Here is a 288,358-nt window from a genome sequence, read left to right on the forward strand (position 1 = left end):
CTTTTTAAAGACCTTTGACATTTCTTGTAATACTGGTTTGGTGATGATGAACTCCATTAGCTTTTTTTTTTTTTTTTTTTTTTTGCCTGGGACTCTCTTTATTTCTCTTTCAATTTTAAATGGTAGCCAGCTTGATAGAGTAGTCTTGGTTATAGGGCTTTGATTTGTATTATTTTGAACATTTCATGCCAATCTCTTCTGGCCTACACAGTTTCTGTAGAGAAATTAGCTGACAATTTTATGGGAGTTTTCTTGAAGGTAATTGTTTTTCTCTTGCTGCTTTTAAGATTCTCTCCTTGTTTAAACTTTGTCATTTTAATTATGATGTGCCTTGATATGGGCCTCATTGGGTTCATCATGTTTGGGACTCTCTGCTCTTTCTGGACATGTGTCTTTTTCCTTCACCAGGTTAGGGAAGTTTCCAGTCATTATTTCTTCAAATAGGTTCTATATCCCTTACTCTTTCTGTTCTCCTTTTGGTAAATATATGATGCAGATGTTGTTACGTTTCATATTGACCCACAGGTCCCTTAGACTATTCTCATGTTTTAAAATTCTTTTTTTTGTTGCTCTGATTGAGTGTTTTCTGTTACCTTGTCTTCTAAATTGTTGATTTGATCCCCTGTTTTATCTAGCCTGCTGTGATTCTTTCTAGTGTATTCTTCATTTCAGATATTGTATTTTTCATTTCTGACTGGGTTTTTATGGTTTCTGCATCTTTTTTTATGTTCACTATCTCTTTGTTTAAGTTATCACTGATTTCATCCATTCTTCCCCTAAGTCCCTTGAGCATCTTTATAATCATTGTTTTGAATACCATATCTGGTAGTTTGCTTGCCTCCATTTCATTGAGTTCTTTTTCTGGGGATTTCTCCTGTTCTTTATTTGGGGCATGTTTTTCTGTCTCTTCATTTTGGCTGCCTCTTTGTATTTATTTCTATGTATTAGGTAGGTCTGCTATTCCTCCAAGTCTTGGTAGTGTAGCCTTTTGTAGTAGGCATATTGTGGGGCTCAGTGGCTAATTCTCCCTGATCACCTGAGCTAGTTGCTCCAGGAATATCCCTTGTGTGGGTCATATGAGCCCGCTATTGTAGTTGAGTCTTCATTGCTATTGGCCCCTCCATGGGTGGGATTTCCCCTCTGGCTGGCTTTGAGAATCAACCCCCATTGAGATGTATGAGTGCTGTGTGAGGGCTGACCCACAAAGTGGAATTCATATCAACAGGGTCTGGTGCCTACCAAGATTGCCTTTTGGGTGTGTCACTTGTGGAGCTAACTGGGTCATACTCTCATGGGGTCTGAATCCCACCACCAGGTGTGTTGGTTCTAGGGCTACTTAGGAGTGACTCCACTACAGGTCAATGTCAGGCTCTGCCTGTGATAGACCCTGGGCTAGCTGTTTGGAGCCACAGAATAATCCAGAGTTTGTGGCTGTCTCTGCTGGGCCTCCCAGGTATGCATGAGAGGGGCCACGCTGTACACCAAGGCGAGATTTCACCAGCCCAGAGCCTGGGGGAAGGTCAGCAAAAGGCTTCCCAAGATCTGTCTCTGCCTGCTAGCTGCCTGCTATGCTCAGTCACTGAAAGAACACCTGGTGATATGTTAGTTGTGTGAGGTAATTTCTCAATGAGTTGCCACATAGAGTTGAGTAGTGTTCACCACATTGGTACAGATTCAAACTCGGCACCAGTGCTGGGTCTGAGGCCCCTCAAAAACATCAGCAACGGTTTCAGGGTATACCAAGGTCAGCTTCCACCTGCCAGTACCCACAGACCTTTGTCGTGGGTCAGAGTCTCAAGGAGTTATCAGATTGAGGACAGTATAGTTCATCAGGCCCAAACAAACCAAGATTTGGCTGTGTGAAGGGAGGGCTCTGCACAGGAATGGTGGTGTCAGTTGGGCATAGAAGGGGAAAACGGTCCTTGTCCAACAGTCACACAATTCAGTTTTCCCAGAATCTGCCTGGAACTCCTGGAGAGTCCTCTTCACTGGGGAACCACAGCCTGCTGACAGTTTGCAGGGTGCAAGCCCAGCAGGGCAGAGCCACTGGGAATCAGCAGAGTGTAGCTAGAGGTTTCCCTGTGGTGGGGCTAGTGGATCTCCTATGGGAGAGGGATGGTGAGGTGCTACTGCTCTGGCATGTGGAAAAGGGAGGAAAAATGTCTCCCACTCCAGAGCCACACAACTCAGTCTCTGACTCCCCTGGAGTATTCTCTCAAGACCCTCCAAGGAAGTCAACACCACAGTCTCAGGAACCAGACTCCTTCACAGGGTATGAGCTCAGCAGTGTCTGTGGGGAGTTGAGAGGATGGGGCTAGTGCAGTCCTCCAGGCTGATACTATATGGAGAGGGATGTTCAACCCAGGAAAAATTATGTCTGTGGGCAGTGCAGGGGAAGGACTCAGCAGAGGGACCCTGGTGGTTGTCTCTTTAGCACTCCCTAGAGCCACACAGTCCCGCCTGTCCTAGCATGACTCCAGTCCACTCCGATCTGCCCTCTGTCTGCTGAAGCCCAGGGTGAGTGGCTGCGAACAAGATTTTGTGCATTGGTCCTTTAATAGGGCACCTGGGTTTCTAGCAGACTCTTGTTTCTCCCTGGTAGACAAAATCACTGCTGATTTTCACTGTCAGATGTTATGCGGGCGCCTCTTTCCAGTTCTGGTGCTCCAGGCCGCAGAGCCAAGCAGAGGTTGAGACCCTGTGTTCCTCAGGTTGGGACCTCTGCAGCTAAGATATCCCTCCAGAATCTCAGCAACTTCCTGGGAGTGTGGAGACAGCTTTTTTCACATTTTCATCCTTCCTACCAGTCTTGATGTGACTTCTTTTGTAATACCTTGGTTATAAGACTTCTGTCAGCTAGCCATCAATTGGTTACTCAGGTTGATTGTTCTATAATTTAGTTGTAATTCCAGGAACCTGGGAGGAGGTGAATGTAACTTCTACCTACTCTGCCATCATCTTCTTCCTGAAAATAGTTTATTTTATACATTTTTATAAACCACTTTGCTGAGGTATGACTGACCAGCAAAAAGCTGTACATATTTAATGTGTACAACTTGGTGAGTTTGGAGTTAAGTGTACACCTGAAAAACCCTCAGCACAACCTATGCAGTAAACATACCTATCACCTCCGAAAGCTTCTTACTGCCATATTTGTAATCATAATAAAAACTTAACACAAGATCTAACCTTTTAGCAATTTTTAAGTATACAGTACAGTATTGTTAACTATAGGCACTCTGCTATGCTGTTGGTACTAGGTCTTATGGATCTTTTATATCTGAAACTTTGTACCATTTGAGTAACACCTCCCCAAATCCACCCCCTCCCCCAGCCATGGCATCTACCATTCTACCTTCTGCTTCTAGGGGTTTAACTATATAAATCCCTCAAATAAGTAGAAATCATTTTGGATTTCCACATACATGCCTGCATCTCCTAAACCCCAACTCCATTCCTACCAATCAAGCCCAAATTCAATGAAATTACAGTATAGAAATAATTAATGACTAAAATCTGTCAGCTGTTTGGCATTAACAGAATTGGGACCCACATTTTTGTCACTGATATTTAGTTTGGAGATGTTTTCGCTTTAAAGCTTTGGGGAAAAACACTAGAGAAGTCTCTATATAGACTTAACTGATTTGTTTGAGCGGTGTGAGCATTTTGGATAGAATAGTGGGAGATTGAAGCCCAGGGACTTGGAGATAAGAAGGCAGGGGAAAATGAATACAATTTGAAGGGTAGCTGAGCCCAGCAGCTAGGACCCAATAAGAGAGATTCAACTGGAAATGCCTCCTGACAGAGTATGTGGTTTAAAACACACTGATCTGAAATATCAAGTTATGAGGGCATCTTTTGGTTATGAATTACCACTGTAAAAAGAAAACTTTTATGCATGTAAGGGCAAACAATAATTTTAAATATCATCATTGAACTGAAAACACACACATGCACACATGCACACCTTTCAAAATACAAGGACTTGAGAATAATTGCTGACTGGTGTGACTCAGTTGGTTTGGTGACATCTCGCAAAGTGAAAGGTTGCCAGTTCAATTCCTGGTCAGGACACATGCCTGGGTTGGGAGTTTCATCCCAGGTCAAGTATTGACATTTTTCTCTCTCAAATTGATGTTTTTCTCACTCTCTTTTTTCCTCCCTTTCTCTAAATAAATAAATAAAAATACTTGAGAATAAGGTCCTCAGACCCCTAAGAATCCACAGGTTCTTGAGAAACATTACTCTTACTATACTCTCATCATTTCAGGCATCAATATATGGATAGATTTATATCATAATAAGAATGTTGGAACTCATTTTTAAGCTTACAGTCTGCCACCAAACATGAAAATCCATATTCCTGATTTCTAATTTGCATAAAAACTTCCACAACGTTTTGTTGCATCTTTGCAAAGTTTTGCCAAAATGGGTTAATCCTAGAAAATCAAAGTTGTGACAGCCTCACTCTGTGTAAGGCTACTATTTTGGGGCCTGGTTTCCCCCAGGGTGTGTCCTGCTCTCCTGAGCATGTTCAACTGGTTTGAACAGTGGAGACTCTTGCAGGCTAGTTCATCTGGCTTTTCTGCTCCTCCCCCTCATGGGTCTGCTTTGCTCCGGGCTCAGTTTAAACAAACCAGTTACAACTGGCTCTCTATATAGCTTATCTTACTCTTTCAGAGTAATTTCAGTACAAATTCCAGGGTTCGACTCCCATGATACAAACTTAAGTCTAAGAACAAATAGGCCCCTTTAAGCACGGATTTACTTTATCCTGAAAACTGCATCAACTATTTCAACAAACATGATTTGACAGCCTTCCAAGGACTCGGATGTGATCCTTCTTTGCAATGCTAGAGATAGATATCACAGTTAAAAGCAAAATATGTACAAGTACAGATGGAAAATACATTATGTAAATCAAGCACTAAGTCCCAAGCAATGCATTCTTCCTAGGAATTCAAACTGTATCTTCTTGAATTTATTTAGCAGGCATTCATTGATAATTTTTTAAAGATCTGATACATAAAGGTTAAATCCCATTAAATATCACAAAGGGAAAATTATTTCTGATTCAGAATGCGGCTCCATTCCCATATACAATTTCATAGGTTCCCCTTTTAGACAACATAATTAAGTCAAGCGGGTTCAAGGACCCACTTAGTGGATATTTAAATTACAGAGAAACTAGATGAACTAACCTGGGGAACCAATATTTTAAATGAATACTCATTGTCAGGGGCTATGCTAGATGCTTTACTTACTTGTCTCATTGGATGCTCAGTAACCCTATAAGGCAACCCTATTACTATGCAACCTAAAAGCTACCTCCTCACCTAGACAACCAAATACCCCACAGCACTGGGGCCTCTGGAATGTCTCTATTAGAAGGCCTTAGGAACTATATAAAATATGGGAAAATTACAGACTTGTCTTAAAACTGTACATAGGAAGCACATTGCTTTTAGATTAAATATTTAGTTGTTGTAGTTCAGAAAGTGGCTAAAAGGGCTATGGAAGGGCTCACTGGCCCCCTCCCCCACTCCTCCAGACAGACCTGCTCCTAGTATCACTGCCCTGTGACAACAGTGAGGGCCAGCACCGTGGGAGGAAGGCTTCTCCAAGGATCCTGGCTAATGACAAGAGTGAAAACACATGATAAAAATGCTTGTGATAACTTAGAAAAGGGAGTAGAGAGAGTCTAAATTACATTTTCCCAAAAGGAAAGAGCTCATTGGGAACTACAGAAACCTGAGGTCTTTATAGCAAAATGGAAACTGGTTCACAGCTCCCCAACAGTATGCTTCCAATTGCTTTCTCTGCATAACTGAAGGACTGTCTCATTTAGGAGGCCTTTCCATCTAAAATGTCTAAACATACCAGTTCAAATACATGGTGTCAGCAAAAAATGAAATCCAAGCTGTATATATTTTTTCCTCACTAATAAGAGCTGGGCCAGGTATTTTCAGAGGCCCACTTTGGCAGGGAAACTGGAAGCAAACAGCAGGAGAAAAGGTTTGCACATGCCTGCAAATGCCACATTGGCTTACAAATTGCACTGATTCACATGTTAATACTGGAACCCTCACTGAATAATTAAAACTGAACAAAGAGTTTGTGTTCTCCATGATTCTTTGGCCTCTAACTAGGGAAAAGAAAGAATATTACATCAGTCGTATATGATATATTTCATCTCTTGTTATATAAACCCAGGAGGCAATTTGCAAATAAAAAAAAAAAAACACACCCCAAAACATATTGACAGGTTTCTTTTTTCTCCGCCCTCATTCCTTCCCTTCTTCCTTCCCTCTTGCTTTTCTTCTTCCTAACAGAGACCTAAACAATACATTTGTTTTCCAATATCCTTGTACTGACCGTTAAGTTAGTTAAGAAAGATAAAACAGCAAAACGGTTTTTCCTTTAATACTAAACTTCAGTGACTGAGCTGTTTTCAGTTCAGAAGTGTTTGTTTTTCACCAGTGTGAGTCTGCAGCCTTTTCGAACTGAAGCTGATATCTGGGACACGTCACTGGAGGTGTTAGATAATGAAAGTCCCAAGCTTGTGGAGGGCTGGAGCATGCAAGGCCATATCTCGTCTTTGCTTTTACCAGCCAGAGCTCTACTTCCTGTAATTCTTTTCTAATGTGCTTCTTTGCTGTTTTGCAAGAGCTGACCAAAAATGTCAAGATTGTTTGCCATCTCCAGTCCCAAAATGTCCAACCTTGATCAGAACATATATGATTTCTAAAAGGGAAATGTCAGGATTGATGGTAAATGTTTTTACATAGTTTTTTCCTTTCTAGGGAAAAATAACTATCATTTTTAAAAATATTTTTAAAAATATTGTTTATGCTATTACAGTTGTTCCCATTTTTCTCTTTGTCCCCCTCCACCCAGTTTATGCCCCCCACCCACTCCCTCAGGCACCGCCCACACTGTCGTCCATGTCCATGGGTCATGCATACATGTTCTTTGGCTAATCCCTTCAAGAATAACTATCTTGAAAGAACAAAAGAAAACTCAACAACGACAACAAAAATGTTACACTTTACTAGGGGGTCAGAAAATTAAAATTTGAATAAGACTCAGTTAAATCAATCGACTGACAAATATCAAGTTCTAGGTTGAATTAGAAATTAGATTCCTATCCTCACGTCCCTTCCCCAAGACCTCCTCACATATGAGCCAACTGTAAAATAAGAAATTTTCAGATGTTTATCTCTAGTGGGGAGGGGTTAGGGGGTAGAGAGATTAAGCAAAAAGGAAAAGGGCTCATGGGCATGGACAACAGTGTGGTGTTTCCGGGGGGGAGAAGGGTAAAAGGGGATTAAATCGTGATGGAAAAAAATACAATAAAAATAAAATTTTAAAAAAATGTTTAATCTGAAGCATAGTTTAACTTTCATCAGAAGAAGCAGGCAAATCTAATATAAGAAAGAAATTATCAAATCAGGAGCTGGGCCTAGAAAAGATTTTTAATTAAATTTATTGGGGTGACATTGGTTAATAATATTATATAGGTTTCAGTCTATGATAGATCATCCATATATTGAATTGTGTGCCCACCACCCAAAGTCAAATCTCCTTTCATCACCATATATCAAAGCAAAAAGTTCTGAACAGGAATAGAATACCTTTTGAAGTGCGCATATTTTGTGTACATAATCACCTAGTATTTCTGGTCTGCACTTTCCAACCCACTTGATAGTAGATCCTCCCTGCTGCCCAGCTGCTGGTAGGTTTGCATAAGCTTTGTGCACACCACTCAACCCTCTCCAAAGCTACTTTCAAGTCAATGTCACCACTGGGTCTGTTTAAGTAAATGTGTTAATCTCATGAAATGTGTTTTGAATATGAAAAATCTTTAATTATGGAATAAAAGGCTTTTCTTTTTTTAAAAAAGAACTTTAGGTCTCATTGTACAGGTTTGGTACTGTGGTGGAAGGTATGGACAAAGAATTCCCTATACTATTCTCAAGACTGATTTCTATAATTAGGTTGAGATCCAGGCCCAGCAATGGCACTGAGTCTGTGTAAACATGTCCCATATAATCTGTGTCTGAGAGAGTTCTCTGTGTTTGTGACACTTATACTTTGCAAACTCCATGTCCCTAGCAGAGTAAAAACAACTGTTGCACATTGCCTTTTCTTGAAAATAATAGTAAAAGATTTTTGCCAAAATCCTTTCACAGTTATCTGCCTCACAACAGCCTGTGAGGTCGACAGGGCTAGCTCGTTTTCCCATTCTACAGATTGGGAAATCAATTCCCACAGAAGTTGAAAACCACGGTCAGGATCAAAGAACCCGAGCAGTCAGAATTCTTTCTTTTGCACCAGTGGGTCCCAAACATGACACCAGAATCAGATTCCTGGATCTCACCTCTAGGACATCTGGAATCAGCCTGGGAATCTGAAAACTGGTAAAGTGTTCCTTTATGATTCTGGTGCTCAGACAGCTTCACACTAATGAGGTAATAATAGACAGTCAGGTAAATAGAGGAAATGCTGACATAGCATGGTGTCTTCTTTCATCATCCCTCAATCAATTCTGTGTTCAATCAAATGGGGTTCTCAAAGGAACAGACCTAGGGGAAGTAGAAGGGAGATCAAAAGAAAGCAGAAAATGCACATTTGGGGGAAAGACAGGAAACCCAGAATTAATTCCAAGTCAATCTAGAGAGCTGTCTATACAAAGCACTGATTCAGATTCCCCCAGCACACCAGCATTGCTGTTGACCATGTGTTCCCTCACTAGTGTAGAGCTAGTATAGAAAAGCACTCTCTTTGCTTTATTTCCAAGCTTTGGATAAATTTTCTTAACAAGGGATATCAGCAGGGAGCAGGGACTCAGGGTAAGAGGCAGCAGTGTGGCAAGGGGAGGGCTCTGCCTGCATCACAGGTAGATGAGGTCTCTGTCCAGTGGCAAGGGACAAGAGGGGAGGCCTTTCTTTATACAAATTTCTATGTCAAGTGTTCTTAAAGGTAACACCAAAATTAACATTTGCAATGGTGACAGATTCCAGTAGGTACTTCATGAATAAATAAGACACCAAAGGCTTGTATGGATACATACTAGAATAATTGCACTTATTAAAATGTGTTGTTTGATTGAATATTCTTGTATGTCTGACGCCACACAAATTTTACTGCCTATTAAATAGTTATTTATGCTTTTGTTCCCTGCTGGAAATTGAAAGCATTTTTCTTTCTCAGCTCTTCAGTTTCTGAAATTCCTAAAAATCAATTTTTTGTCTTTTAAGTCCTCTAATTCAAGGACAAAGCACCAGCATTCCAACAATATCTGTTTAAAAAGTGTCAATGTAACTTTATTATCTTAGAATGACAGTGTGGTTTTTAAGAAATCATATTTCTCAGGACATCAAAATGGAATTGATGTTTACTTTCTAGGATTGTTTTCTTCTGCTACTCTCTGACACAGGGAATGGACTGGATGACCTCTGGGAATCCTTTATATGTGTGTAGTCCCAGGATTCAAAGTTAACTGGATTTCCCAAATCGTCATACATCACATTTCAGAGTCAGATCATTAAAATTATACATTGAGGTAGATTTTAGCAATTCATCCCTTAAATTTCCTGTCATCCACACATTTAAAATATAAAACATGTGCTAAGAACATTTACCATTCTCTGCCAACTAAATGAGAGGTACCTTAAGAGCTGGGATCCTGTTATCTGGTGCATGTGTAAGTCTAACATGGTGCTTAGCACACAGTAGCTGCTCAATAAATTTTTTTGATTGAAGAATGAGGATTGTTAGGTTAAATATCCAAAAACAGAGATTCTGATTAGAAAAATTAGTAAAATTATTGAGTTGGTCTCCCCCAAATTGAAAAGCACTCTATAAAAATATTGAGAAAATAACTATTTTAAAAAGTATCTTTTCTCATTTGAGGATAGTTTATACTTTAGAATGTGAAAAAGCAAAAGCTAAAAAACAGGATCCATTGCTATTAATTATTATATCATAGGTAAAGCAACAAGTCAAGTATTATTGGCAAGATTAGAACTCTATAGTATTCTTCTCCAGATGCTTCTTCAGCTTCTCTCAGAGTATCAAAATCATTTTTTACTACATTCATATCTCATATCTTTCTGTCATTATCTGCAACCATCACAAAGTTATGAAACTGTTTGTTGTTCTGTTTTGTTCTTTTTGTTGCCTAAAAGTACTAATTAATTTCTAACCTTTTGAGTCACAGTTTTTTTGGGGGAAAACTATAGGCTCCTTTTTTTAAAGGTAGGCTTTGTTTTGACGTGCCTTCAAATGTTTGTCTTTTGAAGAGCTCTTGCAAAATTAAAAGCAGATGGTGAAAGAGTTCTTTGAGACAAAACTATAAAACTGTTGGAAGTCTAACTGCGGTTAAGTAAAATAACAAAATTCCAGGTTAAAACTGACTTCCAGGAAAATTAGTCCATTTTGTTTTGAAAAGGCCTGTCAGAATTCATACTGCTGGGCACATGCAGTGTAACTGTAATCTATTGCTCTGTTTGTTTGTTTGTTTGTTCTTTGCTTTTGCAGGGGGCTTGGAGCAGAGAACTGGAGAAGATGCATTTTTGGATCTACAAAAAGTTCCTGATCCATACATCCAATAAACGTTATTTCCATATTCTCAGATCCTGTTCCAGGTACTGGTGATAATTAGTGAACTAGACACACAGCTCTTGCCCTGGAGACTTACAGCCTAGTAACTGAGAAAGACAATAAACAAGTGAGCAAATAAATCAAGAATATAATTACAGACTTTGATAAGTAACATGAAGAAAATAAACAGGATTCATAATAAGTAGTCCTGGGAGGAGGGGACCATTTTTAGATACATTTGTCAAGAAAATTCTCTCTGAAAAGCTGTATAGGTTAGAACTCTTTATGTTGTAAATAAAACCAACAAAAAAGTTGTTGTTAAGTAATAAAGAGAATTTATTGACTTATCTAGGAATAGGTCTAACTTCCCGCAGGGTTTGGTCTAGCAGTTTGAAGTAATTCCAGATCTTCATCTCTCCTTTCCTCACTGATGAAGTCATCCAGTAGACTGCACACAGTTGATACTCTCCACTCCTTACCCGCTACCACACACACACGTACACAAATATACTCCCATTTATGAAGATAACTACTATCCAATAATCTAGAAAAGAGGAAGGTCTCATCCAAAAGCTCTCAATGCATTGAAAGAAACTTTTCTTTCTCAGAAACCCTGATAAATGTCTTCTTGCATCTCCTTGGCTCTGACTGGGTTACAGGGCCATCCCTGAACTGACCTCTATGGCCAGGGTAATGGAAAATGTTTATTGGCTCAAGCCAATCGGGACCACACCTGGAGCTGGATATGGGGTCCACCCCCACAAACCACAAGTTTAAAAGGGGGTAAGGGTGGAACTCCAGAGGAGAATTGAGTCACACTTTTACCAGCAGAAAGATGGATAAATGCTGGGTGCAAAACAACAGATACATCTGTAAGGAGATGACTTTTAAGCTGAAAGATGAAGATATGTGATAAGCCAGTGCGGGAGGGTTCCGTGTGCCAGAAATAGCAAGTGAAAAAGTCTAAGGTAAAAAACAGCTTGGCATGTTCAATGGACAAAAAAAGTTTAGGTATTTATAAAATAGATAACTACAAATTTCTGATCATTTAATCAAGAACTCTCTTCTAGCCCTGACTGATGTGGCTCAGTTGATTGGGCATATTCCGCAAAGCAAAAGGTCACCGGTCCAATTCTTGGGCAGGGAACATGGTTAGGATGTGGATTTGATCTCCAGGTGGGGCATATATGAGAGGCAACCAGTCAATGTTTCTCACATCACTGTTTGTCTCCTCTTTCTCTCTCCCTACCCCTCTCACTAAAAAATAATAAGTTTTCTTTAAAAAAAAAAAAAACTTTTCTAACCACACACACACCAAAACTGAGTTGAAATATGTCCACTTCGGGTCTGTTTTTCCATATTTCTATATTTTCCCTATAATAGTAAATAGCTTCACGTGAGCTATTTCAATAATATCAGACCACAATATGGCATAAAATGCCACACATGGTATAAGTAAATAATTCTACATAAATTCTATATATGACATTCAGGCAAAATTAGGAGATGTCTGCATGGAATCTCAAAATTCTTCTTTTAGATGTGCAGCAGGACTAGATTTATTTTTCATCAACATAAGCAATGTAAAGTTTTAACTCCATTTTCAATTACTTGTTTTTGCATGCTGCAGTTACTAGGTGATTGAAAGATTATACAATTGTGCACTGAAATTACTTGTGTCAGATGACTTCCTTGTGTGTTATGTGAAGGAAATGCATCCAATATATAAACCTTCAAGCTAATTAGAGAGCAAGTCAGACTGTGGCCCAGAGCTTTGAAAGTGCACAGAGTGCCAGGCACCAACGCTGTAGAAATTGATGTGGAAAGTGTGTTTCTCAAGTGGTGAAGGGCTAGAGAGCTCTAAAAGATTGGAGACCTTTGCCTGACGGGACTTAGCACTGCCTCCAAGAGATGGGGGACATGAAGTTCAACTGGACTGCTCCTCTGTGTTTCTTTTAAAGGTGGTATTATCACAAATGACAAAAGGACATACTATGTAAGGCAGGAGTGGGTACGTAACAATTAATTACATTTTTTTCCTAGTGTGTATTTTGAAATTTTTCATAATAAAAATTAAAATTAATTAAAAGACGATTTGTACCTCTTGACGAGAGAGTGCCAATTGGTCATTGTTTTAATTTTGGAGTAATATACAGGCCTAAAGAAAAGTTGGATGACCCAGATTTACCCTTTTTAAAAGAATAGAGGAATAGATTTTTTCCAAATATTTAAGGGTAGTTTACATATATCAAAGCTCTTTATCTATAAATATTACAGCTTCCACAAAATTAAAAAAAGAGATTCTTTTATATAAACACAGAACACATAAACTATAATAAACTTAACATTGTTACAAAGTTTTATTTATTGTCTTTATTAAAATCCTGTCAATTTACACAATTATGTCAATGAAGGCAGTTTTCTTTGCCATTCAGAACACGATCCAGTAGGATATTTGTATTTGGTTTTCATGTCTCTAGATATCACCAAAAAATTGTCAGAATCATGAATCAGACACTGCGGCTGGGTCATCCCCATTTCATGAGCCCTTGTGTCCTCAACCAGGTCCTGTGACCATGGGTGAAGGAGGCCAGGTCCCTGAGGTCACCCTCCCCACTGTTTCAGGCTTTGTCTTTAAGGATGCATTTCATTAAGTTAGCAAGAAAGTCATTTTTTCTGAGAAGGAAAATTTCCATCAAAGATATGTTTCTGTACAATTAGAGAAAATTAATTAGTCCAGATGCTGTCACCTTCTCTAGAGAGGATAGTCTCTGTTCACTGTTTATCATAACCGAGGATATTTATTCTTTCCACATATATTTGTTCTTCTAATAGCTGAGTGCTCTCTTCTGTGGGTGCTGTGTTTGGGTGATGTTTAGGGAATCTCCTAAGTTTGGGCTTAGAGGAAGGAAGGAATCCTTTTTGGCCCTTGCAAGAGCCTACTTTGGTTTCTCAGAGGTGACCAGGGGCTGGGAAGGAGGTTGACCTTAGCTTTGCTCACCCTCTGGCTCAGTGGTATGTTACAGAGGAGGCAGTAGAGAGGCCTTGTTCACCCACTAAAGACCTTTCCTTTCTTTCTCACCAGAGAGGTGAAAAGAGCTTAGTGTGAGAGTTACAGGTGTCTGCATATGTACATAGTAACCTTGGCTACCAGACAATAGGATTCTGTGTACTAAGGGTAGAATAAGGGTGGTAAAGCAATATCTGTTGTCTCCTTTCCTCTCTGTCAGGAGGAGGCCAATGAGAAGAGAGAACAGTCCAGGAGGCAAAAGAAGACTTGGAGAAGCAGTTTATATTTATTTTCATGTAGTGCTCAGGTCTCTTTCTACAATTGGAGTGTGAATTGGATTCTAACCTTGATACATAAAACTGTCGCCTGACTGGCTCTCCCCCCAACCTCTCTCCATGGGGTCAGGGACAGGACATTTTTCCAGAAAACTATGGCTTTTTGCATTTTAGAGAAAGTCTCCAATATCACTGAACCTGAGCACTGTATGGAGTGGGTTGGGGTAGGTGTGGTGACAATCTGCTGTGTTGGATGCTGGGGGAGCTCAGGGCACAGTCTAAGGTTAAATTCCTTAAGAATCTTTCATGTCTGTACTGTTAATCTTTCTGAGAAGCAAACTTTAAACATGACAAATAGGTCTCCCTCTGAAGTGGGCACCCTTCCAACTGAGTCTCTCCAAAGTATCTAATTTGATGACATATTGTTAAGATAAGGTATTTTCTTGCTATTAATGGTGGAAGTGTTCATAGTGCATTCTCTCTGCCTGGGGGAGAATGAGGTGGAGAGTTAAAAAAACAATGATTTAGGGGAAGGGTCTTGTCAAGGAACTAATATAAATGACCCATGGACATGGAAAAAAGGTGGGGATTGACTGTGGGAGAGGGGGGAGGTGGGTGGGGTAGGGGAGGGCAATGGGGGAAAATGGGACAACTGTAATAGGACAACAATAAAAAAAATATGAAAGAAAAAAAAAAGAACTGAAACCTACAGAGTAGTCACGAAAGCAAATGATAAGAACAGTAACAGGAATGGACAAGAGCGTATGGATAAGTCTTACTGATCCTAGTCACCTTTAATCAATATTTTTTTTTAAATGGTTTAGGTTTCAGTAAATAAGGAGGAAGAAACAAATAAAAAGAGAGAATGATTCAGCTGGTTGGAAGGAATGAGAATGTTCCCATTACCCCCAATCATGTCCCTCCATACACACAACCTAATCCAGGCCCCACCTCCTTGAGCTCATTAGCGACTGTGAGCATATTGATGTCATCATGCAGGAAACATATGAGGATCTTGTCTTTAAGCACAAGATAATTCTTATAGGTATATTTTTGGCATGGCATGGCCCTATGCCCTCTTTGGGGAGGGTGACTTTGATGTAGTCCTTCCAAGCCATGGCTGATGACAATGTGCAGGACATGCGCACACTTTGGTAGTCAGGGTTGAGGCACTGCCTTGCTATGTTAAAGCTCTTGGTGAATCCCTGAAAGATCTCTGGAGACACTTGCAGTTCATGCAGGACAGGTGAGTCGCTGATCCCAGGGCGCACTGTTGCTACAGGTTGCCTTGGACCCCAGTTCAATGCTTTGAAGTCAAAGTAGTCAGAGATACCAAACAGGTCCTCCTCCTTATGCACATCCAGGTCATCTGATCAAATCCATAGACTTCCAAAGCGAATATCTGCAAGCAAGGAAGATATCAAAGGGATGGGCCACAAAGGCAGCAAAGGTAACTTCTTGGGCCCAACAAAAGGTGAACTTAAAGTAGTTTCTTGAGCTACCTGATGTATCAACACCAAACTGCAGGCCTGGGGTGCAGGTAGTGTGGGTCATCCTATCTCCATCCCAGTCTCATCACCCCACCCCAGCTCCCAAATCATGAGCCCAGGACAGCAATCATTACAGAGAGAGCCAGTGTTATAGAGGAAGCAAAGCCTACAGACTGGCAAGATTAATTCCAACTATTAAAAATATAGAAAACAATATTGCACAACCCTCATTTTTTATTCTTGTACCTTAAAGTTTCGAGAGGCTGAGTTACCCAAGAAGTTACTACAGAAACTCAGCTGTGATTGTCAGTCTGGGGATCCTTGCCATGAACTCATAGGACACATAAAGGCTGACTGACTGGTCTAGGGCACACCCAAAGTTATCCCTGATCAGAATTTTTCGTATCTTAGAAACACATAAGAGAAAAAGCAATCAGACAGGATTGAAAAAAGAAGGAGTCTAGTAAGGAGGAATCCCTTAACCTTACCCTACTTCTAACTCTATGTTTCTCCTTTGCAGGGTCCGTACCATATAAGAATGCAGAAGAGGAGGGCTCATTAGCAGCAAGTGTTCCAACACTCACCTTATAGGGGTGCCAGAAGAAGAGAAAGAGCAAGAAATTAGAAATCTATTTGAAAAAATAATGAAAGAAAACTTCCTTAATTCGGTGAAGGAAATAGACATATAAGTCCAGGAAGCATAGAGAGTACCAAACAGGATGGACAGAAAGATGACCACACTGTGACATGTCATAATTAAAATGTCAAAGATTAAGATAAAGAGAGAATCCTTAAAGCAGCAAGAGAAAAGCCGTTAGCTACCCACAGGGGAGTTCCCATAAAACTGTCCACTGATTCCTCAAAAGAAACTCAAAGACCTACAACCAAGATTACTCTATCCAGCAAAGCTATCATTTAGAATGGAAGGGCTGATAAAGTGCTTCCCCCAACAAAGTAAAGCTAAAGGAGTTCATCATCACCAAACCATTATGAAATGTTAAAGGGACTTATTTAAGAAAAAGAACATCAAAACTATGAACATTAAAATGGCAATAAATACGTAACTATCAACAATTGAATCTAAAAAACAAACTAAGCAAACAAGCAGAACAGACACAGAATCATAGATATGAACATTGGGATGGTGGCCAGTAAGGTGGGAGGGTCTGGGAAAACGGGGGAAAAGTGAAGGGATTAAGGAGTATAAATTGGTAGTTACAGTATAGGCAGGGGGATGTTAAGAGCAAGTTTAGAAAATGAAGTTGCCAAAGTATTTATATGCAGGACCCTTGAACATGAACAAAGAACAGGGGATCGTCAAAGACAGTGGGGAATGCTGGGTGGAGGGGGACAAAATGGGAAAATTGGGACAACTGTCATAGCAAAATCAATAAAAATAAATCAATAAATCAGAAGCTATTTCTCTTTTAAAATAAAGTTTTCAAAAACATTGTGTCCAAACTTGTGGCTCATAGTGTTCAACTTCAGGGTAATTGTTCACTTTGTATAGATTTGTGCTCCAGGAGTTAACAGTGATATAGAATACAATGAGAATGGGGATCCCTACAATTATAGGATCCCAAGCCCTACATCCTACACTTAATACAAGGCTAATCAAAATGCATAAATAAAAAATGCATAAATGGACTGGCAGCTTGGTGTCGAGTGGCTCTTATCTACACATTTTTGGGGAGTTGGTGTTTTAATGTTATCACTTGTCATAAATGTAAAGGGAAAAAAGTGGCATGTTGATGTTTTAATTTATTGTTCCCATAAGTTTATTGGGCATTTGTATTTTTAAATGAATTCCCTATTCCTTACCTTTAGCTTATTTTTCTAAAGGATAGCTTCTGTTCTCTTTCTTTCTATCTTTCTTTCTTTTACTGTTAATAGGCAGGATTTTTAGAATTTTAACCTTTTGTTTTTTATATGTTTTAAATATTTTCCCAGTGTTATTTGTAGTTTAATTTTGGTTTTGGAGTCTTTTACCACATAGAAATTTTACATTTTTATGTGTCAAGTCTGCCAAACATTATCTTTTTGGCAGTGTTAAACATTCAGATGGTTTAAACACTAGACAAATAACACCAATAAGTGAAGTGGTCTAGGAGAGGACTGGGTGAACTAGAAAGCATTTTTTAAAACATCACTTAAGAAGACCATAATCTGTTCACCTGTCTACCTTTCTAACTACATCACATGCCACTGGAGGCAAAGAAAGCTAGCTGTCTTGCACACAATTATATTCCCAGCACCTAACCTAATGCAAAGTAGAAGCTAATATTTATTTCTGACATGAATAAATAAGATGTGCATGGCTCTGCAGGAAGTACTACATCTGTCTCATAGTTTCATTCTGCTCAGGAATTTATGAGGCAAAAGTGGTCTTCCACACTGGGCCAAGAAGAGCTTTCTGGCTGGGCAGTGACTTGGCCTTTGTCTCCAACAGAAACCAGAGAACTATGAAAACAAACACGTGGTCACTGGAATCTGTCTTCCTGTTAGCGAGGGAGAGCTCCAATTTCATTCCAGAGATTAACCCGTGTTACTCCTGTTGTTTATTTATTTTTGTTACTTGAAAGGGAATCAAAATGCTAACATGGAACACAAACTGCTAACAAAAAAAAACATCAAGAGGTGAGGACAGGGAGGAAGAGATGGAAATAGGAAAAAAACAGTGAAAATAAACTGAGTAAAACAGCATTTCAAAATGTATCCATATTCTGGGACAACAGGGAGTGATCTGACTCTGGTTCTCATGATGTAAAACATCTGACAAAGTTTGTTGATTTTCGAGAGAAAAAAATAAAGGCAACTTCTGGTTTTGAGTCTAGACTTTTTCTTACATATCAAGTAGAAAACAAAATATCACTCCAAAAAAGGGAAGAGAGAGATAAAGAGAGAGATCCTGAAATTTTGTTTTTATGAATAGAATTGTACTATATAGACTAAACATATATACAAGGAAACAACCAAAAGATTAAAGAATAAAAAGAAAAACTTTACCTGCTAATTTTAATGATTTTTAAAAATATTTTTAATGCTCTTAGAAAGGAAACATATCTTTCTCTATATGAATTGAGAAGTTACTATAGGCATTTCAGGGGTATCTGTATAGCGAACCCCTTCCCACTCTCTCCCTACCCACTCCTCCCATGCTCCCCACCAGCTACGACTATAGCCACCACCACCACCCATAGGAAAGATGAATCGCAGGGACCATATGATGTCCCCTCCCTGACATAGCTGATTGAATCAGGGCCAACATCTTCCTCCACTGTACTAATCCAATATATTCTCTCAATTTGAAGTAACAGACAGAATTTGGCTTTAATTCATCCCCCTTTATAACTAGAATAAATTTCTGCTGCTTCAACCATTTATTTAAATATCATTCTACTGCAATAGAGCACAAAAAGAAAGAAATGGGAGAGGAGAAAGGGAGAAAGAGAGGGAAACAAAACATATGAAACGTACTGGGGATTTCCACAGAGCTGAGATAAATGTACATTAACCCTAGACAGGCTCTTAAAAATTGTGATGCAATACATTTTGACCTATTGAAAGTCAAATCTTGTTATCGGGGTCAAATATTTATAAATTCTGAAAATATTGGCTGCAAGGTAATTTACTGGTCTTGAAAGTTCTAAAATGGTTTCACAGCTTCATTTTAAAAAATTTGTTTCACATCGATCAGTTCTATAAAATTATCCATGAATTTTGAATTCAAGTATGAATCCACATAGAAAAAATTAAATAACTGATTTCCTTTGGAAAATATGGAATAAAATTGAAGGTGATAAAGCCATTTCCAAGAGTATTTAGCTATTTTTTAAAAATAAAATGTCATTAATAGGTAATAATATAATAGACAACTAAATTTTTTGTAAGCCAACATAATTAGCTACAAAAATTATACTACATTTATTGAAATGAACTATATGCCAGGCCCTCTACTAGGCAGTGGGGATACAGCATTGAACAAAATAAACATAAATCCTGTCACATGGAGTTTACATTCTAGAGGGAAAAGATAATAAACAAAATTTAAACAATAAGCAGCACAGTCTGTGATATAGTGATAAAGTAACATGAAAAAGATGAAATAAAGGAGATGGTCAGGGAAACCCTCAATGAAAATCTTACCTTTGAGTAAAGATCTGAATGAGACTTTACATTTACTCATGTAGTCTAAACTTTTAAACTGAAACAATAAGTTGAACTAATACTTATTTCATAAAAACAAAAACATGAAGGGGAACTCTTCCTAGGTGAGAGTATATTTTCTGTCCCCAGAATGAGCGGTTCTACAAGGTGGTGTCACTGAGTCTTCGTCCACCTGGCAAATGCCATTCAAGTTCCCGGTGTCTGGGAAGGTGGCACAGACAGAATTACCCATCCTTCTTTGTCTGATGTCTCCTCACTATGTAGAGACTTCTAAGATATACTAGGTTTTCTTCCCTAATAAGTTATAATCTCCTTGAGGTCTTTTCTGGCTTTATTGCCCTTACATGTAGCACAAGGACTTAATTATTATTGGCACCCATTTATTTATTTTTAACTGAATCCAAAGAGTTAACAATAAACACAATTATAAAACACATATCTCAATATTGGCTAGATTATCCCTGGCCCAGAGAATAGAGCATTCTTGCCTATAAATCCTTCAAGGGATTCTCATCACCAACAAGAAAAAGTGTTAGGAGATCTTAACCAGGCATTCAAGGCTTACGGCAGGTGGGACTTGCCCACTTTCCCAGCCTTCTCTCCCACTGCCCCTGCTCTCCAATCCCATTCCAGTCATGCAAACATGCTTATCATGACTGAAAGCCAAGTCTCTGAGCTTTTGCAGAGGCTGTTTTCTTTGCCTGAAGTTCTTGTTCTCCTCCTGTGTCTAGTAAATTCCTATTCACCTTAAGAATCTTTTAGTTTTGCTTCCTCTGAAGCCTTCCCTGATTTCCTCAGGTAAAGTGAGTTATTCATTCCTCTGAGGTCCCATGTTGCCTTTCCCATTCCTCAGCTTCAATATTTACATCACATTATGGTATAAATGTCTCCTTGTATGGCTTCTCCACTTGACTGAGAGTTGTTTGAGGTTAGGGACAATTTTATTCCTCGTTGTACCCTCAGTAGATAGCAACAGTGTGAGGCAAGTCTCCAGTATACTTGTTCCTGGATTCCATTCTGCATATTGAGTTTTGATTCATGTTTGAGAATCACACAAATTTAAGCCAGGCACATCATTTATCTAAGGAACCAGAATCTCTGAAATCCTTGGTTGCAGAACATGTATGTTGCATGCTATTTCATGTGGCATTAAAGATTTAAAACATTCAAAATTAGCAATGTGAATAACTAAATGGAAGAATTTAAGCAAGCGGTTTAACCAGGGACATTCAGCAATGACTGGAGCCATTTTTTGTCATAAGCTAGGGGGTGGAGCTGCTACTGGTATTTAGTGGATAAAGGCTAGAGATGCTGTTAAACATCCTACAAAGTGAAATACAGCCCCCTTAAAAATTATCCAGCCCCAAATATCAACATTGCCAAGGTTGAGAAATATTAACCGAAACTTTTTACTTTAAAAAACTATAAATTTTGCCCTGGCCACTGTGGGTCAGTAGATTGAGTGCTGGCCTGTAAACTGAAAGATTGCCAGTTCAATTCCCTGTCAGGGCACATGCCTGGGTTGTGGGCAAAGTCCCCAGTTGGGGGAGTGCTGGAGGCAACCGACTGATGTTTCTCGCCTTCTCTTTCTCCCTCCTTACCCCTCTCTCTGAAAATAAATAAAACCTGAAAAAAAATTTAGAAAAGAAACTATAACTTTTTTAAGGTACTCTAATTACAAGTTATGGTGGGCTCTTATGTAGATATGACTGCTTCCCTAGTCAATTTCTAGGAATGTACAACTTCTAAAAGTAATCATAAAACATTATACTCTGAACTGAGGGAACTGTTGGTCCCAGGAAAAAGGGAATGGTGGGGCTTTCATGTTCTGCATTAGATCAGTAGCAATTTGACCTCTGCTAATACAATTAGATGGTAATCATTATACTCAAGCTCAGAAATACTTGAATGAATTATTAATAACATTAAATAAAGTATTATTTTTGATAAATGGACGGCAGCTTTGGAAAGAATAACTTGACTATTTAGCAACAAGATTACCAACCTTTGTAACATTTTAGCAGTGCATACTAGACTAGAGTCGTAAAAAAATAAGGAAACACATCAAAGAAGAATCAGGAATGTGAAAGTACTCTAAATGATGACACCTGAGATTGACAACTCACCCAGACCTCAGAAATATGTCAAGAATCTGATGAGAGTAGCAATACTCCAACCCTACCTACTTATTCCAGTGACTCAATAGCAATGTAGTACAAAAGCAAAATTCTACCTCTGTCTCTTGCTTTTTATGGACCATATTTCTATTGTCCAGAGATGATCTACCCTTAAGATTTCCCTTTGACATACAGAATCTAACATTTAAAACACTGAGCTTATCCTTTTTTCATAATAAAATGGTGGTACAGTATTATTTTTCAATGGCATCATCCAACTTCTGAGCACCTATTATTTTATATCTCATTGTCTACACTTCGGCCTTAACATGCAACTACCCTCTGGGTTTGTATCATGCAACGTCTTTTGGATGTGGTCCTTTGCCCCATTTATTCCCTTTTATCTCTGCTTTTCAAGCCACTACCTTAATGTAGGTCTTTATCATTTATATGCCCAGATTCCTGTAACAACCTCAGGCAGTATCCTAACAGGTAGCATCTCCCTCACTCACTCTGTTTCACATGATATTGTAAGAACAAAACCACAGCAATACTGATAATTCTAGGCTGCTGTAGCTTGGGAGTTTATAGCTCAAGTTTTGGGGTCAGACTGCCTGTATTTCAAGCACTTACATACATTACTTAATCCTTATAACAAACCGATAAAGTAACTATTATGATTATCCCCATTTTACAAATGAGAAAACTGAAAATCATGCATCTAGGAAGCACTGAGCCAGGATTTGTCCCAGTCTGTCTGACTCCACAGTCTGAGCCCTCACCATTGTGTACACGGCCCATGTTCTAGCCTCCTATACCCAGGACTTGGTGATTCCTACACCTATACCATGAGGCCATGCTCTACACATCCGGATCCTATGAACCCAACTCATTTTCTCTTTCTGTATCACTTTTGCATGTAAGGAGCTAGTCATCTTTATTTTATGCTGCCTATGTAGTGAATTGTTTCTCAATCGTTTTCAAGTAGCTCCACTTGCTTCTATTTTGTCTCTCCACCTAGGTTTAAGTTTTTAAAAGAACTTAGTTATTTTTCTACATTCTTCCAAGTACCTAGTATAATATCTATGACTATGGAGTGCTTTAAGACTAATCTTTTAATTACTTACATGGAAAACCTTTACAAAAATAGGTGAATAGCTAATTCTGGATACTATTACAAGTAGAAAAATCAAGTTGGAGATTTCCCTAGAGGTCATCAAAGCAAGCTAGATTTGGAAATCCAAAAAAATAGTAAAATTTTAAAATTTCATTTGTGAATGCCAAATACAGGCAGAAAAAAACAGACTTTATTTTTCCAATTAAGTAACTGGCCTGATCATTCCATAATACTGCCTTGCTTGAGGCATAAAAGCTCCCAAGACTTTCAACTCCATGTGCCACTGAAATTGCAACCCAAATTAGAAGTACTGTAAACAGTGGTAGGCAGTCCTGCTATTTGTACAGTAGCAGCATTTGGGCAAGAATCCTGAGAAGAATAGAGACTGGCATCTTGCTCCACTCAGTGCCACTCTCACCACTGTGGCTACCACTCAGAAATCTCTAATTGGATTAATAGCTGCGACAAGTCACAATTATGGGTCTTTGGTTTGGCTTAATTTACCAATTTATGTAAGCTCAGACTTGGTCACTGCAGTTCACTAATTGTCTATCTTATGTACCCATAACAGATAACTCAATTTGTTGAATTAATGAATGGATTCAGAAATTTATATGCTCTCTACATAAGAGTAATAGCAACAATAATATCTATCATTTGTTGGATTGACAGTATCGCATAGTGGTTAAAAACCAGCTCTTTGGGGTCAGATTGCCTGAATCCACACACAGCTATTTGTCCTTAGGAAAGTTATTAACTTTTCAGACTTCTGCTTTCTTCACCCATAAAGTAGGACTAATAAGAGTAACTACCTTCCACAGGACTTCTGGTAGAATAAAGTAAAAAATGAATGTTACACAATTAGTATAGTTTTATACATACCACTTAAATACTCTAAAAATTGTAGCTATTTTTGAACACAATTGTCAAGCATTATACCAGGGTTTCTCAATCTTGGCATGATTGACATTTGGGGCCAGATAATTCCTTGCTGTGGGGGGGTTGTCCTGTGCATTGCAGAATGTTTAGCACATCCCTGGCCTATACCCCCCAAAAGCCAGAAGCACCTCCCAAGTCATGATATTCATAGGAGCAAAATCAGCCCTGGTTGAAAGCCACTGCACTAAATTTAGTTCTACAAATATTTTGTTGATTCCTTAACATACTTTAACAGGCAGTATGTCAATGGTATTATCCATATGTTACAGGTAAGGAAATGACAGCTCAGAGATGTTACCAACTTGCCCAGGGTTACTCAACCTGCCCAGGCTCAGCCGACAACACCGTGTTGAGTGAATTTTACTTCCCTAATGTAGGTGTTGCTTCTTTTCATGACTCATTCTTGGCTTCTTATCTGCAAAGGCACTACCTATAGGCAGAGGTCAGGAGGACCTTCAGAGGATAATAGTGAAGCCAAATCTCACCAATCTCACCACTGCAGAGTCATGAGATGGCCACAGCATTTTTATGAAGAGAAACAGTTTTGATAAATCCTACCTGGAGTGGGTAAATAGGTAAAATGGCATTATTCTAAAAACCCACTCAAGAACATGAACTAAACATATGATCCATCTTTAGTTCCTCCCTCTCCCTCAGTTTCTGTCTCAAATCCCTCTCTAAGTAATAGGTATGCTCTTCCATTTAGCTCCTCTTTTTTATTTCCATAGACTCCCCCTTATCTATGACCCTTACTAGAGACCACATCCAAAATGCTCACTGGCTCTCTCCCTGTGCCACAGTCCATTTAGCATCCTGTTGCCGGACCAATTCCCAGCAGTAATTAACTACACCAAGTTACTGCCTCACTAGAAAAGCACTAATAAATCCTTATTTTCTGACGCATCAAGTTTAAATTTCACTAACTGACATTCAAGACTTTTGAAATGCTCTGTCACTCAACCCCTTGTTATTCTGTCTCTCTCTGTTGCCCTCCCCTACTCCCATTCCCCACCACCTGACCACCCCACCACACTCCTTGTTATTCTACCCTTGTCCCTCTGTGCTCCTCATCCTGTGCTTCCATGTTTGGCAAGGATCTCCCTTCTCTATGCCTCTCTGTCAAAATCCTTACCACTCTTTTAGGCCTGGCTCATCAAGATTTTTCCATTTAAAGGTGTTCACAGCACTGCCAGTCTATCCTATAACAGCTAGCACCTTAATTTAGCTCTCTGGTGTGTGCTGTAGTTTCATGTTTGCCCAAATTCATTATAATTCCATTGCATGCTGGTACCATATCCCACATTCATGGGCTGTGCTCAGAGAAGGTCCTCAATGAGTCCTTACAAATTTGCTCCATGGAAGCCTCCTGCTGCTATAGAAATAGAGGCAGTGCCCACAGGCATGAGTGCCTGATCTTATCTTTACATTTGGGCTCTACCTTTTATGATGTCATCTCATGTGGTTCACTGCGACTTGGAGACACCATCGCCAGCACATCTGCCTGTCGCCAATTCATTTTGAGCCTGAGCCCTCTGTTGGCCCTTAGCTTTCAAGCCTCCTGGACTCCTTTTCTTATCAGTACACCTTGACTTACTTCTGCATCATGGCCTTTGATACTGACCTTCCTTGGGAGTAAACCCAAATCACCCTGCTGAAATTAGCTCTTTATGGCCTCTTTAATTGGCCTCTGGAAATGGAAATTATGACATCATCTAAACCAATGATTCCCAAACATAACTGAGGATAAGATCACATGAGCATTTATAAAACATTCCGATTCCTGGGCCCTCCCTGCTCCAGACCTACTGCATCAGAGTATACAGGATACGGGTCTAGAAATTGGAATGCTTAGCTGGCATTCTGGGTGATTCTTAGGATCAGACCAGTCAAAGAAACACTAAGCTAAGATACTGGGTAATATTTTACCAGCTGATCTGATGAGAGATTCAGTCTCACCGCCAATCAGAAATCAGGCATGCTGAAAAAAAAACACTGATTTCAGGGGCTTAGCAGCATTCTCCCTTATCAATTTCCATTTTTCTGTTAACATAAGAAAGTGTGTTCTACTAAATGGACCACTAATATAGCAACTTGCCATGTGATTTTGAACAAGTCACTTGAGAATTCTGAGTTTCAATTTCTCTTTTATAGAAAAATGGAGGGTTGGGCCACATCAGTAGTAGTTCTCTTTCATGGATACACATTAGAACCACTTCAGGAGTTTTCAGAATATACCGTCCCACCCTGGCTGGTGCGGCCCATTGGTTGGAGCATCATCCCTTAAACCAGAAGGTCATGGGTTCAATTTCAGGTCAGGGACATGTTCAGGTTGCAGGTTAGGTACCCTGTCAGGGACAGTACAGAAGGCAACCAGTCAAAGTTTCTCTTTCACATCAATGTTTTTCTCCCTCCCTTCCCCCTCTCTAAAATCAATAAGCATGTCCTTGAGTAAGGATATAAAAAAAGAAAAAAGAATAGCCCTGGATGGTGTGGTTCAGTGGATTGAGTGCAGACCGGAGAGCTAGAAGAGCACAGGTTCAATTTCCAATCAGGGCACATGTCAGGGTTGCAGGCTAGGTCCCCAGTTGGGGGCACGCAAGAGGCAACCATACATTGATGTTTCTCTTCCTCTCTTCCTCCTTTCCCTGCTCTCTAAAAATAAATAAATAAAATATTTTTTAAAAACATAACATATCATCCCCAGGGAGTCTAATTTAATTGATCCAAGAAATTATGTTGTATAACTGAAGTAAAAATAAAGTCAACTGGGTGATTTTTAAGATGTCTTCTAGTTCTAAAATAACTCTAATTTAATAGCTCTACTATTTTTTAATTCTTCTGTCAACTCCAGATATATATGGCATATGTAAAAACATATATACTCTTTTTTATTCCACTTTTTTTCAATAACATTTTAATTTGGTATTTGATGTTCAGTAGGAAAAAGACTGAATAACTTTAATATACTCTCATGAGTTATTATTATCATGCAAAAATATTCAGGAATGTAATAAAGTCTTTTAAAATATGTAAGCCCCGATATGAATAGCAACAGCCCAGCTGCTAATTAAATCAAATACTGTATAGTTTACCTATCCATTGCTTCAGTATTTCAAGTAAGAGTTATTGTTGAGTGCCTGCTATCAATCAGCCCCCTTTGCTAGTTAATGGTGATACTGCAATACTTGAGAAGCATAGTCCAAGCCCACATGGAAAGATAAACATTGTGTAAATATTACCAATGTGATTAGGATCACAATGGCATTCAGAGAGCTGCAAGAATGCACAAAGGGAACTTAACTTACTCTGTGCAAAAAAAGGCCTATGGAAATAAGTGAGCATTAAAGTGAAACCTGATAAATTAATTGGAATTAAGTGTATGTGTGGGGGCAGGGTGAACAGCATGTTGGAAGGAACTGAGATGGAAAGAGCTTGGAGTGTACTGGGAACAGAAAGAAGACCAAAGAGGCTGAAACTGGTAAGGGAAGGGGAAAGTGGCACAAGTGGAGGGCTATGTAGAGAATCTAGAATTTATTCTAAAATATCCAAGGATCAGAGTTTAGACTTTATTCTAAGAGCATTAAATATTTTAAGCAGGGTGCTCAAGTGATCTGATTTACACATTTTTAAGTCCCCACAGTGCTTGGAGTGGGTACAGGGAAAACAGGGTATCAGAGCAGTCAGGAAACATGATGGACTAACGTGGTGTGAGCAGAGATTGAGAAAGGTGAATAGACTCAGAAGGGCAGTGGGAGGATGGGCTGTGGGAGATCAGAGAACTTAATGAATCAAGGTTTCAAACTTGAGTAACTGGGTGGATAGCTGTAGCATTTACAGAGATAAAGAAGCCCAGAGGAGGAACAGCTTTTATGGAAAACATGAGTTCAGTCTGGGACACAGTGAGCATGACTCACCAATGAGTCAAGGAAGTGGAGGTCTTGATTAAAATGGGTCTAGAACTTAAAAGAGAGACCTGGACTAAAGCTACAAACTGAGTGTTGTCAGCATATAGATGGCAATGGATGGATGAAATCATCTACTATGTGTCAGTGACTTATGATAGGTGTTAGGGCAATAAATTGACTGTGTTCCAGTGATTCACGTTCCAACAAATGAAACCAGGTATGACCAGTGCCTGAATTTTAGTTCAAGTGCCATGAAAACTACCCTAACAATCTCTATTATTGATTATAGTAAGTATATACCCTTCCCTTTTCTACTCCCTGAAGGTTTAACTCCCAATTTAACCCAAACAATAGAAATTCATCAAAAAGTAGACTAGCCTATACTGTGCTCTAAGAAAGTGGGCTTCTACAGAGAGTACCTCTTAAGCCACTAGGAGATTTCACTTAAATCTTAAAAATAAATTTTACAAGTTAAAATATATTTACACTAATAACACACCTTTTAAATATCATTGAATGTGAAAATCCAGGGAGCAAATTGCAGATTTTGTGCTTGGTCATTCTCATGGTGGTGTGAACTTTATAGTTTACAAGGGCTATGATCACAAAGCCCAAGGTCTGTTAGGCCTATGCCACATGTAAATAAGTCCACAGTCTAAGGGGCTCTTGGGACATGGTCTGCTTTTAAAATGTACTTTGTAGTTTAAAATAGCACTGCACCCAGCAACTAAGCCTTCTGTTTGAAAGTTCACTGACACCAGAAATAATTACCAATAAACCTAATGGAGATTGATATTTCTGAAATTTGACCCTTCTCCAATTATCCTTTTTCCTTCCCCACTTCCTTTTTCTTCCCCCACTTCTCCCCTCCCTCCCTTCATTGCTTTTCTCTCTTTTTTTTTTTTTTCATTTTTCCTTCTTTCCACAAACAGTTTCTGCTTCAAAGCTTTTATAGAATGAGATAAGGCATACATACATTATCTACACACCACGCACAACATTAATGGTCCCTCTGTGCAAGGCACTTTGCTAGAACCACAGCATTAATATTAGAAATGGAACAGATCTCATAGATCATCCTATCTAATGCACCCATTTTACAAATCAAGAAAGAGAAACTTACTTGATGTTCCACTGACATGCTTGAGAATCATTTTAAAGTTTATTTGGCCATTATGTTAGATTTCATACAATAATGGCAGACACTTTTTTACTATTTTATTAAGGCAGGAGGCCTAGAACTGCACTACCGAATCGAGTCAGCTGTTAAGCATGTGTATCAATTAAGCCCTTGAAATGTGTCAAGTCTTAATTTAGATGTGCTATAAAATACATAATAGATTTTAAAGAAAGTATAAAAAACATGTAAAATACCTCATTAATTGTTTATATCGATTACATGGTGAAATGATAAGGTTTGGGTATACTGAGTTAAATAAAATATATTAAAATTAATTTTACCTTTTTTATGTTTATTTTTTTAAACTTTTCACCCAAAGGTATGTTTATTGATTTTAGAGAGAGAGGAAGGGAGAGAGAGGGATTAACATTGTTATGAGAGAGAAACATCAATTGGTTGCCTCCCATACACACCCCCACTGGGGATTGAACCTAAACCTAGGTATGTGCCCTGACCAAGAATCGAACCCACAGCCTTTTGGCGTATGGGACAATGCTCCAGCCAACTGAGCCACCCAGCCAGGCCTATTTACTTTTTTAATGTGGCTACTAAAATGGCTCATATTTGCTAATCATTTTATAGTTCTACTGAACAGAGTTGTTCCAGTATAATAATGCCTATCTCATACAAGGTTACTTGTTGATTGGCTAACATTTCAGGCCTTTATGATTTAAGTTCCTAAAACCATTCAGCATTTATAGATAAAAGCATTCATTCACATATCAAAAAAGAGTGGACCACATGTCCTAGAGCGCCTATGCTGAGAATTTATTGGTCACAGCTCAAAAAGGCCAAGGAATTTAATGATTGTCCAAGGTCACATAGTTTATTAGGACAGAGATGATACCAAGACCCAGCGCTATTTGCTCATTGACCTTTTATCATAGGACGGTTCAATGAACAAAATTGTGAAATGGTTTTCAATGGCTGCAAAACGAATTCCAGTTGAATTCAACAAATATTTGAATGCCTCATGGGTGGCAGGCATTGTGCTGGGAAATAGTGATTAGAGGGCTTAAGTTATCACCTTAATGTCAAAGGAAATTCCATTCAGTTCTAAATAAAAAACAAAATTATTTTCTTCATGTCTTTCTCATAATCATCATTTAAATAGTACTACATCTGTATGGAAATATTTTCTTAATTTTCAAATTTTAAACTGAAAATTTGATCAAAGTTAAAAAGCTGTTAAAAATTCCATAAAGTGCAAATATATGTTTATAAAAATATTAATTTTGACTTTAAAGCCATTACCAATTTTTTCCCCAGTCTTATTCATTTTGTTTATAATTTGGTTAAACTTAAAACAGAAATGTACTATCTGAAATGTACTATTCCAGGATGAGGCAAAAGTAAGTTTATAGGTATTCATATGGAAAATAATAAAATAATTAATAAATAATAATACAAGAATAAACTCTGCGTTTTGCATACTCACAACTATAAACCTATGTTTCTCCACCTTGTATATTCTTTTTTTAAAGGGCCAGATTTTAAAAACTATTGATATCATTACATGGTTATATGGTGCATAGAGATTTATTTGTTACTAAATAGTAAATTTTAGTTTATTTACTATAGGCAAACTTTATAAATATCCTTGTTGAATTTAGTGTAATTAAACTTTATCTAGAGTTATTCTTGGCCATGAGTCTATTAGAGGAATCACTTTAATTACTTGCTTTAAATTTCTAGACATTGTTGCTTAATTCTCTATTAACACCTTGGCTTTATCTATTTGTCACTTAGGTCATCAACAAGGAAACCTGGCCTTGTAACCTCAGAATAAATTCTACTTTGCTATGATCTTCTTCCAGTTTGGTGATGGGTTCATAGTTTAGCTAACTAAATAATGGCTTGGCAAAAAAATCTGTCTGGCTCTTTCCATAAACTAAAAGACACATTTTTCATTTTCACCAATAACTTTATTGATTTTGATATTTTGAGTATGTCGGCTATCTTCCACTATTGGCTCCTAGTGGGTAGCGGCGAGAGGTGCTGCTAAACATCTTCCAATGCATAAGACAGCCCCCAGCAAAAATTTGGCCAAAATATCAATAGTACCAAGAAACTTTGCAAACCACTTTTCACATGTTTGATCAGTCACAGCTCCTTTTTCATAACTGCACAGATCTTTTTTGTTTCAGTTGCATTTTTACCTTTCTTGAAATAATAAAGCATAATATGCCAAAAATGTTGCATATTTTCTTCCACCTTTAATATTAAAATGACTGCACAAAAAATTTCACCAATTTTGATAAGTTTGTTTTTCTTATACAAGTTGATATGACAGCTGTCACAATGCAATCTAACAAAATTGTTTCGAATGAAGTTAAAGACAATTAAACACTTCTAGAGCCTTCATATGGAAAAAAAACTAAACAAACTTTTTGGCCAACCCAATATTTGCATCTGTAGTCATAAGTCTGGGTCTACTTTTACCTTTTCCTTAATCAGGCTTACTATCTTTTCCAAAAATGCAGCCTTTTCTTTTATTTACATTTTACTAATTTTTAAAAATCTGTTCTACTATTTCAAATTTTATCTTCCCTAAATCTCTGTTCCAGCTAACATTAGGTTTGTTTTGTTGCTGTTATTTTTAGTCTCTTAATTAATTTGAATTTCTAAATCATATTGTCTTGGTGTTCCTATTTTAAAAATAAATAATGTTTTAAATACCTAGGTTAGGGAAGGAAAAAGGATAAATGGTCTTTTCCTTTGTGCTTTTCCTTGTCATTGAACTTCTTGCCAAAATATAATCTTGCTTCTGTAGTTTGACAGAAAAGTAAAAGAGGGAGGGATGCTTGTTGTTTGCGAGGTCCCACAGAAACTGTGGTGTGTAAGTAAGGGAAAACCTTCACGTCCACCACCATGCAACAATGACCTGACCACTATGAAGATCTGTCTTCACTACAACATGGACACTAGCATTTATCCTCAGTCATTAAGGGTCAGTCTCTGTGATGGTGACATTGAAAACATCCAATGTAAATGTACAAAATGAAAGTGAACTGCAAAGTAATAGTACTAATGTTGCAAAGCTGCAAAGTGATGTTTCATGGAACACTGGAAACGCCTACAACTAAAGAGAAAATCAGAAAGCCTCACATATAAGACAATAGGTTATTCAAGAGAAAATGCTTTGAATATCAAAATATTTAGTCAATTTTGGAAAAATTGATGAAGTATGAAGTTCTCAAGTATATATGCAAAACTGGCCCTCTTTGATCATTTCAAGTAAATCAACTATAAAACAGAAGAAGTCAAATCAGGCTCTCATATGTTGTTTTCTTTCTTGTGCCTCAAAACCCAACATAATTCTCTCTTTGTTCATTCTAAAAAAATGGTATCATTGTCATATAACCTAACTTTTGTTAAATATAAGATAAAAATAAATTACTTTTCATAAGTCATTTTAAAAAATAATATAATTTAAAGCTGATTATTTAAACATTTACTATAAAATGTTCTCATTTTAAATATAGTCACTTTTGTTAAATATAGTCACTTTTAAGTAAACTTTTCTAGTACCAATTATCCTATTTGAACATTTAGCAACCTTCCCAGAAACCATTTGAAAACTATGTTTTTTTCCTCATCTGGTGGAGTAAAAAGTAAAAAGGAATACGTAAAGAGAGAAGGCATCCAGAAATAATTTAACTGCTTTTTAGTTTCTCCCAGCCAGGCCTCCTCATGTAGTTTTATTACTTGTTTTTAGCTGAATTCCAAATACAATAGGCAATAAACCCTGGAGTAGCAAATCAGGAGTCAGTATGCTTCAGTTCATATTACACTTTTCCCACTTACCAACTGCATAATGTTGAGTAAATTAACCAACCTCTCTGAGTCCTGATCAGTCAAATGGGGTAAGATTAAGTGCACTTACCTCTCATAGTGCTGTTATAAGAACTGAGTTACACACCTGTTGGAATGGCTATCATCAATAAATCAACAAACAAGTGTTGGCGAGGATGTGAAAAAAAGAGAACCCGTGTGCACTGTTGGTGGGATTGCAAATTGGTGCAGCCATAATGGAAAACAGTATGGATGTTCCTTAAAAAATTAAAAATGAACTACCTTATGACCCAGCAATTCCACTCTGGGTATATATCCAAAGAAATCCAAAACACTGATTCGAAAACACATATGCACCCTTACGTTAACTGCAATATTATTTACAATAGGCAAGATATGGAAGCAACCTAAGTGCCCATCAATAGACTAGTGGATAAAGAAGATGTGGTACACACATACAATAGAGTATTACTGGGCCATAAAAAAGAATGAAATCTTACCATTGGCAACAACATGTATGGACCTAGAGGGTATTAGACTAAGTGAGATAAGTCAGAGAAATAGAAATGCCATATAATTTCACTTATATGTGGAATCTAAGGAACAAAATAAATGAACAAACACAACAGAAACAGACTCAGACTCATAGATACAGAGAACAAACTGTGAGTTGCCAAGTGGGAGAGGGATTGAGAGGCTGAGTGAAAATGGTGAAGGAATTAAGAAGCTGGTAGTTACAAAATAGTCACATGGATATAAAGTACAGTACAGGGAATACAGTCAATAATATTTTAATAACTATGTATGGTGCCAGGTGGATATCTGAATTATATCGGCAGCCGTCCGTCTCGAGAGACGATGGTGTAGCTTCTTAAGAGTCTATCTGCACCGCCGAGAATGGCTGTGCAGTCCGACTCGGGAGTGACATGGTATCTGTCTCCTCCCGTGTTGAATCGACATCTTGTGATGACGCTGAAGCTACAGAGCCTGGGCAGGGTAATATGGAGGGTCTGCTGTTGCCCATGCAGCAGACCCCCCCTCTCTTCGCAGCTGAAGGGTCCAAGGGAAAGACGGAGTCGATACAGCTTGGGTTCAGGTGCGCCGCAGGAGTTGCCGGTGTTGACTACAATGTCAAACCGCCTTAGGGACTCCGGCTCCGGATTTTCTGTCGGGGTTTACTCCCTTAGCCTTTCCCCTGAAGAGGTATGCCGCAAGGCAGCGGAGGTTTTTTGGAGTCAGAGTTTTCCTTCTCTGATGTACCCTGACTGGAAGATCGAACCAGCGACACTTAGCTCGCAGGCCGACGCTCAATCCACTGAGCTAAACCAGCCAGGGCATATATCTGAATTACTCTGTAAATTATATAATTGTCTAACCACTGTGCTGTACACCTGAAACTAATATAAAATAATATTCAACGTCAACTTTAAGTTTAAAATTTAAAAAAAGAATTTAGTTAAAATATGTAAAGTTCTAAAATCAGTGCATGCTCTATAGTGATAATTTCCCAATAAATTTAGCTGTTGTCAACTCATATACATGTGTATATGAATGCAAAGTATAAAAGCATATAACTTTGTGTTGTTGGATTAATCATACCTGATTGCTTTAGAGTGTTTTCATTGGGTAGATAAGTGAGAGTTCATTAAAATAGTTGCCTAAGTATTTAATCATATTTTCATTACCAAGTAGAAAAATTAACACTACACATTACATTTCTGATTATTTAATTTGATAAGAATAGATTACAACAAACAACTGATCTTTAAAATAAAAATTATGAATAAACCATTTTCTTTCCCAACATCGTCATTATTAACTTCCAGTTTGTTATGCATCTTAATTTTATATTAGAAATACAAAGAATAATAGAAATAGCTGGCAAAATTATCTTACTTTCTCTCTGCACTAAGACCCTGAAATCTTAATACATACACATGACCCTTTGCTATTAAGTACAGAAACACCAGAATTCAGCTACTTTCCAGCTGCACAATAAAAATGACTATTACATTTGCATTATGTGGACTGTTCTATTCCATCTGTCTTTTTTCATCCCTGTCCTTATTGTTTTTTTCAAATACATTAATATAGTAACAGAACTTTTTAAAAGAAAATGGTAAATTGCTTTCAAAATCCAGGTTATATTTTCTTAACATAACCTATTCAAATCTATTCAACTATGCCTGAAAACATTTTAGTTGATTATTTGAAAACATGTTCTAATAAGGTGTTTTAGAAGCTCCAGGTTCTCGCCGGAAATTTTTTCTTAATATCTGCCTTCTGTCCCCCACTAACCTGTCCTTTTCCCAAATTCCTAGAGATAGGAGTATAACATTCTGGTTGGTTAGAAAATAGAACTCTTCACCCACACATTTGGCAAATATTTAATAGTGACCTAGTGTGCCTGACAAAACAGTCACAGTTTCTGCCCTCGTGGAGGTAAGCTAAACAGGTGATCACACAAATAAATGTGCATAGTTACCAAGTGCTCTCAGTGAGACAGAAAATGGGGAGGGGGGTCCTAATTTAAATCAGAAAATCAAGAAAACCTCTCTGGATCTAACATTTAAACCAAAACTTAAAGAAAGAATGACAGTTAACACTGAAAAGAATGAAAGTATCCTGGGCCAGAACGTGTGAGGTCCTTGAGATATGATGCAGCTTGGTTTGTTGTAGGAAATAGTCCATCTAAACAAGAATATAAAAAAGGATATGAATGGTGAAAATGAGTATCCATCCATAGGTGAGACTTCGTAGGTTACTTAAAGGATTTATTTTTGGGCAAAGAACAAAAACAATAACAATGTTAGTAATGGCAACCATTTTTCAGTTATTATGTTAAATGCTTTAAATGAATTATCTCCTTCATTCCTTCCTTTAACCTTCATTTTACAGTTGAGAAAACTGAAGTTCCAAATGGTTTGGTGATTTGCCCAAACTCACTCAGCTAGTAAGTAGTATAAGATATAACTCCAGAGCTCATGTTCTCAACCACTTTGATATACTGTCTCCCATTATCAGATTTATATATATGTGTGTGTGTGTGTGTGTATATATATATATAATTTATATGATAAGTTTATATATATAAACATGGAATATGTTAACAATGAGATGCATGTAAGACATTCATGTCAAGATACAAAATGGGCATTTAGATGTATAGGTCTAAATCTCAGAGGAGAGGTAGGGTGAGGATCAAATTAAGCTGTTAGCCTTTAGATAGATTAAAAGTTACAGGAGTGAATGAGGTTGCCCAAGATCAGGTTGTAGATGGAGAAAAAAAGGCCTGATTAATTCTAACATTTAGAGATTGGATACAGATAGTCAAAAATGTCTAATTTGGCTAAGAAATCAAATAAGGATTAACCTAATCAATCATGTGATGTTTCTATTAAATAATTGTGAAAATATTCTCAATTAAAAATTTTGGGATTTATACAAGTGCATATTTATGCCTATAGACCATCCTTTAATTTAAGAGAAATTAAAATGGAATTTATTAATACCCTCTAAAAGTATAAAAACATTTTACATTTGCAGAACAAGATATAGAAGCTGTTCTAAATGAGACATACAGACATGCAGAGAGTTTATAGCTTCAGTTTTACAAGTTCAATCCCAAGCTGAAAATCAACACAGAAACACAAAAATTCACCAGCCCAGATCTCAAAAAGCTGTTCTCCTTTCTGGAGGACACAAAATTCTTAATTATTTTGATCTTGTAAAGGACAAACAAAGAGATGAAAAAACTGGATTCTCTGTCATTGCTCCTCTAATAGAAACTAGATCTCCATTAGCCAACAGGTATCACCAAATGATCAGACCATAAAACCAAATTCCCAATCACTGCCACTATATAAAATCAGGTCTCTCATGCAAATATAAAATGAACATATGCCAAAATTTTATTCAACTCATTAATTAATGAGGAAACAGGTAAGATATTAAGACCAATTAAAAGAGTCTATGAAAAGCTAGGCCTATGTTAGTAAAGAAGTGTTAGCCTACGATTGCAGGATTTGATACAAAACTGATTGTTTCACAGCACAATAAATTGTAACCTATAGGATTATGTGGTCCTCCAAATAGAACTTATTTTCATTTCTGCCACACAAAAACCTACAGGTTAACCTCTGTCCATACAGAATCAAAAGGAGTCCAGTCAATGGAAAGTCAAGCCCAGAAAAGGATTGAAAAACAGCGAGTAATCTCTTGCCTGTCTCCAAGTTTTGGATAATTTTTCCCACAGGGATGAGACAGTGCAAATATTGTGTGGGACGTACATATACTAAAAATTGTTCATTTATCTGAAATTAATATTTAATTGGGTATCCTGTACTTATCTTTTAACCCTAATAACAAGTTAACAACTTACTAAGTCTGCACAGTTCCATTTCTAACAATGTCTCTTAAATCTCGGCTAGCTTCATATTAGATAATAAATATTAGCCAAAAAGTATTTTTTCCCATAAGATGGCTCTAGTAGTGCTTAGTTGTCTTTAACTTCATTTGAAACAATTTTGTTAGATAGTATTGTGACAGCTGTCATACCAGTGTGCACATAAAAAAACTTGTAAAAATTGAATTGTTGTGTAGCCATCTTAATATTGAAGATGGAAGAAAATATACAATATTTTTGGCATATTATGCTTTATTATTTCAAGAAATAACTGAAATGAAAAAAGTTTTTGTGCAGTGTATGGGAGAAGGTGCTGTGCCTGATCAAACACGTCAAAAGTGGTTTGCAAAGTTTTGTGCTGCTTTCTGGCTGGGTGATGCTCCACAGTTCGGTAGACCAGTTTAAGTTGACAGCAATCAAATCAAGACATTAATTGAGAACAATCAATGTTATACCCACGAGAGATGGCTGACATACTCAAAATATCCAAATCAATAAAGTTATTGGTGAAAATGAAAAATGTGAAAAATGTGTCTTTCATTTTACAAAAAAAACTAAACAGACTTTTTGGCCAACCCCATTATCAAGCCCTATTCCTACTGCGCTTCTCTTCTTTATATACACCACTGGGGGGCGCACTCAACTTACAGTCTACAGGTCCGAGGCGGTGAAGAGGTCACAAAAGGGTTCCTACTTTAGACCGGGAGCCGACCTTTCCGGGACCTATCAGATTTCACCACCCGGCTCTGCTCACGCGCTCCTTAAGCATCGGTGTATGCGCGCGCGTGCGCGCAAGGAACCGCTGCCAAGCCAGACCTGAACTGCGCAGGCGTTCTAGTGAGCGCGCAGACGGCAGCTGTAGGACTCTTGGGAAAGGGAACCGTAGGTGGGTGGAGTCCCGGGGATCGTTCAACACTGAGTGTGGGCCCTGGAGGGTTCTCCTGCTGCTGCACCAGCGGGCTTCCCATCTTTCGTATTTTGTGCTCGATGGACTTGCCCTTCCGGGAGGCGCGCCCCGAGCACTGCGCCGGGCTGGTCCCCAGCGACAGTTCGGCGCCTCACAAAGAGGATCTTAGCAGCAAGGTGAGTGTGGGAGGAAGCAAGGGGCCCGCAGGCTCGGGACCGGACGCCGCGGCAGCAAGGCCGGGTCTCGGCTTTGCCCAGCTGCCTTGCACCTTTTATTTTTAGTTCTGGACAGCTACAGTTAAGGGAGATAACTGAAACGTGCCCCCAAATTAGACCCAATTGGCAGTGGGCAGAGATTTGGTTGGTATTAAACTTTAATAAGTACCGCCCACCTAAGATCCGCCGCCCGTAGTCTGCTCAGGAAGTGTCACCACCGTCCATCCAGGTGTGCATGCCGGTAACTTTGGAGCCATCCTTATGTCCACCACGACGAAGTCCTATCCGTTCGCCTCCTGAAGCTCATTTCATATGTGTCCCTTTACCACCGTGTACACCCTGAACCATCCCAAACCAGCCATTTTCATCCACCTACTTTCGGGAACCACCTCTCAACCATCCTTACCTTCTTCCAGTCTGTTCTCCGCTTACGCCAGAGCTGTGATCTTAAAACGTGTGACTGTCCTTCTTCCACCCAAAAGAGGGGAGAGGGAAGCCAGTATAATAAAAATCTTACCTGCCCTTAACAGACTAAACCTTGAAAAATGTATTGAGGTTTTAAATCCCCTAGAGTCTTTGGTTGTGTCGGAAACTAATAATTCCATCTTGGACAAGTCTCTAATGCCTCTATTTCAGTTTACTTGTTTAAAGTAAAGTGAAATATATATACTGCCATTCCTAAAATGAATGGAAGAGCATTGGTCAAACACAGATTTGGGACTGTACAAATTCGGTCTTGGAATTCAGCTCAATATAGTCAGTGACAATACTGTTAACTGGGAAAACAGAAGGGTACAGACTCGTGGGTGGGTTGAATTTTCAAGTCACACACAGCCCACTCTGATTACTGTTGTACCACAGCAAGCCACCTTACACTCATGGACGACAGTTCCCTGAGGTGTGTGAGGTAGGACAGAGATTATAAACCTGGTTTTAGTGGCACTGGTGATACTATGTAATTAGTCATGTTCAAAAATAACTACCATTACTGAAAAGAGAAAAAAAATTAGTTTCCACTTGGTTGAGACCTCTTCTACTAATAAAAAGTGAGGTCTCCTTCTACAGTGCCTGCAGTCTTTGACATGCAAAGAGGAATCAAGCAAGGAGGAAAGGTGATAGGTCTTACCGCCCCAGGTTGGGCATTTAGTACTACTTGCATGTTCTGACCACCTGGCTGCACCATTTAGTACATACGTCAAGAAAAGCATTGGCATTTGGGGCAGGAGGAAGTAGCCCACTCCTCTTTCTGTTTGCTATTCTTTATTTTAAAAAGCTAAGGCATAACAAAATCATTGAAAAACTGGTGCATGTGGCCTATTTTAAGTAAAGGGTATAATTCTTGTTTAGTAACTGGCTCTTGCATGCATGCTGATTACCGATACCAACCCCATCTGGACACAGTGGGCTGTCTAACTACCTGGTGAGTCTAATCACTGTTTCCGCTTCAACTTTTCCACACCTGCACCCTCACACAGGCTGCTGCTCAAAAGAATCTGTAGTCACAAACTGACCATTTGGACAATGAGTACATTATAGCCTGTTATCCCGTTTCCACTTTTAATGGGCCCCTGTTGAGCATACTCTAAGAACCCCTGATTTAAGAAGTTTTTCTTTATTTTAATAGATTAAAGAACAAACAATTGTTGTGGATGAACTTTCTAACCTGAAGAAGAACAGGGTAAGTCATCAGAGTGATTATAAATCATATGTGGGAGGGTTTGATATCTTATTAACTATATGCTAAAGTTATAAGAGTTTTATATAATATTTATAATATTTCAGCATCTTTTTACATTGTAAACATGAAGTATCCAAGATTATATGTATATGTATATGTTTATGTAGATAATATATAGATATCTATTTAAATATAGATGTATTTATCTTAATTTTTTCAGCTCAAGAGAAAATATATAATATCTATATATTAATCATAGTTGATAATATATTTTCCTCATCATATGAAATTCACATTACCTTTGAACCAAATGATACTAATTGTACTGTGGTATCTTGGAGCTGTAGTAACTAATGATATTTATTTTGAACTTGTTTGCTATTTTCTTTAAAAATAAATGAACTTTAAATACATTGAGAAGAAACTGTTCCTTTAAGGGAAAGGGGATAATTATTAAAAACAAAGAAGATAAATTGCTTCCCCTCCAAGTCCCCATTTTCTTACATAAATATTCCAAATATTTTACACGGTTATTTAATGCCATTTTCATTAATATATACTGCATCATGTGTAGTTATACTCTCAAAAAATTACATTTTAAAGTTTAGCAAGAAATTATTTTGAACCCTTTAAAATATTTTACAGATTATTTGATAACTGACAGATATTTCTGACTTTGTCACTTGTGGAATATCAGAGGTTAAGGCACAATTAATAGAGACTTTCTAGAGGGCAAATTGGCAGAATGTGTCAAAACCTTAAAGGTATGTAACACTTTGACCCAGCAGTTCCATTCATAAGAATTGATACTTAGGGAAAAATCATGGAAGTGCACAGAGATTTAGTTACACATAGGTTCATCACAGCATAGGTTTATAATAGTTGAAAGTTGGTAACACCTTAAATATCTAAAACTTGAGGAATGACCAAATAAATTGTAATATGTTATATCCATATAGTAATGTTGTAAAAGAACACATTAATAAGAAGAAAGTTCTCAGTATATATAGTTCATTGATGAAATCAAGTTATAAGTCTGTACTTATAGGAGACTTTTTTTTGTTAAAAATAGTATGGTTTATGCAGAGATAAAATGTGTTTCATCTCAGTGTTAATAGTAGCAATGGCAGGATAACAGGTAACTTGGATTTATCTTTTTTCTAAGGTACTGTTCTGAACACGTCACTGAAGTTCAAGAATATGTAATAATAGGGTTCAGAGTTTTGACATCTGCTGCTAAATTATGTTTTGCAGGAAGTATATAGGCAGCAACAGAACAGCAACATATTCTTTCTTGTTGACCGAACAGAAATGCTTTCTGAAAGCAAAAGTGAGTTTTTTTGTTCTATTTTATAGAAATACACAGAAAGTCTTTCTGTAGAAATTCATGTTAGTACATAAATTATACTATCTATATCAGAATGTTTAAATATATATCTAAAAATTGGGTGGTGGTACACCTGTTAATAAATTTAATGCAGTAGTTTGGTTTTCTTCAAGTTAGCCTTCCAAAGATGAGTTTATGATAAAGATAAAAGAAATGAAAATACATAAGTGTGTTAGAAAGCACTAATTATTAACATGTGCTTTAACATTTGAGACAGATCTAGTATGAAAAACTATTCTACCATTTTCAGAAACCTTTGTGACTTTGCATGAATTACTTTGAGCCTCCAAAATCCTGTGGGATTTAAATAAGATGGCATATATGAAGTGCATAGCCCTGTACCTGGGCCAAAATAAGCATTTAATGTACAGAAACTATGTTTCTAGAAGATAAATATTCATCATGACAAACCTGTTGTAAATTTTTATTTGCACTAATACACTGCATTATACTCAAATGGTTTGATCTTGGTAAATGTATTGTCCTGTGAGTTACTAAGTAAAAGTGCTAGAATTTTTATTTTACTTAATATTCTTTTCCCTTCCCCCCACAGATATATTGGATGAGCTAAAAAAAGAATACCAAGAAATAGAAAACTCAGAGAAGACCAAAATCAAGAAATAGTCAAATTGATTTCATATAATAATGTGTGGCATTTGTTGCTCTGTAAGCTTTTCTACTGAACATTTTTGCAAAGATTTGAAAGAGGATTTATTGTGTAATCTTAAACGACGGGGACCAGATAGTAGTAAAAAGTTGTTGAAGTCTAATGTTAACTACCAGTGTTTATTTTCTGGTCATGTCCTTCACTTAAGAGGTGTTTTGACTGCCCAGCCTATGGAAGATGAAAGAGGCAATGTGTTCCTGTGGAATGGAGAGGTCTTTTGTGGAATAAAGGTTGAAGCTAAGGAGAATGATACTCAAATAATGTTTAATTATCTTTCCTCTTGTAAGAATGAATCTGATATTTTGTCACTCTTCTCAGAAGTTCAAGGTCCGTGGTCTTTTATATATTATCAAGCATCTAGTCATCATTTATGGTTTGGTAGGGATTTTTTTGGTCGCCGTAGCTTGCTTTGGCATTTTAGTAATTTGGGTCAGAGTTTCTGCCTCTCTTCAGTTGGCGCCCAAACATCTGAAGAGGCTGATCAATGGGAAGAAGTTCCAGCTTCTGGAATTTTCAGAATCAATCTCAAATCTACTTCCATTTCCAAATCTGTGATTTTAAAATTGTATCCTTGGAAATACATTTCTAAGGAGAATGTTATTAAAGAAAGTGTTGATAGCCTGACTGAAATTTCGGCAAACTTGCCACCGTTTATATCAGTGGTAACAGATGAAGCGAAATTGTATCTAAAAGAACCTGTTGTTCCTTTAAATATGATGTTGCCGCAAGCTTCATTGGATTGTCATTGCGGTAATAATTCCAATATCTTACCTACAAGAGAGGCACTTCAAGTCTTTCTTACTGATGGACACATGAAGGAAGTAGTTCAGCAGTTCATTGATGTCCTGAGTATCGCAGTCAAGAGACGAGTCTTGTTTTTATCTAGGGATGAGTACCTGGCACCAAGTGAAGTTTTGACAACTTGTGATAGGAAAGCAAATGTTGCAATCCTGTTTTCTGGGGGTATTGATTCCATGGTTATTGCAACCCTTGCTGACCATCATATTCCTGTAGATGAACCAATTGATCTTCTTAATGTGGCTTTCATGACTAAAGGAAAGACTGTACCAACTAGTTTTAACAAAAGAAGGAGGAAACAGAAAAATTGTGAAGTACCTTCTGAAGAATCTTCTAAAAATGCTGCTGCTGCTAGTTCTGATAAACAGTTCATTGTACCAGATCGAATCACAGGAAGAGCAGGACTAAAGGAACTGCAAACCGCTAACCCTTCCCGGATTTGGAATTTTGTTGAAATTAATGTTTCTCTGGAAGAACTGCAAAAATTCAGAAGAACTCGAATATGCCACTTAGTTCAGCCCTTGGATACAGTGTTGGATGATAGCATCGGGTGTGCAGTATGGTTTGCTTCTAGAGGAATTGGTTGGTTAGTGACCCAGGATGAGGTGAAATCATATCAGAGCAGTGCAAAGGTATGACAATATTTCTGCTTAGGAGAATTCCTGAGACCTAATCTTGGCCCTTAAAGCTTTGGCATCTAGGTTGTAAAAATATAGCATATTTTAGATGCATTTAAACTACAATACAATGTATATGACTTTAAAAATTGGGCATATATTACTATTTTATGATTTTGCCTTATGGATTTTCTCTGAAAAATGTTATCTTTGAGGTTATAATTTTTTTAACCTTTTACCTTATTTTCCTTACTGTATGGTAGATAACATTTTTGTATGGATTTCTTTAAACCTTTGTAGGTTGTTCTTACTGGAATTGGTGCAGATGAGCAACTTGCAGGTTATTCTCGTCATCGTATCTGCTTTCAGACACATGGGCTGGAAGGATTGAATAAGGAAATCAAGATGGAACTGGGTCGAATTTCTTCTAGAAATCTTGGTCGTGATGACAGAGTTATTAGTGATCATGGGAAAGAAGCAAGGTAACACCAGTTCTCTTAAGTGTTGTGTAATTTCATAAAAATTATAGACTAAAAGGAGATTTTAGGTTCCTTTTTGCTTTGGAGACTATTCAAGTGAATAACGGTAGCAATGATAATATTTTGGCTTTGCACAGCAGACTCAGATGGCAGCAAAGCAAGTTGTTTCATTCAGTTATTTATAAAAAAGAAATTTGTTCAAGTAGGTTAATTTATTAAGTTGTAGTTTATTACAAGCATACAAGGACAGGGAGTCCAATGAGCTTTGTGGGATTTAGAACATCCTAATACATCTACTCTGATACTTCATTCTTCCTTGTCTCTAATTCAGTCTTTTTCTCCTTCCACTGAGCTATGGTTGACTTTACACCATTATCATTCTTGTGTTGCCAGTTGTGACATATGTAAAATTTTGACCACTGTGTCATTATTCTATCATAATTTTCAAAATTACGTTATAAAGAGATAATACCACAATACAAAGTCTGTAAAATGTTTTTCTTTTGAAGGGTGTGTGTGTTTGTTTGAGTGAGAGAGAGATGAGAGGGGAGAAATTCAGTCTGTTATTTCAACAAAATCAGAGGAAAGGAATTTATTTTATTCAGTAAAAACAGTTAATTCATTCTGAAGGTTCCATATGATACTCTCAAGTAAAATTACATATGAAAAATGTTTAAAACAGATTTAATAGTGGCTAAATGTAAAAAAATTGTTTTTTTGTATGTCATTAATAGTAATCTGTTGTTTAGATTCTTAATCTAGATATGTTTTTACAATTCATTTTTATAAAATTCCATATGATAAATGCCTTTAACCTTTTCAGTCTCTCTACTTGAGCTAGAATAAAATATAGTGAAATACAAACATTACTGTAACTGTATTGCATTTTGAGGAATTGGAAGAGTGTTAAAGTACAATATTTTAAACAAAAAGAGAATTTTGTAGGAAAACAGGAAAGCCAAAAGAGCAGTTATTTATTAAAGTGTAACACTTTGTTCTGTTAAATCACTTTAAATGGTTTAAATGTAATTAAAATGGTTTGATACATAAAGTTTTACCGTAAATAAATGTTTCACAAGTTCAGGATTGTAGAGCCCTTCTGTATTGGTTTCATATCACTATAAAGTTCAATTTCTTTAGACATGATAAAGATTAGATAGAAGCTGAATAATTGAGTTAAGACCATGCTTATTTTTTAAGACATCCTTAAACATATATTTTGAATCAATTTGAAATTATTCCTTGATACCATAGGTCTAATTTATTTATTGAGGCAAAAATTCTTTTGTAGCATACATATTAAACTTCTGTATTGTCAAATATTTTTTTAATGTGATTAAATTTTAGCTGCAAAATTGTGTGAATAACCACAATATTTTTAATTGAGAAAAATAGTACACTCAAAAATTAATTTTATACTGTGAATTTTAGCATTGAATAAAATGCAAAAGAAGTAATTATAACAAATTGATTTAATTTTTTATAGTGTTTCTATTTATTTATTTTAGATTTCCTTTTCTGGATGAAAATGTTGTCTCCTTTCTAAATTCCTTACCAGTCTGGGAAAAGGCAAACTTGACTTTACCCCGTGGAATTGGCGAAAAACTAATTTTGCGTCTTGCAGCAATGGAACTTGGTCTTACAGCCTCTGCTCTCCTGCCAAAACGCGCCATGCAGTTTGGATCCAGGATTGCAAAAATGGAAAAGAATAATGAAAAGGCATCTGACAAATGTGGAAGGCTCCAAGTCATTTCCTTAGAAAACCTTTCTATTGAAGATTAAAACATAATATTTCACATGTAATAACATTTACTGAAAAATGATTATATAAAAATAAAACACTGCTGCTGTATAATGTAGTAATTTTAAAGTTCATTATGTGAATTTTTACTTAACTATATAACTTACTCTAACCAATTTAGTCAAATTGACAGTCTACAGAAAGAATGGTTATGTTTGAAAGAACAACTTCGATATTTTAAACTGTGATATTAACATTATTTTCAACTCTTCCGTGGTAATGTCCCCCCAGCAACAGAAGGCAGCTTTTCCTGACTCTTCTCATCATGGTAACCACATCCAAAAGTAACTCAATTTGTTGTTAGGGTCATGGCTTACTTGGGACCCTGTTTGACAGGTGAAAGAATTAAGGTTTACAGAAGCGAAACAATGTTTGAGGTTCACGCTCCTGAGCAATACTTGGTGCTTCTGTTAACATCTTTTTAGACAACTCATTTTCCCACTCTGAGAACTTTCGAAGACTAATGTAAACATTATCTTTTCCCTCCCTCTCTGCTCCAATCTCAGCTCGTGACCTGGGCTTTTCATAGATCAGTCATCAAGCTGAGAACTGTCTCCACTTTCTAGCACCAAAACTTCTAACTCACCTGTAGGTTACACCTATCTTTTCTCCCTTCTTGTCATTGGGAAAGGAAATGTGTCAGCCCACCCATCACAAAGCTGTGCCTCTCCACCTGTTTATATCTCAATCCTTCCTGCCTTTCAGGAATTTTATACGAGGCCTGTCCAGAAAGTATCCAGCCATGTACTAAGACCAATACAGACATTTGTTGAAGAATACAAGATACAAAAAGCATTGTACATAGGCCAATGACACCTAAGCCCCCCTCAAACAAGTTCTCCCACTGTTTAAAACACTGCAAAATTCATTGTTGGAATTGCCATGAGCTGCCTAGCATTTTCCTGAATCTCATTGACAATCTGAGATATCTTCCCTTTCAAAGGTGATTTTAGTTTTGGGAAAAGCTAAAAGTTACAGGGTGCCAAATCTGGGCTGTAGGAGGACTGAGTCACCTGGGTGATCTTATGAAAACAAAAAACTATATGAGACAATGCGTGAGCAGGTGCGTTGTGATTAAGCTGCCAGTCACCAGTTGCCCATAGCTGTGGCTGTTTTTGTTGTATTGCATCTCTCAACCGAAGAGGTAGTACTCCTTTTTAATTGGCCTGGAGGGGTGTACTCATGATGGACAAGCCCTTCTCCATTAAAAAACAATTTACGTGGTCTTGATCTTGCTGCAACTTTGCCGCACCTTCTTTGGGCGTGCAGACCAGGCGACTTCCATTGGGATGGCTGGGCCTTTGTTTTCCAGATTATAGCCGTAGACCCACAGTTCATCTCTGGTTATGACCTTGAGGAAATCTGGTTCATTGGTAGCAGTTTGAATCAAGTCATTAGGAACTGCAGCACAATGTTCCTTCTGCTCTGGTAGCAGAAGCCACTGAACAAATTTTGCCACAGCATGTTTCATGCCAAGATCCTGAGCCAAAATGTCAGACACGGTTTTTGGAATACCCAGATCAGCTTCTAGTTCTCACATTGTCAGTTGCTGATCTTTGTTGATTACAACCCCCACGGTTTCAATATTCTTAGGTGTTCTGCAAGTTGCAGGCCTTCCAAAACTTGGGTCACTTTCAACAGATTCTCGACCCTCTCTCAAGCATTTGTGCCACATTTTTATTTGTGCTGCACTCATTGCATTGTCCCTGAAAACCTTGTGAATTATCAAATAGTTTCCACAGAGGAATGTTCAAGCCTAACACAAAATTTGATTCAGATTCATGACTACTCACTCAGTCATTTTGAATGGGATGGGGGCCACACAGAGCACCTGCCCACTCAACGGAGTCTACCGCCCCCACTGACTAGTACAGTGAAGTCATCATTGTTCACCCATGCACATTCCGGTACACTCTCCTTGGCTGCCAGGTTACACTGATGTTGCATAAGCCATTCTCGTTATATTAACAATGGCTGGACTTTTTCTGGACAGGCTACTCTCCAGCATTTTCAGCTTTTTTTGCTGCAGTATCCTTCCTATGATTATTTAAACATCCCTGGTCCTCTATCTTCCTCTTTTTACCATCTCTTGCCTCCCATCCACACTCACCCTCTTCATCTTTTCACCTTGTTCATCCAACTCCACTCCAACCTGACATCCACCCACATTATTCAGCTGTGACCACCATACCAAGATCACTGTTGGAGATCTAGCCCCAATTCGGGCTGACATGCTTTCTGGATATGGACATACTTTGATTCTTTTAATCACAGAAAGAAATATTAGGTTACATATACAACAAATGGAATTGTCAAAAACTGTCATGCCCTGAGTTTATTCCCTGGTGACTGCAGTGTTGAAACCAGATTTAGACATTTCATGAATAGCTTTCCTCTCCACCTAGAGGCAGACAACTTCAGGTGTCTAGTACTGAGCACCGATTTGGCATTGCTCATATTGGGAGTGAATAACCTAGAGGTTTGCCCAGCAGCCTAGAGAATACAGTTCAGTACTAAAAACATCTATCATTTATAGTTCCTAATTGGTGGAACCTCCTTAGGTCTTATGCTCCAGCAGGATATTCTGTGTGCATGTTTGTTTGTTGGTTCGTTTTTTCTTGGTAGTTAATTCCATAAACACTGGAATAAAGTTCTATGTTAATCCTTAAACTAAGGAACAATCTTAATGAAGATCTGAGACACTTGAAACAAACCATCTAGGTACCTGAACAAAAAGCTTAAGTAGAGGAATTTACATATATTGTTCATGCTTCATGATTGCGTTTAAACATAGAAATCTCTTAAAGACTATGATTTTTGACATCCCCTTTCCCAGCCCATGGTCTTGGTTAACTTGCTGTCCATACATCTGACATCTATCGCACTGTTTAAATAAATCCGTGTGATCACCTGTGTAACTGTAAGCTCCTTGGGGCTTTGTGTCTGCCTTATATTCCGGGGTTTCCAACTCCCAACACAATGCCTGTGTCTAATAAGCGATCTATGAATGAAAGAATGAGAATGGAGGTGGGATTCAAACTCAGGAAAACCTTTAGAGCCTGGCGCTGTTGCCTCTGCCACTCTGTTTTTGTTTTCCTTGCAGAGACAAATAGTGAAAGTAGAAAATAATAGAGGCGAGGTAACAGGAGAATGGGGAGGGGCTGAGTTCTAAAGAGGGGCGGGGTTGGGGGTGGGTGGGGCACGTGTACGGAAGAATCTAAGCAGTCATCAATGGTGGCCCAGGCTCGAGGCCCAATGAGGGCCAACAGCTCTGACTTACATGGGTAGCAGGGTAGGTGGAGGGCTCACAGAGCTCAGGGCGCCCACACGGAGCGAGCAGGCCTCCCCAGCCTTGCCCAAGCGGGCGTCCTGACGGAGGATTTCTGCCTACAGAGAAGCCGTTCCAGATGACCACTATCACCAGACCCAGGTGTATCCCGGGGACCCGTGTGGACGTAGCTTCCCTCTCCAGGACAAGAAAACAATCATTTCAGAGTAGGCGTCTACCTTTTCTCTTGTCTTTTCCCCTTTCTCTTGTCCATGTGGGCATAGGTCTTGGACTTGCTTATGAACAGACCTGGGTTGGTCCTGATTCTGAATGTGTGAAACCTTAGGCACATTCTGTGACCTTCTTAGTCTCCACTTCTGTGTCTACACAGTGGGGATACCTACTCTCTGAGTAGAATTCTCATCACCTCTTAACTTTTCAGAACTTCAAATTCTCTGTCCCAGTCCAACCGACTGAATCAGAAACTCTAGGGTAGAGTCCAGCAATCTGTTTTAACAAGTCCATGGGTGATTTCAATGGGGGCTGAATATTGAGAATCACTTTTAAAAAGGGGAGGGGGCGATTAAATGAAATAAAATATTGTGCATAAACAGTTAAACAAATAGAAGATAGTCAATAAATAATGGTTATGATTATTATTACTCCAGGAACAGAAAAGAAATTAGTTACACAAAATAGAAAGTTAAGCAGGCAGTTCTTGTCTTTCCTTTTCTTTTAAGCAGATCTTTATGTTCTTGCTTTAAAAACATAAAAATAAAAAACCAATATATGCCCAAAAGCTTCTCCAACAAAAAAATAGGTATGCAACATTAGCTTCTCATGTATAAACTTACGTTTCTTTTTGACATACTTATTAGTATCGTTTGACTTCTTTAGAAAGGCAGAACATGATTAATGTTAAAGGTTTTACTATTTTAATTGTTTTAATTTAAATTACAACCTTCTTATGCTCTGCAATTGGTTTAAGATTGAAAAGTGTAATAGATCTACTACATGATCCAAGAATCCCACTTCCGGGTATTTATCTGAAGGACATGAAAGCACTAACTTGAAAACATATATGCACCCCTGCATTTATTGCAGCATTATTTACTATAGACAAGATATGCAAACATCCTGTGTCCAACAACACAATAGGAAAATATTTAGCAATAAAAAAGGAATGGAAACTTACCACTTGTGATAACATAGACCTAGAGGGTATTATGCTAAGTGAAGTAAATCACACAAAGAAATAGAAATGCTGTATGATTTTACTTATGTGTGGAATATAAACAAACAAAACAGAAACAGACTCATAGGTACAGAATATAAATGGATAGCTGCTAGAGGAGAGGAGGGTGGGAGAATAGGTGAAGAAGGTGAAGGGGGAATAAGAGGCACATTTATTATTAAAATAAATAAGTCACATGGATGTAATGTACAGCCCAGGGAATATAGTCAATAATATAATAACTTTGTGCAGTAACAAAAGGTTACTAGTCATATCATGGTGATCACATTGTAAAGTATATCAATGTAGAACCACTATACTGTACACTAGAAACTAATATAATATGGTATGTCACTATAATTTTATTGCTTTTTTTAATTACAGAAAATTCAAAAAGGACACACTAGAATTGATGAGAAATGTTAAGATTACCCAAAAAAGGATTACCTAGATATGATCAAATTCAAGATGAAGAAACCTACCTGGAAAATTTAGCAGTACAGAGAAATGCTTCTGCTTTTTTTGAAAAATATGATCGGAGTGAAGTACAAGAGTTGCTAACTACTGCACTAGTTAGCTGGTTGTCTGGCAAAGAAGATATACACTATCAGTTGGATATCCCGTGTGGAATTATGAGTCAGATGAATAATGTAGGCTTCAGCACTGCAATCCTGCTGACTCCTGTGGACCCTACTGCCCTCTTAGACTATAGAGAAGTCCATCAGATCATAAGGGAGCTGTCTGTTGGAATTTATTGCTTAAATCAAATTCCATCAATTAGTTTAGAAGCTAATTATGATCAGAGTTCTTCTTGTCATTTACCCCCAGCTTATTACGATACCAGAATTGGGCAAATTCTGATCAATATTGACTACATGCTGAAAGCACTGTGGCATGGAATATACATGCCCAAAGAAAAACGAGTCAGATTCTCTGAACTGTGGCGTACCATCATGGACATTGATCCAGATGGAAAGCCTCAAACAAATAAAGATATTTTTGCAGAGTTTAGTTCAGCAGGTAAGAGAATTAACACATTTCATTTTTCTTAGAAGCCATTTAAAAAAGTTGTGTGTGTGATAAAGAGATTTTTAATTGAATTTATTGGGGCGATGTTGGTTCACAAAACCATACAGGTTTTAATTGTACAACTCAACAAAACATCATCTGCACACTATATCATGCATTCATCACCCAAAGCAAAGTCTCTGTCCCCATTTATCCCCCTTTGCCCACCTTCACCTACCTCCAACCCCCTTTCCTTCTGGCTATCACCACACTATTGTTTGTGTCTATGAGTTAGATAGATAGATAGACGGACAGACAGATATAGGTATGTGTTTTCTTAATCCCTTCACCTTCTTTCATTCAGCCCCCAACCCGACTCCTGTCTGACAGCTTTCAGTCTGCTCCACATAACCATGCCTCTGTGCTATTTTGTTCATCAGCTTATTTTGTTCATTAGATCCCTCTTATGAGTGGGATCATTTGGTACGTATCTTTCTCTGATTGGCTTATTTCACTTAGAATAATAACAATATCCAGGTCCATTCATGCTGTGTATGGCTCAGTTTTAGGTATTTAGCCACAGTTCTTAAAGTGAATTTTTAAATTCCAAGGAATCCTTTCAACAAAATTGTAATTTTTTCAATGTCACCAAAAGTTATGTTTTAAGTCAAATGGCTTGCCTCTCTCATCTTAATCTCCAGTTTCTGTAGATCAGATTTCAGAGACCAGGTGGAGGGTTTCCGTTTATAGTTTTTGTCTTACAGGGCCTAAGTAAGAAAATCCAAAGCAAAGCCAAGGATAGATGGAGTGCGATGAAAAAAATCTTCAAACTTGGTAACAAAATGATGACCAGATTAGTTAGCTGTCCACACTGTCATTTTTATAAACCTCAAAAATGAATGATATAAGAATTGAAATTAAGGATAAATACCAAGCTTTGGTATTTTAGTAGCATTTGGTTTCATGAGTATTTATCTTTGATTTACCTAATTTTTAAATTTCTCCCTTCTCATAGCAATAATTTTCTAATGATTATATATAAACAATAGATGTCACTAAATCCTGGTGCATCCCCTTTAGGACATTTCAGTTTTTCAAATTGACACTTTAAGAAGATTTTTTCCCCATGGTTCCTTTGCAGCAGGCCACGTGGAAAGGAGAGTGAAACGGGAAATATATGACACTGTTTCCAATGACTTTCATTGATCAAATATATTTAATAATTTTCTAAATAATTTTGGGTCACAGGCTTACAAACAAATCTCCATTCTGGTAATAAAAATTATTAGAATTTAACTTGACTGGAGGAGAGAGCCTGGCAATTAATTACATATATATATATTTTATCATATCTGAAACTGAAAAAGGGAAACAGCTCATCCTTCCAAAATAAAGTGTCACCTAGATGGTGTGGCTCAGTTGGGCGTCATCCCCAAGTGAAAGGTCATCAGTTGGATTCCTAGTTAGGGCACATTCCTGGGTTGCGAGTTCATCCAGGTCTGGGAGCATATGAAAGGCAACTGATCCATGTTTCTCTCTCACATCAATGTTTCTCTCCTCTTTCTCCCTCCTTTCCCCTATCCCTAAAAATAAATAAAATCTTAAAAAAAATAATATTTTAAATTTTTATTCAGTCTCTTTGATATATAATACAGCAAGAAGTTTTTGCATTGTCTTCCTAAAAGAGGAAAGAATTACTCTTGTCCCATAATTGGTCAGATTTCCCTTGGTTAAATAGAGCTAATAACAGAAACATTTAATGGTAAGTAAAGTGTAAATGAATCACTTTTACCTGAAGTGGACATGTAATTGAGGAGAAAAGTACCTGAAAAATACCAGCTTTCATTTGTCCATGTAAATGTGGTTATTAAAGGAAATACCTTGAAAACCCAACTAGTTGTTTCTTAGTTTCTCAATAAATTCGGAAGAATTATGATCACGTGGATATTTAATGCATCCACTTATTTATATCTTCTTTAATTTCTATCTTCAGTGTCTTAAAATTTTCTGAGTACAGGTCTTTTACATCCTTCATTAAATTTATTTCAAGGTATATATTTTTGATGAGTTATAAATAGGATTGTTTTCTTAGTTTCCCTTTCTGATAGTTCATTCTTGGTGTATGAAAATGCAACTGATTTCTGGATATTTGTATGTATCTTGCTGCTTTATTAAATTCATTTATTAGTGCTAGTAGCTCTTTGGTGTAATCTTTAGGTTTCTCTATATGCAGTATCATGTCATCAGCAAATAATGAGGGTTTTACTTCTTTCTTTCCAATATATATGCCTTTTATTTCTTCTTCTTGTCTCACTACTGTGGCTAGGACTTACAGTTCTATGTTGAGTAAGAAAGGTCAAAGTAGACATTCCTGTCTTGTTTCTGATCTTAAGGGAAATGCTTTTAGTTTTTGCCCTTTGTATTTTGTTGGCTGTGGGTTTGTCACATATGGTGTTTATTACATTGAGGTATGTTCACTCCATTCCCACTTTCCTGAGAGCTGTTATTATAAATGGGTGCTGGATTTTATAAAATGCTTTTTCTGCATTTATTGATATAATCACATGGTTTTTATCCTTCATTTTGTTTATATGGTTTATCACATTTATTGATTTGCAGATATTGTACCAACATTGCACCCCCAGAAGAAAGCCCACTTGATCGTGGCTCCTGATCTTTTTAATGTATCACTGGACCCAGTTTGCTAATATTTGGTTGAGGATTTTAACATTTATTTTCATCAGGGCTATTGGCCTATAATTTTCTTTGTAGTGTCCTTATCTGGTTTTGGAATGCGGATAATGCTGGCTTTGTAAAATGAGCTTGGGAGTCTTCCCTCCTACTGAAATTTTTGGAATAGTTTGAGAAAAGTAGTTGCTGTTAGCTCTTCTTTGAATGTTTGGTCAAATTCACCTGTGAAGCCATCCAGTCCACAGCTTTTGTTTGTTGGAAGTTTTTTGATTACTGCTTTGATTTCATTAGTTGTAATCAGTCTGTTCAGATTGTCTGTTTCTTCCTAATTCAGCTTTGGAAAATTGTATGTTTCTAGGATTTACCCATTTCTTCTAGATTGTTTAATTTGTTGGCATATAGTTGTTTATAATATTTACTGCAGTTAATATGGTAAGTTAGTTTCATGGAATCATTTTCTTATTTTTCCTTCTCTGTCATTGATAGCTAAATCAGAAGTCATATTCATATGCACAAAATATACATATATGTTTGTAAATGACTTTTTATTTATTCATTTTATGAATATTCATTGAGCTTTTATGTCCTGCTGAAACACAAAAGTAAGTCTGATGTCAAGAACAAGTAAACAATAGGCCTAAGTGTAAGTTCCATGAAAAAAGGGCCATTACCTGCCTTGTTTATCCCTGTATATTTAGTGCCTAACAGTGCCTGACACATTGTAAACATCAACAGATATTTGTTAAATTGCATTAAATGAATTGAATCATTTCACTTCATGAAGGGTTGTTGCACATCTTGAGAGATTAAGTCTAGTATGGCTGTCTCAGCGGCACTTAATAATTGTGAATTGAGGGAAGAGCCCATCATCCAGGGTGTCATCCTCCTCCTGTCTCAACTGACTGATTTTTCTCTAGGCACTTTCTGCTCTCCAAAATACATTCTCCCATTCTCTGCTCTCGCTCTTCCCTCCATTTTATTCTTCTACCTCCTCTTCCCATCCCTTCTCTTTTCTTCCCCTCCCCTCTTTCTTCCTGCTGTGCTATCTGGGAAAGGTGATCTGGGGGTCTCACTATGACCTGTCCTTCAGTGCTTTCAATTTCTGAGCATTTCTGTGGTGACAATTGACTTGTTCCCACCCACTCCAACCCACTCCAACCCACGAAATTTTAGAAGTATCAGCTGTGCTTGGACTCATCTGTAGGTTTTTTAAAACTATCAGAAACACTTTAATTTCTTTAGAAACTCTTAATAATTTATTTTACTAACTTTGCAAAAAGGAGATGAATCACAGTGGCCATTAAAAATCCAAGAGTGTTGTGGAGAGATAGATAAACAGATAGAGTTTGAGGGAAAAAAAAGGAACAAGAAGGAGGAGCACATTAATGTATCATTTACACTTTAAGGTGTAGTGTTACAGACAAACTCCACACTATATTGAAAGCTGTATTTTATGATTCTAGGCTGTTTTCTCAAGCTTAGATTAAGGATAACATTATAAATGCAACTATTCTATCTTTATTTTATTTTTTAAATTTATTTTTCAATTTTATTTTTCAATTACAGTTTACATTCAATATTATTTGTATTAGTCTCTGGTATACAGCATAGTGGGTAGACAATCCTATACTTTATAAAGTGTTCCCCCCTGTATTTCTAATTCCCTTCTGTCACCATGCATAGTTATTACAAGAATATTAACTATATTCCCTATGCTGTACTTTACTGCCCTGTGACTCTTTCGTAACTACTATTTTGTACTTCTTAATCCCTTCATAAATGCAACTATAAAAAGACAGTGTTACTGACAAGAAAGTCTTTAATTTCATTATAAATGCAAAGAACATGTAACAGGATATTATGTGAGTAAAATTAAGTTTTAATTCTTAGTTGATTTATCACCATTAGCAGGCAAGTAATTGATTGCATATGTTTATCTTCTGTTATCAGCAAAATCAAGAAATATGTAATATAGGGTTTGAAAAGCAAATTACACTTTTAATCCAAATCAGATGCTGATTCCCTGCCTCAAGGAAAATAGCATTTTCTTGTTCTTCCATATTTTCCCTGATTTCAAGTTGGAACTTACATTATTGTTTTCATGGTATTGTGTTTCTTTTCCTTTAAAGAGAATGACAAACTATTGTTTTTAATTCTACAAGCTTCTATACTTTTTACTCTGCTTAGTTACCACTAATCCGACTGTTTTTCACTTTAACAATTTTATTGGCATTTCATTATCCCTTTACTGTCATGTTAGTACGATTTCAAGATGAACCCCTTTGTTTAGTCTGTGTATTTACGTAGAAGCTAAATATGAAGTTTTCACTACCTAAAATTTTTCTTTTTCACTGTGAAGGTTTGATTGATATTACAAAGGATCCAGACTTTAATGGAATCTATGATGAAGACATGAATGAAGATCCAACGTATAATCCCAATTGCCCCGAGGAAAAAGCTGTATTCATGAAATATGCTGAAAATATTATGTTAAAATTGACATTCAGTACCACTCAAGTTCAACAGTGTGAAAATGTTTTTATATTTGAAACAGCCTATTGGCTTACTAATGCTATAAAATGTAATCAGGATCATCTTGATATTTGTACCTACCAGAGACTACAGCAAAGATTGTATCTTCAAAAGAAGGTTATTCAAAAACACTTTGAGAAGAAAAAAGAAATCAGAAGAGGGATAGGATACCTAAAATTAATATGCTTTCTGATTCCATTTTTGCTGGGTTTAAAAAAGAAAATGAAAGTTCCATATTTAAGTAGTCTGCTTCAGCCTTTTTCAGGTGAGCATCACCAAAAGTCAAATTAAAATATAGATATATATTAAATTTATATTTAAATTTAATTCTGTTTTAGTATGTGAGTCCAGGAATGTTAGAAAGAAAAAACAAGATTTAATGCCTTCAAAGTAATTAAATATACTTGATATATATAACTGGTACCAATTATAAGGGCTATTAAAAGTCTTAAAACAAATTCTGAAAAATTGGGAAATATGCAATGTTATGATGGGATAACACTGTGGATATATCATATTTCATCCAAATTACTCTATAAACTCTGTGTACACTTCTATGTAAAAATCCTTATCACACTTTTCATGTAAGTTTATAAATTGATTCTGAAATTAATATGAACCACTAAACGATCATGAATGGTCTTAATTTTCAGAAAAAGAGATGAAAACATACTTAAAAATTTGAATATATAGCTCTGTAATTAACAAATAGATCCATGTAAGAAAATAGAGACCTGAAATAGGACCATGCTTATATGACATCCAAGAGGATTGCAGTGCAAACTATTCCTACCACCTAAGTTAGCACTCAATATATGCACTTTCATTGGTACCCAGGCATTTGGGTTTTCTATTCAGATGACAAATTTTCAGTAGAAATGCTGCGAATTACTTAATGAAAATTTGTATCATGAGCATTCAAATGGTAAAGATTATCCATATCTGTGAACTATTTAAAAATGTGTTCATGACAATATTTGTTCAAGGGTAGGGGTAAGGGGATGGTGCATGTGTGGAATTAAGAGGGCGCTGCTTAAAGAGGATGTTAGCTAGATTGATAATGTTTCATTACTTGGATTATTAAAACCAAATATGTTAATAGTTAATTCCAGGTAGTGATGTCAGGGCATATTATTATTTTTTGTACTTTTCTTCGTGTGCCTTTTACATTTTTAAAAATACATTATATACTTTATATTGATGAAACCATAGTCTGCTAACAAGTCAAAATATTGAACAAACCTAATCCCTACTGAGATTTTAGAAAATAATTTTTTTAATTAAATGTTTATGTGTAGCTTTAATACTTTCCAGGAAAGTGGGCTGGTTATTTTTGTAATATGGGAGATACCCCCTTATTCCTTTTTAATGTCGCTTTCTAGCTAAACTAACTCAGGTAAATTTTTTTTAATTTAACCAAAGATTCTCTAAGGAACAAGGTTTCAAATCTTTTCTGATATTTGGAGCTCACACATAGAAATCAATAAGTAGAATAATGTTTTGACTATTCTTTCAGAATATCTGTACAATAAAACTACAGAAAATGCCCAAAATGTATGTCATAAATATATTTTAATGTTTAAAATATACACTAAGAGCATAAATAATTTTGTAGACTTCAATTGCCAAATTTTCCACTTCATGTGGAACTTTTATTTCGTTTCCATAAGTGAGAATCTAGGTTTCCAAAATATGATTGTTTATGTGTTATTTTACACTTTTAAAATAAAGAATTGTTTTCCTTTTTGCAGATGACAAGGTCAAGACAGAGCGAGAATTGCCTCCATTTATTTATGGGCAAGATTTTAAGTGCCAGAATTTTCATTACACAGAGGATCAGTATTTTCATGTTCATGGAGGAATTGAATTTGATATCACCACCCCTTCAATTGAGAATGCTTTGGAAGATTTTAAGGTTTAAATTATCGTTCCTGAAATGGTTTGTCATTTCACACCTCTTTTATCCTATTTTTCCATCCAGAAACAGTCTCTGTTGGTTATGGACACTAGGCAGCTCTCAAATGATTATCTTCCCAACTCACTAATTTGTTCATACATTATGTAACACACATGAATTAAGTGTCCTCAAATAGTTAACCAAAGAATATAATAGAAATCCCTGACCATTCACTGCATGTCCTATTTTCCTCAAAGATTAGTATTATTACAGAAATTCTCTAGAGTTTTAGAATAATAATTCTTCATCTGGAATGTAGTATAAATATTATACATTTCAGTTGTCATTGCTTTTCAACCTTTTTTATATTTCTTTTCTTTTACATTTTTTCTTCATTCCCAAAGTAAGGCTCTGATGCATGCAGTTATTATTAGGATCTGGGGGGATATTGTATTTTTAAAAGTTGTCATTTACATGTATAAAATTTAATCTAAAAGACATCATAATTGCCATATTTAGCTTTGTTTAAAGATAAGTTTTTACTAACATTACTTATATTTTAGAAAAATGTAGAAAAAATATGGGATTGTGCTGCTAAAACATTTGTAGAAGATTCAGGATACAAAGAATATTACTCAATACCAGTCATGGAATTGAATGGAAAAAGGTAAGGAACTTTCAGTAATTATTCACAGTAGCCACATCTTGTTGAAGGCAGAAGACTGTAAAGTGTCAAAATTCAAAGGCTAACTTAAAACCTTAAGATGGAGATCTTAAAATAATAATACCCCCCCCTTAAATGACATATAAACTCAACAAAGTATTAAGTGTTATATTTCATTCCTTTGCGCACTTTGATACATTCTGGGTAATAATCCTCAGAGATGGCAATTATAATTAACACAGTCTGATCCATACAGCTCCTTAAAGTTCTAGAGTTTATCACCACTGTGATTTGAGAGCCTTCTGAGTTGGACTCAGAACACCTGCTCCTTGATTTCAGAGGCTGGTCTAGTTAGGAAAATCCCTATGGATGACAGTAGCATCTCCATATGTTGGGGTTCATGGAGAAGGTGACAAGTACCACCACCAACCTGGGCACTGTATTTGCAAGGTGTGGGTGAATACAACCTGTAGCTTCCATTCTTGTGGTCTAGTTTCTTTTTGTTAGAGAAGCTGGTGGATAAGAAGAATGACAACCTTGCTTAAATGTGAACAGGTCCTCAGAAAAGCCTATATCTGTGCAGAGGTCTATAATATTCAGAAACCTGGGATTGAACTAAAAGTCAAGGAAGGGGATATTGGTCTCTGACTAGTTCATTCAGAGTGTTTCCCTAAGACCTTCCTCTTACTGATCCATAGGCCCCAGTTTTTTGAGCGTAGTCAGTCACCGGCTCACTTCCCTAAAAATGTGCATAATGAAACAAACTTCTTTGCATCCTTAGGAGAACTGATAGTCACTGAGCAGTTAAGAGCCCTAGGAGGGGATGATCTGTCAAGAATACTGTATTTACAGCAGTAAATAGTTGCATTTGAAGCAGAAACCCAGGCAACAGTGAGAGGCTTCCCACTAACAGACGTGCTTACCACTGAAATCTAGGGATGGGAAAACGTATCTCAAGGGCAGAATTGGAGAAAGGCCACCATTTTCTTTCACCTGTGATAATAAGCAAACCCAGAGGACAGAGTCACTCAAAGTTGTGTTACCTTTCTATTCCAGATTGATAGGAGACTTTGGCTATTGTCTGCCTATGTCTCAAGGATCTGGTGGGTTGGGGTTTTCTCTAGTCCCCTGCTGCAGTGACTAAAAGTCAAGGAGCCATTACCTAATCATCATTCCAGGTCAGACTTGAGGTAAACACTTGAAAAAGCAAATGGAGAGATAATTAAATTAAAGGAGTTAATATATAAATTTGTAAAAGGAGAGTAAGCAGATGGTTAAAGGGTAAGCCTAGAATTCCTTCGAGTAAGAGTTAGGGCTTCAAGTGATTTTTAGGCAATGCCCCTAGTCACTGGCATGGAAAAGACAGAGTCAATTAGAAGATCTGATATGGAGAAGACACTTGTTATAGAAAGACTTGATTTATAACAATTGATAACCATGCTATTTAAATATTTACAATCAAGTACAATTTAAACTATATTTTTATATTAAATTGTTATTAAAAAAATAAAGTTTACCAGCATATAAAGAAGTAGCAAATCATTTCAAAGTCAGAAAAATTTATCTTTGTAAAAATGTTTTTATAGCTACTATGTGATCTATCTTGAACTTGAGACTTTCTATCAGCAACTATATAAGACACAGTGGTGGGGAGCCATAAATGAAATAGTGAAAAATCTAAGACCGAAAAGACTTCCACTGACAGATGCTCAATTACATGAACAATTTAAGAAAAAATTTGGTTTCAAGAAAGCTATGAAGTGCAAGGTATTTCAGTAATTACCACATAATTTTGTGTAAGAATTTATATATCATAAGTAAGTATATGTCTCAAATTTTTATCTTAGGGATAAATGATAGGTTAAGTAAAGTTTTCAATATGACATAAAAATTCCACATTTTATCAGCTGCAAAGCTATACAAGTCTGGATTATAAATATATGGCAGGGTTACAAAACAACCTGTTAATGAACTGGATTGTGAATAATCTTAATAATGGCTAATGTTTATTGAGTGTTAATTTTGTGTGCCAGGCACTATTATAAATCTTTTCATCAAACTCTTTCAAGGTAATATTGTCATTATTTCTATTTTACCAATGAGAAATTTGAAGTGCAATGAGTTAAGGATCTTTCCCAACTCACGTAGCTCGTAAATGGTAGAGGCCAAATTCAGTCCTGGAAACTAAACCTAAAGAGCAAACCTCCCATCCTGAAACAAATCTCTGCCTCTGCTTCAACAAGTTTTGATGTATAGCTTCTGGAACTGATTTTTAAATGGTGAGCTCACCAATTTCAAAGAATACACTAGTATTTACTTACCATTTATTTGTTTTAATGTCTACACTCTTTAAAATTTAATAACCTGTTAGTTTAACTTTAAAATATTAAGTAGTTGGAGCCTGGTCAGGTAGCTCAGTTGATTGGAGCATTGTCCTGATATGCCAAGGTTGTGCTTTCTATCCACAGTTAGGGAACATATAAGAAATAACTAATGAATGCATGAATAAGCGGAAAAACAAATCAATGTTTCCCTCTTTCTCTCTTTCTCTTCCCCCCCCCTCTCATAAATAAGTAAAAAATTTAAATGTTAAGCAGTTAGAATATCTCAAAGAAAAGTAGACATTTTTACCTCTTCATTTTGAGACCTAGAGCAGGGAACACCAACTGTATTTCTATAGCTATATATTTTGAGTTTCTAGACTTCTAAGTTAGAGCTATATTCTTAAACCAGAGAAGGAACCCAATGATCTCCCTTTGTTTTTAAAATATTTCAGAAATATATCTGTTTACCCTATTCTATTTGTCTCCAAAGAAGTATCTGCAACATCTCCCTTAAAAAAAGGGGGGGGGGACTTCTCAAAAATAATGTTTAAAGTTCTTGATGTTTCTTTAATAGATCTAACAACTTTAATCATTTCCCAGTTAGACATTTTCCACAAGGATCATGTGGAATTCTACAGAAATTCTACAGAAATTGAGAACCAGTCATGAGATTATATAAATATATTTTACTGTTCTTTTTTTCCATAAACCAAACCTAATGGGTATTTTGAAAAAAACTAATTCTGGCCTCCTTACTAATTTTAGAATATCCCATTTGGTATGAAGTCTGCTGTTGAAAGAGGATTATCTGCTGTTTTCCACACATTTAGCCGTAAAACCTCAAGCTCAACAATCAATGTTTCTGATGAGGCTGGTTATGCTATTTTCCATTACGCTGCTCTGCACAACAGAGTGGCCATTGTATGTCAGCTGTGCTACGCCAACTTCAATGTCAACCAGAGACGCTTTATTATGTTGAGCCAAGGTACAGCCAAGTGTTTAAATCTTTTAAAATGTTTCTAAATGTTTTTGCTTTTTCTTATCCTAATTCAACATTAAGAATGCATGTCAATTTTAGACAAGGCTAAAATTTGCTGTTGGTACCTAGAGCTAAGGTGAGGTTTTTGTTTCATTTATTTCATAAGGGCTCCTTTTAGTTTTCAAGTATCACTTATTGATTCCTGTCTATTGTTGTTTATTGTGTCTCCATCACTTGAAGGTAAGCTCCATGCAGGCCAGTGATTTGGTTTACTCTGTTTGCCACGGCTATCCTAGTGCCCAGAAGAAAGCCTGGCTTTGACAGGCGCAGGCAGTCATTGTTGAATGAATGCATAGATGTACGAATGCAGGCTAGTATTTGATAATCACTGGCATAATGTGCAGTGATTTACTATAGAAATTTAGAGAAAAGGGAGAGAAATTGAGATCTTAGCAAAACACCCATTTCTATCCAGGGTTCTCAGCCAGGGGATAGTTTCTTCACATTACATAAACTTAAATTATATTTATAACAAAAATTTTCTCCATAATATTAACTTTTAGGATTAGTGACCTCTTTAAGGCTACCTCTGTTTAAACTTTGAAAAGCAAATTTTCCTGGTTATTAGCTATACCTACATATGTATATAGTCTTTGGAACATATTTAACCAGTACAAAAATAATAAAATTGAAAATGAGAGTGAAGGTCCTCCGTAAATGAAGAGAGAAATAGAGATAATGCATCAGGAATGGCTTATGCAACAATATTGTCAATAAAAGATGATTTTATATTTTCACTGGCTATCTTAACAAGCTGTATTAAATTTTCACTCATCAAAACAAAATGTTCTGCTTTAATCCTTTTGACTACTAATAAATTCTGTGACACTAATTAAACTGTTTTGATACTAAGATGCGCCTATTGATTAAAATATTTAATACAGAATGAACTTAAACTAGAGCAAAAATTCAATCAAATTGAAATGCAATAGGTAGCTATTATTTAAAAATGTGTTATATTTTAAGCTCTTTTTGGTGTGAAAAAGAATCTTTTATAAATCAGAGTCTCTCATTCATCCTATGACTACTTGAATTTCCATTGGCTGAGAATTGGGTAGATTTTGAAGTATAGAAAATGTTTAACTTTGCTGGCAATGTTTATTATTACTTAACCAACACAAAACTACCTCAGCTGTGAGTTTTGATGAACCACTTGAAAAGCAGCGTTTCCAGGTCAGGTGCACGTGACATGCCCAGGTGACTTAACCGAAAGTTACATCAATCCTCTTTGATGTAATCTGTATGTACACATATTCTTTTTTTCTCTTATTCATATGAGTCTACTTTGACTAATTTAGTAAACTGCTATATATTAATAGTCATATTTCTATGTGCATTTCCTTTTAAAACAGAGTCATCAAAAATGGACATGAAAAAAGAAAGAAATGGTAAGACAAAAGTGAAATATTCAGTGCATTTTAAAACATTATTGCATATATTAAAACTTTTCTTATATTCTGTAATCTTCACAATGCTCTGTCTCATGAGAATATCATATAAAGATGTTTTGTATACATTTTGAAGTATAAACTTTCTCTACCTGTTGTTAGTTATTCATATCCTCCTCAGTTTGGGGGTGGGTTTTTTTTTTTTTTTTTGTCATTTTTAACTGTGAAATTTGCAGTCACCTCTTCTTATTTTTACAAAATCAGACCCAAAAGTGGTTTTTATATCTTAAACAAACAAAAACCAGTTACTATTATTTAGATATGCTGCCATCTAGTGACAGAAACAGTCTATGAGGTCTGAGGGATGAGTCTTTGCCGACTGAGGGGCAAGGCTTGAACTAAGTCTTGTATATGAGGAAAAGAGAAAAAATGTTAAAGGCTATTTTATATATGTATATATATATATATATATGGCTGTACCTTCATACTCCATATTAGATAATTCAATGGGGGTTTATTTTTAAAGAAACCATTTACAAAGACCTGACTTTTGTAAAGGGACGTGGTAGTTACCACACCAGCAACCGTGCATTGGTGAGGAACACAGCTGACCTGCCAGGGCCTCAGAGAGGGAACCTCTCAGAGAGAACAACTAGCACAGGGTGAGTGGGCCTGTGGTGGGAAAAGAAAGGTTACCTGGCCCGCCTACCCTGCAGGAATTTGCATTTGAATAACAATAGTGTGCTTCCTACATTTATTGCTCTCTCTTCTTTTTTATTTTCTAATAATCATTTTATGGCTGCCTTGTATAATAGTACTTGTTCGTTTAGTGTGTGTCTCCCTCACTTTAATATATTCCATAAAGGGCAGGGATTTGGGATTTGGCTTACTTTGCAATGGTATCCTAGTGCCCAGAAGAAAGCCTGGCATTAGTAGGTACTCAGGAAATAGTTGTTGAATGAATGCATGCAGGGATGAACTGCAGGGTAGCATTTGACAATCACTGGTATAATTAATATAGAGAGATATACTATAGAAATTCAGAGAAAAGGGAAATACATATTTATTCTCTAGACCACGGTTCTCAACCAGAGAATAGGGTCTTCTGACTACATAAACCCCGCCAGAACTTCCCTGATTCTAGCATGACTTCGGACAGTGTTTCTCATCCTAAGCCCTATTGCTACTGTGGGCTAGATAATCCTTTTCTGTGGGAGGCTATCCTGTACACTCTAGAATGTTCAGTAGTACCACTGGCTTCTACCCACTAAATGCTAGTGACAACCCTAACCCCAGTTGTGACAAGCATAAATGTCATCAGACATTGCAGATATGTGTGTTGGGAGGTTCTGGGATAAACTTTGAAGTTCATAGGAATCAGCCAGGGATTTTATTAAAAGGGCCAGGGTGTGAGCCACGATTCTGCATTTCTATTAAGCATACTTTAAAGTAGTAAGAGGGGGGTTATTAGAATAGTGCTCCTGTCCCTTGGTTGTGCTGAAATATTTATTGTAGAGAAGTAGAGAGGAGAGAGACAGGATCAGAGGGGAGGTTGCTGTGGTTTAAAAATAATTCTTCAGGTCATTTTGATATGTTTCTCCTGCTGAGAGTAGCCTACTGTTTTCTCTTTGGTTGAAAAGAACCAACATGTTCTAAGTCCTCTCATTAGGTTCCAGTCTTTTGGGGAGCCTGTTCTCCTGTGCTCCTGGACTGTGAATTTCACACGCCTTTGTCAGTGCTCTCCCTGACCTAAGGGCGGTCAGGATTGGTGGAGGGGGCCAGATTGAGTATTTCCTTCCCCCAGATCAGTAAGGTTCTGATACACCTTCAGTTTAGGCTCTGGTGAAATAGTTTCTCCTGCAGGCAGGCCTTGTTAAGAAAAACAGAATGCTCTGGTGTGTTTCAAAAGTTCCTTTTCTCTTCCCCCTGCTGGAAGCAGAGGGGATTTTTTTCTCTGATATTCACTGTGAGGACCTAGAGGTAAAACCCACTAAATTGTAGGGCTCCCTCTGACTGGGTCCCCTGGAAATTTTAACTCAGATTTGTCCTCATTGAGCTGCCAGCAATTTATCAATTACAATTCAGGTCTTCCTACCCCCAGTAGTGGTTCCTGTTTAGGTTTCTGCTCTTGAGTTTCTGCTCCAGTAAACTGTGATTCTCAGAATCTGCCTGTCTCTCTCCCTAGTTTTGGGGGCAGCATTCTTATCTAGCAGATCTAAGAGGAGTTGTTGATTTTTCCGTTTGTTTGGCTGTTTACTGAGGTTAGAATGGGGTGATGACTTTTAAGCTCCTTACATGATAAACCAGAAACAGGTAAAACTAAGCAGTAGCTTTAAATAGATTTGTTTCAGATATTATAGATTATCAAGGCTATCATATAAGGCTTGGACTACTAAAGCAGGCAGAAGGCCACTGAAAGTTTTTGAGTCGGGAGAAAAACCGTGCTTTTTTTGAGAAATGAAAGCAGGAATAGCCCAGGGTGACAGGATATGGATAATTCATCATCAAAATGAGGAAGACTTGATAATGGAAGGGGCACTATTAAACACTCTTCTTGGGCAACAGAGACTAATATTTTCCTGGGCAGCCTGAGGTATGTGGTCAATCACCTTACATTGGAGGAGCTACAAAAAGGCCCAGATGAAGAAAACAAGGTGTGTAAGTTGTGAGTTTTTTTGGGGGGTGAGGGCTAGCTTGTGGTTCAGCTTAAGCTGAAGCCAATGGATTTTCTTGCCTATATTCATGATCAGATGACCTTGAGATAAAATGAAAGCAAGGTGCCGAGGAGACTTTCAAGTTTCCAGTTTGTAAAGCTGGATGGCTGAATGATGGTAACTTTCACAAGGAGCAGTGAAAGAGGACCAGGTTTGGAGGGAAAGATAGGAGTTCAGTTTTGAATATGTGAAGTTTGAGGCTGTGTGTAGACATGCCTAGTCAGATGTTGGAGATACAGGTCTGGAACTTGGAGAGAAAACTGATCTAGAGAAATAACCCTGAGAGTCACCAACTTATAGGTTGGTAAGCAAAGCCATTGAGAAGACAAAAAGCACCAAGACAGAGCCTTAAAACTGATTTTGGCAGACAATGAGAAATCTTAAAGGAGACTGCAAAGGAGCAGCCAGAGAGGTAGGAGAAAAATAGGATGGCATGACATCACAAAAGCCCAGGCAAGAAACCATTTAAAAGAGGCAGATGTGGTCAGTTTGCTGTTGAAAGGTGAGTAAGACGAGACCTGAAAAATGCACACTGGCTTTAGTGACATAGAAGCCTTTTGAGTGAGGTTTTTTGTTTTTTTTTAATTTCAAAGGATCTTATCTCTTATACAAAATGTTTGAATTAAATGAAAAATAATTTAAGCAAGAAATAGCTTATTTTATCCCAAGACTATTTAACACATTGACTTAATTTTTCAATTATTTAATACGTTCAATGTTATTTATTCTTAGCATATAAAGAATTATTCATTTTTAATGGTTAGATGTCCTGAGTTAAATAAAGAAATATAGACTTGGCTAAATTAATCCTTTTAGTGCTTATCTTCGAGCTTCTGTATCACACAATACTGAGCTCTGTATCTGATATCAAAAAAGCATGCTTTTCAGGAATGTTAGATATTTGACCACTGAAGGGATTGTCCATCCATTCTAGGTCCAACACCTCTGCACCTGGCCACACAGGCTTGCTCATTAGAAGCAACCATCTGTCTACTCTGTTTCAAAGCTGATTACACACTTTCTGAAGAAAGAGGCTGGATGCCCATTCATTTTGCTGCTTTCTATGACAATATCTGCATCATCATCATTCTCTGTAGGAAGGAGCCTAGTTTGCTAGAAGCTGAGGCAACAGCTGAGTAAGTTATAAAGCATTTATAAAAATATACTTTTGCGCTCTCATGGCTTGCCCCAAACACTGACACTAAAAGAGATGTTTGGCATGATTGATTTGAATGGCTGTGTAAGGCTCACTCTGCCATCCTTTCTGGTCACTATCCTCTTCTCCTACCGCCAGTCTTTAGAATGTAAAAAGATTGAACTTCTATTAACCTATGCTTGTTGTCTGGAAGAGTAAGGAGTAAACCCTAGCAAGTTTTTCCCAGCCTTTTCCCACTTGTATGGTTTTATGGGCTAGCTTATCAGGTTTACTACTTAGTGCCCCAGAAGAACCCTGAGACTAGGGAGGAGAAAGTTCCCCTATCTGGAACCCATACATTCAGGAGGCAGCCAAGGGCTCCACGTCAAAATAGGTAGGCCTTTGATAACAAGAGACAGGCCTCATGGTATCCAGAAGAAAAATACATTGAAAAGAAGTAAATCACTTTGAAATAGAGACATATCCCAAACAGGTGTCTGTTTCACAGTTTTGCTGAGGACCAACTTTTAGGGTGGAGGTATAACTTCTAAGGGTACATTTTTGGCTGGTATTCAAAAGATCTGGTTATTGTTTTGAATCTCTGAACATGGTTTAGGCATGGTCTCATTCAGATATTTGTGGGTCTTCAAATAACCTGTCCATTATTATTCAGTGAAGAAATTAATCCTCCCTCTAGGTTGGGAAAGAAATGTGTGTAGAGAAAGCTTTCAGGAAACCAGGGTCTCTGGCTAATAGATTTTCTAACTAATAGATTCTGGAAAGAGCCATGGAACATGGAGACCTGAATTCAGGTCTCAGTTCTGTTATAGTTTGACAGTGTGTCTTTCGGCACAAGGAGTCTACAAGACAGTGGATTATAAAAGGTCAAACAATTGGCTATCAGAAGGAGAACATAAGGAAGAAGCAAAGAATTAGTAGAAAGGATAATCACCAAGGTTGAGCTCTCCTCTGTGGAACTAATGAGGAGTGTGACTGTGCTGAATGTGTTTGAATATGGAGCACAAATGAAGCTACAACAAGGAACTGAGAGATCAGAACACAGATGGTACTTAGCATGGATATTGAGGTCACTGGCAATAGGAGAGGGTGTGTGGGTGAGGCAGTATGTGAGCCAGGATGTGGAAGAGGACAAACTTGGGCTGGGGGCAATGGCAATATGGAACTCAATAGGGTAATATAATGTGATAGCATGTTTTTCAAATGAGGCAAATCAAAGTGATGATGTTAGAAGTAACAGCAATCTTTATTCCTACTATTGAGTAGGAGAAAGAAAGCAACAGGAGAACAGTTGTTAAAGTAGAACAGGGAGAAAGTGAAGAGATGTTCACTCATAAAGGGCAAGAGTTTCCCCAGGGCCCAGGAAAAAAGGATTAGAGGAGAGATTTGGGGGTCAGCTGGATAGAGGTGAGAGTTTAAGAACAGGGTGCAAGAGAGAGAGGTTTCACCAAGAGATGAAGGCATAGATATAAGGATTAAAAAAATAATGTTTGAGGCGATGTGATGTGGTGAAAAAGGAAAGAGGAACTATGTATCAAGACTGTGCTGAGCAGCTTATTCATCCCTCAGGCCAACACTACTCACTGATTGTTGTTACCTTCATTCTTTTACAGACAAAGAAAATAACCCAGCTTGCTTCAGATCACATTGCTAGTCAGTAGATCTATTAGTTAAGAGATAGTTGAAGCTGCTATGACAAAGATACCTCAAAATATTGGTAGATTAAATGAGGAAAACATGTAGCTCTTTTTTATGAATCTGGGTTCATGGTTGAGGGCTGGCATAATGGCTTGACAATACAAGGGACCCAGACTTCCTCTTGTTGCTTCTTATTATGTGGCTTCCATATCCTGGTGCAAAATGATCACTCCTTTCATTATTATGCCTGTATTCTAGCCGTGAGAAGAAAGAGAGAGGAAAAGTAATGGTCACTCCTTTTCTCTTCAGGTTGTTGTCCAGTAACTTTTATTAATATGAGATTGCCCAAACTTAGTCTGGCAGCCATACCTATCCATAAGAAAAGGTGGGAATGTCATATTTTGGTGAAGAGCCATGTACCCAACCAAAAGATCTTTATAACCCTCAAAAGCAGATAGTGGGTTTTGAGAAAAACTATTAGTTTCCACCACAATGAGGAAGCTGAAATTTGAGGACCAGACATGAAGTATAAATGTGTTGTAACTCTACTTGAGTCTCAGTTTTGTCATTTGTAAAATGGACTAATAATAATTGCCTTGCTTTTTCCTTCACTATAGAATGGTTGTAAGGATTAGATAAGATAGTGTATTCTAAGAACTTTGTGAATTATCAACTTTTGAACAGGTTTTAAGACATGATAATTATTGGGTTGGCCAAAAAATTTGGTTGTTTTTTTCCCATAAGATAGATCTAGTAGTGCTTAGTTATCTTGAACTTCATTCAAAACAAGTTTGTTAGATTATAGTGTGACAGCTATCATACCAGTGTGCATTAAAAAAAAACAAACACCAAAATTGGTGGATTTTTGTGTAGCCATTTTAATATTGGAGGTGGAAGAAAATAAGCAACATTTTTGCATATTATACTTTGTTAATTCAAGAAAGGTGAAAACACAAATGAAATGAAAAAAAAATTTTGTGCAGTATATAGAGAAGGTGCTGTGACTGATCAAGCATTTCAAAAGTGGTTTGCAAAGTTTTGTGCTAGATATTTCTCACTAGACAATGCTCCATGGTCAGGTAGACCAGCTGAAGTTGATAACGATCAAATTGAAACGTTGATGGAGAACAATGTTATAACATGTGGGAGAGATAGCAGATATACTCAAAATATCCCAATCAATAAAGTTCTTGGTGAAAATGAAAAATGTGTCTTTTATTTTATAGAAAACACCATACAAACTTTTTAGCCAACCCAATAGTTTGGGAAGGAGTATAAGGACAAACACTAAAGGACAGCCAGGGAGAGCAGGAAAGCAAGTCTATTACATATGGAACATATAGAAAAAATAACATGTAAGAAAGAAAGATGATGGGATAAATCAGACTTCCTCCGATAGCAATTTGGATAGTTCCACAAAAAGTAAATTTGACATATTATATTTATGTTCAATTATTATAATATGTTCCTTGATTTTTAGGAATCACTGTACTCCACTGTTACTCGCTGCCACTTCAGGAGCACTGGACACTATTAAGTACCTATTTTCTCTGGGTGCTAACTGGAGAAAAACAGATATTAAAGGAAATAATATAATTCACTTATCAGTGCTAACTTTTCATACAGAGGTTCTCAAGCATATAATAGAGTTAAATATTCCTGAACTCCCAGTTTGGAAAACTTTGGTAGGTGAGTATAGAACACATCATCTCTTTATAATTGAACGTTTTGATTATTATTCAGTTTAATTATTGATAGTACTCTGAAATAGAGAAAATAAAATTACATGCATCATGTTTTAAATATTTAAAAAGCATGAAATAAACATTTTTGAGTTAAAACAAGAAATAAAAATAGCACCAAACTGTATTTTGTGTGTACAAATGTTGTTTTACTTCTAAATTAAAATCAAAGATAAATAACCCAAACAGACTACATTTTACACAATTATTTTTATTTTCCAATTTTCTCCAAAAGTACATCTTCTCTCCATCAAAAAAGCAAATTAAAAAAATAATAAGAAGGAAGTTAAAGTTTGAGTAGAAAAGACTTCCTCCAATTTGTTCCTCACTTCCTAATTTTAGTGATGGATTCAGTAACATTTTTCTTCAGATTTTGATAAATGTTTTGTGAAAAATTTTGTTCAAGATTTCTGTCCAAATTTGTATACAGTCTAGCCAGAAATATTATAAAGGTAAGAGTTAATAAACATATTGAAACAGATAGACAAGTCGTAGGACTTAGCCAACCTGAAGAACCATTCCAGGCCAACAGTGGGAAAACTGAGAACCTCTCAGATTCACACTGTAAATCCTCCATAGGTTCAAGAACTCGCAGTGCCGGTCAGAGTGCTCTCTGCAGAGCCTAACCAGGAAAGACATAGGATGCTAAGGAGGGAGTTCCCCTCCATCAACAGGGAACTGGGAGCCTGACCCGAGAAAAGAAAAGGGAATTTCAAAGATGACAGTAAAGGGAGTCCCAGAATGGAAACTGTGTACCCAGGCCAAAAGGAAAATGTGGGAGGAATTACCAATAGGTACAAAGAAAACTAAGCAGATGAAATAAAATAACATTATTACACCGAGGGAAAACAAAAGTAAGAAAGGAGGCAAAACTGTACTACATTGTAATGCTTACCTGTGAATAATATCTGTTTACGAATCATAATGTAAGCATTGGATGCTCATTTTTTAAAGATTTTATTTATTTATTTTTTGAGAGAGGGGAAGGGAAGGAGAGAATGAGAGAAACAGAGATCATTTGCCTCTCATAAGGGCCCCGACAGAAAACCGAAACTGCAACCCAAGCATGTGCCCTGACCAGGAATCAAACTGACGACCTTTTACTTGAGCTTTGCAGGATGACGCCCAACCAACTGAGCCACACCAGTCAGGGCTTGAATATTTATTTAAATATTTATATAAATAGGGGGAAGAGGAAGCTGAGGAAAGGGCAGAGCAGTATTGAAAGAGCTAATTTCTCATTTACCATAACATGAAGTCAACCGATGATATCTAAAATTTATATAGCAAAAGGTAATAGTGTGTATAAATATTTAGAAATATAGAGATATGTAAATCACAGAAGGTATAGGGAAAGTGTCCAAAGTAGTTATATCTGGAGAGAGAACTCAGAAGACTGAAGAGGGTGGGGCAAGGAACCACTATATTTTGCTTCAGGCTTATTAGTAACACATACTACTTTAGTAAAATAAAAACTAAAGCAAAAAATGAAACAAATTAGAGATGAGAACTGATATTTTTTCCAACTCATTTCATCATGGGAACAGATATATTTATGACTTTCAGCCCCAATCTAATGACTCAAGAAGTCTGAATAATTGGTTTTTACTGGGTATTGGAAGCACATTCCAATTATAATTAACAGCCCCAAGAGATATTGGAAAGTGTTTTCAATGTTTATATATGTGTGCATATGTATCATTTTATATCTTCATCTTTTTAGGAGGAATTAAGGAGACCATCCTGTTACTTTTAAAAGACTAACATATTTGAAACACTCATCTCAGTATAGAATAGTATTTCTACCAGAAATAGATTAATGGCACAAAAAATTCCTGACAACACCCGCTTTCTACTGTCATTATTGGGAAGTCCCAATGATGATGGTGCAAACACAATAACCAGTGAGCATCTGTCTGCTGTTTCTTTGCTTTGAGCCCTGGAATAGCTCTTCCTCCTTACATTGACCATGTCTACTATGAGTAAAAGAAAAATAGCTGGGGCTTATTATGTCTTCAGGATTAGCTGTTGGAGTGGAAGCTAAATTTAAAAGAGAGAGCCAGGGAGTGATCTAGCCAAGGTAGGTGCTAGAGCCAGATTTGTTAGTACAAGAGCAGAGTAAAGAGAAATCAAGCAAGGATACTTCTTTGTGTTTTTTCTTGCACCATAAACATTGTCTGGATGCATGTATATTTGTATTATCTCATGTCTAGAGTCTGAGTTCATTCTTCTTCATACTCAGGAAATATATAAAGCCTCACATATGATTTAATAGATATTAAATTTTTATTGACAATAATGTAGTTTACATCCTTGAAAACCCATACTCAAATTTTACTCAGTAACTGATTTCAGGCCACTGAGGTATACTATTTTCCAAGTGAACTTGAATCATGTGGCCACCCAATCTAAGTTTAGGATTTTCAATACTAATTATACAGATTATAAACCTCAAAGATGATGAGTGTATGCAATATGTTCAGCATCTCGCAGAAGGCCACATACAGAGGGAATTCAATGAATGCATTTGGTGGTAATGGTGGTGGTGATCTCAACTCATGGCTTCACTTGGCCTATACAAAAATAGAAGCAATCATTCCACTTCTTTTTGTAAAGTTATAACATGTGCTTTTCTGTTGAACACCTACCAGAAATGTTGCAGTGCGAAAGCTATAAACGAAGGATGATGGCTGTCATGTCCTTAGAAGTAATTTGCTTAGCGAAGGATGAATACTGGGAATATATTTTGAGTGCAGGTGATGTAAAATTTATTAACTATCTTTTGCTTATGCTCTTTTGTACAGAGCTATATTATATTCAGTTAATCACTTTAATCAATATTTTTATTTTCCACATGGAAGTTGCACAGGATCAAAAAAACTATATAAATCCCATTTTTATAAAAATTTCCAAATTTAAAAATGACATTAAATTACTTTACAATACTACTTCTCATATTTACTACTATCATTTAGAAACTATCTATATTCTGTATTTATACAATTTATTTTTTTAATTAAAAATAATGTTTGTGGTTTGTAATGGCAGTCCTGAGTCTGTAGATAGTTCAGTATTTAGAACTTAGGCTAATTGCTTGCCCTCTTTAAGCCTAGTTTCATCATTAATAAAACAGGTCCTACCTCACAGGATTGTTTAGAAAATAGTACTGTTTAATATAACTTCTAAAATGATGGAAATGTTGTATCTGCACTGTCCAATATGGTAGCCATTAGTCTAATGTAAATATTGAACACACATGATATGCTCCATAAATATTTGTCAAATGAATGAATAAGTGAAAAAAATTATTATAGGTAGTCCCCTAATATGTTCATAAAAGTATGTACAAAAGTTCTATGTCCAAAAAGTGAACCATAGATAAATAAGTCATGAGGGAGATTACATTTCAGATAAAGGCCTATTCAAAATTATATTTTCCAGTATTTTGTGTGTGCTCTATAATGTGCTCTTTTCTTTCACATTGAACTGATATAACAAGCATCCAACTGACGCCAGATTTTGTTTTCACCATGCCCAATGATTTTTGAACCAGTTGTGATTAATCAGGCTAAGGTTGCTTTTTACTAGATTCAGCACCTTATTTTTGTTTTGCAGTGCTTATACAAAACATGGGTAAATTATAATACAATGCTCAAATAACTGCACAAACACTGCCACACAAATATGATGCAATAAACAAAATGAACTCTACCATATGGTAGCTCAAAGAATTTATTTGTCCGTAATCTTAAGCCAAAATTCAGTGCTTCAAAGGTTGCTTATGGTTACCAGTATGAAATGTGTGATTGTGTGCTGTGTGGAAATTACACATCTGAATGAGAGAGCTCTGTACTGTAGACAAGACAGAAAAGTGCATTCATGTAGTTTTAAGTGATAACATAAATTTTATAGAATTATTTGCTGATTTTTATATAACAATACCTATAAACATTATTTAAATCTTATCATGATAAATTGACTACAAATGGTTACAAATAATTCATGCTTTTCTTGATCTCTTCATTGCAGGCACCATTCCTGCTTTAATCAATCTATTAAAAGGTTCCAAAATAAAATTACAGTGCAAAGCAGTTGGGTTACTGAGTAATATCTCCACCCATGCAAGAGTAGTGCACGCTCTAGTGCAGGCAGGAGGCATTCCAGCTCTGATCAACCTACTGGTTTCTGATGAACCAGAACTAAGCTCTCGCTGTGCTGTCATTCTGTATGATATGGCACAACTTGAAAACAAGGATGTTATTGCCGAATATGTAAGTTCTTTTCATAGAAAATAATTTTGACTGATAGTCATTCCCTCATGTAGAAGCTAGAAAGAGACATACCATGTTCTTATGCAGTAGCAGAACTTTCAGGGAAGAATTCCGGTATCAATGGGGACGGCAAAGAACAAACCTGCCACAATCTGATAGTGCCAAAAGTAAACAAGAGCAGGACAGTACCAGAGCAGGCACAGCAAAGGGCATGAGCTTCAGCAGATGCCCAGTTCCCCTATCCCCAGCTCTCACAAGGTGACACAGTGGGCCCAAGTGGATGCTACCTACACATTGAGTTTGTGTCGCATCTGTGGAACTTTGAGCTTAAGAAATCTTTCACTTTGTTAGCAATCAGTAAGCAAGCCAGTTCTTTGTCTGGAGGAAGCTGTTACCAAATCAGACAAGATTGCTAGTCACATAAAAATCCTGAAGCATGGCCCAGGTGAAAGAGCTGTGACGATCTTCATACACTCACACAGTACAGGTAGGAGTGCAAGAGGCCCAGGGAAGACTGTTTCTCCACAAAAATATCCAGTAAAGCTGTCACCTGGGCAAAATGGAAGGCAGGCCAAATGCCCACTTAGCTCTAGGGGATGTGGTTACTTCTTGCTGTTTATAAAAAGGTATTATAAGAAACACTACCATTTTGGACTTCCATTCTATCTGAGATATGTAGTCTGAAAGAAATTTTTTTGTGTGACCATCAAACAATGTTTGTGATGCTGTATTTCCTCAGATAAAATACACCTTATTATGTCTGCTGATGTTTTATTTATGATATTTTAATAGATATTTATAACTAATATTTTTTAGAGTTTTCTTTAAGTAACGCTTCTTCATTGTGGATTGAATCAATTAGATTATAAAATGTACCCTTTTTGTCAAGTGTAATACTTTTGCATTGATTTCTGTCTTACCCAAAAATATGTTTATAATCTGTTTTCTTTGTGCTCTCATGTTTAACTTGGATTTTTCCATCCTTCTCTTTTTATTTTATTTCTTGTTGGTTGGTTTGTTATCAGTCATTTAGAAAATATATTTGAAATATAGAAACCCCTAGGACCACCTTCAGAATTAGTCAGTCAGTCTTCTATATTTAGACCTTATAATCTTCAGTGATTCTCAGAACTACCCCAAGTTAGAATAAATGTATACCTTGGATGGAATATGTTTAAATTTGTTTTGTCATTACTTTTTATTGGGTATAATTCATTAACATTTATTGATGTGACATGTTTAATCCTCATTCTGTCATATTTTGTTATTATTTTTAAAGCTCCTGCTATGTAATCAGTGTTGTTGTTTTTTTTTTTTTTTTTATTCTTTATCTTTAAAATCTAGGACTTGCACATCAATGTTAGTTACCTATTTTTTCTGGGACTTGGTATAACTTTTGAACATATACATTCATCTGCTTTTATTTTTGGAATGTTTTCTTGAATTTATATCTTTACTACATCTCTGTAGTATTCTTTCAGTTCATTCATACAACACGTAATTTTTTAGAGTTTATAATATGGCAGATACTAGTTTAGATGCTAGGGTTATAACAGTGAACGAAACAGAATGAAATCCCAGCATTCAAGGAGCTTTTATTCTAGTTGAAGGTAACAAAACAATAAACAAAGGAAGGAAGCCAAATATATAGTATGTTATTCTAAATAGAGATTGAATACATCTTAAATAAATTTAATTGTAATTAAATGTTTTGTTTATTTTTAGAATGGAATCTCAGCTCTGATAAATCTCTTAAAGTTAGACATAGAAAGTGTGCTAGTAAATGTAATGCACTGTATACGGGTATTATGTATGGGAAATGAAAACAATCAAAGAGCAGTAAGAGACCATAAAGGCCTCCAATACCTTATCGCATTTCTGAGTTCCGAATCAGGTGAGCCTTTATTTATGTATTATTTTTAAGCAACCACATATATTACCAAGTGATGCAAACACAGGTTTGGATTGTCCTGGATTTATCTTAGAATTGATCTAATATGTAATATACCCCAAATATCTGGAACACCTGAATTTAAACTGCTGGGTTTATAAAATTGAGAATGGGAGGGAAACCTTTCTTTCTCTTACCCCATATTCTTGCATTGGTCCAAAAAGTAGAAATTCCTACTTTCATCTCCCACTCAGGACTGTTACTCATCCCTCCCATGAAAGGAATAGTGAGTTACATAATTTTTCAGTTTGAAGAATGGAGTGATTACAAATGCATGGTTTAGGTTCTTTTTGGCACTTTTTCTCAAAGCAAGCTTGCCAGTAATAAGGCTGAAGCTTTTCTCTCTAGTCGATTCCTGTGTCTATTTATCAGTTGGATGAAATTCTAAAGGAAGAGGGCTGTCTTTTCTTAGCAACTCAATTATCCCAATAATCTGAGCTTTAAAGTTCAAAGGAGAGGTCAGGGATTTGGATAGAGAACTGGGAAGAATAGATTATAACCATAACAAAGTTCTTAAGAGTAAGTAAAATTGCTTAAGGAGAGTTTGCTCTGTGAAAAAAAAAAAAAGCAGCAGACCAAGAAGAGAAGGTTGAGGGACTCCAACTTTAAGAGTTGGGCGAAAGAAGCCCAATGGTGAAAGCAGGCTTTATCTAAAATACTTGGATCATAATTTCAAATTTTTCAGATTTAGAAGGTAATGAGTACATGTAAACATATTTCTGCATTGAAAACATGTAAATAGTCATTCTGAGATGGATAAGGTGCTCTTTAAGTTTTGCTCAGGTAGTTTGGAGTTGAAACCCTTTGGTATGATTTCTGTTACATACTTGAATTTCCATAGCGGTGTCATATAAAACTTTGTTAATAACACAGAACAGGACAATCGTGTGTCATTAAAAAGATGAGATCAGAAACATTGAAGGAATGAAAACATATGAGTGTGCACATACATATGTGGAAGATCAATCAGGTAAAAATGGGTAAAGCATATGCCTAAAACAAATCAAACTCAGAAAAAGTTGAAAAACCTCTAGAGATAGGGGTTAAAATTTGGGAGATGTTAAGAAATCCATAATCTCAAGAAACTGCCATGAATCTACTCTGGGACCAATTTACCTGAATGCATAACATTTTAGAGTGGTTCAGAATGGTTAAGAAAAAATTGGAATTAACAATTTTCCTTTGTGATCTGCTACAACTTAACAAATCAATGAACATCCTAGACAATTATTTGCTAAATCATTAAAATTGTAAAGGTAGCATTTATAAATAGTAAAAATGAAGAGAAAAGATCATTTTTTTTCAAAGTTAAGCTTTTTATCTCCCTTGGTCTTAGAAGATAATACAGATTAATTATACTGGATAAATTACTTTTATTTAGGTTTCAGATAAGGCAAGAGCTGAGTGGCCTCAGATCCAGTTAGCACTGGTACCGAGCTTGAATCTGTATCAACCTAGTGAACATCACTACCTGGTGACTCAGCACCTGCACCATGAAACTCATGTACTGCCAGAGGCTCTTTCAGTGACTGAGCATAACAGGCAGCTGGCAGGTGAAGGTGGATCTCAGGGTGCCTTTGACCTTTTACTGACCTGTTCCAGAATTGTTAAAAAATCAGTACGAAAAATCAGTGAAACTAAGAGCTGATTCTTTGAAAAGATACACAATATTGACAAACCATGAATCAGAGAAATCAAGAAACGAAGAGAGAAGACTCAAATAAATAAAATCAGAAATGGAAGAGAAGTAACAACTGACACCACAGAATCACAAAGGATTATTGAAAATGTTACAAACAATTATATGCCAACAAATTGAACAATCTGGAAAAAATGGTTATATTTGTAGAAACAATCACTAATCATAAGAGAAATGCAAATTAAAAGCACAATGAGATATTACCTCACACCTGTTAGAATGGCTGTCATCAATAAATCAACAAAATTATGTTGGCGAGGATGTGGAGAAAAGGGAACCCTTGTGCACTGTAGTTGGGAAGGAAGATTGGTACAGCCACTATGGAAAACAATATGGAATTTCCACAAAAAATTAAAAATAGAACTGCCTTATGACCCAGCAATTCCACTTCTGGGTATATACCCAAAGAAACCCAACATACTAACTGAAAAGAATATGTGTACCTGTATATTCACTGCAGTGTTATTTACAATAGCCAAGATATGGAAACCCCCTACGTACCCATCAGTAGACAAGTGGATAAAAAGTGTGATGGAATATTGGTCATAAAAAGTGAAATCTTACCATTTGTGACAGCATGGATGGACCTAGAGGGTATTCTGCTAAGTGAAATAAGTTAGAGAAAGACAAACATGATTTCACTTACATGTGAAATGTAAAGAGCAAAATAAACGGACAAACAAAATAGAAACAGACTCATAGACACAAAGATCAGACTGATGGTTGGCAGGGGGAGGGGGTTTGGGTGCTGAGTGAAAAAGATAAAGGAATTAAGAAGTACAAATTAGTAGTCACAAAATAGGCCTTGGGATGTAAAGTACAGCACAGGGAATATAGTCAACAATATTGTAATAACTGTTATGGTGCCTGGTGTGTACATGAAATATCAGAGGACCACTTTGTAAAGTATATAATTGTCTACCCACTGTGCTGTATACCTGAAACTAACACAAAATAATATTAAATGTCAACTGTAATTTAAAAATAAAATGTGAGTTGCTAGGGAAATGTGATACACCCATTCATAGAATATTTAGAAGGCACTGATGTTTATAAAGAATAGGAAAATGTAATACTGCTAATTTGAAATGCAGGCATTGTTATTTATAATACAACTACATTAAATATGTCTTTAGCACTGCCTAAATTTGTGTATATTCATTAAAAAATAGTAGATGGGCTTAAATGAAATGTTTGATTATGTTTGGGTGGAGAGAATGTGGACAGTTATTTTTTCTATTTTTACTTTCTAAATTTTCTATGAACTATAAATTTGATTTTATAATATGAGAAACTAATGATATGCTGTGTTTTTATATCTTACATTTAAAAAGATTTAATTAACTGATTCTTGAATTCATTTGAAGATGTGTTAAAGGCTGTGTCTTCTGCTACAATAGCTGAGGTTGCACGTGACAATAAGGATGTACAGAATGCTATAGCTGTGGAAGGGGCCATTCCACCTCTGGTGGCTCTATTTAAAGGGAAGCAACTTAATGTCCAGGTGAAGGGTGCAATGGCTGTGGAATCACTGGCAAGTTACAACCCTTCTATACAGAGAGCATTTCTGGAAAATTCATTGAGTAAATATCTTTTAAAACTTCTCAAGGTATGAGTTTTATGATTCATTGTCCTTTTCCTTAGACAAAGTATTTGATATTGAGCTTAGTTCAGTTAAAAGAAAACTAAAACCTATTCTAGAATTAACATTTTCTAAAAGATATTCCTACAGTATTAAATAAATGATCATTAAATGAATGAAATATGTTTTAAAATAGGCATTTCAAATAGATGTTAAGGAACAAGGAGCTGTAGCGCTTTGGGCCTTGGCAGGACAAACACTGAAACAACAAAAGTATATGGCAGAACAAATTGGATACAACTTTATAATAAATATGCTTTTGTCACCATCAGCTAAAATGCAGTATGTTGGTAAGTTATTTTCTATGTATAAATCTGCACAATGTGGAATATTGGAGGTCAGACATGTTTCTTACTTTTTTTTTTTTTAACCAGGAGGTGAAGCAGTCATAGCTCTCAGTAAGGACAGCAGAATGCATCAAAATCAAATATGTGAGGGAAATGGAATTGCACCATTGGTTCGCTTACTAAGGATTAGTAAGCTTGCTGAAGGCACACTTCTGAGTGTCATCAGAGCAGTGGGATCAATGTGTATTGGTTTGTAAATTTATTCTGTTTTTGAATTATCAAGATACTTCCCCTCTATCCCCATTGTTAGAGCTCTCAACCATATTTAATTTATAGATATAATTTTTTATATCTCAAGACCTTAATGAATTAAAGTGGTGTAATTCAAATCTTTATATTAGTTTTGCTCTTGAACTCTGGTTAGGAAGGGATATGAAGTCAAAGAGCCTTGCCTATTTTGACTTAAAGGAATCTCATTTTTAGGTTTAAAAGAAAAATATTTTTCTTTTGAATCTCAATAACTCAGTTTTTGAAGATGTAGAAGAGTTTGTAATGCTGGGGCACATTTCTCAGCTTCAGCCTCTTGTCTTGATTCTTTGTTCAGAATGTGACCACTTTGCAAAAGAATTAACATTTTGGAATGTCTGGAAAATGTTATGAAATTTTCAGTGATTGATCTATGAAAAAATTAAAACTTGGGTTCTTTTTAATGACCTTCATGAATGTATGGGGTTGATCATATACTGTGTCTTGTATACAGAAAAAAATATCTATTTCTAGTTCGTTGTATTTCCTCAAAAAAAAAAAAAAAAAAAGTCTAGCTAGCTGGATAAAGAATGTAGGAATTGATTCCAAGTTTTTTTTTCCAGTTTGCTTGAAACAGCTACTTCACAGAAATTCATTAATTGCTCCAAAGCAATCAGTCAGGAAAAGATAATATTCCTTTTTTAGCCAGGGAATATGATATAAATTATAGGTAATTTAAAAATTCTGGTAAATGATAATATATGTATACAAAGATAACTCATGGTTTTGTGTGTGTGTTCAACTTCTTCTCATCAGTCCACTTCAGGCTATCTACGTTTGCCTAGACAAGGGGTTCTGCAGTAGAACTATAGAAGAAAACCCTTGTTTTCAAATTCAACAGCTTAGACTGGTTACACACACTCCCCCCTTACATTTTCTTTCTCATCATGTTCATGCTTCCTTCTACATTCTTGAACAAATGCAGCATATTTAAAACAGCTGCTTTATGTAGGATATAAAACTGAACTCATAGACACAGACACACTACAGCATGGTGGTTACCAGAGGGGAGGGGGTGAGAGTGTGTACTAAAAGGGGCCAGATATATGGTGATGGAAGATGATTTGACTTTGAGTGGTGGGCACACAATGCAAAGTACAGATCATGTATCATAGAAATGTACACCTGACACCTATGTGAGACTATATGAACCAATATCAACACAAAAATTAATAAAAATAAAAATTAAAAATTAAAAATAATTAAAGTATAGAATAGTTTTTTTAGCATCTCTGTATCTAATTCCAGCATATCTGTCATTACTGGCCTCTTTCTATTGCTTGATTTTTTTCTTAATTGTGAATCATCTTTTCCTGCTCCTTTCCATGGCTGGAATTTTTTAGATATGGATTTTTTAAAGTTTTATTGAAATGTAATTGACATATAACTAAATATTTAAATAGATTAAGTAAAATACATTATTTAAATTGTTCAATTTGATAAATTTGACATATGCATTCACCTGTGTGTGACACCATCACTGCAATCAAATCAATGAATATAATCATCACCCCAAAAAGATTTTATTGTGTCCCTCTGTAATCTCCCTCTGCTTGCACTCCTATCTCCAGATAACCACTGATCCATTTTCTACCACTGTAGTTTAGTTTCCTTTTTCTAGAGTTTTATGTAAATGGATTAATCAGATGTACTCTTTTTACTTGCTTCTTTCACTCAGCATAATTATGTTGTTATTCATCCATATTATTGTGCATGTCAATAGTTCACTTCTTTTTAATGCTGAGTAATATTCCACTATATGGTGTGATGGTTAATTTTTTATGCCGTATAAGAAACATACATACATACATATATATCCTGTTGGTTCTCTTTCTCTGGAAAAACATGACTAGTACATATCAATATACTATGACTTATTCATTAATGAGCCATTAATAAACATTTAGATTGTTTTGTTTCTTGATATGTAAATAAAACTGTTATGAACATTCATGTACAAGTCTTTGAGTAGACCTGTTTTCATTTCTCTGGGTAAATACCTAGAAATAGGATTTCTGGGTCATATGGTCGGTGTATGTTTGACTTCTAAAGAAACTGTCAGACTTTTTCACAGTAGTGTTACTACCTGGCATTCCACCAGCAGTGTATAATAGTTCCAGCAGCTTCACTTTCTTGTCAACACTTAATATGGTAATTTTAGCCATTATAGTGGGTGTATAGTAAATCTCAATGTGGTAATGTGGTTTTAATTTGCATTTTCCTAAAAACTAATGATTTAGAGCATCTCTTCATGTGCTTATTTGTCATTTGTGTATCTTCTCTGGTAGTGTCTGTTAAAGTATTTTGCTTATTTTTTTATCATGTTATCTTATTTTCTCCTAGTCTATAGTATGTCTTTCCAGATTTGTTACGAGGTCTTTTGAAGAGCAAACATTTTTATTTTAAGTCTAATTTATTAATTTAAAAAACTTCAGTTTATAGGTTTTGTGTTCTCTTCAAAAAAACTCTGCCAAATCCAAAATCATAAAGATTTTGTTTTCCTGTATATTTAGATGTATGATCCATTTTGATATTTTACTAGCCAATTTAGCACCATTTATTGAAAAGATTATATTTCCTCCATATATCTTAGGCACCTTTGTCAAAAAACAATTGACTGAATATTTTGGGGTCTGTTTCTGGACTCTGTTCTGTCTACTTATCAATTTGTCTTCATGCTTTCTTTACTGTCACAATTACTGGAGGCTTACAGTAAATCTTGAACGTGGGTAGTATTAAATCCTTAAACCTTTTTTGAAGTTGTTTTGGGGACCCCAGGTCCTTTGTATTTCCATGCAATTTTTAAAATTAACCTTTCAATTTCTGAAAAAGATCTGTTGTTTTTAATTGGAATTACACATAATCTATAAATAAATTTGGGGAGAACAGACATCCCAATAATATTAAGTATTCCAATATGTAAACATGGTAAATCTCTCCATTTAATTAGGCCTTCTTATGTCTCTCAACAATGTTTTAGAGTTTCCAATATACAATACTTTCATATATTTTGTCAACTTTATCTTAGGTGTTTTATTTTAAAATCATGCATAATAAGTTTTTATTGAACGTTGGACATTGTGAGTTTCAAATTAAAAGACATTGAATCTCACTGTTTTTCTTTAACAAGTTAGGCTATGTTCTAGCATCTGGAATCTGTTTGATCATTTTGCAGCCAGCTTTTGAACTTTGTTAGTACAAGTCTAGAGCAATCTTTACTCTGGAACTAACTTAACCCCAGTATTGGATTTGATTCCTTGTATATAGCCCCCATGTATTATGAGCTGGTAGGTACACATCCCTAGCCCTGTGTGAGCTCTGAGAACTGGTCAGACATTGCTTGTAGTGGTTTTTTTCCCAGCTTAATAGAGTTTCATCCCATTATTACCATGTGAAATTTCAGTCAAAGAATTGAGGGTATTCTTCTTATAACAACACCATTATTATTATCACAATCATTATTTAAAATACTCATATTTTGAGACCCACCTGTACCATCTTCACCCTTTGAAATCTCCCTTCCTATCCCTTTTCCACCTACTCTGAAGTGAGCAATCCCTCTTCTGTGCTTCTTTACTTTTCTATACTTCTATTAAAGCACTTATTACACAGTATTAAAATCATGTATTTAAATAATTGCTTCCCCTATAGAACATAAACTCTTTGAGGGCAGATATTCTACTTCTTCTTTTTAGCCTGCATCAGTGCCTGATGCATTAGGCATTCAATACCTGTCAGTCGAATGAAGAATATTCTTGTAATAAATGTTTGTGTACACCCCTGGGTAGCCAATAGGTAAGTAGGGGACAAGGACACAAAAGTGTTCTTTGTTCCTTCTATTTCACCCAATTCCATCGAACTTCCCCAGATCACCATAAGTAGATGGCTTCTCTTCATTGCCTATGGAGAGGCCCAATCTTGCATTTATATTTAAGTTTATAAACCCACTTTATATATGTTGTGACATTTATGGCAAAAGAACAGAATTAAAATTGTTCATATGGGTCCACTAGAAAGATTTTTTAAGTTTCTTCATTGAGATCAGATCTATAATTTAAAGTAGTAAGTTTAAAAAGAAGACAGTAAGATTATCTTTTAGTATGTGTATTTGGGGAATCCAGAAATTTTTAATATTTAAGGAAGCCAGAATATTTATACATTTCTATAAAAACAAACTTACTATGGAAAAGAGTAGCATCATAAGCTTAAGTACCTTGCACATAATAGTTCTTCAATAGATGATAGCTATTACATTATTATTCCTTGATGGTCTGGAATTTCTAATTTGTTTTGTGACCATTAGAAAACTATGGACACTTCTAATAGTAAGTTTTCCATTAAATGTTGCCTTTTGAAAACTTAATTCAGGTAAATTAGTGTGGTTATAGCATTTCCTTTTATAATTTACTAATCAAATTTTTATGAGAACAAATCCACTTATATTTATTTACTTTTCAATAAGTTTAAATCCCTAAAGGGCACAACATTACATGTATTCTGTGTCCAATGGCCTTAAGCAAGAGGTTGCTTTGAAACCCAGCATGAATCATGCCACTGTTTCCATTAGCATGAGTTACCTTTCCCCAGGTCAACTCTGATTTCATTCAGTTTGCCTATAAAACTCTACTTTGTACACATAAGGACATCTCTTGCCTACATAGAATTCAGTTTCATCTTGAGCATAAACACCTTCAGTTTTAAGAAGAGCTGTGTACTCCCTCTGGTTCCAGAGATCCCATTTATGCCACCAAAAATGGCCCTGGACCACAGCCTCCCAGACATATTTGCCATTTTGGAAGCTCTGTCCCAAACAGGCCTGCACAGTTCAGCAGCAACAACTGCACATACCTCCACAGGCTCCAGAATGGTGGCGTTTACTGATCATATTATGCTAAGATACTTTATCAATCAAGCATATCAAGCTATGTTTGACTTGACCATTTCCATGATGGAATATCTTATTGACGTGTGGATTCTTACAGGTGTCGCCCATACAAGCAATCCCATTAGCCAACAATTTATTGTAGATGAAAATGCCCTTCCAGTACTCATTCAACTACTGAGAAATCATCCTTCTCCTAACATTAAGGTATATATAAGGTTTTAAGAGGTTTTTTTTTCTGATATAGTAAAAATTAACATAAATATGAGCTTTTAAGAATAATTTGTATCTTTATACAAAGTTTACAAGTACCTTTTAAACAAAATTCTAGATGTTTTAAACAAAAAAAGTTGCTACAAAAATAGTAAATTTGATTAAAATATTTCTTCAAAATACAAGTCTTGTATCCTTACTCATCTAACAAGTTTTATATTCTGAGGTATTTGATTGTTCACAGAATTCATTACCTAGTTCCTCAGATTTTGGTTGCTAAAAATTGGGTGGAGATGATAGAGATGTGTGATTTATGTAGCAAAATTTCTTAAATATAAGGAAATCCTGTCATTGCTACACCATCAAAACAGCCAGTTTTGGCTAGCAGCAATCGTTTTCTCAAGGGTAAACATTACCAAGAATTACTAGGGGTTGTTGAGGAATCGTTCACTCTTCCACTTACTTCCAGTAGAATGCCTTTAATAAAATGACATTCACCTCTACCCAAACCCTTTTACTAAAGCTTTGGAAATTGAGGACATCTATTGTTGGGCAGGCAGAAAATGACAGCAACAACAACAAAAATATATATTGTCACTTCAAAATTTGATATGGGCTCTGTTGGAAATGAGAAGATAGAAATAACATAAGAGGAAAATATGCAAATGAACATAACATTATTTCTTTTAAGGAATCTGTTTATCTGAAAAGATGCTCTAAGTTGTGTGGCTTTTCTAATTTTAAAATAGATTTTATTACAGAAGTTGAATTAGAGGGAAAAAGGAAGAGGCATATGCTAGCAATTTTTTGGTTTGAAATTATAGTAAAACTACACTGACTTTCAAAGTACAAATATATTTTATAAGACTATGGAAAATGTCACATAAATATGCATTTTTATTTTAAAATATGCATTCTCATGATTGCATTCATACATATTTCAGTATACATTTTCAATGAGTTCTTAAAATTGTTGAAATAGAACATAAATACATTTCAATACTTTTCCCCAAATGAAATTCTATAGTAAACAAAAAACTCTCAATATTCATGCTTTTTAAACTCATAACAGTTTTTATAGAAATGCATAGTGTAGCACTTAAAAGACTTAACTATTGAATCCTAGTAATAAATAAGGTTTATTTACATCCTCCTAAAGGTTTCAGAACGTGCAATAAATGACTACAGATATAGAGAACTATTTCTTAGTACGTACTACTCCTCAGCACTTTGCTTAAACTGATAGGTGTTCAATTAAAGGCTTACAACTCAAAGGTCGGGAGCTAACAAGCAGTTCAAAACAGCTTTTTAACCCATACCAGAATTAAAAAAAAAATTTTCAGATATAGAAGGGATACACCTATGCTCTCAAATGGACTTTTGTGGCCATGCTAGCACACAGAGGAAGGATATTTTCCCAGATGTTCAAAATGATAAGGGACATTCCTCCAAAAGTTGTAAATACCACTCTCTAAATACTAGTGAGGAAATTAGAATCAATGCATTTTATAACATCTTCAAATTAACATACCCAATATAGTGTTGTATAATAAAAATGTCATTTGATAAACCATAAGTGAAAAATTAATTAATTTCTGCAAACCACATATTTAGGTTGAAGTGGCATTTTCCTTGGCATGCATTGTCCTAAGGAATGATGCGTTGCAGAATGAATTACAAGAAAATGAAGGATTTAAGTATACGGAAGTTCTTTATCTTCTTCATTCACAAGATAAGGTAATAATTTTACAAAATATTAGAGATCATTTAGAAAAAAATGTTTTTTTAGATCACATCCTCAGATTATCATCAAGTCTTTTCATGGCAATATTCAAATGTATTAAGAAATGTAAAATCTCTTCTGTAAGTTGTTTGTAATGATGGGGTGATACTGTTTCATATTTTTCACAGTTAGTACATTTCATTTTTGAAATGTAGCAATTTTATGCATTGGGACAAGACAAAAAACAAATCTCTTCTATCCTGGATGCATCAAATCTTTAACTTAATTTTATAACCTTTAAACTCTCAGTCATGTGCTGCTTACCCAATATTCTGGAATGGTGCAATCTATTTGGAATAAAGACGTAGTTTTTGCCCACCAATTGGTTATATTTTTTTTAATACAAACTTTAAATTTTGACATAATTTTATACTTTCCAAAAATTTGCAAAAATAATAGAGTGTTCTGGTAAATACTTCATCTAGTTTTCCTGGATGTCAATCAGGAAATGAACCAATACATTACTATTCACCAATCTGCAAACCTTATTTAAATTTTGCTTATTTTCTCACAACGTTCTTTTTTTGTTCCAGAATCTAATCAGGGATTCCACAGCGCATTTAATTGTCATGCCTTTTTAGCATCCTTCAATATGTGACACTCAGTCCTTGGTATTTCAGGATTTCATATCTTTCATGATCTTGACATTTATGTGGATGGAGTTCGGGCCAGTTATGTTGTAGAATGTCTTTCATTTGAGTTATCTGATGTTTTCTCCTGATTAAATTGAGGTTATGCATTTTGGTAATGTAGAAATAGCATGGTCTTCTTTACTCACCTTCCCAGTGCATCCTTTCAAGTGGTTCATGATATTGACATGTCTTATAACTGGCAATGTAAATTCATTAAAGTGATGTCTACCACATTTCTCCACTGTAAAGTTACTGTTATTCCCACTGCAATTAATAAGTATCTTGAGGTGGGATACTTTAAGACTATGCAAATATTCTGTTTTGCACTGTACTTTTACTCACCAATTTTAGCATACACTGATTGATGCAACAGTGATTACTATGGCATTTGCCTGATGGTGTTTTTAAAAAAATTTCCTCCTTCCTTCTACATTTATTAATTGGCATTTAACTGTAAGAAAGAGTCATTTCTAGAAAATGTTTATCTCAGTTTCTGTAACCCTGTTGTCAACCATTTTGTGGGCTGCCACTGGTCTGTCCGTGGGCCACACTTTGAGTAGCACAAACCCTAGAAAAACTCAGGGGCTTCTGTTATCTACAGTGCAGCTGGGCAATTAGGGAAGAAAATTGCCAACTATGTCTCTCTTACTTCTGGGAGATTTAGGAGGGAGAAAGAAGGGTTGTAAGGGGAGAAACAAATTCACTACATCATTTGTTTCAATTGACACTTTTAATTTACTGTGGTACACAAAAAATAGAGAAGTTCTGCTTTAGTAATATGAGGAATAATAGGGAGACTAGATTTGTGTCTGACTCTCTAAGCCACCTTTCCTTCCTCTGTTCCTTTCACATTTTAGCCTCATCACCGTACTCCTCAGGGGCACCCTTCACACTTTTCTTCACCTACCCATTCCACTATCAATTGTTCTCTTTCCTTCCAGCCTGTTACAACCTGCTTCACTTTCTGGACTCTATTTCTTTGTACCTAATACCTTTTTCTTGCCTATGGCCAAGGGACTACTTAGTGTGTATATAATTTTTATTATGGAAAATTTCAAACAATGCATGGTCAATCTTATTTTCTCTATATTGCTACCTGCCATCCCTATGCTATTTTTGAATCAAATATCAGGCATCATATAATTTTCTCTGTAAATATTTCAGTATGCACATATAACATTTTAATATAATTCATAGTGGTAGAAGAAAACTCACTAAGATCAACATTTCTTTTTCTCTCTCTCTGTACTGTACTATTCAAATAAAATATTAAAAATAATATTTAGTCATAATATTCTATCTTTCATGCCCACGTGGAAGATCTACCATACTTGTTCATCTATGGCAAGCAGACTGTCTCTAAAGGAGAATTGGTTTTTGCTCTTTTCCCAGTCCTCGAATGTTAAAAAGTAATTTTTAAAAGTAAATCACTTTTTTATTCCCTCTTAAAATACAGCATAATAGAATTTTACAAATAAACTTATTTTAAGAGATGATAATCATTCCATAATGCATAAAATGCAATATATAGCCTGTTGTACAAGGGAAGCTTTGAGTTATCAATTCTACTTTGAAATGTTGAAAAATATGTTGAAACAAATTAGTTGAGTGTAAACGAAATGAAAAAGTTTCCTGTTACTATTTTGGTATTCAATTACATAATCAGTAATCTAACTTTCCCTTTAAAAATAACTTTTTTTCTCTTTTCTTCTCCCTGATATCACAACCTAATTCTTTATTTCCTGAGGTAACTGTTTTTACCTGTTTTCCCCAATACAGTAATATCATATTTTTACTCCCAGAGATAAGAATGCAATATATTATAGTGGGTAAGAATTCAAAACCTTTTACCTTGATAACATGATAAATAAAGTAAGTTAACGATGATGCATGTTTCCCCTATTTATAGGATATCTGTTTAAGAGCAGGCTATGCATTAACCCTTTTTGCCTTCAATAATCACCTTCAACAATATTTAATATTGGAAAGTGGAATAATGACCATATCAATTTTTGAACCTTTTCTTGAATCAACAATCGAAACTGAGAAGGCAATGGCAGCATTTCAGGTATAAAATTGGAGGTTAAATCTTCAGTATGTCCTTCTAATGAAAAGTTAAAAAGTAGAAAAATTTTGGGATCTGGAAAAGTGTTTACTGATTTGAAAAATTCACATTATTTTTCACACCAGCCCCTTTCACACAATAAAAACCCCATTATCAACAAGGATTTCTTCATTTATATAGAATTTTACAAGTTAAAATGGAATTTTTGCTTTTATAATCATCTGATGCTTATAAAACCCTGTCGGGCTGATAGGCAGGTAGTAGTATTTTTGTCACCTCCATATTACAAGGAAATAGAGAGAAAAACATGGTAGTATCCAACCCAAGTTTTCTAACTGCAGATCTTTAGCTGATCACACTGATTCTTCAACCCATGACAACTAGATGTATTTGGGTTCTTCTTAGTCTTATTCTTTTCTTTTTCTATCCTATGAACACATACTTCAAGGATATAAAAGTTATAAACATTATAGAAAGAATACTACGGCCTACCATGGTCAATAAAATGATCAGATAGGGACAAGTACTCTAACTCTTACCTCTGCCACTTGCTTCTCTTCTATTAAATTGTATCAAATTACTCCTCTTGCTTTCCTAAGAAGAAACAAACAAACAAACGCACTAATAAATAAGAAAAGCTGAATAGAAAATGTTCAATAATTCTTTGCTTCTTTTTTTGTTTTTAGATTATTATATTAGCTAAAGTCATTATAGATGTGGACCATATTACTTTGTCTTCAAGAGGCATTACCATTTTAGTTGATAGTCTGTATTCGGTTCAGTCCACTACTATTGTATTGACAGGTAAGAAATAACTAGAATCTAATTGTATTCACATAAAACTATTTTCAAAAAAAGTTTTTGTAATCTGAGCAATAATAAAATAATAAGCCTGATACTCTGTCACACACTTTGAAGAATGAGTCTACATAGAACAAAGTCTTTTCTGCACCCCACATGGGAGCAGAGTAACACTGAACATGGTCTTTTTTATTTCTTCAAATACTTTTCCAAACCCTAATTATTTTTTCCAGAATATAAAACAAGAATTCAACTATGAGCTACCAACAAAATTTACACACTGATTTATAATAGTGGCTGATTTATACTGACATATCTGTGTCTGGTTTCCTCTTGACCAATTGTACATATTTTGCTAACATTTAAGAGTTCTCTACATTGATATGCAACATAGCAAGGCAAAATGGCCCAACAGAGTTCTTGACACAATGCTAATTGTGTAACTATATCTACTCCAGCTCTATCTCTCCAAATGATCAATAAGTGCTTTATTGACTTCATATATCACTGTCAACATGACATAAAACTAAATCAAAACAATAGCCATATGGAGTAACTACTACCAAAATATACAGAAATAAGATATTTGCTTTTTTAACTGAAATGGATCATTGAAGGCAGCAAAGGAAACTCCATTTGCTGCCATGGAATTATATTTTTATGTTGTGTATTTACTTAGCATGGAAGGAAAATTCAAGCAAATGAAAACTTTCTGATGGCAACTACCTAGGGAAAAAACATGTTTTAAAAAGTTAGTAAACATATTTTTCTCTAAATAACATTCTTAATTCACTGTCATAGTAATTCTATGACTCTGAAAAACAATTGTAGTGGGTTTACTTTTACTCCATAAACTGTTGTGTGCAAGATATGCCACATTATAATAGCTTTCAAGTATTAATTTCCCCAGGCTGGTAGGAATTGAATCCCCCAAATTACTGGGCTTCTCTGCACTCTATCCAGAGTTATATGCACCTCCAGAGTCATATGCATGTCGGGGGTATTATCTCAAGCAAAGCAGGCTATTCCTGCCTCAGGTGTACCATAATATAAATGATGTGCTCAATGTCCAAGTCTAAATGGTTCCCAGAAGACACAGAAGTTTTGCAGACTAGAATTTCTGTTGCCAAGTGTCTGGTTCTCTTACGTGTACCATTTAGCTATTATCCTCTTAAAGATTCTGTTGGTACTATGTCCGTCTTAGTCCTAGACTCTTTGCCTTTCTCCATTTGTTCCCCATTTCTTACTTCCTGGTTTAAAGACACCTCTCTCTCTTCCTGCTAGCATGATGCCTTCTCTAAACTCAGGCCTTTGAAAATATAGGCCTGAAAGAAAGGTTATCTTTTGACAATTTTGCTCTAGGCCATACAACCCAGCCCTTCCCATCCTGAGGCAATAAATACAAAGGTGTTCCTGTCTTAGAGTGGAGGTTGGAAAACAAAAAACAAAAAGAGTCAATACCTTGATAAAGTATCTACACACAAATGCAAAAATATGTTTATCTATATCTTAAAAGTTGTGTTACACATATAGCAACACAGCAACAATATCATGAAAGAAATATCACAAGAAAACTCTAAAATTAAAACAAAAATTTGAATGAAATAGTTTTATGTTGGTAGTTGCACATTTATTTAATTATTGAATCACTTATTTTCAATCCCAAAACATGTCTTTTCATGGAAAAAACTTCAGTGATTTTAATCTTTAATAAGCAACAAATATTTTTATTTTAAAATACCATTAAGATTTTCTTAACTTATTATTTCTTAGTCTTGCCTCTATACATTGTTTTCTTAAGGTACATCAATGTTCACAGTCATTAAAAGAAAGCCCTAAAGCCTCAAAAAAAAAAAAAAAAAATCTGAAGCCATGAAGAAGAAAACCTCTAATTTTCAAATATTTCCTCTCTTAAATAAGACTATTTAACTTTTAGTCCTTGTGACAAAAAATCAAACCATAATTTTGGGGAAAGTTATTCTAAATTTGATTTATAAATGCTTCTTCTCAGCACTTCCTCATTAAGAGAGATGTCTTGTGACTCAAACCTTTTTAGTACTATGTGCAAATAACCAAAAGCACAGTGTATCCGTTTATATCAAATAATACAAGCATTTTTTTCTCTTGTTTAATTTATAGGGAATTTAATAGCTAGCCTGGCTCATTCTAGAGCTGGTATTCCAGAAGCATTTACCACATTAGGGACAATCCAACGGCTCTGCTATCATTTATACTCAGGAAAAGAAGAGGTAAAGACAAAAATAATATTGAAATTGAATATTCTAAAAGTATAATTTGCCTCTCTCATTTTTGTGGGCTAATTTCTCCATAGGTTGACTGTGTTATATAATAGTTCATGTTACTAAATCAAAATGAAATTATTTCTCTATTACCATATCTGCCATCCACAATTCTGCTTCTCACGAAATGTGAAAATTTGTTTTCACTTTGATATTTAAGATTCAATCTACAAACACATACATTGATGACATAGAAATTTATAACTTAAATATTTATGAAAAACCTCACAAAATTTTGTGATCTCACTGTCATTTCTATGGTTATTCGGGATGAATGGAAGTGGAATTTGTTGGACAGTTTTCCTTATCTTCCCAGGAGAGTTAGAGATGAGGGTGTGTGAAGGCCAGGCTGGCCAGTATTGGTGTGCCTCAGTGTCCTATTATGCCCCCCCACCCCCCAGGTGTAAAGAAGTGTTTCTCCAAATTAGGGTATGCTGGAATCACCAGAGGAACCTGTTACACCGTAGATTGCTGGGCTCCATTCCAAGAGTTTCTGATCTAATATACCTGGTCTAGGACCTAGCATGTGCATTTCTAATAAGTTCCCAGAATCTGAAGCTACTGTTCTGGAAACCATATACAGAGAGCCACTGTTCAAGGTGTGGAAGATGTATGGGCATAGATAGCAGTCAGATGCCAATGTAAAGACCAGTATGTCAAGCTTCTGGTACCATGCATGGGCTACATGTCTTATACCAACAACAAACGAATTTTCCTAAGAACTGTCCAGGAGTATACTTTAATTAATGATATGAACAAGCTAATTATTTCAAGGTCACAGAGAGAGGGTATTTCCTTCAAGAAAAGAAACGACTTTTCCTGGAATCCTATGGCCTGATGCTTTTTCTTGTTTGTTTTCACCATTGGAAAATTTAGTTGCTTTCCTCAGTGGTTTCCTATACAATCACCTGAGCAGTTTTGGAAAATTATGATATCTAGGCTGCACCCCAAAATAATAAAAGCATAGTTTTGGGGGGGTTGAATCCCAGGCATGAGTAACTTTCATAGCTATCCCCAGATGATTGCAATTCACAATCAAGACTGGGATCCACTGTCTTAGTTCAAACTCAACAGTTCTTACTCTTGCTGCACATTAATTAGACTCTCCTGTGGCACTTTAAAAACAATATAAATGCCCAGATTCTACCCCAAGAGTAGGATTCAGTTGATGGGCTTAAACAACAACAACAAAAACTTCTGGTAATTCTAAAATGCAGTCAGGACTGAGAATAACTAGAAGTCAATGGCAATAGACATCTTCTCTAAAAATATGACTGTGGTTAACATTGGTTGACATACAGATTTGCTGAACATAGCTACAGGGACTTTCCTATGCAGTATCTAATAAGAGCACTGGGTCAGATATTTTAAGAACAAAGCTCAATGGTTAAGAAAAAATTGTTTCTTCTTCACATAGGTTCGAACAGCTTGCTCCTGTGCTCTTGGCTATTTAACTTACAATGCAAATGCTTTCCGCATCCTGTTAAAGGAATGCAGGAATAAGCCTAATCAGTTCCTTCGTATAACAAATAATATCAGCAGAGATGCAAGTATTAATCCAGCCTTTTTAAAGGAATTTCAAATACAACAAAAAGTGGGACTTCCTTCCTTAAGGTATTGTGCTTATATCTGAAGTGGCAGTAGTGCAATGTGGGAGGAATACATTGATTGGTTACCTCTTGCATTACCCCATCGGGGACCTGGCTCGCAACCCAGGCATGTGCCCTCACTGGGACTCAAACCAGACACCTTGTCGTTCACACACCAGCACTCAAGCCACTGAGTCACACCAACCAGGGCTATTACCTAATTTTTTAATAAAAAAAAGAAACCTAAAGTGTAATTGCTATAATTAACAGTTTCAAAAAGTAATATTTACTGGTTGAAAAAATTAATTTAGGATAAATAATGGAAGTATTAAGTCACTCCCACAGCTAATCCATAAAGCAACTTTTGGGGAATTAAAAAAAAATACCCCTTCTTAGAGCACTTTACTGCCATCTGCTGGAAAATTGTTGTAGTAACTATACAAATCTGCAATGACTGGGATGAATGCAGCCTCTATAGTTGTAAACACTCAACTTTCAGAATTATAAATAAGCAGTGACCAGCGGTCAGTGAACATACAAGAATGGTTACCCAGTGAGGTGGAACTGGTGAGCAAATAACAATTACTCCCATAACAAATTGTGCTATGCACTCTCCTTAGAGCATGTATATGGACTATTCCCTTTAATTTTCATAACAATTCTATAAAGGAGTTTGGTTTAAGTAAAACTATGGGAAACGCATTAAAAGATCACTAAAACAAGTTTGAAAACTTGGGATGAAAAAAAATCCTTCCACAAAATATTCCTTGATGCCACTACTGGAAAGAATGTGGACTGATTGTGGTTGGGATCTTTTTTTTTTTTTTTTTTTTTAATATATGCCACTTCTCTATTGCTATGCTCCCATCCAATAATTGAATATTAGAAGAATGAAATATTAGAAGAGTCTTTGAATGTGTACATTTTGAAGTATGTAGAGAGACCTTTTACTGGTGTTAACTGAAACTGCACGAAAATAATATGAGACCAACACTAGCTAGTTTCATGTTACCTCACAGCCACGAAGTTGCCTCATGAAAGTTGAAAACAGCAAATGTTCCTCATCAAATTAACCGGGAATATATTTGTGATAACTACCTTTATTATCTTTAATCAATACTTATATTTTATTACCAGGGGATTTTATCAATACCATATTTATATGCTAAATGTACAGGATAATGATTAAAATACTTCTTTTAAAGCCACAGACACACTCCCACACACACATTAACTTAGGTATACCTTATTATTCTTTTACTTGAAACATTTCATTGGTACCACATTACTCTGAAAATAAAGTTTAAATGTTCTCATATTCTTTTTGTAAGTACAAACAACTCTTTATTGCAACTAAATTTAGTTCAAATACATACTTTCAAATATTAAGAATTTTTAACCTTTATTGTATTTTTTCAATTACCATTTAGCCCCCTTACACCCACCCATATTGTTGTCCATGAGTCCTTTTCCCTTTTGCTCAATCCCTTCACCCCCTAACCTCCCCTTGCCACTAGCTGTCACCTGTTCTCCTATGAGCCCATCTGTTTTGCTTATTAGTGCAGTTTGTTCATTAGATTCCACAATATGAGTGAAATCACAGGGTATTTGTCTTTCTCTGATCGGTTTATTTCACTTAGCATAATGTTCTCCAGTCCATCCATGTTGTTGCAAAGGGTAAAATTTTCTTATTTTTTATAGCTGAGTAGTATTCTATTGTGTAAATCCTCCATAGATGTATTTTTTCCCTGACTGGTGTGGCTCAGTGGATTGAGTGCCATCATGTGAACTGAAAGAATTCTTATGTTCCCGGCTGGTACCTTCTAGGGGATGGTTGTCCCAGTAGAACTTTATGGAAGGTAATCCTGTGGGAGTTGTCAGCCATGAAACTTCACAAGAATTCAAAGTACAGAATAAACAACGTCTGCAATTTATCATATTCTTAATACATAAAATGACCTGATCTGTATTCTCCAAACTTACCTCTTTACATGTCTCCAGAGACCTTTAATTCCAACTGCACAGGCAACTTAGTGCCCTCAGGACATGCCCTGCTGTTTTATAGTTCTATCTTTCATGCCCTAGTCGCTCTGTCAGTGACCCTGCCCCCCACTTCATCCATTTGAAGACCTATTTTCTTCAAAACTCAGATGAAGTATTTTTCCTTCCATGAAGCTTTCCCTGATCAATTCAAGCAGATTTAATGTTTCAAATGTTTTGAATGATTAAGTGTGTAAATGAGTACATGAATATAAAATACAGGTAATGTATAAATTAGACCATTAGGCACTGAACATGGAACATAGGTGTACAAAATCTTTATATTACTAGTTCGATAAAATTGTTTTCCTTTTAGTCTAGAGAAAAATGGAGGACCACCTGTAATTCCTGTCTTTAAAAAAGGTAATTGATATTTCTCTTATCTTTGAGATACCCTCTTGCCCTGAAACTTTAAAATTCTGCATTCCATTTATAAAAATTCAAAATGTAGATAGAGGCTACCAAAATTTACCTGTAAGCCTTTGCTTCTGTAATTCTATATAACTAAATTATCTTCCCATTTACAAACCAATGTTAAACATTTCTGTTAAGGCCTTCCCTACTAACACCACTTGACAGAAACTCATCTCTGCCTTTTCTCACAAGCCATGCACAATAGTCATTACTGAAACCACATGTAAGTATGACTTAAATTATGACCTTGCTATTGTTCCGTGCCATGTACAACTTGTCTAATGAATTCTTATGGTAGACCACATATTTTTTCCATTGATACTCTGTACAGTTTTCTATGTAGTTGGTAGATGACGGCTGAGTGGCCTAGGTCTACAAGTTCAAAGATCAGATCTTGTACTGTTACACATCAATACCTATCAGACATATGACAGGAAAAACAAGCACTAAGCATACTGATTTCACATGTATGTTTAGTGCTTGTTCACGTGTTTAATGTAGGACCAAATTCAGTTTTACGTGGTATACTGTCCTATAGTCAAAAGCAAGGATAGAACCATTCAGAAGTTATTTTGCTGTAGTCACAATTGGAAAGAGAGAAAGTAGGAAGAGAGAACAAAAGGAGAAAAAAACACTTCATTTATTCAGGGAATATTTGAGGGAAGATAGATACGTATGTATGGGAAGCTATATTACTGAATATCATGGGTGGAAGAATGTCTGGTTTTTTGTACAGCTTCTTTAGTTAAGTCTCATTCTTTCTTCACTTTAATACTGATTTCTTTAATTTTATTGTTCAATTACAGTTAATCCCAATTTTCCCCCATTGCTCTTCCCCGTCCTCCCACCCCTTGCTCCCATAGTCAATCCCCACCCTGTTGTTCATGTCTATGAGTCCTTTACATTTGTTCCTTGACCAGACCCTTCCTCTTCTTTCCCGTTATCTCCCTCGCCCCTCCCCTCTGCTCGCTGTTCTATTTGCCCATTTGTTTGTTTTGTTCATTAGGTTCCACTTATAGGTGAGATCATATGATATTTGTCTTTCACCCAGCTTATTTCACTCAGCATAATACTCTCCAGTTCCATCCATGTTGTCAAGAAGGATAGGAGTTCCTTCTTTCTTTCTGCTGTGTAATATTCCATCGTGTAAATGTACCATAATTTTTTGATCCACTCATTTGTTTATGGACACTTAGGCTGTTTCCAGCATTTGGCTATTGTAAATAGTGCTGCTATGATAATCTTACCAGTAATGGTCTGAAGTTCTCACAGGTTTGTGGTAACATAAGAAAAATAGGGACAATGTAGCAAGTTTCTGACAAAGTCTGTCATTTTGAAATAATGCCATTTACACTTTTTTGGTGTTAAAATATTCCTTCTTTTACAAAATAATATTTAAATTGGCACAATAAGAAGTTGGCAACCATATATTAGGTCCACAAATATTTTGCATTCTGACCTCTAAAATTCTGGAAGTTACTGATCTATTTTCTTAGTATGTCTTAGTGATGTAAAGAAAATAGAACTATAGACAACTAAAAGCAATGAGACCTTACCTAGGGTTCTTAAGCTTAAGAAAGAGACATTTAATCGTGGCTCTATAATTTTTAGGGAAAGTGCACAGAAGAATATTAAAACCTAAAATTCAACCAAGGGATTCTCTGACTTTACTGCCTCCTGTAACTAACTTCATGGGACTCTTCAAAACAACAGAAAAGACCACTGTTACTCAAAATGTGTTTTCCTTTTCGTCTGCAATTTCATCAGATATAACACAAGTATCAAGACCAAGGATAGTATTTTTGAACAAACTTGGAAAATATGTACAGAAAGATGATTTGGAATCTGCAGAAGGCTAATAAAAGCATTTTAGTATGAAAGGATTCCTGAGAAATCTCTTTTTTATTTTTAATTGTGGTAAAGTTCACATAACTAAGTAATGTTTTTTAATGGAAGTTCTTGATATTGATACTTAATATTTCCCTTAGCAAGTCTACTGGAATTAAACCGAGGAAGAGTTATAATTTCAAAAAATAAGTAGAGTTTTCTCAAATAGAATGCCTGCACTTAAAACTATTAAAATATAGGAACTGACACAAGTGGCATAATTAGTATTTGTATCAAGTGTTATAATTGGTAATCAAGTGTTTTAATTGGTATGCTGGGCTAAAGATGCCTGGTTCAAAGTAGCCCACATGTTAACACTCACTGTAATACTATAAAATATTTAATTATAAATACTACAAATGCATGAGGCTTCTAAATGTATACCTTTAAAACATTTTTTGTTTTTGTTTTTAATCTGAACTCATTGACCATCAAGTACAAAAGTATGGCTAAAAAAAATGCGGAAAACAACACTGACCACCCTCCATACTTATTGAGCACCTCTGGTTTGCAGCTGGAAAGGGTGATATTCTCTGTGGCTTAGAATCACATGGTGTCTCTGCCCAAAGAGTACAAAGTTTGAGATTCAAGGAAATTATCCAAAAACAAAACAAAACCCTTTTCATCTCATTTATTTTCATCAATTAAATAACAATTCTAAAATAATAAATATGAATACATGTGGTCAACTAAAAAGTACAATACACAATGAGAAATAACTTGCATGTCACATTTCTTATTCTTAAAATCTCAGATGGGTTTTAAGAAATGTACAGACATTCCATTTGCTCCACAGAACATACCTATATAACACACTTTTATAATTAATAACATATATTCTGTTAGACTTTGCCTTTTGTCTTGATTTAGAACTCTAACATTGAACATGACTTGGACATGGCTCTCTTTCTAAAAGTCAGGCTAATATTTCAGTGTAAGCAAAAAAAAAAAAAATAGCTTTTACTACTCTGATATGAAAAAGGGGAAGACAGATCTAGGCCTATATAACATGGGGCCAGAATTTAGCAGAATCACTGTATTTCTTCCTACAGGTTTGTTTTTTCTACCTACCAATATCAGTACATCCTTTCCCCAAAAAGATGTTTCACTTTGGTTTTTTATTTAAAAAATTTCTTCTCTGCCCTGGCTAGTGTGGCAAAAATGGATTGACTGCCGGCCTGCAAAACAGAGGGGTGCCGGATCAATTCCCAATCAGGGCACATGCCTGGGTTGTGAGCCGGGTCCCCAGTTGGGAGCATGGGAGAGGCAACCACACATTGATGTGTCTCCCCCTCTCTTCTTCTCCCTTCCTCTCTCTGAAAATAAATAAAATATTTTTAAAAATTATTTTCTCTTGTAAGACTATAACATATTATTACAGTTTCTCAGAAGAGCAGGTTAAACATCAAACACAGAAAATGAATAACAAAAGAAAATGTTGATGAACAATATTATATATCTCTTACAATTTGATTTACAAATAAATCAAAACTAAATGTTGAAATACTACCTTCAGGGATTTTTGAAAATCAAAAATCAAATCTTCATTTTTAACCGTGGTACTTTTATGGCAGCTTCTCCAACTTCTTTAGATATATCTACTCCTAGAGGACATCTGCAGCATAATCAGACAAATCACATTATTTCAAATACTTGCTTCCTGATTTGTCACTAGTCTGTAGACTAATTGCTTAGAATTCTAACAAACAACATGTGTATCTAATTTATAATTAATCATATCTGCTGATTCTTGAATACATTCAAATATAATAGGACCTCAAACCAGAATAATAGATGAAGAAAGGCCAGTTCCATTAATGAGAAGTCTAAATTTGGAGATTTTTTAACCACTCTGAGGTGTATTTCACATGTAAAAAGCTATACATATTTAACATATTCAACTCAGTGACTTGGGGGATTGAGATGTTTTGAAAGAAATAATTCTATGGTTCTCAAATACTGTAAATAAATAAAAACTTATAATAAAGTAGAAAGATAAAAAGAAGGCACCATTGGATCAGATGATATATTCTACCAAAGACAGACCATCGACATAGGGGTTTCTTCTGCCACTAACTCACTAAGCTCAGTTCATTTATAATCAGCCATAAGAGTCTGTGGTTCATGTAGCTACAGTTACGGGCTACAATACTAAAAAGTTTTAAAACACCAGAAGAAACAATGTTGAAAACAGAATTATGTTAGATTATGAAACATAGTCATCCTTCACTATTTTTACTATTCTTGAATTAATTTAGACCAGAACTTGATAACAAATTGAATAACTGTGTTATTCTTTGCAACTCTGATGTGGGAGATAAACTACGGCTTGCAGAAAACAGCCATCTTTTGGCCATTTGTCAGCTGCACACCAAAGAGCATATTCACAGCCCAGTCTCCCACCTGAATGTTTTTTTTGCACATTTTCCTTGTTTTTCAGCATACTATCTGGTTCTGAGATGGTCTTGTCATTGCAAAGTCAGGCCATAGACATGGTTTCCATTCTGGTTCCAAATGAAGAAATTCATTACTTTATAATGTTTCTAACTTAAGATTTGTCAAATTTTTTTATGATTTGAAATTGTAGCAAAAATATTTCTCTTAAGGTATCTACCTCCTAGGTTCATGAAAGAAACGAATGTAACCAGAATGCGAATGGAAACCTCATATATAAAAGCAAGATCAAGGCTTTGACTTTTATAATGCAACTTGCATAAAGATAGAAACTGTACTACATACTTTGGTTCATAACGGATGCCTTCTGTGTTGTATAAAATGCCCAAGCCAGCACGCAATCTCTCAATACCATTCCTAAATAAGAATAATTAAAACAAAGTAAATGGCCCAAAATTTAAAGGAGATATAGCATGATGAAATGGCAATTAATATTTACATAATCATGAGGAACGCACATATATCTCATGACTTACCATGCAATCATAATGCCATTGTCAGTGCACAATCTGGGAGGAGGGCACAACAAAGTGCACTGTGTTGCATTTGCTACAATTTCCAGAGCTTTTCGTATATATAAGTTACTTGCAACTCCACCAGATACAACCTGAAATAATTGAGAAGACAAAAATTAACAAATATTACATATGGATGAGCCAAGCTGTTAGCTAAACTTGGGGAAAACAGCAACATTATGCAATAAAAAGATCACATTTTGACAGATGGATAATGAAGAATTGATATATCTGTATAATAAAAATTTGGAGAAGAAAAAATATCACCAAAATTTTCAATATCAGCATATAATCACTCCTATTATTTTTGTATATTTTAACCTTTTTCTAATTACGGTCACAGTACAACAATACATACTTTAGACCCTGAAGTTTTACTTAGAAGCATTTTTTCTTTTTTACTACGTAATTCTTAAAAACAACTGTCATCTTTGATATTCCATTTTGTGAATCTACCATCACTTAAATAGTCTCACTTTAAAATTTTCAAAATAATAAAGTTTATTAAGATAGAGTTAAACAAGAAGTTTATCAAGGCTTTAAACACATTAAAGGGATTTCATCAAAGAAACAAATTTTTAGGAAATCAGCCTATTTTTCTACAAATAATGACACCAGTTACTGCATTTCATTTCTTACTGTAAACCTGCTTTTAAATTCGATGAGAGAATGCAACCTTGGACTACTTTGCCATATAGGCTGTACATATCCCACGGAGTTGCCATGCCTGTACAAGAAATGGATGTTAGCTCTATTTTGCATGTTTCATACTCTCAGGGCCAGTGTATGGCATAAAGATCTTTTCCTCCTATGCACAGGGTCAATTAAGCTCTTGGAAGAAAAGTATCTTACAGTCAAGTGTTACTACTATTCCAAAATGTGATGAGAACCCTTACCAGTACTGCATTACTTTGAGATAACAAGTTTCTTTGCTTGCAAAACAGAATAGCACGATGTGTTCTTTTTGCAATGTGGCATGCTGTTGTGTGCTGTACTGCGGCAGCAATGTCCGCAGCTGAAGACAGAAGTTGCCCCTTCTCAATACCTGCAGAAAAGAGCAGGCATTTTTAGGCATAACCAAGAATTACTAATCTGTCCAACTTTACTAATTAGAAATATACCTTCCTCTTTTTCCTTTTGCATTATCATCTTATCAATAACATGTTGAAGTCCAGAAAAAGAAAAATCACAGTTTTTAGCATGTTGCATGGGAGGTGTGAAATCAAAATGCAATTTATTTCCTTGTTTAGCCAAATGTTCTATGGCCTTCCCACCACTCATGGTGGAGCACTCTGGATGTTTTATTAAAGAAAGTCTTCTTGCTACCTATCAAAAACAAAAATTTTTATAATGAATAATAAAATTGAACATTTTGAAACCAAGATGCAATGGAAATAAAAAACACACAAAAACCTGGGTGAATAAGACACGCTATACTTTTACTTCTGACAATCTGATCAATATTGGCCAGTCACTGCCTCCTTATCTACTTTTGCTCTTTTACTGGATATGAAAAATAGATTTGAAGTTAACAATCACTCCTTAATGATGAACTTCAAAAATAAGAACTTCAAAAATGAAATGAGTTTTCTCATCTCATTTATTCCAATCATTTCACAACTACTGGCAGCAGGATTTCTGTATATGGTATTAGGCTCTGTAGGAGTCTAAAACAAAAGAAAAAGAAATCTGCTTGGTGGTCATGTCAGCAGTTAAGATGTTTAACCATAGAACTTTGTGTATTTTTAATATCCTTATGTTATCTTTATATATCCTCAAATTTCACATTTTTATAGTACTCTACACTTCACAAAATACTTTCTTTCACATATATTATCCTAATTAATTAAAAACATAACTGCATTTGCAAACTGTTTGAGCCTTTATGTGTTGATGTAAACCTTACCATTTTATTTGGAATGGATATGAAAGAATCTTTTGTAAACTAGGTACTTTTTTCAGTCTGATATGCTATCATTCAGAAACATCTAGATGAATGGTACTAGTGCAGCTATTACTATTTAACTGAACCTAATACCTTAACAAAAAACAATGGAGAAATTAATTCTTAATTACCTTGTCAAGCATGTCACCCGGTGCTATGTCCAAAGACTTTCCAAGAAGCAGAAAATCTGAAACTCCTCTAACTACTGCCAACAGACAATGGCCTCCAGAAATCAAAAGAACTAAAAAAGGAAATTCTACTTTATTTGTCAGCCTAATAGTAAGTGCATGAGCTTCCATGTGATGAATGGGAATAAAGGGCTTTTTCAACTGGTCAACCAGCTGTAAGCTAAATGATAAGCCCACACCCAAGCTTAAAGCAAGTCCTGGTTTTATGGTCGTTGCAATTGCTGAGAGTTCACTTGGACAGACTTTACTGACAGAGAGAGCTTCTTGTACTATTCGTTGAATATTTTCTCTGTGAAGCTGTTGAGCTACTGGAGGAATAATCCCACCTGTTCTGAAAGAAATTATTAAAAAGCTTTTTATAATTTTAAGTTTGTAAAATATAAGACAAAAAAATTATACATTATAGCTAAAGACATATTTTTAAATGTTAGTTAAGTCGAGCATTTTCGAATATGTGTCTTATAATGCAGCACACTGTAAGAACTCAGTAGGCAGTGATTAAGGGTGAAATGTCTATTTAAAATCATGCACAAGAAACTCCTACAGATTTATCTGTTGATAAAGGAAACGAACAAAATAACCCTGAGAGGCATTCTAAGGAAGAAGTTTGAACATGGAAAGAACAAAATAAAATTGGATTACAGGAATATTAATCTCTGCAGTAGTAAGATTTTTAAAGACTTTTAAAGTTATTGCAAGAGTGTAAGTATCTTAAACTGGGTGATTGTGGGAATGAAAAGAAAGAGACAGAGAGCCTGAAAAACTGCAATAATTAATTGGTTATCAAGGGAAGACAGACCAAGACATCACAGATGATTCAGACACTGAGCTGGAATGACCGGGAGTAAAGAAATACTAACAGAGAAACATGAGTTTTGTAAAGAAAGACGATTTATTTTTAAACACTCTGTACTTGAAATCGCGGCAGGACAGTAGACAGCTTGCAATCCTGAAATAAAGTTTGTGCTCACAGTTGGTCATTTTGATTTTTGGTCCATGTAGGACAGGTAGTGCGTGATCACTCCAAATGTCAAGAATAAAGGATTAGGAGGTAAAGTTGTCAGCAAAAAAATTGCCAGCATGTGACAGAGAAGCAGAGTAATAAAACATAAGGGGTGCAACATGCTCCTCAAATTTCAAAAAAAACTTCCGAAGCATTTGATGTTGAAGATCTGCTACTTCAATATACAAAAATTAAAATCCTCAGGAGCATGCAATGAATATTTACTTAATATAGTTGACTCTTGAACAGTGCAGGGGTTAGGGGTACCAACTTCCATGCAAAAATCTATGCGTAACTTTTATTGCCCCAAAACTTTACTACTAATAGCTTACTGCTGGCAGCATTATTAATAACATGAACAGTTAATTAACATATATTTTGTGTATCTATTTTATACTTAAAGTAAGCTAGAGAAGAAAATGTTATTAAAAAATAATGAAGAGAAACTAATTTGTAGTACTGTACTGTATTTGATAGCATGAGTTTATGCTGTCTTGTTTACAAGATGAACTGCCTATCACTACCTACATTAGTATCATCTTATATGATACAAACATTGTAGATTCGTACATATTACTAACACCAGACATCAAAAAATGAAAATATGAACAAAATTCACATTTATTTACAGGTACAATGATTCATGCGTTGATAAAAAGGAAGCAGCAATGTGATTGCTTTATGGTAGTCTAATGTAATCGATATCATTGCTTCACAGTAGCCTAGCCTATACCATAATGAATGGTTATAAAATTTTTATGGCATGCATTACTATAGTCATATTCATAATACAGTATTGAAAACGTGGTTACATTTAAAAAAACGCTTGCCTGTGATGATTGGCTGATATGCGATTTCTCTGATTATGAGAGGGGCATATTGTATAGTAATGTAATTCTTTCAAAGCTAAGTTATAAAACAGTAAGAAAACTAACACATTGCTAAGTTTATATTAAATATCACCCACCTTATGCCTAAGTAAGAATAGGCTATCCACTTCCATACAAGTCTTGCACATGTTCTACATGATGAATACATAGGTAATGATGATACAGAGAAGTCTTATACATTTTTGGTGTACAGTTATTTATTTTTCACATGAAGACACACACATATACACAACAGATAAGCCTATTCACTTTATATCCAGCCCACTTATTTATGTAACTTGCCTGGTGGCCCTCTAGAAACAACTGAGTTTATAAGATTGCACCATTATGTGTCTTAATACAATAATATATTATTCTTATACTACCAACATATGTTATGTATATAAATATAAATAGGAGTTTTTCTTTTCAGTGATTAACACAGCCTAGAGGTCGAGTCAGGCTTTCCTAGGACTTCAGTTCAGAACATGAAACATACAGGTGAACAAAAGAGGGAGGGCATTACGCAGGACAAATCATGGATAAATATTTGAGCTGAGAATGAACTTAGTTTCTTTTTGTCAACAGGATTAGCTAAGGTTTTAACCTTATTGTGGAGAGAGCCTAAAAGCCAGGTTGAAGGGTTTAAGCTTTTCTAATAACAACAGTCATTAAGAGCTTTTGCACAAAAGAAGAAATTTGCTCCTAAAATTTAACTTTTATAGGATAAATACAAAAGAATTATATCACATTACTTTTTCCAAACAAGTGAAAATTACCAAGATAACATCTACTCACTTCAGATGAACTTCAGTTTGGGAGTGTATTGCTTCTCCCAAAACATTTCCAGTTTCATCGACCACAGCAGCTGCCGTATCATCACAACTGGTTTCAATTCCCAGCACTAGTTTATGAAGAAATGCTTTTCCAGGATGAAAATTAAAATGTCTTAAATATTCATAAATTTTCCTTTTTGATGGTTTAGAAAAAACTCCTGCTGTCTTATTCAATATTAGCATTCTTACTCTGTAGATAAGTCCTGGAAAAGAATTAAAGAAACAAACTAAATATTATTTGGAAATGGCATTAGCCACCAGCCCATTTAGTTATGCAAATTTCTGAAAGCTTGGTTGATATTTCTACATAGTCTTATTAAGTTATAGGAAAGTTTTGTAAAGTAAAAATCTTTAAAGGCTATAGCAACTTGTTATAAATTTATATAATATAAACAACAGTATGAATGAGTTTAATGGTCTTCAAGGAGGAAACAGGAAAGTGAAATATAATATTTTTGTATTACTATTATTTTCATGCTGTTCTTACCAAACCACTCATTGTTCTTTATAAAACAGCTAATGTTACAGTACAATAGCTGCATGGAATAATCCTCTGGAAAGTGCTATTCATTTTTTGACAGCTAAAATCAAGGCAAAATCGAACAGTAAAAATAAATGCATTCCATTCCAGGAAACATTCTTCAAAATAAAATGGAATCATTTCGTTGGAAAACAGCGTACACACAAAACACACGCAAAATAAGATTCAATCGTCTAGTTTAGAAACAAGTGTTCTCAGAAGGCTCATCTTAAATGAACCGCATGTCGAGTAAAGAGACTGCAACCTCCTACCTATTTTACAAATTACAAATTTTTTTTTCATTATATCTACCTTTTTGCCACAGATTTATCACAACAGGGATCTCCCCAAATCCTGTTTTTTCCAAAATAACAGCAGTGCATCACTAAAGCCCCCTGCTATTTCCACACTACCAAGTATCTAGTTTCACGCTCCTAGATCACTTATTCTAAAACTTCCTGGGTGTTGAAGTAGGCTCTTTCCTTACCGCACAACTGGCAGCATGGAAAAAAAAGAGCGAATAAATAAATATTGGAACTTTTACTGCTCTACTGCGCAGAGGGCATGCAAGGACTGGATATGATCGACCTATTATTCACAGAGAACAGCTGCGGGGAGTGCTGCTCACAGACAAATCCGGAGAAATTAATTTGCAATCAGTAAATCCAGGCAGGGCAGCTTGTGTAAAGTACAGCACTTCTTTTTTGGGTCAAGAAGGCTCCAAAGTGAACCCAGGGGATTTGTCCAGAAGACGGCGAGGGACTCGGTCTGGAACAGCCTTTCCAGGCGTGCAAAAGCATCAGTGGGGAGGGGTGAGCAATCACCCACCTCTCTAGTGAACGACAGTATCTGTTCCTCCTCTCCGTTCCCGTGTACTGGGTGGAGGGCCCTTTCTCGGGTGCTGGAAAGCCCGATCTCCGCGCTCCGGAAGTGACATCATCACTACGGCGCCAGCGTCCCTCGTCAGGCCGTTGACCTAGAGGATGTCGCTCTTAACTCAGTCAATATGCGGCTAAAACCTGTCTTTGCCCAAGATACTGCGTGCGCTCAAGCACTTTCTCCCAGATTTCTGGGTAAAAAGACTCCTCTGTAATGTCACAGGGCTGGTGAGTGTCTAGCGGAGGGCGAACACGAATACTTATGACGACACTCCATTAAGTTCTGGACACTGCGTTACAGTAAAAGAAAAAAAATTTTTATTTGGCTGGAATTCGGACGCCACTATGAGAAAATGGTTGGTCGATTGTTCGTCATTCCATCTTGGAGGAACTATAACCAAACTTAAAGGAGTGTGCCTGAGATACCTAGTATCTTAGGAGACGGTTAAAAACTCGGGACACCCGCAAGGATATGCACAGGGTTCCCAGAGAACGGAAAGGTTTCCGGTCGGACAGTAAACAGTTACTCCCACTTCACTTGAAGTAAAAAGCGTCGGGCTGGTTCGATTTTGTGATACAAAATAAAAAGGGGGCTGTGGTGACTATTCACTTACCTTAAAATACTTAATATCCTATCTTTGCAATACAGTATATGGTCTTTGTCTACTATGTACGCAATTTCAGTATAGTTATGTCCTCATATTCTTGCACCTTTCACTTTTTTTTTTTTGTTTTGATATGTGAACTTAATACCATTCGTTTTAATAGATTTATCCCAAGAGGCTTTCTTCTTCCCTACTAAGCTTTAAGGTTTTACTAAGCAAGGACCTTATAAATGCAAGGTTGGCAGAGCTAGCACATATATACTTGCGCCTTGCAATGTGAAGTTCCCGGTAAAAAAAGATGAATCGATCAATCGGGATGTCACAGTTTAGTCCATTGGTAGATACAGATATGTAAATTCCTAATTACCAGAATGGGAAGTTATTTAAGTATAACTTATGTTTTCCCATATTTTCATTTATTTATGGCAATAATAATCATAATTAACAATAAAGTGTCACTATGTGCCAGGCACTGTTGCAGATTAATTTATTTAACCCTCCCAACAATCCCATGAGGTAGTTACTGTCTTCATTTTACTTGAGATAACTGGTTCATAGAATTTGGGTGATGTGCACGTCATACAGCTCGTAAGTGCAGAGCTAGGATTAGAAGTCAGGCAGTCTACCTCTGGAGACTGACTTCTCAACTGCCAGAAGAGAAAATAACTCGTATTTTCCCTACGCTGCATTGTTGACCCAAAATGAGAGAGAGAAAATAGAAACAAAGACCTAAAGGTTAAAAAAAAAAGTCATCCTGATTAGATGTGATAGGTCAGAGGTTGTTTTGTATTATGCACTGGAGTCTAGCCTGAACATAAAACTGTTCATATCAGGCATTGTTTTTCTTGCAATTTGAATTATGATCAGCAGGTATAACCCGGTACTCTTCTGTGCTGTCAAGTTATCCTTGTTGTGTGTGCTAGTATCATTGGTGGATTCCTCATCTAGGCACCTTTGGCTGGTGTTGAGTCTAAATGTTACTTACATATGTAAAACAGTAGAACTCCAGAACACATTAGGAAGGAATTTTATTCTTCCTTTGATTGCATGTTAGTAGAAACAGCACTTTACCAGTCCCACATATTTGACAAGTGAAGGTATACATCTTCCATGTTCTTTACTGTACTAGAGAAGTTACAGGGGGAAAGTGTACTCTCTGGGACTTGTTTAGGCTTTCATTAGACCATATCATGTGGTTCCAGTGGCATTCATGGGCATTCTCAACAAAATATGGCCTAACCACTGTAGCTTCAGCTTGAATTGAGAGTTCCAAGTAAATCTAAATATGCTTATTTTGCCTCTGCTATTGTCTAACTTTCCATTTGTAAACTTTAGAGGAGTGTTATATACAGAAAAATCTTTACAATACTCGTTCTCTAATTATGTCTTATTAAATTGGATTTTATCATATTATGTATTGGGTTCTTCCCTTTGGGCTAGGAACTTTATTAGTTGTTAGAGATAAAATATCCATTCTCTATCTCAGTTAACCAAGTCTAGTAACAGGTAATTGCTATACAGCATTATGGAAAGCATGCATTGAGAAAGTTGCTTGGGGAAGGTGGTGTAGCTTGCCTAGCAGGACCTTAGTGTGATTGCTGGGTTTCAACATCTGATTCTTATCTAGGCTTGATAATAATACATTAGTATCATTATACTAATGTATTAATTTATGAGAAATGCAATGATGAAGGATTTAGGCTAATTGAACTTGTTGATCCTCACACTTTGTTTGTTGACCAAATTACAATGGAAGCATTTTAATGGCTAATGGTTCTTTTAATGGCTAACGTTTTGAGCCTGATGCACCCCTTTCCACTTGAGTAACATACTTTGCATCTTCTTCATAGGTTGGATTGTGCTAAAAATACACTGTCATTTGCTTCTTACCTTTTTATGTTTCTTTGCTAACAAGTGTCTCTGTTGAGATGGAACATTCTTTCATTAATGGTAACACAGTCAACCAGGTCTCACCTTTGGAAAATATTTTCCTTTTTATTTTGTTTGCTGAGCCATTATGCTTATTTTACAAATTTACCCTTAGATGATTTTAACCATTTTTAGGTGTAGTTCAATGGTATTAAGTACATTTATATTGTTGTGCAACCATCACTACTACCATCCATTTCCAAAACTTTTTCATCTTCCCTAGCTTTGTATCCATTAAACTAATTCCTCATTTCCCTCCCTCCCCTGCCAACCACCATTCTTTGTCTTTATGACTTAAGACTGCTCTAGGTATTTCATGTAAGCAGTATCACACAGTATGTGTTCCTTTGTGACGGGCTTATTTCACTTAGCATTGACATCAAGGTTCAGCCAATGTTGTAGTGCCAGAATTTCCTTCCTTTTAAAGGTGAATACTATTTTACTGTGTCCATATATCCATCATCCTTCTATGATAACTTGGGTTGCTTCCACCTTCTGACTGCTGTGAATAATGCTATAAACATGAGTTGCACAAATATCTTTTCAAATCCCTGCTTTCACTTGTTTTGGATATTTACCCAGAAGTGTAATTGCTGGATCATCAGGTAATTGTTTAATTTTTTGAGGCATTGCCATACTCAAATGATGTTATTTTTCAAGTATGTGGGGTCCACATGTTTTTGGCATGGGAGGGAGGGAGTGAATCTCTGTTACTCGCATATACTCTCTATGACTGTTAAGTGCCATGATAGAAGCATATGGTTTGATGAGCCAGTGAGGGCCAAATGTTTCAAAGCAGGACCACTGGTTGAGGTTTTCATGAAGTCGTGGTATACTGGTATCTTCTTGGGCAACAGCTAATAAACAATCTGACTCCTCTGTTCCCATTTTTTTTAATTATAAAAATGAAGAAAGTAATGCTTGCTTATGTTTTTGATAATGTAGTCAACATAAAAAAGAATTTTTGCAAAAGCTGGAGGTTTTTCAAAAAGTGTTGATAAAAATTTGTAACTATATAATTATAATTGGAAAGTCAGAAAATTTATATTATTTATTTATTTATTCTTTAAAATGAAAGAGTTCATTCTACAGTGTTAATGATGTTTCTTTAGGTAGTTTTTGTATTGGAGAAGAATGTATTTTTTACAACATAATTATGTAGTTAGAGTGAAAGGACATAGTGATAACTTCGATTTTCTGCTAAACTTAAAATTATATAAATTGTTGAGTTACAGGTTGAGTCACTTCCACAACCATTAGCTGTTTATCATGAGCTTGAATGAATCAATAAGTGGAATAAATTATACTGCTATGCTTAACATAAAATTCAGATATTTCTACTAAAGTATTTTTAAATTATGAACTATTCCAGATTATGAAAAAGTGTTAAGAATAAAATCATCAACTTCTGTGAATTCAACACCCAATTTAAGAGCTAAAACATACCCAAAATTCAGCTGAATTATGTGCTGTATACCAAAGATATTCAGTATTCTAAATTTGATGCTTATAATTCTCATGTGTTCATTTGTAGCTAAAAGAGAAAAATTTAAACCCCATAGAGAAAACTACCCGCTGAATCATGTTTAACTGGAACCAAAATTAGAGAGTACAATAAAAACCAGATACATCTCACTACTTTTCTTTTGACATCAAACAAAATGAAAGGGAGTTTATCTTTGCTATACTCTTGCCTACCTTCCTTCCCTGCCCAATGCTACTCCAAGCTTCCTTTTAGAGTATTTTACTTGACCAGTCTTCCCAGCATGAACATGTTTACATTTATCACATCTACATGTAATATCCATGTAATTGTTTTGGGAATTACTGATCTATCTGTCTTGTTAGGAAGATTATTAAATTGCATTGGTGTACACAGGGTTGATGCATTTGTCTTTTTCAAATTAGCATGATGGTATTTTGGGTCATATTTACTGATGACATATTAATACAGGAGACATAATGTAGGATAAATATATTGCATGACAAAATTTAACTTGAGCTAGACAAGATGAATCAATAGGCTGCAATCTAACAAGATGGGGTTCTATAGTTAAAATAAAAAACCTTAGACTTTGGTTTGATAACTCCATTAAATAAGCACATAAAAGGAAAACCATCATTTAACAGCACTATATGTTGAAGACTTGAGGTTTTAATGACTATAAAGTGAATCGGTGAAAGTGGCTTTCAAAATAGCTAAAATGCTATTAGGCTGCATTTTAAAAAGTATGGATGGACCTGGAGAACACTATGCTAAGTGAAATAAGCCAGAGAAAGACAGATGCCACATGATTTCACTCATATATGCAATCTAATGAACAAACTGAACTAACAAAGAAAATAGAGACAGACTCATAGATGGAGAGCAGTTAACAACTAAGAGGAATTTAGGGGGTAGAGGGATTGAGCAAAAAGGAAAAAGGACACATGGAAAACAGTATGGAGATTGCTGGGGGGGGTGGAGGGTAGTGTAAGGGGACTAAATGGCAATGGAAAAAATACAATAAAAATTAAAAACAAACAAAGGAAGTGGAACTATTGTAATGACATCACATCTTATCACTTCTTGTAGTTAGCTCTAGTGCTTATTAATGAACATAGAGCAGAATTACCAGAATGGTGGGAGAAATTTGAAACCATATCATATGGAAAATGGTGAAGTCTCTGCTAATGTTTAACTTTTAAACAGTTATCTATAGCACTGAATAAATAGTTGAGTTATATAGAATATATAGTTACATATAAAATAAGAATTAGATTATGGCTCAGTGTAAAACAAGTTACAAATTCCATTACAAAAATACAGCCTTGTAAGTTGCAAGTCCTTCTTTACCAGCACTAGCACCGAACTGAATGATGGCATGGTTGAATTACATAGCCTCTAACATTTTTTTTTTCAACTCTTAGCCTCTTACAGCTCTCTATAAGGCTAATTCACACAGATATTAATTAAGGAGATATTGTTATGTCCCTTCAGATCTTTTTTTTTCTCCCCTTCAGATCTTTATAGTGTAATAGGTAATAGTGCCATAAACCTAAAAGATATAGTTATATATTAAAAAATAAAAAAGAATGGGAAGGTCGAAAGGACACAGGAGCTAACTTGGGAAGTTCTATTGGGAACTTGGCTCCCAAGGCCAAAACTGGAAGACAGTGAGAGCAACAAATTAATAATGATAACAACAGATTATAAACCAAAGAATAAAATGTCCATGAATCCATAATAACATAATTAATTGAATAAATAAGAGAAAAATCTTCTTACAGAAGAATTCCAATATATAAATGTAGAAGGAATAAGGAAAGTAGAAAGCTGGTATTGGAACTTCACATTAATAATTGCTGCAGGAATGATTCACCAATGAATGCTAAAATTAGTGGCATTTCTGAGCGCATGCCATTTAGAAATTGCCATTTTATCTCATGCTATATGACTTTAAATTAGGAGCAATTATAGCATAACAATTATTTGGAAAAATTATTTTGTTCCAAATAACAATCATTATAGATTGTTAACGTTTTTTCTTTTTCTTACATTAAACTGTACCAACTTATGAAATTGAAAACAGTTTGCATATTTAACACAGTCATTCACCTAGGTGTTAAGGTAAAATAAACTAGGGGTTATTTTAGTTTCCTTCCCACATCCTGCATGCAATACATCAGTGTCTTGTGAGCTGTACTTGCAAAATACAGCCCAAATCTGACTACTCACCACTTCATTAACTATTTCCCTAGTCTGAGCTATTGTACTTTCTACCTGTAGTAGCTTCCCAACTATTCTTCCTGCTTCCTATTCCCTTACATTTTATTCTCAATATTAACCCTACCCTTAAAAACAAAACAAAAAAATCAGATATCAGTGATCTGTGTAAAACTCGCCAATGGCTTTGTCAAGCTTAGCCTAAAATTTGCTCGTTACCTTGGTCTATAAAGCCCTATATGATCTGACTCCTACCTAATTCTGTCTTCATTTGCTACTATTCTCATCCTCCTTATTACTCCCTTCTAGCTCCAGTGGCTGTCTTGTTTTTCCTCAAGCACACCACCTTCACTCTTGCCTTCATATTTGTCATTACCTACACTAGGAGGCCCCTTTTGTCAGATCTATGTCCATCAGTAGGGTCGCCGTAGTTAGGATCTATAAGGAAGTCCTTTCTGAAGCAGGCTCCCCTGCCTTTCACTTGCTTAATTCCCACCCTCCGACCCCCCACAGCATGTATTACTACATGAAATAATATGTATTTATTCATTCATTTATTATCTATTCTCCAACTTGAATGTAAGCACATAAAGGTTTGTCTTGTTTATGAACTGTATCTACAATACCTATAACAAAGTGAGCTTTCAAATATCTACTGATTAATATTTTTAAAACATTGAAGGGCAAAAGTGGGAAAAATAGCAGAAGGCCCGGATTAGAGCCAGATTTCTATTTCTGAAGTATGTGTAAAAAAGAAAAAAAGTAAAACTCTTGAGATAAACTTTTAAAATGAAAACAAAGGCATAATTTTAGCTACCTTAATTTTTTACAAATTCAGTTGCTTAAAAAAGAACCCTTGAAAAATAAAAGTGCAACGCTGATGACTGAATTTGGAGAGATTTTGCAATAATCCTACACTGAAAAAAAATTTTATTTAAGTATAGATCACTGGTTTTTTAAAAACACATGGGAAAAGACAAAACTACAAAGAAATTATCATATAACTGATTTCTAAAGTCAATACTCTTAAAATACAAAACAATAATCATTACCCGCAAAAGTCAGTTTATTGAAACAAATTGACTTTTAAGTTGGTCTATAACTCTTTTCACTCAATTTTGTTTACAAATGTTACTAGGTATTTTTTTCAGTTTCATCCTGTATCAGAATTTTGGTTTTTGGACATATTTACTTCTCAAAGTTGTATATATTTACTTCTTGTAATTAATGTCAATGACTATAGGAAGTCTAAGTCACAAGAATTCAGTATGGTTGCTGCTTTGGAAATAGTTACCATATTGGATTATCTACACAAAGACTCATGTATTGTAAGTCAAAATATTACTGGGTAAAGTATGAAGACTGAGAGCAGGAGGACTAAGAAGAGATGATGTTATCTTTTACTGCAGATCTGCTAAAAAAGACTCCATTATTTACTTTGGTACTACTGCTAGGAAATCAGTTGCTGCCACACCACAGGTTGAATATATAGCTGTCCATTTTATATTTACTTCTCTAAAGAATGGCAGACTTTAATAATTAGGTTGCTCAAAGGAGCAGAGACTTTTAAATTACCATGAATAAATTAGTTTCTGAAATGGTTTAGTAGCCTTGTGTCTGTGAAGACTGCAAACCCACTTTGTTTCAAAATTAGAAGCTGACTCAGGGGCTGTTTTTAAGATGCCTAGTTATCTTCTATCACCAGTCAGTCATGAAAGTGGACCTTCATAAACTCAGTAAGTTTATAAATGTAAAAATAATCTTATCCATCAACACACAATGTTGAGCCAGCAAAATGGAAAAAAAAAAAGGTACACTCATAAGGTAGAAATCAGTTTGTATAAAACAAGAGGGTATATATCTCCTCTTATGTAACACAAGAGGAATATGTATAGTAATAAAAGCAATCTACAATAAACTTGTAAAGAGATGATTTTGGTTTACATATAAGTCAGCTTAAACTAACCATGACTGAATGATTGGAAAGTTTCTTCTCCTAACATAATGCCCATTCATTTATAAGCTAACCTGGTCTTAATTTCTTATAAATCTCCTATTGCCTTGAATTTATCTACTACACCCTCACTTTACAGCCATTTAACTTATAAGCTGGGCCTTCCCAGTCTGCCTAAAAGCCTCTCATCAGAAATATACCAGATGCATTAACACAGGCATCCTCTAGTAAAAACCTGCACTTCAGAACAGCATATGAAGAACCAGCAATAGGCTCTCCAGTGTAAATACCTCTCATTTTACACTATCATAGTAACAGTGCAGTTTACTAACCACTCCTTCATTACAGGCAACTCAGTAGCTATAAAAACTTTTCTTCAGTTTCAAAACCTTTCAATACTTGTTAATCCCAAAGATCCGAACACCATGTAGCTGTGGCATTTTCGGAATTAGCACACTCAGGAGAGAAGCTGTGTTTAGGATGAAGTGAGTTGGGTCATACTTCGTATAGAAACTTGCCAGAAAATATCTGTAGAAATAGAAGTTAAGAATATATGTAACACCTAAAAATAAAATTAACTAGAATTTTTAAAAATTTTAAAGGTAGAAAAAAAGTCCACACTGAAACATAAATACCTAAATCAGAACCATTTCTGAGCACTAAAACAAAAGGATACCTTTAGTTTGGGGACCTAAATTAATTTTATTTAGAATTTAAATATTTTTTAATGGGGCCATGTATGTACATTTTGCACTTCTGCAATTATGTTAAATGCATTTAATAGAACACATTTGCTACTTAGCATACTTTACAGCAGGCTTTCAAAATAGGATACATATGCTCCCTGACATTTCAGGTATAGTTTTGTATTAATATGTATGTTTCAGAAGAGATGATCCAGATCTAAAGGATATATCATATTCTCTACGGGTTTTGTGACCCACCAAAAGATTAAGAACTGTAAAGTTATGGAAAATGGGGTTACTGCATTAGTACAATTAGTATCTTTGAAAGAAAACAAATAATTGCCCTTTTGATGGTCTCATTTCCATTCTGTTGATGAACAGGTCTATAACCAGTTTAACCGGAAACTTGAAAGACATTGTTGTAAATTTCCAGTTGTTTTCCTATACTGAACATACATACATATTCAAAGACACCCAACATCTGAGAATTTGTTTTAACAAGCCTAAGCATCTGTAAGACCATAAATCATTGAGTCAGAATGTCTAGTTTTACCCAAGGGGTACATCAGAGTACAGATACATCATCTGGCCCTAATAAAAGTATCCTAATATAGACAGGATTAAAAAAAAAACAATCATAACTAAGAAGTTAGTTTGTATATGGTTGTTGGTCTAATTTGTATTTTTAGAGTACACAGAAAAGTATTCTTACAGTTTTTCTGCTAAGTACTATCATTAGTTTCTCATAATGGGAAATAAGTGTTTAGATATGGTTAAAAAAGAAAAGGTATTTTCAAGCCTGACTAAAAATATCAGAGAGTCATATTAAAAACCATCTAAATTGAGAAATTCTATAATCTTCCACTTACTTTACAAACTATATAGTCAGAAAATTCTTTCTTGAGAACAATCCACATTTCCTTAATCTTTACTTTAAACCCTTTCTTTATGCTTTCATATACATCAATGAACAAAATGGATACCACTTGCATTTCAATTATTTGATTTCCATTATTATAGGTTTATTTGATTTCATTATAGGTTTACTCTATAATCTGATATGTTGGAAACAATATATCTTCTCAGAATGGCTTCTCCTTATCATATTGTAGTTTATATCCCCTTTATGTCTTTTAATGAAAACTAACTGCATGTGTACATTAACTGAAAACTACTTGACTATTTAAAAAGACTGGACAACCTTTCAAAGAACTGCAAAACTACGTGGGAATCAGTATAACAGTATTTATTTGCCAAAGGATATACTGGAAAGAGACCTGTATTAGAAGCTAGAAGTTTAGAGGTTCATCTGGCCTATTGACTCCAAATAGCTACAGGGATGGAGCAAAGTAATGCACCTGAGACCGTCCCTTTATCTAAAAATCTGGGATAACATTGCACATCCCACCTACCTGACAAATAATGATCAAACAAGAAAATGTGAAAACACTCATAAAAGTATCAATGCTATATGGTTTTAATGCTGTTCCTTCAGTTATGTAAGGTATTTAATCAAAGAATACTTGAAATCATACCAGTGTGTCAAAAATACATTTTTAGAAATATGGATTAAATAATTAAATGTTAGATTTGAAACCATAAAAATCCTAGAAGAAACTACAGGCAGTAAAATCTCAGACATTTCTCATAACAATATTTTTTCTGATATATCTCCTCAGGCAAGGGAAACAAAAGAAAACATAAACAGTTGGGACTACATTAAACTAAAAAGTTTTTGCACAGCAAAGGAAATAACAGAATAAAAAGACAACCCACTAAATGGGAGAACATATTTGCCAATGATATATCTCATAAAGGGTTAATATCCAAAATTTATAGAAGTTTATGAAACTCAACATTAAGAAAACAAACAATCCAATTAAAAAGCAGGCTAAGGACCTGAATAGACATTTCTCCAAAAAGGATATAGAGATGATCAACAAACATGTGAAAAGATGCTCAACATCACTAATCAACAGAGAAATGCAAATTACAACCACAATGAGATATCACCTCACCTATCAGAATGGCTATCAATAAATCAACAAACAAGTGCTGGCAAGGATGTAGAGAAAGGGAAACCTCATGCACTGTTGGTAGGAGTCAAGACTGGTGCAGCCTCTCTGGAAGCAGTATGAAATTACCTCAAAAACTTAAAAATGGAACTGCTATATGACCCAGCAATTCCACTTTGCGGGATATATCCAAAGAAACCCAAAACACTAATTCCAAAGAATATATGCACCCCTATGTTTATTGCAGTGTTATTTACAATAGCAAAGATTTGGAAGTAGCACAAGGGCCCATCAGCAGATGAGTGGATTAAAAAGCTGTGGTGCACTTACACAATGGAATACTACTCAGCCATAAAAAAAGGGGGAAAATCTTACCCTTTGTGACAGCATGGAGGGACCTGGAGAGCATTATGCTAAGTGAAATAAGTCAGTCAGAGAAAGACAAGTAGCATATGATTTCATTCACGTGTGGAATCTAATGAACAAAATAAACTAACAAATAAAATAGAAACAGAGTCAAAGAGGGAGAACAGATTGATAGCTGTCAGGGCAGGGGTTGCAGGGCTGGGTGAATAAAGTAAAGGGATTAAGCAAAAAACAAAAAAAACAAGAAACAACAACCAAAACAAACCCTCATAGATACAGACAACAGCATGGTAATTACCAGAGGGGAAAGGGGATGGGGATAAGTAGAAGGTATAGGGGGGGATAAACGGTGGTAGAAGGAGACTCAACATTGGGTGGTGAATACACAATACAATACACAGATGATGTTTTATAGAACTGTACACCTGCAACCTATATAATATTAACCAATGTCAGCCCTGTGGGAGACCAGTATGTAGCCACTGTGCCCCACATACCATACTGCCAGTCCCACGCTCCAGGGGGTTTTAGAAGTAGAATAGAAATGCAATGTACTCTTTGAAGCTGATGAAGCCTCCTTGCTCTATGTAGCCTCAAATTCTTATCAGTACAGTGTGAAAACAAAATGTTTAAGTAAAAAGAGGCTTCTGCATTTCTATGATATGCCTTGGTGCCTCACAGTCTTGCTACCTATCTCCCTGTGTTGATTTATGCTTCCCTTTGTTCTTACTCCCAACCATTTGGTGGAGGTCTGCATGCTTACCCAACTCAATAAAAACCCTGACTGAGAAAGGAGTGATCAGTGATCTCCTATGAGAGACACTCACCCTTCACTCTCCTCAGACGATATGTTTCTGAGTTAGTTCTTTCATCTGCGCCGAGGGATCTGCGGGACAGGGAACCTTGCAAGTGGCACACCGAACAGGGACAGGCAAGAAGGACTCGCCGGGTACCCTCGCACACCCATTAAATTCAATTAAAAAAATAGAATTATCAGTATTGTACACAGAAATGCCAAGGCTTTCAAGAAAATGGCCAAGTCACAGAGCTAGAAAACAGTACAGCTAATATCCAAAATTAAGGCTGTTTGAATAACCATTATTCTTGTTACTGCATTTCTCTGTTAGATTATACAAATCATTTTTCTTTTGACAGTTGTTTTAATTGTTTAAAACAATTACAAATTTAAAAACTTACTCAAAGTGCTATAAATATACAAAAAAGAAACCTACTACTTTATGATCAGTTTATTTTTTTCATTTGAAAATATCTTCCCTTATTGGAACACCTATCCAAAACCTAACCTCCCTTAAGTCTCAGTTTAAGGAATTCTAACACCTCCAAGAAGTCTTTCTGGTTACTCTACACTGTATATGTAAGTTATGTGGTATAGAGTGTTTGATTAAGATATATGTGAAACATGTATTATGTGTAAGCAAATATACTGAGTGTAGAATTCAAAGCAATCTATGTACTTACAAATTCTTTGCAGAAATAAAATGTTTATAATAACAAACAAATAATATTCAAGACATATATAACAACTGCTATGGGAGTTCAAAGCAAAGCATTATTACTGAAGTTTGGGTGTCCAGGAAAAGACCTCATTGAGGATGCAGAATTTAAACCCTGAAAGAAGGGTAAGACATAAATTCAGAAAGGAGGAGGCATTACAGAAGTGATTTGAACAAAGGCATAGAAATAGGGCTACATACGAAGTATTCAAGAAATGCTGCTTAAAAGAGCTTGACAAGGTGGGAGTTTGGTGGGGCTAAAATATGAACATCAAAAAACAAAGTAGGGACCATTTTTGTGAAGGGCCCTGAATATCAGGTAAGAGAAAATTAGATACCAGAAAAAAGGTTAAATACTTGACAGACAAATGTGTCATTTATTTCTTATAGCATCAGATTGAGTTAGGTGTCACAGGCTATAATTTTATTTTTGAGCAAACCAAACTGGCTAAGTGATAAGAAGATTCAAGCCATATCTGTCCTATAATAAAAGCCTAACTTCTCTTTTCTCTAAATCAGCAATTTTCAACCAGTGTGCCACAAGAATTCCTAAATTATTCAACACCTGACTATTTAGTCAGGGGCACTGACCTCTTTTCCCTTAGATTGTCAAATAAAAAAATGACAACAGCCAATACAACAATAGCTACTGGTGTGAATGAATCAAAATTATACCTTTTTTTTTTTTTTTTTTTTTTGTCAAATTGCAAAAAATATATTTTTTGGTGTATCCCAGAATTTGAGTAATTAGTTTATTGTGTGCCATGAGATGAAAAAGGTTGAAAATCACTGCTGTGAACTATTATTCTCACTCTCCAAAGAAATCTGAACATCCAAATGGGTCAGGTGATTAATGAAATTTGTCTGAATACATCCAAATCCTTGTTTAGAGATTAATCTGATAATGGAATATAAAAAGGTTTCTTGTTTAGTTTTCTTGTAAGCAGCTTACAGAGATGAACTAAAATGTATTTGACCTGTATATCCTAAAATGTCTAGACATACTGATGGGCATGTAATACTGTCTCTATATGTTATCGATTGAAGTGAAAAAAGGTTTATTACCAGTTTGTTAAAGATTTTGTCTGTATTTTATACTCTACCTGAGGTACCTATTTATTGACAGAGGTTTTCAAAAAACTATTATAATTGAAATTCAATCGAATAAAATAGCTCCCTCTCATGCAATCCTCCTCATATCTAAAAATTTCCACCACTTACAGAATTATTGGAGAAATTGTGAAAAATTTCCGTGAAGATGTAAACTGTACTCCATAGTCCAGTTGTTCCCAATGAGTTAGGAGCCTTGCTTTTCCCTGGTCAGGAGTCTCAAAAGGCGTTCCTTTTACAGCATGCAAAAATACATACATCCCCTGGAAAACAAACAAGGGAGTATACAATTAACATCAAATACAAAACTGGTATCTATCAGTAAGCATTAAGATAGCTCCAGACTATTTGTGACAAAATCATATGATTTAACTTACAGGTCAAGTTATAAGCTTTCATATTCTGGTGAAAAGCTGTGGCCAGTTTCCTCATAATAAAATAAAACTTTCAGGGGCATATAAATGTTATTTGTTGAAAACCAGTAAAAGGTCAACCACAAGTAACCTGCTTTCACCTTTTATTAAATTGAAAATAAATAAAATGTAACGTCAGGGTAAACTTATATCATTACATTTAGATTGTCCAGCACCTTTCCTATTAGGAAATCAAGTAGCCTTGTCCCCAATGTGTAGGAAAGTAGTAAACCTGATATTTACAAAATGATTTAAAAAATACAAATTGGTAAATAATAAAGCAAACAAAATCTCTGTATCAGGAAAAATGGTTTTGAAAATATTTAATAGTAGGACTGTCTTTGTCTCAATACTTCTCTTCCAAAGCAACAAAGCTGGTTTGATGTAACAGGCATAATGTTCAACTCAATCTGCTTTTAAAGTCACAACTGTGCCTCAACAATGTTTCTACTGAAGTTAGTTTTTAAAAATTAAAAAAACATTACTAAAAGTCAATCTGTTCAATGGTATCTTTAAACATCTAATTTTGTGGTTAACTAGGAAAAAGACAATGTATACTAGATTTGGTTTTGAGATTATGATACCCATTTAGATTGACAGGTAGTGCTTCATCGCAGGATCAATATCTGATGAACTGTTAACAATAAAGCCTAAATATTATCATAAACAGTTTTTCCCACTAGAAGTCATGATGTGATGTCATTTTTTTTTCTACTTCTACTTTTAACAAATATATGGGGGGAAAAAACAGAAAATCAGTGATTTGAAATTTTACATTATTAGTATAGGTTGAAAGAGCCCTTATTTTCAAAGCTTAGTCTACTTTGTTATTCTATTAGGGAATTCAAAAGTTGTTTACTGCAATAACAGCTAAGCTATACAGAAACGTACTAACATTCAATTGGATTTAACTCAACATATATTTAATAAGTTGTTCAAATGTATGGGACACAGGACATGCATGCATATGTGAAACGAAACAAGACACAGCCTTAAAAATGTTCAATCCTTTAAGAGATGGCAAGGGGAAAAAAGGATGCATAAACAACTAGAATGTAGGGCAGCAGTTGCTATCAAAATTAAATCAAGGTACTCAGGAAATGCAGAGAAGGAAAAGGTTCCTTGTTACTGAGGCAAAAAAGCCTTGAAGCTGCCTTGTCAACTATCTCATTCTTGAAGGTTCAGCTCAAATGATTTAGCGAAGCCCTCCTCACTAAATAACCTCCTGTCTACATGGTTGAATTTTATTGATAATACTTTTATCATAGCACAATACATATATTGTGTTGGAATAGTTTATATATTTGTTTTTCCATTAGTCTGAATACCTCAGGAACAAGGACTGGTATATAGCAAGTATTAGATATTAAGCCAAGGAATGTTTATTCTGTAAGCACAAGGAAAACATTTCCACACAGGCTTCAAAGGAAACTATAAATAGAAATTGTATGCTTTAAAATTCCCAGGAGTGTGTAACCAAAAAAGTTAAAAGATCATATACTTTAGACCACATAATGTGTTAGAATTATCAAAAAGAACAATTCTCTGTTTCCTTCAAACCACATGAACTCACCAGTATTTAGAATATATGTAATATTCAGTTTACTTTATATATCCTTCTCAATGAAAAAAAATGAAATCTTATCTGACCACATATATTCTACTCCATTATTTTTAAGTTTTTTCTATGAAACTTTAGTGATGATGATTTATACCCACATCATAAAAATTAGGAAAAAAGTAGATAGCTCATACTTAGCCCTTGACAAATATTTACCAACTCAATATGAAAAGAATTCTCGTTCATTTTAAATGGCAGGCAAAAAATCTGGCAAAGTATTAATGCCTTTAAGGTGAATTGTAGCACCAAAGAAAAACATATTACAGGTTTCTACTTACTGCATGGTTTCAGAAAGGCAAAGACTGTATTTTTTCTAACCAAGAATAACAATTAGATCTACTTTCCCATATTAAAAGCATCTGCATGTATTTCACATTTTTAATTGGTTTAATGTAGGCTATCTTCAAAAGAAACTTACATTTTGAAGTTTGTAATTGCTACAGCTATGTCTGGTTAGTTAGGTTTTTAGTGTGCTGAACTATTAAGTCAGTAGTTTTGCTTCCCTACATGTTGTCCATTTCTTATCCTTTGTCTACTACCATAACTGTGACTCAATCTCAGTCAACCCATTAGCCTTTGACATTCGGCTATCTGTCTTGGCTTACTGGACAGACAGTGGTATCGTTAGATTAGATTAGGAACAAAGAGAAATAGATTGTGGGTGGTAAGAAATAGATCAGGAATGGGTTCAATTTATACTTGTTTGGTTCGAGGTGCAAGGTGATCTGGTAATATTAATATGGGTATCATTCTTCTATAGGTAAACTGAAAATATGGAAAGATGAAACAACTTAGATTGAATATGTAGCATAAGAAGAGATGAAGAACCTTGGGTAAAGAGAAGGTGGGAAGTGCAAGAGGAAATAGAAAAGATCAGAAATATATACAGGAAAAAGCAATAACATGAAAACCCAAGGAAAAGAATTCCAATAACAGGGATCTGATTAATGATATATATTTCAGAGAAGTTAGCATTTAAAAACAGTGTTTGCCTAACCAAAGTCTATAACTGAAAATGGATTAAGTGTGCATTCTTATATTTCTACCACATCATCCTTGTCCTCCTCCAGTCACCTTGAAATACTTCCCAGAAGAAAGAAAATAATATTTTAAAAAATCTATTTATCTTACATTTTCCTATCTTAATTCTAGGTTCTTAACTTTTTGGATATCTGTAAACAAATATAATTAATCTGGATTCAATTATAAGTCTCAACTGGATTTTTCTTCTTTAATTCCGCTTTAATAAGCTATTAAACATGAAAAGTCACTATAAGGTTTATTTTTTTTAACAGACAATTCCCAAGGCTGCATAGTATGTGAGTAGAGTTGATCAAACTTCTGATACTTTGTAGAGCTATCATATAATACAAAAGAGTGATAGCACAGGAATAAGGTAAGGTACTATAAGATGCTGAATTATAGAAAATATGATTAAGTTCCAAACTTCTATACAGAAGTAGGAAAGTATATTGATACAATTTAGAAAGACTTAACAAGGATTAAAACCAAAGATGTCCATTAGACACTAGTTAACCAAAAAACATAACTACTTCTCTGAAGTATTCTTGTTTATTTATATAATGTAGTTGGTTAAATTAGTGTCTTGCTAAAATAACCTACTATTTTCTACTCTATAAAACCAGCAGAAGGAAAAACATCTTACTTAGAAAAAGGGCCCAGTGCTTAAATACAAAGTGTCATAGAAAAATACAATCCTATTCCAGACTTAAATTCTTCAAAATTGTTATATATTCTAAAAATCACTGAACTGTACGTTTTCAATGAGTGAATGTTATGTTATGTAAATTATATCTCATAGAACTGTTAAAAAACTAAGTCCCATGTTTTTCTTCTTTGTAAGAAAACTAAGCCTTTTTAAAAAACTGTTTCACTACACTTAAATGTACCACATTAGCCATTTTTAAGTGTGCAGTTGAATGGTATAAAGTACAATAACATTGTTATGCAACTATCACCACCATCCATCTCCAGAACTCTTTGAATCTTGCAAAACTGAAATTGTACCCATTAAACAATAACAAAAATGTCCCATGCATTCCTTCCCCAGTCCCTAGCGGTTAAACTTTAAGCTTTCAAGTGTTTAGTATAAGGTGAAATTCTTACCAGATTATGTATAACATTTGTTAAGGTCCACGCAACAGGAACACTGAAGAAGGGAATACTGAGTAAGACAATATGAAGCAAGCCAACTCCCAATGCATATGTCAGCCACATACCCCGGCTGTTCATTACCCGGGTATTTGGATTCACCTCGCTGTGGGCAACTCCAACATTCATGTTTGCTCTGTAGGAAAAGCAATGAAATAAATCAACACTGACATAACTAGAAACTTATATACTCCTAATTCTGACATGATAAGTGTGTTAGCTAGGACTATTTTTTCCTAGTTCTGAAATAGAACAAACATACTCTCCAAAATATGCTACTTGCAGATGCTGACAAAAGCAGTAAAGAATTCTTAGCATCTGATTTTATGGTGAGACAAACAAGACATTTTGTGGTTCTTGATGAAAAAATAAAGTTAAAATCCCCTTCCTAAAACTTGTCTTCTAGCATGTTGGTTTATTTAAATGAAATAATGGGCAGGAAAACTCAAACTGTAAGAGAAAACCTAGATTTTTCTTATATCACGAGAGCAAAGTGAAAACTCAGGAGCTAAATTTATCAACAGAATAAGTTAATATAAAGAAAGAGCTGACCCAGCCAGTCTAAGTAGCCAGACTCATAGCTAATGTAATTTTGTGGTCAGAGTTCAAATCACTCCTTTTGAATACTGAGCCTGAGAGGAACAAGGTGGTAGATAATTTACATGGTCAAGGGATAAGGTTTGTTTCTCAATCTCCTGATACAATTAGGTCAAAACAATAGTTTTTCTTCTGAATATTTTAACTTTAGTCAACTCACCCCCCCCCCGTTTTTTTTTTTTAGGTTTTTCCTTTTCCCTTTTGCGTTCAAGATGAACAAAGGAAGAACTGATAACAGTTCTCAGTTATTTTAATGATGTTTGCTTAGGTCTAAGAAACCCTTAATCAAGATAAAACTGACCTGAAGAATACCGACCAGTGAGATTTGAGGGGGAAAAGAGAATCAGATTATATTTGGAATAGCTCTGATTTTAAAATATATAAACCCTTTCTATTACAGAATTGGCATTAGGGGAGGAATTTCTCATAACCCCATCCAACAAGTGTTTTCGGAGTAAAATGTCCCCTTCTCCCTCCAAAAAATATCTATAGAACTGAAGGCATCAAGGCTTACAGTGACGACAGTTGATGACACTAAAATGAAGCCAGTCTCAAATTTACATATGTAAACATTTTTTAAATCTAAACACCCACCATGCAGCATACACTATTTTTATATGGTAAATTATACTCAGAACATACCACCACTCGAGATTACTTTTCCCACTTTCCATATGAGGAAAAAAAAAAATGCTCCAAAGAGCTGGAAGGCAAAGGTGGCGTGGTACTGACCCTACCTACCCCCAGTTCAGAAAACCTTCCCGAGGAGTCTCCCGCGACACCGTTACGACACCGTTAAACAATGACTTCAGACAGAGAAAAGGCCCCCGGCTCAAACCCTGAAGGTGCCTTCAGGACGACGAGGTGGGGTTCCTCGCCTGCCTGCCAGCCAGCTACCAGCAGCCTTGCCCTTCTGCCGGAGCTCCCGGATAATGGAATTTAGCAAAAGCTGCTGCTGCCAGCGCCGCAACACCTCCCCAACCCGCCCCTCCCTTCTCGGAGCCGCATATCCGTCAGGGCCGAGGCACCACGATAAACGTTTGGGGTGCAAGCCTCAGGGACCACTTGGCCCGCACCGCCTGACGGGGCGCACGGACGCAGCCGGAGCCCGCTCTTCTCCCTTAGGCCAACTCCGGCCTGCCAGCAGCTCGCTCCGCCGCAGGCTGCAGCACATCCCTTCTGCCGTTCGCGCCCACTCACGCACCGCCCCCACTCCCGGCCGACTCAGAGGAGGACCCGCTCTGCAGCCACTGCGTTCTCCTCAAGGCCGAATGCCAGTGGTCGGCTCCAAGGCAGCTTAGTTTAGTTTGCGGAAGCTTTCTGAGCCAAACGCCCTGCCAGTGGATTGGCTGCTTGCGGTGCCAATCCCACGTTCCCCGAGCAGGGCGGGACTACATGCTGCGTGCCTGTGCCCCCTCCTCTGCGCGCGCGCTGAGGCGGGATCCGGCGTCCGCGGAGCCAAGCTAGGGCTGCGGGCGGGACGCTGGCTGGCCGGCTAGTGTGGATGGTAATTGCCCACGCGCGAGCAAGAAGGTAGTATCGTGTGCCTAAAGGGCTTTCATTCTTATGTTCTCGTAGGCTCGGGGCCCCCTACCAGCAACTCGTCCTGGTCAGTACGCGAGCGCTGCTGGCCCCTGAGGGCGCCCCTCCCCCCACCACGGGGCGGGAAGGGGGCGAAGGTGGACCCCCTGAGCGCGCACACGTGGAGAGCGATCTCAGAACGTCAGCTTTGGTTTTCACTGACTAGGGTTTGTTGCAGCCAATTCCTCAGGTCCTTCTGGGTGCAAGGCTTGACTTTGTTGTTTGACAGGCATAAACTCCAACTCCTGACAGCCGTGACTCTCAACTTGTCTTGTGTGTGGTGTTTTATAATACTGTACGTTGTGGTAACATACAAGCGGCGCAAGCAAACTTTTCAGTTAATGATTTTTACTGGTGTCTTTCTGGTTTTCTACACACGCTGAAGTGAGGTATCTGTATTACGTGCTGAGGAAATGTGGATACCAAAAATTGACTTTATTTGAGAACCAAGAGGAAAAATCAGATTATTTGGAGTCATACTTGAAATCGAATTACATTACTTGAAAGTACTGACATTTGTAGTGCTTAAATAACTTTCAAGAGCATTTCAAAATTGGTGTAAGAGAATGTTGACTGTATGTGTTTATCTCTATAGGCTCCATGAAACAGTTACTTAAATAAATTATTTCATTGTATACTTCTCTGATTTCTGCTGATTTTTTAGGTACACTTGTCCTCAAATCACTTTTTCTGGTCATCAGCACTCTTTCAGGAGTGTTTGATTTCCATCTCAGCAAATATTGAAGACTGATTCCTGACATTCTCAGATACAATATGCTGTCACTCTGGATGATATCTGGTGAATAGGGAGGGTGGGGCAAGTGAGTCATGCTGTTTTGGTCAAAAACTGCTGAACACTCCGAGTGGTGTGGCAAGGTGTGCTCATAAATCACCCATCATGAAATGGGCAAATGCATTGAAAGAATCTTCAAAAAAATTCACTGAAGCTGAATGCAGCCTCTCACAACAACACCAGCTGGTACACTGATGTAGGTGGGTTCCTAGAACACTGAACTAGAGGAGGAAGTCTGTACTACATGGTTCTGCCCTCAAGCAGGTAATTCTGGTTTTCTCTTGGTCACCGCTGGTATAAAGTTGCTTATGTTACCTATTAATTTTATTAGCAAAAAGAAATACAGGAAACAGGTTAATTAGAAAAAGATTCTGAGACCAGTTTGGGACATGTTAAGTTTATTATGGCTCCAAGTCATCTAAATAATGATATTTAGAAGGTACTTGGAAATCAGGCCCTGCCCTGGAGTTTAGAAAAAAGCCTGATTAGGTGATACAGGAGAGGGATGATAAGGAGGCCAGTTAAAATAGAGTATTTAATGGGAAAGAGTTAAGGTAGCGGTAACTTGCTGGGAAGGAGGACAGTTTTCCTAATGTTTACACTGGCATCAGGAAGGTGCTGGTAAAACTATTTTTCTACTTCATCAGTGTTAATGAAGTGCTTGCCATGAGTGAATTACTCTTGATTATTTCTGTGTTGTATCCAAAACTCTGCATTCAGAAGTTGTATAGATCAGGACTGGTGTGTCCAGTGAGTACTAAAAACCAAGTTTTTTAGGAATGAAATGGGAGGAAAGGATATTTCGTGTTTGGGTGATCAGAAAGGACCATGTTACAGATGTTCCTGGAACTGAGTCTGTAATAACAGGATTGCATTAGGAGCAAATGGAGGTGCAAATAGGGTCAGATTGCTGGCTAAGGAAAATTTGAGATTTTTTACCTTGGTCACTAAGATCAGTGTATTATTAAGAGAAATAGTAAAATTTAGTGGGAGGCATGGGGAGGGGAGCAGGAAGGTAAGTTCTGTTTTAGAAATATTTATTTTGAAGTGGCAGTGACACTGATTGTGAGAAATGTCTGTCTTGGGAAGAAAGATTTCTGTTGGGATATAAATTTAGGTATTCTGTAACTGAGGCTTCAAGTTTTAAGATATCTAAGAAGAGGAGAGGAGGACTGGAGTATGCCCATATTTCTGGGAGGAGAGTGAAGAAAACATGAAGAGATCAAAGAGGTATAGATGGAAAGATCCTTGAGAATGTGGGAGCATCATCAATGTTGTGCTTCAGGAAGTCTCTGGGAACTTGAAGAGAATCCCGACAGTGGTTGTGGTATAAGCCATTTTGCAAGGGTTTAAGAAGGAAGTTGGTGATAGGGAATTGGTGACAGTGAATATAGGTTACTTATTAAAGTTTCGGATTCAGAAAAGAAGGGAGGGAGGGTGATAATTATTGAAGTAAAAGGGTTGCAAGAAGAATTTTAGTTTTTTTAAATTATATTTTATTGACTGTGCTATTACAGTTGTCCCAATTTTTCCACATTTGCCCCCCTCTACCCAGCACCTCCTACTCTCTCAGGCAATCCCCACACCATTGTTCATGTCCATAAGTCCTGCTATAGGTTCTTTGGCTACTCCATTTCCAATACTGTACTTTACATCCCCATGGCTATTCTGTAACTACCTATTTGCACTTCTTAATCCCTTCACTCTTCATCCATTCCCCCACACACACCCTCTGCCCCCACCCACCCACCCCCACCCCCGCAATCTGGCAACCATCAAAACACTGTCTGTATCCTGATTGTGTCTCTGTTCTTGTTTGCTTAGTTTGTTTTTAGATTCAACTGTTGATAGATATGTGTTTATTGCCATTTTATTCATAGTTTTGATCTTTTCTTTCTTAAACAAGTCCCTTAACATTTCATATAATAATAGTTTGATAATGATGAACTTTAGTTTTTTTCTTGTCTGGGAAGCACTTTATCTGCCCTTTGATTCTAAATGATAGCTTTGTGGGGTAGAGCAATCTTGGCTGTAGGTCTCTGCTTTTCATGACTTTGAATATTTTTTACCAATACCTTTCTGCCTACAAAGTTTCTTTTGAGAAATCAGCTGACAGTCTTATGGAAACTCCCCTGTAGGTAACTAACTTTTTTTTCTCTTGCAGCTTTTAAGATTCTCTCTTTATCTTTGACCTTTGGCATTTTAATTATGATGTGTCTTGGAGTGGGCCTCTTTGCATCCATCTTGTTTGGGACTCTGTGCTTCTTGGACTTGCATGTCTAGTTTCTTCACCAAATTAGGGAAGTTTTCTTTCATTATTCTTTCAAATAGATTTCCAAATTCTTACTGTTTGTCTTCTTCTGGCACCACTATGATACAAAATTTGGCCCTTTCGAAGTTGTTCCAGAGGCTGCTTACACAATCCTCGTTTTCCTGGCTTCTTTTTTCTTCTTGTTCTTATTGGTTGTTTTTCTTCCTTATGTTCCAAATCATTGATTTGATTCTTGGCTTCATCCACTCTACTGTTGTGTGCCTGTAAATTGTTCTTTATTTCATTTTGTGTATCCTTAATTTCTGACTGGATGCTATTGAAGTCCTCACTAAATTCCTTGAACATCCTTATATCCAGTATTTTGAACTCTGCATCTGGTAGATTGCATATCTCCATTTTGTTTAGCTCTTTTCCTGGAGTTTTGATCTGTTCTTTCATTTGGGCCATATTCTTTTGTCTTATTTTGGCAGCCTCCCTGTGTTTGTTTCTATGTATTAGTTAGAGGTGCTATGATCCTTGGCTTAGTAGCATGGCCTATTGTAGTAGGCATCCGGTAGGGTACAGTGGTACAGCCTCCTCTACTACCCAAGCTGGGTACTCAAAGTGTGCCCTTCATGTGGGCTGAGTACACCCTCTTCTTGTAGTTGAGCCTTGTTTGGGATGGATTTACATAGGCCAGTCAGCTGCAAGGACTGGCTGTGACCACCGACCACCAACCTCTGCCCTCCATGGAGGATCAGCTGTGCAGGGGCAGGGCAATGGTGCTCCAGTGTGGTATGTAGCTGGCCACTGGATGCACAGACTCTGAGGTTTCCCAAGTGGTGCAGGCCAAGGTCAGACCCCACCTGTTTTTTTGCCTGGGGTCACCCTGCCTGAGCTATAAAGCAATCTGAGATGGCTGCTACTTGTATTGAGCTTGGAGATTCCCAGGTGAAGCCAAGCTGTGAATATAGGCTGGTTGCTGCTGGTGCCTGGGGCCACTTAGCAAGAGGTACAGGGGCCAGTAGCTTGCTGACGCTGGCTTTTTCTCGTTTGATAGGATTTAGGAAGTTGTGAAGCATGAATCAAGACCAGCCATTCATATGGAAAAGTCAGTGTTAAGAGCTTGGGTGGGCCTGTAAGTTAGGTGGGACAGAGTCTCTGGGGATCTCTAGGGTGGGGCAAATGGTGTTAGCCACATTGATGGAGTCTCAGGGCACCAGCCTCCCAGCTCTGTGGCTTTCTGAGGGAAGGGTTCAGAAAATGGACAGTGGTCTCTGCTCACATTTCTGTCTGGGAGAAAGCTGTCTCTCAGCTTTTGCCTCAGTGCCAGATACTTCGCTTCCTCCCTGTATGCCACTGGTGCCTTTCAAGCTTCTACCCCAGTGCTGGAGCTCAGAGGGAGTGAGTCTGAGTAGGTGGGTCTGTATGTGGGTTCTTTAAGAGGAACTGCTTGGTGCTCCAGAAGTTTCTTCTATTGACTCAATCCCTGTTGGTTTTTGCAGTCAGAAGTTATGGAGACTTATCTTTCTGGCACTGGAATCCTGGGCTGGGGGGCCTGGAGTGGGGCTGGGATTCCTTGCTCCATCAATATCCCTCCTGAATTTTTATCTACCAGATGTGGATGGGGGGGCCAGCCCTTTCCACATCACTGCCCCTCCGACCATTGCGGATGGATGTGATTTCTTTAACTCCATAGTTGTCAGACTTCCATTCAAATCAATTTCTGATGGTTCTAAGTGATGGTGTTCTATATCTTAGTTGTAATTTTGATGTGGTTGTTTGAGGTTGCGATCTGTGTTTACCTATGCTGCCATCTTGACTGGAAGTCTTCCGTTTTTGCTTTCAAGGCCAAGGTACCTGTGGGAGGGCTGGATAAGGAAATTAGGTGTAAGCATTAGCTTAGGAGGAAGAGACATTGACCTGAGACTGAGGGAAGAAGAATGTGGGTACAGGTGAAGACATTTTAAGAAACCAGAGGACACAGTGGGATGGAGGAAAGAAGGTGTATGTGAAGATAGAGTTCATGCTATGGCTACCTTGATCTTAGTAAATTAGAAGAATGAGGAAGATTGGGATCAATTAGAAACTTGGGGGCAGGTTAATAGAAGACTACGAGGAAGGATTGTAGCGAATGAGACAATGATGCTGAGATTAATGAAGAGTTGCCCAGATAGAGTGAGGGTTGAGGTGACGCTAGGTTTATACCTAAAAGTTTGATTGATCGGTAATTTTCTTAGATCCTTGGGATTCTCAAAGTAAGGTAGACATCTTCTTGAACACAAGCCTAACCTGAGGCTAGCCCATGTAGGGGTAGGAGGAAGAAATGCATTAAGGAGTTTGGAGGAACTCAATTTAGTTCCATTATCCTAGGATCTTTTAACATATATATGCCAAACACTATAATAAGTACTTATTTACTTCTTACCACAACCACATGATAATTATTATTTCCATTTTGTAGATTAGATGAGTTTTAGACTTTAATATCCTCAGTATTATATACCTATTAGTATAAGGGATAAGATTAAAACAAAAGCAATGTGATTTGAGAATCTGCTCTTTACCTACCCAGCACTATCCAACAGAATAATGTAAGCCACACATATAGTTTTAAATTTTCTAATAAGCAAATTAAAAACTTTTAAAAAAGTAAAATTAATTTTAATGTTTAATATAACTCAGTATATCCAGAATATCACTTTACCCTGTAGTCAATGTAAAAAATAATAATAAATTATATTTTTTAAACTGATTTTGAAATCCAGACAGTGTTAACATGTCTCAATTTGGAGTAGTCACATTTCAAGTGCTCATGTGGCTAATGGCTCCCATATTGGACACTGTAGCTCTATGCCCTGAGACCTGAGGCCAGTCTGAAGCTTGGGGAGAGTGCAGAGGGTGCCTTTGCTTACCACAGCATTAACTTGTAAGTATGTTAAGATAGTGAAGCAACGTGATTGTCCATTGTTTTCCTGAGTTATCGGGAAAGCCTCCCAAACCTTGACATCCACAAAAAACCTTTTGAGAGGTAGTTTTTCACAGCTATTCTTAAAACTGGGTATCCATCAAACTAAGTCAAATATATAATTAGAAGGTAATTGTTAGAATTAAAAAGAATTTGGAGTATTTGTTTACATAATCAACTGTCACCATCATAATAACGTACATTTTATATGGCCTTATCATTTACAGAACATTTTATATATGCTTTTGTATTTGATCCTCATAACAGACCAATGAAGCATTACCTTCACTTATACAGGTGAGGAATTGATTTTACAGGAGGATTTAAGTGATTTGCTTCAGTTTATGTGTAAATAAGATGAACCCCAAAACCTGTATTTTTAAACTCCAGTCTGGTATATTTTTCTACTGTGTTAATCAGCTTTGCTTTATGCAAAACAAAATATCATTATATTTATTAATTGTGGCCAGTTAACACCACTGAAAACTCAATATATTGGCTTCCCAGAAATGTATCCTTTAAAATGCTGTGTAATTGTCTTGGTGACTGTACTGCATTTCTTGCTAGTTACTGACTCTTACTTTATGTGACTCTTTGTTGCCTGAGAAAGAATCCTAAAAGGACACCTTTTTGTTATGTTTGTTTTGAGCACTGCTGTTTTGTTTAGACCTAGATTCCATAGGATGAACTTATCATGTGAGCATGCAACTAGTCATGGTAAATTGAGGATGTACCTAGTTCCCCTCACATTTTTGTCAAAGAAAACCTTGACTCTGGAAGAATTTCATGCAGTCAAGCTGGTGCTTTTTTATTTTCCTGAAATCTTTTCTGAAATTGGGCATTAAGACAGATGCCAACCCAACATATTTTACATATGAGATTTTCATGATATTTTTTTTTCTTTGTTTGAAAGGATTTCTTAGCTAAAACAGTTACTGACAGAGAGATTTTGGGTGTACAGGTTGGATTGGCACATGAAGGAACTTGATTGCCAGCACAGAGATTTGAGCTTTATCTTATTCTGGCTTTGGGAGCCACATGATTAGAATGTTTCAGGCAGAGTAGTGTAGAGGATAGTTACCTGATATGTCTAGGATATGACTAATTCAGCTTAACAGTAATTCTGAGTTCTGGATATCCTAACTCCAAAAGAGCTCCATAATTAAACAAGACATTGTAACGCATCAAAACATATGAATGACCATGCTGTTTCAGTGAGACTACCAGAAAAGCACATAGCTGACATCTTCATCCCACAGTGACAGTTACCACTGGTCATTCCTAGCCAGGCAGATCACATAGCACACTCATTATAGCCCATTTGTGCTTATCCTTCAGTTATTACCATAGTGTGATTTACCAGCTGCTCTGCCTTAGTCTTATAAAATGGTAATGATAATGGCATCTATTTCAAAGAGTATTTTTAAGAAATATTGGTTTAATACTGTATGTGCTTACAGTAGAGCTGGGCATACAGTGAGTCTCTATAAATATGAGCTGCTGTTGTTATTGGTGGGGTTCCTAGTCCTTTTAGGAATGTTTAATCGGTTTTATTTTTACAACTTACATTTTTATCTTCTAGCTACTCTGCTAAAAGCTAGAATGAAACAATTACCTGCAGCAACAGTTCGCCTCCTTTCGAGTTCCCAGATAATCACTTCAGTGGTCAGTGTTGTAAAAGAGCTCATTGAAAACTCCTTGGATGCAGGTGCCACAAGCATAGATGTTAAACTGGTGAGTCTCCCTGAGAAGCCAAATACCTTTAAAGCAAAAAAAGGCTGGACAGATATTTTCTCCTTACATCTATTCCTTTTCTTTTCTTTATATGTACGAGTAAATTACTTGGAAGTCATTGGACCCTTTCTCTTATTTAATAATAAATTCTTAAAAATAAATTTTAATTTAAATCAACATTAGTAACACTAAATTATAAAAGAAAACTTCATATTTAGGACTCCATTACATGAATTTAACTTGTTTGTATTTTCTACTAGTATTTATTTTAGGTTATTGGCATATGGTATACTTATTTATATATTCTTATTTGCATTTAATTTTTTCTGCATAATCTTATTTCAAAGCTGTTTTCTTTGTTGCTTCATAGTTTCTACATTTTTCAGTTTAAGTGCTATATATTCAATAATTTGAGCTAATATGACATGACACTCATTATGATTTATTACAGTTATTTTGCATGTTTACCTCCCCTATTATAAATTATTAGCTCATAGAGACAATGTCTATATTTTTTATTTTTGTGTCCACTGTACCTGGCCAGTATCTGCTACATAAATGGTGAGTAAATGGTATATAAATGGTGTATCGGTGGTGAATAAATTTGTTTGAATGTAAGAATACATTTTTGTAATCTATCAAATATTTATATTTCTAGTATTACATTATTAGAAATAATATCTTTGTAGGAAACTACCCTTTTCATATATATATATATATATATTTATATATCTTATAAAATCCTTATAAAAACTCTGAATTAGCTAGTACTATACCCATTTTACAAATAATTAAGGTTCTATGAACTTGCCCAAAGTTATATAATTCATAAGTAGGAGGTCTGAGATTCGAATTCAGGTCTTTCTCACTCTAAAACCCTTTCAAGATCTTTCCTGTATGCCAGTAGTTCTCACAGTGTTTGGGTGCATCATCATAATGTAGAGAAGTTTGTTATTGGGCCCCAGAATTTCAAATTCTAGGTGGGGCCCAAGAATTTGCATTTCTAACAGATTTCTAGTTGTTGCTCAGAACTGCTATTCTATACCATATCAAAGCTGTATTTTGTTTTTAAATATAAGCTTTATTAATATGAAAAAAACTTATTAAACCCAAAGAAAGACAATTTATTTTTCTTGGACATTTTCTATATTCACTTTAATCTGATTCTAAAACAATTGATAATAATTAAATAGGATTAGATAATTATATCTTACATAGTTCATTTGAGAATCTTAGGCGGACAAACATATCCTGTTCTTAAAGTTCTCTGGAAGAAAAATGGTTTTTAAAAATCATGTTACAAAGCCAACAAAAATCTTCTTAAAAAAGTAAATGAAAGTACAAATTTTTATCTGGCTATGTATTTTATTCCTTTGACATTTATCAGTTTCTCTTTCTCTGCTTTGTAGAGTTTTAAAATAAATAATTGTGTTGCTATACATAATAAAAGGCCTGTTTTGTTATGGTTTTACACAGTAATAACTATTCTGGCTAGAAATGTTTTCATAATTAAACAGGTTGATATTTTTTAAAGCATTTAAAACAGATCTTTGTATTAATTTTTTCAGATGACTGGAGTTCTTATTTATATTGAAATATTTGTATTTTTGTAGTTAATGATCTTAGATTGAAGAGAGACGAGGAACTAAATCTTGGGTGTCTCCGACTAAAACCTTGTATATCTGTTTTATCTAAAAAGTACTGACATAAATAGTATTAAATAATTTTAAGTTATTAAAATACTAGAGCCATTGTAGGAAGATGTTTTTCCCTTTAAAATTTGCATCTATGGCTATACACATAAAACTTTATGAACTCAAGTTAATGATAGAAGTTTAGTACCAAATTTAGAATATGGTTTTTATAGGAAATGTGATGACTATAGGAATTTAGATTTTCTTTGTTGTGTATGCATATTTTTATTAGAAAACAAATACTAAGCCATGAATTGAAGGGTTTTTTCCTTGATTTTTCAAATTAAAAACTCACTGAGATTTCCAGATGAAATTTATTTTCTCAGCAGTTTCCTGTTAGGTGAACTATGCAGAAAGAAAAGGTATAATGTAAATAATTTAAATTTCTTATGAAAACAGTGAGTAGTTCAAGGAAGAAAGTATAAAAAATCAGGTTGAAGAATGATAAGTGCTAGACTTTTGGTGGGTATTGTTTTTGATGGTTATGGCATTGTTTTATTGAGAAATTATATATGCATATATATTTCTCTATATATTGAGAAATTATATATGAATTTAGATGAATCTTTTTTAGTCAAGTTTCAACATAAATATAAACATAACTATGATACTGAGACAAGTCAAGAGAACTTTAAAGATCAGACTGATTTTTCTTATTTCACAGTTGAATCTGAGTCCTGGGAAAATGAGGAACTTGCCCATAGTACCATAAGTAGGAGTTAGTAGACTTAAGAAATTAAACTCTTACTTCCTTAAGATTAGGTTTCCATAAAAGATAAATAAGTGACAAAATTATTTCACTTGTGTTTCTGTTTCTAAATGTTGTAACAGTTCAATTTCTATATACTAAAAGTATTTTTTAACTTTGTATAGGAGAATTATGGATTTGATAAAATAGAAGTGCGAGACAATGGTGAAGGTATCAAGGCTACTGATGCACCTGTAATGGCAGTGAAATACTATACCTCAAAGTTAAATAGTCATGAAGATCTTGAAAATTTGACAACTTACGGTTTTCGTGGCGAAGCCTTGGGGTCAATTTGTTGTGTAGCTGAGGTAAGGTAATTTATATTGACTGATTTTCTAATCACAGAATACTAGAATTAAAAAAAAACTAATTCAGTATTTGGCAAAGAATATGGGTTTTTTTGTTTAAATTGTGGTGAATATATATAACATAAAACTTATCATTTTAACCATTTTAAAAATAAATTTATTGGGATGACTTTGGTTAATAACATACAAATTTCAGGTGTTCAATTTTATAACAGAACATCTGTATTCTATTTTATGCTTACCACCTGAATTCTAGTCTTCTTCCATCACCATTTTAACCATTTTTAAGTGTATGGTTGAGTGGTGTTATGTACATATATTCACATTGTGTGCAGCATTCACCACCATCCATCTCCAGAACTTTTCCATCATCTCAAACTAAACTCGGTCTCCATTCTCCTTTCAGCCCATCCCCTGATAACCACTATATTACTTTCCCTCTTCATGAATTTGACCATTCTAAGTACTTCTCATAAATGGAATCATATATTTGTCCTTTTGTGTCTGGCTTATTTCACTTAGTTTAACATCTTCAAGATGTGTATCAGAATTTCATCTTTTCTTAAAACTGATAATATTTCATTGTATGTTTAAACTATGTTTTGCTTATGCGTTCATCGGTTGATGGACATTTGGGTTGTTCCCACCTTTTGGCTACTTTTGTGAATAATGCTGCTATAAATATTGGTGTACTAAGGTCTGTTTCAGCCCTGCTTTCACTTCTTTTGAGTATACGAGGTCTGTGCAGAAGGTATCCAGCCATGTGACATGAAAAATAGACATTTATTGAAGAAGATACAGGAAACATTGTACGTAGGACAATGACACCTCAGTCCCCTTCAGAGTAGGCACCTTAGGACCTCAAACAGTTCTCCCAATCGCCATCACCTGTCCCATCATATTTTCCTGAATCTCATCGATGGTCTGAAATCTCTTCCCTTTCAAGGGTGTTTTTAGTTTTGGGAAAAGTCAGAAGTTGCAGGGCACCAAATCTAGGCTGTAGGGTGACTGAGTCACCTGGGTGATTAGATGTTTTGCCAAAAAAACTGCATGAGATGTGATGCATGAGGGGGTACGTTGTCATGATGAAGCCGCATATCACCAGTGGCCCATAGCTGCAGCCTTCTGAATCATCTGAATAGTTTCTGCAGAGGAATGTTCAAGCTTAATGCAAAATTTGATGCAGATTCATTGCTCTACTCACTGTCATTTTGAATGCGATGGCCACACAGTACTCAATGGTTTCTACCACCCTCACTGACTAGTACAGTGAAGTCATCATTGTTCGCACATGTGCATTCCAGTCCACTCTTCTTGGATGCCAGGTTACATCGATGTCACACAAACCGTTCTTGTTATATTAACAATGGCTGGATTTTTTCCAGAAAGATCTCATATTATCCAAAAGTGGAATTGCTGGGTCATATGGTAATTCTTTTTAATTTTTTTGAGTAACAGTAAAGTGTGTGTGTTGCATTGTTTATATTTAGAAGAGGAAAAAGTGGTTCAGTGGCCCATTGGCTTGGAAAAAAATGTATTCAGTAAAATTAAATGGCTGTCTTAACTATAAGCACTTTTCAGAGACTTAACTATATTCAAGCGTATTGTGAATCTCTAAGGTTGGTGGTTTAGAGAACGTATGTCCATTTCCCTGCCACATACTTGACTATGAAACCCTTTTATTGAGAAGCATACCAGTATTATTGTTGTTGTTCTGTGGGACACACTCTGGAAATACCACTCTGCTCAGTACAGATAATTAGGTTGTGCCCGACAGATGTGAATTGAGTCGACCTAAACCCCTGGTTAGGGTCAGATTGAATCCTAAAATTTTGCTCTCCCGTCTGACCGTTAGGTAACATCAGTGTTTATAAACCCCTGAATTCAGTGCCTGACCCACTTAATTGCCAAGTAACAATTGTACAGTACCTCACTGTCTCTACAATAGATAATACAACTAGTTTGTGACAAAGCTCATCTAGAACCTTGTTTCCATTTGCATGTATTTCAGTTATGTTTTGTCACATTGTTCTCTGTGCTGTAGTGTTTGTTTTATAGTGATAGTGTATGTGTGCTAGTGAGGCACATGGTGATTGTGAGGGTCTTTTTAGCTTCCTGAGTTTGTCCAGAGGCTGTGTAAACTTACATTTGTGCTTAGGCTGATGGACGCTATTTAGGTGAGAATCTTCAGGCGCAATAAAATGATAGAATTTAATACCCGTTGTCCATGAAAAGTGTCATGGACACGAGATAGTTTCTATCTCCTCATCTAGTCTCTGGACATCTACTTAGTAGCCTAGTCTTCTCTCAGTGAGACATTCTCCAGGCTTATTGTGATCTTCCCTCTGCCCTTCTGCCCACAGGGTGTTTCCATAGTGTAGGTTTTCTCCACTATGGGTCCCAGCTAGGTATTCATTTATTCTTCGACAGTGGGGCTCTGTAAGGTGATGCCTAAGTAAGAAAGAAAAGTTGTGAGTCGGAGAGGAGGTGGAGTTTAGAGTGGACGATTTTGCTGTTCTAGCACAGAGGACTTAATGGGCCCTTGCTTAGAAGCCAGGTGTTCAGACATCACTAAAGGAGGAAAGACTTTGTCATTCCTTAAGTGTACTCTGCTTAAAACTTCTATGTCACAACTAGGACACCCTGTACTTCTGTTATTTTTCTTAGCACCTGATTTATTTAAAGTTCACTGAGCCTCCAAAGAGATTTTGGGGAATAGTGACTAGAGAGTACAATTGGGCATTGCCCACAGTTCTCCCCAGAGACTGTAATGTGGGAACCTATAGCCCTGGGATCTTGGGAGAAAGACCCTGTTTTAAAAGTGGGGTGGGGTTTGTGCCGGGGAACTTCTAAAGCTCCCAATACTGGTACTATTGTTTAAGCTCTCAGTGACTATTTTAGAAATCATATAACTTGTTTGATAACATAAGTATTTTGATTTTTTAGCTGTTGTTCAAATTTAGCACATAGTCTTTATTTTGGCAGTAAGTATTGTTGAAAAATATATAATTTAGCATTTCTGTATTTTCTAAGAACCTTTCAGAACTGAAATTAGTCATAATTAGCTTTGTCTGCTAGGTGGCAGCACTATACTTAGTCTTTCAAAGTCTGTTGCACACAGGCCGTATAATTTATCCAAATCTACACTGTAGTTCTGATTTTAGATGACTGTTTTGCAAGTCCTTATCCAGTGGTGCTCTCTGTTTTATTTGATTACTTGAACCCATTTGATATCTATATTTATCATTTTTGTTTTTTGTTTCATTTTTTGAGGCATTTGAATGCCTTGAATATAAATAGTTAAAATAATGTTTGCTCATCAAAATTACCAAAGGAGTAAAAGAATTGTCAAAGTATCACAATAATAGAAAACTATAAATTTAAAAAATTATGTTCAGTTTTCACATTGCAATGTCAAATGCTTACAGAATATATTAATAGCATTTTATGGAATTGCTATGCTTTTAAATCTTCGGGAGAACCACACATAGATATGTTGTGTGTGTGAATTTTTACATATGTATATTCTGGATCCAGATATAGCCCATTGTTGGTACCCCTGAAGGGTCTCTCATGCCCCTTCCCAGTCAGTACTCCTCAAAGTAATTGCTATTCTGACCTATATCAACATAGATTAGGTCTACCTGTTTTTGAACTGGATCTAAATGGAATCTTACTATGTGTATTATTTTTGTCACAGACAAAATTGTTTTTGATGATTTAGGTTTGAAAGCCAGAGGAAATACAGAACTTTGGTAGTGGTAGCAATGGACCCTAGTCAGTGCCCAGATCCCTATTTCAGGACTGAGCACTCATTTTTCCAGTTACCAAGAGTATTGGTGACTGAATGCTCACAGCTGAGTCTCCTCTGGAGATTGCCCTTGCTTCAGCTAATGAGAGTTACCTTATTCATGTCATACAGGGTACCTGCATCCAATGATTTCTTGATAAGGGGTTGTAAAGGCCCCATTCCAGTTCACAACTGCCATACTGTCTGTGCTCCAGAGTGTCCCCCTGGTGTCAGCCAAGGCCTTGTGACTATGGCACAGCCTCACCCCAATAACTGTCCTCACTAGCCTCCATCTAAGTCTACTTCATGTGTAAGGCACTCTACAATGAGGTTTTATGGTTTGTTCTCATAACACTGATAAGGAAACAGATTTTGTGAAGACTAATGCCAGTCCTTCTCACCCCAACTTCAAAACACAGTCTCATAATCAGTCAGCACATATTTCATTGTCTGAATTCAGGGTGCTGTGCTAAGAAGTTTACTTCAGAGGAACTGTGTCCAGGGAGGTACAAATGGAATATGAAAACTGTGACTTATTTGGGTAACAGTGTGTTGATGGTGAAACCAAGAACTCAGTTCCAATATCATGCTTCCTGGTGCTGAGTTTTCCACAGTAGGTCATGCTGCCTTCTTAGTGTTAGAAAGATATTTATAAGTTTAAAGTACCTCATATTTAAATAATAAATATCCCAGACCTGCAGTGGTAAGCTCAATAGATAGGTTATCAGAAGTCAAGTTGAAACTTATATGGGAGGATTCTGAATAGTGTTTCAGAAACACAGAAATCAGTATATGCTTGTTAAGGTCAATTACATTTAAAAATAAATATTGTTGCCCTGGCCGGCTTGCTCAGTTAGTTAGAACGTCATCCCAATACGCCAAGGTTGCAAGTTCGATGCCTCGGTCAGGGCACATACGAGAATCAAGCAATGAGTGCATCAATAAGTGGATCAATAGATTGATGTTTCTCTCTCTCTCTTTCTCTCTCTCTCAAATCAATAAAATTTAAAATATTTAAAAAATAAATAAAAAATAAATATTGTTATTCAGGAAGACTTAATGAGTGCTTTTTTTGGGAAAAATTCACTTTTTAAACTTAATATTCTTTTTAACTCAGAATTGAAATTTCAGTTGTAGAACTGCATATTTATTTTAAGACTCCAATTTATTTTGAAAAATTTTGGTTAGAGATTGCAATTACATAATAAAAATTAATGACTTGGTTATTTTATCTGCCAAACTAACTGATGCTGGTAATGGTAAATTCATACAGATGTAAATCATCTTGGGATAATTAGATTGATAATACAGGGTGGGACAAAAGTAGGTTTAGGGTTGTAAGCAGGAAACACAGTATATTCTTGTATTATTATTATTTATTATATACTGTTGTTATTTTCCATATGAACAACTGTAAACATACTTTTGCCCCAATGTGTATGTAATTGGGATAATGTTTTGTTGCAATGATAAACAGCTATTCCCCAAAATTCCAATTGTTGAAATTACTTTTTGTTAGATTATTTTAAAGATGTTAATAATTTTAGTTATAAAAAGAAAAAATATATAGACTTTCATCAGCAAAACTGGCCGGAGAAATTTAAAATACTACATCTAATTCTCTATTCTATATACACTTTATATAAGAATGGGTATTTCCTAGTTTGTCGATAGTAAAATGACTTTCAATCTTAGAATTAAACAATCCCAAAGTAAAACACTCTCTTTATATCTATAGAGTATCCTATTGATATTTTTAAATGGGATTACTGATTTCATAATCTATGATGAATATATCAGTGACTGGCACAAATTCACTGATGTAGTTTTCTTTAAATGATACCATCAAGCATAACTTCTCTTGAAATTTATTGTTGTTTGTAGAGTAATAATTTTGGTATGTTTGTAATTCTTTAATGTTGAATTTCTGGTACTAAATAAAAATACTGAGTAGAATGAACTTGAGTGAAAATCCTGTTTTAACCTATTCATAAAATTTTTTATGAATACTACCTATATTGTTCCTGTCACATGAATGAAACACAGTAAAAATGTTTTATTTCTTTACAAGTAAATAATTTGCATACCTTATATTAAAAATGAACTTTTTTCCTCCAAAGAAATGTTTAAGAAACTCATGCACTTTTTTCGAACTGGATTTTAAATAGAGGCTAAATTATACCTAAGTTTTAGGAGGTATACAGAACAGTTTTGTTTTGTTTTCTGAAAATCAGAACAAATTCTGCACAGGGAGTCAGAAGCCTAATTCTCATTCCCAAGTGTTTCTGTAAGAGACTTGGCCAAAGGCACAGAACAGGTCAACTTTTCTGAGAGTTTTTTCTTTTTTCATTTATAAAAGAGGATAATAATTTGAGGGTCAAAGGAAATAATACATATTCACATATCTTGAGTATTGTCATGTGTCATACAGTAAAAGTTATTTTTACACTGGACTTGAATATGGAGAGTAGTATGCAGCTGTATCATAGGCGATGATATCATCAGCCTTGCTCATTACCTTGTTGGCAAGCAGTATTTCACCTTAGCTTCCAAAGTTTATGCAAACTCCTCAATATTTTTGGGAAATCCTTTCTAAAATTTGACAGCCATTTTTAGGTAAATTCCTTCTAGTTTTCACTAAAGGTCTTTTTTATTTTGTTTCATAATGCTGTGTTTTTCCTTTTGGTTTTTCCTCAGAAGAATTAGAATTTTTAGTCATCCTCTGCATAATACTCATGTTTATTGATTTATTCAACATTTCTTGAAGTGGTTACAGTGTGCTGGTGGGTATTCTGATCTATCAAGTCCACTATACATCATTTGGGGATGAGCTAATATGGGATCTGTAGGTTTGTTATTGTTCTACATTACATTAAACCTCCATGGCTTCAAGGAGGTAGAATGAGAAGCTGAGTCATTATGTTTTGAAGATGAAGTTGAGATTCCCTTCTTAGTGGGCCCACTTAGCTTTAAAAGGGTGGGAGGAAGCCCCTACTATCATTCTGATGGCTCCTGCCTCTTGCTGCACATTCTGTGTCTTTTAGAGCCGTGGTGGTAGACCTTTAGTTAGAATAGGCACAGGAATTTTTGAAGATTGTGCTTTCTATATACAACCTCCTCATAGATAAGAGAACTCTTGTTGGAAAGGGAAAAGACAGAGCCAAGATCTCTATGTTGCTAGTCTCCCCCAGTAGAGTATCTAGGAGAAGGTTCTGACATCAGAGTACTTATATTACTGTACAACTATGCACAGTCTGACAGGCATATTTACACACAGTAAGAAAAAGACATTTCAGTCATGCAGGCAAAATCCATATTTCAGTTGAATTAGGAGGACCATTTATTTTTTAGTTTTCAGACTCATGTTTCTTTCAGACATTCTTCCAAAAGGCAGTAAAAACAAATAAAAACAAAACTGTAACATAATGATCTAAAGTGAATTTTTGTCAAGAGAGGACTTTTTGCATGAATTAGCAGGCTATATCCTAAGATTTTGATTTACTTTTTATCTAAAACATTGAAAAAAATTGTGTTTATCTAAACTTTAAATGCTTTTGTGTTACTTGTACTATAATTTCTTCAAAGTCAGTGGCTGAACCAGAGTCAGTTTTTAATAGCTGATAGCTAGTATATCCTCTAATGTCCTCTAAGAAATTCTAAAACTGCTTTTAAAATAAACTTCTTTTAAAATTCATTAAATAAATTTTCTTATTTCTTTTATTAACCCCGCTAAATTGATTCACTGCCATAATTCATCAATGTCTCCACTAAGAGGCATCAGTATTAATTTGTAATATTAGAGATATTTCTGAGGTGGGGTTACTGCAGGTTCAAATGCTAGCTACTGGACTGCTTACACATTCTGAACCTGTGCCTGGTCCAAAAAAAGGTTTCCTGCCTAGGACACAGGGTCATATGATGAAATGAACTCTTGAAATACAATTCCTTCCTCTGAGGAACACACTGTATTTCATGAATTTGTGAAACATGCTCATGTGTTTTGCCCTTCACTGTCTTTAGTAGTGAATTGCAAAGCATTTCCTGTCTGAGTAAATTTTCATAGTACCCTACACATTCTAATTTTTAAAAGTTTAATGTTGGAAAATAGTATTGTGTTCTTTCATTTTATTTTAACATAAGTGTTATATTATGACCTCTAATCCTACTTTGCTTTTTAGTACTTCAATTTATTCATCTAGGCTGGAGTATATTTACTATTCACTAATGTTTTTAAAAGATGAAAAGTTAATATCTGTAAAGTGCTTTGATGTTGTTAAAGCAAAAACCCATGTAACCTTATAAAGTGTTAGCATCATCTTCATCTTATCATCACCCTCCCCTTAAAGATGATAGTGTAATTTATTCGGGACCATCTAGCAAGCCACTGGCAGAATTAGTACTAGAACTCAGAGTTCCAGGGCCGCCTTTGCTCAGTGACACCAACTTTAGGTCAGGCGGCTAGCTCTTTAGAGAATAGAAATAGAATTCAGTTGACCTTAGCATTTTGGAGAAGAGGTTGGTTAACTGTAGAATTGTTTTTAAAGGGACAATCATAAAGTGATGAAAGATAAAGAAGATTTCTAGCAATCTGTCTTCTTTATTTTGACAAACTTTACTAGAAGAAATCACTGTTGGACACAGTGAACTGATGTAGCAGAGAAGATTAATTATCAGAAAAAAATTTTAATTTTACAGTTTTGAAATATGGATTATATTTTTGAAAGAAGTAAAATAATCTCAAGATTATTAGAGAATACTTATCACAGAAATAGCAGTTTAAAGCAATGCCCGTAGTACAGATTTTGTGGGTGTCACCTTCAGAGAGAATCTAATAGACTATACTACTATTGTCAGCTAGAGAAGCCATACTTTTTTATGGTGACTTTGAAGTCCCGTGCATGGTACCTACATCTTCCACAGAACCATATGGCCTATAATAAATCAGTGCATGGTTAGGACAGGGTGACAAAACCATCAGATGTAGACTCAACTAGATCTAGTTAAGTTCTAGCAGTGGAACTGGATCTTTGCAGCTTCTTTCTAAATTATATATATATTTTAAAAGATTTTATTTGTTTTTAGAGGGGGGGGGAAGAGAGGGAGAGAGGCATCAATCAGTTGCCTCTCATACCTAACCCGCAATCCAGGCATGCGCCTTGACCAGGAATTGAACTGGCAACCTTTTTCTTTGTGGGATGATGAAGCCCAACCAACTAAGCTACACTGCTCTAGCTATCTAGATTTATTTTAAGATAATCAGCTCTGTTCAGTCCAAGGATGGCCAAGAAAGATTGCTTTCAATTTGGGGTTGGCACTGTTCACCAGAAGTGTGAGGAGGCTACCCTTTTGTGAATCCACACTCCTCTCTTGGCCAGCATCTCCGCTCCCCGCATGTGGTATTTTCTGGCAAGGATATGGTTTACTATTGTTAAACTTTCCACAAATCTCAGGAGATATGTAAAGAGAAAACAGGGGGAGAGTACAGACCTTCTTAAGTTTATATTTCTATTACTGTAAAATCTTAAGAAATGCTTCATACTGAATGAAATCCTTTCTTACACTTACATGTTTGAATACTAAACTTTTTTAAATAATAAAAATTTTACATTTAAATAGTGAATTCAAAGGTCGAGTTCAAGAAAAAAATGGCCATACGTATGTTTGTGTTGGTTTATATATTTTGTTCTCTTGAACCATTAATATGAATAGAGTAAAATATTTAAAAGTCAGTAATTTTAACATGAAAACATATTGCTTGCTAGTGTAACTTGAAGCAGTACAGTAGTCCCTCTGTATCGCAGTTCACTTATCGTGGCCTCCCTGTATCACAGGATTTTTAAAAATATTATATTTTCAATTGTTTATCGCAGATTTTTTGCTATATCACGGGATTTTGCAGTACTGTATACGTATGTTGTTAAAGTTACGTAGGTTTAAGAGTGTAGAATATGTTTAAGAACATAAGTAGTGTTTATAAAAGTGTGGAAAAGGTTAATAAAGGAGTGGGAAAGGTTAATAAGGGACTGGGAACGGTTTATAAGCATGTGGGAAGGGTTTATAAAGCCTTAAAATATATATCCGTCGGCAGCCATCCGTCTCGAGAGACGATGGTGTAGCTTCTTAAGAGTCTATCTGCACCACCGAGAATGGTTGTGCAGTCCGACTCGGGAGTGACACGGTATCTGTCTCCTCCTGTGTTGAATCGACATCTTGTGATGACGCTGGAGTGTCCTCTCCAGTGAAGCTGAAGCTACAGAGCCTGGGCAGGGTGATATGGAGGGTCTGCTGTTGCCCATGCAGCAGACCCCCCCTCTCTTCGCAGCTGAAGGGTCCAAGGGAAAGACGGAGTCAATACAGCTTGGCTTCAGGTGCGCCGCAGGAGTTGCCGGTGTTGACTACAACGTCGAACCGCCTTAGGGACTCCGGCTCCGGATTTTCTGTCGGGGTTTACTCCCTTAGCCTTTCCCCTGAAGAGGTATGCCGCAAGGCAGCGGAGGTTTTTTGGAGTAAGAGTTTTCCTTCTCTGATGTGCCCTGACTGGAAGATCGAACCAGCGACACTTAGCTCGCAGGCCGACGCTCAATCCACTGAGCCAAACCAGCCAGAAAATATATATAAATACTAAAATAAATATAAGGTTCCTACTTCGCGGTTTTTCACCTATCGCGGGGGGTCTAGAATGTAATACCCGCCATAAGTGAGGGAATACTGTATTACAAGAAAAGTGGTCATAAGAATTTATTAAGTGAAACTTCAATATTAAGTAAATATATGATAATTATTTTAAATCTGTTTTGTTAATGAGCTCTGCAAAAATTATAATTTTATTAGAGTTTTTATTTTTATTCCAGGTTTTAATTACAACAAGGACAGCTGATGATAATTTTAGCACCCAGTATGTTTTAGATGGCAGTGGCCACATAATTTCTCAAAAACCTTCACATCTTGGTCAAGGTAAGAGAGTAGCTTTGTAGTATTCTTTTCCTTTTCTGTCTTATTTGTTTTATTTTTTAAAAATTCTCACTCCTTAAATTACAATGTATTGCTTTGGGCCTAATAATAGATATTAAGTTCCAAGTGAACATTTAGCCTGTACTTCAGCCACCACGTTCCTAAATACTTAAGAGTTGGTCTCAAGAAGAACTGTGTGAAAGACTTTGGACAACAACATGGGTTAGTTACTCCTCTGTTAAAACTGTAAGAGCAGTTATTTTACACTTGCTGGATTACTACTGTCTTCTTTATATATGGAGGATAATACTTTATTGACCTAAAACATTATTGATCTGGTAATCGAGGTAATAAACCATGCCATTAAGATATTATGATTAAATAATTTAAAATATATTTACAGAAAACTTCAAACATGTGCACAAGTAGATTGAATGGTGTACCCATCACTCAGTTTAAATAATTAACTCATTACTGATGTTTCATGTAATACCCTCATCTACTTTCTCCCTTTCTGTATTATTTAAAGCAAATAAATATTTTATTATTATTGCTATTGGTCATTTAGTTTTTTAGTGTTTTATACATTTAAGTAATTTTAATGTATTTTAATTGACATTTTATGTTTCTAAATACTTCTTAGGGGGGAAAAATCTCTCAGGCTTACATTTCACATTTCTCCTTTAATCTTTCATACTGCTAACTTTTGGTAATAGGGTGTTTAAAGTTGAAACAGTATTAAGCGTATAACCTCTTTAGAGTCATATCCAAAAGAATTGTTAGATCTGAAAAAGAACCTGTGTTTTTTTGTTTTTGTTGTTTGCCCTTCTCCAATTTGCATTTTAAATTCATTTTAATTTTGTAGTCCCTCCCTGTATTTTATCAAAGTACTATACTTTTTTGATAGTTTCTCCCCTCCAGTTTTAATGTTAAGTCATTGGGTTCATTTTTTCAAATGACTTGTCGTTCTTCATTGAAATTTTTTTCTTATATCTTAATACTGATTATCAGATTCTCTCATTCTTTCTTTTCTTATAAACCTCCAATTAGTTATTGATTAGATTTTTTCATTAAGAAATAACAGTTTGTACCCACATGGGGGAAAGATTTAATATCCTAAGAAAACACACTAACGTTTTTCCTCATTCAATTAAAAGAAATGAGCTCATCTAACTATTAATTTGATGTATAATAATGAATACATTTTTTAGAATAACATTTTGATTCTTTTTTTTTTAAATATATATGGAATGTTAGGACAAAGAGAGGCATTTGTAAATATGATTCCTCTCCAGAAATGCTCTGACCCCAGTTCTTAGTTAGGAAACCATTAGGAGATATTTGAGTGGCTATCCAGTAGAGTACTTTGAAGTAATCTAGTCACCTTATAAAACTTAAATGTATTTATTTTTATCTTAGTAGTAGCCAGTCTAATCTGGCTTTGCATCACTCATAGTTCTCATACTTTCCTGTATTCATCTCCATGAGAACTATAAAATAACAATTCTTAAATGTGGAACCCTGATCTTTGCCTGTTTTCTGATAGATTTTTCTTTTCTTCTGACCTAAGTCTTCTATTTTTAGTGAGATAAGTCAATAAATTAGCCTTATTTTTCTTTAGCAATATTTATTTTACTTTAAGAAACAGCATACTTGGAAATTCAGTAGTTGTTAAACTAGTAGTAATTGCCTTTGATAGCTCACCTTTTTCTCCTAATTACAGTTGATTGGCTAGAAAAAAAATCAAGCTCTTAATTTCTAATTGCTCTAGGTGGACATATAGAAATCAACAAACACTTTCAAAAGCATTTTACATTTATATTGCCTTAGTGCTGATAGTTTTTGAGTGATTGAATCATGGACTCACATTTCACCACCAGCTGTCATTCAGCTTCCATTTAAATATTTTCTGTGTAAGATAAAACTACAGTTCAGCCATCTTAATTAATACCTGTGCATTTAGAGTTCCTGTAGATTAATTTCTGCTGTCGTGTAAACATCCTTACTTAGCAGTTATTCCTCATATCATAGGATGACACGTGTAGATAGCCTAACTGTAGATACAGGGACAACTTGCAAGAGATTCTTTTTTTAAGCATTGAAAAATTTGTTACCCCTTTAAAAAAGCATATTTTAAAATGTTTAAAAATAGTTTACTGGAGATTCCAGTTCTGGAATAGGTATTTGTTTTATGGATTAATTTAGCCATTTAAAATGATGATTTATGTGTTTCACAGTATGTCATTTAAAATTACCCTTATCTTCTGTTCATTTTTATTTTAACACATATAAAAAATAATAAATATAAAAATAAGTCTTTAACTTTTAAATTCTTTTACCAAGTACTCTGACTAAATTATTTGTTAGTCATTTATTTATTTTTTGTCATCATTTCTATTTCCTTTATCCTTGATAATCAGTATTAAGCTTTCTAAATTGATTTACCATCCTGGAAAAATTCTTTTAACACCTCCTAGTACTTCTTCTGCCTTAGGAATTTCTCAGATGTCAAAAGTAGTATATTTAAAGTACTCTGATGAGGCTATTTCCTTTCCCTGCCCTGTTATTAGAGTAGAGCATCATGTTCTTTGTAAATCCCTGCTATGTGTGATTGTGCATGTATTGAAAGATTTTTTAATCTTAAGAATAGAACTTTATTTATTAAATACTTTAAGGAAATTCTGATATATTCAAGCAATCATACTTCTTTACATTAGAAATATAAATAGCTACCTATATAAATGGCATAACATAGGCGTCACATAAAAATATAACAGGGAGTATATCACAGGACTGCAGTTTAATTCTGGTGTTTGTAGAATGTGCTAAAGTTAGAGAGCTGAGCAGTTCTCTTGTAAAATATGATAGTATACTAGAGACTCCTCCCTATTGGTCAGTATCACTTCGTACTTTTTTTAAGGCTATATATTTTATTTGGAATCAGCAAAGTTTTCCATCATTAAGTTTTATTTCAACATATTCTTGGCTTATTGGTAATTTTCAGTTTACTCTGAGAGAATATTTTTAGCTGCTAAAGAAATTATCAGTCAATATATGGATTATGTATAATGTGGTCTTTGATATATAACATATATTTTAAAAATCAACATATTTTTTCCCTTTCATAAACACATTTCTATTTTGTCCTACTGATTTCTCCCTGCCCTCCTTCACACCATCTGTTCACAGCTACAGTATACTGTATGCCCTTATATTTGTCACAGGCCAGTGAAGAACACAGATGACTAAAGGAACTCACTAGTGGAGGACACAGATCAGTAAATAACTAATGACAGTGAAAAACAGCCACTAGCTTCCAAGAGAAAAGTTAGCAAAATTTTCAGAAGAGAATGTTTGAATTTGAAAATGATGGGTCAGAAGAGATGGAGTATAACCTTTCAGGAAGAAAAGAATGATGGGTGTAGATTTCAAGAGACCATTGTTATCTATGTTGCGATAAGAAGAAAAACACAATTTTTAAAACTTGTATTTTAAAAACCCATTGAAGAACGATGTCACAAAGAAGTTAAAATGAATTACGTTGAAGAGAAAGATGACCTCTTCTATGTCTAGAGACTCATGGTCACTTGCATCCCTGGGAACATTAACTGAGTCTGGAGGCACAGCAGATAAAAGAGCAGGTCTGCTATAGGCAGGGGACCTTTATGGCCCTAGGAGAAACCAGCTGAACTAATAGCCACAATGTGAGTTGACATGACAGATTGGAAGGTGGGGTCTTCAAACACAGAGCTAGTTCACCTCCAGATGCCAAATATCATCTGGTCTTTTAGTGAATAAGCAAGTGGTGAAGGAGGATGGGACTGAGCTAGAGACAGAAAGAAAGCTCTTCAAGTCTTTTGGTGCTTAGGTCCCAAAGCCTTGCTAGAGGAAAAGACTTGTTTCCATCTTCGAGATATATAAAACTGGAAGTGAACTGGGACTAAGTGAAGGGGCAACTCAGCTCCAACACAAATAAACCCCTGATTATATTAAAAAGATCTGCTCTTCCTTCTTCCTGCTTAATAAAGGAAATAAAGTGCCTTCTCGGGGGGAAAATATTGTCAATTTCATTATCTATTGTTCTTTTATATACAATGTCTGGCAAAAATAAGAATATTGAGAGACCTAAAGAAAGGAAAATGGGATCCATAGTCAAGAGAAAAAATAGTTGATAGAAGCAAACTCACAGATCATCCAGATATTTGAATTAGCAGATAAGAACTTCTAGAACAACCGTTATGCTAAAGAATTTGGAGGAAAAGATGGTCCTGATTTCATGTTTTGTTCTTTTTTAACAAAAGCTAATTATTAACCTGATATTTAAGCAGTATAGTTTTTAAAATCTTTATTCAACTTTTAGTCAAATAAATTCATAATTGAAAAAAATACCCTGTTTTGAATACTTGTTCAGAAGAAGAATAAGGTAAACCAGACAAGTAGGCATTTCAGATAAGAATATTTTTGTGAAATAATTAAGGTTATTTCATATGCAGCCACCTATATGTTATATTTTGAAGTGTAGAATAAGCATACCCTGGCTGGTTTGGCTCAGTGGATTGAGCGTCGGCCTGCGAGCTAAGTTTTGCTGGTTCGATCTTCCAGTCAGGGCACATCAGAGAAGGAAAACTCTGACTCCAAAAAACCTCCGCTGCCTTGCGGCATACCTCTTCAGGGGAAAGGCTAAGGGAGTAAACCCCGGCAGAAAATCCGGAGCCGGAGTCCCTAAGGCGGTTTGACGTTGTAGTCAACACCGGCAACTCCTGCGGCGCACCTGAAGCCAAGCTGTATTGACTCCGTCTTTCCCTTGGGCCCTTCAGCTGCGAAGAGAGGGGGGGTCTGCTGCATGGGCAACAGCAGACCCTCCATAGCACCCTGCCCAGGCTCTGTAGCTTCAGCTCCACTGGAGAGGACACTCCAGCGTCATCGCAAGATGTCGATTCAACACGGGAGGAGACAGATACCGTGTCACTCCCGAGTCGGACTGCACAGCCATTCTCGGCGGTGCAGATAGACTCTTAAGAAGCTACACCATCATCTCTCGAGACGGACGGCTGCCGACGACGACGAGAATAAGCATCATCCCTAGGTGGTTGGAATACCAGCAGAATTTTAAGATACAACATAGTAGTGAGCTCATGTATCTCTGCAGTGGTAGAAATAAGATTATTCTTGTTTATGCCATATAGAAGAGATTGTTATTAGCATGTCAGTCCTGTTAAAAATACAAGAGTCCATCTAACACAGGATCAGAATAGCTTGCAAAGTTGTTTCTTCTTTGGGTTCCCAAAGTTGGAGGAGGACTGGCCTTCAGTGATAGAAGGGGTTAATTACTGGTTGTACATGGATTTGAAGATCTGAAGTTCCTTCTACGTCTAAATATGTTTTCCTCTTATCTGCCAACAGGTACAACTGTAACTGCTTTAAGATTGTTTAAGAATCTACCTGTAAGAAAGCAATTTTACTCAACTGCTAAAAAATGTAAAGATGAAATTAAAAAGGTCCTAGATCTCCTCATTAGCTATGGAATACTTAAACCTGACTTAAGGATTCTCTTTATACATAACAAGGTAAGCATTATTGTACTTCTATAGGATTTTTTTATAAATATGATGTAATAAAGGGACAATTGTATTTTATCTAAATCAGTTAGATATATAAAGAGTCTTCTTCAAAAATTTTTCCACATTTGTTTTGTTTAATCTTAGTAAACAAAGACTTTACCTGATTTCTGTATACAATATGATCGAAACTGCATTTCTTAATTTCTATGATCAGCATTCCACCAACAAACTTTTCCATCCAGGAAATGTTTGAGTGCTTCATAAATATGAAGACGAATAAAGACGTTATTTTCCTTTAAGGAGTTCACAGTTAAGTGACATTTTTTATCATCTATTCTAAACTGTTTCTTCTTTGGAAGAGTTTGTATTTTAAAGGAATCACTATCTCACATTTTTCCCATTTTTCAGAGCAGGGCTGCTGAGGAACTCTCGTTGATTGATGAATCTTAGGGGAAAGAAAGGTTTACATAATTTCTGATTTTTTTCATAATTTCTACATGTGTACCTTGAAATAGTTAATGGAAGGAGAGCAGAACCGCACAGTAGAAATGTGAAGGTCTGATGGGGAGTAAGGAATTAACATTCATTAAGGACCTACATAATGCCAGGACCTATTTAGGTGTATTCGACTCCTATAATCCACAGCAACAATCGAGTAAGGTAGACATACCAATTTTGCAATTGGCCTCTGAGATGAACTCAGGGAGGTTCAATACTTTTCTTGGTGTTGCGATGGGATTTGAAACTAACATGCCTACTGAGTGCAGGTCTTTCCACTCTACTGTGTTGCATCTCATTTTAATACAACATATTTATATAGTTCCTTTCCAAGTGAATTAGACAGCATTATCTCTATTTGTACGGGAACTTGAAGTTCCAAGTCATCAAAGGACTTGTTTTCTCTGAGGGATGAAAGGAATCATTTTATATTTTCTAGTAGTAATAGTGCTTAGGTCGGTTTCATCCAGTTTTCTTCATGTGTTTTTACTTGTTATTAAGAAGATATTGTATTGAACCAAGCTATGGTGAATTATTTATGATTAAAATCTTTGGTCATGAAAATATAAATAAGAAAGAAAAATATAAAGAATAGTTAACCTATTCCTTCTGGCATAGAGCTCAACCAAATGAGAGGTACCTTGAGGTCCCTTCCAGTTCTACCATGCTATGATTCTTCAAGATGTTGATAGATGGAGGCCCATCCGGCTAGTATAAATAAACGTATGACCTCTGGATCCAAAGGACATTTAGTAATTAAAATTTGAGTGTACCCAATTAAGAAAAGATCAAAGACAGAAGAAACAGTAATAAAGAAGAGAAAATAGATAGAAAGGTAAAATATTAAGATAGGAACTACGTATTTACAAAAGTGAGTACGACTGAAGAGAAAAGTTGAGCAAGAGAAAACATAAAACATAATCTAAGAATAAAACAAGATTGTCGCTTCATGTAATGGAAATGAATACTTAAAGACAAATAGATATATCTTGTAAGCAAGCTTTGGACAAGTTTATATCATTTTCCCAGCTACTATAAGATCATCACTACAGGCATTTTCTTTTGAGAATGGAAAGTAGGATTTCATAATATACTGCATTTTATTATTTTTGGAGGACAATGTATCTGAACTTACATTGAGCAAACACAAGTCCTTGAGTGGCCTTCAGTAATTTCAAGTCCTGGAGAATATGCTGAAAGTGTTATACCATGAAAGTAATATGAGATTACCAAAAGTCTTACAGTAAAATTAGGTATTAGCTATTATTTACACAAAGAAGTCACAGACTAAATTACAGCAAGCAGTCTATCTTCAAGTTTTTTCTCTTAGTACCAGTTGTTTTTCTGTTTTTTTATTTCTTAATAGTACTGTTGTGCCTCAAATTTTAAAATAAATTGTTAAACTTCCCAAAATTACATTGCCACATTTTCTTAAATCTTTTTCAACAATGAGTACATTCTGGTCTTAGCCATTTTCTTTTAAACATGCTAACTTTTATCATATTTTATGTGCTTTTCTGAAATATATTTTTGCTTAAAATTTAAACATGAAAATATTGGCATTTTTTCTTTTTCTTTTTGAAATTTCTTTTGCATTAGAAACAATCACATTGCACATAATATGAGAAGTACTATTGCTATTTTGACATCTTGGATTAGATAGTGTTCCTTCTTTTTATGAAGGTTTAACCTGCCAAGACATTCTTTGAATACTGATAATGTTAATGTTCTTGCCAGTATGGTTATGTTAGAAAGAGGTGTTTTTCTTCTTTCATCATCATGTTCCTTGAAAGCATATTGAATAATGTGACAGCCAAAGGGAAATAATTTACAAGTGGATTCAATGAGTTTATTTAAAGTAGATATTATTTGGAGAAATACTAGAACCATTTCATAGGATGAACACTACAGTTTTCAGCTTTAGTTGTAATAACTGAAATCATATGAAGTCCTGTTGCATATATTTTTATTTATAAAGTAGTTATTTTCCATAATTAGAAGTTTTTCTTAGTGTGATAATATCTGAAACCAATTTAGTATTCTTAGTTGTTTCATATGTACACAAGTAAGTCTGTAGATCACTAGTTCAAAGTATAATGTTAAAGGTATGATTTCAGATAAAAGGTACTTGTTGACTTTTGTAAATATTTTCTTTTGCCAAAAATATTGTTTGTAGTTTTAAAAATTGTTTTGAATTGAATTTTTGTCTTAATAATTAGAAGCCCACTGATACTGCAAAAGCTGAATTGGTTATCATTTATGTAAGAAGGTTTTAACTGGTACAGAAAAGAAGTAATTGAAGGAGTGACTTCCCACATATCTCACTTCCATGTAACATGAGTGCTAAGATTTACTGGGATCAGTTCATATATCTTTGAGGTTTGGAAGAATGGTGACACAGCTTTAAAGAGCTGTGTTTCTGTCAATGTGGGAAGAGGCAGGGCCATAGCTAGGAGCAGAGACCCAGAAAATTGACTATGGAGATTGGGTAGCGAGTGTAATGGCTCCCTCTTGACATATTTTTGGGGTCTCTAGGAGGGTACTCTTTGATGGTGGTGGCCAGAGATTTTGGAGGAGGCGGTGACCAAGAATAAGAAAGAGGGATGTATTTATTGAATTGTAAATAAAAGATAAGTGGAGTTTATAATATGTATTCCCTACATATATGGTTTTCTCTTTGCATCTTTTTGATTTTACTCTTCTTTGAATCTTTTAGCTTTTACTCCAGTATTTTTGAATGTCCCAGTTTTGTTTCAGCTATGCTATGAGGCATCATGGAAAAGTCTTTTGCCCACAGTTAGACCAATATTAAAGGGGCACTCCCTCTTCCCCCATCCCAGCCAGGGTTGTGGAGGCAGTATAGTCAAAGAGAAATTCCAATTTAGAACTGTGGTTTAAATGTTCCTTCCTTATGAGGAAGTTATTCCTTCAGTTCCAACCTTGAAAATTTGGGTGGGTTTTGTTTTTGTTTCTTTTTTAATTAATGAAGGCAGATGTCTTCAGATATATTTTTAAATTAGCTTGGGACTGATTATCAATCATTGGTTGGTTGGTTTTTTTATTGTTGTTTTTTTGTTTTGTTTTTTGCTACTTGTAAATTAGGGATAACTAAATTTTTAAAGTGGTTCTCGTGTCCTATTCTGTTATATTAAGTTCTTCTACTTTTCACCTAACTTCTATGAAATATTATAGAGCGGGGCAAAAGTAGGTTTACAGCTGTGAGTACACAAGTTTATTCTTTTATTATTATTTATTAATTCTTTTATTATTTTCCATACAAACACCTATAAACCTACTTTTGCCCCATTCTGTGTATAGTAGAAATGGGAGGTATTCATAAATCAAATTTTAGTGTAGTTGATTTCTGAGTTTGATGTTTATACACACTATTAAAGGAGTCTCTGAAGTCTTCCTCTACCCCCAGCGAAAGTTAGTTACTTCTCAACTTTTTCCATAACATTTTCTGCATATTACTGTTATGTCATTTTTTATTTGTTGGCAATGCATTACATTGTCTCCCTTTCTCAGCAGCCTCTTTTGGGAGGGAGGGGTGCATCTTATCTATTTCCTTTAATGCTTACTCAGTATGTAGCACAGAGTAGAATACTAAATGAATTAGGTAGTGCTAAAGTCAAAATACATAAATTTATGTAGCACCAGTTTTGAACACTCTGGCCTCTTTCGAACCTTTCTTATACTTTTTAATTCATAAAATGAATCTTTTTTTGAGGATTCATCTTTTTGGATTCCCCAGTAACCTCTTAGATTTTTACAGAGTATATTCTCACTTGTATCCACAGATATTATTCTAGTTTTTTTTGTTTTTTTTTTTCTTGGCGTCTAAGTCACCAATAATGTCTTCATTACAATTAATCAGGAAATACAACAATATATAAAGACTTTGGCATAATGATAAGAAACACTTAACATGGACAGAGCCTCTAACAGCCATCAATTTAATATGTTATTTCTACTGATTTAGTTAACTAGAACCACATAATTGTTCTTTTACTGATCTTCTAACTAAATACATTTTATATACTGACTGTTTATCCTAATACATTTTTCTACACCAGCACAGTAGATTTCTCTTCTGAGCAGTAATACCCAGAGAACTCTACACAAATCTAGCTTTTTGAGCTTAGCCCAATAAAAGTTAGCCAAGTAATCTCTAAGGTCGTTTTCAACTAAAACTCTTTGATGCTTAAGGATATATGCTTATATCTTGGGCAGTTTCACATTTCTATCACTTAGAGGTTTTAATGCGATGACATATATCAAATCATAAAATAGTATAGAAGGCATAAGGATATCTAGATCTTTATAGCTGGGGAGGACCACTGAAAACCATTTTGTCATGCCCCAAATCTTTTAGCAAAGAGTATTTTTATCTCTGCCTCTTCCCATTTTATCTTCATGTGACCACCCAAGAGTTTGAATGGATTGCCCAATGACTTAAATGTTTAATATAGCAAAGGATGACCTAAATTTCACATCTGTTAATTGTAATACAGCGTTCATTCTCCATTGACTTATTCACAGCAGCTAGACACAGCTTTGAGTAGGTGCCCTGGAACAGTTGTGTGATGGCCTACACTCTGAAAGATCTTACGGTATAAGTGAGAAAGTATATATGAAAGTGTATGGACATTTAAATAGATGAAAACTTGTTTAATGATACTGATAATACTATAGAGATTGAAAAGAGGGAACATTTACTTTAGGCTAGCACAGACTTCCTAGTGAAGGTATAGAATAAGACAACTTCTCTCTCTCCATGCTTCCATCTGCAGCTGTCAGATGGGATTTTCAGAACTCTTATAATCATGGCAAGACCTTAAAAATCAGAATCTTGCAATTGTTAACTGCTTTGGAATCATCAGTCCTAATGTTACCATATTTTTATTCCTATTTATGTTAATCAACACAAGAAGCTTCGGTCTCTCAAATTATTTGTTATCACCCTGGACTTTACTCTCATACAAATTATACTTTTTCTAACTCTGTCTCTAATACATCCCTACTTCCTAAAATGCCCCATTTCATGATAAGTCAAGTAAAATCTCTCATGTCCTTAGCCTTTTTTTCAATTACCTTCTTGCTCTAACTGAAATCTGCCTGTCCCTGAGAACATTATATCCCTTGAAGCCTTTTCAAATAATGACTGATTTCTCACATCATTGTGCCTTATTGCGTCTTCAGACCGTTCTTTCTCCTCTCCATCTAAAAATATCACTCAGCTTTGAATCTTGCTCTTTAGACTTTTAGATTACTATCACTCTGGTGAATTCAGTATCCCCATATGTAGTCTTTTGTAGATTCTCAGATCTTTTACCTCTCTTCTCCAGTAATTTTATTTTGTACCCTGCCTCAGTCGTTAATTCCTGTGGCCAAACTGTAGGCCTAGTCATTGCCAAAAACTGCACGTCCTCCATAATTTCAATGTTAAGTATTTTACTCTCTGGCTACCACCTCCTGTCTCTCCACCTTACTCCGTACAAAAATATTCTAAAACTCTATTGGACCTGTGATTCTTGATTCTGCAGCCTTTTTAACTGTTTCTTGTCCCTGTTGTCCTTAGTTCTCTCCTTACCCTGCTTAAATTACATTTTGAAAATGGGAGATGAGGCTGGAAAAGTTACTTGTGTCTACATTCTAAAGGATCTTGTGTACCTTACATGGGAATTTGGACTTCTCGCCAGGTAGCTAAACGGGAATAAAATAAGGAGATTCAGTAGGAAACTAACACAATAAGATAATTCTCATGGCAGTTGGAGGACAGACCAAATTATATTTAATAGTTGTGTGTTTGAAGAAGCTGGTTCAGCAGTCTAGGTAGTTGCACAGAACATGGAGAAGAGTGTCTAGCAAGAAAAACATTTCTGATGTAGATATTATAAGATTTAATGTGCAATTAGAAATAATTTTCTTATTTTAGAGATCACAAAGAATGAGTATCTACAGTCTCCCTTTTAAAATTATGCTAAGATTAACTATATTTTTAAATTTTTATTTACTTTTAAAATAAATCATACCTTTATATGGTTCAGAAACCAGAAAGTATGGAAAGGTAGAGTAAAAAAATTACTTTCATCTTTGCCTCTCATCTGCCTAGCTCTTATAAGCAACCACCCCCACCCCCCAAAAAAGGCAATGTTACCAATTTCTTTGTAACTTTTAGGGGAAGTAATTATGCATACTCTATTCCAAAACATGAATATAAAATAAACATTTAAGCAGACTAAAAGCATGGATAAAAGATTTTAAATTCAGAATTGTGCTGAATATATTTTACCAAGATAGAATTCTTTTTAAAAGTCTGTGGCTACTTAGCAAAAATAAAATCATTATTTATTATGTTAATAGAATGATATTCTTTACCAATAGTATTGATATTGTGATGGAATAATACATAATTTTATACTGAACTCTGAACATTTAGCACTTAGTGGTAAGCTTTTGTAGCTAATATCATTTCATATTGCCAGTGTAGGGAAAAAAAACTTGTTTCCTGTAATTTTTTGTGCCCCTGCCCTTTTCTGAACCAGAGTCAGTACAAATATATATCCTGGAGTAGATAGCAGTAGATGCAGATCAGCTATTTCAACTTGTAAGACCTTGGAAGTAGTTAAAACTTCTTAGTACACCTGTGCATATAATTTGCACAAAATGTTTGTCCTCTAGGCCAATGTGTATACTTTTTATTTCGTATTAATGAAGGAGTCTCCTTTGCTCACGCAGTCTTGGTAGCATTGCCTTTTTTAGTTGATTGTGTATCATCTATGTACAACCTCCTCTCCTTTTCCCCTTTATCACAAATTGCCTTCACAATCAAGGTTTACTAATTAAATATTGAATATTCTCATCTAATTTTATTTCCTTCAAATAGCACATTGATTAATCAGGAACAGTGGCAAGATATATTTACATATATCTTCAATTAACTACACAGAGTGCATGTAATAATATATTTTTGATTGAGGTGTTATTTTGCACTGTCATCATACTGACTAGAGTCGAATTCTTACTTGGCACATCCAGATGCTTCAACTCTGTGTGACCTAAATAGAAAACATATGGGGGCATGTGTGTGTATTTTTAGCACATGTTAACCTTTCGGCCTAAGGGTAAACTAGATGAAAAACTCCAAGAAATGACAAGAAAATCTCTGTTTTAGAGAATATTGTAAGATTGATTAAATGGTAGAGAAAGCAAACTAAAAATAGTTGCTGAAGAAAATGTATTTAAAAGTTCAGTTTCTTCTAGACCCTTCACTTTTAATTATCACATTTTTTGTTTAATTCTTTAACAGTGTTTTGAAAATGAATCTTAATTGCCTAATAGTAAAGATTGAATTTGTTGGTAGACCTCTTTATCATTTATTACTAGTGCAACTGTAACTAGTTTAAAAAATACTTCTAAATTAGCCCCTTTGATGCAATAATTGCCTGATGTGAAATAATGTTCCAGAACTACCAGTAGTGCTTACTTAAAACAATTTTTTTTTTTTTTTACATTTAGTGGTTCTCATGTGTCATAGTTTTTTTAGAACCCATTTTCTCAGTAATCACAAAGATTCATATTATAGACATCACCTGAGGCATCACTCTAATATAAATTAAACAATATGAGATTTACATTAGAAGTATCCCAGGCTTTATAGCTGTACTCAATGTGCAGTAATTTTAAAACATAACATTTTCTTGAAATACTTCCTTTACTACTTCATTTTTAAAGTATATTTTATATATGTATGTCAGCATCAGCTAGCATAGCTTTGAAGAGATAAAATTTATGTGAATACTTTTTAAAAAATCTTCACTTGAGGATATATTTTATTAATTTTAGAGAGAGAGAGGAAGGGAAAGAGAAGGAGAGACAGACATCAGGGTAAGAAAGAAACATCGATCAGTTGGTTGCCTGCTGCACACGTCCCGACCCGGGATTGAAATGAAACCGCAACGTAGGTATGTTCCCTGACCAGGGATTGAACCAGCAGCCTTTTGGTGTCCAGGACGACACTCCCACCAACTAAGCACCCTGGCCATGGCTGTGAATAAGTATTTATTGCTCAACTATTTTTTCGTTAAAAGTAACCTGTGATATAGAAAGTATGAAGCAGAAGTATCTCCAATATAGTTGCAGATTATTTAGAACTTTACCTATTTTTGTTATTTTGAATATTGTCCCTTAAAGCACCAGCTACTGACTAGCTTAAAATAGCCAAAATAGCAGAAGCCAGCACTTCTTTGTCTTTTTACACAAACACAAACACACAGGAAGTCCAAAGATTACAGTCTGGCATTTCCTCAAGAAATAAACAGTTATTGCATTACCTAACAGTACCACTTCTTGATGTATACCCAAGAGAAATTGAAACATGTCCACACAAAAACATGTATGTGAATATTCCTAATAGCATCATTTATAATAGCCAAAAAGTGCAAACAATGCAAATTTCCATTATCCAATGAAAGGTAATTCTAATGTATACAATGGAACCATATTTAGCCATTAAAAAGGAATGAAGTACAGATGCAACATGGATAAACTTTGAAAACATTGTGCTAAGTGAAAGAAGCTATTCACAAAAGATTTGTGATTATTGATTGTGTGGTTGCATTTATATGAAATACCCAAAGTAGGCAAATTTATAGAGACAAAATAATTTAGTGATTACTTGGTGTGAAAGTGGGGATAAATGGGGAGCGACTGATAATGAGTACAGGGTTTCTTTTTGGAGTGATAAAATTGTTCTAAAATTAGATTATAGTGGTAATTGCACAAGTCCGTAAATATCCTAAAAACCATTGAATTGTACACTTAAAATGGGTGAGTTGTAATACTGTATGAATTATATCTCAACAAAACTGTTAACCTTTTTAAAAAAGAAAGAAAAGCAAAGGTTGCTTTGGATTTCCTACAGCAAAGTAGTAAAGACATAATTTCTAATGTGTATATGGTATGGCAACCAGCAGTCTGCATCTTTCAAAACAAAAAACTAGTTCAGCTCCACTCCAGTGACTTTCCTATAGAAAAATGTATTCTTTTCCTTGCTATTTCAACAAATTAGTGTTTATTGGGCCCTGCTAGGTATCTGATAGTGTTCTTGGTACCAGGGACCCAGTTACATTTCTGGTTCTTCTTTTCTTTACCTTCACATGCAGTCACCATATAATATCGAGTCGGTTTCATATTCTTTAGCCTATGATTGCTAAATCCTATGGCCACATCTCTGTTCTTACCTTGGTCTCTCAACATTGGTCACATATGGCTACTTCTTTCTACTTAAAAATGTCCTTGTTTTTGCACCACCGTATCCTGCAGCTCTTCCTGCCTCTGTGGCCACTCCTTTTCAGTCTTCTTCCTCTGCCTGTCCCTTGAATGTTGATGTTTTCTCTTAGGCCCTTTACACATTTTCCTTGGGTTTTAGGAGGTGCTAAGTGAGTATTTGTTGAATAAATGAATGTATCTGTACTGATGGTTTCTCTAGAGATTTAACTGTAATTGGACCTTGTTAACTGAAGAAATTGCAATATAATACCTGATCATGTTCTTCATTGCCAAACTTTGGTCCATGCTTCTCCTAAACCACCCTACTGTACACTTGCAGTGAAAAACATGCAAGTTCAATATTCAACTTTTGAGTTTATGAGGTTCAGGTAGCTTTTTGTAAGTTCTCTGTATTTAAACAGTAATTACAGTTAATTTTAAAGAGCATACATTATCCCAAATTTTTATACCAGTTTGACTATTTACAGAAATCTTATAGCATAGCTCTCGATTTTATTAATAAAATAATACCTTACTTGGAGTAACAATTTAATTTAAATATATTCTGAAATACATAATCTGAAGTTTAGAAGAGGAAGAAAATTAATATTTAATGAAACTGGTTTATGCCAGACACTGGCTTAAGTATCTGCCTCCTTTATATATTTTCATCTTTCAGGAACTCTGGGAGATAAATATTCTTAGTCATCTTGTAGAGAGGAGAAAACTGAAGGGAAGTAAAATAGATTGTAAACTGCAACATATACAGCTACTAAAATTCAGAACCAGCGCTGTCAGACTTTGTATGTGTCTCTTCTAAATGATACTGAAAATATAAACTAGGATGAAGGCTAAATGTAGAAATAAATGGTGTAAGTACTTGAGTATGGTAAATCTAAATTGTGTTAAAATTTATCTGTGTCTTTTGTCCCTAGGCAATTATTTGGCAGAAAACTAGAGCATCAGATCATAAGATGGCTCTCATGTCTGTTCTGGGGACTGCTGTTATGGGCAACATGGAGTCTTTTCAGTACCACTCTGAAGAATCTCAGGTATACAACAAAAATGCTTTTAAAATTCTAATTTACCAATGAAACTGTTAAGTTATTTCCCTGTTGGGGGGTTGGGATGGCAAGAGGGGTTTTTTGTTTGTTTGTTTTGTTTTTAACATTTTAATCAAATATGTGTATAAGGTAAAAAACAAGATAAATACAGAGCTTTATATCAAACCTCTTGCCCCATTTCTCCTTTTTAAATATTTTCTTTGTGATTTTTTATTTTAACTATTCTGCTTACATTATTTTTTTTAATGATTCTCAATTTAGTATCTCATCTGTTTACTTTCCACTGTGTAAGAAAAAGAGTTGAGCTCTTCCCTTTGTTTTCCCTTTCTTGATCTAAATATATATTCCAACTTCCTTTTTTCTTCTTTTTTTTTATATCACCTTCAGACAGTGTTTCTTGAGTCCCTATAATAGTGATTGTGGTTATTAACACCCCTACTCTTATTTTTACTTGCCCTTTCCTTTAAGTCATGACAGCTCTATTTTTATGTGACCAAGCTTATATTTTCTTATGTAACCAGTTTTAAGTCTTCCATCTTTTATTTGAAGATTGATTCTAAAAGTTGAAAGTTTAAATGGAGTATACATTGCTATAAATAACCTTCATTGCATACCCAAATATGTGCTAAAATTACATTTGCTCTGTAAGGATCCAGTTTTGTGTCCATGCCATACAAGTGAGAATATTTCTATTGTCCCAATTAAATGGAATCTCTCTGTTCTTCTCCCATTGTTCTTTCTGAACTTTCTAAAAATTTTTCTTTTTTTAAATGAAGAAACTTTCTTCATTATGTCAGCAATAAAATTCAGCTCTTTTAGTTATTCTAGCTCTAACTGGTAACCCATTTCATTGTATCTTTTTGAACACTTTGTTTCTAAAACCCACTCGTTTTGCATTTAGATTGTTTGTGTGTCAGGCATTCTGCACAACTCTCATCCTGGGCTTTCTTTTCATAAAAGTACTGCTTGTTTCAATTATTTCTGTATCCCATGCCTTCCTCTTTTTTGATACTCATTCTCATTTTTCTGATATACATCTTTAAGTAACTTCCACAGAAAGGGAACATGAGAGTTAAACTTTCATGTCTCAGTGACTTTATTTTGCACTTTCTCTTCTTGATACTCTGGTGGACTTATAATTCTAGATTAAAAATTTTATTCAGAACTTTGAAGACTTTCAGTATCTTTGACAATCCATTATTGCTCGTGAAATATTACTACATTCCAATTCTTTCTTTCTAGGCAATGTTTTGTTTTGTTTTGTTTTTGTATCTGAAAGTTCTTCAGCTCTTCATCTTTGTTCTCAAATTTTACAAGAATGTGTGTAGGCGTGTGTGTCTTTTATTATACATGTGCTTATTATGCTTAGCTCTTCATGTGAGACCTTCTGAATCTGAATCTGAAGACATTTCTTTTTCAGTTCTAGGTTATGTACGTTGATCTGTCATTACATCCAGAATTTTTTTGTTTTTTAATGAAAACCTGCCTAGTGTTGATTAGGACCTCTTATTTCTCTCTTTTTTTTTTCAAGTTTTCCATCTTTTTTTCTAAGTTTTTTGAGGTCTCTATTTTTTTAACACCTTCTACTGATTTTTTTATTTATTCTGAAAGTTTTATGTTTAATTTCAAAGAGCATTTTAAAGTTGTATCGCTTCTTCATAACTTTTTATTGTTTTATGAATACAAAATCTTGAATGCCTCTGAAATGTCAAGGCAGCCTTGCTCTGAGAAATCACCTGGAGACTGCTGTGGAAGCAAGTGTCTGGTTTATTGGGGGAGCGAAAGAAGGGGAAAGGGGGTTAATGGGAGAAGCAACTCCCAGACTGACTCAAGGGTCCATAGGAGCAGGGGTGGGGAGGTGACTCCCTGTCCTCCTCGTGGACCCATAGGAATCGCCTGCCTGGACTTCTGCAGGCACCTTCTTTTATACTTTTCAACCATACATTTTGGTGAGGGTGAGTTTGTTTATCAACCTATTCAGTAGGTCATTTACATCTCATTGCTTTTTTCCCCCACCAGGTTAGTTCACATACTGGGCTACATCTATTAACATACCCTCTGGGAACTGGCTAGGTCCATCAGCATTTCCTCTGGGAGCCCAGTCATGGCCAGGTTCATTAGCATGTATCTAAAATCCAGGTGTGCATTCTAGCTGCCTCCATGTTCTGACATGAAGATACTATTTTTGTTTCTATTTTTAATTACTTGTTCCTTAAATACTCATTTTTTTCTTAGGAGGTCAATTTTGTTTTGCTCATCAGCTCGCTCTTTCAAGCCTCTCATTGTCTCGCTATCTTTTTCCCTGAATAGCAAGTCTAATTGGACACCCAGTGTTTGTGGCTGGACTTACTGTCAGGCTCCACTTACATGTTAAGTAATCAAGATCCTGGTCCTGTTCCTGGAGTCTGGGGGAGTTATGAGTGCCATTTTGGGGCTGAGGCTTACTCTGCAACCGTACTCACTGCCCTGGGAAATTCATTTTATCTCTTTCCCTCCCCTCCCTTCCCTTTCTTCTTCTTTTTCCCCTTTCTTCCTAGCACTAAATTAAATTGTAATTGGTTTATGGGAGATTGTCTGTTTTCATTTTCTTTATAGACGAGCCCTTTTGTGCATTCTTCTTGTGTGTCTGCTCACTTTAAGCCTGAAAGCTCTCTGTTCTACTCTCCCCTTTTTTTTTTAAGTTGTTGAAATCTCTATTCTACTCCTGGTTCTGCTCCTATTCTCTTTGCAGTATCGAATATCATTTTAGTAGAGTCTTCAATGGATCTTGTCCTCAATTAATGTCTTAAGAGTTCTCTCTGCCCTAGAAAAATTCAGACCAGCCTTAGTGAGTGACCAGATGTAGTGCCTGGAGCATCGCCATGATCTGACATGGATCCTGTTTTTATCAGTGCTTGCTTAGTAGTTTAATAGTTTCAACACCCCTGAATGGCACCTTAGACTGGTTACGGTGGCTGGCTTGGGATAATTAAGGGTATTGTCTAAATTCCCATGGATTCCCTATGCTTCATGGGACTTTATTGCCTCTGCTGGTAACTCAGGAAGCTTGTGACAGGAGATCTATATTTGATGTCTGGTATCGTGCTCTAGAAATTCTAACTGCCATAGTTTAGTCTGAAGCCCAGCAGCATTAGCATCACCTACAAGTTAATTGTTATACATGAAGAGTCTCAGGCTTCATCCCAGATTCACTGAATAAAAATCTGAATTTTAACAATGTCTCCAGGTACACATTGGAGTATGAAAAGTACTCATTTAGATCTTGGTCAGCTATGGTTCCATGTGTTGACAGAACTATCTCATGAGCCTGTCCTTTAGTTAGGATTTTTTCTCTGCTCTTTATTGGGATGTGTTGCCAGATCTACGCTTGCCTGTTGACTTTTTTAAAAAATCTTGAGTTAGAATTGCGTAAGGGCTGTTGGTAATACATGATAGATACCAAAAGTTTTGGTCCACCATCATGTGGTTATTTTTGCGTGGAGGAATGGTAGAATTTGGAAAGCATGTGTTGCTGAATGCCTCCAGTTCCATGGGCTATCAAAATGATAACTTTTTTGAGTGTCTCTGGTGAGAGTAATTATCTAACCAAATACTTTGTTCTGTTGTGCACTGTGTGTCTAAACGGGTATTATTTTATCTTGTGAACAGCCAGCCATCACCATTCTATGCTTTCTGGGCTTGTAAGGAGAGTTATTGCATATCAGAGTTTATTTGACCTCTTTTCATTTCTGGCCAAAATCAATCTTAAGTTGTTTGCCAACTGCTAGTGGTTGCCCCTCTCAATGCATTTTTATTCCCATTATATACCTTTAACTTGTATAGGCCATCAGGTGGGAACCTTGAGTGTAGAAAATCTTGATATATCTCCTCCATAATGTTAAAGTCAATATTTTTTTTCTACAGGAACTGTACTTGGGAAGAATTTCCTAATTATGGATGGTAGCCTTAGCTGCACCACTGCTATGGTAGCATTTGTTAGGCACTTCCCAGTGTAGCTTTGTGTCTTAACGGGGCTCCTCCAGTTTTGTTTTGAGGGTTTTTTTTGACATCTCTCTTCTCTTTCGTATTTTCATCTCTGCATTACTCCATGCTAAGTCTGGGTGAATTCCTCAGTACTCCCTGATTTTTATACCTGTAACTATATATGTTATTTCTAGGATTCAGAATGTATTCATTTTCCTTTTCTTCTCCTCTAAACTTGACTTATAGCTATCAGTTTTGATTTCTTTATCCTCTGGGTTATTTTTAAATGGATTTTATTTTTCTTTACTCTTTAAAGGCATGGTTCTCATACTAATTTCAAAGTCCTTTTCCTATTGCTTTATCACTTCTACTTTCCTGAGAGGATGTTCTCATTTTCTGCTATTTTTATATGCTTTGAAATTTTAGTTTGAAAAATCCCCTTGAATGCAGATTTATTGTTTTTGTTGTTTGGATTTTCCCCTCCCCATAATTTGGCAGATAAAACCCCCACTCCCAGCCCCAGTTCAAAATCAGGTATTGTATATTAGTAGTTTATGCCTTTCATCCTGCCAGGATTTTAGGGACCCCTTTTTCTAGCTGACTTGGATTAACCTTATTCTTTGTTTTGGAGTTGGGTGTGCTCTTTCTTGTGACGCTTGGAAGCAGCTCCAGTGGTCACAGTGCTTTGAAGCATTTTGGGGAGATGGAGTGGAGGGAGGGTATCTCAGCCACCCATTTCAAATGGAAAGACTGATTCCAATTCCCTGCTTTTTATGGAGGTGTTTTCTGTTTCTGTTTCCATACCAGAACTTACTTTCCAACTGATGTAGCCAGTTTGTGATGCTAGAGGACCTAGGGCTTTTGACTTCAGCCATCGTGCCATGTTATGTTTTGCACACATAATAACATCTTTATGTTTGTCATTTAAAAAAATGGTTAAGTCTTTCAAAATTATTGTAAAAACCAATTTTATCTCTTAGTGCTGTTTGCAGTTGGGATGGGGGAGAAGGAAATTTCTACATGACTTATTCCATAATCCTGACCTAAGTATAATACTTAAATTATTACTTTAGAAACATAACTCCATGGTGTTCTAAACATTTACTGAAATATGAGAAAAACTAGTGTTAGCAGACCAGTCAGGGTTATTTCAACAGAATCAGGATAGAAGAGAGGAGACGGATTTGACTGGGTAGGTAACAAGGCTCTTTCCCTAATTTTTTATTTTGTTGTACTGATTTGGTCTCTTATAGGCATAGACATTCTTTTTCATGAACTAGCCTAATTTTCACTTTTTATACCATTTTATAAGACTTTGCTATTTGATTTTACTTTTTCATATATCTTAAATATAGTTTGTTAGTTCTTAAGGTTATCCTAACCCACTTTTTAAAGCTCAGTATTTTGGAAGTAATAGTAATTATTCAGTGGCCAACCAAGATGGTATGAAAGGAAAACACTAGCAGTATTACCAATTACTTCTTCATTTTGTTCGTCATAATTACCTATTTGGAGCAGACTTTTTCTTTTTTATTTATTTATTTTATCCACAAGCCCAGTAAGTCTTTTGGAGACTAAATAGGCTCTCCCTGATGCTCAGCAGGTGTTTTAAGAAGGGTCTCATGTTACCTGGTTAATTATACAACCATTTATAAGTGCTGTGAAGTTTTACAGTTAATTAAGTAGTATCATTTTGTAATGGATTATCCAGCTTTATTAATTTACTTTTTAAGATTGACACAATTTGGCACCGTGACAATAATGCACTTAGCGTTCTAAAATTGGTAATACATCTTCCTTACACACTTATTTCCAAGGGCAGTGATAGCGCAGACATAGGTGGCAGCCTACAGGCTATGTTGTTAAGGAGCCTCATGGTTTCTGCTTAACTTAAAATAGCACCACTACTGATGCTCTAGCTTTTCTAAACCAAAGCTGAAACTTTGCTATTTGTCTTTTAACAGATTAATAACACATCTGGTTCCACTTGTTTCAGACAAGAAATTATAGGCCTGTATTTTCAATAACTCGACCAAAATCACATAGCTGGTAGTGGAGCCGGGATTTAAGTCCTGTCAATCTCACTCTAAACTGTATTCCTTTTTTTTTTTTTTAAGTATATTTTATTGATTATGTTGTTACAGTATCCTATTTTTTTCCCTTTGCTCCTCCCCTCTGCCCAGTACCCCCCTTCCCCCAGCAGTTCCACCCCCCTTAGTTCATGTCCATGGGTCATGCGTATAAGTTCTTTGGCTTCACCCTTTCCTATATTATTAACTTTCCCCTGTCTGTTTCGTACCAACCGATTATGCTTCTTAATCCCTGCACCATTTCCCCCTTTCTCCCCCTTCCTCCTCTCAGCTGATAACCTTCCAAATGATCCCCATACCTATATGATTCTGTTCCTTTTCTGGTCTGCTTAGTTGGGTTTTGTCTTTATTTTTTAGATTCAGTTGTTGATAGTCGTGAGTTTGTTTTCATTTTAATATTCATAGTTTTGATCTTCTTTTTCTTAAATAAGTCCCTTTAACATTTCATATAATAATTTAATGACTTGGTGATGATGAACTCCTTTAGTTTTACCTTTTCTGGGAAGCACTTTATCTGCCTTTCCATTCTAAATGGTAGCTTTGCTGGATAGAGTAATCTAGGTTGTAGGCCCTTGCTTTTCATTACTTTGAATACCTCTAGCCAACTCCTTCTTGCCTGTATTCTTAATGATTATATTACCTTTAAAAGTAAAAGTAGGAGCATTTTTCTTACCTCATGTTCCCTCAGTGTCTCTCTTCTCTTTGGTATTTTTTTCTAGGATCTTTTTTCCTTTTCCTCCTTCTCTTCATACATTTGCAAAAAAGAGAAAAGATGCATAAAAACAATTGGTTTGCTTGTAGAAAAGTTCTCTAAACAAATAAAATACTATAAAGTACATTGCAATCAATGTCAGAGAACAAGAGATTTTTAACTCAAATGAAAGCCCAGTAAGAATGGCTTCATAGCATACTCAGAACAACTATAGAAACAGCTACTTCTTTTTAGCCACCTTTTCCTGTAAAGAACAGGAAAAACAGCCAGAGGAAAGTCACAATATGAGGAAAGAAAAATTTAAAAGACAGAATTTAAAGTTGAGCAGAAAGCAGTATTTATGTCTTGTGGCAGTGGCAGTAAGATATATGCCATTCATGAAACTTACGAATACCAATTTTTCTTTAAAATAGAATTGCAAAGAGAGAGTTAGAGGCAGAGAACATGAATTTAACATGCTTCAATATTTTATTTAAGGTTAATGCTCAAGACATGGTTATCAGAAGGTATATGGCTCTTTAGATGAAAATCTTTTTTTTTTTTTTTTTTTTTTTTTTGTTTTAATCCGTAACCACTAGATGACAAAAGACAGGTATTAATTTTTCAATGTCCCACATTAGGGAAAAGAGGGGCTTCTTTGGAGGAAGGTGTGCCAGGTACATCTCACCTGTCCAAAACCCTTTTGCCCATTATACTTATTTTGGACTGAGGGAAATATTTTAGGTTTCCCCCATCTCAGGCCTCTGGGCTTTTTCTGTCCAAGCCATTAGGATAGAAAAGAGAAACCAGTTTTAAAGTGAAGCCCACAGACCACCCCGTTCTTCACCAACCCAGCCACTTAGTTCAGCCAAACCATTGAGTCTCAGGAGGCAGCAATGCAGACAGGATTAAGTGAGGCCTATGCATACAGATAATCACTCAGGTAATGAGATTGTAGGCTTATGCCCTTTGAAAACAGAAAACACATGTTAGTTTATGTAACATAACCCACATACAAGTCTCTAAATCTGTAGGACTGTCTTATCGGAAGGAAAATCCTTGTCCTTCTAATATTCACTGAACTTGCATTTCTATTCTTTATATTTTTATTCCCCCCCCACTAAAAAATTTTCTGTTTGTTTGTTTTTCCACTACAGTTGTCTCACTTTTTTTCCCCCTCTTGCTTCCCTGCACCCTGCCCCCCCCCCACAGTCAGTCCCCACCCAGTTGTCCATGTCCATGGGTCATTCATACATGTTCTTTGACTAGACCCTTCCCCTTCTTACCCCTTCTCTCCCTCCCATCTCCCCCTTTGTTACTGTTAGTTTATTCCTTGTTTACATACCTCTGGTTCAATTTTGCTCATTTGTTTGTGTTGTTCATTAGTTTCCTGTAACAGGTGACAGCATAAGGTAATTTTCTTTTGTTGCCTGGCTTATTTCGCTAAGCATAATTCTCTCTAGTTCCAATCATGTTGTTGCAAATGGTAGAAGTTCCTTCTTTCTTTCAGTACTTATTCATTGTCATTTTCCCCCTTTGTACTCGTGTTCCTCTCTGTCTCTCTGTTTCTTCATCTTCTTAAAGCAGACCCTTTAGCATCTCTTGCAATGCTGGTTTGGTGGAGATGTATTCTTTTAGCCTTCTTTTGTCTTGGAAACTCCTTATTTCACCTTCCATTTTGAATGAAAGCCTTGCTGGGTAGAGTATTCTTGGTTGTAGGCCTTTGTTTTTCATTGCTTGGAATATATTTTGCCATTCCCTTCTGGCTTGTAGTGTTTCTGCTGAGAAATCTGATGATAGCCTTATTGGAGCTCCCTTGTATGTTATTAGTTGTTTCTCTCTTGCTGCTTTTAGGATTCTCTCTTTGTCTTTGAATGTTGGCATTTTAATTATGATGTGTCTTGAAGTGGACCTGTTGGGGTTCATCTTCATTGGGACCCTCTGTGCTTCCTGGACTTGCGTGACTCTTTCTCTCGTCATGTTAGGAAAGTTTTCTGTCATTAGTTTTTCAAAGAGGTTTTCTATCCCTTGCTCTTCTTCTTCTCCTTCTGGAATTCCTATGATACGGATATTATTACGTTTCATGTTGTCCTGCAGCTGTCTTAGAACCTCTTCAGTCTTGTTCAGTCTTTTTTCATTTTGTTGCATTGTCTGGGAGTTTTTGTGTAGGTTGTCCTCCAGCTCGCTGATCCGATCTTCTGCTTCCTCTAGCCTGCTTTTAATTCCTTCTACTGTGTTCTTCAATTCAGAGATCGTATTTTTCATTTCCTCCTGGCTCTTATTGATAGCTTCTATGTCCTTTTTCATGCTCACGTAATTTTCTGTGAGTTCCTTGTAGTTTTTCTGGAGTTCTTTGAAGTTTCCGCTGAGCTCATTCAGCTTCTCCATAATCCATGTTTTGAATTCCGTATCTGATAGTTCGCTCCCCTCTATTTCATTTAGCACTCTTTCTGGGGATTCTACCTTTCCTTTTGATGGGAGGTTGTTTCTCTGTCTCCCCATTTTTTTGACTCCTTTTGTTTGTTGGTGCTTCTTGGAATGATCTGCACTTCCTGGATCTGCCTCTGGTGACGTCAGATCATGTACCAGTCTGGCCCTAGGCAGCCTGTTGGAGACTTCCAGGGATCTACTGCTGTTGTCTGTCTTCTTTGATTGTTAATCTATTCAATCTGTGATTAGCTGTCAGGCTTAAGGACTGTGGGTGTGGCAGCTTAATTCCTGTAGGCAGGGCTTTTGCTTCCCCTCAGGCTGACGCCACTTGGAGGGGAATGGTCTACCCGCAGTACTGGGGATGAGTCAGCACTGGGACCCAGTCAGCTGCTCCTCCAGTTCTCCCCTCAAAGCCACCGTGCCAAATTCTCCCCAAGTGTCTCCAGTCCTCTCTGCCTTCCCTCTGCTTGAGCCCAGGGTAAGTGGTGGCCAAAATATTTTCGTATGTGATCCACTTAAGAGCTCTTTTTCTCCTGCTGTTTCTCTCCGGCTAGCAAGAAAGCCTGTGGCTTTTCGCTTTTCACAGCTGATACTATTTTACTTTCCACTCTGTCGCTGTAGGCTGGGAAGCCCAGCTGGGGGTTTAGACCCTGCCCTTCTCAGGGGGAATCCCCGGCTGCTGAGCTGTTTCTCAGCCCCTTCAGCTGCCACCCATGGGAGCCCAGCCAGCCCTTCCACGTCTCCGCACTCCCTACCGGTCACGTTGTGATGTAGCGGCCTTTTCTGTCTCTCCGTGGTTATAAGACTTCTCTCCAGCTGGTGTTCGGTTCGTTATTCCAGATGATTTCTCCAAAATTACATTGTAAATCCAGACTAGTTCTAGGAGGAAGTTAGTGTAGCTTCCACTTACTCCTCCGCCATCTTGTTTCTCCGTCTTTTTTATTTTTTGATAACTTTTAGTGTATTGTGTATAGCCAGATCCATTGAACTACATTTATTGTTGACATTGCATATTAATTCTGTAATTATTATAATACAGATTTATCTGAGTGGATTTCTTCCAAAGCATGATGCAGACCACTCTTCCACAAGTCTTTCTACCCCAGAAAGGAGTTTTATCTTTATAAACAGTCGGCCAATACACCAAAAAGACATATTAAAGGTAACTATCTAAGAAAAAAGGTATTGCTTGGATGAGAAATAAAATCTAGCTCTGTCATTTGTCAACTTATTACAAGGATTACTTCTAAGACTGCTATAAAATAAGGAAAAGGAGAAAAAGCAATATAGTAACATTTATTAAGCGTCGTTCTAGGTACCTTACATATCGTGTCTGATTGACTCTTCACGGCTATGTGATATACTACTTTCCTTATTTATGATGAAAAAAATGAAATGTTAGTGACTTTCTTGACATAACCGGGAACTTAGAGTTAGGATTTGAACTCTGGACTTGGACACTATGATCTTTAACTACAAAGCCAGTTCCATTGGATCTTTGTGCTTTTTTTTTTTTTTTTAATATTTGTTTGTTTATTTATTTTTAGAGAGAGGGGAAAGGAGAAAGAGAGGGAGAGAAACATCACTGTGTGGTTGCCTCTCATTCGCGCCCCCAATTGGGGACCTGACGTGCAACCTAGTCATGTGCCCTGACTGGGAATCGAACCAGCGACACTTGACTCGCAGGCCGACACTCAATCCACTGAGCCACAGCAACCAGGGCCTTGCATCTTTGTACTTCCTGATGAATGCTTGTACTTCATTCATGCAGTGTCAAGGCCTCTAAATGAGTGTTACTGTTTAGATACTAGTTTTCTTAGTAAGCAGTTATATCCACTCCTTTTGGTATATACTTCTTTTGGTGATATTTTAAGGATGACAATATATGTGATTTTTTTCATCTTTTATTCATTACATATATTTCTAGTTAATCCGACATTATTACAGTCTGAAGTGCCTAAAGGAATCTACTCGTTTGTATCCCATTTTCTTTCTGAAAATTGATGTTCCTACAGCTAACGTGGATGTAAATTTAACACCCGATAAAAGTCAAGTATTGTTGCAGAATAAGGTACCTTTTTCAGATAATTTTTTGAATTTATGCTGTTTATAAACTTAAGCAATCGTAACCATTTTTGTGTGACAAAGGAGATTCATTTGTTTGTACATATTTTTAAATATTTTAAGTCTTGTCTATTTATTATTTTTATACTTTCTCTTAACATTTGTTCATTTGTATTTGTAGGAATCTGTTTTAATTGCGGTTGAAAATCTGATGACGACTTGTTACGGATCACTACCTAGTACAAATTCTAATGAAAATAATAAAACAGATGTTTCCTCAGCTGATACGGTTGTTAGTAACACAGCAGAAACAGATGTGCTTTTTAATAAGATGGCATCATCTGGTAGTAATTATTCAAATGTTGATACTACTTCAAGCATTTCTTTCCAAAATGATGCGCATAATGATGAATCTGGAGAAAGCACTAATTGTTTAAATGATATACACGTTCGTGACCATTATGATGATTGTTTTATTAGTGAAAATTCTAACATTGATAAGAACACTAAAAATACATTTCAGGAGATCCCAATGAATAGTTTAGTATGTGAAGACAACCAGAAAGAGTACAGTGACACTTGTTTTGGACATTCTGTTAAGCATGCCCAATCAGAAAATGGCAATAAAGGCCATGTAGATGAGAGTGGGAAAAATGAGGAAGAAGCAGTTCCTGAGAAGTCTTTGGAAATTTGTGCAGATGACTGGAGCAAGGGGCATGCGCTAAAAAATGCAATGGGAGAGAACATTGAACCTGTGAAACTTTTAGTGCCTCAAGAAGGTTCAGCATGTAAAGTAAGTAAAAATAATAACCTAAGCCCTGAACAAAAGAATCTCAGTGAAGGTTCCTGTAACAAAAAATCAAATGTGGTAGATAACAAATCTGGACAGCTTACAGCATATGATTTAATTAGCAGTCATGTAATCAAGAAACCCATGTCAGCAAGTGCCCTTTTCGTTCAAGATCATCGTGTTCAGTTTCTCACAGAGAATTCTAAGACCAGTTTGGAGGATGCAACAATACAAATTGAAGAACTGTGGAAAACATTGAGTGAAAATGAAAAACTGAAGTAAGTTTCCAGAGTTTACATGTGATCTGAATGTTCAGATATTTCCATCCACTGGGTTAAAAACATTTTTTTTAACTTCTTATTTATGGAAAAACAGAATGGAAAATGCCTTTTGACTTGGCTAGAGTACCTTTTCTGGCATCACTTTTTTGGTTAGAAGTTTTTAGTTTTGTTTTGTTTTTTTTGGTACAAGCCTTAACTGTTTGTTTAAAAATTATAACATTGTTGCAGATTCAATTTAGTGCTGTTAATGCCGTTCCTTATTCAGTAGTAAGACTCCCTTCAAAAGTCTTTTGTTTTATATATTGGCAACTTTTAACCGTGGTAGTTTTTTGGTAAGTAAATAGGTGGTTTGATCTATCTTTAATTAAAATTACTATATATTGCTTGCCATCTTTAGGTCAGATGATCTGAATAAGTATTCCCAGATAATATGATGGGTAGTTCTAATTGACTTATGGCACTTATTATAAACACAAAAAATGAGTAATCTAGCCCACCAGAATGTGGAAGAGTAGAATTATAGTTCCAATAATATATTATTATCTAAGCCGTCTTAATTCTGTGTCAGACATGGGGAGGAAAATTTTTAATGTAACCTATCATCCAGAGTTTATATTTGGAGTTAAAATATGTGGATACTTGACCAATTTTTTTTCATTAGCTTATCCAGTCTTATAAAGATACTATCAACTTAAAATAATGAAGACCACTATTTATACCAGCAGGCAAACCCTCCATAAATTAACTTCTCTTTTCATACTTTTTTTTTTTTTTTTTTTTTTTGGTGGGGATGGCTGTCATGTTTTCTTTTCTCAAATATACACTAAAGTAGATAAAAAACACACTGAGCGCATCATTTCATGGTCAGTCCCACTTCATCCATACCTCCATCACTTCACTTCCCCTGCTTTACCATCATTATTCTGGAGGAAATTCTAGGATAATATCTATTTCATAAATATTTAGCATGTATCTGTAAAAAATAAAGATACTTTTATTTTAAATATAGCCATAATATAATTGTCATAACATTTAAAAACAGGAATTTCTTAATATCAAATATTCAGTGTTTAGATTTCTAATTATTTCTTAAATGCCAGATTATTTAAAGTTTGTCTATTTGAATCAGGATACAAATAACAGTCAGACATGATTGTCTTCAGTTTTACCTAGAAGACACAACTGTGCAGTTTTAACTTTTAGTATAGCAAACCCACAAAAGTTGAGTTGCATGTGCCAGGGAGGTGATGTATTGATAGCTGTCTGAGAATACAAAAATAAAAGCATAGATGTTTCCAGTTTTCGTGGAAGTAGAAACAGTGTAACAGCTTAAGATAGCTCTCATCATGCAGCCTCACAATATCAAGTAATGTTCTAGTTTTTAGGAATGTCAGCATTATTTCTCTTTGTAGGTCCCGAGGTGTTAGGGTACAAGGATTATGGTTAATAGGCTTCATCTGAAAGTTTGTCATCAGGCAATGTTCTGGAACCCAAACTTTTCTCTATCTTACTGCCTAAGGCAGGCAAAGAGGCATTGTTGGTCAAAAGCAAACCGCTGAAGCTGTACTTACATTGTATCCCATTTCTCTCTTCGCTAGCTTTTTGTAAAAATGTGTGGACAGTATCTCCCACAGTTGTGAGGGTTAAGTAAGATATTGTATGTTATGATACAAGATAAATGACACACATAGTGAATGAGTGTCTATGATGGTAGTCAGATTTTTAATCTGTGAAAAATAAATTTCTCTGTTGTGATTGAAATTATTTTTCATTTGCTTAGTCAATATTTAGTTTAATATGCAGGCCAGAAATAGAAGCCTGTGAAGAAAATGAAGGTATCTTGAGACCAGAGAGCTTCTGCCATATCACAAATTACTGTGTTAGAATCTTTCAGAGCCAAAGGTCTTGAGACCATGATTGGCTGTGTCCAAAATCATGATTAGTGAGATGGTGGAACAGAAGTGTCACACTAATAAGACTAACTACCACTTCTCTTTATTTGGAATTCTTTCCATGATGGTAAATTCCACAAGAGTGCTAAAGGTTGTGAGAGGAGTCCTCTCTTCCGCAGATAACCAGTCTTTTTATTCATCCTCTATTTTCTTCTTTTTTCTCTGTTCTTTCTTCCTGTTTCTTTCCCTTCCCTCTTCCCTCCCTCTTTTCTTCCTTCCTTTCCTCCTTTCCCAGTCTTTTCCCTGCCTTTCTTCCCTCTTCCTTATATTCGGGAATATATATTGCAGGCATTCTGTGTACAAGGCCCTGTGTACTCTGGCTAGTCACTTCAGAAACAGTTGTAAATAAACGTTCTCTACTTATAAATGGTTCAGTCTAGGTAGGAAGACAATTGAAAAATAATTATAAAATGTGATGAGTTTTAAAATAAAAAATATATAGGGAATTATGAAAACACTTAGCATTTGGTCTTAATCTCATCAGTGGGACAGAAAATGCTTTCCTGAACAGAAATCAATCAGAAAGGTGTAGGGAATTTTCTAGGAACAGCATGTAAGAAGGCCCAGAAACCAGAAGGAGAATGGTATTATTCAGGAACTGAAAGATGCCCTCTATGATAGGAACTATGATAGGACCTGTGATAAAGAAAGATGGGGAAAGGCAGGCCAGATCATGGAAGGGTTCTGAAACCATAACAAAAAGTTTGAAAAAGAACTAGAATCAGGGATTTCTGCTGAGAACTTAAGACAGACTGTGGAGTAGGGGTATTTCTATTTTTCAGGTCTTCCTTTCTGGATTTTTTTTCCCCTCTTGTTTTCCTCTCTTCTAGTGGATTAGAAACCAGGTTAAGGCATGTGCACTGCCCCTGGGGTCTCAGTCAATTAATGTTAATTTGAACTTTCATTTTCAGTAGGTATGAACATATTTCTACTTAAAATAACTAAGAATAAACTGTAATTGGGGTATTACTGAAAATGGTAAATAAACTGTAATTACATGTAATCTTTAGTCACGAAAACACCATTTTAATTGATTACTTCTCAAATTAGAATTAGTATTTCCCATTCGAGTTACTAAATCCCTTAATAATAAGTCAAAGGTAGCAGCTGTTTTTACTTAACATTCACTTAATATTCCTTTGGACATAACTTTTTATATTTTTCAAGGAACTAATGAAATTGACTTCTTGAGTAAATCAAAAGATTAGTACCATATGTGAAAATTTTCACTTTATAATTAATTACAAATGTTGACCTTCATCTTGAACTCATTTTCCTCTGTACAGGAAATCTTGAATTTGAATGTCCAGAAGCTAAAAATACTTAATTTTAGTACTATTGACACTAAACTAATCATGTGTTTTATATAGCTAATTCAGAAGTTCAGATTCTAAGTAGAAATGAGATAAAATAATGTAAAAGGTTATGAATATGGCATGGTAAATAACCAACAGAGGCATTTCTTATCTGGTTTACAGAGAAACAAGGTCTTTTTTACATTCTTGTCCCCCTAACATTTCTTTATTAAGCAAACATATACTAAGTAAGTATAAACTACACAGCATGCTATGGGTTTTTGTCTCCTAGTTTCACTTTTAACATTTAATACAGTTCTCCCAATAATATATTTTTATTTCCCAACACAAGACTATTCAGATTTCTCCTTTAAAAATGCTTTATGTCTATTACCTACACAATAGAATTCAGCCAATTTCTTAAGTTTCTTAAAATGAGATAACAGTCTCAAGTCTAAAATTTAAAACTGAAATAAAAAAAAAATTTAGCAAGATTGGTTAAATAATTATTTACCATTAGATTGTGTTCCCTTTTCATTATATGTTTCTTGATAGAAAATAATGGTAGCAAACATTCCATCTACTACTCTGTGCTAAGTACTATTCTAAGTACTTGACACATTTTAATACATTTTATTCCTCATATCAAAACTGTGAAATAGCTGTAGGTGATCCATACTGTGGTACAGAAAAATTAAATAATTTGCCAGGGTTTACACAGCTTTTAAGTGGCAGAGCCAAGCCACGGAGTCTGTCTCAGTAATAGTACTTTTCAGTTCTGTCTGTGCATTAGAATCAGCCGTGGAACTCTTTCAATAAAAACAGTACTGCCTGACTTCAACCTAGGCCTGGAGCATTAGGAACTGAGAGAAGGACCTAGATATCTCATTTTTTTAGAAAAGGGTTGATATAACAATTATGCTGCACCCAGTATGATTTTAAAACATTCATTACTTTGTACCTTTGAAATTAAATTAGATGGTTTGGATTTGTTCAGTTTATTTGAGCAACTTTTTTTGCTGATGACTCTAAAATGAGAAATAAGTAGCAACTGAAAAAATAAACACTTATCCTGCTTGGGGTTTACTGACCTTTGATATGTAAAATGTATATCTCCAGATTAGTCGTCAGCCATAATTTCTTCAGATATTTTCCCTCCTCTCTCTCTTTTTTTTTTTTTCTTTTATTTTTTGGTTTTTTAATTACAGTTGTCCCATTTTTCCCCCATTGCTACCCCCCACACAGCCCACCCTCTCTCCCGCATTCATATCCCTCCCCGTTATCCATGTCCATGAGTCATTTATACACATTCCTTGAATAGACCCTTCCCTTACTTATCCCCCTTCTCTCCCTCCCCCTTCCCCCCTATTGACTGCTATTCTGCTCTTTGTCCTATTTAGTTCATTTGTTTGTGCTGTTCCTTAGTTTCCTGTATCAGGTGATATCATATTCTATTTTGCTTTCTTTGCCTGGCTTATTTCACTAAGCATAATTCTCTCTAGTTCCATCCATGTTGTTGCAAATGGCAGGAGTTCCTTCTTTCTTTCTGCTGCATAGTATTCCATTGTGTAAATGTACCACCGTTTTTTGATCCACTCATCTACAGATGGGCATTTCAGTTATATATATGCTGGGTTGCTGCTTGTGCCACAGGTCACTAAGGTGTTTTTTCAGTCTCCTTCAATTGTTTTTCTCTGTGTTGTTTAGATTGGATAACTTTTATTGATCTATATTCTGTTTTACTGACCCTGTTTTTTGCCCTCTCTGATCTGTTAAGCATACCCAGTGAATTTTTCATTTCAGGTATTGTGTTTCTTCTAGGATTTTTTTTTCATATGACTCTTTTAATAATTTCCTTTCTCTCTTGAGAGTCCTCCTATTCTTCTCTCATTATGATCATCTTTTTCTTTTAAGTCCTTAAATATTTATAAAAACCTATGTTTTTTTTGTTGTTTTTTTTTGCAAATTCCAATATCTGAGTCATCTTGAGGTTGATTTCTACTGGTCACTTTTTCTCTTGACCGTAACTGTTTTATTTTCCTGTTTTATTGCTTGAGTGATAGCTTTTGATTTTATAATTGACATTGTAGTTGAGATGTTGTAGAAACTCTGATTCTGTTTTCTTCTGAAAAGTGTTGAATTTTGTTCTGTCAGGCATTTAAATTATTGACAGATCACCTTGAGTTTGTGAAGGCTTTGTTTTACTCTTTGTTAGAGAAACTAAATTTTGCCTTTATTCCTATGGTGGCTTCCATAGCTATAAGACAGTTTTTTTTCTTACCCCTAAGATGTGGCCCTCCTTCAGTTTTAATTGAATGCTTAGTGTTTATTACGCCATCTAATTCTGTGGAATTCAAAGTCCAAACTTTTTTTCCTGCAATGAGTAGCCACTGAAATCTCAGTTTAGCTCACTTAGCTATCTAGCAATTCTTTTCCTCTTGATTTCCACACATAAGATTTTCTCCCTCAATTTTCAGTTGTTTTGGAAGCAAGAACTTAGCTCTGTGTTCTGCTGACTCAAGCTAATAAGGGTGCAGCTTTCTGATTGAGTTCTTGCGGCTGTCCCTTAATGCTGAGGACTGTTCTCTGGGTAAAGGCTTTATAAATGTGGTTCTCTTTTAAGAGTTGTACCCATTCCAATTTATTCCTGCTTTTGGTTGCTCTTCGGGGTCTATTTTAAATGGTTGGTATCAATATTTTGTTCATGTATGAGAGGGTTTTATATATATATATATATATAGTATATATGGAAGGGATAGTCCAATATAAGCTTTTTCATCGTTACAAGACCTGGAATGTCAACTCTTATTTTTTATAAAATTTATTTCAGATGGTTATTATATTTCTGATTATGGCCTCATTAGTCTGTTTTATCTCTATTCATAGATATGAAGAGAGGGCTGCTAAAGACTTGGAACGATACAATAGGCAAATCAAGAGAGCCATTGAACAGCAGCCACAAATATCAGCACAAGATAGCAGGAAAAAGATAAAACCCTCCAGCTCTTGGAATTTGGCACAGAAACACAAGTTGAAAACATCATTATCTAATCAGCCAAAACTTGATGAGCTTTTTCAGTCGCAAATTGAAAAAAAGAATAACCAAAACATTAAAATAGTTCAAATTCCCTTTTCTATAGAAAACTTTAAAAAAAAATTTGAGAAACACAAGAACTTGGAACTAGAAGAAAAGGACGAACTTTGCTTGATTCACAATCTCAAGTTTCCTGATGCATGGCTAATTACATCCAAAACAGAGGTAATGTTATTAAATCCATATAGAGTGGAAGAAGCCCTGCTATTTAAAAGACTTCTTGAGAATCATAAACTTCCTGCAGAACCACTGGAAAAACCAATTATATTAACAGAGAGGTATGGTAAAGTAATACAGTATTTTAACTCTAAAGACATTAATCCATACTAGATTAGAATTTAAAGGTAAAAAGTTGAAAGTGTTGTTGTGGCTGGGTTTCTCAGTTGGTTAGAGCATCATCCTGATACACCAGGGTTTCAGGTTAAATCCCCAATCAGGGCACATAACAACAATCAACCAATGAATGGATGGATGGATGAAACAACAAAATTGATGTCTCTTTCTTTCACTCAAATCAATAAATGAAACTAGTAGAGAAAAGTGATATTTATTTAAAGAAACCTTTTAAAAACTATATTTCTAATCTTCAGTAGAATTAATTGCTTTTAAATAAATTAAAAATATTCTACATAGTTCTGCAATTAAAAAATATGAAGTTCAATTCTTCTGTATATTAGTGACTTCCCTAGGATAATTTTGAAGTTAGGTTGTCATAACTCTTCTTTGTTGTGAGTTCTTTAACAGCTCAAAAATATACCAAAATAGAATTAAACAATGAATACCTTTATCAATTTTTAAGATTTTGCCACATTTACTCTGTCTGCCTGTGTGTGTGTGTATGCATATCTTCTCTCCTTTGCTAAAGTATTTTCGAACAATTCCCACCCATACATATTCCAGTATATAGCTCTCAAAAATGGCTATTTTCTTATATAACTACAATGCCTTTGTCATAAATTATGCAATAATAATTCCTTGGAATTGTTCCTCATTGTCTCAAAATATCTTTTCTATAGTTTTTAAGTTTTTAATTTGTATCTAAACAAAGTCAACCATCACATTTTGTAATGCTCACAAATCTTTTAATATCACACCATCAACTTTTTGTTGATTCTGACACTTGTTCATTGGAATGTCTTGTCTCAGTTTGTCTCTTTGCTTCCTTGTGATGGTCAACTTGTTTTTCTCTCTTGTATTTAAATGAAAGTTAACTCAGGGAGATTGAATAGATTTATATTCTACTTTCTGATAAGACTGCTTAATAAATGCTGCTATGTGCTTTATATTTCATCGTATCAAAAGGCACTTATCACTGGGTTCAGCTGCTGATAGCCTGATCCTCTACCTTTAAGTTCCCTATCAACCTTTCCATTTAATGGTTTCATCCTTTGATTATTATTGCCTGAACTAATTTTATTACCAGTTATAAAACAGGGAGTTTCCTTTTCATATCCTATTTCATATTTTCTGTAAAAATGAATAACTAATAATGTTAATATTCCCCTTCTTTATACTATTTCTTTTTTAAGTCTGACATAGGTAGAAGAGAATCATGTACTACAAAGGAGACAAAAACCTGAAATTGAAAAGATAATTAGAATTTGTTCTCCAGGACACATCACTGCATAATTATGTGTTAGACTTCTAAGAATAAATCAAAGATTATTTATAAAATATATCAAAACCTTTATGTTAAAGACCCTGTCACCAGAAGGGGAAAAAGGGACCAAAACACAGGAAAACATTTGTTAAAGTTATCTTTCATAATTAAAGCAACAGTAATTAAAATCCAGCATCTTTTGTAGCATAGATTGGGGTAGGACACTGTCAAAGAAAGAATCAGAAAAAGAATTAATGCAGCCTTAGGCTGTATTAAAACAGTCCAAATATCTGATCCTTTTCTGTTTATTCCTTTAAAAAGAGCTAGGGTATATCTTGGACTTTCTGAAATGTGGCATCCCCATCACAGTTAATAATATTAAGTTTTTTAGAACTGAGCCATAGACAGGGTAATTATGGGTTTGGCTCAGTTTTCTCACTAGAATTCTAATGAGGGTTATGTAGCTTATCTCTGAAGAGAGTAGTTTAGATATCTATAAAACACGAAGAGCTCAATAATAATAATGGTTAATGTTTATTGAGACTTATGATAGGAACTTCACTGAGCCCTTTGCTTTCATGATCTTTACACCTTATGCGAGATAGGTACAACCATTATCTATATTTTATAGATAAGGAAACTGAAACACAGAACTGTTAAGTAATTTACCTAGGCTCATACAGCTAATGAATAGTTGGATTCAATAGTCCAGTCTAGACAGTAACTGTAGAGCCTGCACCATTTGTTGCTACACTATATCATCGTCAACACCACTGACTGAGATTTTCTGAATATTGGTTAGACCAGCGAGAGCACACCTGATATGTAGCCAAAGCTTTCCTCTCTGTGACATCTCCCACAGCCAGTGGAATCCTCTACCTTTCAGCGACAGTATGCAAAAACATCATCTATTCATTTACTTTTTCAAGAGCACAGGATTGTAATTAAGAAATAGCAGTTTATAATCTTGTACTGAAACATTGCACAGTACCATGCACACCTATAAGAGTATCTATCACTTGGTAGATACTCAAATATTCATTGACAGAATGGGAAAATGGTAACTACTCACATGTCAACCCCAAAAGACACTTCATTGTAAAAACATGTTTGAGCACTATGATCAAGCCTAAAACCAACATGAAAGGTTAATTTGTGCCCTAGATAATCTTTGGCTATCTCAGAATTTTGGTTACAGCCTGTATTACTCAGAATTATTTCATATGCCACATTTGGCAAACATGCCATGTCCATAGTAGATGGAAGGAAGTTCTCCCAGACTGAACTAAATGTATAAGTTCCTGGGCAAAAAAGGTATATGCTTATCTTTTTATTATTGAAGAAACCTTGACAAACAATTGGAAATTATGAGTAACTTGACAATGTATTATTGTGTCTGTTTAAAGGTATAAATGGCATTATTTATAAGTAGTTTTCATTTGTATTAGAGCACATTTTTTTACTTTACATCTTATTTGTAACATTCTAGAAGATAAAAACTTTTTCATATCTATTCTTCCTCGCGTACATTGTATGTAATAGGTCTTCTGTAAAATACTAACAAAAATGTAAAAAAGTTTCTTACACAGCTATTTATATGTTTGTATTTTGGTTACTAATAATACTTTTCAAAAGGGTGTTGGATTAACTTTTTTCATATATTTTGTTATTTTCATTTTTAATAAGTTAAAGGGCCATTATTTCTTTTTCAGTCTTTTTAATGGATCTCATTATTTAGAGACTTTATATAAAATGACAGCAGATGACCAAACATCCAGTGGATCAACTTACCTGTCCGATCCTCGACTTACAGCAAATGGTTTCAAAATAAAATTGATACCAGGTATGATGTTATGGTTTAATATTTCCTGACTTGGAAAAGGAAAATTTAATCTTGTTCCAAGAGGCACATTTGGGATTCATAATTTAGAGATAACCACGGTTATTTTTGTCTGTCCAAAAGTATGTCAGCTGTATAAAAAGTCATATTTCAAACATGTCACGTCTGTCAGAAATAAGCAAGTTTGGCATCTCTTTCAGTCCGTTCCCTTGCATTTGCATTTTCGTAACTAATCAAGTAGTTTTATTGTAATTTTTGCCATATTTTGTTACAGTATTCAAACTGCCTTATTTGTTTAGCTAAGTTATTAAATACTTCTTTAGGTGATGAAGCAGAAGTAAATATGCAGCTTACTGGAATGACCTAACAAAAAGGAACATTTTTTTTTTTTAAGATTTTTATTTATTTATTTTTAGAGAGAGGGGAAGAGAGGGAGAGAAATATCGATGCAAGAGATACATAAATCAGTTGTCTCTCCTGCGTGCCCTGACCAGGGACCAAACCCGCAACCCAAGCATGTGCCCTGACTGGGAATCTAACCTGTGTCTTTTGCTTTGCAGGGACAGAGCTGAATCAGCTGAGCCACCCCAGTCAGGGCACATCTTTCCTTTCTCAAAATCGTGTAGTTGTTTTGTCAATTAAAATGTGTAACATCAGTACTCTTTACTATTTGGAGAGTGGATAATTTGATTCCATGGCTTTGCCAAAAAGACTGTGATAACACTGTTTGTCTGGAATGGAAATTCTCTGGGTGGAGAGAAAAAAAACAATTCTTCCAGTTAGGAGACTTCAGTTTTCCTGGATGGCCCTTTCTCTGTTCCTTCATAGTTCCCATACTTAACTGCCTCTGCCCTAGCTTCCTCGGTTGATATCAAGGGGTACAAAGGCACCATGAAGAGTGCTGTTCCCCCTTCCCACCCACTCCTAAACTTGTCATGACCAAAGTGTAGAAAAACAAAGTTCAACCAAAATATTTTTAAAGGAATGTTTTACTGAGACCTCAAAAGTAAAAACAATGTACAAAACCATGAAATTTAGGTATATACTAAAAATACTTTGGTGTTCTAAACTTAAGTTATTTGACTTCTTCAGTTTTAAGGATACCTCACCCAAATTTCTTACCTCCTGCCTCAACATTGGATATTTAGATTTAATAAAGAGTGTCCAAATCCCAACTCTGCCATTTAAAAACTGTTTTTATGGGATAGTAAACCTAAATGTTTTCTCAGCACTAACAACTAGTAATTACTGAATAATTATTATTGCGTAGAGCACTATTCTTAATGTTAATGTATTAATTCATTAATCTTTCCAATAGCCCTAGGAAGTAGGCTCTGTTGCCATCCCCATTTTATAGATGGAAAAATCAAGGTACAGAGAAGTCCAGTTTGCTTAAGGGAACACAGTTTGTGGTAGAACCAGGATTTGAACCCATGCAATCTACCTTTAGAACCTAGCTGTTAACGAATTTATTATCCTGCTTCCCTATTAAAATTGAGATATTTACTTCATGAAATAGTGGGAAACTAGACAAAAAGTACTTATGTCAATCAGTTAACATAGTATGTCATGGTGATAGGTCTTCAAAAGTGATAGGTATTCTTCCAATCTTCCAGTACTTCTTCCTGACCTAAACTGACTGATAGTAATTTCTTCTAGTCCTCATAGGAATTTTTCTTCTTTGAGACCCCTGGCATCTTTTAAATTTATTTGCAGTGTGAAACAAAAGGGTGTGTGAGTGTTGTGTAGCCAGATTTTTTTTCTAATTAACTCTTTGGTGTTGGTGGCCAGTGCCATTTTTTTTCTTAAACAATGTAATCACAGTGATATTTTTTTTAAGTTAGGGTAACTACCCTAACTTAAGAGCATATTTATTTTTGAGCTAACCAGTAACTTTCTGTCTGACAGATGCTTTCAGCACTTAGCTTGTAGATAGTATTTTTTTAAGTCCTACTGAATGCCAGTTCAGAGAAGGAAAACTCTGACTCCAAAAAACCTCCGCTGCCTTGCGGCATACCTCTTCAGGGGAAAGGCTAAGGGAGTAAACCCCGACAGAAAATCCGGAGCCGGAGTCCCTAAGGCGGTTTGACGTTGTAGTCAACACCGGCAACTCCTGCGGCGCACCTGAAGCCAAGCTGTATTGACTCCGTCTTTCCCTTGGACCCTTCAGCTGCGAAGAGAGGGGGGGTCTGCTGCATGGGCAACAGCAGACCCTCCATATCACCCTGCCCAGGCTCTGTAGCTTCAGCTTCACTGGAGAGGACACTCCAGCGTCATCGCAAGATGTCGATTCAACACGGGAGGAGACAGATGCTGTGTCACTCCCGAGTTGGACTGCACAGCCATTCTCGGCGGTGCAGATAGACTCTTAAGAAGCCACACCATCGTCTCTCCAGACGGACGGCTGCCTACGACTGAATGCCAGTACTTTGCGCAGTACCAAAGATGTAAAAATGAATAAGACAGTCATCGGCAAATTTATGTGATTTGTTTGGATTTAACTTAGATTATCATCAGCATTATTTCTCTTGTCAACAACAGCAAGTTAAAAACATTCATGTTTTCTTTCTTAATTTGGGGGGCCTTTTTTCTTTATTAATTTTTATGCCATGTTAAGCCCATTTCTCTTTCTTTTAGTGAGAGTTTTATTGTATTGGACTTAACCTTGGATCAACAGTTTGATACAGATAACGGTATATGAAAGACAAGAAGAATACATCTGGCCCTGAGGGAAAAGATTCTGAATGTGACCCTAAGAATTTTGCTTATTAAGGGGCATAACTTTTTGTTTGCATCAATAAGAGTTCCATGTTTTAGAAAATGAAAACTTGTCAAACCACTTATTAAATTGAAGTATTTTTCTTGAAAATTGGGAAGCGTTTCACAGAATTTTATTGAAACTTCTTAAAAGTTTATTGTTACATGGTTCCAAATATCTCTTTTAAGTTTTCCATATCTGAATTTTGCAAGTATGGAGATTAAAATATTGCTCAATTTCTTCATCTGTTGCCAAATACTTTTTACCCGTGTCCACAAGTAATTCTGTGAGATGTGTACAATTTTCCACAGCAAATTAGTCAGTTTTAGACTTTTCAATCAAATTATGTTATAAAAGGTACAAAACCAACAATAATGGCAAGCCCTTGACAGGTATATAGTGTAAACTTCCAAAATATAAATACGTAAAAAGATGTGAAATAGAATATTCTGCTACCTCCTCTTTGCCTGTCTGAACCCTGATTCAAGTCCCATTCAAGTTCCACTGCTTGCTCGAACTCTCATTTTGTCTCTGTTCACTGAACTCTTTATTTTATTGCTTAATGGCTGGTTATATATCTTCTTATACTCTTTTCCAATTGTGTCCCAGGAAGAACATTAGGATGTTCTGCTCTGTTTAGTGTACTATTATTGCATCTGCCATCACATTAAGGAACAAGTCTGTAACTGAGAATAGGTTAAGGATAGGATCATTGATGTACCAGGATCTGAAACTCTTCAAGCTGCATCATTCCTCTTTTTTTTTTTTTTAATTCATCCATTTATAGCTACAACTTATACCACTTTCCAACATTGGACTGTCTCATTTTCTTAACTTGAAGGTAACATTGCATGGACTTCGATATTAAGAGCACTGTTACACATATATAGCCAAAGAAAACAAGTCTTTACTATTGTCCAAAATCATAAAATGCATTTTAATACCCAATTTTATGCTTTAGAATATATGCTATTATAAATATTTTATCTAATTATATATTCATATATTATACAGCTAGTTTTTAGTTTTAATCACTAGCTTATTTAGAGTAAGTTAAATAATAGATGACATATCAGTTTTAAACACTGTCCTAGTAAAATATTTTTAATAAACATTAGTATTTCATTTCCTCAAATTACTAATATATTAGTAAGTTACTATGGTGGTAAGCATTTTACAATATCTTATCAAATCAACACTTTGTACATCTTAAACTTACAATGTTATGTAAGTTATATCAATAAAGTGGGAAAACAAAGTTACTATATGAGTATTTTTATAATAATTTGTAAGTTAATCCACATTTCATATTAGATATTAAACCAGTAGGATAGAACTTGAACAGCAGCAGTTGTTAAAACACTTAGAGCAGTTTTATTTTAATGAATATCATGGGACTCCATTTTCTCTCCAAAGAAAAGAAATCTTCTGAACAAACGTAGGGAACAGAACAGCAGTCATTGGGATTAAATGATATAAAGATCATGTGGTTCCTGTGAACACTTATGACTTAATGTGAATATGAAATTCTATCGGAAATTATTATTTGTTCTCCAAAAAAGAAACTAAACTTTGTCCTGACTATCTTACCCTCTTATGAAGGTTCTCTAAATACTTAAACAGTGGTTTTGTTTTTAATAGATGTAGTTTCTGTAATGTAATTTGAACACAGCTAAACTAACAATATATATGTTGTTGTTTTTCTCTTAGGTGTTTCCATTGCTGAAAACTACGTGGAAATAGAAGGGATGGCTAAATGTCTTCCATTCTATGGAGTGATGGATTTAAAAGAAATTCTTAATGCTATAATCAACAACAATGCAAAAGAAGTTTTTGAATGTAGACCTCGCAAAGTGATAAGTTATTTAGAGGTATGCATTATTCAGTTATGTAGGTCAGCTTCGGTTTTATTATTAATAAAATAATAAATGTTTCAAAATAGTAAAGTTCCTGTAAGGAACTTATAAGAAGAAAATATTATTTAAAAAAAGAAAACTCCTTTAAGACTGATTGTGGTAAACTCTATCATGGATCCTTACTGTAACATCATTCCTTGAGCCTTATGCATTAGACATTTTGTAGTGAAGTTGTTTTTATGGTCTGGTTTTTGATTTTTAGATGGGATTTAGAATTGCTCCATCTTCATACCAAATACTTGTTTAGAAACAACTGTAATGTTCCCTGGCTGGTGTGGCTCAGTAGATTGAGCACCAGCCTGCAAACCAAAGGGTCGCCTGTTCAATTCCCAGTCAGGGCTCATGCCTGGATTGCGGTCCAGGTCCCTGTTGGTGGCGCACAAGAGGAAACTATACACTGATGTTTCTCTCTCTTTCTCCCTCCCTTCCCCTCTCTAAAAATAAATTAATAAAATATTTTTTAAAAATATTTTTAAAACAGAACTGCGATGTGATTTTAAGCTGTGATCTTTTCAAGAGCAAAAGAGGAGAGGGAAAGTGAAAGATGTAGATCATTAAATAAATAGAAATTTTAGTTTTCTAGCAGTGTCTACCACAAATGAGAAATGTTGTGGTTGGTTAAAAAAATAAATTGAAAGGTAATAGAGGATGGAGGAAGATTATAAAGTTTTCAATGTCCAAAATAAGATAGCGGTGGGAAAACAGCAGTAATTGTACCCTTATTTGAGGTATTATACCTCAAGGTATTATTTCTAAAATAAACCTGATCTTTAGTAAAATTTATTTTCTCCCTTTTAAAAAAGGAGCTATTTTCATTTTAGACTAAAGTCATAGTCTGCCCATTGTATTCTGAGGGTCAGACTTCCTCAACAGGGAAGTCCACTTTTTACCACTTCTGAAGATTGTACGTATTCAGTAGCATTCTGTGAGCCCTTTAAGAGCTTTGTCTTGTGGAACTTCTCAGCTTATTTAGGGCAGTTCAGCATAGCTAGTTTCTAGAAACAGGAAAGGAAACTTGTGAAAGAGTTAATATAAAATAAAGGCTGAAGGAGTTGTGGGTAGTGGTTTGTGTACTGAAAAAACATTTGGAAGGAAATAAATTTTCAGAAACAACAGAGAAAAGTTGTTGGGATTAGATATAAGTATTTTTGCTAATATTATACCTCTCGTTACATTAAGGTAATAGTAGATGTAATTCTTAAGGAGGATTACCGAGGAAAAATGAGAACTTCTATCAGAACCATAAACACAGGAATGCTTCATTTAAGGTCAAGTTGAATTAGATGAAACATAAAAATCAAAGGCTAAAAGGAGAACCAAGAGAGGAGTGGATATAAAAAGTCAAGGGAGGAAAGAAATTTAAATATAAGGAAGTAGTATCACATTCTTCATACGGTAGTAGTTGCTGGAAGACCATAGGTATGACTGCTAAATGGCAGTAATAACCTTGTAGACAGCCATAATGGAAAAATAGTACGGATGAAAAACACTTATTTGCCATTGGTCAAGTAGCGGGGTAGTGGTGAAAAAGTGTAGGCAGCAAGTCATATGATGGTGAAAGGAAGAAAAGAGATATTAGCATGTGTGTATTGAATTTTGTAGGAAAAGAGTGATGAGAAAAGATTGGAGAGCAGATGTTCCAAAAGAGACAGGAAAAAAGATGGGATAAGCTTTAGAAAGAAGAAATTGTTTTTTGAATCAAAAGCCAACGAGGAGAGGGACAGTGAATGTAAAAGTATTTTGAGGTACTCTTGATAGAAGTCATGTGTGATTCATGTGCTAAAGGACTAAGAGAATTATCTGCTGAGGGTGAAGGAGCTGGAGAGACATTAGGGATTTGGCTATGGCAGAAAAGGTTTGAAAATAAGAGCTGTCGGCACTCTAAGGGAAGGTTGATTAGAGAAGAGTAAGATTTTCAGGTGCCATTGAGGGCTCATAAGAGCTAACATTGGTATTGGATCCAGCCAGGAGTTTTATCAATTTCCAGCAGTGTTTGGTAGAATTTACCCAAAGGTTGGGCATAGCAACATGACTGGTGGAAGAACAAAAGGGTATGTGAATAAATTTGAGCACATTATATATACATGAAACTATTTTAGTTGTGAGAGGGATATAAAGGTTTTAGTAGAAGTCTAAAAGGAATGCAGGAAGCTAGAGATAGTATTCTTTATTTCTTACTCATTATTTATATCTTAAATAGAGAAAGATGGCAGAAGGGTACTTGTGGGCCAGGAGAATAGGAGGGATTGTGGAAATTAAAGGTCAAATTGAAGAAAGAAGATAGGTTTAATTGGAATAAAAGAGTAGGATGGTTGGGAATGTAATAGGAGAGGGTGTGTGGTTAGAGAGAATGTTAGGATTCAAGATCTCTGAAGTCTTCCGGCCAAGATGGAGGCTTAGACGGACACGCTAGGTCTCCCTCTACAACTAGAGAGGAATACAACTACTTCAAAACAAAGGATAACTAGAAATTCCAGAAAATAAAACTACACGGAAGTCCAACACATGAAGTTATAAACCAGCGGTGCCATTTGGGCAGGTAAGAGTTAAAGAGGGCAGTGCTGTTTGCGGTCGCACCTGGACAACGGCGGGCGGCGGGGAATCCCGGATCCGTCAAGCCCCTGGCAGTGCGCGACTCCGGCGCTGGGGAGAGCGGCCGCCGCATCGCCTTGAACAGTGAGGCCCAGGGGGGCGGGAGGACGGATCCGGTCTCCTAGCTGAATAACTGTGTGAATCCATCTTGGACCCCCGCCCCCAAAGAAAGCACCACAGGGTGGCGAAATAGGTCGCGGACAGGCAGGCGCCGGCCGCTCGCTGATTTGTGACGCGTACACAGGCACTGCCCCCTACAGCCGGCCCAAGAAAACAAAACGCATCTGTCAAAATGAGGCAGACAACTATAGAGATCCCGGTAACACAACTCACCAGACAGCAGATAGAGAACCTGACAGATGAACAGATAAGAAACCTGTCAGAGGCTCAGTTCTGGGCCATTGTTATCAGGTGGCTTACAGAATTCACAAAAGAGCAGGAAAAAGATATGAAAGAAGCGAAAAACTTTCATAACGAAAGGAACAAAACCGCATACGAGACAGAAGGAAAGGAAATAAAATCCAGAGTTCATTTCAACAAACTGGAATATGGAGAAGGAACAAGCAGTCAACCAATGCAGCGAGAGGAAATGGGAAGCAACAATGAAAGGATCAGAAACCTCTGGGACAGCTATAAAAGGCCCAACATAAGAATCATTGGTTTGCCAGAGAATGAGGAAGATGAACTAGAACTTGAAAAATTGAGTGAAAATATAATAAAGGAGAACTTCCCAGACTTGGGGAAGGGAATAGACTTGCAGGTCCAGGAAGCAAGGAGAGTTCCCAAGAGACTGGACCCAGGGAGAACCACTCCAAGACACATTATAATCAAAATGTCAAAAATTAAAGATAAAGAGAGAATCTTAAAAGCAGCAAGAGAGAAGAAAAGAATTATGTACAAAGGGGTCCTAATTAGACTATCAGCTGACTTCTCAAGGGAAACCCTACAGGCAAGAAGAGACTGGCAAGAAATATTCAAAGTAATGAAAATCCAAAACCTACAACCACGAATACTCTACCCAGCGAAATTGTCATTCAGAATAGAAGGACAGAGAAAGTGTTTCCAGGACAAAATAAAACTGAAAGAGTTCATTAGATCCAAACCACTGTTATATGAGATGTTAAAGGGACTGGTTTAAAAAAAACAGAAGCTAGGGAGATGAAACAAAGGCAAACTAAATAGGCAACGAGAGTGGAAAAGGAACTGTGGGTACGGGAAGCATATTGGGGGGAGGTCAACAGGGAGGGGGAATGGGGAAAGGGAGGGAGATGATATAGGAATTGGGGATCAAGGTAGGAGGGAATGGAATAGACGGAGAGAGGTTGGGAGGAACTGTATGCACAACTAATGGACATAATCTAAAAGGGGGGGACAACTGGAGGGAGGGGGGCCACCGGGTGGAGGGGAGCAGAGGGAAGGGAAATTGGCACAAATGTAATATTTTAATCAATAAAACACATTAAATCTGAAAAAAATATATATATATTAAAAAAACACCACTTAACTCAGCTATTAAAAAAAAACTGCATTTAAAAGTGCAGAGGAGAATGTATTTAGGAAACTAATCCTGAAATAATGTTATCAAACTAAATTCTAAATTGTTTTAAAAATAAAAACAATGATCACCTCCAAAAAAAAAAAAAAAAAAAAAAAAAGATCTCTGAAGTCCAACAATTTAAAAAAAATAAATTTAAAAAGAAGCCAGCTTTACTAATACTATTTTACCCCCAAACTCTTAGCCTTGCCTATCTCAGAAAACAGCGCTACCATACCAATAATGCGGACACGATCCATGATTCTGCATCCCCCATAATCAGTTTACCAGCAAGACTTGACTACCTCCAACTCATGTCAGGAGTCTTCACAGCTCCCTCCATCTCCACTATCACCCTAGTCAAAAACACTCACTAGGACTACAGTGATTGCCTCAAACCATTGCTTCATACAGTAGCCAGATGTGAATTGTAAAAACAAAGTCAGGCTCTTGCTTAAAAACCCTCTGGTTACTCCCCTGTGCATTCAGATTAAAACTCAAATTGCTCAGCCCCTCTTAAAGGGTGATGTGCCCCCTGCCTCAAAGAGTGATCTGCTTCCTGCTTCATTACTTTTGTTGTTCCTTTCTTCCCTTTAGTAACTATGCTGCACTTACACTGATCATTTCATTTTTTTCCCTCTACCTAAATGCTTTTCTTTACCCATGTTCTTTTCATACCGGTTCCTTGTTTAAATTGAAGCTTAAATGTCACCTCAAGGAAGTTTTTCCTAACCACACAATTACTTTCTATCATGTTGCTCAGTTTAATTTTATACATATTACTCACTGGGATTTGCTTTGTCTTTTTATGTTTTCTGTCTTTGAACTAAAATGTAAATTTCACAACACAAAGATCTTGTTTGTTTTGTTCTCCACTGTATTTCTAGAACCTACAACATTATCACATAATTGGTGCTTAATAAATATTTATTGAGTGGATGAATATTAAAAAGAATATAATGAATTTTCTGTCTTCTGGCCACAAATAACATGTTTTTCAGGGTATATCACGGTAAAATGTATGGCTTTCTCTTCACAGGGAGAAGCAGTACGCCTATCTAGGCAGCTACCCATGTACTTATCAAAGGAGGACATCCAAGACATCATCAACAGAATGAATCACCAATTTGGAAATGAAATTAAAGGGTGTGTTCATGGTCGCCCATTTTTTCATCATTTAACCCATCTTCCAGAAGCTACATGATTAAATATGTTTTAAAAAATTAGTTACTGTTGAAATTGATTTGGTCATAAGTATGAATCAGTTTTTGAACCATGTCTGTACTGTGTTAAGTGATTATTTTATAAGTGAGGATTCACTGGCTTGTATGTATATTGAAAAAAAATTTTTTTAATTGTAGAAACTGAAATAAACTAATATAGACTAGTCATTTTATTTTGAAGAACCAATCTTTATGATAATGGGTTGTAAACACCAAAATGGAAAAATATAAGGTTGGTGCAAAAATAATGTCCGATTTCGAGGTCTATTTTAAAAATGAAAAAGCCCATGATTATGAAAATATTTATTCGTTAACATAACCTCCTTTGCTTTCTAGAACCTCATTCCATCTGTCAACTAGCTTGTAAAATTCTTTAGATTTTGAAGCAAAGTATGAATCCAACTCATTTTCAGCCTCTTCTCTTGATGTCAGCCTAAGACCATCAAAATGGTTCTGTAGTCCCCAAAAGAAGTGATAATCAGAAGGAGCAACGTCAGGAGAATATGGAAGGTGAAGCAATATTTCCCAATCAAGCTCTTTCAAGAAGCTTTTGGTGTGTCGAGCTGTGTGAGGACGAGCATTATGGTGATGGAAGATGACACCCTTTCTGTTGACTAAGGAGGGTCACTTTTGGTTCAAAGCTGCTTTCAGACGATGAAGTTGTTCATAGTAGGAATTAGCAGTAATTGTTTGATTGTTGTCTAACAGTTCGTAATGGACAGTTCCTTTCATATCCCACCATACACTCAACATGATCTTTGGTAATGTCCTCCTCTTGACTGTTGAACTCTTCTTCCTCCTCGACTGACCCACAATCAGCAGCATTTAACCTGATGGTAAAGAATTCACTTCTCATGACCTGTAACAAGCCTACCTAAAAATGGTGCCTGAAGGTGTCGTGAAAACAATGATTCACAACAAGCAACAAACACACTGTTGCAGATTCTCTGGAGACAGTTCGCGTGGGACCCATTTTCCAACTACTGAAACCTTTCCGATCCTTTTCAGTTGGCGTAGCATGGTTGTATGGCCTCCGTTAAATTGTTCTGCAAGTTCCCTAGAGGTGATGGTGGGGGTTTCTGTAACAACAGCTTCCAACACTTTGGAATCAAGTTTTTTTGGATGACCCTCATTTGACTCACTTTTCAAACTGAAATCCCCATTTTGGAAATGGGAAAACCACCGCCTGCAACTTCTTTCAGTCACTGCATCGTTCCTATAAGTGCTCTGAATAGACTTTGCTGCTGTACTTGCATTGGCACATTTATGAAACTCATGGAGTAAAACATTTCTACTGTGGTCTTTAGATGGGACGAACATGGGTGCAAATATTGAGAACAATTATGAACAATACTTTGATAATCTGAAAAAATAAGATACATTAGTGTGACATCAAAAAATTGTAAGAGGCACAAATTTAATAAATACTAAAACTTTCTTTTTACAAAGTCGGACATTACTTTTGCATCAACCTGATACCTTGTATTCTTAGGTGATTGATGTACTAGGTTACTAGGTGCTGTGGACTGAATTATGTCCTTAAAATTCATGTTGAAGCCCTAACCCCCAATGTGATGGTATTTGTAAATGGGACCTTTGGAGGTAATTAGGTTTAGATGAAGTCATAAGGGTAAGGCCATAATGGTAGCATTAGTGTCCTTATAAGGAAGAGCCACCAGAGAGTTTGCTTGCTTTCCTTTTCTCCTCCTATCCCATGTGAGGATATGGAGAGAAGGTGACCTTCAGATACCATACTTGATCTTGGACTTTTAGCCTCTAGAACTCAGAAAAATATTTGTAGTTCAAGCACTAGTCTAGTATTTTTTTATGGCAATCTGAACTGACTAGTACATTGATCCAGTCCTATGCAGGTAGAAGTCATACAGACTCAGCTGACATACCTGACAGAAGTTGCCAATCCTTGTAGAATGGTGAGACAGGAAGTGGGAGAAAGTAAGAAAATGAAGAGAAAGAAAAAAGAAAATAACTGAAAATCCTGCCATTTACCTGTATTTGGGGGGTGGGAGGTAACAGTTTAGAAGTTGTTGTCTCTTATATGGAAATTTTTGGACTTTGGTGTTACAGTTGGTCAGAATATGGGGAGATCTACATGTTTAACAGAAAAGATTATTCATTCTTCATGTGTCCTTTATAAAATCAGTTCCCACAGTACATCTAGATACAAAGAAAACCGAAACATGATTTCAATGAATATTTGTTGTATAAAGTAAAATATACCAGATACCTGTCCACACTCACACCACCTCCCATATTTCTCAAGAAGGATTTTTTTATTCTTAAGACCTTTATAAGAGGTGCAAATTGTGATACTTGGGATTTCTACCTATAACCAGGCCTTTCTCCTATCAACACTGCCCTTTTTTCCATAACCAAAATACTATTTCTTCTTCACCCCTTTAGAAATTGGGGGCCCTTCTCAGACAGACCTTTCTGGAAGTGGTCCTTTTTTAAATTTACTGGGTAAATTGGGGAAAGAAGCTCAGAGAGATGCAGAGGATGACAAAATTGCATCATACATTTGTACCAGCCCTAAGCAAAATTTTGGAGTCATTTTCCAGCTGATATAGTGTGTTGTTGTTTAAGATGCCCTACAATGGCCTCTTAGATGAATAAACTTACGTTACTTTTTCTTCCCAGTTCTGGATTCTGCCAAATCAAGTTAGTAGTAATGACAGCAAGGTACTTACCATCTGCTGGGTACACTGTGCACTTACCTTGTATGATCCCATTTGATCTTCAAAACAGTATTCTAAGTACTATTGAGACATCCCAGAACTCATGTTCTTTACCTTTATGCTGCCTTCAATCAAGTATAGGCCCTAAAGAGTCATTAGGGTCAATGGAAGTATTTGGGGAAAAATAAGAAAAGTATAAAACACTCCTTGATGCCACTTAGGAATGCTAGCTCAACTTTTCGGCTGCAACGTTTTTTTCTAAGAGGAGTCTGGGGTAGCAGAGATGGGCAAGGGCAGGGCCAGTTCAGTTGACACGCTGCCTCCTGGTTTCCAAGGCAGAGACCGAAGCCCCAACCCCAAGAACCACCTTCCTGGCCTTCCCTCTCTCCCACAAACTCTTGCAGTATGCCTTGCACTGTGGGACAAAGTGGATAGAGAGGGTGCCATAGTTGGTGAAGCCCTAGCTCCCAGGGTAGAAGTAATGGCTGTTGTAGGCTGGAGAGCAAGCTCTGGGAATTAAATGCAAGGCAGGAAGATACGGAGGGGAAGGGTAGCCTCACCCCAATTGCCCATTTTCCTCATTAGGTTGGGCCTTGGCCGGGGAGAGGAAAGACTTAAGGTGTGAATACACCAAGGTGCTCTTAAGACGAGCGACGCCAAAGCCATGCAGAGGTCACGCCTGTAGGACCCTTTCCCCTTGACATTTTTGCATTGAGAGTACCCATATACGGTCCAACAATGCCTATGATGTCTTAGAGATAGAACGTACTGAATAATGTTAGGCCTGAGTTCAGAAGGACAAGTTTTTGTGATTTTTATTGGCTATTTTGAGTGTGATTTTAACCAGATTTTGTGGCTGAAATTGCAGGAATTGCAGTCCATCCCACCACAGCCTACTTTCTTACCTAAACATATCATTATAATCTATTTATTGGGCACCCAAAGTTGCCAAGCAGATTAAAATTCCAGTAATTATATTAAAGTATTTAAGGGAACCAGACTTGTTCTTGGAATTGGAGCATTCTAGACTGAGTCAGACAAACCAGCGTTCATGGATTCATAGTTGCTGAAGAGAATCTTTGAGGTGACCTAATCCAACCATTTTATAGACAAGAAAGTAGAACTCAGAATTATTAAATGACTCACAGCTAAGTCCCCACAGCTGATTAGTGCTCTACTATTTCCACTTTGAAAGAAAGGTAAGTATTGAAAGAAAAATCAAATGTTCCTGCAAAGCCAAATTGAAAAATGTCCAGATTGTAAACTACTTCCCTTTGCATGAGTAATTATTCTGTTACCTTTTTCTAGATCCTGGTCGGGGTACATGCAGAAAGCAACCAAATGATGTCTCTCTCTCTCTCTCCCTCCTTCTCTCTCTCTCTCCCTCTCTTCCCTGCTCCCTCCCTCCCACTCTCTCCCTCTCCTCTCTCTCTCGCCCCTTCTTCTCTCCCTCCCTTGTTTCTTCTCACCCTGAAATCAATAAATATATCAGGTGAGGATTAAAAAACAAAAGTAGGTTTACAGTTGTGAGTATGCAAAACAGTTTATTCTGGTATTATTATTTACTAATTATTGTATTATTTTCCATACAAACAACTGTAAACCTACTTTTGCCCTACCCTGGAAATATATGGTATTGTCTAAATTGTAAATACAGCATATAGATTGACTTGAAATGAAAAAGAGGACTGCTTAAAAAATCTTCCCCTGTGGCTCTCTCTGTGGAGCACTCCCATGCTTTTACCCACCCCCTTCTCCATGGCTCAGTTTCCTTGCCTCTTTCTCCTAAGCTTCAGGGGTCCTTCTTTTGCCTCTGTAACTTGTACTCTGAGCCCATGCAGCTCAGGTGGCTCACTTCTTCCACATTCACTTCTTCTACCTCTGTTACGTTCTACATAAACTTTTCCTTGAAGAGAAATAAAAACTTTACCACAAACATATTTTCCCATCTGCTTCCACCTTTTCTGTCATGTGCACAATATGTATACTTCATTTTATATGTTGTCTTTTTCATCTTACTTTCCTGCGTGCCCACATACTTCTCTACTCACGTCTTCCTTCAGTCTCTCTATGTACTTTTAGTCGTCGGCGGCGGCAGCCGTCCGTCTCGAGAGACGATGGTGTAGCTTCTTAAGAGTATCTGCACCGCCGAGAATGGTTGTGCAGTCCGACTCGGGAGTGACACGGTATCTGTCTCCTCCCGTGTTGAATCGACATCTTGCGATGACGCTGGAGTGTCCTCTCCAGTGAAGCTGAAGCTACAGAGCCTGGGCAAGGTGATATGGAGGGTCTGCTGTTGCCCATGCAGCAGACCCCCCCTCTCTTCGCAGCTGAAGGGTCCAAGGGAAAGACGGAGTCAATACAGCTTGGCTTCAGGTGCGCCGCAGGAGTTGCCGGTGTTGACTACAACGTCAAACCGCCTTAGGGACTCCGGCTCCGGATTTTCTGTCGGGGTTTACTCCCTTAGCCTTTCCCCTGAAGAGGTATGCCGCAAGGCAGCGGAGGTTTTTTGGAGTCAGAGTTTTCCTTCTCTGATGTGCCCTGACTGGAAGATCGAACCAGCGACACTTAGCTCGCAGGCTGACGCTCAATCCACTGAGCCAAACCAGCCAGGGTCAGTATACATATAATCACTATTACACAATCCATCCCATCTTCCAAGTCAGGAATAAGGAAGCCATTTTAGCATCTCCCTGATTATCTTGTCAGTTCTACTTCCTAAAAGCTCTTGAGTCACTTTTACATTAATTTCCAAGGCCACCGCCCTAGTTCAAACTTCCATCACTTCTGGCTTTGACCACTCTAAAAGACTCCTAGTCTATTTTCTGCCATTCTTGCCTACTTTTTGTCCATATTTCATGTTGCTACCAAAGAATCTTGTTTAAATCCAAATCTAATCAAACCACTCTCTTGCTTTTAATCATTGTTATAAGTCAAATTCCTTAGCATGATATATCAAGCACTTCATAGTCTGGCCTCTGTATACCTTTTCAGCCTCATTTCCAATAATTTTTTTCTTTTCTACCCTGAACTTTCAACATGTTAAAATGCTTGAAGTTTTTTTTTTTTTTTTTTTAACATAACTCTTGTTTTTCCTGCTTTTCTACATTCCTTTCTTTAGAACATCTACCTCTAATTTTTTGTTCTACCCCACCTCAGTGCAGGGCTACCTATCTAATGTTTACTTAATCTAATTCTTGAGAGTTAACTCTTGATTTCTCTGAGCAGATTGAACCCCCTCTCCTTAATATGTTTCCATAGTGTCTTATACATATTTTACCATCCAGGCCACCCCATTTATTTTCACTTTATACACTTCTTTACATATAGTTCCCCTGAGTACATATCTTTTCTTCTTTTTTACATGACTGTACTTTTTTCTACTACATAAAAACATATAGGTTTATAAATATGTCAATATTATTTATTATATATGTTATATAATATATAAGACATAAACCTATGTGTATATGTTCCTCACTAGATTTTCATACCCTGGACAAAGCCATCGTTTGTTTTAATCTTCATAGCCTTTATGACATCCTGGTATATTGGAATTACTAAATGAAGTTTACAAACTTATTTGACAGATATTTTGAAGGCTTTTGTATACAATGAGCATTCTAGCTACTGATAAGATAGTAGAGAACAAAGAACACCAGAGTTCTGGTCTTCATATACCTCATGTTTCATGCTTAGTGGTTTATTAATTAACCCACTTCTACAAAGACAGAAAATATTCATTCATGGAACAGAGTTTGTCCTCTTTTCTGTCAGGTCATTTACTTGTGTTACTCTATTAATCTGAATTATTATATCCTAGATGTTAATCTAAATTAGCATTATTTTATTTTTTATAGTGTAAGAACCCCTCAAAAAGTTCCCCTCAGAACTATGTCATCAATGACTGATGAAGAGGTTAGGATTAAATTACCTAAGAAATATGTTAACTTTTAGGGACTAGAAGTAGAAGTTTTATTAGTAATTCACTATAAAATAATTTTATAAGAATTTATGCTATTGCCCTGATATTTTGTGTGACCCCCAAATGCCTTATTTTCATGTGTTTATGTGTAATATTCTTAATATTATTTTATGTGTCACAAAATGAGAAGAGCCTTAAGCTATCCATACAGTTAAGAGAGGGATTATTTACTACTTCGTGGTGGCACCTTATGGAGGCAGCTAGAAATTCTCCTGAACTTTATGTTTATGAACTATTCAAACATACAGAAAATAATAGATTCTTTTCTTCTGCCCACCTAGATCTAATAAAGTTAGCCATATTTTCTTCAGATCCAAACATCTAAAGTGTAGTCCATGGCCCAGCAGTATTAGCATAACCTAGAAACTTATTAGAAATGGTGAATTTCAGCACCTTCCCATCCCCAATCCTATTGAATTTGAATATGCATTTTAATAAAATTCCTAAGATACTTTAAACTTTGCTGTAAATATTTTTAACAGAAATATATACAAGGTCTGTTCAGAAGGTATCCAGCCATGTAACATGAAAAATAGAGATATTTATTGAAGAAGATGCAACACACATTGTACACAGGACAATGACACTTCAGTCAACTTCAAAGTAGGCAACTTGGGACCTTACACAGTTCTCCCAGTCACCATCAGCTGCCCCGTCATATTTTCCTGAATCTCACTGATGGTCCGAAATCTCTTCCCTTTCAAAGGTGATTTTAGTTTTGGGAAAAGGCAGAAGTTGCAGGGCACCAAATCTGGGCTGTAGGCGTACTGAGTCACCTGGGTGACTGGATGTTTCGCTAAAAATACTGTATGAGACGTGGGGCATCAGCAGGCACATTGTCATGATGAAGCCACAAATCACCAGTTGCCCATTGCTGCAGCCTTCTGAATCATCTGAATAGTTTCTGCAGAGAAATGTTCAAGCTTAACGCAAAATCTGATGCAGAGTCATTGTTCTACTCCTCGTTCAGTCTTTTTTTTTTTTTAATTTCACATACTTAATTTCATTTATTTTTAATTTAAACTTTATTGTATTTTTCCTATTACCGTTTAGTCCCCTTATACTCCCCATCCCCCAGCAATCACCACACTGTTGTTCATGTCCATGAGTCCTTTTCCCTTTTTGCTCAATCCCTTCATCCCCTCATATCCCCCCAATAGCTGTCATCCTGCTCTCCATCTATGAACCTGTCCTCATTTTCCTTGTTAGTTCAGTTTTCATTAAATTCCATATATGAGTGAAATCATGTCGTACCTGTCTTTCTCTGACTGGTTTAGTTCATTTAGTATAATGTTCTCTAGGTCCATCCATACTATACCAAAGGATAAAATTTTTTTTTTTTATGGCTGAGTAGTATTGCATTGTGCAACTGTCCCATATTTGTTTTATCCACTCATCTACTGATGGATACTTGGACTGCTTCCATATATTGGTGATTGGAAATAATGCCCCAGTGAACATAAGGGTGCTCATGTTCTTTCAAATTAGTGTTTTGGGTTCCTTTGGATGTATTCCCAGAAGTAGGATTACTGGGTCAAAAGGCAGTTCCATTTTTAATTTTCTGAGGTATCTCCATACTGCCTTCTATAGTGGTTGCAACAGAGCAAGAGTTCCCCTTTCTCTACATCCTCACCAGCTCTTGTTTTTTATTGATTTATTGATGATAGCCATTCTGACATATGTGAGGTGGTATCTCATTGTGCATTAATTTGCATTTCTCTGATGATTAGTGATGTTAATCATGTTTTCATATGCCTATTAGCCATTTGTATGTCCTCTTCGGAGAAGTGTCTATTCAAGTCCTTTACCCATTTCTTAATTGAGTTGTTTGGGTGGGTGGGGGGGTTGGTGTTGGGTTTTGTAAGTTCTTTATAAATTTTGGATATTAACCCCTTATCAGATATATTGGGGAATATGTTCTCTCATTTTGTGGATTGTTTTTTTTATTTTGTTGATGATTTCCTTTGCTGTGCAAAAACTTTTAGTTTGATGTAGTCCTATTTATTTTTTTCTTTTGTTTCCCTTCCCTGAGGAGATATATCTGATAAAATATTGCTACCAGCAATATCCAAGATTTTGCTGCCTATGTTTTCTTCTATGACTTTTATGGTGTCAGATCTAACATTTAAATCTTTGAATCATTTTAAATTTATTCTTTCATGTAGTGTAAGAAGGTATTCTAGTTTTATTTTCCTGCACATATTTGCCCAGTTTTCCCAATTTATTGAATAAACTATCTTTAGCCCATTGTATGCATTTGCTTCTGCTGTCAAATATTAATTGACTGTAAAGGTGTGGGTTTATTTCTGGGCTCTCTATTCTGTCTGTTCCATTGATCTATGTGTCTATTTTTATGCCAGTACCCTGCTTTTTTTATTACTATGGCCTTGTAGTGTAGTTTCTTAATAGGTAGCATGATTCCTCCAACTTTGTTCTTTCTCAAGATCACTGCTGCTGTGCAGGGCCTTTTGTGGTTTCATATATATATATTTTTTCCTAATGTTTAATGTTTGTTTATTTATTTATTTTATTTTATTGATTATGCTGTTACAGTTGTCCCAATTTCTTTTCCCCCTGCTCCCCTCCACCCTGTGACCCCCCTCCCTCCAGTTGTCCCCCCCCTTAGTCCATGCCCATTGGTTGTGCATTTAGTTCTTCTCAACATCTTCCTGTCTACTCCACTCCCTCCTACTATGCTTCTTAATTCCTGCATCATCTCCCTCCTTTTTCCCCTTCCCCCTCCCTGCTGACCTCCCCCCAATATGTTCCCTGTACCTATAATTCTTTTTCCCCTCTCATTGCCTACTTAGTTTGCCTTTGTTTAGATTCCCTAGCTTCTGTTGTTGGTTGTTGTGATACAGTTTTCATTTTAATGTTCATAGTTTTGATCCTCCTTCTTCTCAACAAGTCCCTTTAACATCTCATATAACAGTGGTTTGGATCTAATGAAGTCCTTTAGTTTTACTTTGTCCTGGAAACACTTTCTCTGCCCTTCTATTCTGAATGAAAGCTTCACTGATTAGAGTAATCGTGGTTGTAGGGTTTTGATTTTCATTACTTTGAATACTTCTTGCCAGTCCTTTCTTGCCTGTAAAATCTCCTTTGAGAAATCCGCTGATAATCTAGTTGGGACCCGTTTGTACATAATTCTTCTCTCTTGCTGCTTTTAAGGTTCTCTCTTTATCTTTAATTTTTAACATTTTGATGATGATGTGTCTTGGTGTGGTCCTCCCTGGATCCAGCCTATCTGGTACTCTGTGCTTCCTGGACCTGTAAGTTCATTTCCTTCCCCAAGTTAGGGAAGTTCTGCTTCATTATTGTTTCACACAATTTTTCAATTTCTAGTTCTTGTTCTTCACTCTCTGGCAATCCTATAATTCAAATGTTCATTCACTTATAGCTATCCCAGAGGTTTCTGAGCCTCTCCTCATATTCCTCACTTTTTGTTTCTTCTTTCTGCACTGGTTGAGTGTTTGTTCCCTCCCTATGTTCCGGTTTGTTGATTTGCTCCATGGCTTTCCATTCCTCATCACTTGTCTTGTATGTATTTTTGTTCATTTCAACAGGACTAGCCTTCATTCCTTCCCTGTCTTGATTAAGGACTGCTGTTAGGTCTGTAAGCTGCCTTTTGACTATAGCTCTGAACTGAGCCTCAGAAAGATTCGCTATTTGTTCATCAGTCAAGGCCTTTATTTGTTTTTTCATTAGCTGTGTGATTGGTATTTCAATCATTAATTCTATCATTCTGACCATTTTGTTTATCTTTCCTTCTTGGGCGGGGTGCTGTCACACCTCCTACGCTATATTGGGCAGAGCCCAGTGTGCTCATCACAACCTGGCGACCTTTCTCACCACACTGTGGTGCTTTGTGTGGGGGCAGGGGTCCAAGATGGATTCCTGCTGTTACTCTCCACTGAGGAACTGGGAGCCTCCTCCATCCCCACACTCTCCGGTCCTCACAGTCCAAGAAAATGGAGTCTGCCTTCCCGAGCGTTGGAATCGCGAGCCAACAGGTCTGGTCTGCAGCCAGGGCCAGCTCCCAGGTGCTTCTCTCCTCCCCCTAAATACAGGTGTCTGCTTACCGGGTCACTGCTGCAGCTGCCACCTCCAGCACAGTTCAATTTTTCTCAGCTGCAGTTTTGCCCTTCCTACCTGTCTGGACAAGCACCACTTGTTTATGACTTCATATGTTGGACTTCCATGTAGCTTTATTTTCTGGAACGTCTTATTATTTTTGGTTTTGCAGTAGTTGTAGTCCTTCTTAGTTGTGGAGGGAGACAGAGCATGTCAGTCTATGCCTCCATCTTGGCTGGAAGTCCCATATAAATTTTTGAAATATTTGTTCTAGTTCTGTGAAATATGTCATTCGAATCTTGATAGGCATTGCATTGAATCTTGATAGGCATTGCATAGATTGCTTTGGGTAGTATGGGCATTTTAATGATGTTAATTCTTCTTATCCATGAACACGGTATGTACTTCCACTTATTTGTATCTTCTTCAATTTCTTTCTTCAGTGTCTTATAATTTTCTGAGTACAGGGCTTTTAAATCCTTGGTTAGGTTTATTCCTAGGTGTTTTATTCTTTTTGTAATAGTTGTGAATGGAATTGTTTTCTTAATTTCCCTTTCTGTTAGTTCATTGTTGACATATAAAAATGCAACTGATTTCTGGATATCAATTTGTATCCTGCTACTTGATTAATTCATTTATCAGTTCTAGTAGTTTCTGATGATAATTAATTCTTTTTTTACTTCATTTCTTTGCTGGGGCTCCATTTTTAAAAAAATCTTTTTGCTGCTCTGCCTTGGTGTTTTTTTCTACCTTGTCTTACAAATCATTAATTTGATCCTCTGCCTCATCTAACCTACTGTTTATTTTTCCCAGTGTATTATTTATTTCAGATATTGCATTTTTTATTTCTGACTGGTCCTTTTTTATGGTTTCTATGTCTTTTTTCATGCTTTGTATATTTTTATGATCATTACTCTAAACTATCTGATAAATTGCTTGCCTCCATTTCATCTAGTTCTTCTCCAGGTAAATTCTCTTATCCTTTCATCTGAGGTCTGTTTATTTGCCTTCCTTTTTTAGCTGCTTTGTATTTTTTGCCTTAGTTGTTAAATTAATCAGTGATATAACCTTAAGCTTTAATCAGCACCACAGCTTAAGCACCATAGGTTGGGGCAGAGTAATTCATGCAGGCTAGGCTATTGCTTCCCCTCAGGCTGATGTCACTTGGAGAGGAGTGCTCTGCCTGAGAAAGATGGCTTCTGCAGTTTAGGAATGACTCAGCACAGCAATCCAGGCAGCTGGCTGTTCCTTCAGTTCCAGAGCTACCAATCCACTCTCCTCAAGCATTTCTAGTCCACTCTGCCCTCTCTCTGCTGGAGCCCAGGGTAAGTGGCTACAAATAAAATTATGTGCACTGGCCCTTTAAGAGTCTCTGTGTCTCCAGCTGTCTCTCCCTGGCAGACAGAAACCCTGCTGCTTTTCACAGCTGGATGTCATATGGGTTCCTTTCCAGTTCTGGTTCTGTATGCTGGGGAGCCCAACTTGGGGTTTAAAACACATACTTCTCAGGGGGAACTGCCTGGCCCTGAAAATCCCTCCAGAACTTCAGATGCTGCCCGTGGGATCCCAGCCAGTCCTCTCATGCTTCTTCCACACTCCCTACCAGTCTCATAGTGGTGAAGTGTTTTCTTCTGTCTGTCCATGGTTATAAGGTATCTCTTCAGCTATTGTTTAGTTGGTTAATTAGGGTGATTTCTCTACAGTTTAGTTGTAATTCCAGATTGGTTCTGAGAGGAGGTTAGTGTAGCTTCCACTTACTCATCCACCGTTGTGGATCCTCTCTCAGTCGTTTTGAATGCAAAAGTCACAGAGTACACATGTTCACTCAACGGCATTTACCACCCCCAGTGACTAGTACAGTGTCATTGTTCATGCATTGCACATTCCAGTCCATTCTCCTTGGCTGCCAGGTTACACTGATGTCATGCAAATTGTTCTTGTTATATTAACAATGGCTGGACTTTTTCTGGACAGACCTGCTACCCCTCTCCCATCCTATTCACTTCTCTCCCTCACAAGATGTAATATCTATCTTAACATTTATACACGTCCTTCATGTACATGTTTTTACCTTGGGTTTGTATCCCTAATTATACATACATATCCACACACTGTTTTTAAACTTTATATAAATGCAAGGTGCTTTTTTGCAACTTCTTTCACTGAACAGTGTTATTGAATTTTCTCCATATTTTGCTATCTTAGTCAAGAAATCCTTACTTGTCTCCGTGTTACCAAGGTTTTCTCTCACATTTTTAAAACAATTTTGCCCCTTTGCTTTTCATTTTTTTAAAGGTACCAGATAATTAGAAAGATTATTTTATTCAGTCTATTGTATTAGAATAACATTCTTTAATGAGGAACATCTCAAAATGAAAGAAGGTGTCTGAGGTTTTATAAAAGCAAGTAAACAAGGAAGTCATAATCATCAAGGAATGGTGGAGGTGAATCATATAGGGGAGTATGTGGGAGCAGGGTGACCTTTTCTATTTAGTCAATTCTGGAAACATCAAAGGGTAGATATGTTTCTCAAGTATTACTCCTGTCAGGGAACACAGGACTCAAATAAAATTACATTTAAGAATTGATTTCATCTAGAATTCATTTTGTATATATTCAAAAAATTCTCTTTATCATATGGATAGTCAGTTTTCAGTTAATGATATTTATTGTTACAAAGGTCCATCCACTGATTTCTGAGTTTCCTATTCTATATCACTGGTCTGCACATCTATCTCAGAATTAGTATACAGTTTTTAATTGTTATAGCTTTATAAAATAAATCAGTTCTAAATGTGCTTGAAAGGAGTTATACACACACACTTCCAAGCTTGTTAAATTGTGTTGTTAACACATACATGTATGAATTCTTTTTTATTACTGAGTATCAATAAGTAATTGAAGATTGTTAATTTAAAATCTTCCACTGTGATTGTGGATGTTTTTCTTTCTGGTTTTGTCAATTTTTGCTGTATTTTGAGGCTATGTTATTAGATGCATACAAGTTTAGAATTGTTTCATCTTCCTGATTAATGTCTTGTGTAATAACTTTCTTTATAACCAGAAACAAATATTACCTTTAGATCTATTTGATATTAGTGAAGCTATACCAGCTTTCTGTTTTGTTTTGTTAATATTTGGGAAGGGGGTCATCTTTTTTTAACCATTTCTGTGTCCTAATAGTTTAAGCATACATCTTGATTTTTGTTGTTTTTAAGTCTGATATTCTTCTTTTAATTAGAAAGCTTTGTCCATTATTACTTGTAGTAATTACTGATCTATTTAGCTTATATGGCATATTGTTTTTCCCATCTTATTTTCATGCCTCCTATTGGTCCTACTTTTCTCCTGGTTTCTCTCTCTCTCTCTCTTCCTCTCTCTCTTTCTCTCTCTCTCTCTCACCACTGTGGATCAATTGAAGCCTTTTGGTTTTTTTTCCTTGTTCCAATGGAAAGTTTTATTACTTGTTTGTTTTTGTTTTGTACTAATTTGAAAGTTATACTCTGTTTCTGTGTTAGTTTATTTTCCTTAAAGAACCTAGGGACTATCCACATTTAGATGTCTTAGTAAGCCATATGTGTCTATGGTTGGAACAGAAGATACAGCTAAAAATTCAGGCTTGAAATAACAGCTGTTACAGGTGAAGTTTTGGGTGTATATAAGTTATTTAAAGAGTATATAGAGAGGGAGAAAATTTAGAATTTAAATTTATTTAGAAAATAAGAATGGAACCCTAGCCAACACATATGTTTTAAGGAATAGAATCAGCCCATAAAGATTACTGAGAAGGGGCAGCCAAAGAGATGTTGCATAGGCAAGGGAAATAAAGAAATGGTGGTCTCAGAACCCATGGGAATTGATAATTTTTGGAAGGAGGAAAAAGACAATATTAAATTCTTGAGAGGTCAAGTAAATAAAGATTGCAAAATATCTTTTATTTTTAGGAGTTTAGAGATCATTTATAACCTTAGCAGGAGAACTTTCCATAGAGCAGAAAGAACAGATATCTTATTATTAATGGATTGGCAAGATCATGAGAAAAGACAGAACTATATACATGGAACATACATGAGGATAGAGTGTTAGCTAAACTGGAATATGAAGCCTAGTGAGATTTTTGTTTTAAACATGTAAAAACTTATAAACATGTTTATATATTAGGAAAGGCATAGAGAAGAACAGATGAGGGTGCAGGAGAGAGAGAATCACTAATAGAATGAGACAGAGATAGGCTTCAACAGGATAGGAGAAGATAAAGACTGGTTGGTGGGGGAAAGGAGTATTAAGGGCCACTTTTTTCCAAGGTCAAGTGCATACCTTAGCTTTGGTTAATTGCAGAGTGATGTACATCCTACACTGTTTTTAGTTTGGGGAAACATTTAACTGCTAGTAGAAGGAAGACAGATTTCAGCTGCTTTCTCTTATTTTCTTCATACTTTTCCAGTTTCTTTAGAATACTTTTTACATCTGGGGAGGAATGGAGCCTTCCTTTTAGAAGTTAATCATGTAGGCTTCCAAGAAATTTGGATATTCTTCTCAATTACTCCCTGATTCAGTGTGCCCAAATACCCATGAACCTGAAACCTACAGTGGCTCTAGATGACACCATTTATTGCTTTTTCTTTGTAGAGAACTGGGACTTATCAGTTACCTACCTCTGGAGGTTTAAATATCAGGCTGAGCTGCCAGTGTTTTATTATCACATGTATTTTATGTCAGAATGATCTTGGCTTTACTTGGAGGCTTTTAATTCAAAGAATTTAAAGGATTCTGTAACGTCTCTACATCATACTTGCAGTGTCATTTTTGCACACTTGTTTTACCTTTACCAATTTGAATTTTTTTATATATAGCAAAAAAAAAAAAAAAAAAGAAAGAAAGAAAGAAACAAAGTAAAAGCTGATATGTGTTAGTTTGTCTCTATCAACTTCCTGAGAGTTGCAAATCATTTGAAACAAACAGGCCTCTTCTGTTTATCTTGTTGTTCTAAACATATCTAAAAAGTTTTTTACATTGCCTCAAGAATTTTTCATGTTCTTGTTCTGAGCTAACTTCAATGACTCAATTTCTATACATTAATATTATAATTGGTGTCGCTCCAAGCAGTTTACAAAGTAGTTTCTTATATATCAGCTTAATCCAATCTGTTTTGTGTTCATTTTTATGTGATTTTCTGTACTTCCCATAGATTCTTGGGAAATATTAACCATGTTTCCTAAATCACAACATTATTATTTTCATTGAGGTAATTGGTGATTGTATAGTCAGAAATGGGATAACAAATGGTTTTTAGACTCCATTCTTTTTTGATCTATAGTTTTTTAAATGATCTTGACCATGGATTCAAACCGGTTTCTATAATAATTTTGATTTGTTTTTTCCTGCAGTCCAATGTGTGTCTGTGTGTTTTTCTTCCTTTGGATTTTGCCCTTTCTCATCCTTGTTATCTATGGGCATATATTATCCCTCCTTTTGGTTATCACCTTTCTCTCCACTCCCTTAAACCTATTATCCTAAAAGCATTATCTCTATTCCCTTCTTTACTTTTTTACCTCCTGTTTAGTTTTTCAGATTAATTTGTAAGTTGTATAAGTTAGCTATGTATTTTACAAAAGGTAAGAAAAAAATTAAAGGAAAAATATTATCTAAATTCCCATGCAGACTCAATTTCTATCTTTTCAGGTTTTATTCCGTGCAGATGTACAGTATTTATAAAATTATAATTGTATTAACTGTGCTGATCTATATCTTGCTTTTCTTATCAGTAGTCATGAGTGCAGTTTTATGTCAATAAATACAGACTTTTTATTTATTGATGTTTACAGAGAGAAAGAGAGGGAGGGACATCAATTTTTTGTCCTACTTATTTATGCATTCATTGGTTGATTCTTTTTATTTGATCAAGCTATTACAGTTGTCCAATTTCTTTCACCTTTGTTCCTCTCCACCCATTTACCCCCCTACCCTCCAGCAATCCCACTCCCTTTAGTTCATGTCCATAGGTCATGTATATATGTTCCTTGACTTCACCCTTTTCCTATGCTATTCTTAACATCCCCCTGTCTATTTTGAGCCTACCAATTATGCTTGTTAATCCCTGCATCATTTTCCCATTTCTTCCCCTTCCCCCTCCCAGCTGATAAACCTCCAAATGATCTCCACATTTTGATTCTGTTCCTGTTCTGGTTGTTTGCTTAGTTTGTTTTTTGTTTTTATTTTTTAGATTCTGTTGTGAGTTTGCTGTTATTTTAATGTTCATAGCTTTGATCGTTTTCTTAAATAAGTCCCTTTAACATTTCATATAATGGCTTGGTGATGGTGAACTCCTTTAGCTTTACCTTGTCTGAGAAGCACTTCGTCTGCCCTTCTATTCTAAATGATAGCTTTGCTGGACAGAGTAATCCTGGTTGTAGGTCCTTGCTTTTCATCACTTTGGATATTTCTTGCCAGTCCCTTCTTGCCTGCAAAGTTACTTTTCAGAAATCAGCTGATATTCTTATGGGAACTCCTTTGTATGTAACTCTGCTTTTCTCTTGCTGCTTTTAAGATTCTCTCTTTATCTTTAACCTTTCGCATTTTAATTATGAAGTGTCTTGGTGTGGTTCTCTCTGTGTCCATCTTGTTTGGGATTCTCTTTGCTTCCTGGATCTGTATGTTCGTTTCCTTCCCCAAATTAGGAAAGTTTTCCTTCATTATATTTAACACAGAACTTTTCAATTTCTTGGCCTTCCTCTTCTCCTTCTGGCACCCCTATGATTCAGATGTTGGCACATTTAAAGCTGTCCCAAGGGTTCCTAAGCCTCTCCTCATTTTTTTCAACTCTTGTTTATTCCTTCTGTATTGGTTGATTGTTTATTTCTTCCTTATGTTATAAATCATTGATTTGAACTCTGGCTTCCTTCCCTTCACCACTGGATTTGTGTGGATTTTTCTTTGTTTCACTTAGTAGAGCCTTCATTTCTTTCCTGTTTCACTGAAGCTTTTCTGTCAAGTTTGTCAGCATCCTTACCACCAGCACTTTGAACTGTGCATCTGTTAGGTTGTCTATCTCCTGTCACTCAGTTCTTCCACTGGAACCTTGATCTGCTCTCTACTTTGGGCCATACTTCTATGTCTTCTCAACTTTACAGCCTCCTGTGTTTGCCTCTGAGTCTTGGGTAGGGCTGTCACACCTGTTATGTTGTAAGTGGCAGAGCCTTAGGTATTTGTCAGCGCAGGAATGACCTGCCTCCCCATGCTGTGGCACTGTATGTGGGGAGGGATCTGAAAGGGAACAATGCCACCTGCTGAGCACTCGTCCCTTTTCCACTAAACACACGGACTGCTGAGGGACCAGCAGCTCCCTCTGTCACCCCTGTCCCCACTGGTTTTCAGACGATGTGGTTTTATTCCCCACCCCGCCAGCCCCACCCCCACCAGGAGCGAAAACTTGAGCTGCCCAGTCTGGTCGGGGGCTGTGATAGTTCCTCAGGTTTTTTTCCCTGACTTTTTGAAATGTGGGACTGTGCTTTCCACCCACCATCCCCAGCCACTGTGCTGCCACTGCTGCTGGCACTGTTGTGGGTTCCACTGCCACTGGTGCCACTGCAGCACCACCCTGGTTCTACCTTCATCTCTTCCTGGGAGCTGCCAGCGGCATCCCCACCAGTGTAACCACCCCAGTGCTGCTGCCACTGCTAGTGCACCTCCCTGGTTCCTCTCTGCTCCCGCTCTGCTCCTCCTACCTGTCCACGTAAGTATTCCTTCTTTATTTATTAGTTGGACATTCCTTCTGTTCAATTTTCTGGAATTTTGATTGATTTTTATAGTTTTTGAGATATATGTATTCCTTCTTAGTTGTGGAGAGAGACTCAGCATGTATACCTATGCCTCCATCTTGTCCAGAAGTCTTCTGGTTAATTCTTGTATGTGCTCTGACCAGGGATCAATCCTGCAAACTTGGCATATTGGGACAACACTAACCAACTGGGCTACCTGGCCAGAGCACTGAATATAGATTTGAATGATGATTTTAATCATAGCACAGTATGTCATATAGATTTGCTAGAACTTAAAAAGTATTAAATTGTTGCAGTTTAGTTTGCTTCTAGTTATTTTTTCCCATTATAAACAATGTAGCCCAAAAACATTTTTACAAAAATGTATAGCTACTTATTTATTTGGTTAGAATAAACATATGTGAAATATTTGGATCTAAGAATATGACTTTTAACTACATGTTTTGTACATCACCACATCTACCCCCTGAAAGATGGTAATAGTTAACTATCACATAAGCAATAATTGTCAGTGGAGATTTTACCATACTTTTGCCAACACCAGCCTATCTTTGCTCATCAGGCAAGTAAACCACCTCGCTATTATATTAATGTGCATTTTATTGCTTACTAGTGATTGTGAAAATATTTTCATGTGTTAATTTGACACTCTGTTTCTTCTCTTGTGAATGCCCTGTTCTGTCTATTACTATATTTTTTCTATTTAGATGTCAGTAGTTGTCTTATTTGTAAGAACTACATTGCAAAGAGTAAAACTTTGTTCTATATAGTGAAAAAGAAAGATTACTCGTTTATTATGGTATTTACCTTGGTAGTAGTATATTTTGCCACATTAGATGTCTGAATTTTCTATAATCAAATATATTAGAAGTTTATTTTATAGATTTTTTTCTTTTATCCTTCAAGAAAAACAATCACATTTTGTAATCACCTTAGCATGTCACTGTTATAGTTTATAAAATTTAAAAATTTGTTATCCAGGTCTATTAAATTACTAGAATAGGGTCAGCTTTTTTATTCAGGACATTTTAAGTTGATTGTGGTATGTTATATTTTAAAAACAAAAGACAAAACTACAAAGTTCACTTATGGCATTCACAAATTTTGGTTGCTTTGACATGCTTTAGGTGATTGATTGAAAATTTATTATTAAAATATTTACTTTCTGCATAGTGGCCTTAGATTAAATACATATGGCTGTAGAGTAGCTGGAATATTTGTCAAAATAAATTATAAGCTCAAGCTTCATTATCATTTGTGGTTTAAACATAGTGAATCTGATATAGTGTTACTTCATAATTTTGATGCTCTTTGCAGTAAATTTGATATAGAACAGTTGCTAAAGAAACCCTGTTTAAATGTGTGACCATTTTTATGGAGAACATCTGGGGTAATTATAATTAGTTCAGGATGTATACTGTTTAAAAATAATCTTGAATTCTTGGAGAAAGAAGCATATCTTTTTCTCAATGACTAGAATAATCCAAATTAGTATAAAAAGTTTTTAAAGTTATTGGTAGCTATGCTAAGAGTATAATTTTAGAGTATTCCAAAAGGAAATGAAGAGCATAACTTTTATGTAAAATGCCAAATTGGCACTTTACACCTGTTAGTGTGTTTCGTTTAGAACAGCTGTGTCTTTTATTATCAGTAAACAGATGCAGAAAGTAATGGAATGTTTTAAAGCAATATGTTAATCCTGTCTTCCACTACCGAACTGTCTCACAATATAGTGATTAAATATTGACTGTGCAGCTGTTACTTACAATTATAGAATTTCTTAGTTAATTTCTCCTTTGCAGGCCCAAATGTTTTAATATTAGAGGTCTCATTTCTAATCTTGAAAGTGCTTCATAATGTAGTTTATTATAGTTTGATTTCTAAAGATAGGTTATTTGACTGTAATGGATACAAATTCTTTGTTTATAAAATTCTTATTGTTTGTATGAATTTACTAGTATTCTAGGTAGGATAAACAATTTTTTAAGTATTTAAAAATAAATTATGATTATGAAGATTATTATTAAATTTAAAATTTTTGTTTAATTTCATGCTTGAAAAGCATCATCAATGAGCTAAGTAGTAAATTATGACTTTTATCAAATATTTATGGCACAGAGTACATAATACTTTCTTGGGATAATGACCCTATTCAGGCAAAACACCCTCCAAGTTATTTCAACTCTACTATCCTTTTGCAGTTTAATTATGTTTTAAATCTTACCTCTCACTTTGTCAAAGAATATGTGACTTCAGTAATAAGCACTTTTATATTTAAGCTTGAAGAGCAATTGTGATAGCTAAGATTATTGTGGTTAATAGCTAATATTTATTGCACTCAATATATGAAAGATATTGTGCAACAAATTCTATACATGTTACAATATTCTTTTTTAAGTATATTTTATTAATTATGTTGTTACAGTAGTCCCAATTTCTCTTCCCTTTGCCCCACCCTTCCCAGTACTCCCCTTCCCTCCAGCAACCCCACTCCCCTTAGTTCCTGTCCATGGGACATCCATATAAGTTCTTTGGCTTCACCCTTTCCTATATTATTCTTAACTTCTCCCTGTCTATTTTGTACCAACTAATTATGCTTCTTAATCCCTGCACTATTTCCCCATTTTTCCATCTTCCCCCTCCCAATTGATAACCCCCCAAATGATTCCCACACCTATGGTTCAGTTTCTGTTCTGGTTTGCTTAGTTAGGTTTTGTTTTTATTTTTTAGATTCAGTTTTTGATAGTTGTGAGTTTGTTGTCATATTAATGTTCACAGTGTTGATCTTTTTTTTCTTAAATAAGTCTCTTTAACATTTCATATAATAATGGCTTGGTGATGATGAACTCCTTTAGCTTTACCTTGTATGGGAAGCACTTTATCTGCCTTTCCATTCTAAATGGTAGCTTTGCTGGATAGAGTAATCCAGGTTGCAGGCGCTTGCTTTTCATCACATTGCATACTTCTTGCCAGTCCCTTCTTGCCTGCAAAATTTCTTTTGAGAAATCAGCCGATAGTCTTATTGGCACCACTTTGTAGGTAACTCTTTTCTTTTCTCTTGCTGCTTTTAAGATTCTCTCTTTATCTTGAACCTTTGGCATTTTAATGATGATGTTTCTTGGTGTGGTCCTATTTGGGTCTAGCTTCTTTGAGACTCTCTGTGCTTCCCAGACTTATATGTCTATTTCCTTCACCACATTTGGGAAGTTTTTCTTCATTATTTTTTCACATAAGCTTTTGATTTCTTGCTCATCCCCTTCTCCTTCTGGCACCCCTGTGACTGGGATGTTTGCATGTTTAAAGTTGTCCCAGAGGTTCCTAAGCCTATCCTCATTTTTTTCAATTCCTGTTTATTCTTTCTGCACTCTTTGAATTTTTTTTCCCCTTATATTCCAAATCATTGATGTGAACCCGTTTCCTTCCCTTCACCATTGGTTTTGTGTGGGTTTTCTTTCATTTCATTTAGCATAGTCTTCACTTCTTCTCTTATGCTTCTGTGCCATACTTAAGCATACAGTATTCCCTCACTTACTGCTGGTGTTACATTCCAGACCCCCCCACACAACAAAGTAGGAACCTGACATTTATTCTACATCTTAAACCTACATAACTTTAACAACATACGTACACAGTACCGCAAAATCCCACGATATAGCAAAAAATCCATGATAAATAATTAAATATAACATTTTTTAAAATCCCGCAATACAGTGAGGCCACGATAAGTGAACAGCAATATAGAGAGGGACTACTGTATGTCAAGCCTGTGACCATTTTTATCAGTGTTTTGAACTCTACATCTTTTAGGTTGGTTATCTCCTTGTCTGTGAGGTTGGCTATCTCCTCGTCGCTTAGTTCTCCCATGGAACCTTGATCCATTTCCCCTTTTGGGCCATACTTCTCCGTCTCCTCATCTTGACAGATTCCTGTGTTTGTTTGCCTCTGTGTCATAGGTAGAGCTGTTGAACTTGTTATAAGGGGTGGAGGCTTAGGTATTCATCAGTATAGGGCGAGCGATTTCACCATGTTGTGGTGCTGTATGTGGGGGAGTGGTCTGAGAGGGAACAATGCTGCTTGCTCAACATTTTCTCTCTTTCCAGGCACTTCTCCCACTTCCGTATGGGCCTGGCACCTCTCTAGCTGATGTCCTGGCCATTGTTCCCAGAGTGGGTGGGTCTGCAGACATTCTAGGACTGTAAGGCCCTTTAAACAAGCGGACTCTGCTGAGAGACTGTCAGTTTCTTCCTCCACCCAAACCCCCACTGGTTTGCACAGTCAGAAGCAATGAGTCTTCATTTTCTCCAGCACTGGAACCATGAGCTGTGCGGTCTGGTCTGGTGATGGGAGCACTCCCCAGCTATTCCTATACACTTTTTTAAACATTTGACTGTGCTTTCCCCTGGCCTGCTGCTGCTGCGGCCACCACAGTGTGTCCTTTCCGCCCTGGCTCTGCCCCTCCTACGCATCTTGATGAGTATTTCTTCTTTATATCTTTGTTTGTTGGACTTCCATGCAGCTCGATTTTCTGAAACTTATGGTTGTCTCTAGTTTTGAGGTAGTTGTATTCCTTCTTAGTTGTGGGGGGAGATGGAGCATGTCTGTCTAGGCCTCCATCTTGAGTGAAAGTCTCTATAATATTCTTGTCCACATATTTAGATGAGAAAATTCAGGCTTAAGGACACGAGGTAAATTGACTGGTCTTATAGGCAATGGGAAATGACTGGGAAATGGTAGAGACTGGATTTAATTAAACCCAGGCATTTCCACCCTCAGACCTGTTTGCATTTTCCCTGCTTCTACATCTACTATCAACATTAGGCCCAAGCAGGGCAGCTCAGTTGGTTGAAGCATTGTCCTGATGCACCGGTGTTGTGGGTTCAATCCCCTCACATGCAAGAAGCAACCAATGAATGCATGAATGGGGGAGCAACAAATATCTCTCTCTCTTTCTCTCTCTCTCTCCCCCCTGCCCTTTTCTTGCTCTCTAAAATCAATAAATTAAAAAATAAAAACATACAGAGGGAAAATCATATACAAAGTAAACTTTGACAGTGTCCTGTTTTCAAAGCCATATGTATCTCAAAGTGATGGTTAGATCACTCAGTCATCTTACAAACTGAATTAAAACATGCATGGAAATATGGAAAGTTATAATTCTTGGTATCTCACCACACAATGACTGTGTTAATCAATGCTCTTCATCATCTTCAGAGTGTCTCATAACACAGATATCATGACACAGTCCGTACTGGAAAAAGATCTTCAAATACTCCTTTATGATTGTGCTACTTTGTTGGGACAACTCCGACAAACTGTTCCTCTTCCTCCCAAAAAACCCTTCTTTGATTCAAGAGATTTTAAATATCAGTATGATGTAACTTCTACCTACAAGACATTATTTTTTAATTTATGCATAAACCTAAAACTATCAATTATTATTGTAACTTATTTTTATTAAATTAGTTATACACTCTTAGTTTATTTTGTCCTTTTTTATAGAAAGTATTCCATTTTATGCATGAAAAAGCCGAGACTCAGAAATATTAAACAAATTGGTCAAGATCACAGTTAGCAAGTATACCTGTATGCATTTGATTAAAACAAAAACAAATCTAAAGTATTCAGCTAATTATTTTTTTAGAGAGTTTTAAGATTTCTACCTGTAACTGATTTTTACTTCAATGTAGTTTCTCCTGACAGTGATGAGAATGTTTATAAAATTAACTAGGGTCAGCAATGTCCCGAGGTATTGCTAGAAGAAATTTAGGAAAATCCAAGATGGTGGAGGGAGAATTAAGTGGAAGCAACACTAACTTCCTCCCAGGACCAACCTGGAATTAGAACTAAATTGTAGAGAAATCATCCAGAATAACCAACTGAACAATAGCTGGAGTGAAGCCTTATAATGACAGACAGACAGAAGAAAACACTTCACTACAATGTGACTGGTAGGGAGTGCAGAGGGCTGGCTGGGCTCCCACAGGCATCAGCTGAAGTGCCAGAGGGAAACTTCAGTGGCAAGGGGATTCCCCCTGAGAAGTGTGTGGTCTAAACCTCAAGTTGGGCTCCCCAGCATACAGGACCAGAGCTGGAAAGGAACCCAGATAATATCCAGCTGTGAAAAGTGGTACGCTTCCAGTCTGCTATGGAGAGATGGCTGAAGATACAGAGAATCTCTTAAAGGACCAATGCATAAAATTCCATTTGCAGCCACTTACCCTGGGCTCTGGCAAAGGGGGTAGGGGTAGAGTGGACTAGAGATGCTTGAGGAGAGTTTGGGGACCAAGACTTTGGGGAGAGAACTGAGGGAGCAGCCAAAAGGATCCCTGTGCTGAGTCATTCCCCATACTGCAGGAGCCTTCTTTCTCAAGCAGTGCAGTCCTCTCTAAGTGGCATCAACCTGCGGAGAAGCAATAGCCCCAATGCAAGAATTACTCTGCCCCATCTTGAGGTAGTTAAACTTGACTGCTGATTACAGATTTACTAGATTAACAACGGAAGGAGACTGTGGGTCGCTGGTAGCCTCAAACAGGCTGCCTAGGCCCAGAATGGGACACCATTTGACATCACCAGGGGAGGATCCAGAAAGAGAAAACAGTGGTAGACACTAGAATTACTGAGACATATTCCACCATGGTTTTCTTCAAGATATGCGTTATTTTCTCTCCTGCATACCTTTTCAACATTCATTTCTTGTCCTTCAAGTGTGTGCCTATTAGGTTACTAGTTTTTATATTATAGTTTCTTACAAATCTCATATTAGGCTCCTCCCTTCTCTTTCTCCATATTACCTTCATATTTCCTATTCTAATTTTTGTTTTAAATTCTATTTTCTCTCTTGCTACAACTTGATTCTATTCTGCACTCTTACTATTCCTCCCCTCTCCAGCCTCTCAAAACCATTTTTCTCATCATCAGTCTTCTCACATTCTTTTTTCCATTCTTAAAATATGCTTAATCCTCTCCACTTTTATCAATCTTTGTTCATTGGTTGTGTATATGGTGGTTGTTGTTGCATTTCTTCAATTTCATTCCTAGTTCTTCACTGTTCTTATATCTCAAATCTCAAATTTTACCGTTCCTCTCTCTTCCATTTTGCCTTCCTCCTGTCCTTTTTTTTTCCATTTTTTCCTGTCATAGCCTGGTTCTCATTCCTCACTTTTAATATTCCTTCTCCTTCTGTCCTCTCAAAATCATTTCCCCTTCCTCTAGACAACTCTTAAGCTTTTTTTTTTTCTTCTTTCCCACTTATTCCCATCATACCTATATTAATCTTTGCTCATTTGTTGTGGAGAGGTCTGTGGTGGATCTTTTTCTCCATTTGGTTCATATTTTTTTCTCTCTCACTATATCTGTATCATTTTAATTTCTGTTTAAACCTAATACTATACACTCCTCTTACTCCATTCCACCTTCTTACATCCCTTTTTTATTTATGATATAAATTTTTTTCTTTTTCTCTTAGCTTTGTCTCTATTCCCTACTCTTATTATTGCTCCTTCCTCTACCCTCTCAAAATCATTTTTCTTCCAGTTAGTCATCTCATGTTCATTTTTTCTTTTTTATAATAGTCTTAATTTCTTTACACTTTTATTAATATTGACTCATTTGTTGTTGATAGTGTGATTGTGGGTGAGGGATATTTTGGGGGGGGTTGTTTCTAGGGCTGTTCAGTTTTGTACTGGCAGAACCTGTACGACAGCATAAAGATGTGGTGGGCAGAGTTACTTCAATCATCCAGCCAAAAGGAAGGATCCACCAAAGAACAACCCAACAACAACCAAAATCCAGTTACAACCAGAGAGTTCACATAAACAGCATAAAGGGCATCTCAAGAGCATAAAATTCAAGAGATTAAGGAGACTGCATCACTGAATCCCACAGGTCTCCTACCAGAGAAGGTCACACCGCAAAGTCAGGCAGTCAAAGCAGACCAATCTGAAAATCAGAAACAAAAAAAGAGTCATCTGAAATGGGGAGACAAAGCAAATACCCCAATTGAAAGGAAAGGAGGGATCCCCTGAAAGAGTGCTGAATAAAATAGAAGCAAGCAAAGTATCATTGAGTTCAAAATAATGGTTATAAGGATGCTCAACAAGCTCAGTGAGAACAGAGAATTCTAGGAAAGCTACAAGAAGCTTACTGCAAGCTACACCAGCATAAAAAAGGACATAGAAACTATCAATAAGGGTCAGGAGGAAATAAGGAACACAATATCTGAAATTAAGAACACAGAAGAAACTAATAGCAGGCTAGATGAAGCAGAGGATCAAATAAGCAAGCTAGAGGACTAGGTAGAAAAAAATTTCCAGGCAGAGCAACAAAATGAAAAAGACTAAAAAAGAACAAAGATGGTTTAAAGGAGCTGCAAGACAACTTGAAATGTAATAATAGCCATATCATAGGGATACCAGAAGGAGAAGAAGATTAGCAAGTGATAGAAAACCTGTTTGAAAAATAATGAGGGAAAACTTCCCTAACATGATGAGAGAAAAAGTCATGCAAGTCCAGGAAACACAGATGGTCCCAATCAAGACGAACCCAAAGAGGCCCACTGCAAAACACATCATAGTTAAAATGGCAAAATTTCAAAACAAAGAGAGAATCTTAAAGGTAGCAAGAAAAACAGCTAGTAACATACAAGGAAGCTCCAATAAGGCTATCAATTGATTCCTCAACAGAAACACTACAAGCCAGAAGAAAATAGCAAGAAATATTCCAAATAATGAAAAGCAAAGCCCTGCAGCCATGACCACTTTACACAGCAAGACTCTCATTTAAAATAGAAGGTGAAATAAGGATTTCCCCAGGCAAAAAAAAAAAAAAGACTAAAAGAATACATCTCCACCAAGCCAGCATTACCAGAGATGCAAAAGGTACTGCTTTAAGATGATGAAGAAGTGTGGGGCTGGGGGGAATGACACAGGTACGAAGGGTAAAAGTGGCAATGAATTAATACCTATCAATAATAAACTTAAATGTAAATGGATTAATTGCTCCAATCCAAAGTTACAAGTAGCTGAAAACATGACCCACATACATGCTGTCTATAAGCGACTCACCTCAGAACAAAAGATCTACGCAGACTGAAAGTGAAGGGAAGGGAAAATATTCCAAGCAAACAGACATGAAAAGAAAGCTATGGTAGCAATACTTATATCAGTCAAAATAGATCTCAAAACAAAGGCCATAAAAAGAGACAAGGAAGAACACTTCATAATTCCACCCAACATAGGAGTGCCCAAATATACAAGGAAAATCTTGGAAAACTTCAAGAAAGATATCAACAGTAACACACTCATAGTAGGGGATTTTAACACCCCATTGTCAGCAATGGATAGATCTTCCAAGCAAAGCATCAATAACAAAATTTTGGCCTTGACTGACATGATAGATCAAATGGATTAAGATATATACAGAACCTTTCACCCCAAAGGAGCAAAATATACATTTTTTTCAAATGTGCATGGAACATTTTCAAAGATAGAGCACACAGTAGGACAAAACAAGCATCAACAAATTCAAGAAATTTGAAATAATATGAAGCATCTTCTTGGATCACAACAGCTTGAAACTAGAAACAAACCTCAAGGAAAAAACTCAAAAGCATTCACATTCATGGAGACTGAATTAGGATATTGATGTTAAAATAGTCAAGATATAGAACATTGCCATCACCACAAGGATCCCTCATGTTACATGCTTCACAGATACATACTTCCATTCCACCACAGTCCCTTAACCATGACAAAAACTAATCTGTTCTCCACTTCTGTAATTTTGTCGTGTCAGACATGTTATATAAATGAAGTCATACAGCATGTAGCCTTCTGGGATTGGCTTTCTTTTACTTAGCATAATTCTCTGGAGATTCACCCAGGTTATTGATAGTTTGTCCCTTTTTTATTACTGATTAGTATTCCATAGTATAGATATACTACAGTTTGTTTAACTGTTCACTCCCTAAAGGACATCTGGGTTGTTTCCAAAATAATGTAAAATATGCTTACTTCCATAGTACTAAAGTTTATAGTTTTACATTTTACACTTAAATTCATGATTGATTTTTTAGTTAATTTTTGTATAAGTGTGAAACTTAAAAACAAGCCCTTTTGGAGCTATGGAGTGGGGTGGGTAGGGAATGAATGCTAACTTGGCCCAGCACCATTTGATGAAATAGCTATCTTTGCTCCATTGAATTGCTTTTGTTCCTTAGTAAAAACTCAGTTGGACACATTTATGTAGGTATTTTTCTTTATTCTCTTTCATCTTCCATTGGTCTACATGTGTTTCCCTCCACCAATATCATAAAGTCTTGATTGCCAGAGCTATATAATGTCTTAAAATTGAGCATACTGATTTCTCTCACTTTTTTTTTCAAAATTGTTTTAGCTATTCTAGCTCCTGTACCCTTCATATGAGTTTTAGAATAATCTTGCCTATAGCTACAAAAATTCTTGCTAGTGTTTTGATAGAAACTGAATTAAACTTGTATGTCAGCATGTGAGGAGTAGAGTATCTTTATTTAATCTTCCAATACATGAACACACTGTTTCTCCATTTACTTAGGATTTTTATTTTCCTCATCAGTATTTTATAGTTTTAGCATCCAGGTACTATATGCTTTGTTAGATTTATACCTAAGTACTTTGTTTTTCTTGAATATTATAAGAGGCATTTTACTTTTGTTTTGGTGTCCACATGGTCATTGTCAGTATATAGATGTACAACTGGTTTTTTAATACAATATATCTTGTATCCTGCAACCATGGTGAACTCACTTATTAGTTTTAGAATATTTTTTGTAAGTTCCTTGGGATTTTCTATATAGACAATCATGTCATATACAAATAGAGAGAGTTTTCTTTCTTTTCAGTCTCTGTGCATTTTATTTACCTTTTCTACATTTTTGCCCTGGTTATAACTTCCATCACTATGTTAAAGAGTAGTGGTACATTGTTTCCTTGTTCCCTATTTAGGAGAAAAGCATTTGGTTTTGCTATTAATTATAATACTGGCTGTAGGTTTTTGTTGATAGAGTATCTGAGTTTTTTAAAATCATGAAATGGGTAGTGAATTTTGTCAAATGTTTTTTATGCATTGCTTCATATGATCATGAAATTTTTCTTTATCTTGTTAATATGCAGGAATACATTGATTTTCAAATATTAAATCAGCCTTGCATCCCTGGAATAAACTTCAATTTGTTATAGTAAATAAATCTTTTAATATATTACTGAATTGTATTTGCTAATACTTTGTTAAGGATTTATCCATATTAATGAGTGATATATTGTGTGTGTGTGTGCCATCTTTGGTTTTGGTGTCAGGGTATTCATGACTTCATAAAATATTTGATTGCAATGAGTCCTATCTTCTTTTCTGAAAAAAGATTCTGCAGAATTTCTGTCAATTCTTCTGAGATATTTCTGGTTCTTGGCATGATGAGTGACTTTAAGTTGAAACCTGGACATTTTGTGTTCAGAATTATAGCAGAAGATTCAAAATATTATTTAAGCCTGTTGCTTGGCCAGCTTCCTCTGACACCTGACCAAGAGGAGGAGGCGCACATTGCCTCATTCCTGCTGGGTGGGGATAGAAGTTCTACATTTTCCAATTGTCCTACACTGATTCCCAAAGGGTGGGGTGGGCTTCTCATTACTGCTGGGTAGATGTGAAAGTCCTCACTCCCCACAACTCCTCTACTGATATCCCATGGGAAAGGCTCATTATCAGCCAGGGGGGATGAAATTTCTGGCTCCAAATTGGTCTTCTCTGACACCAACACTACAGAATTGAGGGTGTCTTGTTATAACCTGGTCAGAGCGCAGATCCAGGCTATCCATTCAGGCTTCGTGGTGGAGTTAGGGGTACAGGCATAGTTTTTTTCTGTGATTTTTTACTAGATTAGGTCAAATGTTATATAATGCTCAGCCCTACAATCCAAAAAACCTGAGCACTGCTTTCAGAAGAAAACCTAATGCTAGAGAACGCCTTGATTATAGACTTGCAGAGGACCCATCTAAGCAAGGTTCGGACTCTGAGTCTACAGAAACTGTGCATTACTTTAAGCTACTAAGTTTGTGATAATTTATTACACTGCAGTAGGTAACTAACAGATTGCCCAAATATCCATTACCACTTTCTATATACAGAAAAACCTCAGCTATCTCCTTCTCTTTTCATCCCAGTTCTTTTTGTTGGAAGGAACCCTCTTTTCCATTATATTCTGTGATCATTGAATTTTTAAGAGGTTCTTGTCCATGGCCACATTTCAAGTGCACAATAAAGAACAGTCTCTTCTCATGAGATGTACCATTTTGAGAGCCTCTATCTACTGATGCATTTTTGGGAGCCCATCATTTACTTCAGTGGTTAAACAGACACTAAAGGTATGTGATTTTTTTAAAAAATTCTCTCAAATCTTAGGCTTCCAGTTTAGCTGATTCTAGTTTGTCTCATGTATAGGTAACCATAGCCAAAAATCTCAAGTGGACATAGTCCTTTATTTCAGGCCTCTCTGCTTTGCCCATTCCCTCCTTCACCTAAGCTGAGGCCACCTAAAATAGTATGTTTGCTGCTGTTTTGGCCTTAATTTTCTTAAGTATAAGAAACTACTAGAAACTGTAAATGCCAACATTAAAAGGAGAAAGAACTCATATCAGTAACACTTAATTTATACTTTTAGTAGAGCATCTCTACTATAAATAAGAATCTACTCTAAATAATAGAATGTACAAAATTTGATGATCCCTTTCATTAAGTTTATTCCTAGGTACTTTATTTCCCTTGTTGCTATAGTAAATGGGATTTTTTGTTTGTTTGTTTCTATCTCTGACATTATATTGCAGTGTACAGAAATGCCTTCGATTTCTGAATATTGACTTTGTACCCTGCTCTTTTGCCAAATTCACTTATTGTGTCGGGTAGTTTATTAGTGGAGTCTATAGAGTTTTCTATGTACACTATCATGTTGTCTGCAAATAATGACACTTTTACTTCCTCTTTTCCAATTTGGATGCCTTTTGTTTCTTTTTTTTTTTTGGTCTGATTGCTGTGGCTATACTTCCAACACTACGTTGAATAGGAATGGAGAAAGTGGACATCCTTGTCTTGTTCCTGATCTCAGGGGGAATGCTTTCAGTTTTTGTCCATTGAGTATGATGTTGGCTTCAGGATTCTCATATATGGCCTTTATTATGTTGAGGTATGCTTCCTCTATTCCCATTTTGCTGAGTGTTTTCATCATAAATGGGTGTTGTACTTCATCGAATGCTTTTTTCAGCATCTATTGATATGATCATGTAATTTTTGTCTTTCATTTTGTTTATGTGGTGTATTACATTTATTGGTTTGTGAACATTAAACCGTCCTTGCATCCCTGGGATGAATCCCACTTGATCGTGGTGTATGATCTTTTTAATGTGTTGCTGGATCCTGTTTGCCAATATTTTATTGAAGATTTTAACATCTATGTTCATCAGCAATATTGGCCTGTAGTTTTCTTTTTATGTTGTGTCTTGACCTGGTTTTGGAATTAGGGTAACACTAGCTTCATAGAAAGAGTTTTGGAGTTTTCTCTCTTCTTGGGTTTTTTGGAATAGTTTGAAAAGTGTAGGCATTAGTTCTTCCCTAAATGTTTTATAAAATTCACCTGTGAAGCCATTTGGTTCAGGTCTTTTGTGTGGGGGGAGTTTTTTTTATTACTGTTTCAATTTCACTCTTTGTTATCGGTCTTTCAGGCTTTCTACTTCTTCTTGATTCAATTTTGGGAGATTATATGTTTCTAGAAATTTGTCCATTTCTTCTAGATTGTCAAGTTTCTTGCTGTACAGTTTGTAGTAATTTCTTACAATCCTTTGTATTTCTATTATATTGGTCGTGATTTCTCCTCTTTCATTTCTGATTTTGTTTATTTGGGTCCTATCTCTTTTTTTCTTGATGAGCCTGGCTAAAGGCTTGTCGATTTTGTTTATCTTTTCAAAGAACCAGCTCCTAGTTTTGTTGATCTTTTGAATTGTTAGTTTAGTCTCTATGTCATTTAATTCTGCTCTGATCTTGATGATTTCCTTCCTTCTGCTTGCCCTGGGCTTTGTTTGTTGTTGTTGTTCTAGTTCTCGTAGCTGTGGGGTTAATTTTTTAAAATAATTTATTTATTTGTTTGTTTACTTATTTTATTTTTAGAGAGAGGAGAAAGGAGAAAGAGAGGGAGAGAAACATCTCTGTGTGCTTGCCTCTCACTCGCACCTCCAACTGGGGACCTGACATGCAACCTAGTGATGTGCTCTTGCTGGGAATTGAACCAGCAACACTTGGCTCGCAGGCCAACACTCAGTCCACTGAGCCACAGCAGCCAGGGAAGGGTTAAATATTTTATCTGAAGCCTGTATTGCTATGAACTTTCCTCTCAGGACTGTTTTCGCTGTATCTCATAGGTTTTGGGCTGTTGTGTGTTCATTATCATTAGTTTCCAGAAACGTCTTGATTTCTTCCTTGGTGTCATTGTTAACTCATTCATTTTTTAATATCATGTTACTAATTCTCCATTAGTTTAAATGTCTTTGAGATTTTTCCTTGAGGTTGATTTCTAGTTTCAAGGCACTGTGGTCTGAGAAGATGCTTGATATAATTTCAATTTTCTTGAATTTGTTGAGGCTTGTTTTGTGTCCTACCCTGTGGTCTATCTTTGAAAATGTCCTATGTGAATTTGAAAAGAATGTATATTTTGCTTCTTTAGGGTGAAAAGTTCTATATATATCAATTAAGTCCATTTGATATATTGTGTTGTTCTATACCTCAATATCCTTGGTGTTTCTTTGCTCCAAAGATCTGTCTATTGTTGATAATAGGGTGTTCAAGTTCCCTACTATGAGTGTGTTGCTGTTGATATCCTTCTTGTAGTCTTCTCAGAATAAACTTAACCAAAGAAATAAAAGACCTATACTTGGAAAACTACATAACACTGAAGAAAAAAATTAAGGAAGATACAAATATATGGAAGCAAATACCATATTCATGGATGGGAAGAATCAAGATCATTAAAATGTCCATATTACCCAAAGCAATTTACAGATTCAATACAATCCCTATTAAAATACCAGTGACATATTTTGCAGACCTAGAACAAATACTTCAAAAATTTATGTGGAACCAAAGATGACCCTGAATAGCAACAGCAATCTTGAGACAGAAGAACACAGTAGGAGGAATCACAATACCTGACACCAAACTATATTACAAAGCCACTGTGATCAGGAAAATCTGGCACTGGCATAAGAACAGACATATAGATCAATGGAACAGAATAGAGAGCCCAGAAATACACCCAGGTCTATATGGTCAACTAATAGCCAACAAAGGGGGAAGGAACATAAAATGGAGTGAGAAGAGCCTCTTCAACAAATGGTGCTGGGAGAACTGCACAGAGACGTGCCAAAAATGAAACTAGACCACCAACTTACACCACACACCAGAATAAACTCAAGATGGATCAAAGACTTAAATGTAAGCCGTGACACCATAAAAGTCCTAGAGGAAAACATAGGCAAGAAAATATCAGATATCTCACGTAACAATTTCTTCATGGATACATCTCCTAAAGCAAGAGAAATAAAGGAAAAAAATAAATAAATGGGATTACATCAAACTAAAGAGTTTCTGCTCAGCAAAAGAAAACATCAAGATGAAAAGGAAACCAACCATATGGGAAAACATATTTGCCAATGACATCACAGACAGGGGACTGATTTCCAAAATATATAAAGAGCTGATATGACTCAACATCAAGAAAACAAACAACCCAATTAAAAAATGGGCAAAGGACCTGAACAAACACTTCTCCGAAGAGGACATACAGAAGGTCCATAGACACATGAAAAAATGCTCAACATCATTAGCCATCAGAGAGATGCAAATAAAAACCACAATGAGATACCATTTTACACCAGTCAGAATGGCCATCATCAACAAATCAACAAACAACAAGTGCTGGTGAGGATGTGGAGAAACGGGAACCCTACTGCACCGTTGGTGGGAATGTAGACTGGTGCGGCCACTATAGAAAACAGTATGGAATTACCTCAAAAGATTAAAAATAGAACTGCCTTTTGAACCAGCGACTCCACTACTAGGATTATACCCGAAGAATCTTGAAACACCAATTCAAAAGAACTTATGCACCCCTATGTTCATTGCAGCACTGTTTATAATAGCCAAGTGCTGGAAACAACCTAAGTGCCCATCTGTAGATGAGTGGATCAAAAAACTGTGGTACATTTACACAATGGAATACTATGTAGCAGAAAGAAGGAAGGAACTCCTGCCATTTGCAACAACATGGATGGAACTAGAAAGAATTTTGCTTAGTGAAATAAGCCAGGCAAAGAAAGAAAAATACCATATGATATCACCTAATACAGGAAACTAAAGAACAACACAAACAAAAGAACTAAATAGAACAAAGAGCAGAATAGCAGTCAATAGAGGGGAGGGGGGAGGGAGAGAAGGGGGATAAGCAAGGGAAGGGTCTAGTCAAAGAACCCGTATAAATGACTCATGGACATGGACAACGGGGAGGGATATGATTGCAGGAGAGGGGGTGGGTTGGGTGGGGGAGAGAAATTGGGAGAAAAGGGGACAACTGTAATTGAAAAACCAAAAAAAAAAAAAAAAAAAAGACATAACACCATAAAAGTCCTAGAGAAAAACAGATCTCCCACATAGCAATATTTTCACTGATACATCTCCTAAGGCAAGGGAAATAAACGAAAGAATAAACAAATGGGACTACATCAAATTAAAGAGTTTCTGCTCAGCAAAAGAAAGCATCAGGAAGATGAAAAGGGAACCAAACATATGGGAAAACACATTTGCCAATGATACCTCAGACAAGGGATTGATCTCCAAAATATATAAAGAACTTACACATCTTAACACCAAGAAGACAGCCCAATGAAAAAATGGGCAAAGGACCTGAACAATCACTTCTCCAAGGGGCATACACAGAGGGCTCATAGACATATGAAAGAATGCTCAACATCACTAGCTATCAGGGAGATGCAAATAAAAACCACAATGTGATACCAGTTTACATCAGTCAGAATGGCCATCATCAACAAATCAATAAACAAGTGCTGACAAGGGTGTGGAGAAATGGGAACCCTAGTGCACTATTGGTGGAATGCAGACTGGTGTAGCCACTGTGGAAAACAGTATGGAATTGCCTCAAAAACTGAAAATGGAACTGCCTTTTGAACCAGCGATTCCATTGCTAGAATTATACCTGAAGAATCCTGAAACCCCAATTCAAAAGAACTTATGCACCCCTATGTTCATAGCAGCACTGTTCACAATAGCCAAGTGCTGGAAACAGCCTAAGTGCCCATCTGTAGATGAGTGGATTAAAAAACTGTGGTACATTTACACAATGGAATACCATGCAGCAGAAAGAAAGAAGGAACTCTTGCCATTTGCGACGACATGGATGGAACTAGAGATAATTATGCTTAGTGAAATAAGCCAGGCAATGAAAGAAAAATACCATATGATATCGTCTAATACAGGAGACTAATGAACAACACAAACAAATGAACAAAATTGAACAAGGAACAGAAAAACAGTTATCAGGAGGGAGAGAGGGGAAGTAAATAGGGGAAGAGTTTAGTAAAGGAACATGTATAAATAACCCATGGCCATGGACAATGGGGTGGGGAGTGACTGTGGGAGAAGGGGTGGTCCAGGGGGGAGGTAATGGGACTACTGTAATAGAAAAACTATATATATATATATATATGTGTGTATATATATATACACACACACAACTTGATGATCCTTTTTATGTTTTTAATCCTCATCCAAGGATAAGGTCATTGATCCTAGAGAGGAAGAGAAAGGATACTCCAACTGGGGATTGAACTTGCAACCTAGGTATGCGCCCTGACCTGAAATTGCCCTGCATCCTTTTGGTGTACAGGACAATGCTCCAACCAATTCAGCATCCCAGCGAGGGCAAAACTTGATGATCCTTTTAATATAGGTAATGGAGAAGGAAAAAATCAAAGATGACTCCCAGCTTATATCTTTAGCAAATGGTGGTGCCATTTTTTAAGTGGGAATAAAGGAAGAGCAGTTTTGGGGGGAGACATAGGGATCAGATGATAAGTTTAGTTTTTGACATCTGACTAGATATGCCCATGAGTCCATTTGTGAGTATGGAGTTCAGGAATGATTTAAGATAAGACTTCTTAAACCATTCCCATAGGTGCAACACATAGTTTTTGAAGGCAGGAATATAGCATGAAATCACCCAAGAATAGAGTATAAATGAGAAGAGATGATGTGCATCTAGCACAGAATCTTAAGAAATGCAACAATCACCAAATAAGTAAAGGAAAGGGAGCTTGCAAAGGATACAAAAGCAGAGTAAAGAGAGGTAGAAAAATTAGAAAATACACATCATTAAATTGTGTAGAAAAGAATGTTTCAAGAAAGTGTAGTCTAAATGAGGTCTGTCCAGAAGTTACCCAGCCATGTAATATGAAAAATAGAGATATTTATTGAAGAAGATAGAACATACAAAGAAACATTGTATGTGGGACAATGATGCCTCAGTTTCCTTCAAAGTAGGCACCTAGGGACCTCACAGAGTAATGTCAGTCACCATCAGGTGCCCCATAGTATTTTCCTGAATCTCATCAACAGTCTGAAACCACTTCCCTTTCAAAGGTGATTTTAGTTTTGGGAAATGCCAGAAGTTTCAGGGTGCCAGTTCTGGGCTGTAGAGGGACTGAGCTACCTGAGTAATTTGATGATGCATCAAAAATTCTGCACAAGACATGATACATGAGTGGGCACCTTGTTGTGATGAAGCTGCCAATCACCAGTTGCTTATAGCCACGGCCTTCTGAATTCTCTGAATAGTTTCTGCACAGGAATGTTCAAGCTTAACACAAAATTTGATGCAGATTCATTGCTCAAACTCGCTTAGTCACTTTGAATGCAGTGGCCACACAGTACACATACTCATGCAACAATGTCTACTACCCCTACTGACTAGTACAGTGAAGTCATCATTGTTCATGTATGTGCATTCCAGTTCATTCTCCTTGGCTGCCAGGTTACACTGATGTCATGCAAGCCATTCTCATTACAATAACAATGGCTGGATTTTTTTTCCAGACCAACTTCATATTATCGAAGATGTGGACTTAAGGACAAAAAAGTATTTATTGAAAAATACATATATTTGCTAAAAATAGATTCAGTGAAATGATAATAGAAACCCGATTATACTGGATTAATGAGTGTGTAGAAAAAGAGAAATCTGATTTGAAATTAATTGAGACAATTTTTTTCCTTTATTGTCCAGGTTTTCTATTTAACAACTTTTACATTATTTATTGTTGACATTTGCTTGTTCACATATAGCTGGAATATATACACATTTTAAAATTATTTTCCTAAGGATGAACCCACTAAATCTCACTCTACAAGGCTTTCCATTTTATTCAGTGGGAATGACTGTATGTCCCACATCTTCAGAGAGATGCCTAAAATGTTATTTGTGTTCTCCTGAATGACCTTAACTTTTAAATACCTTTGCTGCTTTTAATACTTAGTACTCAGGCTTAAATATGAGCTTTATTATCTTTATTTCTCTGCTTACTACAAATGTTTATAATAACAACACGTTTGGTCAAGAAGTGAATATTTGTTTATAGAGTGATGGATGAGTTTTGTTATGAAAATTGAATTAATAGTTGAATGCTCACATTTCAAAAACTAAGTGAAAAATATGTAGATAAATAGAAACTTGATTAATTTATATTTACAAATAAGTAATTACAAAAATCAGTTCTAGTGAGAACAACATTAATTTTATGCAGCTTTTTATTCTTTTCTTGTGTTTAACTTTTAGTTTGACACACCATTAAACTTAGAGAAGAGTTGCAAAAATAGTACAATGAATACTATACGCCCTTTACCCAGAATCTCTAAATATTAACACTTCATCATATTTGCTTTATCATTGTCCCTCTTTTCTTTTCTCTGAAACTTTTTAAAAGTCTTTAAGTTACACACAAATGTCCCAGAACCTCTAAAAACTTCACTATGTGTTCCCTAAAAAAAATAGAATCTCACAATCTCAATACAACGTTCAAAACTGGGAAATTAACATTGACATAGTGCTATTGTGTAGTCTATAAACCTATGCCGTCCAATATGATAGTCACTAGCCAAATTTGAATGTGGCTATTTAAATTAAAATTAAATAAGCTAGAAATTTAGTTTCTCAGTCAAACTAGTCACATTTCAAGCACTCGGCAGTCCAGTGGCTACTGTATGGGAGAACATAGATATATAGACCATTTCCATCATTGCATAAAGTTCTCTTACACTGTAATGCTCTAGACATTCAAATTGTGCCACTTGTTCCACTAATGACCTTTATAGCAAAAGAAAAAGAATTGTTCCAAATTTTGTTAAATATCCTACTGTTCTTACTTTGGTCCAGGATCCCTATTGCATTTAGTTGTCATGTCTCTGTTAGTCTCTTCTGGTCTGGGATAATTCCTCAGTTTTTCTTTTTATTTCATAACAAATAATTTTGTTATAATTCTATAATTTCTGTCACTTTTACTTGTTGGAATTCTATTTTAAGGAAAAAATTTCAGCCCTGGCTGCTGTGGCTCAGTGGATTGAGTGTCGGCCTGCAAGCCAAGTGTCACTGGTTTGATTCCCAGCTAGGGCACATTACTAGGTTGCATGTCAGGTCCCCAGTTGGGGGCGCGAGTTAGAGGCAACCACACAGAGATGTTTCTCTCCCTCTCTTTCCCCTTTCCTCTCTCTCTAAAAATAAAATAAGCAATCAAACAAATAAATAAATTATTTAAAAAAAAAAGAAAAAGAAAAAAATTTCTCTCCTTTATTAATTTCCTTTTATTGGTAAGTACTTGTGGATTCTTTCATTCTGTAGTTAAAATCCATTACTATCATTGGTTATTTTATGCTCAAATTATCCCAGATTTGAATAGTAAGAACCCTTCAAGCTGGTTTATATTCCAAGTGAACATGTCATCTAATAAAAATGGAATTGTTTTGCAGTATTAGTAACATTTAATAAAAAATCATATGGTTTATGGCATCCTTTATCTCCTGAATATCATTAAGCTATTTAATTACTTGAACCATCATTATACTCCTAAAAAGCAAAGATTATTTATCATATGCTTATTTGTATCTGCAGATTATCCTACAATAACATCTCATTCCCATTATTAAAAACAAGATGTTTTCACTGACATTGCCTTGTTATGCTTACCTTGAGCAAATATTCACTGATTTATATTCACTTTTCAGTTTTGAGAGAGGTTTCATATGATTAGCATTTAGTTATTTTCTTTATTGTTAAGTACCTTTACTGTCAGTGCTTGTGAAACAAGGTTAACACTACATAAGAGTTGAAATTGTCAGTTTACTCATGTACAGAAGTCTTTCTCAAAAAGACTCCTAGTATTTTTGGAGGAAATGTTGGGGTGGGGGTGAGAACAGCTTTTTAGAAAGTCAGAACCGTGTACCCAGTGCCTAACGCAATGGTTGGCCCTACTTGTGTTCAGTAAATATTGTTGAATGAATGAATAATAGCTGGAGGATGGGCTCTGCTACAATTTCTTTTATATTAAATTCCTTTAGATCATTTTTTAACTTAATAGTTTTTTACGTCTGGACCATTTTTTCTTTTTAACACTTTGCTTCCTAAATACCTATATCTATTAAAGCAGCTCCTAACTGTTTTCTGTGGGGGAAAAAATGAGTTAAATTTTTCAAAGTAGGGTGGGAATTTTATGGAAAAAAAAATCAGGTTGGTTATTTTTCTGCATTTTGCTAACAGAGCCTTTCATATATTTTTGTACACTGTGAACCTCTTAGGAGAATCACAATACCCAGCATTTTTAAATGCTCATTTAATGATAAACCCATTTTTCACTGTTGTAAAGGACTATGGTATTAGGGAACACACTTTGGGAAATGCTTATCTGATCTTTAGAATGCAGCTTAACTTTCTTTAGATTGACTCCTTTGTTATGACTTTGTATCATTTTGTCATTTTTGGTCTGCTTAATATGCCCCAAATGAATTTTCTTTCTCACTAATTTACACAGCCTCTTTCCAGCTAAATATGACATGTCTAAAGAGGTCCATTGATTTTCTGAAAAACTGAGTACATAAATTAAAAATGGCCTTACGATTACTCATCTAAACACTTGTCACACACATCAGGCAAATTTAATGCAATTTTTCAAAATCATTTACATTCTCTGTAAGCCATTCCATACACCTTAGAAGCAAATGTTTTATAGTCTAATAGAAAACATAGTAGAAATTTTAAACATTCAAGGAATGTTGAGTCAGTCTCTTAATGGTGAAATTATACAGAATAAGAAACAAGTCCTTCGAAATAGAACCAAGAGGAGTCTATATAAATAGTAGTATGAAGAAGAGTGAATTCCTTTTTAGCTGTAACATCACATTTTTTGCATGTTGCACACATTGTTTAGCTGTTTCTAAACACATTTCCATTTACGTCATTTGTCAAAACTGCCTAGTCTCATATTCTGGAAAACTGACAAAGTTGTAATGAACAGATGCAGATTCCATAATTGTAATTGGCTTTTAGTCTAAACTGATGTTCTGACTCATGCATCATTAATGCTATTTTTCTCTGTTATTACCTTACAAATTTGTAAGGGTATCTTTCAGGGTGGAACCCTTTTGTTGACTTTTTAAACTCGGGGCCTATTGCATTATGACCTGTAAGTTCTCTAGTCACTTATATTTAACCTAGAATTTTATTTAGCAGGCCCTTTTTAACATTTTTGTTGGTATTGGGTTCTATATGTTTCATTTTCCTTTTGTATTTTCCAGAGAAGCACATCATTTTAAATGTAATCCTCTTTTAATTACTTTTTCTATCATTAATATTTTTATTTTAAACTAGATATTATAGGATATAATTTATCTACTTTGTTTTTCACAAATTCACTTGCTTCCTGAAGAGTGAATAATAAATATTACTATAACTCCAAACAGGGACAGAAAGATGAACTCTCATATTACTTATTTTATTCTGCTAAGATTTTAACAATATCATGGAAACAACTTTTATTTTCCAAAGTAGGACTAACTTAGGTAAATAGCTGGAAGACTTAAAGGGACCAAATGATCTCATTCTAAGCATAATGCATATGCCTTATCAAATAAGATTAAATAAATCTGAAAAAATCCTTTGAACAATTCCTATGACAGTTTCAGACTATTGCTAAAATTTGATACATGAGTAGAGAACACAATACTTATTAATGAAGAAATAATTATTTTATAATTATTTTGGGGGTGTTTATAGGTTCTTTTTATTAAAGTATCAAAATACAGAGCAAGTGTTCTGGCATATTGTTGCTTGTTTTAAGGAAGATTTAATAGCTTGTTATGGACTATTAATATGAACAGAAGTCATTTAGAGTTCAGATATATATTTAGAACTAACGTGTGCAAAAAGATACAAAGTGAATCAAGAAATTCTGGAAAAGATTGTTTGAAAGGGACAAATTTCTATTTTCTGGCTAGCATTAATTAAATAAGTATAGAAAAGAAATTTAAGTGTTTTATTTGGAATGATTCTATTAAGAACCTTAAATAGTAACTTAAATCAATGAAAGTATGAAACTCTTTATCTAAAATAGTAGCTGCATAAATCCAACTTAATTTCAAATGTTATCTAGGAAATCCAAAAAGATTTCAGCTATTGGTTAGATGATTACAAACTGAGCATCTATCTGACTTCAATAAAATGCTGTTTGTTACTGCTTACTGCAAATTTAAATTATATATAAATTAGTTTTCTCTAGTTTCAAAAATAGTTTTGCATAGAGAGGAGAAAAATCTTCAGCTTCATATACTTACTGAGCAAATATTAATAGGAATGCAAGTGAATAATTTGTCCTTTAATCTCTAATTTGTTGATTAAAATTTGTGTATAATGAAAGCACATGCCAAGTAGGTTTGCTGCATGAATTCTGCAGCATATGGTAAACTAAAACCCTGGTGACCTTTGGTCTTGTTTATCACATGCATGAAGATGATCATCTGTTAATCTCTACTAATCACTGGTACATCCTTGTATAGAAGACAGAATAGTTATTTGTGCTACATGTGCCCTTTTGAAAAATGCTTTAACAAGGATTTTTTTAAATGATTTTATACTCAAGATTGTAAAATAATGAATATTTTACATCTAAAAATATTAACTTAAAAATAAGAATTAAAATTTCCAACCTGTATATACCTCCATATTTTGTTTTTTATGAGTTTATTTTGGATAATAATTTTCTGAAAGTCATAGATAAACAAACACACAGGCTTACACTGTTTTACACACATAATGTATATTGTTTCTTGTTAGAATTCTGAGGGAAAAAACATCAGTGCTTCTCAAACTTTGATATGCATATGAATTATCTGGGAATCGTGTTAAAATCCAGATACTGATTCAATAGTCTTAGGGTGGGGTTTGAGATTCTGCATTTCCAGCAGGTTCCCAGCTAATGACTATTTAGTTAGTTCAGCAAACTTTATTTTTTAAGGGTTAGGTAGGCAATATTTTAGAGTTTGCAAGCCAAGAAGCAAAATGAGGATATTATGTAGTTATTTACATAGCAAAAGAAAATCAACAAATGTCCACAAATATTTTATGGGTCAAATTCAAAGCATAATTATAATTGAGTACTTTTCAGGTATATCTATATAATGGAACTCTATTCACCAATAAAAAGGATATACTGATATACACCACAGTAATGAATCTCGAAAACAAGCCACGTGAAAGAGGCTTTACACAAAAGCTACATACTTATGTGGTTCCATTTATATGAAGTACTGGAAAATACAAACTCATCAACAGTAATAGAAAGCCAAGTTTCTCCTTTGCAGAAGGAGAAAGAAACCCTTGTTGTAAATTATAAGAACAAAAAACAGTTCTTCACTCTAGCTCCCTAGAAAATTGTTGCAATTGTAGAATGAGAACAACAAACCAGAACAACATCTCGAATAGGAGAAATTCCAGGTCAACAAACTGATGAAGAAAATTTAAAAACTGGAGAATGATAGCATTTCTAAGAAGCTTACATTAGAGCAATTTTGTTGGGAGGATTAATCTTCCACCTTGACTTTCCTTGCAACTCCATGCATATTGAGGTTCTTAAATCCCAGTGATGCAGTTGTTCAAATATGGGCTGAACAGCAAGAAATAAGTTTAAAATGGTAGCCCAGTAAACTGATGTTTTTGTAACTGTAGTAGTTTCATGACCTTTAGCAGTTTCATGAACAATGCTAAAAACAAACAAACAAACACACTACTGAGGCCAAAAATGAAGAGAGGTATCTGATGGAACTCTTTGGATGATAGAAATGTTCTGTATCTTGACTGTGGTAGTGATTTTACATGTGTATGTTTTATAAAACTCATCGAACTTGGAGAAGGCCTGTGACATTTTGTTTGGCACTCAAGCAGCCCTTTTAGATGTGTAGATGGTTAGGAAGTAAGGTCTATTGCCAGAAACCAACAAAGAACTGAGGCCTTCTTCCAAGAACCAAGTGGGTGAGCCACCTTAGACACAAACGCTGTAGCCCCACTCAAGCCCTCAGATTACTCTAGACCCTAGCTGACAACTTGATTGCAATTTTATAAGAGACTCAGCCAAAAGCATCCAACAAATCCCCTCTTAATTTTTAGTTTATTTTTAAGTGTTGTTCTATATAAGACGTATATGAGGTATATCCAGAAAAAGTCCAGCCATTATTAATATAACAAGAATGATCGGTGTGACATCTGTGTAACCTGGCAGCCAAGGAGAGTGGACTGGAATATGCATGTACATGAACAATGACGACTTCACTCTACTGATCAGTGGGGGCAATAGATGCCACTGAGTGAGCATGTGTATGTACTATGTGGCTGTTGCATTCAAAATGACCGAACGAGTAGAGTAACGAGTCTGAATCAAATTTTGCATTAAGCTTGAACATTCCTTTGTGGAAACTATTTAGATGATTTAGAAGCCCACAGTTGTAGGCAACTGTGATTGGCAGCTTCATCATGACAAGGTGTCTGCTCAGGCATCCTGTCTTGTGCAGAATTTTTTGGTGAAGCATCAAGTCACCTAGGTCACTCAGCCCCCATACAGCCCAGATTTGGCACACCAAGATGTCTGGCTTTTCCCAAAACTAGAATCACTTTCGAAAGGGAAGCAATTTCAGACTCTCAATGAGATTCAGGAAGATATGATGGGGCAGCTGATGGCAACTGGGAAAATTGTGTGAGGTCCCAATCTGCCTACTTTGAAGGGGACTGAGGCATCATCATCCTATGTACAATGTTTCTTGTACGTTGTATCTTCTTCAATAAAAGGTTCTATTTTTCATATTACATGGCTGGATACCTTCTGGACAAACCTAATACAACATGCTAATATATATATAGCATATACGTAACAAAATGGTGCAACAATTTTAATTCATGTGTTATTTTTCTTGTCATGTGAATTTTTATATATCAGTTTCTTTTTCTTTTTTGTATACTTGCAGTTCAGTTTTTTTCTTTTTGGTATTTTTGCAGTTCTAGTCTTAGGAATGTGTTTTCTTCCCACGGTTATGTATTTGTTTATATTTTTGCTAGATCTTTTATGGTTTTGTTTTTACGTTTAACTCTTTAATTTTTGTTAAATGAAAGCCATATTTATAGGGTAGGAAAGTGTATCTGTAGGTAAACTGAATATCTGTTACAAATATTTCACTGTCCTGAAATATCTCCCCAAATACCCTGCTAAGACCTACAATTTAGTCTCTAAGGTTAGAGAATCATTTTATCTTCATTTTTAGTAGGGTTTTGCTGAAAGCAGGAAAGAAGTTCAGTGTAGCCCCTATTTCACTTGCCCTAAGGTTATCAGTGGTATATTCTTAGAGCTTGACATTCTGATCTTCCAAATCAGGCCCTTTTGGAATTGAAACAAAACTGTTTTCCTCCTTGAGGAAATACCTATATATCATGGGAAAAGAAAAGGTCATACTATGAAGATCCTATTTTGGAATTCTAAGCCAAGAATTTAGCTCTTCTAAGGTTTTATTTATTCTTTTACCTAAGGACAGTATTCATAAATGAAGAGAAATGGGTAAATGAAAGTTAACAAGGAGTGGAAAGAGCAAATTTTAATATCTAAATATGTCCCATTATAGTTTTTATGGTCATTTTGAAGCAGAATACTTCCACCATACTTAGGATGTGCAATTATAGGGTAATTACAGCGATGTATCTTTCTCAGAACTTCTGCTGTTTTGGGGGGGTCACATTTTATAATTTATTGAATATATAGTCAAGGGTGTTTTCTTTTTATTTTGGGGTACATAACTAGTTAATTCTTATATAACTATAATAATTATCAGTCTTCACTATAAATAAGTCACTTTTAGTTACTGTATGCCAGTTTAGGTTTGAAAATTGTAGGCTGCAGTGATGGAAAGGAGGGGGAAAGTGTGAGCTATTGAATAGAATTAATTTCAAAACAAAGGACAAGAATGTGGCAATAGCAACAGAAATTAAAAATGGATAGTCAGATGGCTTTTGTTACTTGTGCCAGTCCTGGGAGTTATATCTTTTTTTGATGGTTTAAGTTTAACATTTTTGGTACCTACTGTTAAATGTAACAGTATTTCTAGACCTTTTGTCTGGGATCCAGTTAGGAATCTGAGATACAATAGTGGGGGACAGTTAATATCTAAAATGAATATTAAAACAAACAAAAGAACAAAAGAGTAAAACGCTAAATACAAATAATAATTTATTATAAAATATAACCATACAGAAGTTATAGTCCTTGTCTATCTAGTTCACCAGTATAATCCAAATATGTAGTAGAATGCTTGGTACATCAATGATGAAATAATAACAACAATAATAAAAGCAACTGACATGATTTTTATTATGTTAGGCACCGTTATAAGACTTTTACATATACTGATTTGTTCATTCTTCACAATAGCCTATGAGGTAAGTATTGTTAGTACCCTCTTTTTACAGATGAGGAAACTTACACACAGAAGTTAAGCAATAATTATCAGAACCAAGATACAGACAAGCCATCTGACTTCAGGTTCCACATCTTAACCACTAAGCTACCCCTTTTGTTTCTTTTCTGTTTGTGGTGTTGAATGAATGAATGCCACAACTGCATTGTCAAAACGAAATCATAGTCAGAAGGTTAGAAGAAAGTTCAAGGTGATGGTTGTTAAAAGATGACAATATATATTGAGTCAGAGATACTAGGTGAAGATGTAATAGGTAGATGAACATCAAAATTAAGGTTAAGGGAGGGGCAAGGAAAAAGGAAGAAAAGAGAAACAGGCCAGGTCAGGTATCTCTAGAAGCAAAAACAACAAAATATTCTGCAAGCTCTTTTTTCCTTACCCTCTTGGTATAAACTTCAAGAGACACACCTATTTCATCAAATTATATTTCTCATAAGAAAATTACTTAATGAATTCACATTCTATATAGTTGATTCTAAGTAGCTATATGATAAATTTGCATATACACACACTAGTTACTTAAATCTATGCTGACTTATTTTGCAGATCATCAGTACACATGGTTTTGACCAAATTTATCTCTGGTTTGTTGATATGTTTATGTGAGAAACTGTACAAATATATAAACATTAAATCACATTGTGTTTGAATATGAAATAAAATCTTTTTAAAAACTTACAAATAACACACATTTGCATCATTTCGATCAGTGACTAATTCAGTTCCCTTAATTATTATTTTTTTAGACATCTGTTGGTATATCTCAGAATAAATAATTCATTTGGAATATTGCAGTTTTATTGATCTTCAATGACTTTTCTAATATTCGAACATCAGCAAAAATAATCTCTGCATCCTTGCTTAGAATTAGACCTTGTAGTTGTTTATTTTTTATGTGTTTATTACTATGTTTGAATTACCTTACTCTTTACATACATTCTAGTATCTTAAACCTCTAGAAAGTTTCTCTTTAACCTACTCAACTAGCGCATTTTTATCAGGATGTGATTTAAGAACACAAAATTTATCATAAACACCATCACATGACAAAGAAGACAGAGAAGCTTCAAAAAAATTTTATGTCTTTGCTGAATCATCTCTCAGGCAGGGTCTTTAAAATACTGACTCCAATATAAGTATCTTAAAACTTAAGATATCTCAGAAAATTGATATAGAACTGACTTAAACCAGACATAGTAGACCTAAGTCACAGTGAATATCATTCTTAGCTATTTGCTTTGTATGTTCTCTTGCCTTAGCAAATTAAAATTTTTATTCTTTTAAATTTGGATAGAAGAGATTTTTACATATGAATCATAATGCTGATATATTCTTCCTCTTCATTTTGAAAATAACAAGATCCATACTCTGTCTAGTCTTCCAAAAATTCTTAAGAATAATGGGACATTTTCAATTGTTAATCCTTTAACATTTTTATGCTTATTTTTGTTAGTATATTTTAATGCAGCTTTAAGACTCCTAAATCTTACATAAAAACATAAAATTAATCTTTTATGCACTACAGTAAAAGTACAGTTATAATATTTTAATATTTTTACAATAATTTTCAGTTCAACTTGAAGAATATCAGACATGGTTTTCATTATAAAGGTATCCATGCTTGTGGTATGATGTTTAGATAGGAAAGGTAAAAAAATTCCTTTTTTTTCCCAACCCTCACTTACTGCCATTACACAGGCAGTTTGTGTTTATACATATATATCCCCGTTGATAAACAAATGACATCGCCTCCAGTATTCATTCAAATGTTGCAAATGTGTCTTTGCAAAACCTTCACTTCTGTTTTATTGCAGTTATGTGATAAGTTATACAAAACTTTCCATAAATCTGTGCTTTTTGTAGTTTCAGATTTATCAGCCAACAAACTAATTTCTTAATAAGTCAACTGCCACCAAGAAAAGAGAAGAACAATCGTTTAAACATTCATTTAAGCCACTATTTTTCATATGAAATTTGTTATTTAATAAAAAATAAATTATCACATAATAGAACAACTGACATTTCCCCAATTTCTATAGTGCAATATTTTTAGCTTTTGTATTAAGAATCTTTTTTTATATTTGATGATAACAATATGAAAAATATGTTTTAACAAACAAAGATGGTTAAATGGTACTACATTAAAATTAAGAACTGTTCATCAAAAGACATAAACAGAGTGAAAAGATAAGTCATGGGAAAAGATATTTTCACCATATAGAAAGGATTAATATCTAGAACATTTAAAGAACTATTCCTCATTCAGCTAAGAAAAAGACAAGGAATTCCACAAGAAAATGGACAAGAGACTTGAGTAAGCACTTCACAAGAGGTTATCAATATGACTGATAAACAAAAATGTACTCAACCTCATTGTTAATTGGAAAAGTGAAAATTAAAACCACAATTAGATACTGCTATAAACTCACCATCTTGGCTTAAATTTAAAGTCTAATGACATCAATTATTGATATAGAGCAGTTGGAAATACTGCTGATGAAAGTATAAACTGATAAAAATCACAGTAGAAAAGAATTTGACATAAAGATTATAGTCATATATATATATTACATATAATTTTGACATTTTACATATATATACACACACATATATACATATCATTATATCCCCATTAAAAACTTTTGCATATGAGCACCAGAGAATTGTGCACAATTGTTTTTAGTAACACTAGGTAATAACAAAAACTGAAAATAAGCCTTATTGTCCAACAACAATTGAAATGAAAATATATTGTGTTAACTTTTATATAGTGTAATGATATAATGAAAATGCATGAATTACAGCTACATGCAATAAGTTAGATGAATCTCAGGAATAGAATGTTTAACAAAATGAAAGTCAAAGGATACATACCATATTGTTTCATTTATATAAAGTTTATAATATCCTTAGGGATGAAACCTTATGTGGTATGACCCTAAAGAAAATCAAGAAAATGAAATACATAAAATTTAAGAAAATGAGTATCTCTGAGGGACAGAGGAGAAGAAAATTAGTTCAGGAAGGGGCACACAACTGCAATGGTAACATTATTTTCTTAAATATTTTGTATTATTTACATGTTATATTTTTGTAAATATTTAATATCCCTATTTAATTAAAAAATTAATAATTAAATAAGACATTTAAATTTAGAAATTTAGCTTTCTATATAATCTAAAAATCTGTAAATGATTCTTTCCTAGTAGAATATGTTTTTTCTTCCTTTGGGATACTAGCTGCATTACATCTAGAAATAATATTCTAGAGAATGAGTTCATAATATAATGCTGTGGCTATTTTCACCATAAAAATTTTTCTAAATAATTAAAATTTATTTAACAGATCAACTCTTACTTTGAAATAAACTCTTCTTTTACTTACTGAAAGTTTTTCAAAATTAGAGCAATATTTGTAAATTTTTCATGAGCAATCCTAAGCATGCTTTAAGTAATTTTAAGAAAATACTTAAAAATTTCCATTCTTACATACTGACATTCTCAAAAGATAATGCTGTTATTGATACATTATTGGATTTTGCTGAGTAAAGCTGTTTCTACGCACAAACGTCTTGGCCACCTGCAACTGTTTGTCAGTGGACTTTGAGAACACTAGTAGTAATTGTAAACTTAGGAATGTGTGACAAGCTAACAGCCAGCTGTGCATATCTTGACTTTTTCCAGGTGTTAAAATAAATATAACCATTTGGTTCACTTGTAACTCAACAAAATATTTCATGATTTGTTGGCTTAAAATCCATTTATAATTTTTATTGAAGGGAGTAGATAATGTTGTATTCATTCGATATGAAAAAATACCCAGAAATATTTGTGGCACCATTACTTATTATATTCAATGATCTCTTGAAAAAATTTAATGTAACATTTGTGTAGATATATTTTCACATTCTTTTCTCAGGAAAAAAACAACTGAGCCACTTCTGCCTATAAGCACCAAAAAGAATAGAAAAAAAAATGAATGAAAATATGTTTATGCAGTTAGAGTTCAACTTGCCTTGGCAGAACCCACTTTCAAACTGATCTTATATTAATTTCTTGTTTGTGGCACATACCGTATGTTTGATCATTATTTTATTTATGGAACACCTGCTGTTAGGTGTTAGCTCAAGAGACCCAGCTGCCTAAATCTTTTCTTGACTGAATTACCCATCCTTATAAAGTTCCTCAGGGAGAATGTGGATATGAGACAACTGCAAGGGGAGAATCCAAATTCATTTTATTGTTAGATTATTTTGTATCTGAAACCAAATATAGAGCTAGAGTTCCCAGATACACTAGAGTGAAATATATAGCTTAGACAGCACCTCTGCCATCCCAAAACAAATAAACTCTGGAAGAGCAAAGAGGTGAACTGACCCTGGAAAGACAAAAAAAATAAGCTAATTGGGTTTCTTTACCCCTGCCCCCTCCCATCACACACAATTTTATTTATAATGTGTTAATCCAGTGATTACTGTGATCCACTCTTAGGATAAAGTAAAATAGTTATTCTAACCCTTGAAAGAGAAGATTCTTTCCTGCTTTTTCTGGAAAAGAGGATGAATAAACATAATTAGTCAGATTCCTGGACATTTAATTAAGCCTATTTTTTAAAAGGAATACACTGATAATAGACAGCTTTCTTTTTCTTGAATGAGACCTACCATATGGCTTGCCAAAGGATATTAAAGTCAGAATAGTATATGGTCCTTGACCCCACCTTTGTGTGGCTGCTCCCTTGTTATTCACTATACTTTTTATAAAAGTATAATGGGCTCACAGAGTTGCCTTTTTTGAAATCAGTCTTTAGAGGCTAAAGATTAACTCTAATTGCAGACTAGATTTTTTTTAAAACTCATGCTAGTACAAGTGTTTTTATTTCAATAACAAATATTTATTAAGTGCCTTCATTGTGCTAGATGCTAAATATATAATGGTAAATAAGATAGACCTCTGTCTTTGCCCTACTGGAGCTTATAATTTCAAAAACGCAGTGCTGTTCTAATATTGTTCTTTTTCTGTTCAACTGCTTTTGTACCTTTTACTTGATATAGAATTCCAGATGACAGTATTTTTTTTCTTTCAACATTTTTAAAACATGTTGCTTTTTTAAAAAATTGTGGTATATATATATATATATATATATATATATATATATATATATATATATGACATGACATCTACCCTCTTAACAATTTTTTAAGTATAGAGTACAGTATTGATTACTATAAACACAATGTTGTACAGATCTCTAGAACTTTTTCATATTGCATGACTGAAACTTTATACCCATTGAACAGCAACTCCCCATTTCCCCCTTCTTCCCAGGCCCTGGCAACCACTTTTCTACTTTGTGCTTTGATTAGTTTGACTACTTTAGAGACCTCATACAAGTGAAATCATATATAACGTTCTCAAGTTTCATCCATGTTATAGCATATGACAGGATTTTGGGGTATTTTTATGACTAAATAATATTACATTGTGTGTATATACCCAATTTTTAAAAATCCATTTACTTGTTTATGGCCAATTTAGTAGTTTTCACATCCTGGGTCTATGAACAAGGTGCAAACAACATGGAAGTCCAGATATCTTCTTGAAACCCTGATTTCAATTCTTTTGGATAAATACCCAGAAGTAGGATTGCTGGATCATATGGAAGGGTTTTTCTGTTTTGTTTTCTTTTGCTTCTTTTTGGAGGAACCTCCATACTGTTCTCCATAGCAGTTGTACCATTCTACCCCCAGTACAGAGGATTCCAATTTCTGTACTCCTCACCAATAATTATTTACTGTCTTTTAAATAATGGTCATCATAGCAGCCATGAGGTGATCGCATTGTGGTTTTGGTTTACATTTCCCTGATGATTAGTGATGTTAAGCATCTTTTCTTATATATCTTAGCCTTTTATATGACTTCTTTGGAGAAATGTATTTTGAAGTTCTTATCCCATTTTTTAATCAAGTTATTAGTGTTTTGCGATTGAGTTATAGGAGTTCCTTATATATTTTAGAAAAGAGCCCCTTATCAGGTATATGGTTTGCAAATATTCTCTCCCGTTACACTGGTTGCCTTTTCACTGTATTGATTGTATCTTTTGCTGTGCAGCAACTTATTAGTTTGATGTAGCCCCACCTGTTTATTTTTGCTTTTGTTGCCTGTGCTTTTGTTGTCTTACCCAATAAATTGTTGCCAAGATCAATGTATGAAGCTTTTCCCCTAAGCACCATTTCCTTCTGGCCCCTATAATTTATTATAAGAAATTTACTGTTATAGTTTCCCTTCAGGTACTATGTCGTTTCTCTAAGGATGCTCTCAACAGTTTGTTTTCAATTTTTCAGAAATTTAATTTTGATGTTTAGGCATTCATTTTTTTTTGCTTTTACCCTTTTTGAGGTTTACTTAGACTTTGGAAACTGTAACTTTATGTCTTTCAATAAATTTGGGAAGTTTTCAACCTTCTTCAAATATTTTTTTTTCACCACAGCATTCTTTCTTCTCTTCTTGGAATCCAGTGACATGGATGTTAGGTCTTCTGTTATTGTCCCTGAGATGAAAGGTTTTTTTCTTCTTGTTTTCAAATCTGTTTTCCTTCTTGTTCGTATTTGATAGTTTCTATTGCTTTATCTTCAAGCTTATTGCTTTTTTTTTTCTTTTGTCACCGCCATTCTTTTATTTAATTCATCTGATGGATTATTTTATTTCAGTTTTTATATTCACCAGTTCTAAAATTTTTATTTGGTTCTTCTTTATATCTTTCATCTTTTTCTGAGATTTTTAGTTTTCCCATTTGTCTCGAGTGTTTATTATTGCTTCTTGGTGCATTTGTGTGATAGCTCTTTGAAATCGTTGTTTGATAATTCCAACAGCTATATTATCTCAACCTTGGTGTCTATTGATCGTCTTTTCTCATTCAAGATTAGATTTTCCTGGTTTCTGATACCATGCATAACTTTTTATTGTTATGAGTATTATGTTATGAGAATTTATTTTTTCTTTAAGTCTTCTTTTCTAGTAGCCAGTCATGCCTTTTAGGTTTAGAACATGCATCCTGATCCATTTTTGTTGGTTGTGGCTTGAATGTCAATGTAGTTTTTCAAAGCAATTGCAGTATAAATCTGGCCTGCCTCACTTGTGTGCTACCCAAAGGTTAATTTGAAACCTGGGAATGTTCTGTACCATAACTCAATTCTCAGAACTTTTACTGTGTTGATTCTCATTGATTTCATACCAGGACAACTTGGAGGTATGTCCAGGACTTCACAAAAAAAATGGAAGGAATCCCTTTCTTTAGCTGTCTCCTCTTTCTAATCCTACCCTCACTCTCTAGTTTAGGAAAGACTGAGAGCTGCTATTTGCATTTTTTCCTTAGTGTAGTACAGAAATAGTTGACAGGGGTCTATCTACACAGGGACTGGCATGGGGAGAGGGGAGCACTATTTCTTTCATGATGTTTGCCTCTAGTTGGGAGGGCACAGTTAAGAGTTCTATTTTGCAGAGCCACCCCCTTGCTAGTCTTCGGCTGGACAAAACAGGTTTCCACTGTGGCTTGCTCACTTATGCATTCATTTATTTGGTCTGTGCCTATTGCATATATAGGAGGCAAACAAACAAGAAAAACAAAAACAGCATACTCACGCAGGTCATTTCTCAAGTTCCATGGTCTCTAGCCAGTTGCTTCCTTTCTTTTTCTTTTTTAAATATGCTTTATTGATTATGCTGTTACAGTTGTCCCAATTTCTCTTCCCTTTCTTCTCCTCCACCCAGTGATCCCCCTCCCTCAAGTGGTCCCCCCCACTTTAGTCCATGCCCATTGGTTGTGCATATAGTTCTTTTCAACATCTTCCTCTCCAGTCCCTCCTACTATGCTTCTTAATTCCTGTACCATCTCCCTCCCTTTCCCCACTTCCTCCTCCCTGCTGACCTCCCCCCATAATGTTCCCCATACCTATAATTCTTTTCACACTCTCGTTGCCTACTTAGTTTGTCTTTGTTTTGGTTCCCTAGCTTCTGTTGTTGGTTGTTGTGATACAGTTTTCATCTTAATATTCATAGTTTTGATCCTCTTGCTCCTAAACAAGTCCCTTTAACATTTCATATGACAGTGGTTTGGACCTGATGAACTTCAATTTTACTTTGTCCTGGAAGCACTTTTTCTGCCCTTCTATTCTGAGTGACAGCTTCGCTAGGTAGAGTAATCGTGGTTGTAGGTTTTTGCTTTTCATTACTTTGAATATTTCTTGCCAGTCCCTTCTTGCCTGCAGAGTTTCTTTTGAGAAATCAAAAGAAAGGGGTCTTATTAGGACCCCTTTGTATATAATTCTCTTTTTCTCTCTTGCTGCTTTTAAGATTCTCTCTTTATCCTTAATTTTTGACATTTTGATTATAATGTGTCTTGGAGTGGTTCTCCTTGGGTCCAGCTGTTTTGTAACTCTCTGTGCTTCCTGGACCTTAAGTCTGTTTCCTTCCCCAAGTTAGGGAAGTTCTGCTTCATTATTTTTTCACATAATTTTTCAATTTCTAGTTCTTCTTCACCTTCTGGCAACCCTGTGATTCAGGTGTTGGCCTGCTTATAGCTTTCCAATAAGTTTCTGAGCCTCTCCTCATTTTCCTCACTTCTCGTTTCCTCTTTCTGCACTGGTTGACTGTTTGTTCCTTCCCTATGTTCTGATTTGTTGATTTGACCCCTGGTTTTCTTGCCCTCACCACTAGTTTCATATGTGTTTTTGTTTATTTCAGCAGGACTAGCCTTCATGCCTTCCCTGTCTTGTTTAAGAAATGCTGTCAGGTCTGTAAGCACTTTTATAACCAAAGCTCTGAACTGTACCTCAGAAAGATTTCCTATCTGCTGCTTCGTTAGATTAGAAATTTGCTCTCTGGTCAGCTGCATCACCGGGATCTCTATCATGATCTGTGCGATCCTGAACAGTTTTGTGTTTACCTTTGCTTCCTGGGCAGGGCTGCCATACCTCCTACATTATAGAGGGTGGAGACCCATGCACTCGTGACACCTGGGCGACCAGTCTCACCATTCTGTGGTGTTTTCTGTGGGGATGGGGGTCCAAGATGGATTTCTGCCATTCACTCTCCGCTGAGAGACCGGGAGCCTCCTCCTCCATCCCCACCCCAACTGGGCCTCACAGTCCAAGGCCATGGAGGTCTTCCTTCCCCAGAGTTGGAATCACAAGCTGATGGGTCTGGTCTGCAGCCGGGGGTGCTCCCCAGGTGCTTCTCACCTCCGCTTAAATACAGGTGTCTGTGCTTAATGCTGTCCTGCTGTCATCGCTGCTGCTGCCACCACAGACAGCACAGCTTGACCTCTCCTCCCCAGCTTCCCCCTCCTACCCGTCTGGACGAGCACCACTCCTTTATAACTTCATACATTGGACTTCCATTTATTTTCTGAAACTTCTGGTTATTGCTGGTTTTGCGGTAGTTGTATTCCTTCTTAGTTGTGGAGGGAAATGGAGTGTGTCAGTCTAGGCCTCCATCTTGGCCGGAAGTCTCCTGTCACCGGTTGCTTTCTTTTCCTCGCCTTCAGAGTCATCTGATAATTGCTTTCTGTATTTTGTCCACAGGTTGTTTGTTGTCATCTTGAGGAAAAATGGAGTTGAATATGCATACTCTAACATGTCTAGAACTGGAAGTTTCTCTAAGGATGTAAATGTCATTTTTTTCAAGTTTCTTCTGCTTCTAGCATTCTCTTAGTTTCCTCTTGATTTGATTTCTTCTTTTTGCTGTATTTTCATATTGGAGGCTTTCCCCAAATGTAAATTTATTTTTCAAATTTAATGGTGAGGCACCAAAAAGCTATTCCAGACTCTTATGTATCTATGGGCCTTGATGACTAGCAGTTTTACTATAGGGCCATCTGTGGCAAGCTAGCTTTTTAAATTGGATGCACCTTTCAAAAAGGTTAAGATCACAATTTATACTGATTCAAAAAGCAAATGAGAAACTAATGTATATACGTTATGTGTATAAATATAGTTTTTCTTTTCAGCTAGTTATAGAAGAAGAAGTCAGAGAGATACTCAGTGACCTGAAAAGCATATATCCTTGCTGTGACCTGCCTGTGGAGGCCAGGTAGAAAGAGCTGAGAGTGGCCCATGGATGACAGTCATCAAGGAAATGGGAACTGCCTCATTCATACAACTCTAAGGAATCAAAGAGGAGTTTAGAAGAGGATTTTTCCCCAAAGCATTTTGATCGAGTTCAGGGTGACTGACAACTTGCTATCAGCCTCGTGATGCTCTTAGAAGAGAACCTCTCCACGCCTCACCAGACTTCTGACCTACAGAACTGCCTGCTAATGAGTGAGTGCTGTTTTAATTTGCCAAACTTGTGATGACATGTTATAGTCACCATAAAAGATGAATATAAGTTGGTAAACATGTAAGTAAATCTACACAAACATCTATGTAAAAATAACAATATTTTCTATTTATTATGGGGGTATTCAAAACACAAAATTCTGAGCAAAAGCATCAAAATTTAAAGGCTTACCATAGTTAAAGCATTCTAAGATCTTTGTATCTATGAGTCAGGGGATTTATAGGTATGCTGTCCCTCCCAAAATATGATGCCCCATCCTGCTTGGGCAGGAGGCCATTCAGTCAGAGACCACAGTTCCCTGCCTCCCATAAAACTAGGTTGGCCATGTGTCAAGTTATCACCAATGTAATGTGAATTGGAGTCATGTGTGCACCTTACTTGCTTAAAAGGAAATTGCTTGTCTTGGACTTTTCATCCTTCTTTCTGATATTTTGCAACATGAGCAATATAGAGACTTAGCTTTGACCATACAAATACAGACTATAGGAGATAGTGAAGCATCACAAGGATATGTTTACGATATAGTCTCTCCTACAAGGCAGCCTTCAGTCCCCACTCAGATCATCTGATCCAGGCCTTAAGAACCAATAGCAGTGAGTCACGTATATGACCACCAGTCATACAGGTGACACTGGCACTGAGAAATAACAGGGAACCAATACAGGTGACTATAGTATTCACTCGGGTTTTATTAATGCAGATTCACTCGGCTTTTATTAATGCAGATTTAATCCAAATCCATACTAACCTGATAACAATAGTAATCACTCAGAAACAGTCAGTAATAACATCACACAAGAGAATTGAGGGATAACAAACCCGAGTCCCAGAGTCTCAGTCTACAGGTCCAGGAGACAGCGCAGTAAACAAGGGAGCCATCAGTATCTTGCAAGGAAGAATCTCCGGAGCCATGAGGGAAGCAGGAAAGATGAATTCTTCAGTCCAGCAGGGCAGAGCCTCTAGTGGCTGATGCCAAGGGAGATCAGCATGGCATAGAACAGCACTCTGGTGTGTAGAACTCAGCTATCTCAGCAGTGGTCTGGTGCCTGCCTCAATTGTACCCTTGAAAGTGGTGTACTCCACCTTTCTGAGTCTCTTTATAAATGTCTTGGCACCCCTGATGGCAAGTGGGGCATTTTTCTAGGAGCCTATCTATGGGTGGTCCTGCTCTGCAGACACAGCTGTTCTTGTCACATGTGCAGATATCTTAGGTGTGTCTCCTTGCCAGATGTGTCTAGTATGACTTAGGTAGTTTCCCTCTTGAACCAAAATGTTATGACTGGTCGGCAGTCATCTTGGTTGACATGAGTGACTCCATTTTATTTTATATACTTTATGCTATCTTGACCAGAACAATGTCATTTTATTGGTCCTGCTCTCCACATGGAGCAACAAAATGGAATCATTTGGGTTCCTGAATGACTAAGAACAGTAAAGCCATATTACTAACCTGACTATATCTTGGGACCATTACATGGAGTAGAAATTTACATTAACCTTTGTATTTTTAAATGTCTTAGAGTAGCTTAACCTTAACTGAATCAGTCCCTGGAACTGGTGTGCAATAATCACAGAAACCTTAAATATGGGGCATTTGGCTTAGCAAACTTTAGGGCTTAGCAGTGAGGCAGTAGATCTTATGTCATTTGGGGCACAGAAGTAGTTGGCTCTTCTAGCCTGTGAGGCTCAAATTTCTGGATTCTCTATCCTCTTCCTTCTCTGCTTGCAAATTGGCATATTCTTGCCTTAGCTCATCTTTTTCTTATAATACCTTGCTAAAAGCACAAGAGCAGCCAACACATATTCCTTATTGCTTTTAGTAATGTATTATAAGAAATAGCATTAAATAAACTATGAATCAAAACATTTCCCTAAAGCTTTCTAAAATTAAAAAAAAAGACAATCCTTTGGCAAGATCAAGTTAAGGATGTTGCTTTCCAACGTAAAACTATTGTTCAGGTAGCCTCAAAGTTGCTGTCATTAAAAGGAGAAAGAGGGAGAGAGGGAACCAAGAAGTCAGGGGAAAGGCTGGTTAAAAATTTTGTTCAGGAAAGCAAAAAACAAAACAGTAATATTTGATGTGGAACTGACATATATACATATAGGAAATAAATAGAACCAAAGCCTACTAAAGGGTTTTGAGAATTATACTGCCAGTGTCTGTAAGTAAGATCTTCTGAAAGGCTTTGGCTGTTCAATACTTAGAGCAATCCTCAGGCTGCCAAACCTGTTATAGCAAGGAAGTGGGATATTAAAACAGTATACTCCCCCATTTCCACACTACCATATCTATATTCTCTCCAAAATCAGATATGGCCACAGAAGAAATGAACAGTGAAGGCAAAGGCAGAGACTGTAGATGACCAAGGGATTTTTCTAAGATATCAGAACCAATGTGTAAACAAGGAACTCTCTTTTACTACCAGCCAAAGGGTTCTTTATCATTCCTTTACAGCATAATTTTCTTTCTGACTGTGGGCCAGTGACTACTCTGTACTTACCATTCTTCCTTTATCTTTCATCCTTCCTTCCTTTATCTAAAAAGTCTTCCATCATTGTATGTTAGGGTTTGGGTTTATATAACTTGACTATTAATATATATCTTCCAGGATTATGAGCAAACTCATATGAAATGAATGGGGAGAATATGGACTTTGGACTAGGTGGGATCTTAAATTATATTCCAAAGAGAAGCATTAAGTCTTTTCTGTGTATGGGAAGGAAGTAGACATAGGTATTTAGCTGGCTAGACTCCTTGCTGTATCCCCCAAAATTTATTCTCCCTTCTTTCTAGGTACTTGGTCTTACCTGCAAGAGACTATATTTCCTAGTAGAGTTGCAGCAGTATATTGTCATGTTACTAACTTCTTGATATTAGACAGAAGTGCTGTGTGCAACTTCTGTCTCATTGGCTTAAAAGAAAACTGCTTGCACTGGATTTTCTCTTTCCCCTTCCTATGTAATATAAATGTGGCAGCAAGCTGACTTTGACTATGCAGATGGGAACAACATATTAGCAGAAGGCAATACAGTGACATGGAGGCAGGTTAAGGCCCTGAGTGATCTCGTGGAGCAGAGCCACCATATGAACCTGGACTGCTCACTTCATGACTTTATGTGAAAAAGAAAGAAACTTTTCTTTGAGCTACTCCATCTCTGAGTATCTTAACCTTTTCTCTAATTCAGAAAGCTAAGATAGTGTCTTAGTTATACACACATGATAAAATTTCAACAGTAACCACTAAAAAAATTGAGTATATAATTTCTAGTATGAAAAGTGTCGAGACTTCCGGCCAAGATGGAGGCTTAGACGGACACGCTAGGTGTCCCTCTACAACTATAGAGGAATACAACTACTTCAAAACAAAGGATAACTAGAAATTCCAGAAAATAAAGCTACACGGAAGCCCAACATATGAAGTTATAAACCAGCGGTGCCATTTGGGCAGGTAAGAGTTAAAGAAGGCAAAGCTGTTTGCGGAGCGGCGGGGCGGGGCGGCGAAAAATCCCGGAGGCAATCAAGCCCCTGGCGTGCGCGACTCCAATCAAGCCCCTGGCGTGCCCGACTCCGGCGCTGGGGAGCAGCCGCAGCATCGCCTTGAACAGTGAGGCCCAGGGGGGCGGGAGGACGGATCCCGGTCTCCTAGCTGAATAACTGTGTGAATCCATCTTGGACCCCCGCCCCCACAGAAAGCACCACAGGGCTGCGAAATAGGTCGCGGACAGGCAGGCGCCTCCGACAGCCGGCCCAGGAAAACAAAACGCATCTGTCAAAATGTGGCAGACAAATATAGAGATCCCGGTGGCACAACTCACCAGACAGCAGATAGAGAACCTGACAGATGAACAGATAAGAAACCTGTCAGAGGCTCAGTTCTGGGCCATTGTTATCAGGTGGCTTACAGAATTCACAAAAGAGCAGGAAAAAGATATGAAAGAAGTGAAAAACTTTCATAACGAAAGGAACAAAACCACATACGAGACAGATGGTGAGGAATCCAGAGTTCATTTCAACAAACTGGAATATGGAGAAGGAACAAGCAGTCAACCAATGCAGCGAGAGGAAATAGGAAGCAACAATGAGAGGATCAGAAACCTCTGGGACAGCTATAAAAGGCCCAACATAAGAATCATTGGTTTGCCAGAGAATGAGGAAGATGAACTAGAACTTGAAAAATTGAGTGAAAATATAATAAAGGAGAACTTCCCAGACTTGGGGAAGGGAATAGACTTGCAGGTCCAGGAAGCAAGGAGAGTTCCCAAGAGACTGGACCCAGGGAGAACCACTCCAAGACACATTATAATCAAAATGTCAAAAATTAAAGATAAAGAGAGAATCTTAAAAGCAGCAAGAGAGAAGAAAAGAATTATGTACAAAGGGGTCCCAATTAGACTATCAGCTGACTTCTCAAGGGAAACCCTACAGGCAAGAAGGGACTGGCAAGAAATATTCAAAGTAATGAAAATCCAAAACCTACAACCACGAATACTCTATCCAGCGAAATTGTCATTCAGAATAGAAGGACAGAGAAAGTGTTTCCAGGACAAAATAAAACTGAAAGAGTTCATTAGATCCAAACCACTGTTATATGAGAAGTTAAAGGGACTGGTTTAAAAAACAGAAGCTAGGGAGATGAAACAAAGGCAAACGAAACAGGCAACGAGAGTGGAAAAGGAACTGTGGGTAAGGGAAGCATAGTGGGGGGAGGTCAACAGGGAGGGGGAGTGGGGAGAGGGAGGGAGATGATATAGGAATTGGGGATCATGGTAGGAGGGAATGGAATAGACGGAGAGAGGTTGGGAGGAACGGTAAGCACAACTAATGGACATAATCTAAAAGGGGGGGACAACTGGAGGGAGGGGGCCACCGGGTGGAGGGGAGCAGAGGGAAGGGAAAGTGGCACAAATGTAATATTTTAATCAATAAAACACATTAAATCTGAAAAAAAAAAAAAAAGAAAAAAGAAAAGTGTCATCCTCCCTTCCTGCCAAAAAGGGGAAGAAAGAAGTAGAAGCAAAAGAAAAGCAGGACAAATAGCACAGGCAAGATTCTAGAAACAAGTCCAGAAATATGAATAATTTCAATAGTGTAATGAATCAAACTCATCAATTTTGAATTTAATTCCTTTGTTGTAAGAAACTTAACTGTGTGTGAAAAAATGTATTTTAGAGTCTTTTATATTAGTACACAAAATTTCCATTTTACTGCTATAAATTTCTTCCTATGGGTTTGAGTTTTAGTGTGGTGAAACCTCCTTTCAGCCTGGAAGATTTTCTTTACTATTAAAGTCAGGTATGTTAGCATTTAATTCATTCAGTATGTATTTATCTGGAAGTGATTTTATTTGATTTTTGCCTGCCTCCGACTAGTTAATTTTCCCTTTTGACACACTAGAGAATCTGTATCTAAGTAGTTTTAAGGTATATAAGTCCATATATGACCATGACTTCTCAGAGTCCTCCTTCCATGATAGTAGCATGCTTAATTTGTTATTGTTAAGAGTTGGGCATGAATTTTGACAAAAGCCTAACTTTGTTCTTGGACATCTGAAGTAATGTGGACTCTTATGACAACCTCTGAAATTTGTGCAGTTGTAGTTAGAGTTTGGAGCAACACACAGCAGAAATTGCAATAAAAGAAAATTTATGGATATATACTTATTTGCTCACAAAATCATAGCAAGAGTTAAGTAGCTAAATTTCTAGAAATATGGGAGCCAAGACAGCTATGGAGATGCTAGAAACAGGATATCTTGGGCCATTCCTTTTGTTATTTCCAGGGTAACAATAGCTATACTATTGGATGATTCAGTTACAAGCACCTTTTGTCCTTGTACCTCAGACCTAATGATTACATTTCCCAAGAAAGAAGGCCTAACCTGGATAACACTACCAAACATGTGGTGAGATTTCTGTGATTTGAAGTTCCCACATGAGGTAAATAAGTTCTACAAATAAAGATGCTGCTATTACAAGAAGAGGGAGAAGGGACACTCAACAGAAAACCAAACCAGCTGTCCTCTAAACTTACTATGTTAGCTCATCCTCATACCAGTTTCCCTATCCAAAAGTTTGTCCTTATTTTTGCCTGCCAAAAATTTTTATTTCCCCTTATGGTAACAGTGTTTCATTATTCTGTGAAGAACCTTCTCCATATCCATTTAGTGTGAGTGGAGATCCAGGCATGTATATATGACCCTAGCCAAGCCTATTCAAACAGAGAAGTTTCAATTCTAAAACTTTTCTTGGGACTATTAGGGAAAAGGTATTCTTTTTCTTCTGGAGGTTTACCTTCATTTATGTAAATCAGTTCTGTTGGATATGGAATTATTGGTTGATTGTTTTTTCTTTCAGCACTTTGAATATGTTGTTCTGCCTTCTGACCTCCATTGTTTCTGATGAGAAGTCAACTATGAATTGTATTAGTACTCCTTTATTTCTAATGAGTTTTTTCCTCTGGTTGATTTCAAGACTTTTCTTGGTCTTTCAAAATTTTAACTATGATATGTCTATTTATAGGATATTTTTGTATTCGCCTGGCTTGGTGTTTATTCAACTTCTTAAATCTGTAGATTTATGTTTTTCATCAAATTCAAGAAGTTTTCTGTCATTATTTCTTCAAATATTTTCTTCCCTTTTGCTCCTTATTTTTTGGGGGGACTCCCATTGCATGTATATTACTACACTTGGTATTGTCCCACAGGTCTCTGCAGCTCTATTCATTTTTTTTCAGTTCTGATTCTTTCTGTTATTCAGATTGTATGATTTCTATTGTTCTAGCAAGGTCTCTATCCTTTTTCATACCATCTCACATATGTTGGTGAACCTCTCTAGGGAATTTTATTTATTGTAATTTTCAACTCCAGAGTCGCTATATGTTTCTCTTTTTAAAATAATTTTTGTATCTTTATTGAGAATCTTTATCTGTTGATTCTTTGTGGTCCTACTTTACTTAAACCCTTTATATATAGTTCTTTTAGTTCTTTCAATATATAGTAGCTGCTTTAAAAATCTTTGCTAAATACAATATCTAAGCATCTAAGGACACTCAGACTCAGTTTCTATTGACTGCTTTTTTCCTAAATAAGAATTTACTTCCCTGTTTGTTTGCATTTTCATAATTTTTTGTTGAAAACTGGACATTTTAGTTAATATATTGTGATATTTTGTATTTTCATATTTTTCTCCTAAAACTTGTTGTGCTGGGTTTTGTTTGGTTGTTCAGTTACTCTTCTGGGATTATTCTGTGAACTACCACTGCCTTGTATAGTGTTACCACTAATGTCTCTGTTTATTTTTTCAAAATATCCTGTTTTTAAACTTGGTTTCTAGAAGCTATCCTTCATCTGTATAGTTTGGTGGTCTGTCATTGATTGACAGAGATTGTGTTTAAACTCCTTGAGCCAGTAAGACTCTTTAATCTGCAGATGCATCTGTATGTAGGAGAAAGAACACATTCATGACATTTTCGCAACTGGCCCAAGTTTTACTTTCTATAGAGCACTTTCATGTCTTCTGTGCATACACATAGGAGCATTCTCAGGAGTGTTAGCAGCTCAGCACCACTCCTTGTCCATAGTAGATGTGTACATCCTCAGTCAATAATATGCTTGGCCCCAACCAGGACTGCATCCTTAGGCAAGTAGAGTCAAGATATTGGCTCTCTCCTGCTAGCCAGCCTTTGGGAAGTTACTTCCACCACCAATGCCACTTGGCATGATTCACCAATCCAAAGCAAGTGAGCCCCCTTTAAAGATAGCAAAGAAGCTTCTAGTCCTTATGGCAGCGGTTCTCAACCTGTGGGTCATGACTCCTTTGGGGGTCGAACGACCCTTTCACAGGAGTCGCCTAAGACCATCAGGAAACACATATATAATTACATATTGTTTTTGTGATTAATCACTATGCTTTAATTATGTCCAATTTGTAACAATGAAAATACATCCTGCATATCAGATATTTACATTACGATTCATAACAGTAACAAAATTACAGTTATGAAGTAGCAACAAAAGAATTTTATGGTTGGGGGTCACCACAACATGAGGAACTGTATTAAAGGGTCATGGCATTAGGAAGGTTGAGAACCACTGCCTTACAGCCTGCCCCACCTGGCAGAACCTCCACATAGACCAAGGCAGGGGATGTGGTAGGAGTAGCCTCAAACAAGAACATTACACATTCCCTATTCTTACCTAAAGTTTAGCAATATTGCAGTATAGATGCTTTTCAGACTGTCATATACGTTTGGTTGACTTCCAGAGTGCTGAATGGCATTTTTGTAAAATTTTCCAGATTTATGGTCAGTTATTCTTGGGGAGAGGATTTGCTGAGCCCATCACTAGGTCATAACTGGAAACCCCATTCTCTACTTTTATCTGGATCTTCTCTTTTCTTCTCTGTTTTTCTTTTCCTCCTCAATTTTTAGTTTACTGTCATTAGTTTCTCCTTAGTATGGGGGACTCTCCTAGAAGGCATTCTTAGAGGGTTAATTTCAGGGGGCTACTCATCTTCAGCCCTTTTCACGCCTTGTATTCATCCACTATTGGACTGTACATCTGCTCTTCTGAAATTGACTCACTGCTTTCTGTTAAATACCTGTTTTTTACATTGGTTCTCAAGTCCATCAGATGTTTATTTTTTTCTTTCTGTTTTTATTTTCACAGATGCTGAGTTCTACAGGTTATAAGGTCTTTCTTTACCTGTTTAATATTAGGGTTTTCTGGAAATACTGTGTTACCCAGTTTCCTTGTGTTAAATACTCATAGGATTTTGATTTTTATAGTTAGTTGCTCTTTCTGTTTTTATGTTCAATAATTTCTAAAAACTATGTCACCACTGCTCCATGCTGTCATCTTCCTGGAACCCTGGATCTTTTATGTTGTTCTTTAAAGTTTTCTAGATTTTTTTCTTATAGATATTGATGTTTTGTTAGTTTTATTCCTAGATATATGATAGTTCTTATTGCAATTAAAAAAAAAAAAAACAAAAAAACAGTTGTATGGGCCAGGTGGCTCAGTTGATAAGAATGTTGTCCCATACACCAAAAGGTTGTAGGTTCGATCCTCAGTCAGGGCACATACCTAGGTTGCAGGTTGGGGCACCTTTTTTAATTCTCAAAAGGCAATGCTCTGTGTGTGTGTGTGTGTGTGTAAGTAAATGGCAATGGCAGGCTTCCTGGAGTGTCCTCCTTTAGTTTATAAATCTAAATATTGTGAATATTTGTAGCACATTGCATTCTTTTCTTAGCTTTAAGCAACAACTTAACTTTTCTTATTTTTACATTTTCCTTGGTCAATTTAATTGGGAATGGGAAGAAAGAAGGCAGACAATGTTTATAATCTGATGAATCTTTGTCTCTTTAGTCTCTTTCTTTGCAATATCTGATATACTATATTAGTGCTCAATGCTTAAGAGCTTCTACTATCATCCAGTAAAGGCACAAATGGGCACTAAAAGTACCTAAAGATGGCCCTGTAAACATTCTAGAATGTCTAATGAGAAGTCAAAAATATAGCACAGTGTTCTCATCACTTATAAGATGAATGAATAAATCACCTGTGAAAAGACAATATCAGAGAACTGAGAATATTCAAGAATTGCAGTTATGAAGGAAGCATTGCTTAACACATTTTTGGAACATAAAAGTAATATATTTGTATATTTTCTAAGCTAGATCTCCCCTAGACTCAAAGTAAAACATCTGACTAAATGAACCAGAACTTCTTTCTTGGAGTGGATGAGTCATTGAGCAGCTCTTTATAAAAGCTAGTTAGAACTAATGTGGTAAATTATGAAGAGAATCTATATAAGAATTTAGACAAGTAGAAATTATCACAAAAAGTTTCAGTGATTTATTTTAAGATGTCAGATAACCACAGCAATGTGCATTTTATTACAAAAGAAATACACTTATCAATAATCTTCGAAATGGGGTAGGCTACCTTTTAAAGATGTGAAAATTTTCTAGGGGATACAGAAATGTGGATGAATTAAAAAGGGATAAATTTCTAAATTTTTCACTTCCAGCTCTTCCAAAAATTAATGAGTGAGAATTTTCCTGAGTTCATAATGGCCCTTATCTCACTTTACAAAATAAAGGCACACACATAAATGGTACACATTTTTGAATTACAGTGATTAATCAAGTTAACACAACCGACGGGGAATTTTTCTGTCTTCTCTATTTATGTTATGGATGAAAAGTGTTTTAGGAATATGATATTTTGGCCCATGTTCAGAAGTTCTGAATGCAGATATATGGTAGAATGGGGTGGTGGAACTGATGATAATTTTCATATGACTGTGCCTCTTCCATGCCCTCAGCTATTATCAATGCATATTTGCACATAAGGAGAGTACTTTAAAAGCAAAGCAAGGAAAACATTAATAAGAAATACTGAAATCTAAAAATAGCTATTTCATGCATTTAAGCATAAAAATTTCTTTCTAAATATTTTATTACTCATTCCTAGGACAGGTCATTAGCTGGGAAGAAAAACTTTTTTGAAAAGCCAAAACAATAAAGTTTATTGGTGCTGGCTTTTTAAAATGTAATTAGTAATTGCTTTGGTGCTACTAAACTTTTTAAGACACTTTGATAAAACTCACTGATGAGACTTGCCTAATTTCTTTTAGATTTGATGATATTAAATAAAACATTTAAGACCTATTGTATTAAGTAAAGCTGATGAATTATTTATTCTAATTACAATCAATCCTCACTGAATTTCATCTTATAAAATATATTTATTTTCTACCTTTTTAAAAAATAAAAGGAGAGACCCTATCTCAACTAGTTTGTAGCAGTGTAAGCAGTGTATACCTTCTGTTTTCATTAACTAAAGAGGAAATCTTTGATTATGATTCACCTCATTAAGGTACTTTACCATTAAAGGTATTTAATTATCAAAATTTAAAATATGTTTCTGTCATCTAATCAATTGTATACTAATAATGTTTATAATGATAACTTGATCCAAAAGATTTTTAATATTCAGAGTCTCATGATCATCAGAAACAAAAATAAAGTTTTAAATCCTGGTTAACATACAGGTTTTTGTTGTAGATTCATTCAACAAGTATTTATTCAGCACCTCTTTTGTGTAGACACTATATTAGTTATTTGTGGTATGTCAGTGAATAAAAGAGGTTACACACACACACCCCTGCATCTGATCTGAAATTTATATTCTGAGGGTATAAGTAAGGAAATTATACACTATGTTAAAAGGTGTTACATGCTTTGGAAAAAGAATAGGTAAAGCAAAGTTAGAGGTTAGAAACTAGGGGTTGGTAAAAAGAGTGGTGTGGGGGAATTGTGATTTTATTTATTTATTTATTTTGTCGGGGTGGCCCGGGGACGGTCCCGAGCCCTGGCTGGTGGTGGAGCTGAGAGGAGACGCGGCCATGGCGCGGGACCTAATTTAATCTTTATTGTATTTTTTTCCATTACCATTTAGTCCCTTTACACCCCCTCCCCCCATTTTAAATAGGGAGAAGGGGATAGGCTGTGATGAGGAGGTGATATCTGAGCAAAATTTGAAGAAGGTAGGAGTTTGCCATGTGGACACCTGGAATTCCAGGCAGTGAGAACTGCAAAGACTCTAAAAGGCCTATATTTTGAGAAACAGATAGGAGACCGTTGTGGATAGAGCAAATTGAGGAAACAATATTGAGAGGAGTGTAGGGGTAGGAAAAGTTTTTTAAAGGACTAAATCTTTGGCTTGGCTCGTGTGGTTGGAGCGTCATCCCATAACTGAAAGGTGGCGGGTTCGATTCCTGGTCAGGGCACATACCTAGGTTGTGGGTTGATCCCTCCTCCGGGCACAAACAACCCCTGGTCCAGGAGGCAGCCAATCGATGCTTCTCTCTCACATTGATGTTTCTCTCTCCCTTTCTGTGTCCCATTCTCTCTCTCTAAAAGCAATGGAAAAATGTCATTGGATGAGGATTAAAAAAAGAAAAAGAACTCTCTTTTAGTGAAATGGAGAGTTATTAGAAGATAATGAGCAGGGATATGGCTTTATCATTCTTGACTTCTGTGTATGAATAGACTGTAGGAGGCAGGAAGTATAATAGGACTAGTTGTTAGGAATTGTTTGGGTATGGCAGTGGCTCAGACTGGAGTGAAATAAGAGGAAATGTTGAGAAATGGTTGGATTCAGGATATATTTGTAAGGATATGAGGGGAGAGGAGTCAAGGATGTCTCCAAGTTTTTGGTTCTGAACAAGAAAACTGGAGTTGCCATGAACTGAAATTGGAATGACAATAGTGGGATGGTTTTGGAGAGGAAGATCAGGAATTTAGTTGTGGATAATGGTGAGTTTTAGATGTCTGTAAATATCCAAGGGGAGATATCAGCTAGACAGTTATATAATCAAGCCTGGAATTTGAGAGGGAAGTATAGGCTGGAGATTTAAATTTAGGAGCCCTTGTCAAAGAGATAAGACTTAAAAATATGATAAAAAATAATAAATAAATGATTTAAATTTTTTAAACAAATAAATAAAACTATGAGATTGGAGGAGATCATGAATAAATAGACGATAAACAGACAAAAGACTGAGTCCTGGGATATACCAACATTAAAAAGTTAGGAAGAAGAGAGTGACTTAGCACAGGGGGCTGAGAAGTAGAGACCAGTAAGGTCCTAGGATAATCAAGAGAAGAAATCAAGTGAATAAAATGTTTCAAGGAGGAAAGAATAAAGAGTTTTTGTTGCAAAAACGAGTAAAGAATTGAGGTGGTAGCTGGTGGGGGATGTTAGGCCAAAGAAATATTTATTTTAAAGATGGGAGAAGTAAAACCATGTATGTATGTTGTTAAGAGTGATTCAGTCGGGAACAACAACAGAAACGATGCACTAGGAAAGACAGAAGTATTTCTGGATCTTTATTCTTAAGTAAGACATGAGATAGGATCTATTTCTCATTTATGGACCTGCATCTTTTTGGGGTGTGCTGAGGATGGCACATCTGACGTGATTCTTGGCTGGGGCAGGAATGACCAACATCATCCTCCATGGTCTCTAATCATTCCTTAGTATAACAACCTGGATTTTATATAACATGACAGCTGGATTTTAAAAGAACTAAAAGGAAGGATATTAACTATGCTCAAAGTCCTAGGACATAACTTCTGTCATATTTCATTGTGACTGACATTCAACATGACTTAACAAAGCAAGTCATTGATTCACCTCCTGATGTGAGGGATATATGTATGCAGAGATAGAGGGAATTCAGAGACAGTTGGTCATTTGGATTTGTTCTTCAATTAATTTTCTATTGATCTGCATTTTCCATTTAAATTCTCGGTTGTCTTGTTCCAGCAACTTTTAAGAGCTTTTGCTATTTCACAAATTACAGTCCATTATTTGTCAGTTGCAATGTAAATATTCTTTGCCTAAATGTGTCATTCTGTTAAATTTGTTTACACTCTATGCTATACATGTTATTTATTTGAACTTAGTTAAACACCATATACAAATAAATTTTTAGCTTTTCTAGTATTTTTATGTCTTTTTAAGTATTTAATCAGTCTGAAATTCAAGTTGGTATGTGATGTCAGATCAGGATCCAGGCTTATTTTTTTTCCGATGATTGGTCAATTGAGCCAGTGCCGTATTTTATATATAGCGTCCTTTTCCCACTTAATTGAGATACTGCATTTGTAACATACATACTCCGATCAAGTTCTGAGTTATCTATTCTGTTTAACTGATCTGTTTTTCTTTTTCAAAGAAACTATTTAAATCATTTTAGGTGTACAATTCAGTAGTGTAAGTACATTCACATTGTTGTGCAACCATCACCACCATCTAGAGCCTTTTCATCTTCCCCAACTGAAACTCTATAACTATTTTTAAAAAAATAACTCCAGCCCTACCTGGTGTGGCTCTGTGGATTTAGTGGTGGCCTGTGAACCAAAGGGGCACTGGTTCAGTTCCCATCCAGGGCACATGCCTGGGTTGCAGGCCAGGTTCCCAGTTGTGGGCACATGAGAGGCAACCATGCATTCATGTTTCTCTTCTTCTTCTTCTCTCTCTCCTTTCCCCTCTCTCTAAAAATAAATAAATAAAATATATTTTAAAATAACTCCCCTTTGTCCCCCTGCACATCAGCCCCTGGCAACACCCCATTCTTTTTTCTGTCTCTATGAATTTCATTACTCTAGGTACTTCATATAAGTGAAATCATACAGTAGTTATTTTTTGTGACTGACTTATTTCATTTAACATACCAAGGTTCATCCATGTTGTTGTAGTTATGTGTCAGAATTTCCTTCCTTTTTAAGGCTGAATAATATTACGTTGTGAAAATACACCACATTTTGTTATTCAGTTATCCAGCAATGGACACTTGGATTGCTTCCATCTTTTGGCTATTGTGATTAATATGTCATGAACATGGGTGTACAAATATCTGTTTGAGTCCCTTCCTTCAATTCCTTTTGGTATAGATCTGAATTATTTTATCCAGTTCTAGGTCAAATCATACTGATTTCTAAACATTTTGTAGATTTTGTTTCTATGTAAAAGGAATACTTTCATCATTTATATTTCTAGATTTTTATTGCTATTACTAAAAAGAGAAGCTATTGATTTTATATATTTTATTACATCTAGTCAGCTCACTAAGACTCATATTATTATCAATAGAATTTTGTCACAGTTCCTTGGGATTTGTAGATAGTATGTATCACTTTCTGATACCTGATACTAATTTAAATTATTTTTGTATTTTTTAAAATGATATTTGCTATTAGTTTTTAGAAAATAATCTTTATCTAATTTAAATATCTTTCTGATATTCCATCTTTGACTATTTATTAACAATGGCTGATGAGATTTTATCAAATATATTTTTAAATTTTTTAAAATTATTTTTTGTTTTTCAATTTTGAATGCCTTTTAGCACTGTTTCTTTTTCTTTTTTTTGTATTGATTATGCTGTTAACAATTGTCCCAATTTCTTTTCCTTTTGCTCCCCTCTACCCAGCAACCCCCCTCCCTCCAGCAGTTCCCCTCGTTAGTCCATGCCCATGGTTTATGCATAAAGCTCTTCTCAACATCCCCCTGTCCATTCCACATCCTCCTACAATTCTTCTTAATTCCTGCACCATTTCCCTCCATCTCTCCCCTTCCTCCTCCTAGCCGATCTCCCCCCACATGCTCCCCATACCTATGATTCTGTTCCCACTCTGGTTGTCTGCTTAGTGTGCCTTTGTTTCCATTCCCTAGCTTCTGTGATACTGTTTTAATTTTAATGTTCATAGTTTTGATCTTCTTTTTCTTAAATAAGTCTCTTGAACATTTCAAATAATAATGGCTTGGTGATGATGAACTCCTTCAGCTTTACCTTGTCTGGGAAGCACTTTCTCTGCTTTTTGAAACATTCTGAATGATAGTTTTGCTGGATAGAGTAGTCTTGGTTGTAGGTTCTTGGTTTTTAACACTTGGAATATTTCCTGCCAGTCCCTTCTTGACTGCAAAGTTTATTTTGAGAAATCAGCTGACAGTCTTATAGGCACCCCTTTGTAGGTAATTCTCCTCTTCTCTCTTGCTGCTTTTAAGATTCTCTCTTTATCTTGAATCATTGGCATTTTAATTATGATGTGTCTTGGTGTGGTCCTCCCTGGGTCTAGTTTGTTTGGGACTCTCTGCTTCCTGGACCCACATGTTCAATTACTTCCCCATATTAGGGAAGTTTTCCTTCATTATTTTTTCACATAATTTTTCAATTTCTTGCTCTCCCTCTTCACCTTCTGGCAACCCTATAATTCAGATGTTGGCATATTTATAGATGTCCCAGAGGTTTCTAAGCCTCTCCTCATTATTTTTAATTATTGTTTCTTCCTTCTGTACTGATTGATTGTGTGTTTCTTCTTTATGTTCCAATTTGTTGATTTCAACCCTGGTTTCCTTTCCTTTACCACTTGTTTCATATGGATTTTCCTTCATTTCAGTCAGGATAGCCTTCATTCTACCCCAACCTATTTAACCTTTGCTGTCAAGTCCATAAGCATCTTTATCACCAATGTCTTAAGCTGTGCATCTGTTAAGCTCTCTATCTCCTTAGCTGCTAGGTGCTCTATTTGCTCGTTGCTTAGTAGTGTCACTGGGACCTTGACCTGCCCCCATTTCTGGGTTGTACTTCTCTGTCTCCTTATCATGACAGCTTCTGTGATTGCCCCTGTGATTCGGGTGTGGCTGCCGCACCTCTTACATTATAGGGGGCGTACCTTAGGTATTCGTTAGTGCTGGCGACCATTTCACTGCGTTTTGGAGCTGTATGTGGGAGAGGGGTCGGAGAGAGAAAAGTGCAGGTTGCTGCTGCTTTTCCAGTCATTTCTCTCCCTTCCTGTACTAAGCAAGCTGCCTCCTTTTCAAGACTAGTAGCTTTTTCCTCCACCCCAGCCCCCACTTGCTTTCACAGCCAGAAGCAATGTGGCTCTATTTTTTCCATTGCTGGAACCATGGGCTAAGCGATCTGGTTTAGGGCTGGGATCGCTTCCCGGGTTTAAATCATTCAGCTGTGTTTTCTGCCGTGGCTACTGCTAGCTGCGCCCGCCCACCTCTGTGCTCCCATCAGCCACTCCGCCTCTAACCGCGCTGCCACCAAGCACCGCCCCCGCAGCCACTGCTCCACTCCTCTTGCTCTTTGTCCTGGCTCCGCCCCTCCTACCTTTCTGGCTGATTATTTCTTCTTTATTTCTTTGTTGAACTTCCCTGTAGTTTTGATTTTCTGGGTTTTCTGGAGTTTTTTAGTTTTGAAGTGTTTGTAAATTTCTTCTTAGTTGTGAGGAGACTCAGCATGTGTATTTATGCCTCCATGTTGGCCAGAAGTCCAGCACTATTTCTTTGAATGTATAGTTTTTCTTCTGGTGATGTAAGAAATTATGTTAATAGATTCCTTGGTATAATATCACCCTTGTAGTCATACAATTAAAACTTACTCGATAATAGAGTATTGTTCTTTTGAACAATTGCTGTCTTTTGTTTTATAATATTTTACTTAAAAGTTATTGTAATCATTTTGCAATATGTACATATATATATCAACTCATCATGTTGTACACCTAATATTAATATAATGATATATTGCAGTTATATCTTAGTAAAACTGGAAGAAAAAACATACTTTGATAGAAAAGCTTGAGAAATTCTGTAAGGATTAATCATTTTGAAGAAAAATTAATCTTTTTTTATTCCAATATCCCTTTTTTATTTTAAAAAGTCAAAAATTTTTAAATTTAAATTTTTCTTCATAATATGACAATCTCTTTAAAGATGATTTTCTTACCAGAAACTTGAGGAAAAAGAAAAGCTGCTTAGATTTCTTTAGGATTATAACCAGAGCCTCAAAAGATCATATGTACTCTCCTGTAAGTAAAGTGTGGTGTGTGTGTGTTTATTTCCCAGTTTGTATTTAAACAATTTGAAGTAAAGATAGATTAGTCAGGTTATAACATTTTCTAATTTAATTATATTTACAACTTTTGGATGTTTTCTGAGAGCTATTAAAACTCCAATATTTTTGCCCTGGTTGGTTGCTCAGTGGTTTGAGCGCTGGGCTGTGCACCAGAGTATCACCAGTTTGATTCCCAGTCAGGGCACATGCCTGGGTTGCAGGCGAAGTCCCCAGTTGGGGGCATGCAAGAGGCAACCACACACTGATGTTTCGCTCCTTTTCTTTCTCCCTCCCTTCCCCTCTCTCTAAATACAAATAAATAAAATTAAAAAAACTAAAATTCCAATATTTTCTTAAAGCTATTTCCCTATATCTATAAATCTATACCTACTGTTGTCTTCTAAAATTCAAGAGGTGCTTTAGATACAGTAGTGAACGTGTTTGGTGTCTTGCAAATACAAATGACAGGTGTAGGGAATTAATGAGATGAGAGGGCAGCATCCTGATTACCATGGCGCTCCTACTGGAACTGTTGTCAGTGGACAGCATCATGGTAAATGTGGGCTTTTTAGGCATATGAGCATAGGTCAAGCAGTTACTTGACTGATAGGCACTTGGAATCTCAAACATTTTTGGACTAAGAAACCAATATAAGATTTGCCAATTGTTATATATTCATTTTTTAAAAACATAACTAGTTCTTTCTACTGTATACAAGGACACAGAAAAGTAACGCCATATTTATATATACCTTGTACAACTGTAGAATAGGCACAATTCTGATCACTAAGATATATCAGTTTTATCTTCCAAATATCCGTTCAAGGTGACAACCTCATTCTTTTAATCTTCCTGTTTCTAGTCTTATCTTTTTTTTCATTAATGTTCTTTGTTAATACTATAATGATTCTTTCTAAAAGTAGTTGGACTACATGCAAATTTGAATTCTTTCAGTTACACAATATTTAGTACAGGATAAAGTTTAAAATCTTTAGCAGGGCACCCGAGGAACTTCAGAATATGTCCTCTGACTACTTGCAGATCCTCATCTCCTCTTCCCACTTTCCATCTCCTCACATCATGTGTCTACAATATACAGATTATTTTTAGATAGTTTAAAAACATTTACATATAGCAAATTATATGCACTCTTTTGGGTGGAGATTTCTATAAATTTTGACATATGTGTACATTTATTTAACTGCAACAGTAATCAAGATACAGAAAAGTTTCATCACCACCAAAAATTACCTCATGTTGTCCCTTTGTAGTCAGCCTCTATCTCTATCCCTACCCTGACCCCTGGTAATCTCTGATCTGTCTTTTGTCCCTGCAGCTTCACCTTTTCCAGAATGTCATGTAAATAGATTCACATAGTATATTGCCTTTTGAGTCTGATTTCTTTCACTTAACATAATGGATTTTAAATACACTTATATTCTGTATATCACTAATTCTGAACCATTTATATTGTATTTACTCTATGCAAGATAATCTCTCTCTGTAACCTCTCAGGTCCTCATGACTGACCATTCTTTATTTCTGAAATGCCTTATTAGCCTACTGAACATCAACTCATTTTTGAAAATTCAATTCATCTTTAACTTCTTTATCAACACAACATGACCGTCATAGGCAGAGTTCAGCATCATCTTTTCTATATTACTTTCTATAATGCATTGCAATAAGCAAACTGTGGCCTATAGGCTATATCTAACAGGCCAGATCCTGCAACCCCTACCCCCTTGTGTCTGAATACCTGGAACTAAGAATGGCTTTAATTTTTTTTTCATTTTAGAAAAATTTATATATATAATTTAATTGGCTTTATATTTTTAAGGAGTTGTTAAGGAAGAGGGAAAGGAAGGGATGGAGAGGATATGTAACAAAACAATATATAGCCCACAAAGCCTAAAATTTTTACTAGTTGCTCTTACAGAAAAAAATTTGTCATCTCCTACTCTATTTGGCTGTGAAATCTTTACATCCCCAGCATCCAGTTACATCAGTTAGAAGCCAAATTGGGTTTTTCAACACAGGTCTTTGGGGGATTTTTAAAAATTGGGGTGTGTGTGTGTTTTAATAGGAGAATGGTTAGAAGAGTAAGAGGAGCATAGTGGGAAGATTTTATTAACCAGAGACTAGGAGCCTCTACTCTTTTTTTTTTTTTTAAGTATATTTTATTGATTATATTGTCACAATAGTTCCAATTTTTTCCCCTTTGCTCCCCTCCGCTCAGCACCCCCATTCCCCGACAATCCCCTCCCCAAGTCCATGCCCATGGCTCACCCTTTCATATATTATTCTTCTTTTTTTTTTAAATAATTAATTAATTAGTTAAATATTTTAACAATAAAAAATAACAATCCCTCCCTCTCAGACTTAAGACCCTTTACAATCTTATAAAGGACAATGGACGAAGGTCTCGAGCTCCTCTAGCTGCTTCAAGCTGGACATGGTCGTCGTCCTACCTACCCTTGGGTCAAGAAATCCCTAATAAGAGTGGGGGTGTGGAGGGGAGGGTGGCCTTCCCACAAAGGGAAGGATCGTGCAGACTCCAGGTTGGTTGGCTGTCTCTGGACAAAGGCATGCTTGGTTTAACAGGCTGGCATCCTTGTTGTATTCTGGGGGCAACAGTGTTAAAGGACATCATTCAATCCGTAACCACTAGATGACAAAAGACAGGTATTAATTTTTCAATGTCCAACATTAGGGAAAAGAAGGGCTTCTTTAGAGGAAGGTATACCAGGTACATCTCACCTGTCCAAAACCCTTTTGCCCATTATACTTAGTTTGGACTGAGGGAAATATTTTAGGTTTCCCCCCTCTCAGGCCTCTGGGCTCTTTCTGTCCAAGCCATTAAGATAGAAAAGAGAAACCAGTTTTAAGGTGAAGCCCACAGACCACCCCGTTCTTCACCAACCCAGCCACTTAGTTCAGCCAAACCATTGAGGCTCAGGAGGCAGCAATGCAGACAGGATTAAGTGAGGCCTATACATACAGACAATCACTCAGGTAATGAGATCGTAGGCTTATGCCCTTTGAAAACAGAAAACACATGTTAATTTATGTAACATAACCCACACACAAGTTTATAGATCTGTAGGACTGTCTTATCGGAAAGACATCCAGTTGCAAGGCATTTGACATTCTTCTTGCCTGTAAATTAAACATCTTTGATAATGCCACAGACATAGTTTAACTTTCAAATGAAAACAAATTTTAAATGAAAAGAAACTTTAAAGACGGTTAGCTGCACTACTTTATAGTCTACCACTGGGCATTGTGATCTTCCTTGAATCGTGATATTTCTCCCTAAGATTACCCTCCTTGTCATTAAAGGGACTGCATTAAGTTAATTTTTAATTTATCCTGTTCATTTGCATAAACAACAAGAGCAGCAAATGATCACTTATGATCTTTAGTTCTGCTTTGCTGGAACTTACGCAAGGGACATTTAAGGTGACCTTCAGTCTCCCTTCAGGGCACAGAAGCTGAGCCACATACCTGGCATTCAGCCGTGCCTGTAAACACCTGTCTTTTCCAGGTCCTCCTGGTTTTCCATTGTGCCTTAAGGTCCCTTCTAGCCATCTTTCAGGAAAACAACCTTCATTCCTTCCCTGGAAAGATTGCTATGGACCGCTCATCCATCCAAGGTACCAGGCCTTTTATCTCGTGGACTTTTATTACCTTTGAAAGTCAGTCCCAGTTGCTCAGGGCTTTTTGGTAACAACCAAAGCCCAAGCATGTCTCCTTTAGGCATGACATTCCAGTCAAAGTCTTAGTCAAATAAATCGTTATTAACAACTGGTCTTATTAGTTTTATGCAAAGAAACTTAGGTCATTACTTACTTCTTTAGAATGCCAAATTCTGGAGAGATCAGATAGGGAGAAAATATATACAGTGTGAAGGAAAATCCTTGTCCTTCTAATATTCACTGAACTTGCATTTCTATTCTTTATATTTTTATTTTTCCCCCCACTAAAAATTTTTCTGTTTGTTTGTTTTTCCATTACAGTTGTCTCACTTTTTTCCCCCTCTTGCTTCTCTGCACCCTGTCCCTCCCTTCTCCCACATTCAGTCCCCACCCAGCTGTCCATGTCCATGGATCATTTATACATGTTCTTTGACTAGACCCTTCCCCTTCTTACCACTTCTCTCCCTCCCATCTCCCCCTTTGTTACTGTTAGTTTATTCCTCGTTTACATACCTCTGGTTCAATTTTGCTCATTTGTTTGTGTTGTTTATTAGTTTCCTTTAACAGGTGATAGCATAAGGTAATTTTCTTTTGTTGCCTGGCTTATTTCGCTAAGCATAATTCTCTCTAGTTCCAATCATGTTGTTGCAAATGGTAGAAGTTCCTTCTTTCTTTCAGTACTCATTCATTGTCATTTTCCCCCTTTGTACTCGTGTTCCTCTCTGTCTCTCTCTGTTTCTTCATCTTCTTAAAGCAGACCCTTTAGCATCTCTTGCAATACTGGTTTGGTGGAGATGTATTCTTTTAACCTTCTTTCGTCTTGGAAACTCCTTATTTCACCTTCCATTTTGAATGAGAGCCTTGCTGGGTAGAGTATTCTTGGTTGTAGGCCTTTGTTTTTCATTACTTGGAATATATTTTGCCATTCCCTTCTGGCTTGTAGTGTTTCTGCTGAGAAATCTGATGATAGCCTTATTGGAGCTCCCTTGTATGTTATTAGTTGTTTCTCTCTTGCTGCTTTTAGGATTCTCTCTTTGTCTTTGAATGTTGCCATTTTAATTATGATGTGTCTTGAAGTGGGCCTGTTGGGGTTCATCTTCATTGGGACCCTCTGTGCTTCCTGGACTTGCATGATTCTTTCTCTCCTCATGTTAGGGAAGTTTTCTGTCATTAGTTTTTCAAAGAGGCTTTCTATCCCTTGCTCTTCTTCTTTTCCTTCTGGAATTCCTATGATACGGATATTATTACGTTTCATGTTGTCCTGCAGCTGTCTTAGAGCCTCTTCAGTCTTGTTCAGCCTTTTTTCATTTTGTTGCACTGTCTGGGAGTTTTTGTCTACATTGTCTTCCAGCTCGCTGATCCGATTTTCTGCTTCCTCTAGCCTGTTTTTAATTCCTTCTACTGTGTTCTTCAATTCAGAGATCGTAGTCTTCATTTCCTCCTGGCTCTTATTGATAGCTTCTATGTCCTTTTTGATGCTGGTATAATTCTCAGTAAGTTCCTTATAGTTCTTCTGGAGTTCACTGTAGTTTTTCTGGAGTTCTTTGTAGTTTCCGTTGAGCTCATTGAGCTTCTCCATAATCCATGCTTTCAACTCCATATCTGATAGTTGGCTCCCCTCTGTTTCATTTAGCACTCTTTCTGGGGACTCTGCCTTTCCTTTCGAGGGGGGGTTGTTTCTCTGTCTCCCCATTTTTGTGACTCCTATTGTTTGTTGGTGCTTCTTAGAATGATCTGCACTTCCTGGATCTGCCCCTGGGGGCATCAGATCCTGTCTAGGAGCCTCTACTCTTAATGACGTTGTCAGACTGGAGGTTCTGTGGCAGCCAGAACGAAAAAAGAATGATGCCTACCTAATTCCTGCCATATAATCTCATGTGAGTGCCTTCAAATGGTAGAATCTTAACCAGAACCAATTTGGCAATGCACCTTGGAAAATATTATTTTCAAGATATTAGTCCCAGTGGTTCAAGGGAGAACATGAAATTGTGAATGTATAGATGACTGTCAAAGAAAAATATGTGGCACACTGGCATGATGTCGTGAATATAGTAGGTTCCCAGAAAAGGTTTATTGAATTAAAATCAATGAACATTTTGAGGAATTTAGTGTGCTAGGCATTTAATAGAATGGCTAGGTTAATAAAACCATTTCTTGTCTTAAGTAGTTTTCTACTTGTAAGCCAATCTAGTGAGAGAGGCTGAAGTGTAAACAACTAATTATGCCTCAGGGCATAATATAATAGATGGCAAATAGAGATTATGGGTAAAGTGCTGAAAGAAGACAGAGGAAAGACTAAATTCAGCTTAGAAAATGGAAAGGGGGGGACTTCCGGCCAAGATGGAGGCTTAGACGGACACGCTAGGTCTCCCTCTACAACTAGAGAGGAATACAACTACTTCAAAACAAAGGATAACTAGAAATTCCAGAAAATAAAACTACACGGAAGCCCAACATATGAAGTTATAAACCAGCGGTGCTATTTGGGCAGGTAAGAGTTAAAGAGGGCAAAGCTGTTTGCAGAGCGGCGGGGCGGCGAAAAATCCCGGCGGCAGTCAAGCCCCTGGCAGTGTGCGACCCCAGCGCTGGGGAGAGCGGCCACCGCGTCGCCTTGAACAGTGAGGCCCAGGGGGGCGGGAGGACGATCCCGGTCTCCTAGCTGAATAACTGTGTGAATCCATATTGGACCCCCGCCCCCAAAGAAAGAAAGCACCACAGGGCTGCGAAATAGGTCGCGGACAGGCGCCGGTCACTGACTTGTGACGCGTACACAGGCACTGCCCCCGACAGCCGGCCCAAGAAAACAAAACGCATCTGTCAAAATGTGGCAGACAACTATAGAAATCCCGGTGACACAGCTCACCAGACAACAGATAGAGAACCTGACAGATGAACAGATAAGAAACCTGTCAGAGGCTCAGTTCTGGGCCATTGTTATCAGGTGGCTTACAGAATTCACAAAAGAGCAGGAAAAAGATAAGAAAGAAGCGAAAAACTTTCATAACGAAAGGAACAAAACCACATACGAGACAGATGGTGAGGGAAAAAAATCCAGAGTTCATTTCAACAAACTGGAATATGGAGAAGGAACAAGCAGTCAACCAATGCAGCGAGAGGAAATGGGAAGCAACAATGAGAGGATCAGAAACCTCTGGGACAGCTATAAAAGGCTCAACATAAGAATCATTGGTTTGCCAGAGAATGAGGAAGATGAACTAGAACTTGAAAAATTGAGTGAAAATATAATAAAGGAGAACTTCCCAGACTTGGGGAAGGGAATAGACTTGCAGGTCCAGGAAGCAAGGAGAGTTCCCAAGAGACTGGACCCAGGGAGAACCACTCCAAGACACATTATAATCAAAATGTCAAAAATTAAAGATAAAGAGAGAATCTTAAAAGCAGCAAGAGAGAAGAAAAGAATTATGTACAAAGGGGTCCCAATTAGACTATCAGCTGACTTCTCAAGGGAAACCCTACAGGCAAGAAGGGACTGGCAAGAAATATTCAAAGTAATGAAAATCCAAAACCTACAACCACGAATACTCTACCTAGCGAAATTGTCATTCAGAATAGAAGGACAGAGAAAGTGTTTCCAGGACAAAATGAAACTGAAAGAGTTCATTAGATCCAAACCACTGTTATATGAGATGTTAAAGGGACTGGTTTAAAAAACAGAAGCTAGGGAGATGAAACAAAGGCAAACTAAATAGGCAACGAGAGTGGAAAAGGAACTGTGGGTACGGGAAGCATATTGGGGGGAGGTCAACAGGGAGGGGGAATGGGGAAAGGGAGGGAGATGATATAGGAATTGGGGATCAAGGTAGGAGGGAATGGAATAGACGGAGAGAGGTTGGGGGGAACTGTATGCACAACTAATGGACATAATCTAAAAGGGGGGGACAACTGGAGGGAGGGGGGCCACCGGGTGGAGGGGAGCAGAGGGAAGGGAAATTGGCACAAATGTAATATTTTAATCAATAAAACACATTAAATCTGAAAAGAAAAAAAAAAAAGAAAATGGAAAGGGGATGGCTTCCTAGAGGTATATACTTTAGGCATTGAAAAGGCTTTTGAAACTGAGAGGAGATCGGAGGAAATTTCACTTCAAGGGAAAAGGAGCCATGACACCAAGCTGTGAAAGCAAACAGCATTTTGGGGAGTTAGTACAGTGTAGCTGTAACTCAATGAATTTTTATGTTAAAGTACTGAAGTTTTTTAAAATATGATAAATTTCATTATTTTATACACCACATTATTTTACTTTAGTCCTTTTTTTATATTTCCTTCAATTATAAGCTTCAGTGTAACCCAGGTCCAGAATTCCATGATTTGAATTTGAGAACAAGTTTATTGCACATACTAAAATACAAGTACTTAAGTGGGTCTTGGAAAGATTATGTACCTTAGCATTAACTTTATACTCAACACCATTTGTTAAAAGAGTAATATTTCTTGCCTCATAACCCCACATTGACCTCTCCCCACATGCCACATTATGTTCCAAATCCAAGCCTGGAACATGCACGCACAATGCTCTATTCTTAATAGAGTTAGTAGAAATCATGTGGTGGCTATGTGCTGCAGATCAAACTTGACTTGAGGTTTCAACTAACTAATTTCTCTATCAAGTTTCACATGCTGCATATACTGATCACATTTTGCTTAGAGGGAGGAGGACATATAAACATGGCCTCTTACTAAACTTTGTTTTAGTTTTCATTTAAACAGAAGAAACTAGATTAGAACAAAGGTTTAAAATGACATCCTTATTTTTAAATTAAGTGATGTACATAAGTCTGCCACAATTAGCACCCAAAATTCAGTGTGACCTTTCTGGCAGCTGGTGATACTCTAATATTTCTGAATAGTGCATAAAAGGTGAAAGGGCATATCTCCTTTCAATGTGCATATGTAACTGCAATAAGTATTAATAGGACGACATACTTGTGGGCAACCCTGGAATGTATATCTATATTTATAATTAGGAATGGTTATGTGAATTTGATATAAATATATGATCATCAATTTCCCTTGTACATTTTGTAAGCACTATCACCTTATAGTAAGCTATTAGACTATTAGGTTTTATAATAGGTAATGAAATAATGTTTAGAATTTAAAAAATTTTTTTCATGTGCAACAATATTTGTACAGGACCCATAAATTTAAATGTGAAGCTGATTTTTTTTTTTGCAAAGTTATAGTACATGATCAGACCAAGCATTGTAGAATTTCAAAATGCAATTTTGTGTATGAAATTCAATTCTTAACTACCTGATCTTGTAACCCCAGAAAAAACTTCAAGAGCAGAGGTGGGGGTTCTATTATCTACTGCTGCTCTCTGAACAGATTTCCCTTATTTTCTGGTTTTCCTTAATTTCCCTTTCTTTGTTTGGCTTTTTGATCATTCTCATTCCCTGCCATTTGCTTCAGGTATGTTTAATTATTAGTAAGAAAAAGTGAAAATAAACATAAAAGCATGTTTGTGTGAAGAATTTTAGGTGGTTTTTACTTTCTCCGCTATGTTTTTCTGCATTGTTTGAGGTTTATAAGTATTAGAAAAAATGTTTTAAAAAGGTTATTCTGATCACAAAAAAACTAGCATTAAGATTCTAGAAACTTTAAAAACTTGATTAGTAGGATTGTTAATTAATGTACAGCTTTAGAGATAAGCCTCATATCCCTATGATTATATTAGTTTTCGGATGAATTGATTTTACTTTTTCATGATGTTGCTCTTTCATGATATGTATGAAATAATTAACTGAATTTTAGGAAGCTCTTTACATTTTATATGCTAAAAAATGATAACTCCTTCTTTACTAGATTGTCACTGTGAAGGCAGGAACCATACCTGTTTCCTTCTTTAGATGGAATACAGCCATATTCTCTATGTCTTTTATCTTCAGTAGATATTTGTTGAATTATTTAACATACAGCATACTTACAAATCAGTTTAAGAAATACTCCAACAGAAAAATTGACCAAGTACATGACATACATTTTTATGTAAGTATAATGTAATAAAATACATTATTTCACAGAGAAAGAAGCCTAAATGGCCAATATCATAAGAGATGTGTTACCTCCACAAAAAGCAGACAGTACAAATTGAAACAACTGATACATCTTTTGTTTTCAATAATTCAAAACTCATGCTTATGATTAGCATTGAGAAGTGAATAGAGAAAATATGCACTTTTATTCTCTTTTGATAAAGTGAAAATTACTCAATTCATTCTGGAAAGCAGTTTGGAAATATGATTCAAATGTAATATATATGGAGAATTTGACCCCACAATTCTATCTCTGAGAATGTATCTAAAGGTGATAATCAAGTGTGGTGAGATTCTATGTAAGGATGTTTGTGGCAACATCGATTATTATACAGAAGAATTATAACTCTAAATATCCATCAATAGAGATTTATTAAACTATGCTCCTTTATATAATGAAATTCTCTGTAGCCATTAAAATAATCTATATTTATTGATCTGTAAAAATACAAATAATATATTGTTGAGTTAAAAAACAGTTTACAATAAAGCATGTCTAATATGATTCTGCATAACAAGTTCAGCAAACTTTTGCTATAAAAGGCCAGGTAGTAAATTTTTTAAGTTTTGCCAGTCATACAATCTCTGTCATACTGCTCAGCTCTCCTGTTGTACTACAGAAGTAGCTATAGACAATGTGCAAACAAGTGAACATGGCTGTGTTCCAATAAATATTTACAGAAACAGGCCTCTGTGTTAGCTTGCTGACCCCTACAATACATGTAAAAGTGTGTGTATGTTGTGGGGGTGGGGGAGAGAAAGACACTATACATTTCTAAAAGAATGTTCACCCAAATGTTAACAGTATGGCTCCATGGTGGATATTCTATATGGTTTTTACTTGCTACTTTATTTTTTTGGTATTGTTTGATTTTTTTTATATGCATTAATATTATATATTATTTCATAAACGGAGTCTGTTCATCCTTCAGAAAAACTGGTTCATAGGATAATATGCCTGAGAGTTCTATTTCTAAGATCTTTCATGTTACATATCAATATATTCAATACAGCAATATTTAAATATAATTCACCATTTTATCTGGTGCAAAATCGTCTCATGCCTGTTTCTTTAACAATATTCTCCTTCCTGGTTTTTATAGTCCTTGATCTTCCAGTTACACACACAATTGCCAGCTTTACCTATGTATATTTTTAAATCTAGAATTCTGTTATCTAGGTCTTCTAGAATCTATTAGAAGCAAACCAATTTTGTAATGAAAATAAATACACATACTCCTTAGTTCTCCTATTTGTGATATTGCCAGCTTTCTGGTTTCTCTTCCCACCCCTTTAATATAGAACCCCGAAGTTCTGTCTTGTTCTCTTCCCTCACAACATTGTTTCCTTTGGCATTCTCATGAGTTCAGATCCCACCTCCAGGTGAGGACTCATCCAGATATTCATGGAAATAGGTGACAGGTAATTCTGTCTTGGGAATTTGTTTAAACCCACACCTACTTAAAATAACCAGTTACCCATAACTACTTTCACTTCCTCATCTAGGTTTCAGCTTTCTATCAAGCTCCTCCTATAGATGTACCAAGTTTAGATTTACTAACAGATTTAACATTTGGCTCACCACAACATACCTAGATTGTGAACGTAGATTTTCAATATCAGCCTCAGACGAGGCACTCTGGTGCCTTCTGTACATGTATTAAGAGACAAGATAAGAGTAGAAGAAGCAGAAAAAGAAGTCCACTTTTAGTTGTCTCAGCAAGATGATAGTGCCTCTGACTAGACATACTGCAGTGAAAATAAAAAAAGTGGTTGGATTCTGGGATTTTAATGACACTAATAATATTTGGTGTTGAACTAGATTTGGAGAGGGGAAGGAGAGGGTCCATCAAAGATAACTCGCATTTTTCTGGTGTGTACAAATGGGGTATAGTGGCTATCATCATCTGCTGAGAAAGAGAAGCAAAGGGTCAGAAGTTTGAGGATTTTGCCAGGCCAGGGGGCATTTCTGGCAGAAGAAACAATGTTAGCAAAGGCTCGAAGGAGTGGAAATAATCACTGTTTTCTAGAAATGACAAATACCCGAGTGTTCAGTAGTGTAAGGTATGGCACAAGGAAGGTCGGAATGGAGAAGGAAATATGGGAAAGCAGGCTAAAGCCTGAACATGAAGAATTTTGAGCCCCATGCTAATTTGTTTCTGCCTTATCCTGATAAATCAGCTGTCCCCAGTTGCTTAGATTCATAAACTACTAAAAGTTCATAACCAATTAATGAGACCAACATAGAACTGCCTGCTTTTATTTTGCTAAGTATTAAAGCAATAACAAAACCACTATTTTACTTAAAATCTTAAAATAGAATTTATTTTTCATTTGACAATGGTGACAAAATAAATCCTAGAGTCAATACAGATATTATTGTAACTATTGTAGAACTTTATTTTAACTAATGCAGAATTGCTGGAAATGAATAAACACTAAATTTCTGTTTGAAAAGAAGGACTCAGGGCTAGTTACTTAACTTCAACACCTTAGAAAAACAGCCACAAATCACCAGTCAAGTGGACAACTTGAGCAATGAAGAATAATAGTAACAGCATTGCTGAGCCTTACCATATGATAACATGCTTAAAAGGGCTTGGCAAATGACTGGACTTCCACTGTCATAGAGGGAACAATGATTTATGCTTAGTAAATAGGACAAATGCTGTAACTTCTTTTTTTAAATTTTCTGAAGATGTGCTAGAAAGGGATTCATGTTTGTATGACACTTTTAGGTTATAAAATTTAGAATTTTAAATGCCTATTTCAAAAGATGGATCTTAGTATGAATCATAGTTAAGAAATTTTCTTAATATCTTATTTACACGTATTTTAAAATATCCATCAATTCTACCCTCATGGACAATCATATTGAATACAAAGACAATGGTCTGAATTATCAAGTATTCTCTTCCTGTTTTGCAACATTGACTGTTATTTTTTCTTTTAGTTCCATTGTTTATAGTTTTCTCCTAAGGAGATCTTGAGAACTAAACACTAAATATTTTCTCATATTTCAGGAATAGTACTAGAATTGACATAACTCTAAATTACATTATAAAGAAAGCTAAAGAACATATAAATCACGCCAAAAATACTTAGGATTGAGAGGATTGGATGCCTCAGGGAATTGGTAATTTGATCCAAAGCCTGTCACCTGTTAAAATTTATCCTGGGTCAGTAGTGACTGAAAATCATCACGACCTGACAGGTGTTCAGGATTGCATGTAAAATGAAGTGGCAGACTCAGTGTAGGTCCTATTTGACACATGTATGCATTACTGAAACCACTGCAACATTAATTGATAACTATGCTGGCAATCTTGATTGAGGTGCCAAGGACTAACTGGCCTGAACTCTCTTCACCCTTACTAATGTGCGTTTTTAAATAGGCTCAAGGGTGCTTGTGTAGTAGAAAAGTGTATTTGGGCCTGATCATTTGACTAGATTACTTTACTCCTAAAATTGACCATCTGTGTTTCTTCACAATGGATTCCTTTATTCAAAAAAAAAAAAAAAAAAAATCTGAGTTCCCCCCCTCAGTGAAATGTTTTGTCTATCTTTTGAATCATCAAATGATGTAAAGCATTAAGTTGCTGCTACTTAACACCTTCAGAAATAAGTAGACCCATCCCCTTAATTTATTCTCTTTGGAATTTAATTTAGAAGCATCAATATGCTCTTTTTAAAATTTATTTTACTATAAGAAGTTTATTGTAAGATAATTTACAAATACCTTGTTGTCTTTAGTAGTTTAAAAGATGGACCAATAATTTATTCTGATCAGGGCAGCAATTAGCTAAAAAACAAATCAGCTGGATGAATTTTCCTTCTTTACTTCTTGTCTGAAGATGAAACCTGATTTTCATTAACCCAGAGCTGCAGCACCAGAGATTATTTAAATAAACTCCTTTGTGATGACAGCTTGGCGGGTGTGGTTGAAAGCCAGAGTCAATTTGTCAGTCATCTCAGAAGCATTCTTGCTCGCATTGTCCATGGCTGTCATCTTGGCACTTTGCTACTTGTGGAGGATTCCTTCAGAGAACAGCAGATGATGTTGGCCAGATTGTATTCCTAGTAATTCTGCAGCATGTCAACATCAATGTCATGGTAGATATGCTCTCAGCACTTGCAATGCTATTAAGAGAAAAGATGGGCTTTTCTTCTATCTTGTAGGAGATGACAGACCTGAATCAATTAAAGACAATAGACCTTCATAAAATTCATATCCAAAATTTAATAATTCCAGGGCAATGACTGACACATCTCCAGGAGTAGGGGGTTTTCTTCCCATTTCTTTGAACATCACCAGAAACTGGTCAGAATGAGTACTGTGAAGTGTACCCCTGATTTTATCACCAATTCCAACAACCTTAACCTCTGCTTTGAACATAGCCACCTCACTTTTCATCTGGTTAGTAACCAAGGAACGGGAAGCACCACAAAGTCCTCTGAGGACACACCAATAAGGTGTTTCTTTTTATCTTCAGGCACCTTAACATCAGCCTTCTTATACAGAGCCAAAGATCCTGTTCCATACTCTCAAGCTGGTTTCAGCTCCCTCTCAGCTCAGGCATATTTTGCTGCTGCCACCATTTTCATAGACTTGGTAATTTTCTGGATGTTTCTGTTTGACTTAAGTTGCTTGGTAATGTCTTTCAAAGTTTCCATATGTCAAACTTGGATCCATTGCAGCTGCACATCCTAGGCTGAGACCCCAATGATGCCCGCCAAAAAAAACCATAGTGGTACTGGCCCTGCTGAAGCATCATGAGTGTGCTCTTTTTTAATGATTTGTTTGTTTGTTTGTTTGTTTGTTTGTTTGTTTTTAAAGATAAGGGAAAGGAGAAAGAGAGGGAGAGAAACATCACTGTGTGGTTGCCTCTCACTCGTGCCCCCAACTGGGGACCTGACGTGCAACCTAGTCATGTGCCCTGACTGGGAATCGAACCAGCGACACTTGGCTCGCAGGCTGACGCTCAATCCACTGAGCCACAGCAGCCAGGGCTTCAATGTGCTCTTAAGTATATAAGAATTTATATCATACTCACTTCATAATTAAATACTACTGAATTAATTGCTTTTCAATGTAGTTAATATTTGCCATTCAAAAAATTGTGGTGTTATATATTAGTCAGAAATAAAAGAAGCCCACTCAAGCCTCCATAGTTGGTAGGGGATGAAAAAGAAAGGGGTTGATCCTCACTGGTATCATATAGTGAGGAGAACAACTTTTTCCTCACTAAAGGGTCATGATGGTATGCATGTCTATATCATGAATTTAGCCTCAACTTACCAGCAACAAGATATTAGCCAGATGGGACAAAGAAGCAGACTTCTAAAATTTAATT

At 36.0% G+C, this 288,358-nt stretch overlaps 6 protein-coding genes and 2 pseudogenes across 12 annotated transcripts; 4 read left to right on the top strand and 4 right to left on the bottom strand.

The window, feature by feature from the left end:
* Positions 1–37,841: 37,841 nt before the first annotated feature.
* On the top strand, positions 37,842–41,816 carry ASDURF (ASNSD1 upstream open reading frame). The gene is made up of 4 exons (XM_090281637.1): positions 37,842–38,088; positions 39,752–39,805; positions 41,060–41,135; positions 41,746–41,816. The coding sequence occupies exons 1-4, from the start codon at positions 37,993–37,995 to the stop codon at positions 41,814–41,816; spliced, it is 297 nt and encodes a 98-aa protein (XP_090137763.1). The 5' UTR covers positions 37,842–37,992.
* Positions 41,817–41,837: 21 nt separating this feature from the next.
* On the top strand, positions 41,838–45,608 carry ASNSD1 (asparagine synthetase domain containing 1). Its single transcript, XM_090281623.1, has 3 exons — positions 41,838–43,289; positions 43,575–43,756; positions 45,262–45,608. Exons 1-3 carry the CDS (start codon positions 41,838–41,840, stop codon positions 45,533–45,535), a joined length of 1,908 nt encoding a protein of 635 aa, XP_090137749.1. The 3' UTR covers positions 45,536–45,608.
* Positions 45,609–50,445: 4,837 nt separating this feature from the next.
* Positions 50,446–99,580, top strand: ANKAR (ankyrin and armadillo repeat containing). Its single transcript, XM_090281649.1, has 21 exons — positions 50,446–51,076; positions 56,115–56,552; positions 58,039–58,202; positions 58,748–58,851; positions 60,435–60,615; positions 61,938–62,157; positions 67,248–67,449; positions 70,585–70,793; positions 73,498–73,602; positions 74,876–75,117; positions 76,843–77,011; positions 80,135–80,376; positions 80,546–80,699; positions 80,784–80,945; positions 85,985–86,091; positions 87,712–87,834; positions 91,264–91,381; positions 93,518–93,627; positions 95,096–95,292; positions 97,624–97,670; positions 99,333–99,580. The coding sequence occupies exons 1-21, from the start codon at positions 50,476–50,478 to the stop codon at positions 99,578–99,580; spliced, it is 4,143 nt and encodes a 1,380-aa protein (XP_090137775.1). The 5' UTR covers positions 50,446–50,475.
* Positions 85,466–85,784, bottom strand: LOC150022389 (large ribosomal subunit protein eL33 pseudogene; annotated as a pseudogene).
* Positions 99,581–100,548: 968 nt separating the features above from the next.
* On the bottom strand, positions 100,549–108,886 carry OSGEPL1 (O-sialoglycoprotein endopeptidase like 1). Of its 4 annotated transcripts, XM_090281661.1 has the most exons (10): positions 108,767–108,885; positions 107,381–107,621; positions 106,681–106,734; positions 104,654–105,041; positions 103,699–103,903; positions 103,474–103,622; positions 102,539–102,669; positions 102,348–102,419; positions 101,119–101,223; positions 100,549–100,924 (listed from the first exon to the last, which is right to left on the bottom strand). In XM_090281661.1, the coding sequence occupies exons 2-9, from the start codon at positions 107,599–107,601 to the stop codon at positions 101,145–101,147; spliced, it is 1,299 nt and encodes a 432-aa protein (XP_090137787.1). In that variant the 5' UTR covers positions 107,602–107,621; positions 108,767–108,885; the 3' UTR covers positions 100,549–100,924; positions 101,119–101,144. The 4 variants fall into 4 exon arrangements, with proteins under 4 accessions (XP_090137787.1, XP_090137798.1, XP_090137807.1 ...); XM_090281672.1 differs by lacking the exon at positions 106,681–106,734; XM_090281681.1 differs by lacking the exons at positions 100,549–100,924; positions 102,348–102,419 and having other exon boundaries at positions 101,162–101,223; positions 108,767–108,886.
* A 7,969-nt stretch (positions 108,887–116,855) lies between these two features.
* ORMDL1 (ORMDL sphingolipid biosynthesis regulator 1) lies at positions 116,856–128,830 on the bottom strand. 4 transcript variants are annotated; one of them, XM_090281725.1, is made up of 5 exons: positions 128,709–128,830; positions 126,863–127,043; positions 122,813–122,964; positions 120,905–120,963; positions 117,410–117,538 (listed from the first exon to the last, which is right to left on the bottom strand). In XM_090281725.1, the coding sequence occupies exons 2-5, from the start codon at positions 127,034–127,036 to the stop codon at positions 117,486–117,488; spliced, it is 438 nt and encodes a 145-aa protein (XP_090137851.1). In that variant the 5' UTR covers positions 127,037–127,043; positions 128,709–128,830; the 3' UTR covers positions 117,410–117,485. The 4 variants fall into 4 exon arrangements, with proteins under 4 accessions (XP_090137827.1, XP_090137836.1, XP_090137843.1 ...); XM_090281701.1 differs by lacking the exon at positions 120,905–120,963 and having other exon boundaries at positions 116,856–117,538; XM_090281710.1 differs by lacking the exon at positions 120,905–120,963 and having other exon boundaries at positions 116,856–117,538; positions 128,558–128,830.
* An 88-nt stretch (positions 128,831–128,918) lies between these two features.
* PMS1 (PMS1 homolog 1, mismatch repair system component) lies at positions 128,919–198,996 on the top strand. Its single transcript, XM_090281738.1, has 14 exons — positions 128,919–129,037; positions 129,750–130,142; positions 136,680–136,831; positions 139,399–139,581; positions 150,223–150,325; positions 155,726–155,889; positions 166,590–166,706; positions 176,932–177,054; positions 177,820–177,963; positions 178,138–179,024; positions 185,161–185,646; positions 188,681–188,811; positions 193,277–193,437; positions 198,648–198,996. The coding sequence occupies exons 3-14, from the start codon at positions 136,700–136,702 to the stop codon at positions 198,810–198,812; spliced, it is 2,796 nt and encodes a 931-aa protein (XP_090137864.1). The 5' UTR covers positions 128,919–129,037; positions 129,750–130,142; positions 136,680–136,699; the 3' UTR covers positions 198,813–198,996.
* Positions 198,997–286,875: 87,879 nt separating this feature from the next.
* On the bottom strand, positions 286,876–287,693 carry LOC150022393 (ATP synthase F(1) complex subunit gamma, mitochondrial pseudogene; annotated as a pseudogene).
* Between the last annotated feature and the right edge of the window lie 665 nt (positions 287,694–288,358).

The sequence above is a fragment of the Furipterus horrens genome, unplaced genomic scaffold (genome assembly GCF_987537825.1).
Source record: "Furipterus horrens unplaced genomic scaffold, mFurHor1.1.pri manual_scaffold_1, whole genome shotgun sequence".
NCBI lineage: Eukaryota > Metazoa > Chordata > Mammalia > Chiroptera > Furipteridae > Furipterus > Furipterus horrens.

Coding starts and splice junctions, on each gene's coding strand:
- PMS1 (XM_090281738.1), top strand. CDS start 136,700: ATGAAACAATTACCTGCAGCAACAGTTCGCCTCCTTTCGAGTTCCCAG. Junction 155,890..166,589: donor TTCTCTTTATACATAACAAG/GTAAGCATTATT, acceptor TTTTGTCCCTAG/GCAATTATTTGGCAGAAAAC. Junction 185,647..188,680: donor CCAATTATATTAACAGAGAG/GTATGGTAAAGT, acceptor TTTCTTTTTCAG/TCTTTTTAATGGATCTCATT.
- ASDURF (XM_090281637.1), top strand. CDS start 37,993: ATGGACTTGCCCTTCCGGGAGGCGCGCCCCGAGCACTGCGCCGGGCTG. Junction 38,089..39,751: donor AAGAGGATCTTAGCAGCAAG/GTGAGTGTGGGA, acceptor TTATTTTAATAG/ATTAAAGAACAAACAATTGT. Junction 41,136..41,745: donor AATGCTTTCTGAAAGCAAAA/GTGAGTTTTTTT, acceptor TTCCCCCCACAG/ATATATTGGATGAGCTAAAA.
- ASNSD1 (XM_090281623.1), top strand. CDS start 41,838: ATGTGTGGCATTTGTTGCTCTGTAAGCTTTTCTACTGAACATTTTTGC. Junction 43,290..43,574: donor CATATCAGAGCAGTGCAAAG/GTATGACAATAT, acceptor AAACCTTTGTAG/GTTGTTCTTACTGGAATTGG. Junction 43,757..45,261: donor GATCATGGGAAAGAAGCAAG/GTAACACCAGTT, acceptor TATTTATTTTAG/ATTTCCTTTTCTGGATGAAA.
- OSGEPL1 (XM_090281661.1), bottom strand. CDS start 107,601: ATGCTAATATTGAATAAGACAGCAGGAGTTTTTTCTAAACCATCAAAA. Junction 106,735..107,380: donor CAAACTGAAGTTCATCTGAA/GTGAGTAGATGT, acceptor TTCATCATGTAG/AACATGTGCAAGACTTGTAT. Junction 102,420..102,538: donor AATGGCATTATGATTGCATG/GTAAGTCATGAG, acceptor ATTCTTATTTAG/GAATGGTATTGAGAGATTGC.
- ORMDL1 (XM_090281701.1), bottom strand. CDS start 127,036: ATGAATGTTGGAGTTGCCCACAGCGAGGTGAATCCAAATACCCGGGTA. Junction 122,965..126,862: donor CAAATGTTATACATAATCTG/GTAAGAATTTCA, acceptor TTTGTTTTCCAG/GGGATGTATGTATTTTTGCA. Junction 117,539..122,812: donor ACAATTTCTCCAATAATTCT/GTAAGTGGTGGA, acceptor CTATTTCTACAG/ATATTTTCTGGCAAGTTTCT.
- ANKAR (XM_090281649.1), top strand. CDS start 50,476: ATGTTAAGATTACCCAAAAAAGGATTACCTAGATATGATCAAATTCAA. Junction 86,092..87,711: donor ATCCTTCTCCTAACATTAAG/GTATATATAAGG, acceptor CCACATATTTAG/GTTGAAGTGGCATTTTCCTT. Junction 97,671..99,332: donor AATTCCTGTCTTTAAAAAAG/GTAATTGATATT, acceptor TATAATTTTTAG/GGAAAGTGCACAGAAGAATA.